General features: G+C 40.1%; 1 protein-coding gene across 1 annotated transcript; it reads left to right on the top strand.

Annotated features, from left to right (window-relative positions):
• The first annotated feature begins 79,347 nt into the window (after window positions 1–79,347).
• Window positions 79,348–213,963, top strand: LOC128744514 (neuroligin-4, Y-linked). The gene is made up of 11 exons (XM_053841576.1): window positions 79,348–79,625; window positions 79,712–79,875; window positions 166,725–166,886; window positions 166,964–167,161; window positions 182,414–182,656; window positions 182,779–182,926; window positions 183,004–183,216; window positions 184,302–184,440; window positions 203,727–203,878; window positions 212,881–212,987; window positions 213,122–213,963. Exons 1-11 carry the CDS (start codon window positions 79,348–79,350, stop codon window positions 213,961–213,963), a joined length of 2,646 nt encoding a protein of 881 aa, XP_053697551.1.
• The last annotated feature ends 65,653 nt before the right edge of the window (window positions 213,964–279,616 follow it).

The following is a 279,616-nucleotide window of genomic DNA, read 5'->3' as shown; positions in this document are numbered from 1 at the left end:
TCACTGGTAACGGCGGACAATGATACCAGCCGTGAGTTTCGGAGGTGTATTGTCAGCGGAAGTCGTGCTTACTATGGGCTTCACAAGCAGTTGCGGTCGAGCAGACCAAGTCCCCGTACAAAGTGCACCCTGTACAAAACGCTTATTAGACCGGTTGTTCTCTACGGGCATGAAACATGGACAATGCTCGAGGAGGACCTGCGCGTGCTCGGAGTTTTCGAACGACGAGTGCTAAGAACGATCTTCGGCGGCGTACAGGGGAACGGAGTATGGAGGCGGAGGATGAACCATGAACTCGCACAGCTCTATGGCGAACCCAGTGTCCAGAAGGTGGCCAAAGCTGGACGGATACGATGAGCAGGGCATGTTGCAAGAATGCCGGACAACTACTCTGCAAAGATGGTGTTCGCCTCAAATTCGGTTGGATCAAGACGACCAGGAGCGCAGCGAGCAATATGGTTAGACCAGGTGGTGCGATGTCTGGCGGAGAGTACTCGGTGTCCGAGGAATTGCAGAGCGGTAGCCCTCAACCGAGTTACATGGAGAAACTTTGTTCAACAGACTATGTCTTAGGACGGCAAGCCACTTAAGTAAGTAAGTAAGTCACTTTTGACATTAAATTGCCTTGATTCAACTAAAATTTTAACCGGCACCATTCGCTTGTCTAAACACATTTTGTAACTTTGCGGCTACGAAGCCTCCAAGGTAGTGATTACAGTCCTTAAACGGTTTTTAAGCTATTTTAGTTAACTGTAGAATTCCTGGAAAACCATTTCCCCGAAACTCACCTCCCCGAAAGATATTATCTCGAATGTACCAACTTCCCGAATGTAACCATTCCCCGAATGCACCAATTCCCCGAAAACCATTTACCCGAATACTCGTTTCCACGAGTAGAATTCAAATCGTGAAATACCTGTTTCCTTCTATTTTTTTCTTGGAGGAAAATGGTTTCACAACGCTCTAATTGCTATTGATAATGCGTTTACCGCATACATCGACAAGGATTTTATGATTTTCAACCGTGTCAAACTAAATTTCGGCGAGTTTGATATCACGTAATAACTCAATTTTCAGAGAAAGTTTTATTTCTATTTACCCCAGCAACATTCTTGCCAACCAGTATTATTGGCTCAATGGATAAAATATCTCAAGAGTAAACTTTAATTTCACCCAAAAGTACTTATATAGCTGCTTCAAACAGATTCCCAGCTTCTGAAGTAGCTGCTGCTACTTGACGTGGCCTAATTCTTCACCTGAGTAGAGTTTCTATTGAAAATGCTTTCCTGTCTGGCTCAAATTTGGAGCTTCAATTTAAAGTAAAGCCTAAAACCTTAATTCGCGGAAACGAAGCAAGTGATGAAAAAGTAATTTGCACTGAAGAAGCCGAACTGGACAAAGAAACCGCCTAAAAACGCCGAACAAAATTTTCCAGATAATCTATGAAATAAGACAAATTACACAACACCAGCAAAGGAAAACGACAGCTTCGTACCTTTTCCTCAGAAGTAATAAATAACAGGAACAGTCGAGACAAAAGAAAAGGAAGAAGAGGGATTAGGGGTTTTTCCTACAACCATTAAACAGGGCACGTGGACAACTTTTTTCTATTATTTTAGAGAAATCAGAACTGGATTTCACTAAAGGTTATGTTAACGTCTGTGCGATGCATTATTTATGAAAATATGACTCCACTAGCAATAACATTTCATGCAATGTACAGCATGGTGTTAAGCGATCAATTTTATTGTTCGAAACCTTTAGCATAATTTTGCATGATTCGTTTTCTTTAAATGGTAATTCAAACTACAAACAATAACCTGAAAGGGGCAACCGCTATGGGAAACTTGTTCGAAAAAAAGTGCCGTATGTCACATTGAAATAAAATTAAAATGTACAGCAAAAGTACAGCAGATCAAACGGGATTTTCCCCCTTCCAAAGTTTTGAGAGCTCAAATGAAAAACCACACTCGAACAAAGCTGCCAGCTGTTTCACAACTGTGAAACCTCATAGTACATGAGAACTGATATTTTTCGGTTTAGGGTTTTCAGTTATAAAACAGGGTGTACCTAGTTGAAAACTTTGATTGAATTCACTATTCTACGTTCGGAAATGTCAGCATATTCCAAAAAAGGGAAATTCATCTGCGCACCGTTGAGTAAAAATGTGTTACCATTTCAGGTAGCAAACATTCAAACCGCCACGGATTCTATGGCTGCTATAACATGCGGTACACAAAGTTTATGTTATGTGAATAGAATGAGTATGACGGGACAGATATTGATTTGCCACCAAATTCACCGAAACAGCTGCTACATACAGAAAAGGAAAAACTTTTCATCCACAGTTTTTTTTCACAGTTAACAGCAACCAATCCATTATGAAACCTGTATGAGTATATTAAGCTCAAAGCTACGAGCCAACCAGTCCGGAAAGTCGGGGTGAACCCAGTCATAAAATTCAACTCCAGGTGAACATGGCTCCAGTTGTGTCGGCAGATTGCCTTTTGCGATTCAACCCAAAGCATAAAAAATACACCAACGACAACTCCTCGCACGCCCGCCGTGATGTATGGCAGCTCCAAAGGCACGAAGCATGGCCAAAAATCAAATAACGTTCAACAGTCAGCACCGCTGCGTGACGGCAAACAAGATAGAAGCATTTCCACTTTCGTACACACATTCTTCTCATCAATTTACGTGCCTCAGATGGGATTACGTTTTTAATATTTCCTCCCGTAATTCAGTATATTTGTTTCTGTTTTGGCACCTCACGCGTACTGCAGCGCACACTCGCGTATAAAAAATGGTTCAGTTTTTCACGATCATTTTCCACTTCGGTTTGAACCGACACGATTCTCGATATGCTCTGCCAGGCCGTATGCGGATTTCCACCGGTAGGTACAAGTACGACTGCTAGAGCTAACTTCTCACTGCATACTCCGCCAATGACCCGCGTCCTACGCCACTACTTCACAGCATTCTGTAACGAAAAGAGAAAAAGTAGAGCGAGAATTGAATAGCCGAAAATAAAACACATTTATAAACAACGACATTAGCCGAGAGGAAAAAAAGTGAATACAGTAATCCCCCCAATAAGGACGCTAATAGGGACCGCGTTAATGGAAACCGTGTTAATGGAGTCTATGTAGCATATGGGAATTGACTTAATTGGTTCCAACATGGAATAGCTCGTGATCCTGACCGTATAGACGGTTGGTGTCTTCGACAAAGTTGTTCAGTACATCAACGGGTTTTTAGTAGATTATGGCATTGCGGAATTGCCTCACTACGTGGCGCTAGCGTATATGTAATATTTTTGTATAGGCTGTATCTCGCGCTGCAGGCTATCTAGAAAGTTGCGGCCTTCGGGAAGGTTGCTCAAATGAATGCCACCTTCAAGATGGCATGGAAAAAAGCACAGAACTGACTCACTACGTGGCGCTAGTGTATATGTAATCCTCTAATGCAGGCTGTATCTCACGCTGCTGACTATCTAGCAAGTTGCGGTCTTCGAGAAGGTTATTCATATGACTGCGACCTTCAAGAAGGGATGGAAAATATTGCAGAATTGCCTCACTACGTGGCGCTGGCATATACGTAATCTTCTTAAGCAGGCTGTATCTTGGCCTGCTGATTGTCTGGAAAGTTGCGGTCTTCGGGAAGGTTATTCATAAAACTGCCACCTTCAAGTAGGTATGAAAAATATTACAGAATTACTTCACTACGCGGCGCTAGTGTATATGTAACATTCTTAACCAGGCTGTCTTTTACCCTGCAGGCTATCTAAAAAGTTGCGGTCTTCGGGAAGGTTATTCATATGACTGAGGCCTTCAAGAAGGGATGGAAAATATTACAGAATTGTCTCACTACGTGGCGGTAGCATATATGTAATCTTCTTATGAAGGCTGTATCTCGCGCTGCTGACTATATAGCAAGCTGCGGTCTTCGGGAAGGTTATTCATGACTGCGACGTTCAAGAAGGGATGGAAAATATTGCAGAATTGCCTCACTATGTGGCGCTGGCATATATGTAATCTTCTTAAGCAGGCTGTATCATGGCCTGCTGACTATATAGCAAGCTGCGGTCTTCGAGAAGGTTAATCATATGACTGAGACCTTCAAGAAGGGATGGAAAAAAGTGCAGAATTGCCTCACTACGTGGCGCTAACATATATGTAATCTTTTTAAGCAGGCTGTATCTTACGCTGATGACTATCTGGAAAGTTGTGGCCTTCGAGAAGGTTATTCATATGAATGCCACCTTCAATGGTATGAAAAATATTGCAGAATTTCTTCACTACGTGGCGCTAGTGTACATGTAACATTCTTATACAGGCTGTATCTTGCGATGATGACTATCTGGAAAGTTGTGGTCTTCGGGAAGGTTATTCATATGACTGCCACCTTAAAGATGGTATGGAAAGTATTGCAGAATTGTCTCACTACGTGGCGCTAGTGTACATTTAGTCCGCTTAGGCAGGTTGTATCTCGCGCTGCTGGCTATCTAGCAAGTTGCGGCCTTCGAGAAAGTTATTGCAGAATTGTTTCACTACGTGGCGCTAGTGTATATGTAATCTTCTTGTGAAGGCTTTATATTGCGCTGCAGTGAATACAAAATATCTGTTAAAACCATGCAACCAATTCACATTCTAATAAGGCCATTACAAATATTTAAAAAAGTTTTTGTCCCTCCGGTGTTGGGCCACTGAAGGGGGGGGCGAAAAAAAAACAAAGCGAATTTTTTAATCGAGCAAAAATAATATGGATTTTAGGCATTTTTATTTAAAATTTAAACGTGAAAACCCAATCTTTTCTTGCTTTCAATATAAGCGTTGTTATTTTTAATACAAAAATCTACGAAAAAAGACAAAAACGAAAGAAAATTTTTTGGCCGATTTTCGGAAATTCCGCTGTTTGAATTTCCATTTCTATTTCATGCTAGAAGTGTTAACTCAACTCATACACTCATTTGTCAAGTTTTTCAGGCTGTAGAACCCGCAGAAAGGTGATTTTATAAAGAAAATTTAAGTCATATCCTACAAATTATTTTTTTGCCGCTCGATTTTTCAAGCCAATTTCCAAGGGGGGGGGGGGGTGACAAAACCTTTGAAATTGATTTGCAATGGCCTAATAAGTTTAATAAAGCTTATACAAATTTGTAAAAAAGTTTATGCCCTACTAGCACAGTTGTTATAAACTAGTTGTGGTAACCGATTAATTACTGATTTCAGTCATAAATAGGTTGCAGCAACCAGAAGTGACAAAAGTGTGCTACTTGGGTGTCCTGGTCTGGAAATTTTTTTGAAGAGGGGGGCAAGAAAAAGATAATAACATCAGACCTTCAATAACTAAGCAAAAAAGAAAAAAAAAACAGTGTTTATTTTTCCATATATTAAAAATTAAATACAAAAATTTTGTACAGTACTTAAATTTTTGTTGAAACCTAACCAAAATTTTTCGACTCATCCTGGTAAGCATCCTGGTAGAGATGAACCAGTTTGATAATAGTGGTTTAACGGTAACCACGAAATAGTATCGTGATCTAATCATCTTTTGAAAATGGCAGTTTAGGTCCCTACAACTTTTTTACATGGAACGCATCTGCTCACCGACGTGCCCAGAGGTGGGGCTCCACAATTGCAAATCAATCGTTTATGCTATTATGTTCAGCATGCTTTTTTTTAGAAGAAACTCGTATATCCCCCACAGTCCTCGCAAAAATAATCCATCGGGTTAGTCTACCATCTATCCGTAAATGCTACTTCCTAAATGGCCAGAAAAAACCCACCGTCATTTGAATAACCTTCTTGAAGACCGCAACTTGGTATACAGTCAGCAGCGCGAGATACAGCCTCCATAAGAAGATTGCATATATGCTAGCACCACATAGTGAGGCAATTCTGCAATATTTTCCATCCCTTCTTGAAGGTCGCAGTCATGAATAACCTTCCCGAAGACCGCAGCTTGCTATATAGTCAGCAGCGCGAGATACAGCCTTCATAAGAAGATTACATATATGCTAGCGCCACGTAGTGAGGCAATTCTGTAATATTTTCCATCCCTTCTTGAAGGCCTCAGTCATATGAATAACCTTCCCGAAGACCGCAACTTTTTAGATAGCCTGCAGGGCGAAAGACAGCCTGGTTAAGAATGTTACATATACTCTAGCGCCACGTAGTGAAGTAATTCTGTAATATTTTTCATACCTACTTGAAGGTGGCAGTTTTATGAATAACCTTCCCGAAGACCGCAACTTTCCAGACAATCAGCAGGCCAAGATACAGCCTGCTTAAGAAGATTACATATATGCCAGCGCCACGTAGTGAGGCAATTCTGCAATATTTTCCATCCCTTCTTGAAGGTCGCAGTCATATGAATAACCTTCTCGAAGACCGCAACTTGCTAGATTGTCAGCAGCGTGAGATACAGCCTGCATTAGAGGATTACATATACACTAGCGCCACGTAGTGAGTTAGTTCTGTGCTTTTTTCCATGCCATCTTGAAGGTGGCAGTCATTTGAGCAACCTTCCCGAAGGCCGCAACTTTCTAGATAGCCTGCAGCGCGAGATACAGCCTATACAAAAATATTACATATACGCTAGCGCCACGTAGTGAGACAATTCCGCAATGCTATAATCTACTAAAAACCCGTTGATGTACTGAACAACTTTGTCGAAGACACCAACCGTCTATACGGTCAGGATCACGAGTTATTCCATGTTGGAACCAATTAGGTCAATTCCCATATGCTACGTAGACTCCAATAAGGACGTTCGACCGCGTTAATGGAATTACTCGAGACCGTCCTTAATGGAAACGTCCTTATTCGAAACCGCGTTATTCGGGGGACTGCTGTACTCAGTAAGCTAATCAGATGTTTACGTTTTTTGCGATTCTGGCAGCTTAAAGGAAAATATTTCCCGTCTATTTATAAGCCCCCTTAGTTGATTTTCGGGGGACCGCGTTTTGTGTGGCATTTTCCGCACCCATTCGCGTGCCCATGTGTTTGCTTTAAGATGTATTTCAACTGCTGTGTACGACCATGGACCGAGAGTAGCGCTACAAACATATATTGTATAGGTAGGTAGCTGGCAATCCGCGTGTACAATGTTAAATGTGTATACACGATGGTGGTTGGATGCGATGCCGAAAGGAGTCCCGGCGATTGGTGATGCCCGCGGATGACGAATGAACGCGACACACGAACGGTGATCAACCGGCTGCGTCACCGAACCGGGAATATACATAATAGGATCTAACAAAGAGGAATTTTGCAACAGGCATTTGCAATACCGTCGAAAAGTCGACGACGACATTTTGGCTTTTACAGTCGAATTTTTGCCGCCTCGCTTAGCCTCACAGAATAACAAATAACGAATCGATAGCATCACTCGAAACGCAATCGATGTTTGCATATAAATAAATATATTTATACACAATAAACGATATTTTAAGAATATACCTTTTGCTTCAATTCGCGGAAATGATTCGAAACTTTTTCCATTTCTTTGCAACCGCTTTGCTGCATACAATAGTGGACGCCAGGGAAAGTCCTGGATGAATTCATTTTTTGTTTGTTTTTTTGGTTGTTGGATTGGTAACGGACACAGGAGTTGATGTCGAATAGAATTTGAGATTTTCACCTACTAACTCTCGCAGGGGGGCTTCGTAACCGCAAAGTAACCTTGTAGTAACTTAGTAACACAAAGTAACAAAGTAACTTTGAAAAGCAAGTGGTCGAGGGTTCGAACCTTGGTATGACCATACCATTCGATGTCAAGTGAGGGGGTTAGAAGGAAAGGGGTGTAAGTGACAAAATTGAAAAAATCGAGATAATGGTAGGAAACGATACTTTGAGCATGCTTTTATACATGCTAGAAAATTCATGTCAAAATTTGACCGTTTAATGACTTTTTAGAAGCATGAAAAAAAGAGCAAAATAAAAGTTGGTTTTCACTTGGAAGGAAAGGGGTGTAAGTGCATTATATGAGCAATTCCAACTCAACTTACAACAAGGTTTGTCCCGAATATTTTTTATAGGAATGAAATTTTGCTGATATGTTGGATGTCATGCAAGGATTCATTTTCCATGAAACATAATTATTTTCATTGAGAGTAACTTTTCAGAAGAGCGTATTTATTAAATCAAATTTTTTGTTTTCAAAATATCGTGTCTCGAAAACTACTTATTTGTTAAAAATCACGTCAATGGAAAAGTTGTAGGAAATTAAGTGTATTTTTGGCAAAATACACTGAAAAAAAAATTTTGCAAACGTGAATTATAGCAACACATGTCCCCCCAGATTTGCCTCTAAAATCTGGCGAAGAACTTTGGTACTATTGACGGACACTCTTTCGTTTTTCTATTCTGACAAATTTTTCAAAAATATCCAAATTTTACTTGGTTTTTGTAAACCTAAAACAAAATCAAATTCTGCGCGTAATGTTGAACAAATTATGTCATATAAACTTCACTGAAGGGTCACTGAAGGGGGAGGGGAGAAAAATTAACAAAGAAGTTTCTTTAATCAAGCAAAACACCGTTTTAGGGGTTACATACAGTTTAAATTCTAGATAAATGGACATCTAACAACGTTTCCGTTTCCGAAAAAAGCAATTTCTTAGATTACTAAGATCATGAGCTCATAATGGTTATGAGATTATAACCTAGGCAACACTGTGAGTTTTATTATACTCTTATGGGGGTTTTAATGACCAATTTTGGTCTTAAATGCCATCATAAAAAAGCAAAGCCATGGGTTTATACCGTCTTTAGACATTACCCTTCTTTATCGATAGACTTCGCAGCCAGCTGTTATAGTACAGGAAAATTACGGGGTTAGTGCAACGATCCTACTGACTCTAGCAAGCACCGCCTAGCCGAGATTCGAACATACGACGACTGGCTTGTTAGCCCACCATCATACCTCGAAGCCAACTGGGCGAAAATGCCATCATAAGATTGTAATAATACCTGAATTGTTACTTGGGCGCGACGTAGTGAGGCAATTCTATACTATTTTACATACTATCTACAAAGCTACTATTCTGGTTAATTGTATCATAATATATAACGTATACGCATATACGCTAGCGCCGACCGATGAGAAAATACTGAACTATTTCCTATACCATCTTGAAGGTGACTGTCACTTGGGTAAACTTCTCGAAGACCACTACTTTCTAAGTAATCAGTAGCGTAAGTAACAACCCATACAGTAATATTACCTATACGGTAACGCCACGTAGTGAGACAATTCTGCACTATTTTCTATACCATCTGCAAGGCTGCTATTACTCAAACAACTTTCCCTAAGAAAATAATATCTTCTGTTGCATGGATTATGAGCTATAGCAAATAGAACGAGGGAGCATATACACTAGCGCCGCACGTTGAGAATATTCCGAACTATTTTCAGTGCCATCTCCGAGATGACATTCATTTGAACATGCTTCTTGAAGACTGGAAATTTGTAAATAGTCAGTAGCGTAAGATACAGCCTATACAAAAATATTGCATATGGACTAGCGCCACGTAGCGAGAAAATCCTGAACTACTACCACCTGCCCGCTAACCTACCTTTCAATGAAGATGATGGTAATATGATTCCAAGATATGTACTTGCACCCTTTTTACTCCAAGTAGGGTAAAGTGGTGCAGAATGCATTTCATTTTGCAGGGCAACGGCGTGTTTGTTCCACGTTTTTCAACTTCTAGAAGACTTTGGGATCTTTTTTACGCTTACTCCTGGTGAAATTTCCTAACAAAAACCAGTATTTTTTGTTATTTTTGACGATTTTTGGCAAGAGTCAAAATAATTATGTGGAGTAGAACGCCAAAGCCCGTGGACAAAACGCACCAAGTTTGTCCAGCTAGGCGTTAAACGCAACCAGAAAATTTACATTCAATCACGTGTTGTATAAACTCCTAAAACTAGGCTGCCGAAATGGCGGAAGCGTTCGTTATAGCGTTTGTTACATACGCTTGTTTGCTGGGATACAATGGGTTCATATCTCAACATAATTGGCAATAAAATTTAATCATCTACTTTTCTCCAACTGATATGTGATGATATATTGTAAGTTAAACAATGTACAATTAGGTTTAAGGCAAATTCTAAGTCCTATACAATACATAATATAGCTACATTTTTAATAAATATTCCGAAACAAAAGATGTACTGCAAATTAAAAATATTTTATAACTGTTCGATCCCGCTGTGGTTCATTCTACCCCTGTTTTGTATTTTGAAATTTTTTGCAATATATGTGAAAAACATACCTAGTTAATGCCGCTTTTGTGATGAATCATCGAGTATGACAGTATATCAATTAGATAGACTATATTTATTATGAAATTTGCATACCGACTAGTGGTGAAAGTTTAAAAGAAAACCCGAATTAATCCACCTAGCGGCGTGACCTAGCCTTTCTACTGTCACAATAATCATCATTTAATTTCTCAGGAACATCTATGTATAATTAACTTGACTATATTTTTAAATATCCGTTCCGTATTCCTCAAAATCCTTATTTGCCAGTAAAATTCACAACGTATTGCGTAGAATAATTAAATTTTCTTTCCTTGTGTGCGTAGATACTTGTAACACCTTATTTAGTTTTATAATCGGTCGGCCTAAACTTTCGGGCTTCAGAGCCACATAGGAAACTTGTTTTGAATTGACAATATGAAATATGTGTTCAGAACAGATTTGTTGCTAATTAATTAATACCAAAAGTTAGCATCTTTGAAAAACAAGAGTTCAGAAAAATTATTATTATACTTCGCCTTTGAAGACAAAGAATATCGACAACAAAATGATTAATCTCAAAATTTTACTATTAGTTTGCTTGGCTTCAATTTTGCAATATATCTGAATTAGAAAAAATAACTGAATAGAGCATTAGATATGAAAAAGAGAAATTGAACTTTTTCTTAGCTGGCGCTCCTTCAGATAATTATTTTTGCATGAAAATCAAAACTTATGCTTTTTTTGAATGTACTTTCATGAAAAGATAGTCATTAGCTTGATCGCATCGTTTTTACAATGTTGGAGGGTTAGGAAAACAAGAGGGTTGCAAAAGCTGCGCCTTAAACATGCTTGAGAATGGGAAATATGATCGATATGATTTTCAGTGTTTGTCATTTTTGATTTATTTGTTGAAACATGATACATGACATAAGACATCTGTCCTTTAAAATGTCATTAACGAAAACAAATCTTACAAAATTACTACCGTGCAACGTTTACTTCCTATTTTTCATATAACATTTCTAAGCTCTATCTATTGATTGAAAAGAGCATCTATTGATGCGCAAAATTTGTTTGAAATTTGTATAAATTTATTTGGAAAAATCAACTCATTTTTAATCCTATACACCACTATACCTTCATGCTTAAATTAACTGCTTTTCTTCGCTGTTTGCTTTTCGTGTACAATTGTGAGTAACAGCAAGTGAACAAAATGACAATTGAAATCTGAAATCAAAGAAAAGAAAAAGCTTTTCGATTGAATCCCATTATTTAATATTTATTTGCAACAGATACGTAGTTCGCCTACGACGTGCAGGCTTCAACAGCATCTTATTTCAAAGCGTATACGTATCTGTTGCGAATAAATATTAAATAGTGGGATTTAGTCGGTAAAAGTTTTTTCTTTTCTTTAATTTCAAATTTCGTATTCCACTAAGAGGCTTCAAAAATTTCAGACAATTGATTCAGAAAAGTTAGAAACATATTTTCTTGAATTTCAATGCAAATTTAAAAATTGTAAATTGTCATCCCAAGTAACAATTTGAGTTTTATTACACTCTTATGATGACATTCAAGACCAAAATTGGTCATGAAAACCACCAGAAGAGTACAATCAAACTCACATTGTTGCTTGGGATCACATACACACACATACATACATACATACATACATACATACATACATATATACATACATATATACATACATACATACATACATACATACATACAAGCATATATACATACATACATACATACATACATACATACATACATACATACATACATACATACATACATACATACATACATACATACATACATACATACATACATACATACATACATACATACATACATACATACATACATACATACATACATACATACATACATACATACATACATACATACATACATACATACATACATACATACATACATACATACATACATACATACATACATACATACATACATACATACATACATACATACATACATACATACATACATACATACATACATACATACATACATACATACATACATACATACATACATACATACATACATACATACATACACACATACATCACACACATTGAATACAATCAACATTTGTTTTGAATTCACACGTTTTAACGGTTTAATATACGGTGCTTAAGTGTTAAAGTTTAAATAACTTTTGAATGAACTGTCCGATTTTAAATAACTCGGTTTCGTTTGATAGATCTCAGTAGTAATTTTCAAATAATAATAAAATGTGTGATGTTTTTCATTGAATTAATGCTTATATGTTACAAAAATATGTTTTAAATACTATTTTTTCACATTTCTTTATGTAACTTTCAAACTACAAGCCCAATCGTCAAGAAATTTGGAAGTTAAAGGTTTGCAAGGCTCCTCTTTCATATGCAATCAATTTTGTTCAAATCGGTTAAGGGACCTATGAGATAATGAAGTCCCATATTTTTCATATTTTTATACATAACTTTTGAACTAAAAGTCCGATCAGTATGAAATTCAATAGCGACCAATGGGACACCTAGACCTTTCATTTGACACTAAGAACATTAAAATCGGTCCAGCCATCTCCGAGAAAAGTGAGTGAGATTAAAAGCGTCACATACACACACACACACACATACACACACACACACATACATACACACACACAGAAAATGCTCAGTTTTCGAAACTGAGTCGAATGGTATATGACATTCGGCCCGCAGGACCTTCTTTCCATTTCCGGTTTTCCAAGTGATTTCTATACCTTTATACTATATATTTATATAGTAGAAAGGCAAAACCGTCATTTCTTACATGTGGAATGAGATCGCGGATAATCGCTTGATTTGATTGGATCTGGCTATGTTTGATGCTTTTACATTCTACACAATTATGAATTAGCTTCTTTTACACCAAAATAAAATGCGCATTCATAATTTTACCAAATAGTTTCCGCGTTTTGCCTTTCTACTATATAAATATATATACTAAAAGGGACAGTGGATTGCAGTTACCTCCTGGAGCAGCTAAACGTTCATGCACCTCGTCGGAATTTGCGAAATTATACGTTGCTTTGGACTCCAACGCACCGAACATTGTATGGTCAGAATAACCCGTTGCACGCTTGTTGTAGGCTTTTTAACGAAGTATCTCATGTATTTGACTTCAATATCAGTAAAAGTAGGTTTAGAAGGGAAATTGTTAATCTAAATTGATAGTACATAGTAATACTAGTCTGTACAGAATTGAAGACTGTGAACAACAATAAACAAAATAAACAAATTCAAAACAAATGTTGATTGTATTCAATGTGTGTGATGTATGTGTGTATGTATGTATGTATGTATGTATGTATGTATGTATGTATGTATGTATGTATGTATGTATGTATGTATATATGTATGTATATATGTATGTATGTATGTATGTATGTATGTATGTATGTATGTATGTGTGTGTATGTGATCCCAAGCAACAATGTGAGTTTGATTGTACTCTTCTGGTAGTTTTCATGACCAATTTTGGTCTTGAATGTCATCATAAGAGTGTAATAAAACTCAAATTGTTACTTGGGATGACAATTTACAATTTTTAAATTCGCATTGAAATTCAAGAAAATATGTTTCTAACTTTTCTGAATCAATTGTCTGAAATTTTTGAAGCCTCTTAGTGGAATACGAAATTTGAAATTAAAGAAAAGAAAAAACTTTTACCGACTAAATCCCACTATTTAATATTTATTCGCAACAGATACGTATACGCTTTGAAATAAGACGCTGTTGAAGCCTGCACGTCGTAGGCGAACTACGTATCTGTTGCAAATAAATATTAAATAATGGGATTCAATCGAAAAGCTTTTTCTTTTCTTTGATTTCAGATTTCAATTGTCATTTTGTTCACTTGCTGTTACTCACAATTGTACACGAAAAGCAAACAGCGAAGAAAAGCAGTTAATTTAAGCATGAAGGTATAGTGGTGTATAGGATTAAAAATGAGTTGATTTTTCCAAATAAATTTATACAAATTTCAAACAAATTTTGCGCATCAATAGATGCTCTTTTCAATCAATAGATAGAGCTTAGAAATGTTTGAAGTAAACGTTGCACGGTAGTAATTTTGTAAGATTTGTTTTCGTTAATGACATTTTAAAGGACAGATGTCTTATGTCATGTATCATGTTTCAACAAATAAATCAAAAATGACAAACACTGGAAATCATATCGATCATATTTCCCATTCTCAAGCATGTTTAAGGCACAGCTTTTGCAACCCTCTTGTTTTCCTAACCCTCCAACATTGTAAAAACGATGCGATCAAGCTAATGACTATCTTTTCATGAAAGTACATTCAAAAAAAGCATAAGTTTTGATTTTCATGCAAAAATAATTATCTGAAGGAGCGCCAGCTAAGAAAAAGTTCAATTTCTCTTTTTCATATCTAATGCTCTATTCAGTTATTTTTTCTAATTCAGATATATTGCAAAATTGAAGCCAAGCAAACTAATAGTAAAATTTTGAGATTAATCATTTTGTTGTCGATATTCTTTGTCTTCAAAGGCGAAGTATAATAATAATTTTTCTGAACTCTTGTTTTTCAAAGATGCTAACTTTTGAACACATGGTATTAATTAATTAGCAACAAATCTGTTCTGAACACATATTTCATATTGTCAATTCAAAACAAGTTTCCTATGTGGCTCTGAAGCCCGAAAGTTTAGGCCGACCGATTATAAAACTAAATAAGGTGTTACAAGTATCTACGCACACAAGGAAAGAAAATTTAATTATTCTACGCAATACGTTGTGAATTTTACTGGCAAATAAGGATTTTGAGGAATACGGAACGGATATTTAAAAATATAGTCAAGTTAATTATACATAGATGTTCCTGAGAAATTAAATGATGATTATTGTGACAGTAGAAAGGCTAGGTCACGCCGCTAGGTGGATTAATTCGGGTTTTTAAACAATTAATAGCATGGGCCATTCTACCCCCCGGGTGCGTTCTGGACAGTCTTCCCCTGATAATTTCTTATAATCGCTTGGAATGAGAGGGCATCAGAGTGCATAGCTTAGAAGGAAAGGGGTGTAAGTGCAAATAACATTTTCAAAGATTTCTTATAAATGCCGTAAATCAAAATGCTTTTCCAAGATTTCAATAGAAATTAATACAGTGAAGTTAGCACAACCACAGTGCGTCATTAGTTTTATGTTATATAACCTGACGAATTTTCTAGATGATGTTAACTTTGGATCCGATGTTCTCGAAATAAACTTTTTGTCACTTACACCCACTCTGAGCCTTAAACTGAGCCGCTCAAGTGAGCTTAGCATGGGTTTATTCTCAGGCCCTTTATTATCCTTCCTTCATGGTGTATTTTATATGACCCCCACGGTGTTCAAAATACCGTTATTAAAAAATAAAATAGGTCATTTCAACGGAAAATGCCAGTTGGTTTGTACTGCCATCCTACACCTCTGAGCCAATTTAAAAAAAAAAATCAATCGACAAAGTTTTGAGTTACGCCCTTTTAAAGTTTTAAAAGGCAGACTGCTCATATAATGTAAATAAAAATCTTCAATGACACTTCCAAAATGAACGTAACTCACAGCTGGTATTGATTTTTTATGCAACATATACTCATTACCGACCATTTTAGGAGTTTTACGCTGTATTGGGACTTACCGGAAATGTTCCGGATTAAGTTATCGCTGTGGGAAATTGCCAGTATCGAACATGAACAAATACTTATCATGCGACACCTCAAATGACACCAGAATTTAAAAACTAGATCACTGACAGTCAGATCAACTAGCTAGCGCCACGTTGCATTGGTTATATAAATCAATATCGGCTGTGATTTACGTTCATTTTAGAAGTGTCATTGAAGATTTTTATTTACTTTATATGAGCCATTTGCCCTTTAAAACTTCAAAAGAGCGTAACTCAAAAATTCGTCGATCGATTTTTTTAAAAATTGGTTCAGAGGTGCTGGATGGCAATACAAACCAACTAGCATTTTCCATTTAAATGGCCTATTTTATTTTTTAATAACGGTATTTTGAACACCGTGACCCCCATAAAGACATTCTTGACAGTGCAAAAAGTCACACTTATAGTTAAATGTACTGGTTAGCTTCGCCAGGGATGGGTGTAATTGGAGACAATACTGGCATTGAGGAGCAAGGTGGGTAAAGTGAAGCTAGCATTGAAAGAAAGGTAAATCGCACCACACACAAGCACACATAGAATTTAATAAGCAAATCGCTCATTCAATAGCGATTATAGCAAAAAATGCAGTGCAGGTTATACAGAAACACCCGGTGCCATCTAATACAATAGGGGCCTTATTCTGTCTGTAACTAAAACCAGACCCCTGATAAAAAGCACGAAGTACGAGTCATGGTCAATGGATCGCTCCTTAAATGTTTTAGTCAAGATCGTCAAGATCGAACATCAGTAATGTAATCGCATCTCATAAAGTTACGTAGCGTTAGAGGTACATTGAGGCGTTTTCGTTATAAATTCCGGTTATCTCCGTTATAGTGAATCTAAATTCACAGAATCACAGCAAAAATTACCCAGTAAACATTTTCATATCCATATCAGAGTAACAAATGAGTTATATGTACCTATATATACCCTGAAAAATCGTATCTAATGCACAAAACTAGCATATGCGTACTAATTTGGAGGCCTTATACGTACTACAAAATACGTTACGTTTACAATTCAACTTTATAAGTCGTTGTATGCGATAAGATTCGAATCAAAGCGATTAGTTTTATAATGCTATACAATTTTGTACTGGAAGTCGTAGGTCAATCACTTACTATCGTCAAATACGACAAAATATAAACTTGTGTGTACTTCATTAAGCTATATTTACGATACTGAATTTAAAAAAAGTAAAAAACGATAATTTTCGCACATTGATATACGAGTTGGTGTTTGCTGGGTGGAGCGGTTGTGTACAAGACACGACCTGATGATACGTAAGACTACGTAAGTCCCTTTGTAGCGATAGGAGCATCCCAAGTAACAATGTGGGTTTTATTACACTCTTATGATGGCATTAAAGACCAAAATTGGTAATTAAAACCACCATAAGAGTATAATAAAACTCACAGTGTTGCTTGGGATGTATCCATGCAGGTAATAATACGATTCTTCATGCATACATGAAGCATATTAGGGTTTGTTGAAACTAACTGCAGGTGGAAAACATTCGATTATTTTTAAATGAATGTTAATAGCGCTTTATACCTTACTCCAACATCAAACACTATTTACATATATACAGGGTGTTCAATAAATTCGAATACACTTTAAAAATGTGTTTAAAAAATGAAAATACAAGATATTCTCCCCCCCTTTGTGCTTTATGAAGAGCTTGAGACGTTTCTCAAAAACCTGGTTCATGGGCATCTCGTTTCAGATCATGGAAATGAGCTTCTTAAATTGGTCCATAGTGCTCACTTTAGGTTCGCTCCGTTTGGTCAGCATGTACGACCATCCATAAAAGTCCTGGGGATTAAGATTCGGGGAGCTGGGAGGCCACAAAGTCTTATCGAGAAAATCAGTCAAATTCTTCCGATACCACGCTTGGACGATATTCGTCGTGTGGGCCGGTGCGCCGTCCTGTTGAAAGACGTAATGATCGTTCCCGTAGAGGTCACGATGTGCCGGGGCCACAACCTTCTCCAGAACCTCGGTCTTATAGTATGAGGCGTTGATTTTCACGGTTTTCTCGATAAACACCAGTGGTAGCTTCCCACGCTTGGATACGGACCATAACCGACCCAAACCATAACCGACGCGGCGCTCTGAAACCGCGGAATGTTTATGTGGTACGGGGGAATGCTAGCCAATATCGGCGCCCACAGCCGATCATTTTGGTCATTATGCGACTGTTGCAAGATGAAGAGTTTCTCATCAGAAAACACGAATTCCTGACCAGCGTGCCGCGAAAGTATCAGTTTTGTTCTGCCCAGCCTCTTCTTCGTTGTAGCCCCCGTTACCCCGTGAACCTTGCGTTTCTTGCACGGCTTGCATCCCAGGTTCTTCGTCATGATGGTGTGGGTAGCCCCGATCGACACATCCAGGTCAACAGCGGTCTTCCGGATCAAGCGGTTCATTTTTCGACGAACCCGCTCCCTCACCACCTTGATGGCTGCTGGCGTTCTCGCCGAACGCGGCCGCCCGGTTCTAGCACGGCCACCAGCTAGCACCAAATCGTACATCAATAACGGAAAATTATCGTAAATAACTCATAACAAATTCGGAATCGTAACTAAAGCTTAATAAAGTCCGCCCGAGTTGATTTTCAGTCGTATATAATGATAATAGATAACATACATACGGTATTCAGAATAAAATCGTATATCAGTACGAAACGGGTTGGGCTTAATCAGATATTGTCGTATATAATTACTTATATCGATGAAATGCGCATGTTTAATCCTCATCACGTATATCGCCTCCAAAATACCACGGGTATGCCAATTTTGCGCATCAAATACGATTTATTAGCATGTATATATGTACGTAATGCTGATTCTTAACTTTTATATACATATTATAGATGAAATTCCGCTTCACCCCGTGGGATTTCAACCGCCGAAATATACTGTTCTGATTCAAACTTCGAACACTTAAGCTATGTTGAAACTTTCTTCAATGAAAAATGTTGGAAAACATCTTTATTCTACTCTCATAAATGGTTTAATAGCATGACAATTTAATTACTTGCGTGTTAAAATTTTAAAAATGAAGATAAAATGTTAATTTACATTGAAAAACACTAAAAATATGCTGTTCGGTTTCGATTCAAACTTCGAACACTTTCATTGTCGACATTCGAAGTTCGAATATTTCAGTCTTAGACATCGAACACTTGTATTACTTTGAAAAGTATTAATGTTTTAAGTGTAATTCAACTTAAATAAGTGAAATTTCATCCTTTTTCTGAACACTGTCTTTTTAAATCCACCTAACAGTATGATTTAAATTTTTCACACAATAATTAGTTTCAAACCGTACTTCTGTAGTCAATTGCTAATATTTTTAAACTCTATGTACCACATCTAAAGCAAGTTAACTTTGTACAGCTTTACAATGCAGATAATTCATTTTCCCAAAAGAAAATCCGGAAAAAACGGATATTATTCGTGAGTGTTCGAAGTTTGAATCACACCTCAAAACGTGATTCAAACTTCGAACACTTTTTATTTATCTAATATCTTTGAAAGCTAACAATGCCGCACGAAGCTAACAATGTACAAAACCATTATTAGACCGGTAGTTCTTTATGGACTTGAAGCCGTGACGCTGCTTACGGAGGACATACGCGCCCTTGCCGTGTTTGAGCGGAAAGTGCTGCGGACGATATTTGGCGGAGTACAAACTGAAAGCGGAGAGTGGCGGAGGCGTATGAATCACGAGCTACAGGCACTGCTTGGGGAGACTCCCATCGTACATCTAGCGAAAGTTAGCAGGCTACGGTGGGCCGGACACGTCGTAAGGATGCCGGACGACAGTGCGACGAAAACGGTCCTCTTCAACAACCCCACCGGCACCAGGGCCCAACGTGCACGATGGCTCGACCAGGTCGAAAGCGATTTGCGACTTCTGAGACGACTAGGAAATTGGCGACGAGTGGCCCAAGACCGAGTTGAATGGAGACGAGTGCTTGAAACAGCACGAGCCACCCCGGCTCTATGCTGCTGAAGAAGAAGAAGATCTTTGAAATAATGCATGAAATACTGTATTTTAACTATGCTTTAGTACGTATATATCTTGCACTTACCTAATAACCACGAAGTGGGAAGGTAAATGTTCTAAAATTGGTAAAATAATGCAAACGAAAACAAGAGCCACTTTTGCACGAAACGCTAAGAGTATGCGAACGAAGTTAAAATCTGAGTTCTCACTTTTTTCCAACGCCTGCTGATTTCTTATAAGGAGTCCTACAGTTCAATGTCATACCCCACTGGATAGAGGACATTCTAACGAACACGGTGGTGTACAATAAGCATAATATTTTATCATACTAGCGATACTAACGAGCATTTTATTCTGAAGTGTTCGAAGTTTGAGACTTCTAACTGAGAGTTCTAACTTTGAATCAAAACGGTATCTCCGGTCGCGTTTTATTCATTTTCATGATTGAAAGCTACTATATAAGTAAGCTAAAGTTGTTTACAAAATGTTTTGTGTGTTCGGTGGGAATTTGGTCCCATTCCTCCATCAACTCCTTCTAAAATCGCTTTTGTTAGAAATCTGATGGTTTCTAACTCTTTTGTCAAAATATTCCAAAAGGTTTTCGACGGGATTGATGTCTGGAGACATTGTGGTGGAATATCAATGAGTTTTGTAAAGTAACCATTTGCGTTTCTTAAGCGTTTTGTGCTTTGGGTCATTGTCTCGGTAAAACTTGAACCTCTGACTAAATCCCATTTTGTTGGCAGTTGGCTTCAATTTTTGCGTTAAAATGTGCAAATAGACATTTTGACATTTGAGACATCAGTCAGAACAAAATCATGTTCATGATTTTGCGTTGTGTTATACTGCAAGAGGCTCGTGATATCATGATTATTATTCATGGTATATTTTATTAAATCATAAGCTAGAAACCTGGAATCATGAGTCATTTTGCTCGTTTTGGAGATCAAATTTCTATCCGTGCATACAACCTCATACCATCACTCCACCCCCGCCGTGTTTAATCGTTACTTTCAGATTTTTTACATTTAGTTCACCGTTTGGCGTTCTTCATACAAAACGACGACCATCTGAGCCAAAGATGTTAAATTTGGACTCAAGGCTTTGCTTTTTATTGATGCCATTGTGGAGCGAAATTACTGTACTGATATTCAAATAATCCATAAAACATCAAGTTTAAGCACTTTCGTTAAAAGAATTTTGCAAGGGTATTTCAAAAACCTAATGATGCCTCTTGACGAACTCAGCTGAGATTGCATCTGTAACGTAGCTCGTGCCATTTACCAATTCATTGATTTTCAAAACAACTGCTTGTTCTAATGGTTGGTTGAAGGAAGATTGAATTGCAAACCGATCTCAAAGTTTCATAGTTGTTAAATGAGTGCTACGTGCACTGTTTATCGAACTGAAAATCTGGGGTCCGACTGACCTGCAAATTCTTGTATCTTCTTTGTATTCCAGAGCCATTTTGGTGTCATTTTCATATTTTATTAACTTTTCCTATCATTCAAGTTTTATTTTCGTATATTTTTGTATGATTTATTTGATACTTGTGTGCCATTGTTGAATACACTTTGTGTCAGTTTCGTATCCTATTTACAACATGTGTTTTCAAATCGACACTTTTGTATAATTTTTGTAGTACTTTTTATTTCTGTATCACTTGTTTGTTATTTTCGTGCCTTTCTGGGGTCGATATGCGAGAAAACTAGTGGACATTTCGTAGTGTAAACAAGAGTAAGTCACCAAGCATATATTTTGGATCAAAAGAATTTAACCTATTAACAATGAACTGTGATTAGGTAAAACACAGGGCGTTATCTGTAAATAATTGTGTGCGATATCAAATTTTAAACAGAAGGTGTATAACTTGTGTCCCATTTTATACACGCCTGTGATTTTTTTATTGAGGGAAATATTCGTTTACATAAAGTACTTAACCCTTAAATGCGCAATGTTGCTTTAAAACAACATAGTGAAAAACATCCCCAGAGTAACATATACCGCCTTTAGATAAGTAAGTTTTCTTTATGAATGAATTTTTTCAGCGTGCGCATTTAAGGGTTAAGAGTAATTATTCTATGTCATCCATCCGGTGACGGTCGACCTCTTTGTGTGAAGTATTGGCAGAGATGGTCTCGAAAGCCCGTGTAATTAATTTAGTTTTTTAATACGTCAAAACGCATTCTGGCGTGTTTATATGTTTTGTGTTTTAATTGGCTGGAATGAAGGATATAAGCACTCTCATCTTTTATATATATACATTTTACGATCTTATCGAACTGATTGAAATAATTAATTCCTTTGGTATCGAAAAATCAATTGGCTGTGGAAGACCAGAGTTTCAGCGAGAAAAAAATGTTCAATACGTTTTAGGTCCATCCATATTTCGTATTAACATTGCATTGGTAACATGAAAGGCAGAATTGTCCGAAGGAAATATCATTTTAATGCCTGCCAGTGGTATTATGCATAATAAAAATGTTTCATGAATTTCGATGTGCCTTAAAAGCAGGCAAAATTATTCCACTGGCCCTGCTCACAGACGTTCGGGCTGCGACTGAACGTAATATGAAATTTTATGATCTCCGACAGAGTCTGCGAACAGATGTGTAATTAACCCATTTCTGGCAAAATGGTATGAAAACAGCCTATTTTAGATATGCATTCAAAAAATTATATCATGCGTTGGTGCGAAGAAGGATCACATATTACTTGTTGCTCTGTGTATACATACGTGTAACCGTAAAAATCTAATTAAATCCTCCTGCCGTAGGTTTGACAGTGAGGCAGATGAAAAGTAATGTTTAACTTTAAAAATTTGTAAAAACGAAGAGAATGTGCTGTTTTTCTCGGCCCGTTGCTTGCGCTTTTATCACGAAAGTAATAAAAAACAAAACAAAACAAATTTAAAATTATTTCTTTTGTCACAATAAGTGCTCTTTAAATAATGGCTTACACCAAAAAATGTTTTATTCCTTTCCCAAAAAAAAAAAGTCTTTTTCCAGATTGATGAATGACATCCAGATTGATGATGCCTCGTATACCACTAGGAATACAATAGACCCCACAGTAGTTCTCAGCGTCTTGTATTTTTCTTACGAGTAGGGAAATCTGCTCAGCACCTTAGAAGATACGGTACTATCAGACACCTGAGAAGTCAACTCAGGGAGTGGGGTTTGGTATCCCGACCGCCCTAATGGGCACCACCTAATCGGTATTACTTCAGGGGGGGGGGGGGGAACTTACCGCACCCTCTTAGATAACTACTGGACTATGGTAGTTAGGCTATTTACTCGCCGTTGATCGGCTCTCCAGCGATTTTGTAGCTCAAGTACAATCTGGGTAGCAGCCGCATTGACCGCTCCCCAGACGTCCGAGCTAGAACGCATCTTTTGCAGTTATCCGGAGTAGTGTCCTGTCCGCTCACTGCCTGCATGTTGCTTCTCGCGCCCACGAAACGAGGGCATATAAAAAAAACATGTTCTGCAGTTTCTTCTACATGGATGCATTCAGGACACGCGGGGGACTCCGCATGCCCGACTTGTGCAGATACTGCCTAAAACGGTTATGACCTGACAGCATCTGTGTCAGGTGGAAGCTGACTTCGCCGTGGCGCCTGTCGACCCACCCGCGGATACCTCCGGGATAAGTCGATGTGTCTACCAGCCCTCTGTGGAATCAGACCATGCCCGCGGCCATGTGGTCCTCGGAGCCGATCTTGTGGTACTCCGCATGCCTTTAGTTCTACGTTGGTTGAGGCACTTTACGTCCTCACTGATGATGATGCCAATAGGAATCATACCCGCTAAGACGCAGATTGCGTCATGTGAAACTGTGCGATACGCACTCGCCACTCTCAAGCACTTGAGACGATAGGTACTTTCCAGCTTACCTAGAGCTATTAGACATCATACGAGACAATGCCGAAGTAACTGTAGAAGCCTTCTTGCAGGCATAGTCGATGTGGCTCCCGAACTTGAGCTTGTCATCGACCATGACTCCCAGGAGTTTTGAGGACCGCGTTGACGAAATAGTGCAATTCCCGACGCTGATATTTGCTTGCTGCATCGACTTGCGGTTGTTCACCACGATAACCTCCGTTTTATGATGCGCTAGCTCCAGTTTCCTGTATCGCATCTAATCTTCAACAATGCTTATAGAGTGGGCAGCCGTCAACTCAACCTCTATGATAGATTCACTGTAGATTTCCAAGGTGATGTCGTCCGCAAAGCCGACAATCACCACTCCTACCGGGAACTTTAGCTTCAACCCCTCGTCATACATGACGTTCCACAACACCGGGCCCAGTATGGAACCTTGCGGAACCCCTGCGGTGATTGGAACGCACTTCTGACCGCCCTCCGTGTTGTAGCATAGCACACGATTCTGGAAATAATTTTCCAAAATCCTGTACAGTGACACCGGCACTTAGACGTCCCGAAGCGAATTGGCTATGGAGTACCAACTAGTGCTATTGAACGCATTTCTCACGTCGAGCGTGACAACTGCGCAATAACGGATACCTGTCCTCTTGGGTTGGATTGCGACCTCGGCTGTCTTAGTGACAGACAAGATGGCATCCACCGTATTTGCCTTTTCGGAAGCCGAATTGGTTCCTTGACAGACCGTTTGTACCCTCAGTGTACTGTACGAGTCTGTTAAGGATAACCCGCAGTATCGAGTAGATAGATCGGCCTATATGACGAGGGGACACCCGGAGGTTTTACCGGCTTCGGCAATAGGACCAGGTTTTGTCGCTTCCATCTATCCGGGAACTGGCCATCTTTCAGGTATCTACTCATTACTGCTCCGAATAATTCGGGAGCCTCTAAAACAGCCGCTTTAACGGCCAAATTCGGGATTTCGTCTGGTCCCGGTGCCTTGCTCACCTTTAAGGATTTGGCGGTCTCAATGAGTTCCTCGTTCGTAACCGTTGCTTCCTCCCCAACCTCTAAACCACCGTCGCCCACGTTACTTTGACTAGGAGGCTGACTATCTTACGCTATGGTCTGAGATACTGGAACGTCGACCGTGAGACGACCCAGCGGCCTGAGGCCAGCGCCTTGGCTCGTGGCGCAAAAAGAGGTCCTCAATGATCCACTCCAGCATCTCTGGCGGTCGCTCTGCGGGCGCTATCACGCCCTTGGTCTTTGCCAATCTACGACCCTGTAAGCTTCACCCCACGGGTTCGCATTGCCACTATCACATAACCTTTCAAATAAGGCTCGTTTACTAGCTGTTATCCCACTCTTAAGCGCCGCCCGTGCAGTAACTAGTGCGGCTACTCGACTTTCAGCCCTGCCTTCGTCCGAACGAGCTCTTTGCATAGTTCTCATCGCACGAAAGCACGCTCCGCGGAGTTCTGCACTTTCAGCTGTCCACCAGTAAGCCGGTGACCTTCCATACCTAGGTCGACTTTTCCTCGGCATAGTAGCGTAACACGCTCGCGACAGTGTCGGCTCTACTCGCCGCCTGGCGCCTGGTTAGCGGACCGCCTGATGGTCACTGTGAGTGTAACCATTGTCTACCCTCCAGTCTCCTATCAGACCAGGACTGCAGAGTGTCACGTTGATGATAGACTCCGCATCGTTCCTACTGAAGGTACTTGGGGTGCCGCCGCAACCACCGGCCTTAGACTAGTCAGCACAACTGATACTCGGTCTACCATCCGCGTAAACTGCTCGATAGACCAACTCGGCGGAGCAGAACAGCTGCAGTAGAACACTCCACCAACTTTGGCAACCGCAAGTCCCTCGTCTGCAGTTGACACAACCTCTTGAACCGGGAACCTGCTTGTCGTCCATATAGCCGCCGTCTCAGACCTATCCGAGACCCAGTTGCCGTTTCCGGCAGGGACGCGATATGGTTCCGAGATGATGGCAATGTCCATTGCTTACTTAGAAACTGCTTGGTGTAACAGCTGCTGAGCCGTGCTACAGTGGTTCAGGTTGAGTTGTGTCACTTGCACTATGAACGTGGCCGGGTACCTTGGACCTCCCGTTACGTGCTGTGCGTCCCGTTTACCGGTACAGATCAGGCACTTGGGAGGCTCCGCGCAGTCACTCGCTTTATGGCCAGCACTGCCACATCTCCTACACAATTGGCTCCTATCTGGCCCCTTGCAGTTCCAGGCTTTATGACCGTACTCGAAGCACCGGAAGCAAGCTTCCGACTGCTTGAGTACGCTCAGTGGGCATACCGACCACCTCACTTTTAGCCCAGCAACTTTCAGGGCTTTGTTTCTGTCCGCCAGCGGAAATCGTATGGTAGCTACCTGGGTTCCGGCCGGACCCTTGCGTAGGCGAACCACCCCGGTTGCCACCACCACTCCACTTTGCTCTTTGAGAGGTTGTACGACCTTGCGACACTTCGGTGATCTCGTCCAGGTTCTAAAGCTAGAGTGTCACTTCTGGTGTGACAGCACGTACCTGCACTCCGTCCCCGAGCACTCCTTCCACTATGGACTTGTATGTGGAACTTTTCTTGGTGGCGTCCTTATTTAACTCAAGGATCATATCGCTCGTGCGTGAGCGGCGGATGCTCCGCACGTCCGCGCCCAGATCCCTGAGTAGGGCGTCTTCCTGAGTAGGGCATGAGCAAGCTCTGCTTCAGGTCCTTGGAGAAATTACTGCGTCCTGACGTGAACTCGATTATTATATCAAGCTGCTGTGACGCTGCTACCACTTTAGGTACTGCATGTCTATTCTTCTCCATCGCCATGATTAGCGCTGGGCCGTTCATCGCTTTGTCCGGCGTGGTAGGCATACTCCTGCCCATGACACCTTGGATTAGGGGTTTTATCCATTCACGTTTTACGTTATAGTCATGGATAACAGCTATAAAAACCATCCTCCTTATGGGGCTTTGGACCCTCTGCTCTGCTGCCTAGTATTTATAGATTCATTCGAACCTGTTCTTACCAAGATCCGTCATTTAGTCAGAATTTACACTCAGCATTCGCATGAGTACCCCATTTTCTGTGCGCATACGACCCTAGGTTCGACCGGTTGTCCGATTTCCGCTAAGGAACGTATCCCGGATGGAGGAGTTGCTGAATAAGAGGCTGTGGACCTTCGTGGTAGCTGCATGTATAAAATAAACCGCGAGGTTCTGGAGCGCATTATTCCACCATTTACCATCCAAGCGGAGTCTATGAGGATTGTGCTAATACATAGTAAATGCGTCGAAGACCAAATACAAGAAAGAGTCTCAAAGGAAATCAACGCGCGCCTCCCCCGGACGGTAACCGTTGACGGTGACGAATTAGAAAAGGTAGATAAATTCGTGTATTTGGGATCACTGGTGACCGCAAACAACTACACTAGTAACTAGATCCAGCGGTTTATTCGGCTACGATCAAGAAGCATACGCCACTGTAAGAAGCTGACAATGTACAAAATCCTTACTAGACCGGTAGTTCTTTATGGACTTGAAACCGTGACGCTGCTCATGGAGGACATAAGCCACCTTGCCGTGTTTGAGTGGAAGGTACTACGGCCGATATTTGGCGGAGTACAAACTGACAGCGGAGAGTGGCGGAGGCGTATGAAACACGAGCTACTGGCACTGCTTGAAGAGATTCCTATTGTACACCTGACGAAACTAGGTAGACTGCGGTGCAAGATGTCTCCACCAGGTCGAAAGGGATTTGCTACTTCTGAGATGCCTGGAAGTTGGCGACGAGTGGCTCAAGAGTGACTTGAATGGAGACGATTGCTTGAAACAGTACGAGCCACCCCGGCTCTATGCTGCTGCCGACGACGATCCGTTCGAAAAGATACTTGTGGCCTGACCATTACAAACCAAACGCGAATTCTTTAAATGATGTTACCAGCGCAAGTACACAAACAAAAACTCAGGTAAAACCAGTTACTTTGGCGATATACGCACTCGCTGTAACGTGCTTGGCTACACTTCACATGTCGTCAATACAAGTCAAACCATTTCTAATTCGAGAGTCCATTTTTGCAGACCAGTTAGATTCTAAAATTAGAAAATTAATTGTTTCACTCCACCCACAATGTCGGCATCCGAATTGTTATAACGCAAAACCCAAGCTACAACGACAGTTCTTGGCATTGCACTTCCGCAATACGTAGCGTCTGCTGCATGCAGTTCAATAATGCGCTGATGCACATTCCACCATTTCATCCGCAGTTCGTAAAACCATATGTCAGATAGTCTAGTCCAGTTTATTTCCGTAGCCAACCGCAGCAAAGTTGCAGGAAAAAATGTTTCCCTGTATGCTTGTATAATCACAATCGATCACAATCGACACAAACGGATCAATGCCAGCTTATCAAAACTATTGATATCAAAATGAAAATCAAATACACCAACATCTTAATCTCGAAGCTAAACCACGGGCCAAGGAAAACACTTTATTCTGTAACAACGCCACAGTAAACGTAACAGGCCTGCATTAACCTATAGTAAAAATGCTTGAGCAAGGGCCAAGAAACTACTCACAATGACATGGTTTACTGCATGGTACGATGCCAACAACAAGGCACAACATGAGCATCATCCTCTGCTTGGTCTCCTTAAATTCGAATTACCCGCTCTAAATTATGATCCACGCAACTGTTCTTCATTAGCCCGAGCGATAGGTGCACATCGAATCCGAAAAGGACGACACACGGGAGCGAAAAAATGAGCGGCTCATTTAGCTCGGCTCTCGTTCCAATTCGAAACCTTGAAAATCAGATTGTTTCTGCTTCTGATTCGAGTGTGCATCTGCCAAGAGCTGCCCGGTTCGGGACGACAGCCGCATTTGGCACCAGAAACGTCAACAACACTCAACCTGCCACTGAAATAGGGTACGCACACAGATACCCCACTCGACAGGCGGCGTCATCGGTCGGAAGGGAAAACTTACTGCTTGCCGGTCCCGTTGCTGTTCTATTTAAAGCTTCGTACATGAAAGCCAGCGTTGTATTGTCACAATAATGCAGCATAGCCGGACTTAGGCCAAGAAAAAGTAGTTCGCTTAGCGATTTAGAAAAATCAGTTCTTTGCACGAAAGTTGCTAATCACTTTCACCTGTGACCGAATGAAATTGCGCCATCGTTTGGTTGTGAGGATGTGTGCAATTTAAATTCGTACCGATGTTGTTTAAGATTACGCAATAAGCTAAAGTGCAGTAGTTTCGGATAACTCGTGATTTTGTACAAATTATTGATCATACCGAGATTTGTTCCAGTTACACCGAAAACAGAATAAATCCGACGAGGTTAAAATCAATCTGAATAGGGTTTATTTCTAATTCCCGTCATAGTAAGGAAAGCCACTCTAATTTTCATCATTTCTTAGTTGGATTTAATGAATACTCCAAAAGCTCTGCTGCTGATTTGACTCAAACACACTTACCTTCCGATCCGTGCCCTTTGAATTCATTAAAAAGCAATAAAGCATTTGATTGAAATTACCCAACTGACTTTATTTCTTAAATTCGTCGTACCGTCTAAAAATCACAACAATGTTTACGAAGCTAGCGCGCATGTATTTGTGTTGGCATGACAAATGTTATTCTGCAAAATTTCTGAAGGTTATGCAAGTTTTCCCGGCTGCAGAATAACAACAATGCGCTGCGTGAGTTGTTTTCATTTTATGAATGATGGAAATTGAAACGATTTGTCGTCATTTTTTTCTTCGTCGCACGAAAAAACGTTAGAAATTTGGCTGCTAGAAATTCTTTAATGAAAAAACTATTTAAATAGCTCTCAGCTCACTTTGATTGAACGCGGATGAGAGGCAACAAACTAAAATATTAGGAAATAACTAATTTTGCATTGTGTGTCATAAAAATTAATTTGTGTTGGATAGGACGGGAATAGACAATTATGACGAAGCAGCAACATACCCTACATTATCAACGGTTTCATACACCACATTTCATTCTTATAAAACCACATTCTCTCAAAAGTTGTGTGCTATGATTGGAATATAATCTGCTACCGTAATTGAACGGTAATATTTTTTCTCATATTTTCAATTTCGAATAAGCATGCAAAAAGCACGTCCAGCTTTCCAGTATCTACTTGTTTTACGATATAAGTTTTGCAAATAGACAGCAGTTATTTTCCTCGCCTGTGTCTTCCAAATCCAACCGATGAAACAAATCTTGAAAATGATTACTCTGCATAAGAAACAGGTGTACTGAATGGCAAATGAATGTACATAACTTGTAATTGAATTGAGAAGAATCTGTGTGGTCCGCGTTTGCAATCAGAACAGATGTCCAATTTGAAGAATTTTCAATGGCTGACTATAGTTCGAAGCGACTTATCTTCTGTTTTGATTCAATTTGCGGGCAAGGTAACCTGATGATGGTTGTACATACGGTTATGTAAGTTGTTTAAATGATCACACTCGTAACTAGAACATACCGCAAATCGTTCATCCAAAAAAAGCGTACAGACTTTTGCATCAGGAAGAATATCTTTCTCAATGCCTTGGAGCGAAAATTAAAATATTGAAAAGAAAACAGCACCAAAAAGCAGCCGGTGCGGGATGAGTTTCGCATCTGCCAGCGCAGCTTTCCATCAACCGTGGAGCACTTTTAATTTTCCTTTTGCCCTTTTCCACCGTGGCTGTGTACAGATAGAAACTGGGCCCGTATATCCACCGCAACTACTTCTGGTCGTTTGGGCTGGATTCCGCTAGGAAACCAGCAGCAGCGGCAGCAGCAGCAGTAGTAGTACAAAAAGGCTTCAACGAATAAAGCGGCACATGTTATGTACACATATTTATATCTCGAACAGGGTTGGACTTAGAACTGGGTTTGGAAATTTTCAGTAAACAGTAAATTAACTCTGAATGTAATGAATCAAAAGATTAATTAAAGAATTGTATTGCTATTACTTTTTGGCATCTCTCAGGCAATTTTTGAACTCACCGTATGAAAAACTATTTCGCCTTAGGAGGTGATCCATGTTACGAGCCAATTTTCGGTCTAGAAGTCAACCGGTGGTTTGCTAAGTTGTGCTGCATCCTTTGGAATAGTCAGTAATCAGTGCGGTAAAATATCCCACTTTATCATTTTCAAATACTTTTCCAGGACTTTTACGACGTAAGGCTGAGCTGTTTCATGCAGCAGAATTTACCCCAACTAAACTTACAACTAAAAATCAAAGACCAGTTTTGTGTCGGGGGCGTAAAAGGGAAGTTTTCCCCACCTACTCTGCTGCTCTAAGCGACTTCTCCACGTGAGAATCGCTTTCTCCTATTCTGGCAAAAGCCAAACTCAGTATCGTGCATTGTGTGCGCTTCTTCCGTCTCCTTCCTTCGCGACGAGTGTAGTTCCGTCGTAAATTTGTAAACAAAGTAAGCTAAGTGGACAGACTTTCTCTACACTCAGCTCGCGAGCACCGCGAGAATTCTGTTCTCGCAATACGCAGCAACTCTTTACCACCCGTGCGGTTAGCGACGCGGTCGACCGGTCACGTTTCGTAACCCATGCGGAAAATTTCATATATTTATTTCATTCTCCGAGCCACAAGACACGTGGAAGAAGGAGTTTAAATAATCTTTTTTTAAATTTCAATGTCGTTGCGCGTACCATTGGAAACACTGGGCCGCGCATTCTTAGAATACTGTTTTATCATTTCATGTCGCCGTTGGTCGTTCCAATGGCCTAACCAACGCGGCTACTTTTAACTTTCCATGAATTGACCAGGATTTATTCCTTTGGGTCCAGGCTAGTCCCTAAATTCGTTAAATGGAGGGTAGGGTCACTACAATGTCTTTTTTTCGCGTTTTACCCGAGCAACAGCGAAGAGCAAAATAGTATCAAAATGTGTTATGGAAATCGAATAACTCGAATCAAAATTTGTTCTTGTTTTGTCTGACATATGTAGTTGTTAAAATAACATAAAATAATATCAAAATTTTGCTCCTTTAAGGCCAAAAGAATAACCTCGTGTGTTATTTGAATAACAAAGCAATAACATGACTGTACCCTACTAGCACGGTTGTTATAAAGTTGTTACTTACTTTTTACTTTACTTTTTCGGCGACAATCCGCTTATCGAATCAATGCCGAATTCAGGAGCCGTCTCCACATTACTCGGTCTTGGGCTGCCACTCTCCAGTCGCCCCTAACACCCGCTGTTCTAGCATCCTCATCAACAGCGCTCATCCAACGGGTACGGGGTCTGCCTCGAAGTCGTCGGCCTCTGTCGGGTTCTCTGCTAAATATTGTTTTCGCTGGTCTCTCATCCGGCATCCTTGCTACGTGGCCAGCCCACTGTAGCCTGCCGTATTTTAGTCGCTTCACAATATCCGCATCTTTGTACACTTGGTATATTTCATGATTCATGCGCCTGCGCTACACTCCTTCGTCTAATATGCCTCCAAGAATTGATCGCAGGATCTTACGCTCGAAAACGCCAAGATCTCGTCGGTCGCTCTCTTTCAACATCCACGCTTCGTGGCCGTAGAGTACCACCGGGAGAATTAGCGTCTTATAGAGCGCGAGTTTTGTACGGAGTTGTAGGCTACGGGCCCTCAGCTGGCTACGTAATCCGTAGTTACTTCACGGCTCACATCGTTGTCACATGTCACTAACGTACCAAGGTAAACAAATTCGTCGACCACTTCAAAAGTATCTCCATCAATCACCACCGCAGTTACAACACCCGAAGGGCTACCACGCTCTCTACCAGCCACCATATACTTTGTTTTGGTAGAATTTATGATAAGCCCTATCCTCGCAGCTTCCTCTTTCAGATGCGTGTACGCTTCTTCCACAGCTCTACGGTTAACACCGATGATATCGATGTCGTCCGCGAACCCTAGGAGCATATGAGATTTCGTGATGATGGTACCGCTTCTCTGCACGCCGGCCCTTCGAATAGCACCTTCCAATGCAATGTTGAACAGCAAGTTCGATAGTCCGTCAGCTTGCTTCAATCCATCTAACGTCACAAACGAGTCCGAAGTCTCACCCGCTATCCTGACGCTTGATTTTGAACCATCAAGGGTAGCACGTATCAGCCTAATCAGTTTTGTTGGAAAACCATGTTCAAGCATAATCTGCCATAGCTCGTTTCGTTTAACTGAATCGTACGCCGCCTTGAAGTCTATAAACAGATGATGAGTCTGCAAGTTGAATTCCCGGAATTTATCGAGGATCTGTCGCAAGGTGAACATTTGGTCCGTCGTGGAGCGTCCCTCTCGAAAACCGCACTGGTATTCGCCAACAAAGGTTTCCTGTAACGGCCTCAGTCTGAGAAACAATAAGTTATAAAGTTGTTATGGTAACCGAAATATGACTAATTTCAGTCGTAATCCGGTTACTTTAACTAAATGGACCTAAAATGTGCTACTTGGGTAAGACGCAACCGTAACAAGTATCGCTGCATCCTGCATCAGGTAGCTCGAATGTCCTGGTATACTATTAAAACGATGGAGGAATGAACAACTCTCTCACCGAATACCAGTCAGCCTTCAGCGATTTCTGTTGATGTCTACGACCTCACCGAAACTTGGTTAAATCAAAATATGACGACGAACCAGCTTTTTGACGATTCATACTCCGTTTAGCGACAGAATCGCTCGCATTCAAATAGTTGTAAAAGAACAAGAAGTGACGTTTTGTTAGCTGTTCGCTTAGATTTCAACACTCTATTCCTGAGCGCCTCCGTTTCCGGGATACTTCCGAATGTCTCTCATATGACTTCAGTAAAACCAATGTCAATGAGCTTCTCCGAGATTATGATGCTAGTCTCGCTGCATCGACCATTTCTAGCATTATTGTATATGCTATCGACCAGCTCGTGCCCGTCAAGTCTAAGCGCGTACCGCCTAAATCAACCTGAGCGAATGCTGATCTCAAACACCTTAAAACGATGAAAAGTCCTGTCTTTAAAAAAAGGTTGCAAACGGATAGTCTCAAACTATCGGGGTATAGCAGCGTTAAGTGCCATTTCTAAGCTGTTTGAGTTGATTTATTCTCCAGGAGCTTGCTCAGAGATACAAAAACTACATTTCGTCGAATCAGCACGGATTTATGACCATCTTCAACAACCAACTTAACTTGCTTCACTTCGTTTATAATATGCCAAATAGAGAATGGTCATCAAGTGGACGCGATATTCACAAACTTAGCTGCATGATTTGATAAAATGAATCATCATGGCCGTGAATCCAGGCCGTGGTTTCCTCTGCTGTACGAAGAAGTCGCCTCCATTCCACTCGGTCTATGGCCGCAATTCGCCAGCCACGTAGTCTGCGTAGGGTCCACAGATCGCCTTCCACTTTATCAATCCATCTTGCACGCTGCACCCCGCTGTCTCGTTCCAGTCGGGTCGTTATTGAGAACTTTTTTAACCGGGCAGTCGTTCGACATCCTCACGACGTGCCCAGCCCATCGCAGGCGACCGATTTTTGCGGTGTGAGCGATGGATGGTTCCCTAAGCAGCTGATGCAATTCATGGTTCGTTTGCCTCCTGCACGTTCCGTCTTCCATCTGCACTCCGCCGTAGATGGTGCGCAACACCTTCCGTTCGAAAACACTAAGGGCGCGTTGGTCCTCCACGAGCATAGTCCATGCCTCATGGCCGTAAAGGACTACCGGTCTAATCAGCGTCTTGTAGATTGTTAACGTGCGGTGGCGAATTTTGTTCGATCGCAGGTCCTACGGAGTCCAAAGTAGGCACGAGTTCCTGCCATAATGCGTCTTTGTATTTCTCTGCTGGTGTCGTTGTCTGCGGTAACCAGTGAGCCCAGATACACGAACTCTTCTACCACCTCGATTTCATCACCGTCTAAATGAATCCCGCGAGGGAGGTCAGCATTCACTTCTCTAGAACCTCTTACTTTCATGCATTTTGTTTTCGTTACATTAATGACAAGTCCAATCCGTTTGGCTTCAGCTTTCAGTCCGATGTACGTTTGCGCCATCCTCTCAAAGGTACGTGTAATGATGTCAACGTCATCAGTGAAACCAATAAGCTGGATGGACTTCTTGAATATCGTGCCACTCGTGTCTATCCCCACTCTTCTTATCACACCCTCCAAAGCAATGTTGAACAGCAAACATGAAAGCTCATCACCTTGCCGTAACCCTCGTCGAGATTCAAAGGGACTCGAGACTGCCCCTGATACTCGAACAACACACATTACTCGATCCCTCGTCACCTTGACCAATCGCGTTAATTTATCCGGAAATCCGTAGTAGTGCATAATCTGCCATTGCTGATCTCGATCGAAAGTGTCATACGGCGATTTGAAGTCGATGAATAAATGATGCGTGGGCACGTTGTATTCGCGACATTTCTGCAGCACTTGCTGAAAATCTGATCCGTGGTGGCACGGGCACCCATGAATCCCGCTTGATATTGCCCCACGAACTCCTTTGCAAATCGTGATAATGATAATCGACGACATAAAAGTTGGGAAAGTATCTTGTAGGCGGCGTGCAACAGTCTGATTGCGCGGACTTGCCGCCTTTTTTGTAGATCGGACACACTATGCCTTCCGTCCACTCCTCCGGTAGTAGCTCCTCCTCCCAAATCTTGACAATGACCCAGTGTAGCGCTCTAGCCAGTGCGTCACCACCAGCTCTAGCCGCTTTATTGTTCTTCAGCCGACCGATCTCTTCTGCTACCTCTTGGAGGTCGGGGGCTGGTATTCTATCGTCTTCTGCACGTGTTCCAAGATCTATTGTCCCTTCATGTTCAGCTACATCGCTGTTAAGGAGCTCGTCATAATACTGCTTCCACCTCTCGATCACCTCACGTTCGTTCGTGAGAAGATTACCGTCTGAGTCCCGACACATCTCTAGCACATAGCCTTTGCACGAACGGTTTAACTTCTCGTAGAACTTCCGTTTCCATCGCCTCGCGATCTCGTTCTTCCTGTTGGCGCTTTTTCCTTCAGAAGAGCGAGTTTTGTCTGTTCCGTGCTTGTTTATATCGCTCCACATTCGCCCTCGTACGGTGTTGCAGCATTCTCGCACGTGCTGGATTTTTCTCCTGCACTAATTGCTCGCATTCGCCGTCGAACCAATCGTTTTTTTCGGTTCGGATTCGTTGTACCTAGTGCCGCTAGAGCAGTACTACCGATGGCGGTCTTAATGCCTTTCCAACCATCTTCAAGAGTTGCTACGCCAAGTTGCACTTCCATTGGTAGCGCTGCTTCCAGCTGCCGCGCGTATTCCTGGGCAACTCCGCTGTCTCGTAGCTGCTCGATGTTGGGTCGCGGCGTACGACTTCGACGCGTGTTATGCACCGTCGAGTGTTTTGAACGCATGCAGACTGCAACTAGGAAATGGTCCGAATCTATATTCGCACAGCGGTATGTGCGAACGTTTATAACATCAGAGACGAATTTACCGTCGATTGGAATTTGATTTTATATTCGTTGGTCTGGTGATCTCCAGGTAGCTTTGTGGATATCTTTGTGGGGAAGAAGGTACTTCGGACTACCATACCGCGGGAAGCATCGTTGGCCGTTGTCGTTCGTTGCGGTATGCAGGCTGTTTGGCCCCATTACCGGTCTATATATAGCTTCCCGTCCTACCTGCACGTTCATATCACCGATGACGATTTTCACGTCCCGTCGCAGACAGCCATCATACACCTGCTCCAGCTGTGCGTAGAACGCCTCCTTCTCGTCATCGGCTCTCGCTTCGTGAGGGCAGTGCACATTGATGATACTGCAATTGAAGCAACGGCACTTAATTCTCAACTTACACATCCTTGCGTTGATCGGTTGCCAACCAATCACACGCTGGCGCATCTCTCCCAGTACTATAAAGCCGGTTTCCAGCTCGTTGGTGGTGCCACAGCTCTGGTAGAAAATAGCCGCTCGATGCCCGCTTTTCCATACCTTCTGTCCTGTCCAGCGAAGTAGTTGCAGTGTTACGACTTCAGAGTTTCGGGGATGTAGTTCATTATAGATTATCCTATCGCAACCCGGGAAGCCGAGCGACTTTGCAATTCTATGTCCCGAGTTTCCAATCGTAGTCCGTATTTCGTCGCGTATGTCGACGCCGATTGTTCTGATCCCCATTTTCTTCTTCGTTGTTGGTAACGTTTTGCTTTCCAGGGCGGCTTGTTGGGCCTGCCCCTAACCCCCTGCTTCGCCGGAGGACCATCGTGCACAGAACCGTTTAGAGTCCCCGCTGGCACGAGGACGAGTATAATAATCAGCCGCCCCTAATATGGAGAACAGTCGCTGTTTGAGCCGCACCTCCTTGGTGAACAGACGCTCGTGTTTGACAAAGAATTTCCTCTACCGCCACTTCCTCTTTTTTTTTCTTTTTTTTCCTTTCCTGTAGAGCGTCCATTGATAAGGACTATTGTTGTATGACCCATATTTGATTTAGTGCTAGTCGCACCTCCTCACTTCACTATTGTCAGATTGACAACATTGCTCAGCCAACGCCGCATTTGGTATATGACTCGTGGAGGCGTGAGGCGGGAGCTTGTGAGGACCAGAGCTGTGTTTGACGCTCCTTCCAGGTTATCAACTCACCATTTGCAGCCTGCCTTTCTTGTAGATATGGTAGATAACCTCGTTTTTCCACTTCTCCGGTAGTCGTTCCGTATCCAAAATTTTGTCAATCAATTAATACAAACAGCTAGCTAATTTATCCGTGCCGATTTTAGTAAGTTCTGCTCCAATGCCATCCTTTCCTGCTGCTTTGTTGTTCTTTAGCCGCTGAATGGCTCCTTTAACTTCGTCTTCTTTAACTTCGACTGTCATGGTCTTCCACTTGCACGCCATCGTAGTGCTGCTTCCGCCTTTCGATCACCGCACGCGCTCGGTCATCAGTTAAAATAGCTCCATCTTTATCTCTGCAAATTTCGCCTTTGCGAGATTCGTTGAGTCTTTGATAGAACTTTCATGTGTTGTGAAAGCGGTACAGCTGCTCGGGGTTTTCACACTTCTTCTTTTCCTGATAGCACTTCTTCTCCTGGAAGAGTCGGATTTGCTATCCACGCTTCTATTTGTATCGCTCCTCTTTCTGACGGGCTCGTCTACGCAACATCTGTACCCGCGCTGCATTCTTCTCATTCAATATCTGCTGGTACTGCTCATCAAACCATTCGTTACGTCTATTCGGTTCCACACGGTCTAAGATGTTCTCCACTACGTTCCCTTTTCCCTACAAATGTCGGAATGCCTCCTTTTGTCAGATTGAGCATCGTCGTAATAAACTTCCATAAGCATTCTATACGGTTTAGTAGCACTTTTCTTTGTTGGTTTGGCCACAAGAAGTCAGTTTTTTCTGGCGCACTTCTCCAATGTAGACATCAAATTGGTTTAGGTATAATCGACGTATCGAATTTTCGACCGGTTGGAACAAAGGGATTCTATCCCTTTTTATTTTTTAAAAAGAAAGTAATCGAAATTACATTGATAATCGTGTATTTAACTGCCATGTCGTCCCTTCCAAGTAACAGCGCTAATTTTATTACGCACTTACGGCGGTTCTGATGACCAAAATTGTTCATTAAAACCGCAATAAGAGCGCAATAAAATTCAAATTGTTGCTAGGGCTACCTGTCTTAAATACTTTCATGACGGTAACTAGAATCTATAATGTGAAATGATACCTTGCGGTAAAATGTAATCCTACGGCAAAAAATGACCGCTTTCTTAAAATCAACTAGAGTTAAAAATTACAAAGCTGTAGCTGACATCAACATGCGTAATATTATCATCATTACTGTTAATTTTATTTTATTTATTATCTTTATAACGTTTTTCAAATATTTTGCAATCAATAGGTGTATTATTTCTAAGTTTAATAAAATCTCTCAAGCTTATACAAGAAAAAAGCATACTACCTAATCTATATTTTCTGCTTTATCCTATACGAGAATGCAAAAAAATGACAAAATGTTGCACATTTCCTGTTTCAAATTTAGCAACGCTTTCACTAGCGACCGTAGAGCAGATGGTACAGTGAGTAATACAGCTTGTATTATAGTGGTATGAATCAGATTATATCAGCTTAGATTCCGAAGGAAAGAAATAAAATAAATCTACAAGCATTGCACCGATGACTCAAATCGTAATTGTGTACAACTAAACAAATATTTTTCTACGTGGTGATTTCCTTGGGTCGTTTATTAAAGAATGCCACAATAGCTTCTGAAAAATTGTTATTAGTCTCATAAACTGCTTTTGGTCAATATAATTTGATTCAATCATTTAGATGCTGACGAGCGAAATAAAGCTTTTCATTTTTAAAAAGCAACCTTTGTACACGCAGGATAGAAATAACCAAATCAAGGGAGATAATGTTTAAAGTTGGCCGCTCTGGAACGAGGAACTTGTAGGTGAGGAAAATGCCTGAGCCTGATAAGATCTCCATCGCAACTCGCAAAATAACGATCAAGGCATTTTCGAACATGCTCAGGATGTCTAAATGAAAGTACCCAAATGAGGATCACTTACACTCCCTTGAGATCCAGCAATATATTGATGCATAATAGCATAATTGAATCGTTTGTTTGAGAAACCCCTTACGTGCTTTTGGAACAATTGTTGGAAACCAACAAAATACTGATTTTCTCGAAATATTTTCAACCCCATTCAAAAAGGGGTTTGTAGAACTAATTTTGAAAGAAAATGTAGGAATCCTAGTGGATTAAAGATTGTCAAAGAGTCATGACAATTGTTTCATGTCAAATGACGCTTGTGGAATTTCTCAAACTAAAGTTTCAATTCTCATTCATCAACAAGGAAATCAGTAAAATTCTTCTATAAAATCCTTGAAAAATGACACATACGAAAAGTCTCCGGAAAATGCTAGCAATTCTATTCACTATTTTCTAGATTTTTTATTGTAGTAGGTAATTATTTTCTCGATTAAAAAAACAGCTTACCAGTAATTCCCAACCCGACTCTGTGCCTCGGGTGGTTCAATCTGTGGAGAGAACAGAAACGAGCGGCTCTGACCAGGGACAAAGGGGGTTACCGAAATGCACTACTCCAGGGGGGCAATTCATTTCGTGGCCAACGTTCCGGCTTCAACCACAGCATATGTGAATGTTTACATCGCTCGCATTGCATTGCTTAAATACTTCCTAACGACAACTCTACTCGCACCCGGCCGATTCGGTCTCGTGCTTAGAGCGGCACATGCACCGTGATACATAGCTACGGTAGACTACATAAGTAGGAAGGTACTCGACGCGGAGCGATATTTGGGCCATTTGGCGTGCTCAGAACGCATCGACGGACGACCGACCGACAGAGTTCCTTTTCCAGTCAAGCTGAACAACCGCCGCATATGGCACGGGAAGAGAAACGAAATACGAAGATTGATGTACATTGCGAAAAAAAAACCAAAACGATCCTGCAAATGAATTTTCCCCTTCCTTTTTGCAGCTGCTGATTTCAATGGTCCTCACTTCGTTGTTGCTTGCTGAGCTGCAGTTGAGATTTTCATTATTTTTGGAAAGTGAAGCTCTCTAGACTAATTAATTTATGTATCGTCGAAGAATTGTCAGCAGCAACATGAGAAATGATTCTCAAGTTTTGCCTGATGCTATTAATTAATAATTATTGCTGTGACGAGCTTCCCAGCTGTAGCAAGCGAGGATGCAAAGTCTTGCTGATTTGCCCGGAGCAAACCAACCTTTCACTGGTCGATACCCGTCTGGTCTGGAGCAGAAAATGTCAGCAGACACAATTTGCGCGTCCTGATGCACATCTGCTATGACTCTTTCCGAGAAGCCCGTACTGGAAATTTATGAAATTGGCAAAAGATTACTCAAGACATGGCAGCGGGAAATAAAACCCGCTGGAAGTGCACTAATATGGCTTGATAGTTGTACGAAAAGAATTTTGTTATCATAGTACATTACAGAACACAGCGGTAATATTATTTTGTACGTTGTCAACAAAATGTAGTTTGTCAAAATTTCTTTTCTTTATATTTTCAACGTAAGATGAGATGAGTACCAAATCTGCAAGAAAACAATTGTAAGAATAGGAATTGTGTAAAATTGTAACCCAAATTGTTCAAGACAATTACAATAACATTTAATTATTTTCAACTATATAAAAAAATGTCTGATTTGTATTCTCATAAAGTTTAAATCTAAACAAAGTTAGTTTTGTTTTAATAAAAATGTTTTTTCGCAGGTCATCTATATTTTTATAACTTCAACGTTTCTTCAACACTTATAATCCTATCTTTACCATTACCTTCACGTAGAAAAAATAATATTAAAAACAATGCGGTAGATCAAGTTACCGCAAGCATCCGACGCTATTGTACAGCATACCACGATGGCAGTCAAATTGTCGCGCGCGGTTTCATTGCTTTCCAAGCCACAAGCGAGGCGACGTCAAGCGGAGCAAATGTAGCGGTTGCGCTTGCAGGAAGGAAGCAGCATGCTAACATCGTCAAGTTATCACGCTGGGATTCTCTTCAAATCCTTCAGCGGCACTGAGCAGACGGCATGGCAAGCCTCCAAACGAAAGGTCATGGAATTTTCCAGCACATTGATTTCGAATCTGGATGTCGGTGCCGGTTTATTTTATATTATTTTTTTGCCGAGCGGGTAATTCTAGTGTATCCAGCCACACAATAGCTTTCATTCGAAATCTATTTAATAATGTGGGTTTTAAGCGGGACGAAATGTGCTATAGGGCTGACTAGGTATGTTTGTGGAATTTTCAGAAACATTTTTTCATCAAAACACATCATCGATACTCTTTTGATCCATCAGAACCGCAGTGAATATAATTGATAAATTCAACAAAAATTATAGACATAATCAGTAATTATTTTATCATTTACGAATACGACTATTTTTCTCGTTACTTATTAATTAAGAATTAATGATGAAATAAATTAGTTTCTACAAATGAAAGTTTCTTTTTTTTTACATTTACCGCACGCCCACTTTGCCGCGTATACGTATTTGTTTATCTGTTTATTTGTATAAAAATATCGATAGGCCTTTTGGCCCTACTGATATGTACACTTAACCTAGAATCTACGTGCTAGTACCAGGAAACGAGTTTTCAGTACCTTGCGGCTAACGTTCAAGTCGAAGCTAATTGTAAAACGATTGAAATAGCTGTTAAATGCAATTTCTAAATTGTTAACTTAGCAACGCTAAGTATTATGCGAAATTTCGGACGGCGATTTGGCGAGAAAAGGATGTAGGGGAAGACTGTCCAGAACGCAGGGGGGGGGTAGAATGGCCCATGCTATTAATTGTTTAAAAACGCGGAAACTATTTTGTAAAATTATGAATGCGCATTTTATTTTGGTGTAAAACAAGCTAATTCATAATTATGTAACATGTAAAAGCATCAAACATAGCCACATCCAATAAAATAAAGCGATTATCCGCGATCTCATTCCACATGTAAAAAATCATAGTTTTCTCTTAAGCTTTTACCACTAGTCGGTATGCAAATTTCATAATAAATACAGTCTATCTAACTGATATACTGTCATACTCGATGATTCATTGCAAAAACGGCATTAACTAGGCATGTTTTTCACATAAATTGCAAAAAACTTCAAAATACAAAACAGAGGTAGAATGCACCACAGCGGGATCGAACAGTTATAAAATATTTTTAATTTGCAGTACATCTTTTGTTTCAGATTATTTATCAAAAATGTAGCAATATTATGTATTGTATAGGACTTAAAATTTGCCTTAAACCAAATTGTACTTTGTTTAACTTATAATATTTCAGTTGGAGAAAAATAAATGAATAAATTTTATTGCCAATTATATTGAGATATGAATCCATTATATCCCTGCATACAAACGTATGGACAAACGCTATAACAAATGCTTCCGCCATTTTGGAAGCCTAGTTTTAGGAATTTATACAACACATAATTATATGTAAATTTGCTGGTTGCGTTTAACGCCTGGCTGGGCAAATTTGGTACATTTTGCTCAAGGGTTTTGGCGTTTTGCCCCACGTATTGATTTTGGCTCCTGCTAAAAATCGTCAAAAATAACAAAAAATACCGGTTTTTGTTAAGAAATTTCACCAGGAGTAAGTGTAAAAAAGATCCCAAAGTCTTCTAGAGGTTGAAAAACGTGAAACAAACACACCGTTGCTCGCCAAAATGATGTTTTGCTTAAGCGGTGCGTTCTGCATCACTTTGCCCTACTTTACACGTCCATGGTTTAATCTTAAGTGTTCGATAAAATCATCTTGTTGTACAATTTATACAAAGTTATTTGAGTGTATGACTATTGCATGCAACAGGAAGTGAATTGAGTTTCAGTTCACTGGTTAAATATTTAGAGTTCAATATTTGCAATAGATTCACTTAATACTATCGAATGTGTCGGAGTTCATATTTGAGTATGGTATTCACTGTACATAGTTATTAATAGATATAACTAGCTGACCCGACAAACTTCGTATTACCACAAATTAAACTGTGTTGTACATAAATTGTGAATCTCGGATGACCTTTGTCACCATCTCGAGTTTTGCAAGTATCTGAGGAGTTCATGGATATTTTAATACCATTATACCATTTCGCGAAAAACTTTACGCGGGGGACCCAAGGAAAGTAATAGAGGTCAGTAGATCTAGGAAAATAAATAAACCTAGATAGAGGTGATCTCAACGGAGGGCTGCCCTCCGCAGCGGCCGGCGCTTTCGACGGCAGGTCGCCGGCAATACTCGCGGCCTGCGACCGTCTCACCCTGAATCATCTAATGTTACTAATGATCGTTTTTGGTGCTCTTGTTATTGACTAATGTTTTATGAAAGAGTCTAAAATTTCTCGAGTTCGATCAATTTTTGAGTTACGCAAAATCCTGCTTCCAAAATCCCTACCACCATGCCAAATTTGGTTCCATTAGCTTGATTAGTTCTGTAGTTATGAGGATAATCGTATTTCCTTTGTATAGGAGCCCCCCCCCCTAAAGTGGGGAAAGGTCTTAATTCACCATAGAAAAGATTCCTACCTCCAAAAACTTTCATATGCCTAATTCGGTTCCATTTGCTTGATTAGTTCTCGAGTTATGAGGAAATTTGTATTTCATTTGTATAGGAGCCCCCTCCTAAACGAGGGAGGGGTCCTAATTCACCATAGAAAAAAATTTTGCTTCCAAAAACCTTCACATGCCAAATTTGGTTCAATTTGCTTGATTAGTTCTCGAGTTATGAGGAAATTTGTATTTCAATTGTATGGAAGCCCCCACCTAAAGGAGAGAGGGGTCATAATTCCCCTTCTAAAGAGGGGAGGGGTCTAAATTCATCATAGAAAAAATTCTTGTCTCAAAAAACACCCACATGCTAAATTTGGTTCCACTTGCTTGATTAGTTCTGGAGTTATAAGGAAATTTGTATTTCATTTGTATGGGAGCCCACTCTCCTCAAAAGGTAAGAGATCCTAGTTCATCATGAAAAAAATGCTTACCTCCAAAAATACCCACATGCCAAATATGGTTCCATTTGATTGATTAGTTCTCGAGTTATGAGGAAATTTGTATTTAGTTTCTATAGGAGCTCCCCATCCTAAAGTGGGGAGGGGTTCTAATGCACCATAGAAAAAATTCTTACCTTCAAAAACCTTCACATGCCAAATTTGGTTCAATTTGCTTGATTAATTCTCGAGTTATGAGGAAATTGGAATTTCCTTAGTATGGAAGCCTCCCCTCCCAAAGGGGAGAGGAGTCGTAATTCCCCTTCTAAAGAGGGGAGGGGTCTCAATTCACCATAGAAAAAATTCTTGTCTCCAAAAACACCCACATGCTAAACAGGGATACCTCGATATAAGACAACCTCGTTATAAAACAACCTCGATATAAGACAATTTTTACCTCAATATAAGACAAATCCCTTTGACATAGTTGGTAACGACACCAGAGCACATTTTCCATTCCAAAACCGGCGCTATAAATTTGTTCATTATTTCAAAATAATCCTAAAAATTGTAAAGAACCAATAACTCAAACAATATTATATAGTTCAAAAAACATAAACACACAACACAGAGCAAAATTGGTGACTGCTAATGCCAAATTTTTGTGAAAAAATCATGTTTCGATATAAGACAATTTCGATATAAGGCAACTTTTTGAAATTATAAATTGATTATATCGAGGTATCCCTGAATTTTGTTCCATTTGCTTGATTTGCTTGATTAGATGGGAGCCCTCCCTCTTAGTGGGGGGAAGGGTCTCTAACCATCATAAAAACCTTCCCTGGCCCCAAAAACCTCTACATGCAAATTTTTACGGTGATTGGTTGAGTAGTTTTCGATTCTATAAGAAACATCCCGACAGACAGACAGACAGAATTCCATTTTTATGGGTATAGATTATAGATAAATAATTATACGAGCTGAATATAATACTATCGATATAATTTGTTTAAATTTAGCACTAAAATTTGTAGAGAAGCAAATCGAGAAACACTGTAAGTTTATATAATCATTAATCAATCATGAGTCTACAGCGTTGTTCAAAGCAGAGCACCTGAAAGGGGTCGTTCCAGCGCGATCTCCGAAGTGCGAAACGTGTAAATCTACGCTGCATTGACTCGATTCAGACTCGCATACTCAAGATTGGACCGGACAAGATCGCAGTAGAGAGCTTTGAGACAGTAGATGTCGTAGAAGTTTTTAGCGATCCACATGAAAAATCCTAGGTTCCTGCAGACCTTTTCGACAATAAATGCTGTTTGAAGTCAAGCTTAGCGTCGAGCAGTATTCGCAAGTCCTTCAGACAGCTGTCGCGGCGTAAAGGCACATCTGATAGCATATAGTCGAAGATGATAGGGTTTAATTTCCTGGATAATGTAATTATTTCACATTGATAGGAGTTTAGCAGCATGCGGTTATCTGTGCACCATTTCGCAAAAAAATCGATAGCTGCTCCTGCAGGAACGCAGCATCGGACCGACTACCAACTTTAACATACAGCTTCAGATCGTCTGCAAAAGATAGTCGCAGGCATTTAAGCAGGAAGTTGACATCGTTGAAGTAGACAAGGAAGACCAAAGGTCCAAGATGGCTACCTTGTGGAATTCCAGAGTTAGCAGAGAAAGATCTGGAGGTAAAACTGTCGATGCTTACTTCTAGGTGGCGGTCGGAAAAGTATAAAATAAACCATCGTAGCAACGGGCCTCCGATTCCGAGCTTGTCCAGTTTGGCGATGGGGATTTGATGGTTCAATTTGTCGAAAGCATCGGGTAGGTCAGTGTAAATAACGTCCGTCTGCGACCGGTCGTCAAAGCTTTTTATCATGTCGGACGTAAGGGTTAGAAGATTGGTTGTCGTGGATCGCTTGGCCATAAAGCAGTGGTGATCGTCTACGATCTACTGCTTAAAGACTTCGAATACAGGTGCATACACGACAAGCTCGAACAGTTTTGAAATTTAGTTTAGTGCAGAGATACCCCGATAGTTACTCACGTTTCTCCTATTCCCCTTTTTATGAATAGGAAACATGTAAGCCGATTTCCATACTGTTAGTTACCATTTCCATACTGTAGTCTGTTAGATTTCCATACTGTAGTTGAGCAGTTCAGTCGAGTAATCCAGTCGAGCAGTTGAATCGAGTAGTCCAGTCAAGCAGTTAAATCGAGCAATCGAGTACAGCAGTTGAGTCGAGCAGCCGATTCGAATAGTCCAAACGAGTAGTTGAGTCAAGCAGTTTAGTCGAAGAGTTGCGTCAAGTCGAGCAGTTGGATCGAACGGTTGAGTCGAGTTGTCCAGTCTAGCAGTTGAATCGAGCAGTAGAATCGAACAGTCGAATCGAACAGTTATATCCAGCAGTTGAGTCGAGCAGTCAGGTCGAGTGTTTAAGTCGAACAGTGAGATCAAGCTGTCCAGTCAAGCAATCCAGTCGAGCAGCTGAGTCAAGCTGTCAAGTCGAGCAGTCGAATCAAAGAGTCCAGTCGAGCAGTTCAATCGTGCAGTTAAGTCGAGCAGTCCACTCGAGCAGTTAAGTCGATCTGTCCAATCAAGTAGTTGAATCGAGCAGCCGAATCGAACAGTTCAGTCGAGCAGTTCAGTTGAGCAGTCCAGTCGAGCAATCAAATCGAGCAGTCTAATCAACCAATCCAGTCGAGCGGTCTAGTCAACCAGTTGAGCAATCGAACAGTCCAGCAGTCGACCAGTGAGGTGACTGAGAATAGAACTCATTGCTACGAAAACATGACGCCCTGTCAGGGGCCTGTTTTTAATTACCGATAAGCCTTTTATGACGTCCGGCCAGAGACCTCGTTTTGGCTGCAGACAAGCCTCTTATATAAATAGAAGATTGTACTTGTTTGAATTTCACCGAAAAGTGTCAATTCCAAAACAAGTACATAAATACACGGTAACCAAAAAATCGATTCATAAATAGAAGATTATAATCAACAATATTGCTGAAATAGGCCATGCTTTACCTATTGTAACTTTGATGCTATGAAGCTGTAAAGAGCGCTTTTTTGCTACCAATGGTGTAGCAGCCGTATGTAATAGTAATTCATAAAGATAGAGCGATACTCAAAACTCGGTTTTACCTGGCGACAAAGCCGTCCTCCTTGGTAAAACATTCAGCAATTAGATAACTTCCTAGATGCTGAACACTGGATGAACCTTCCTTTGTGGAACTAAGTGCTTCGGTTGAAGACAGATAGAACAGCATATGCTCGGCCGTCAATGAGGCCACAACCGCTGTGCTAGATGAAGGAACCACGAAATGACTGATTTAACGAGGAATACCAGCAAGCGTTGGAGAGGGAAAAAGTATTTGGAAAAACTATCTAAGCATTGCTACGATTGAGAATTTGGTCAAGTACCGTTGAGGGCTGAATGAGTTGACCACGATTCTGAGGAGAAAATGCGCCCAAGGAGAGCAGAAATCGTGAAGAATTAGAAGAGGCATTCCAAGCTGCAAGTGCACGTGCACGTGCACACGTGCAAGTTCTATGAGAAGGTGAACCAATCTTGTAAAGAATCAAAGTTGCAAAGTGTGCAAAGTTATTGAGCATAATTGATTTTTAAGTGCCCTTTTTTAACACAACATTATATTATTTTATTACCATTTTATTATTAGCCTTCTTCGAAGGCACCAACCTTGAAAAAATACGCATTTAATACAATTGCTAATGTCCGCACGTTTTCGAAACCGGACCACTATGCGGCGTTTGCAAATATTTTGTAACGTTTGGTAACATAAAGAATTGTTACCAAACGGTCGGCTGTTGAGATTTTGGCAAAATTTTACCGAATTCGATGCTTTTTTAAGTGTGTAAGCCTTTGCTCAATTTAAATTACTGGTCCGTAAAGCTTAGTCAAATAATAGACACAGTTATGTAAGCTAAATTAGGAATAGTTAATAAAAACATTCTGAATTCTAATGACAAATTTGTTGAAACGAATTTGGATAACACATTTTGCGTTGCAATGCTGCTAAAAACAAAACAGCAATTTGCAATTTAGTCTCAAAGAACCCAGTCGAAGAGGAAATGTTTCATCTTGACGATCGACACATTTCTCATGAACATTTCTCAATGAACCAATTCACATTAACATCGAACTGCGGAACAACAGAGAGAAATCTCTCTGGATCTTTTGCCATTTTCTTCCAAAATTGCCAAACGTAACATCAACGACATTTTAACTCTGCAAAAGACAAAAATTTAACCAGGAAATCCAATTCAGTTATCTCTTGATAGAAACGAAATTAAAAGGCAACATACAATTCTAAACACTAGCCTAAAACATCTATACAAGATTCCCCCGGTGACTAAAAAGCAGATGGACACAATCCGACTATCGGCCGATACCAGTGCCAGTATCTAGTGCCTCTAACATTGTCTATTTTTGGACGAATCTCAATACCCTGAGTTTAAATTGGTTTCGCAATTTTTCGAAAAATTATCCTCTACAGATCAGCTGCAGCTGAAATATAGGCATGACAAATACCCAATACCTGCTCATCTACTGATGAGCCATTGAGAGACATTTAACCAAATATCAAACGATTCACAACTAGTAAGGTAATTCGAACAGGGTCTCAACTCTAATGGGATACAGGATAGCAACGGAGCAATACAGCTGCTGACTTGCTGACATCGACGAATTACACTTTGGCAAACGAAGCGATTGATGGCAACCGCCGGCAATATACGGAATTCAGACGATGGTTATTGTATAGACTATTTTTTAAAAATGTTATAACAGTCCGAAATACTTTAACTCGTGACAGCTGCTTCCGAGTCTAATATTGCTTTAAGATAAATTTTTCTGCAAAATTGACAAGACACAAAAGCTAGGGTAAACGCTCCAAAAATGTAAAACTTACTAACTTGTTTTTGATGTCTATGATAGAGAATTTGATTTCCACAACCATATATGTCACACCATAATGACATACATTCAACGTCGTATTAGTTTTCGTCTAATTAAACCTGAGAAGTAATAGCAGGTCCCTCCCGTGCACTCTGTAATTTGTTTTCATACGGATAAAACGGATACGCAAGAGTATTAGGGGAGAAATAATATTAAATCCACCCACGCCAGCAGCCGGAATAGAGCCGTTTCACGTAGCAGCACACGCTCTGATCCGCGTGGACGAATGATAAACCGTAAGCAGGGAAACGTTATTCACCGCAGTCTCATCTCAGCGTCACCCGGAAGCTAGAAGTGTAAGCAGCTTCGACATTCACTGGTTGGTTGCTCTGGAAGCATTAATTTATTACTTCTGACTATAAGTACTACCAAGTAGCAGTCCCGTTTGCGAATCCTATATTACCGTCGACGGTCCGTTCCTGGTGCGGATGATGCCAAAGTGCGTATCTCGGTCGACCGGTCCAAGGCACTAAGCGGTGCGGCACAAATTTATGGTGTCGACTTCAAGAGGAAGATAAAAATATCTTTCCGCATCTTGTCGAACCATTCACAGGAAGGAACTCGATCGATGACATTTAAATATACGTAAGCCAAGTCGGTCAAACTACGGCGATAGCACGGCGACAATGATTAATCACTACACAGTAACCCGGCAAAACCGGCAGGTGGAATCAACTACCTACATATCTGCAGCTGGATGCACACTGTCCTGACACTAGATACTCAGTGTCTTGTTAGATTCTCATCGATCATGTTGCTTAATGATTCTTTCAAATCGCTCTTCTGGGTACCCTCTGGGGAGACAGCTAATGGGGATTTATTTACAAACCAAACGTCCGTTAAGACTTAACTAACAGTGGTTTGTTAGCTTTGATATACGTATGTGACTTGTTTAAAAACTAAATAATCAATTCTTCGTGTATTTACTAAACCAATTAATTTTTCTGAAAAAGAATATAGTTTTAGAAAGGAAAGAATTTTCAAAATAAATCAACAACTTTTCATCACTACAAAGTATGCATAATTCAGGAATTCCACCGAAAAAAGTACTGTCGAAATCAAAATTACTCCGTTTTTGTTCAAGCTTGCTGTACTTTTCTTTTTTGAAAAAAAATTAGACTCGTAATTTTTTATTTATTTATAGTAGTGAAAATTTAATGGAGACGCATGGTGTTTTGTTTTTAGCTGCAATAAAATTGGATATTTTTGGCAAACTCAGAATTTTTCCAAGAAATCAAAGTTTAAAATTGGTCCGGCGGTTCAAAAGCTATGATTTTTCAAAGTTAGGCAGGTAGATAAAAATCGCGTTTTTTGGAACCAGCCTAGCTCAGAAAGAGCCACTTTAGAGGCCAACTTAAAAAACTACAGATCTAATTTTTTTTTTCAAAGAAGAAAAAGTGAGCTAAAAGAAAATCGTCGCGAGTTTTTTTTCTATAGAACATTTTCTTGTGAACTTGCTGAATTGGAAATTTTCCAGAAAAATCTCAAATTTACCAATTCAGTAGGTATTTCAATTCTATCTCGTTTTATATTATCAACTGAAAACACAGTCATTTTATTAAAATTCACACATTGGATTTCAAACTAACACTAACAAATGGCAGTTGTGATAATTTCCAACAGAGCAGCAGCAGAGCAGCGGAGCAGTTGTTTAATCACAAAAGCAAAGCTTGGACAGATTTGATCGCTTCTGGTCGCATCGGAATGGTATTAACATAATTTTCTGGTTTGATGTTAAAATTTATTCATGGAAATAGGTTTGCTCCCTTATTAGCGAAGAATCCCACTCTCGCACGTGCTTTTAAATAAGCACCAGAGAACGAATGATTTTTTTTTTCGTCACAGTTTGTAGAGTGTGTGCATGCTGTTTTTCTATTGCCTTCCTATTCATTTGCTTGAATTATATGTGGACAGGGCAAATCTAGAGTTTGTCTTTTTGGGTTGAGCTTCTCTTTCAACGTTATGATGCGACACATGATATTAATTATAACGTAATTATGTAATTTCACCGCAAAGCCTTTCTTAAGCATATTTAATTCAACTCCCCGGCTAGTTTGACCTAGGTGGAAAGGGCCCTGCCTGACGTGATAGTGCTAGTAACATAATTAAAACAGGCTGAAGAGTTAAGACCTTTCACTTCAACGGAGCCAGACGGTACTGCAGCTATGCTCTATTTAGAATGAAATTAAACCTAATGCTAATGCCAGTGGTGCACATATTTTCCCGAAAGAAAGGGACTCACACTTTTCTAAATGCGCTATGCACTTTTTTTTAATTATCGCATCTTGAAACGTCTAAGTGCCAAATGCTAATGCTGCAACTTATTTGCCCAGTGCTTTGACGCTAGTACGAGAAAGCAATTATCAATAATTATAGCCACTGAGACTACATTGGTTCTCAGCAAAACAATCGTATCACCTGGCCAATAAATCAGTTTTATTGTAAACCCAAACATCCAGTAGATACATATTAAGAGTACAAAATAATCCGGTGCGTTTTTCTAAGACTTTGGTCTATTAATTTCAAAATTAAAATGTATCAATTTAGTAGAGTATTGTCCACCGCTTGCTAATATTTTGTGCTATCACACAATTTTCAAATTTCGTCTAGAAAAAATATGTTATCTTTTGAGGTGATCTAAGTTTATCGTGTGAACCGAACGCGAGGTTATCGACAGGTGGAAGCAGTTCTTCTATTCGCATCGAAATAGCTATATAACAGAAGAAGACGAAATGGAAGTTATCCCAGGAATTGCTACAAGCAATAACGACGTGCCGACTCCCGATGTTGAAGAGATCCGGTGAGAAATCGGTCAGCTGAAGAATAACAGAATCGACGGAAAGGACCAAGTCCCAGCAGAACTCTACTAAAACGGCCTAGAACCGCTAGCAACAGCGCTTCACTGGATATTTTCAAAGATTTGAGAGGAGGGGAAACTGCCGGAGGAGTGGATGGAAGGTGTAGTATGTCCCATCTACAAAAAAGGCGATTGGCTAGATTGCTGTAATTACCACGGCATTACACTGGTTAACGCCGCCTACAGTGTATAGTGTTCTCCCGGAATATATTACGTCTTCTATCCCTAATATCAAGATGATTCGTGACTTTCACTCTCCGACAAATCCTCCAGAAATGTCGGGGGTACAATAAGCCCGCTCAGCAAATTTTCATGAATTTCAGGGCAGCATACGATACAATCGAGCGCTAACAGCTATGGAAGATAATGCACGAGTACGGTTTTCCGGACCAACTGACGCGGCTGGTGCTGTGTTACGTGCCTGTTTCGGGGACATTCTCGAGTCCTTGTGAATCGCGCAGAGGTTTGCGACAAGGAGATGAACTGTCCTGTAAGACATTCAACGTCGCATTCAATCTGGAAGTCGAGTTTACTTTTTCCTCATCAAGCCGCATCGATCAAAGAGCATACGCCGCCACACAAAACTAACGATGTATACAACGCTAGTCAGAATTAATTAATCGCTTTAATTAGGCTATCTATGTATATGGGCGGTGAATTAGGCAAAATGGAATATTCTTGCATTTTTCACTGTGTAGAATGGATGGGATTTGATTCTTCTGTTGTTTTTACAATATATGGAAGCTATTTGAGTTCATTTTACGGGCGGCAACGAAGTTTCTATATTTTTGAATTAGCCTTTATCATAATTTATGGGGATAATATTGCAAAAAGGACCACTTCCCGAAGTCTGCGCAGGATGAAACAGTCCCCAATCGATTTCCTGCATTTTTTACAAAGAATACGTATCTTGTCCCGAGCAGGAGCGAAGAGCAAAATAATATCCAAATGTGTTATGGAAATCGAATAACACATATCAAAATTTGATCTTCTTTTGGCTGACATAGTTGGTAAAATAACAAAAAATAATATCAAAATTTTGCTCTTTTAAGGCCAAAAGAATAACTACGCGTGTTATTTGAATAACAAAGGAATAACATGATTGTATTCAGAGTTTGGAATAACATATTTTAATATTATTAACCCTAGGGCGGTCGCGCTAGTGTACTGAGTACACGCGTTTTCGAAAAACGCGAAAAAATCATCGAAATTTTAATCAAATCACACCAGGTTTTGGTTGTATTCGAAGATCTACTCTTCCTCTTTCTAATGATGCCAAAATATAGCAAAAAGAAATAAAAAAAGTGGTCGAAAACTGCTTGTAAAAATAGTGTGTCCGCGCACGTGTACTCAGTACACCAGCGCGACCACTAACGTAACTTTTTTGAAATGAAAAACACAAGCGGTCGCGTCGTGTACTGAGTACACGGCGGGCAATAGCTCAAGTTTGTGAAGAGATAGAAGGTTGCGACTGTCGACAAAGTTGCTTATCTAGTTAAGACACATCCGGTGACATACAACAAAGTTCGGAACTGATTCGCTAGATGGCGCTAATAACGAAGAAATTAAATTCATTTAGGAATATTTTAGAACCGTAATGAGCTAGAAGGTTGCTATTTATTACAAAGTTGTTTGTAAAGTCAAGACGCATTTGGTAACGAACACTGAAGTTTGGAACTAGTCCGCTAGATGGAGTATACACGTGGAATTTGATTCATTTGGCGATATTTCCGAACCATGACGAGATAGAAGGTTGATGTTTTCTACAAAGTTGATTATCAGGTCAAAATACTTCCGATGATGGCAAACAAAATTCGAAGTTAAGCCCGTAGTTAGTGGAGATGATGAGAAAATCAAATTCTTTTTGAAATATTGCGGAACCATGATGACTGCTATTCGCTACAGTGTACCCAGCAAACATTTTGGTCTGTATAACTTAATTCTAAATGAGATAAACGTCAGCATATAAAGTCTATCAAATCATATATCATGCGCAGAAACGGCATATACATGCAAAAGTGGAGGCGATATACATGATTTAGTTCTTCAGAATAATTGAAATGCCGACAAAACAAAACAATTTATACGACTGAGCCGATTGACTGGATTGCATTTCGACACAGTTACGATAATATTTCTACTCTACCCTTCGCCTTTCCCCATGTGGTAAATGGCAAGTGTCAAAAATTGCATACAGAGCAGGCTATTTATAGCCAATTATTCGCCCTGAAAGTTAATGAGACAAAAAAGTAAAAAGCTTTGCTGAAAGCTTTTTTTAATAAGCTTCCGGATATTACCGACCGACCTGTCACAATATTTAACTTTTTTGTCTATATCATTTAAAACAAGCTGTACTCACCTGGTTTAGAACCAAGAATCACCCGTACCGCAGTATTTGTTCATTACCTTTAAGCTACTGGTACATCAGTACCTCGATGATATTTTTACACATCTTAAACGAAGTCATCGTACATGTAAGCAATGAGAACTTATCTGATGCATTGAACATGTAGGTAAGTACGGATTTGATTTATTCTCATCCGACATACGAGTTTGTGTCAATTGTGACTGAATTACAGTGTCGTAAATAAGTTTGCATTTGATCGTTCATTTTAATGATAATGCTGACTTCATGGAATGATATGCAGTACCTTTGTTAGCATTCCGTGGTACAGATTGTTCTAAATATACATTAGAACACGTTATATGCATATTCATATTTGATTACATGGAGATAATATTATTAAAGCTCAAGTACAAAAATGTTGTCTGTTATTTCAGAAACTCTTAAAAAGAAATTAAAAGTTATTTAAAAAAGAATGCTGAACATTTAGGTGCTATAGGACAGCTCAAAATTGCTTACAACAATAAGCATCAAACATTATTTTTTACTGTACCAGTTTAATGCCGAATGTCTTTTTCCAATTCCACTTAACATTTGCATTTTTTCTGAAAAGCCATAAGATGCACTGATATTAAGGCATTTAGATTACCGGAATGGATCATAATCTAGACTTGCCCAGTTCTGAGAAATATTCTCCGTGGTAAATTTTAAGATTTCCGTTCGTTCACTTACATATCAGAGAAATATCTAAAAAATTATGAGTTTCTATTTTTAACATTTTTAATTTTTAAAACGTTACGCTACGTGGTTTTAATACGCCAAAAAACAATCAAACTCCTCAAAGAGTGCTTTTTCAAAAAGATCTTTGATTGTCTTGTCAGTATGACTTAATCATTATACGCTTGCTGCTTAATATTTAGGCGGGCTTATTTGAATTTTTAACATTTTTAAAATAGTTAAAAAGGTAATTGTAAAAGTTTTTCAAACCAGATAATAGTTTTTTGAATATTCCACCACAATAAAAATAAGTTCAATTTTAACAAAAGAAATAAATAGATATTTAAATTTAAAATAAAAGCGAAGAAACCGTTAATTTTTTTTGTTGACAAATCTGCATTAAGAACGTGTGCTTGAAATCTTTCTAGTTTGATGTTTTTGTTGTAAAGAAATAACAACAAATTTGAACGTGTTTCGATGCAAATCATATTTTAATGCACCTAGAATCTCATGATTATCACTGCTTGTAACTAAAACGATGTCATATAAGACATTTTGCAAAACATAATCCGAAGAAAACTGTAATTAAATACGATTACATCTTCATGATAGCCATTGTTGATAACTAAATCTAAGAAATCGTCATTTGCGATATTCGCTTAGCATAACCCGATTATCTTTCGACCTATTTACGATTTTTACTATTAATTCGGATATCAATCATCGTATGCATTACATACGATGAAATTTACACAATGTGCTTACAACATGTGTACATTTATACGAGTCCGATGTGATATCCATTTATATAAGATTAAATTTCGACATGAATATACGATATCTGGTTTGCTGGGTATAGTACAGTGTAGGCAAAAATCTGGGACATCACCAAATATTTGAAAGATTTTGGGCTTTGTCTGGCATGCAATAAAAAATCTGGTAAAATCTAGATTTATCAGCAAAGCAAAACTATGGGTATAAACGTCCTTCAGAACTTGACCCTTCTTTATCGATAGCCTTCGCTGCCGGATATTAGAGTACAGGAAAATCACGGGGCTAGTGTAAAGTTCCTATTAATTCTGTAGCGGCACCGGCCAGTCGAGACTCGAACATACGACGAGTGGCTTGTTAGGTCAACATCGTCAACAGCTAACTGAGCGGGCAGGCTTAATGGCAACTTTGATGCTAGCAATTATTAACGTGTACGTGATGATAAAAGCAAAACTATTTGTTTTGCTAACGCGACAACACGACTGAAGTGCACTCTCTTGATACTCATTTGTATACAGCTTGCTTTTTGCCTTTCTACTATATAAATATATAGTATAAAGGTATAGAAATCACTCGGAAAACCGGAAATGGAAAGAAGGTCCTGCGGGCCGAATGTCATATACCATTCGACTCAGTTTCGAAAACTGAGCATTTTCTGTGTGTGTGTGTGTATGTATGTGTGTGTGTGTGTGTGTATGTGTGTGTGTGTATGTGACGCTTTTAATCTCACTCACTTTTCTCGGAGATGGCTGGACCGATTTTAATGTTCTTAGTGTCAAATGAAAGGTCTAGGTGTCCCATTGGTCGCTATTGAATTTCATACTGATCGGACTTTTAGTTCAAAAGTTATGTATAAAAATATGAAAAATATGGGACTTCATTATCTCATAGGTCCCTTAACCGATTTGAACAAAATTGATTGCATATGAAAGAGGAGCCTTGCAAACCCTTAACTTCCAAATTTCATGACGATTGGGCTTGTAGTTCGAAAGTTACATAAAGAAATGTGAAAAAATAATATTTAAAACATATTTTTGTAACATATAAGCATTAATTCAATGAAAAATATCACACATTTTATTATTATTTGAAAATAACTGCTGAGATCTATCAAACGAAACCGAGTTATTTAAAATCGGACGGTTCATTCAAAAGTTATTCAAACTTTAACACTTAAGCACCGTATATTAAACCGTTAAAACGTGTGAAATCAAAACAAATGTTGATTGTATTTAATGCGTGTGATGTATGTGTGTATGTATGTATGTATGTATGTATGTATGTATGTATGTATGTATGTATGTATGTATGTATGTATGTATGTATGTATGTATGTATGTATGTATGTATGTATGTATGTATGTATGTATGTATGTATGTATGTATGTATGTATGTATGTATGTATGTATGTATGTATGTATGTATGTATGTATGTATGTATGTATGTATGTATGTATGTATGTATGTATGTATGTATGTATGTATGTATGTATGTATGTATGTATGTATGTATGTATTATGTATGTATGTATGCATGTATGTATGTATGTATGTATGTATGTATGTATGTATGTATGTATGTATGTATGTATGTATGTATGTATGTATGTATGTATGTATGTATGTATGTATGTATGTATGTATGTATGTATGTATGTATGTATGTATGTATGTATGTGTGTATGTATGTATGTATGTATATATGTATATATGTATGTATGTATGTATGTGTGTATGTGATCCCAAGCAACAATGTGAGTTTGATTGTACTCTTATGGTGGTTTTCATGACCAATTGTGATCTTGAATGCTATCATAAGAGTGTAATAAAACTCAAATTGTTACTTGGGATGACAATTTGCAATTTTTAAATTTGCATTGAAATTCAAGAAAAGTCTTCAAGAAATTGTCTGAAGTTTTTGAAGCCTCTTAGTGGAATACGAAATTTGAAATTAAAGAAAAGAAAAAACTTTTACCGACTAAATTCCACTATTTAATATTTATTCGCGACAGATACGTATACGCTTTGGAATAAGACACTCATGAAACCTGCACGTCGTAGGCGAACTACGTATCTGTTGCAAATAAATATTAAATAGTGGGATTCAATCGAAAAGCTTTTTCTTTTCTTTGATTTCAGTTCACTTGCTGTTACTCACAATTGTACACGAAAAGCAAACAGCGAAGAAAAGCAGTTAATTTAAGCATGTAGGTCTTTTTAATCAATAGATACTAGAGCTTAGAAATGTTACATGAAAAATAGTCATGAAGTAAACGTTGCACGGTAGTAATTTTGTACGATTTGTTTTCGTTAATGACATTTTAAAGGACAGATGTCTTATGTCATGTATCATGTTTCAACAAATAAATCAAAAATGACAAGCACTGGAAATCATATCGATCATATTTCCTATTCTTAAGCATGTTTAAGGCGCAGCTTGCACTATTTTTCGACCTCATCTTGTTTTCCTAACCCTCTAACATTGTAAAAACGATGCGATCAAGCTAATGACTATCTTTTCATGAAAGTACATTCAAAAGAAGCTTAAGTTTTGATTTTCATGCAAAAATAATTATCTGAAGGAGCGCCAGCTAAGAAAAAGTTCAATTTCTCTTTTTCATATCTAATGCTCTATTCAGTTATTTTTTCTAATTCAGATATATCGCAAAATTGAAGCCAAGCAAACTAATAGTAAAATTTTGAGATTAATCATTTTGTTGTCGATATCCTTTGTCTTCAAAAGCGAAGTATAATAATAATTTTTCTGAACTCTTGTTTTTCAAAGATGCTAACTTTTGAACGCATGGTATTAATTAATTATCAAAAAATCTGTTTTGAACACATATTTCATATTGTCAATTCAAAACAAGTTTCGTATATGGCTCTGAAGCCCAAAAGTTAAGGCCGACCGATTATAAAACTAAATAAGGTGTTACAAGTATTTACGCACCCAAGGAAAGAAAATTTAATTATTCTACGCAATACGTTGGTAATTTTACTGGCAAATAAGGATTTTGAGGAATACGGAACGGATATTTAAAAATATAGTCAAGTTAATTATACATAGACGTTCCTGAGAAATTAAATAATGATTATTGTGGCAGTAGAAAGGCTACGTCACGCCGCTAGGTGGATTAATTCGGGTTTTTCATTTGGCTCGAATACTTTACTCTTTCCTTGTATTACGTGTGTGTTATTTCCTGTATGATAAAATTGAATAAGTATGATGTATCTCTAGGTGAGTGAATCCCAATGTATATTGTCTCTAAAACATGTGCATTATTCAGTTTGTCAACATTGTCGATGATTCGCAAACTCTGTTTTGGGAAAATCGCCAACATTTTGGTGCCAGACCAGATAAGCCATTTTATCGTCTATTCGACATAAGCAGAGATATCGCAAAAAACATAATTTTACCAACTGCGACATTTAACAGGACAGTTCCGAATTTAACTGATCATTTTCAAATTCGTCTTGTCTAGACACACAACTTTGTCAAAAACCGCAACCTTCTATCGTATCATGGTCATGAGATATCATCATAAGATTATAACTCGACCACGTGTGCCACCTAGTGAGACAGTTTCGAACTTTGTTATGAATTACCAAATGCGTCTTGTTCGAAGAAATAACTTTGTAGAACACAGTAACATTCTATTTCGTCACTACCCTGAGATATTAAAAAAAAATCAATATGCTCGTTATAAGCGCCATCTATCGTATCAGTTCCAAATTTTGTTGTCTGCAGTCAGATTGGTCTCGTCCAGATAAACAACTTTGCCAAAGACAGGAACCTTCTATCTCTTCTCAGTCACGAGGTATTAGAGATTCTAGTATCGAGATTCTAGAATCTTTTAATTTGGTCGCCATTTGCGCCATCTAGCGAATCAGTTCTCAAACTTTATTGTTCATTTCCAGATGCGTCTTAACTAGATAAATAACTTTGTCGAAAACCACAACCTTCTACCTCTTGCCAGTCCTGAGATATAGGCAGTATTATTCGCTGTGTACTCAGTACACGACGCGACCGCTTACGTAACTTTTTTTAGAGCGACCGCTCTAGGGTTAAGATATTGAATAACAAATGCAGTAGCATATAAAATATTAAAATATCATTTTATAAAAATTTATAAACTAAAATCTCTTTAATCAATAAAAAAAATTTATGAAATATATCGGATGTCATTTTAAGGGCACAATGAGATATGATAACAAAATCAGTAATTAAGCTCATCTTACAACCACTGTTTTAAATATCTACTCAATAACAAAATGTCTTATCAATGTATCTCCATATCTGTTCAACAACAAAATATAGCATTATAACACAGTTTGATATTGGTTTTATATTATTTTGCTCTTCGCTCCTGCTCGGGGTAAGACTCCAAACCAGTGGTTTCTAATTCTTGGGATTACGAGCTCGTTTTTGCCCATTGTACGATGCCTCCTATCTTTCGGTTATCGTGTAGAATACGAGTACCAAAAGTCAGAGTTTTCCGTTCCCGATAGCAGAAAAAGCCAATGTTCTTCACTGCCTACTTCCCACAGGCAGCAAATTTTCTCAAGCATACAACCGTATGAGTGCGTAATGTTTACAATTGTCCACATTATAGTTACTATATATATAGTTCGGCGGATAGAAAATCGGGAGCCAAATAAACGTCAAAAGCGGAGCCAAAAGCTTTTCAAAATCCAAAAGGCAGGGGTAATGTTAAAAAAACACACTTTATTTTCATAGAACTAGTCGTTTTCAGCACCCGCCAGTGATTATTTTTCGTAAAAACCTGCACATTTCACCATAATTTCAAATTTAATTTCATAAATCAGGGATGCCAATTCGCCTGGTTTTCTATCCGCCGAACTATATATATAGTAACTATAGTCCACATCGACGAAAAATCTAACCAGCAAGCCTAGTTCGAATGACACCAGAAAAATGTATGAGAACGACGTTTGTGATAGGGATGTGTTGTAGAATTGAGCCAAGGTAATTGCAACATCCGAGACGGTGGCCATAGTAGTAAGTAGGGCAAATAAGACCTTCCAGCCAATCCTGCGGCGTTTGCTCATCCGCCCATATCGTGCTGCAGTCGCTCTCTCTGCTTTTAAAAAATACCGGTCTTGAAGTTTTTCGCTAGTTAAACCTAATACCTTTCAAAGCACGGCAAGAGAGAGAGAAAGAGAGAGGAAAAGAAAACGATAGAAAATAAAGAAATAGAGAGAATGATATAGCATAAAAGGGGCCGTGCAATAATTACGTAAGGCCTTTTTCCTCATTTTTGAACCCCCCCTCCCCCCTATATAAGATTTTGTAAGATTTTGGCCAATCTCCCTCCCCCCTGTAAAAAATCTTAGTAAGATTTTTCGAAACATAAAAAATTCAAGTTTTGTTTCAAGAGCTAGCCATTGAAAGAATATTGAAACAGTCAACAGAGTTCAAACAAGTTCATAAAAACCAAAGTTCAAACATATTCATAAAATCAATTATCCGTTGTAAATCCCTTTATGTCCCACTCACGAACAGAACGTATTTCAGCATTAAGGTTGTCAATAAATGTTGGTGTATGCTCAGAAACTCACTAGCATTCACTTAATTCGCATTGATCCAATCTAAATCGTCTGAACACGTGTCACGGTCAAGTAGTGTACAAAGAACTTCTTTGCCTCTTCTAGATGACACGAGACATGGTCTTATGTTGGAATTGGCACTGCGTTGCGTATAATGTACAGATCTGTAATGACCATCCGCGGTTTCCTTTGAAGCAAAATACTGACCCCACTCTGGTCACATGCGGCAGGCAAGATCTTTGGGAACAGAAGAACAATACATCCTAAGAAACATTTTTGTTGAATAGTAGCTTATCAAGCACTTGTTCCATTGGTACAGCTATACATTAGTTGAGTAAGCTACTTTCAAACAAAATCATGATATCGTAAGGGATTGCGACTGCCTTGCGGGATTGGGATAGGCAATTGCAACGAAATATGCTGGAATAATAGCATAAACCGATGACATTAGAGGCTCTGGAACAAGTAGGCCAACTGCTGTTTCCTTGAGTGGGCAAGGCTAAAATACTCAGCAGATTGCTACGCATTTCCTTACAGCATGAAAGATTCACTTCACAATTTAACTCATCAATTTAAAAAATTTTGTAACAAATAACATGAGTTGCCATTAAAAATGTGACTTTTTCATAATTTTTTCGTGTGTGAAAATCTTACGTAAGAAATGATTAAATCCTCCTCCCTCCCAAATAATATTTTGTAAGATTTCGCGGAACCCCCCCCTCCCCCCATTATGCCTTACGTAATTAGTACACGGCCCCAAAGGAATAGAAAGAAATAAAGTGAATGGTAATAGAACTTAATAGAGTGAAAGAGATAGGAAAAAAGAAATAGAGATAAAAAATAAGACAAGAAAAGGAAATACAGTTGGATAGGAAAAGAGGGACAAAGAGAATTAGAGAGTAAAAGAGAGTGAGAGGTAATTAGACATAAATAGAGAAAGAGAGAGAAATGGAGAGATAAGCAGACGAGAAAGAGAAACAGACTGACAGAGACAGAGATAGAGAAAGATGAAAAGGAGTACATAGAGAGAATAAGGGACAAAGGGGAGTGGCTAGAAATAGAGAAGCAAAAGAGAGAAGGAAGCGAGAAGAAAAAAAGAGAAGTAAGGAGAAGAATAGCGAGAAAGAGAAAGAGTATGAAAAAGGTAAAGTGGAGAGGGAGAGGGAGAGAGAGAGCTTGTTTCACTATTATCGGCTGTGACGATGTAAATTAACTGAATTAAGTTACTGTTACCCATTTATCACTAATTTTAGTCATAAATAGGTTGCAGTAACAAAATATGACAAAAATGTGCTACTTGGGTTAATGAATGGCCAAATCCACCTGGTGAATCCACCTACCCCTGTGTATCTCCGAATTCTTATCCGTCACAAAACACTGGTTTTCACACGGATGCCAATGAAACAAATCCCTTGCCAAGTCACGGACCTTTTATCACGAACCCATCCCCAAAACCAATTTAGAATCTGCTACAAACCCTACCGCTAGCCAGAGCATAAAGAATTTAACCCCAGGATTTGGCTGAAATCGGCCTTCTCTGAAGCGTTTCGTCAGCACCCGACCGCACAGCTCACGACCGGATTCCAGCCTTTGTTTATTGTTTGAGGCTTCTGTGGGCTCCCCACTTGCTCGGAAACACTTGTAGCCATTCCGAGACGGATTCGCCGTACAGTACAGCGGTCAGTATTCAGTTTTTTTCGCCAAAACACAATCCGTGATGCTGAGATCAGCCTTGACTTTCGGAATGACCCTCAACCGCAGTTGACAATCAAGAGTTCAACTCCAACATCTGGCTTGCACCTTGCGGTCAGCCCTTACAATTTCCTTGCACCCCTCAATTACTCACACCACAGCTCTTTTAGAAAGATCTGTCAGACCCGCCGGCTCCCGAGCCGACGCTGGTAGATTCTGTAGGTGATCGCACAAAATTACTTTCATTTCTCCTCCTGCATGATAAATATCTCGAAACCACGATCTTTAAACTGCCAAAAAATATACCGAGCAGAACTGTTTGCAAATAACACAACGCTACCAAAAGCTAGCATCCACGGCCACTGGGAGCGCCGCCATCGCCAAAATGAAGTGCCCAATTCCTAAATGATCCATCTTTACTACCGTAGTGTTGACCAAACTCGTATTTTAGTCTTTTGGCCTTGAAATGCGGTCAGGCATATATTAATATTTTTTGAAACGATAGTAGGTCATCGGCCTAAAAGTAAAAACGAGTTAGATCAAAACTTCTCGGTCGGTGGTCTCTACAGTAGGCGGAGGAAGAGGCACAATTTGTGTCTAAAAATAGCCCAACCCATGTCGCAACGTTAATAAGGGGGTTTGTGCAGACTCTTTTTGTCCACCGCCTCTGTGGTTCATAGGTACACGGGTACCAACGAGCCACATGCCGTGGTGGGTGTAGTGGGTTCAAATCCGGTTATAATCTCAGATTATAGCTTGGTTCGACCCATGCACCTTCTAGCATTGGACAAGAGGTAGGAGTGACAAAGACAACTTGTTAAGCGTAGCTACCTATTACCCCCCCCCCCCCCCCCTTCCTTTCCACTCTTTCCCCTCCATTGCCAAAAAAAATCCTTCTTCATTACTGTTTTGGGGCAGTAAGGCCGTTCATCAATTGTAGAACCATCGTTTCAAAAAATATATCCGTAGTGTTGCCAGAAAAAAAAATCATTTTTATTTACAGCAGTGCTATAACTTCTCTTTTTAATAGGTCAAGTACAAATTCTATGCTCTTTTTCAAGTTCCGTTTGACGATGGTCGCATATTTCTCAGTATGATGAAGCTCTAGCGTGTTGGGAGGATTCTTACCCTTGGGCACCACCTGCAGGTTGTTGGTAATATACCACTACATAAATTTTGTTCCGTAACGGCAGGGTGCCAAATCCGGCCAAAGCCTCACGGGGGACAGTCGTGTTGCTGTAGGAAGCGCATCAGACGTTTTTCCAGACAAATTTTGATGCGTTGTTCTTCTTGCTTGGACGCCGTTTTGACAGCTAAAGCGCAAATGTCAATATCATCCAAAAATTTGAGGAACATGCTGCTCGAGCCACGGATGCTGAGTTCGCCAAGTTTAGGTCGACTAAAATTTGGTCGTCACACCCTTTCAAAATTCTATTAAAACCAAAAAAATAAAACAAGCAAAAGCCAACTGCAAAAAGTGTAGTGTCTAGTACACAAATTTATCCATAAGACTTGAAAATATAAAAACTTTTATCTGATTTATTAAATTTCATGATAAAATAGATTAGAAAATAGATTAGAACCATCAACGCTTTTCTTTTTCATTGTATTACTCAATTGAATATGACTACGAAAGCTTCTTCGAATAACGAATGAAATTGAGAATAATCAAACATTTTGTCGATTTACGAATCGTCACTATTCTGATTAGCAAACGATAAGATATGCAAAAACGTGCCAGTCCCTGGGTATCCTAGAATTAAACCTAGACCTAGACCCAGTTTGGGGTATGAGGTGGTCCCGTTAACCTCGAAACCAGCGACACCGTTATGTCGCGAGATGTCATTATTCCGATTTTGAAAACCATTACGTCGGTTTTACGACGGCCGGCGCCTAGCGGTTATTACGTGCAGTTGATTTATTTTGGAATTGCCCTAAGTCGGTGATTCTCTTACCAACACACAGGTAGTGGAGATATATGCGGCATCCTACGCGTTCTATTTTCGACCGTTCGTTCATGTTCGAGAACAAAAACATAAGCGCAAAATTTAGTGTCGCTTATTATACTGGCTGGCGGCCTACATTGCCAAAATTGACTCCACTTGCGCTCGTAGAGATTGGACAATTAAATCGTTCCCTTACAAATAAAGTTTATTGAAAACTGTGGGAAACATCTTGCCAACCTATCAAATGTGGTTTCTAACATACCACGCATGAATGTTAATGAACGTTGAATTGGAAATGAAATGTAATTAAGATGGCATGAGGCTACTAAAATTTACAATCATAGCTCCCATAGTTAATTTCTATACTACTGTAAACCTTTTCCGAAAACGGCGACAGTATGTGGTAACATTTTTGATGATTCCAAATAGCTGAATTTCGGTAGTAATCCTTCCTCATACTAGTTAATATTAAAATTTTCAGAGACGGTTTGGTTTTCAGAACTTCTGACGAAATGTTTGATTTAACTTTCGTGGAATGACCTGTTACTGTCAATAAAATTATTTCCACGAACATTTTTAACTTTCTTTGCGTGTTACCGCCAACATCCAGCGGATATCCAGTAATGCCTGATAACGGAAATATTGCGCGGAGGTTGAATCTGTGCATGAAGCGGAACAGCCGAATTATGAACGTATTATATTTCCGACGTCGGATTGACGGGGGCATATTTTTCAAAATGTTGTTGACTGCTGTCCGTTTTCAGTAGTCTTGTTTTCCTTCTTCTCACTGTTGGTTTCAATTGTCAGTTGATGTCAGTAGAGAATTTAATTACTTTATCACCGGATATACAGTGTGTTCAATATTGAGCCCTAATAATCGAATGTTTTTGTATAACTTCGATTAACAGAGCATCAAATATATGCTAGAATGAATAACTTTTTTATATTTTTGTAAAAATTCGTACTGTTTCTCTATTTACGTTCTATTTTGAAAAGGAACATTTTGTTTCTTTACATTCTTCTGACTGATTTAGAAGGGAGATTATGCGACTTAATAACACATCGTGTTTTCATAAAATAGTTCAACATTCCGAGAATACTTCGATGTTGGTGACGAATCATTCATACAATTTTTATGCAAAATCATCAATCCATCATATCATATTATAAGAAATTCAATTGTTTTACATAATATCAGGCAGTTATTAAAAACAGAATATTATGAACAAATAAAATGAGTAATAATATTTCTATTTCAGATTACATTTAAAATGTTGTCGCAAATTACTTTAAAAAATGTTTTTAAAATAGGGGACCATATTCTCTGACACTACCATACTACTGATCCAATACTTTAAAAACGAATAGAATAAAAACAACAAGATTAAATCTAACTACAAAACGCAGGTTTGATTTTTTAGCAGTATCAAAACTGCCGGGAAACGGATATATTCTGTTCAAATATCCCCGATAAATCCAACGCATGCCATTCGCCGTCAACAAATATTCGACAACGACATATCGGTGGCGTGTTATGATTCACCGCACATATATTTCCTTTCAATCACGCACATGTCATGAGAGCATTATTCCCGCAGCAGTTCCCGCTAGCGCTAGTAGCGAGCCATTTGCATGACAATCACTGTATGTATGAGATTCCTAAATTTAGCGGGAGTTCAGAGGTAAATAAAACAGAAAAAGTTGTCACAGATGTGTCGAATGCTTGAAGGACTACTAACCTCATCGGACGTGCGGTGGCGAAGATGATACGCCTTGCATTCCTATCCGGCGAAGCCAAATCCGCACGAACGCGTGACGACAGTCGCAGTGCAATTGATTTTTGATCCACTTCCTCGTAGAGGCACCGAAACACGCATTTCACTTACTATCCAAACATAAATCTCTCTCTATATATATATTTAGATGAGCCAAACGGGGAAGAAGGAACAGCACATTTTTCTACTGCCAGTTGCGCGCTATAAACCGGCAAAGTGTATTTTCCCTCTGCGGATATTTTTAGTCACCAAGAAAATTTCTGCTTTCGCTTTTCGCAGGTTCACTTAACGCACTAAATGGTGTATGTACAAGCAGGTGAGTGAACTCTGACCGTATGGATTACCAGCATTGCTGAAAATGCCACCCGATTGATTTCGGACAGATGATCAAATGGTGCTTATCCTAACGAGGTTCGAAACACTAACAACACTCAAGCAGTTTGTATGAATTTCCTACTGTTCTTCCGTCCACAAGTCAATGGCCACGATCAACGTTTCAACGCTTTCGGGTCCGAGTTCATTTCTAACTAGAGCGCAATTAGTCCCTCTCGATTTAGTTGAGTAACACACTGAATTTAGCTGCGCACTACTAAAGGTTAGATTGTTGATGTTCCTAAACCACGCACAATTAATAGATTCTCTGCACTTTTTTTCTTGGCTTACGGTTTGAAGAGGACGACAAGAAATATTTACGTCCGTACCAACTCAAGACTCACCGACGACTGAGTGACGGGAGATTCTGTGTTGCTTTTCCGAGTTCAGGATGTGCTACCGCTACGATGATCGATAGAATGACGATGACGATCTTCACGTCATAAATTACAGTGATCTCAAGATTTTCGGATACGGAAAACTTCCATCTCACGATGAAAAAAAACCGATGGCAATCCTATAGATTTTGGATGATGAAAAATACATATAGAGATAATAAAAGTTTTAATATACGTCATAGTTTGATTGATCGTATAGGGTGATTTATATATTTTGGACAGGCGTTACGCGTACTCTATTTTGGACATTTACGGAAAAATCAAATAGAAATGTCCAAAGCAGTGTACACCTAACGCCTGTCCAAAATATATAAATCACGCTATACGATCAATCAAACTATGACGCATATTAAAACATAAATCGCCGTATTGTCTGCAATGTGCAATGTAAAATCATAGGTCATTTTAGTGTATTTTAGACCGAAGGTCTTGCTGTCTCGATCAACTACCGTTATAGTTAAAAGAATTGGTAAAGGTCATTAGTTGAAAATATTCAGACTTACTCAGGAATTGAACTCGAAGTAATTACCATGAAATGCTAGCCAGCCGACACTGCTAACCATAACCATGGAGCCATTTTTTTACGAGTAGGGAAATCTGCTAAGCACCTGAGAAGATACGGTACTATCAGACACGTAGGAAGACAACTCAGGTAGTGTGGGGCTAGGTATCCCGTCCCACTAAAAACTCTAGCCTCAATCCTCCCTGCAGAGCCGGCGTTACAGCACGCGAGACCCTGTGCAGATTAAGCAGCGAGGCCATTTTTTGTATGCCAAAAGGGCATTGGATTAACCTTCTGCGGCTGAGTTGCCCTAATCTTAACGATTATGTTGAGGTAGTAGTCTGCTGGACACCCAAACTTAACTTAATAATTCTTATTATTGAATTATGTATATACTGATTTTAATTATTTTCTTATAATCAAAGATCATATATTTAGCCACCTATTGGATGTAATAAAACCGCAGATATGTGTCGGTAAGACACTGCCAATTTCAGAATCAAAATACGATACATAACGCATTTGTTTGATTTTCGGTGTCTGTCAGACTACCTCAGCCGCAGAAGGTTAAAAGGCCAGTTTTAATGAACGCCTTTTGGGATAGACGTCGATTGCTGTACTGAGTTTACGGACTGTTCATACCCATTGATCAGAATGAAATTGAGCTAGATAGTTGTAATCCTGTGCCTCAATTCTACATGGTTAATAAAATCAATGACCATTTGCGCTCTATACTCGATATAGAGTAAGAACGAAACTTCCGAAAAAGTTACATTTAAATAAAGCAAGAGCCCCGCAATTGCAGAGCAGATGGGCTGAACAAGTTCAGAATCACAAAAGCGGCAGGTGTTTGTATCATGCAATATTCATGATGAAGAGCGGGACTGTGTCCAGTTAGGAGTCTCCTGATTGTGCGTAGCTCACTGATTTCCAGCATAATCTAGGTTGGCACCCAAGTTCAGGGTTTTATGCAGAATTATTCCAGGGAGTTTGATTTCATTACTGAAGCTCAGCCTGACACCAATTAATATAGGTATAAGGGGAGTAACAGTATGTGTTCTTCGCCTAGTGAATGACCGACTGTTTATATTAGGCTCCTCTAGTAAACATAACAACATGGTGGAACTGGTGATTCTGTTCTGACTTACTTACTTACTTAATTGGCCTAACGTCTTACGACAAGGCCTGCGCAGTATAATTTCTCCATTTATTTCGGTCCATGGTAGCTGATCTCCATTCTCGATTCTGTTCTGAAAGAAAGCCGAAAAAATTCAAGCAAAGGACGCGTTATTGAAAGCGCATTCAATATCAAGGAAAACACAAAGTGCCATCTCTTGATATTTGAATGATTTCTCAATTAACGTCACTACACAGTGCAGTTTCCGTAGATTAACCGTGTTGGTATGCATGTTGATTTCCATGCAACGGAGCGATATTTAAAAAATCATTGCGGATATAGTTCTTCGCGCATTACTCTATCAACTTGAGAAGCGCTGATGTTAGACTTATTGGTTTGAAAGCCTTTTGCATTATTTTCTCTCTTTTATCTGCCTTAGGTATGTCTTTAGGTTACGGCAGGAGGGTATGTCTTTAGGAGGGTTACGGCAAGGGGATGGACTGTCCTGTATGTTATTCAATATCGCTATTGAAGGAGTGATCCGGCGAGCGGGCATCGAAACGAGGGGAACGATCTTTAGTAAGAATAGCCAACTCCTAGCCTTTGCAGACGACCTCGACATCATTACTAGAAACCGTGGGACGGCGGAGGTAATATTTGGGATCTCTGGTCACCGCCGATAATAATACGAGTAAGGAGATCCAACGACGCATTCAAGCTGGAAATCGAGCCTACTTTTCCCTTCGCAAGACGTTTCGATCAAGGAGCATACGCCGCCGCACAAAGATGACGATGTACAAAACGCTAATCAGACCGGTAGTCCTCTACGGACTTGAAACTTTACTTACGGAAGACATACGTGCCCTTGCCGTTTTTGAACGAAAGGTGTTGCGGACTATTTTTGGCGGAGTACAGACGGAAAGCGGAGAGTGGCGGAGACGTATGAATAATGAGCTCCAGGCACTGCTTGGAGAGATTCCCATCGTACACCTGGCGAAAGTTGAGAGACTACGGTGGACCGGCCACGTCGCAAAGGTGCCGGACGACTGTGTAGTGAAATCCGTTCTCTTCAAGAACCTCATCGGCACCAGGAATAGAGGGGCTCAACGTGCTAGATGGCTCGACCAGGTTGAAGCCGACTTGCGTGTGTCGAGACGCGCAACGAATTGGCGACGAGTAGCCCAGGACCGAGTATAATGGAGAGGAATTCTTGATACGGCAAGAGCCACCCCGGCTCTCGGCTGAATAAGTAAGTAAGTATGTCTTTAGGTATCTGCAGTGACCGGCTTGATGCAGCAAGGGCAAATTACTGTGGAGGGCGCCCTGGTACTACAGAGGCTCCGCTGCGGCGAGAGAATTTATAGAACCCCCTCCACCGGCACGGGTCGCGTCACACCTTGGATTAGGGGTTTATCCATTCAAGTTTCTACATAACAGCCATGGATAACAGCTATTACAACCATCACCTGTAGGGGCTTTGGACCCTCTGTTTTGGTTCTTGGGAGTCAAGAAGAACCGTCCTGCAGGCGGAGAGTTTACACTTCAGCCTTCGCATGAGTGCTCCCTTCTCTATCCACATACGACCGTAGTTTACACCGGTTGTCCGATTTCCACTAAGGAACGTATCCCGGATGGTACCACGAGGAGGTAGAGAGAGAAGTTGCTGAATAAGAAGTTGTGGAACGTCATGGTGGTTCTGGAGCGCATTATTCAACCATTTACCATCCAATATTCAACCATTTACCATCCAATGAATGTCAAAGATAAGAGGTCCAAAGATGCCCACCGAAGTGTGCTCAGAGCTATAAATCATCATTAAGGGCTCTCTCTCTCTCTCTCTCTCTCTCTCTCTCTCTCTCTCTCTCTCTCTCTCTCTCTCTCACTCACTCTCTCCAGCGTCGCAAGAATCACCGTAATTTCTTTCGTCAAAAAGTCATGTTCTAGCAGCTCATTTCATTTAACGTACGCCACCTTGAAGTCCACAGACAGAAGATAAGTCGTCAGCTACTAAATGACAATATTATTGTATTGTTTACAAGCAGCACCATTTTGCCAAAAGCTAGCGCAGAAAAAGTTAGAAGCGAGTCCAAATCGAAGTCCAATGTCTAATGATAATAATATAATTGCATTTTTATTGAATAGAAGCTTGTCATGTATCGCCGGACAGGCCTCTAAGCCCGGACACTGGCGATTTCTCAAAAACAAAAAATGATAAAAATATTTGGAAAGAATGGAACAATAATACTTTAATAGTACTATTGTCCTTACTTACTTACTTAGGTGGCTTGCCGTCCTAAGACAAAGCCTGTTGAACAAAGTTTCTCCATGTAACTCGGTTGAAGGCTACCGCTCTCCAATTCCTCGGACAACGAGTACTCTCCGCCAGATCACGCTCCACCTGGTCTAACCATCTTGCTTTCAGGCGAACACCATCTTTGCAGGGTAGTTGTCCGGCATTCTTGCAACATGCCCTGCCCATCGTATCCGTCCAGCTTTAGCCACCTTCTGGATACTGGGTTCGCCATAGAGCTGTGCGAGTTCATGGTTCATCCTCTGCCTCCATACTCCGTTTTCCTGTACGCCGCCGAAGATCGTTCTTAGTACTCGTCATTCGAAAACTCCGAGCACTCGCAGGTCCTCCTCGAGCATTGTCCATGTTTCATGCCCGTAGAGAACAACCGGTCTAATAAGCGTCTTGTACAGGGTGCACTTTGTACGGGGACTTAGTCTGCTCGACTGCAATTGCTTGTGGAGCCCATAGTAAGCACGACTTCCGCTGATAATACGCCTCCGAATCTCACGGCTGGTATCATTGTCCGCCGTTACCAGTGAGCCAAGGTAGACAAATTCATCGACTACCTCAAACTCATCGCCGTCGATCAATATACTACTGCCCAAGCGGTGTCGTTCGGCCTCGGTTCCGCTGGCCAGCATGTACTTTGTTTTAGACGTATTTACCTTTAACCCAATCTTTTCTGCTTCGCGCTTTAGTCTGGTGTACTGTTCAGCCACCGCCACAGATGTTCTGCCGATAATATCCATGTCATCGGCAAAGCAGACGAATTGACTAGATTTGTTGAATATCGTGCCCCGCGTGTTAATATCCTCTCGGTTCATAACACCTTGTAGCGCTATGTTGAACAGCAGGCATGAAAGACCATCACCTTGACGAAGCCCTCTGTGTGATTCGAATGAACTTGACAATCCTCCCGAAATCCGAACACAGTACTCTGTACCATCCACGTAGATTTAATCAGTTTGATGAGCTTCCGGGGAAGCTGTTCTCGTCCATGATTTTCCATAGCTCTTTCCGGTCGATGGTATCATATGTGGCTTTCAAGTTAACGAATAAATGATGCGTGGGGACTCTGTATTCACGGCCCTTTTGGAGGATTTGCCGCAGTGTAAATATTTGATCCGTAGTAGACCGACCTTCGACGAAGCCGGCTTGACAAGATCCCACAAATCTATTCGCAATTGGTGATAGACGACGGAAAATGATTTGGGACAGCACTTTATAGGCGGCATTGAGAACGGTGATCGCTCGATAGTTCTCACAGTCCAACTTGTCGCCCTTTTTATAGATCGGGCAGATAACCCCATCGTTCCACTCCTCCGGTAGCTGTTCCGTATCCCAAATTCTAACAATTAGTCGGTGTAGACAAACGGCCAGCTTTTCTGGTCCCATTTTAATAAGCTCCACTCCGATGCCATCTTTTCCAGCTGACTTGTTGTTCTTTAGCTGCATGATGGCCTCCTTAACTTCGCCTATCGTTGGGGCTGGCACCTCTTCCCCGTTTGTTGCACCGTCGAAACCGCTTTCCCCGGCTCGGCTCTCCGCCTGGGCGCCATTCAGGTGTTCGTCGAAGTGCTGCTTCCACCTATCGGTCACCTCACGATCGTCCGTCAGAATACTGCCAGTCTTATCCCGACACATTTCGGCTCGCGGCACAAAGCCTATGCGGGATCCGTTCAGTTTCTGGTAGAACTTTCGCGTTTCCTAAGAACGATGCAGCTGCTCCAACTCTGCATATTCCTGCTCTTCCAGGTAGCCTTTTTCTCCCGAAAGATGTGGTTTCGCTGCATCTTCTTCTGTTTGTGTCTTTCCACGTTCTGTCGTGTGGCACTGCGCAGCTTGGCCGCCCGCGCAGCGTTCTCCTCATCCATCACCCTCCTACATTCATCGTCAAACCAATCGTTCCGCTGATTCCGGGCCACATGCCCGATGGAGCTCTCCGCTACACTGCTGATGGCTGTTTTGATGGTGTTCCAACAGTCCTCGAGAGGGGCTTCGTCCAGCTCGTCCTCTTCCGACAGTGCAGCTTCGAGTAAATGCGCGTAGTTTGCGGCGACGTCTGGCTGCGTCAGCCGCGCGAGATCTAACCGAGGCTGGCGTCGGTACCGAATTTTGTCACAACGGAAAGTCTTGGTCGCATCTTAACCATCACTAGGTAGTGATCCGAGTCAACGTTAGCGCTTCGATAGGATCTGACGTCGGTAATGTGGTCGATCTGTGATTCTGTCTGATTTGGTGACCTCCAGGTGTACTTATGGTGGATTCTGTGCTGGAAAAGATACTACGTACGGCCATATTCTTGGAGGCGGCAAAGTCGATAAGTCTTAGGCCCATTTCATTGGTCCGTGGGTGTGCACTGAACCTTCCAATCACCGGTTTGTATTCCTGCTCCTGGTCGACCTGAGCATTGAAATCCCCGATGACGATCTTGATATCATGTTTCGGGCAGCGATCGTATTCACTCTCCAACTGCGCGTAGAACTCATCCTTGTCGTCATCGGTACTTCTGAGGTGAGGGCTGTGCACGTTGATGATGCTTATATTGAAGAATCGGCCCTTGATTCTCAACCTGCACATTCGAGGATTGATTGGCCACCACCCAGTCACCCGTTTCCGCATCTCGCCCATCACTATGAAAGCTGTACCCAGCTCGTGTGTGTTGCCGCAGCTCTGGTAGATGGTATGTCCATCTCTGAACGTACGTACCGTTGAGCTCTTCCAGCACACCTCCTGCAGCGCTACGACGTCGAGCTTGCGGCTCTTCAATACGTCGGAGAGCACTCGAGTGCTCCCTTGGAAGTTGAGAGATCGGCAGTTCCACGTCCCGAGTCCATAGTCCTTTTTCGTCGCGTGGGTCTATTCCGATTGTTCTAGTGAGAATTTATTTGTTCTTCGTTCCGTGCTTTAGTATTTTTCGTGGTGACGACTTGCAAAGCCTGCTACTCCAACCCCCTGTTTCGCCGGAGGGCCAACGAAGCTCGAAAGAGCCCTCCTTTCCTGTCAGCATACGACCTTGGCTTCCACCGGGGTTGGTTACCCGATCTCCACCAAGGTTTCTCGTATCCCGGCTGGTACCACGAGGAGGTAGGAATAGGAGTTGCTGAATAAGAGGCTATGAACCACTGTAGGGTCTATTTTATGCCTACACGTGCACAAGGCACCGACGGTACGCATTATTCAGCCGTTTACCAGCCGTACTATTGTCCTATTCTTTCCAAAAAATTTTTTCATTCCTTGTTTTTGAGAAATCGCTAGGGTCCGGGAATAGAGGCCTGTCCGGCCATACAGGACTTCCATCTACAGCTAATTATCGGGTAAAAATGTTTGTTGGGGAACTTACACCGAAGCAACAAGCTAAACTTGAAAAAACTACAAGGTATACAGCCCTAAGGGTTGTACGAAAGGGTGACATAGGACTATATCAGATAATTAGATCAAAAACTATTGTAAACTGCATCTCTGGCATATGTATGTTTATAAGAATCTGTGAGTGCCATTCTTTAAGTGAATGTTTAAAAGAGAAGAGCGAAATATTCAGGTTCAATTCTTCATTGAATGCAATGTTGGCTTTGAAAATAGGGTGTATGTTTTCTTCAAAATGCCAAGAACGTCGTTAAGAGAAAATCTCGATGGTGACTCCTTATGATTACTACATATTGAAATCTCCTTAACCCAGTTGCAGTGTATGTGTGTGTGTATGTGTGTGTGTGTGTATGTGTGTGAGTGGATGTGTGTGGGTGTGTGTGTGCGTGTGTGTGTGTGTGTGTGTGTGTGTGTGTGTGTGTGTGTGTGTGTGTGTGTGTGTGTGTGTGTGTGTGTGTGTGTGTGTGTGTGTGTGTGTGTGTGTGTGTGGATGTGTGTGGGTGTGTGTGTGCGTGTGTGTGTATGTGTGTGTGTGTATTATTCGCTGGAAATACATTTATTCTTGAAATCTCCCATAGTGACTAAAAATTTTCAAAACATTATATTTCGCAGAGTGGCGCATGGTGGCACGTAATTCTTTTATAATTTGGTAGTATACATACACCTGAGATTGAACCCAGAATGTGGAATTAACGTGGAGATATCTGGAGAAAAAAAATTCTCGACTAACAAAGCAGAAAATTCTACTATGTTTCCATGTTTTTCTTCTTTTCATTCTTTTAATTATTAATATTCTTCCTCTAGCTGTCTAAACCATTTTTTGTTTGGAAAGCTCATTTCATTACCTTTCTAATGATATATATTACATAAAATTTAATTTTAAAAATAGTGTTAAAAATTTGATTTGAAACTAAGCGTGTTTAATGGCAAAAAGCGTATGTTTCATACCGTTTTTCAACTTTGACAGCTTCCATCTCAGAAACAACATCGAATAGAGTCTTGCTATTTTGGATTTTTCTTAATTGAAGTGTGTACCATAAATAGAAAAATTCATTAAGCGGATTAGTGAAAGTCAGTTTTCTAATTTTTGTCCACCTGATATCTCATAGTGCACACGGATGAGGGGTCTTAAACCATCATAAAATAAATAAATTCAAAATAAATTCATGCCTCCAAAAACCCCCACATGCCAAATTTGGTACCATTTTTTTGATTAGTTCTCGAATTATGAAGAAATTTGTATTTCATTTGTATGGGGTCTCCCCTTCTTAAAGAAAGCAAAGGTGCTAAGTCACCATAGAAAAAAATCCTGCCTCCAAAAACACCCACATGCCGAATTTTGGTTCCATTGGCTTGATTAGTCCTCGAGTTATGAGGAAATTTATGTTTCATTTGTATGGGAGCTCCCCATTTTAGAAGAAGCAGTCTCAGTACACCATAGAAAAACATCTTTCTCCCAAAAATCCCCACATGCCAATTTTGGTTCCTTTTGCTTGATTAGTTCTCGAGTTATGAGGAATTTTTTTTATTATTTATATGGGAGCCCCCCTCTCCCAAAAAGGTCTCAATTGACCATAAAAAAATTCTTGCCTTCTAAAGCCACCACATGCCAAATTTGGTTCAATTTGCTTGATTAGTTCTAGTTATGAGTAAATTCGTATTTCATTTATATGTGAGCCCCCTTTCCCTCCACTTAGAAAGAGAAGGGGTCTCAGACACTATAGAAAAACATCTTTCCTCCAAAAACCCCCACATGCCAAATTTGGTCCATTTGCTTGATTAGTTCTCGAGTTTTGTGGAAATTTGTGTTTCATTTGTATAAGAGCCCCCCTCTTACGCCCTCCATAAAATTGCTCTCTTACCACCCTATAAAATGCTGGTCATTTTATCTATCCAACGACACATAAATTGTTCAGTTTCGTTCAGTAGTTTAGTAGTTATTAACATTTGAAATCTTCCATTCAAACGTTACACTTCTAATTTCATTTTCACAAAGTGCTACTCAGTCTCAGTATAGTAAACAAAGACGTCAAAATGTTTCTGGTTGACGATTCCGACTTATTAAGCTACCGATGTGAAGGCTGCCAAAACAGATATTTCTTAGCGAACTTCGACGTTTTCTATATGGTTGAAAATGTCTGCCACTTTTCCCCTTCCGGTTTACGTGTAAAAGGCCTGCCCAGGGGGCTGAAAAAAAATTTGCCTTGACGTAAGCTTTGATGTCCATCACCACGCCGAACTTCGTCAGAATCATTATGTATAGCTTCCGGGATCGTTTTTCACCGTCTTGTTTAAAAAAAAATTTACTGTAGTTGAATGTTATTTCATAAAACCCTTCATTACTGTAGGGGCGTTATTTGGCCACTTTTAAGTAATTCGGATTTTCACGATATACGATCCCAATTTTGATGCGCAAAGAAATGGGGTGTTCAATTATTTTGTGAAGCACGATTTGAAGAAATATATTGAGTAAACTTCGACATAAAAATCGAGCACAATTTGACCATAAAACCGTTAATAGAGAAAAATGTAGCATATAAAAATATAAAAATATGAAAACTAGATCAATTCAACCAAATTTGAGAAGTAGACGACTGTTAGACAATGAATATGATACACATTTATCTAGTAGACCTTGATCGATTTTACGTTCCAGTTTCGTAGACTGATAATTTTTAATGCCTTTTTTACCTAATACAACAAAGTTAACAGCTCTACAGAAACAGCCCAAGAAACATTTTTGTTATATAACAGCTTAACAATAGTTCAGTAAAGAATTAATTTATTGTAAAACATTTGTATTAATATTTCTTCCATATGAGGTAACGTCTCTTAATTCCTTACAACTGAATTTAATGTAAAAATCTATTAGAACCATTTCCGTTTCTTCAATCGAAAAATCTTTTCATTTCAAATGCCAGAATCCTACTCTCAGCAAAGCACACCCCTGAATTATAGCACTCTTGTATCACAACAAACTTCCCACTGTCAAGAATGGCCCCTTTCCCAGCCTGTCAGGCGACTGTTTGTCGCTTTCAACCAGTTGGCGAATGAGTTTGCGCATTGCCACCTTCGCGGGGCAGTTTGCTGTTCCGACCACCAGTGTGCGTTACCTAGATGCCATGCCCAACGTCTTCTGGTACCGTGCAGCAGCACCGATAGCAGGGCCGCTGTCAGTCTGCAGTGGAGAGCGATTCGTTACTGATCGGAACGTGACGAGTGCGCGACAGGCAATTTTCCGCGACCTGCCCTACTAGCTACAAAGAGTTTTCAGATGTCGTGGAAAGTGGGTGGTAAAAACTGCACAGCCTATGGCGACGTACGGTAGGCATACTTTGCGGTGAACAGTGCGACATTGATATGTGTAGGTGTAAAAAACTCCCCGCCCTGCTGTGGTCCTCTGGCTCTATGCTGCGAACGGAAGCATAAGGCTCGGTTTCAGAATAGGAGCAAAAAAAAAAACAGGTCGACAAGTGGGATGAGGGGATTTGGTTGTGCTTAAGCGCTGTTTGCTGTAGTGAATTATGTCAAATTATTGTCGTTATACTAGCAGCAGGTTTGGGTTCATGTGTATACAAAGCGCTAGGAAGGAAGGCGCAGAATTGCAATGGATCTAATAAGGATTACCACGCGAGGATACGGATAGCAAACGATAGCAATAACCAGTGTGAAACGGCAGTGATTTTGTGCTGCTAGGCGACCGAGGTTCTACAGTTTGCGAATATTGATTTATGGATGTCCCCGCGGCAAGAGGACCAAGGATATATACAGCCACCGAGGATATACGTGCGGAGAATGAGAGTATTGTGTGCCCGGTAGTAGTGTACCGTGTGAAACAATGCCGAGGGGTAAAATTCTTTACGAGCACAAGGCAAAAAAGGTTAAAGTGTTATCGGGTATGTCAGAATGAAGTTTTAAGTGCTAAAGTGCTACATGTAGTATAACGAATGGCCAGTGCGCGTGAATGATGGATTAATAGCTTGATGAGAAGCCATTAAAAGGAAATCTATCGTTTGTTGAGCGAAGTGTATCACTTCCGTTCATCTTTCGTTTTATGGAATGTGAGGAGCTTGTAACAAAGAAAAAATCACTCTTGGTGTTCCTTTCACAGATCATTGATAGTTGAAGCGAGCGAAAGAAGATAGTGAAATACAAATATCAAAAGCATTATGTGAGTGCTATTAGGAAAATAGAGTGATGAGCATTAGAGCATCATTGTTGAAATCTAAAGCATAGAAGAATAGAATAGAAACAAGTACATATATTTACCAAATGAGTGGGAATACTATCAATAACCCAGTAGCGTGCTCAGCATAATCATGTTGATACCACTAGTGATAATCATTCCTCTGTTTGCCCCGAATGTCTCTGGCGGTGGCAATAGCGACGAGAATGATTCTGTGAAGAAGATGACTTCGCGTGTTGTGCATACGAAATATGGATCAGTGTCCGGAACCATCGAACATCTAGATGGGCGGCATTTGGATCCGGTGGAAGCATTCCGAGGCATACCGTACGCCTCCCCGCCAGTTGGCACGTTACGTTTCATGCCCCCGGTAACCGGCGCGCTGTGGTCCGGGGTCAAGAAAGCAGATAGGTAGGAAATTACTTTTTCTCCAAATATGTCAAATCCAGTGACAGATAGACTCAGCATACGCTTACCGTCGTCCTGTTCTCCCCCAGGTTTAGCCCGGTATGCCCGCAACGTCTTCCAGACATCGCCAACGAAACGGCAGCTCTGGAACGGATGCCGCGCGGTAGATTAGAATATTTAAAACGTCTCTTGCCATACCTTAGAAATCAATCGGAAGATTGCCTATACTTGAATATCTACGTCCCAACCCAAGGTAAGAATAACCGGAACCAGCGTCAATTGAGTTATCATTTCAAGCTTCCTCGTGATGAAACGCTACTTTCACTGTCAGTTAGATCCTTCGGCAGAGCTGCTGCCTGCTGATCCAAACCAAAATCTAATAAGGATCTGCTAAGTGCCACTCGACAAACATAACAAGTAAAAATTTACGATACGACCATAGATTCGAAATAGGTCCAACGCAAGTGGAAGATTATATTTTGATTGTGTGTGTGGGAGTACCCAGGTTTTATATCTATATTGAAATGTAATAAAATAGAACCTTTTCCTCCCATCTCCAATCTTTCTGTTCATCGAAAAAAAGCTTACTTCGAACCGTCACACTGCACACGAGAGTGGAATCCCACTTTCTCGGAAGGGACTCGTTCGTTTCGTTTTTTTACCTGGACTTATAAATTTTAAACTTCATGTTGACCGGAAATCAATATATATGCTCATGATTTTGCGTACCCTGTCAACCCCTTTTATATAAATTCCATGTTATGGAAGCAACACGAAAAAGCAAGATGTCAGGAACAAACGTTCGGGGTATGTTTTAATAACAAATTGCCATTCTCGAAGGACGTAACCCTGTCACAGCAAGTCCTAACCCAAAACCATTTGTAAGGTTACAATAATAAAACACTATAACAGATGTATGCCCGTCGTACCAGTTTTTTGTACCCGAATGTAACATAACTTTCACTTTCGGCTTTGATCGAAAAATTTCTTGATTTAATGTCGTTAAATCTGTATACGGTACCTCAATGGTTGCAACCACCAAACAGCAATTGCTACAACTAATAAATTGTTATATACATAGTATAATAGGTACGTTTTTCTATGTAGGTATATCTCTTTTATTTTGCTGCCTTCTGAATTATGTTAACAATAGCAGTTATGTTAAGAAGAAATCGTGTACAGCAAAGCATAAACGCAGATATATATCTGTATAATAGAATAATAAATGACGATTTTCACCTTGATTTTGTGAGACTAAACCGGCTTTCGTATCGTAAATCCACTTAATATTCAGACGGTGCTGTACACGTTCGTGTTCACTGCCAACAAAAATAATAACGCAGTGCGTGTCCTCTGGTCATTCGAGAAGAACAACATATCGTCAATACCGTCCTCAAATTGTCCGGTTTGTGTTGGGGTGCAGCTAGGAGCGACAGGAGTTCGGTCGTATCGGTCACGCGGAGCTTTTCGGTAAAGTTGCTTTACTCAAAGGAACGCATTTTATGCCAGATTTACCAACTCGGTACAAATATCCCTAACATTTTATGCTTTTCATGGAAAAAATAGAGAGCCTTTTCAATGACGCGACTAATTTTTATATTCATTAATTTCATACGTGATAAAATACATTGTATTCATTTGAATACAATGAATTCAAAGCTAATAAAGCTTCGTAAAAGTCGCGAATTACCATACCTAATACAAAAAAAACTACTTTTATATAGAACTAGCTGAGTGCCCGATCTTACTCGGGGTCACCTTGCCTCTCACCCACTTGTATATACGTCATTGTAACGGAAATTCTCATAATGTAAGAAACAAAACCCTTTTCTTCCTTTGAACATTTCTACAGCCCTTATCGGTTCCCCCTCACCCTTGTTGTCACTCTTACACTTGTAAAAATGTCTTATTTTCGGAAAGCGAGACAAAGCCTTTATTGCTTTTTGGAACCTCCCCCATATCATTTGCATTCTATTCCCGTCCTTTCTAGATCCCTCTCTTGTCTCTAGGCCTTTTGTACATCTGTTATCAGTCCGGCAATTCGCATAATGTACGGTAAACGAATTGGATTTTGGCCTTCTGAATTTTTAACTGTAAATGTGAATCCAACTTCGGTACACCATATCACGTAATTTGCAACTGTCACGCAATAGCGCAATTGCGTAATAATAATCTTTGGATCGTACATCTTAAATGAACCAGATTTTGAAAAAATGACGTTGCGTGAAATTTTTATTTTTCTTACTGAAAACAGGAAAGGCACAGGCACATCTTGCCTTATTTCATACACTTAGACAGATACTCCACTCAACGGTAGCACTACTGATAAATTAACTACCAAGGATTGCAGCACCCCCTCGGGTGTGTATGTAGTAATCTCTTAGAAAATTTCGTGTTCGTGTTGTCTAATCGCTTATCCACGCCATCCCATTCCCTCTGTTTTGCTTCTCTTCGCGTAAATAATGAAGCGGGCAAGACGGGAAAGGCACATCTACCACGGAATTTTGAATGACATGTTTCCTGTGCTCGAGCCACAAATGCAGATGCCGAACCATTGTCAGTGCTGCTGCAGACAAACGTGCATTTTCGCTTTTGAAAATTTACTTGAAACCCTTGGAGTATTTTTCGTCACGATTTTACAATTTCCCAAGCACGATCGACAAAACTGCATACGGTCTGACTATGATTTGCACGCTTGTAGCTCAGCTAGGGTACCGGAGTGTATTTTCAGCATGCTACTAAATTTCGCCTACATTCCCAAAAAGAACTTTGGCGCTATAAAACAATACTGAAACGAATGTAGCACTCATAGGCTTTAATGTGTTATAACTATTTTCAAAAAATGTAAACAATGTGTTAGTTTTTATTCAATAAACTTCAAAACCACTGTTTCTCCACTATAGCACGTAATTAGGCCGACAAAAAAGAAGCAATCACTTACGCGGATACACGATAATGGTTTGGAAAACACACAATTATGTTCACGTTTACTTATTCTAGAAATTAAACAACTGGTAACACAGTTTCACAGAACAATTCTACTTCTTTTTATCAAGGCGGAACACAAAATTTCCCTGTGATATGTAAATATAAAGCAATTTTCATTCACTAGCTATTATTCTATAGCTAGTCATCTTATTTTTAATTTTATCCTAAACAAACTGAGTTCATCGTTTACACCATTGCAAATGTGCGAGGCAGAGGTGCCAAGAACGCTTCTAGCATATTGAGTAAAAACCAAATAAAATTAATGGATCATTGAAGATAGCTAGTTTTTGGTTGATAACCACTTGCTTCTGGCGCTAATGTATATGGACGATTTAATGTACACTAGCGTCAGAAGGAAGCTGTTGTCACTGCAAAACTAGTTATCTTCAATAATCCTATATAATGGTACAAAAGCAGCACTTGTTTTTTTCAATGGTTTTATCTGAATCAACCAGAAAGCGCTTATTAGACTAACATTTCTTGCACAAAACAAAGAAATATGTTTAAGAGGGCGATAAGTTCATTTATTCTTATTGTACTCATAAAGAAGACTAGTTGCGCTTGGATAAGAATTGTTTGAATTGCTTATAGACACATAGTTCTTGCAAGATAACCATTCTAGTATGAACAAAGAAAACGTCTGGAATCAAATAAAAAAAGAAAACTAATCCAACTTAATTCTACTATGTATATTTATTCTTGACAGTTACGTATTTCGCCTATAGGCTTGCAGGCTTCCTCAGTGTCTGTTTTCGAACTACACTACATGAACTACACTCAAGTACTTTTTTTACATGGTTTGTTTTTTCGAATATTGAGAACGGGGCTTTTTAGGGACCATTCATTTATTTCTCAATACGTTTGGGAGATGCCCGACATTCGTCACGTATTTTGTAAATGGTCCCTAAATTGCACCGTTCTTGAGTAATCGAAAAAAAACAAACCGTGTAAAAAAAGACTCAAGTGTACAGGAGAGTACACTCGAGTAAGACGCTCCGAAAACTTCAGTCAAAGAAAATGTCAACACAGTGTCGATGTAACGTGTTATTTGTGCTAGAGATCCAGATACTTTCATTGAGTTTAATATTTGTAAAGTACAACAGTCATGCTGATTATCAACATAAATTGATTCAAAACTTAAAGGTGGACTGCACGACAGTTCCATGCGTAAAACTTGATCTGCAGAATTTTTTTTCTGTACTTTATCGTTACTAGCGCTTCTAAAAAATATGTTTCAACTGCTTCAACCCCTTCAAACATTTTCCAAACAAAGACACCGACTTTGACCTCTATATTCAGTTTAAAAATACGAACAGTGCACTATGGTCGAAAAAGCCAAAATTCCAGACAAAAATCGATATCTCGAAAACCATTGGCTCTACATATTTCATGTATTCAGAAGATTTTGTTTAGAAAAAAAGACCTATCTTTTTGTATAATTAGTCATTAGGGTAGTCCACTTTTACTCGTCATAAAAATTTTAACTTTTTTGTCTTGCGATATAGAGCAATACTTTCTACTACAAAGTTGTAAATAATTTATTTTGCAGAAACTTTGCTGAAGAAACCAAATTTGTATCTCATCTGTGTATCACTATACAACGAAAGTATTGATCTATATCGCAAGACAAAAAAGTTAAAATTTTTATAACGAGTAAAAGTGGACTACCCTAATGACTAATTATACCAAAGGATAGGTCTTTTTTTCTAAACAAAATCTTCTGAATACATGAAATATGTAGAGCCAATGGTTTTCGAGATATTGATTTTTGTCTGGAATTTTGGCTTTTTCAACCATAGTGCAGTGCTAGAATCTATGCCACCTTCAAAATATCTTGTAAAACATTCTTCTCAGCAGAAAACTGATTAACAGAAATCAAATACCTATCCTTTAAAACTGCTAAACTAAACTTTATTGATAATACAGTTTTATGGGTGTTTCTTCTAGTCTCCTTCAGTCATACTTCAGAAAAAAAGATAAAAGAAAAAAGAAAAAAAAGGCTTAAGATAAAATTAACTTAAGCAAAAACATTATAAAACCTGATAGACTTTGCAATGCTCTGATAAAACTACTATTAGAAATGAATAATACCAATTTGCTATTGGATTGTTACGTGGAATGTAACCCTATGCATAGAAGTCGAGAGACGATTCAAAACAGACCACTTTTTCGAAGCAATAAAATCCGAAAAATTATCCTAACATCAAGCCTGTGTAGTTTTCGCCTCGTGAGACGGTGCAGAATCTTGTTGGAAGCAGTATGGTGCATTCTTGTAGTGATTATTTGATGATGGGAATCAAATGGTGATTCAAAACATTGATTTTAACACCAGCAATCGATGTGTGTGTGTGTTTTTTACGTGAGGAAACGCTCAATGCCAGGCACACTGATGATGTATTGCTACATCACGTGGCACAGTGTGGGACTCTAACCCACTAAAAACCTTACGGGCGTCTGACGAGAAAAACTTTCCAACTAAGCAATTCGTATGCTCCTAAAATGATTCATTTGGCCGAATGTTCATACGAGATTTCGAGCCATCGATTGATCACCAGGAAGCAGCACCCGACAAAAATAATGGTTTGGGCTGTTGTAACCGCGAATGGGCACTTTTCAATCGTTTTTCTTGAGCCTGGCGTCAAAGTAGGGTATGTTGCTGCTTCGTCGTTATTGCCTATTCCCGTCCTATCCGACACAAATTATTAAAAATAACAGCATTTTTATGACACACAGTGCAAAACTAGTTATTCCCTAATATTTTAGTTTGTTGTCTATCATACGCGATCAATCAAAGTGAGCTGAGATCTATTTAAATGCTTTTTATCATTAAAGAAGTTCTACCAGCCAAATTTCCTACGTTTTTTCGTGCGACGAAGAAGACTAATCGTTTTAATTTCCGTCATTCATAAATGAAAATAACTCACGCAAGGCATTGTCGTTATTCTACAGCCAGGAAAACTTTCCTGACCTGTAGAAATTTTGCAGAATAACATTTGTCATGCCATCCTACACAAATACATGCGCGTTAGCTTCGTAAACTTTGTTGCGATTTGTAGTTCGGACGATGAAAATTTTTGATGGACGGATTTTAAAACGGTACGACGAATTTAAGAAATAAAGTCAGTTGCGTAATTTCAATAATATGCTTCAATAATCGCTTTTCAGTGATTTCAAAGTTCACGGATCGGAAGGTAAGTGTGTTTTAGTCAAATCAGCACAAGAACCTTTAGAGTATTCATTAAATCCATCCAACAAATGATGAAAATTAGAATGGCTTTACTTACTACGACGGGAATTAGAAATAAACCCTACATGCGCCACCAGAAAAGTGTTCTGGAGACTGCTTTGAAGCCGTGGGTTGTGACAAATATTTGGGTCGCAGACCATAGGCATTTCAATAATACTCGGCACCGTCTCACAACATGCGAATGAAACAAGCTGAAAAACAATGTTCCGAACTTCATTTTGACCGCACAAATAAATTTAACATACGACAATCTAATAGGCTTTTTTCTCCGTTTTGGAGTGCAAACTCCGAGTATAAAAATATACTAGTCTCAAAACGCTGTAGAAAGCCATTGTCCATGAGTAAATCAAATTCAGGTAGCTTACGATTCGATTTTTGACCATTTCAAAGCCTTGGTCTTATCGAGCCAAAGTATTGTTTTCACACATTTAGTACTTTGAAATAAAACAAATCATTTTTGAAATCCAATTTATAGCTTACAAATAGGTAACACATTGAGTCCCGAAGTCTGTAGCTTCTCCTTTATATGTGTGCCATGGCAATAGCACCAAAATTGGCCAGTCTATTCTGTAATTGAACTGGAATGCGTGATGTTAGTTGAGCGTCCAACATCCAGTCCATTTTGCAACCAAGCTTCCCAAGCAACACAGCTTGTTATAGAACAGTATAACATTACATATATCAGAACTTCTCTCTTACCAGAAAAGCGCAAGAAATTGAAGTCTACTGAAACAACAATCGGAAAGAAGTTTGTATCAGGTTATTTCATACCAATTTAAAACGTTATTATAGCGTAGGCTACAACTTGTTCTTCCAGTAGTTTAAATTTAGTAATAGAGACATAATAAACACTTCGTGTTGACATGTTGATAAAAACAAACATTATTCTTTTGATATGAGCTGTAAAATAAATTCATGTCATCACAAAACATCTCAAAACCTTAATAATAACGCCATATGTTTTCAAAGTACGTTTATAATACTCTTGAACAACTACTTTCCAATATTATTATTTTCTAACTTGTTTTGTGTGTTACTTCTTCTTCTTCTTCAGCAGCATAGAGCCGGGGTGGCTCGTGCTGTTTCAAGCACTCGTCTCCATTCAACTCGGTCTTGGGCCACTCGTCGCCAATTTCCTAGTCGTCTCAGAAGTCGCAAATCGCTCTCGACCTGGTCGAGCCATCGTGCACGTTGGGCCCCCCTGTTCCTGGTGCCGGTGGGGTTGTTGAAGAGGACTATTTTCGTCGCACTGTCGTCCGGCATCCTTACGACGTGTCCGGCCCACCGTAGCTTGCTAACTTTCGCTAGATGTACGATGGGAGTCTCCCTAAGCAGTGCCTGTAGCTCGTGATTCATACGCCTCCGCCACTCTCCGCTTTCAGTTTGTACTCCGCCAAATATCGTCCGCAGCACTTTCCGCTCAAACACGGCAAGGGCGCGTATGTCCTCCGTAAGCAGCGTCACGGCTTCAAGTCCATAAAGAACTATCGGTCTAATAATGGTTTTGTACATTGTTAGCTTCGTGCGGCGGCGTATGCTTCCTGATCGTAGCGTTTTACGAAGGGCAAAGTAGGCCCGATTTCCCGCTTGGATGCGCCGCTGGATCTCCTTACTAGTGTTGTTGTCCGCGGTCACCAGCGATCCCAAATACACGAACTCTTCTACCACTTCTAGTTCGTCGCCGTCAACGGTTACCGTCCGTGGGAGGCGCACATTTGTTTCCTTTGAGCCTCTTCCTTTCATGTATTTGGTCTTCGACGCATTTATTTTTAGCCCAATTCTCCTAGACTCCGCTTTCAGTCTGGCGTAGATTGCCTCCTCCGTCGCAAAGTTCCTGGCAATGATATCGAAGTCATCTGCAAAGCCTAGAAGTTGGCTACTCTTGGTAAAAATCGTGCCTCTTGTTTCAATGCCCGCTCGTCGGATCACCCCCTCAAGAGCGATGTTGAACAGCATGCAGGATAGACCGTCACCTTGTCTCAACCTTCGTCGCGTCTCGAAGGGACTCGAGAGTGTCCCAGAGATGCGTACGAAACACATTACTCGATCCAATGTAGCTCTGATCAGTCGCGTCAGTTTGTCCGGAAAACCGTATTCGTGCATTATCTGCCATAGCTTGTCTCGATCGACTGTATCGTATGCTGCTTTGAAATCGATAAAGATGTGATGCGTGGGCGTTGTACTCCCGACATTTCTGCAAGATCTGTCGGATAGTAAACATTTGGTCCGTAGTTGCGCGAGCCCCCATGAAACCCGCCTGATAATTCCCTACGAAACCTTGTGCTATCGGTGACAGCCGGCGTAACAGGATCTGGGAGAGTACCTTGTAGGCGGCATTTATCAGCGTAATACCGCGATAGTTGCAGCAGTCTAGCCGATCACCCTTTTTGTAGATGGGACAAACCACTCCTTCCATCCATTCCTCCGGTAGCTTTTCCTCCTCCCAAATCCTCGAAATAACCCAGTGTAGAGCCTTTGCTAGCGTTTCTCCGCCATGTTTATAAAGCTCTGCCGGTAGGCGGTCCTTCCCAGCGGCTTTATTGGTCTTCAGCAACCTGATTTCTCGTTTGACTTCTTGGAGATCAGGTGCTAGGACATCACTATCTTCCATGGGCGCTCCTAGGTTAATTTCCGTTCCGCCTCCTTCTGCGACTTCGCCATTGAGGTGTTCATCGAAGAACTGCTTCCACCTGTCGACCACCTCGTGCTCGTTTGTAATTAGATTCCCTCCCTCGTCCCTACACATGTCAGGTTTCGGTGTGTAGCCCTTCCGAGTTTGGTTTACCTTCTCATAAAACTTGCGCGTGTCATTAGCTCGGAATAGCTGCTCCAATTCTTCACGATCCCTGTCCTCCTTTTGGCGCTTTTTTCTCCTCAGGATCGTGGTCAACTTGTTCCTAGCTCGTCGGTACTTGGCCAGGTTCTCTCTAGTGGCAATACTTAGATAATTTTTCCATGCATTTTTTTTCTCCTCCACCGCTTGTTGGCATTCCCCATCAAACCAATCATTTTGTGTACTCCGAGGTTCAATACCTAGTGCCGCGGTAGCGGCCTCTCCGATGGCCGAGCGTATTCTGCCCCAACCGTCTTCGAGGTTTGAAGCACCTAACTCCTCGGAAGAAGGCAGTGCCTCATTCAGTACTCGCGCGTAGTTCTCGGCAGCTTGTGGGTTATCTAGCTGCCTGATGTTCAGCCGAGGAGGGCGGCTTTGACGTGTCCGGTATACGGTGGACAGCTTTGAGCGCACATGTACTGCTACTAGGTAATGGTCAGAATCGATATCCGCACCCCGACGGGAGCGTACGTTCGTGATGTTAGAGAAGAACCGGCCCTCTATGAGAACGTGGTCAATTTGGTTCATTGTACGTTGGTCAGGTGATCTCCAGGTGGCTTTGTGGATATCCTTGCGCGGGAAAAAGGTGCTTCGGATCACCAGGCCTCGGGAAGCTGCGAAGTTTATACATCGTTGGCCGTTATCGTTTGTGTCGGTGTGCAGGCTATGGGGTCCTACCACCGGTCTATACATTTCTTCCCTACCGACTTGGGCGTTCATATCCCCGATGACGATCTTGATGTCCCGTGACGAGCAGCTGTCGTACGTTGCCTCCAGCCTCGCGTAGAACGCTTCTTTCTCATCGTCGGGTCTACCTTCGTGCGGGCAGTGCACGTTAATGATGCTATAATTGAAGAAACGACCCTTTATCCTCAATACACACATTCTCTCGTTGATCGCCTTCCAATCTATCACGCGATCCTGCATTCCGCCCAGCACTACAAAGCCCGTTCCCAGTTCGTTGGTAGCGCCACCGCTCTGGTAAAACTGGGCCTTTCCGCCACGTATCTTCCATACCTTCTCTCCTTTGCGACAGATTTCCTGCAGAGCTACGATGCCGAGTTTGCGGGGTTCCAGCTGTTCAATCAGCACCCGCTCGCAACCTGCGAAATTAGGGATCTGCAGTTCCAAGTCCCGAGTCTCCATTCGTCGTCCTTATTCCGTCGCCTAGGTCGATGCCGAATATTCCGCTCCGAATATGCTTGAATGTTGTTAGTTTGTGTTGTTTAGGTGTGTAGCCGTACTGGGGCAACACTACCGAGTCTCGTGATGGGGCTGCCATCTTATAGTGCCGAGACTCACTACCTCCTTCCCGGTTAGTATACGACCTTAGTTTCCACCGGGGTTGGTTACCCGATCTCCGCTAAGGTTGCTCGTATTCCGGCTGGTACCACGAGGAGGTCGGGATCGGAGTTGCTGGATAAGAGGCTAACGACCACTATGGGGTATATATTTCGCATTATCCGGCCGTTTACCAACGTGTGTTACCCATTGTGTGTTACTTGGGTTAATCTTCTTTCTGAGCAATGGCTTGGGCAATAATACAGGAACCACCTAACCCAGCGATGGGCCAAACTGGAATCTACCCTGGAATCATTATTATCTGTACGGCAAATTAGCAATTCTTATCTTATTCCAACCAATCACAGAGCGTGGATTTCTAGTTCTACGATGCCTTATAGTTTGTTATGGAAGATTAAGATTAAGATTGTTATGGAAATATACAATCTACGGTGTTATGTTAGAGGTTAGATTGACATGAATATCTTTGAAATCTATTAAGATTTTACTGAGTCATAAGCGTGTAAAACTTTTCCACTTTACTTAACATGTATCTTACATACAATGCAATTTAGCGAATGCCTCTCCAACCAATCACAAAATGACAATTTCTTGTTAGACAATGCTTGATCATTTTCAATTTTACAATATGCACTGAAAAATCAACAGTTTTCCTTCTTTAAAGTCAATGCGTAAAAGACTGCCCGATCGATTGGTGCAAAAATATTGAAAAACGATCAAGAATAATTTTTTTCGTGATGCTGGCATTTTTATATGACACCTTACATTCCCTTCAGACGTAGTCCTACGTGAAATATAAGCGGGCAGTATTCGCTACCAAAATAAAGCTGGCTCGCGAATCAAATTTGAAGCACTTACTTACTTACTTAATTGGCCTAACGTCTTATGACAAGGCCTGCGCAGTATAATTTCTCCATCTGTTTCGGTCCATGGCAACTGATCTCCAGTTCCGCGGGCACCCGGTGCTCGCCAGATCTCGCTCCACCTGGTCTTGCCACCTCGCTCGCTGTGCCCCTCTTCGTCTTGTTCCTACCGGATTTGATGCGAAAACCATTTTTGCAGGATAGTTGTCCGGCATTCTAGCAACATGTCCTGCCCAACGTATCCGTCCTGCTTTAACTACTTTCTGAATGCTTGGTTCGCCGTAGAGACGCGCGAGCTCGTGGTTCGTTCTTCGCCTCCATACACTGTTCTCTTGCACTCCTCCAAAGATGGTTCTTAGCACCCGCCGTTCGAAAACTCCGAGTGCTCGTAGGTCCTCTTCTAGCAGTGTCCACGTTTCGTGCCCGTAGAGGACAACCGGTCTAATTAGCGTTTTGTACAGTGTGCACTTTGTACGGGGGCTCAGATTGTTCGACCGCAAGTGTTTGTGGAGTCCGTAGTAGGCCCGACTTCCGCTGATAATACGTCTTTTAATCTCACGGCTGGTATTGTTGTCCTTTGTTGCCAGCGAGCCAAGGTATACGAACTCGTCGACTACCTCGAACTCATCCCCGTCGATTACCACGGTGCTGCCCAAGCGAGCCCTGTCGCGCTCGGTCCCGCCCGCCAGCATATACTTCGTTTTAGACGTATTTATCTGCAATCCAATCTTCTCTGCTTCGCGTTTCAGTCTGGTGTACTGATCTTCCACCGCCTCAAATGTTCTGCCGACAGCATCCACGTCGTCAGCAAAGCAGATAAATTGACTGGATTTGTTGAAAATCGTGCCCCGCATTTCGATCGCCGCTCGCCTTATAACACCTTCAAGCGCAATGTTGAATAGCAGGCAGGAAAGACCATCTCCTTGTCGAAGTCCCCTGCGAGATTCGAATGGATCCGACAATCCACCCGAGATTCTCACACAGCACTGGATCCCATCCATCGTAGCCATGATAAGTCTAGTAAGCTTACCCGGAAAGCCGTTTTCGTCCAAAATTTTCCATAGCTCTTGTCGGTTTACGCTATCATATGCGGCTTTGAAATCGATGAACAAGTGGTGCGTGGGGACTCGGAATTCGCGGCACTTCTGGAGGATCTGCCGCAGGGTGAAGATTTGGTCTGTTGTAGACGGACCCTCCATGAAGCCGGCCTGGTAACTTCCCACAAATCTATTGGCTATTGGCGATAGTCGATGAAAGAGGACTTGGGACAGCACTTTGTAGGCGGCATTCAGGATAGTGATGGCTCGGTAGTTCTCACAATCTAGCTTATCACCTTTCTTGTAGATAGGGCAGATAACCCCGTCTTTCCACTCCTCCGGTAGTCGTTCCGTATCCCAAATCTTGACAATCAATTGATGCAGACAGCCGGCCAACTTGTCCGGGCCCATTTTAATAAGTTCCGCTCCAATGCCATCCTTTCCCGCTGCTTTGTTGTTCTTCAGCCGCTGGATGGCTTCTTTAACTTCCCTTATCGATGGGGGTGGCACATCTTCGTCGCTTGCTGCACCAATGTGGTCACTTCCTCCGCTATCATGGTCTTCCGCCTGCACGCCATTCAGGTGTTCATCGTAGTGCTGCTTCCACCTTTCGATCACCGCACGGTCATCAGTCAAGATACCTCCATCTTTATCTCTGCACATTTCGGCCCGCGGCACGAAGCCTTTGCGAGATCCGTTGAGTTTCTGATAGAACTTCCGTGTGTCGTGAAAGCGGTACAGCTGTTCGAGTTCTTCGCACTCCTTCTCCTCTTGGTGGCGCTTCTTTTCCTTGAAGAGTCGGGTTTGCTGCCTCCGCTTCTGTTTGTATCGCTCCACATTCTGACGGGTGGCTCTACGCAGCATTTGTACCCGCGCTGCGTTCTTCTCATCCAATATCTGCTGGCATTCCTCGTCAAACCATTCGTTACGTCGATTCGGTGCCACACTGCCTAGGACGTTCTCCGCTACGCTGTTAATGGCTGTTTTCACGGCATTCCAACAGTCTTCAAGAGGGGCTTCATCCAGCTCTCCCTCTTCCGGCAGCGCGGTTTCGAGAGATAACGCGTAGTTTTCGGCGACCTCTGGTTGCTTCAGTCGCGCTAGATTATACCGTGGCGGGCGGCGGTATCGTATGTTGTTCACAACCGATAGTTTTTGACGTATCCTTACCATCACTAGGTAGTGGTCCGAATCAATGTTAGCGCCCGGATAGGTTCTGACGTCGATAATGTCTGAAAAGTGCCGACCATCTATCAGAACGTGGTCGATTTGTGATTCTGTTTGGTTGGGTGATCTCCAGGTGTACCGATGGTAGAGGTTATGCTGGAAGAAGGTACTACGTATGGCCATGTTCTTGGAGGCGGCGAAGTCGACAAGTCTTAGGCCGTTTTCGTTCGTTTGCGGGTGAGCGCTGAACCGTCCAATCACCGGTTTGAATTCCTCCTCCTGACCAACCTGAGCATTACAGTCCCCGATGATAATTTTGACATCATGTCTTGGGCAGCGGTCGTATTCACGCTCCAACTGCGCGTAGAATTCGTCTTTGTCATCATCGGTACTTCCGAGGTGAGGGCTGTGCACGTTAATTATGCTTATATTGAAGAATCGGCCCTTGATTCTTAATATGCACATTCGGAGGTTGATCGGCCACCACCCGATCACCCGCTTCTGCATCTCGCCCATCACTATAAAAGCTGTGCCCAGCTCGTGTGTATTGCCGCAGCTCTGGTAGATGGTATGACCATCTCTATACGTACGTACCATCGTTCCTTTCCAGCATACCTCCTGCAGCGCTACGATGTCGAACTTGAGGCTCTTCACTTCTTTAGAAAGCACGTGGGTACTTCCGAGGAAATTTAGAGACCGACAGTTCCATGTTCCTAATTTCCAATCGTTAGTCCGTTTTCGTCGCCTGGGTCTTTGCCGATTGTTCCGATTAGAGTTATTATTATTACTTACGGAGTCCATTGTGTGTGGTATCAGACAGATAAACCAATAACACTGCCGTAGCTGTGTGACAATATATGCACCAACAAAGGGGTGCATACTGTATGCGCGCAGTTACTGCATTAAAGTAACTCCGACACGAAAATCCGCGGATCACAGCATGCGCTGCAAAGCATGCTGGGAAGTACACCCGTTCAATCGGCCTCTTTTCCCAACGGACAGTCAGCGAGGTAAGACCTAATCCTATATAGCTCTACGCGTTGGGTGATTCCTCAGTTCCGGAATACTCACATTGGCGACCGTGACAGGACGCTGGTTTTTTTTTTACCAGCAGAAAATCTAATTTTATTACGAAGTTTTGAACACTGCTGCGGAATCACCCAATGCGCAGAAGTTTTTTTTACACAGAAAACCGTTAGTGCAAAAAAAAAATGATGGCCGACGAGCCTCGTTTCAATTTGGAACTGGAATGCCGGTTGAACTCGGGTAAAGTGGGTTTGAACAGTTGCGGTTCATATTGTAAAATTTCATCGAATATGCACCAGGTCGACCACTTTGGACGAACGTCTGTTTGATGTGATAGTGAACAAAAAAAAAAGTTGACAGTCATGAGCGGCTCAAATGACCGCGTGCTTTGTTAAGCATTGGAAGCGGTTCGGGATGACTGCAACTTGATATCGGGAGCGGCTCGGGATGACCGCAGTTCGTATTTGTTGGTATTTTGGTCTTAGAACGGTTCGGGATGACCGCATACTTATCTAGTAATCGGAAGCGGTTCGGGATGACCGCCTGCTGGGATTGAAATCAGTAGCGGCTCGGGATGACCACCTGCTGGGATTGAAATCAGTAGCGGATCGGGATGACCGCATGCTTATTTGACAATTGGAAACAAAGCGGGTGCGCTTTTTTTTGGTATTTGAAGTGGTTCGGGGTGGCCACAATTCGATATCGGAAGCGGCTCGGGATGACCGCAGTTCGTATTTGTTGGTATTTTGGTCTTAGAGCGGTTCGGGATGACCGCATACTTATTTAGTAATCGGAAGCGGTTCGGGATGACCGCCTGCTGGGATTGAAGTCAATAGATGCTCTTGAATCTAGAGTTTGGCCAACACACCTGAAGAAATTTAAAGCTCTAAGCAACGAGTTGAGCTCACGTAACGGACTACTGGTAAAATCAGGATGTGCTGTTATCCCAGAGAACTTACAACGGAAAACACTGTCTATTGCACACAAGGGCCATCCCTCAATAGCTAAACTTAAAAGTATTTTGAGACGGCGAGTATGGTGACCTGGTATGGCAAAAGACGCGGAAGCATGGGTAAACTCGTGTGCGCTATGTGCGACAACCGGTAAACCAGAAAAACCCACCCATGCAACGCTTGTTCGCCCCAAGTTCAGTATGGGAGACGATTGCCGTAGACTTTAATGGACCATATATGCGGTTTGGGGGAATCTCCATTCTGGTTCTTGTAGACTATCGGTCCAGGTACATTGTTGCAAAACCAGTAAAATCGACAAGCTTCGAGAACACGAGAAAGATTTTAGATGCTGTATTTGATAAAGAGGGTTTTCCAGAATGCATTAAATCAGATAATGGTCCTCCATTTAACGGCGAGGAGTACAAAAGATACTGCCTTGAACGTGGAATCAATTTAGTCTTTTCTACTCCCCTACATCCCCAGCAAAATGGACTAGCTGAAAGCTGTATAAAGCTGGTTAACAAAGCAATGACAGCCGCAGCATCCAGTGGAACAAACTACAGGGACGAATTGAACGCGGCAATTCACGCGCATGACGCAGCCGCCCACTCTATTACAAGAATACCACCCGAGGAAGTGATGATGGGACGAAAAATAAAGCGGGGTCTCCCTCTGCTATGCCCCGGCAAAGCTACTTTTGAAAACGATCAGTTGAGTGCTAGAGACCGCGATGCAAAGATTCTAGGTAAGAGACGAGAAGACACTAGACGCAGCTCTCGCGTATGCAGAATTAAACCTGGAGACCAAGTTGTGATAGAGCGACAAACCCGAGGCAAAGCGGAGTCCCGATTTGATCCTCATAAATATACCGTTATAGAAGAAAACAGCGGAATGCTTGTCTTGAGTGATGAATCTGGTCAAATAGTTAAAAGGCATGTCTCACAGACCAAGAGGGTTTACGACTGGAGACAACCCAACCCACAGAGTGTTGACATCAACAACGACAATAGAGATCCTGTTCAAACTTCAGCACCTGAAGCCGACAAACAAACAGATAATCAACCGACTCGACGATCCACGAGAAGTAAGCGATCGCCAACAAACTTGAAGAATTTTGTTCACGGAACAGTAAAAAAAAAATCGAAAAGAAATCGAACTTTTATGCGTTGCTTGACCGTGGAAGCTAAAATCAATGAAATAACACTGTAAAATTTTACGGAATTGGTCAAGTTGTTTTTTTTACCTCAATTTTTTGTTATAATTCACTGAAAACATCACCGCTATGGGTACGGACACATTCCAAATTTAGAAATAGTTTTTGTGCAATATCTTTCAATGTTATCTCATAACCAAAATCGAATTAAAGCCCACAAAAGACAAACTGTTAAACATAAACATCTATTCCATCGTCTAACTTCAATGAGTTTTCTTTGATACACGTACACGCCGGATGAAAAGAAGGGTTTCATTAAGCTCGACTTGTATGGCGGTCATCCTCTCACTAATACATGAAGCCATCCAACGGCTTACTGGGCTTAGTCGGCGAAGTAGTTGGAAAAACCATCGCACAAAACGCCTTGACCTCGTTTCTGACAGTCATGAGTGCTCGTTTACATGGAGTTAGAGTTCAAGAAAATAATAATCAAATTGTTTGGTGTTTTTAAAAGAAATTGCCTTACATGCATTTTAAAGTAATCGACACAATCTCTCACGAAAACACTTATCGAAGGCGCTAGATGTGACAAAATTTGAGTATACAAACCACCCAGCATTGTCATTTGACGTCAAGATAACATCATCATGCTATGATCTGTAGCAGCTGCCTTGGTGTTGGTCGGTACATCAAACGACCCAACCGACAAGTGATTAGACATATGCAGAATCCATCTATGTCAAAGGGGTTTCCAGTAAGGTATATAATTGCGTAGTAATCAGAAATTACTTATGTAATTATTTGCGAATTAATAAGGTAAGCAATGGTAATAATCAACGTAGTAATCATTGCTGTTGGAAACCTCTTGTCTATGTCTCAAAATATTACTATGAAGTAATTTGCGGTTTCGTCACTAACGAAAATGACATTAGCTGCGGATCGTTTATGTAGAAGTGAGGGGGGAGCGAAGAGTGGAGGAGAGGATCCGGGAGTTTGATATTTGATGTTTTTTGATATTATTCCTACTGCAAACAGCCTCAGCGAGGGCCCCAGCTAATGTGAAAAAAAAAATCTTTTTATGTGTGCGTGGTGGAATACTTGGAATACTAAATAGCTGCATAGTACTTTTCGACTATGTTAGTGAATAAATCGTATAAATAGAAACTGATTATGATTGGTTAAGTTTATCATAAATAAAACACAACAGAATAAAAAGCATACAGAACAGATTAACAGGCTCGAAGGAAGTAATCGATTTTTTGTGTGTAAAATCTGTCGGTAGCGCCCTCCAGAAATGGTTTGCCAAACGCACCAAAAAAAAAAATATCCATGTACCTTTATCAATATTTCTTTGTGCTGGAGTTACATAGTAGCGATGGCAGCGACATCAAGATTTAGTTTGCCACTTACTGCTCGAGGGGTGCTCTATTTACACACTTTTTGTCAATTACCTGGTAGTCTGTTCTCTGTGTAAAAAAGGCTTGTTTGGAAGATTGAAAACGTAAACGAGATATTCAAATAAGTCGTGTTCAAGAAGCTTCAGTAAAGTTGTTATAAGTTTCAGATGCCATTGCCGGTTTTATTGGAGTTGCACAATATTTTTTTTTCAAGTGGAAGGGGGATGTGTGGTATCAGACAGATAAACCAATAACACTGCCGTAGCTGTGTGACAATATATGCACCAACAAAGGGGTGCATACTGTATGCGCGCAGTTACTGCATTAAAGTAACTCCGACACGAAAATCCGCGGATCACAGCATGCGCTGCAAAGCATGCTGGGAAGTACACCCGTTCAATCGGCCTCTTTTCCCAACGGACAGTCAGCGAGGTAAGACCTAATCCTATATAGCTCTACGCGTTGGGTGATTCCTCAGTTCCGGAATACTCACACATTGCTTTGGTTTTTTTAGTGGTTCAGGCTTGCAAAGCCCGCAACCAACCCCACAGTATCGCCGGAGGGCCAACGTAGCTCGAAGGAGCCCTCCCCCCTGTCAGCATACGACCTTGGTTTCCACCGGGGTTGGTTACCCGATCTCCACCCGAGGTTGCTCGTATCCCGGCTGGTACCACGAGGAGGTTGGGGTAGGAGTTGCTAGGTAAGAGGCTATGAACCACTGTGGGGTCTATTTTATGCCCAGTGCACAAGGCACCGATGGTACGCATTACCAAGCCATTTACCAGCCAAATTTGAAGCAACAAATGCCTAAATTGACTAACATCGAAGACCCCATTATTAAGGTCGTCGTCATCAATACTACAAATTTCAAAAGCAGTTTTTTTGCTTGAAACAAATTTTTTGTTCATGAAAATATATTCGCTGTGTTCAGTCGGCGGCATGAATATTATCACTCACTCACACAGGTGCATCCAGGGACCACCTTGGCCGGCAGATCAAGCTACTATCAGTGTCTCCCGAATATTGGCAGAGCTTGTTATGGGGTCATCACTAAAATCCTTAAAATATTGTGTTTTACAAACCGATGGAGGCGCCCAGTTTACTATCTCGCTACAGATGAGCAGGAAAATTCTGAGTTTTCAAGCTATAAACATTAAAAACCAGCGATATAAAATTTTCGTAATAAAAATACCAGTAATCTTAAAAATTAGATTTCAACCAAAACCATCTGTCTAGATAACCTTACTTGTAATAGCCAGGTATGTAATCATACAAACAATTCAGTGCCTCTAGTGCTGTTGCGGGTCAATTGCCTTAAAATTTGTTCTTTAGTCGTTCGCAGGCTTGTATGCTGAAAAGGTTACTTGTATCAGTGCAGATTAGCGTTATTGAGTTGACAGTATAAAGCACCGTCCTTTTCAGTTGTTCACAAGCTGTCACTTGTGAATAGTTGGCGAAGTTTAGTGCATTAAAAATCTTTGCTTCGCATTGTTTCGTTTATCCCGGGTGCAGGTGGCTAGGGTCATAAAGAAATATATGTTTCAAGTTTTCACCAGCACACTACGAACGCCGACTCATGAAAAATAATACTGAATAAAGTGTTTCATTCCTCCATAATTGAAAAACGTGTGAAGCAAATTGAACTAAGCTTAGCATGTAGGTAGGTATACATAATCTTCGTTGCTCAGTAGTTTGCGTTATCGGTCTGCTAGCTCTCCAGAAGTTGTCACTGGATTCGACTGCTGATTAGATCGAGAAATTTTCCAGACTGGGTATTATCTCTTTAGGTAATTGGGGCAATTAGTACTTGTGACGGAAGAAATTTGGTCATAACAAACAGTTTTGAGAGATTAGTTTATTCTAGCATCTGTATCAACGTAAAAGCACCACAATACGTAAAACATTGACAAATAAGACATAACACGTATCACTCTAATAAAATTTTAAGAGTTAAAATATAAACTTTTATCTTTCGCTTTGACCCATTACCGCGTGGGAGGGTTATCTGGCTGACTTCGCTAACCACAGAGCCACGGGAACCACCATGACCTTACTGAAAACAAACTTATAAAAGTGATGCTCAGTGGCAAGAGCTTTCTTGTGAACGAAATCCAGCATTTGTTTGCTGTCATCACCATTGAATGGGATACACTTTAATCGGTGAGAGCAATTCTCTGTATTTTATTTTATGGTTGTTTAATGTTTACTTCTACTTCTCTGATGAATTATGTGTTTCCTAATGTCTCTTTAACCTTTTCATGCCACACCGGTAACACCTACGAAGATCGCAAGAGGTTGCCCGCATCTTCTAAAGTATACTTTCTACTAATGTCTCCATTTCATCCTTACTACCGTAAGGATATGGCCTGGTGTATAGTGTTCTCAGTCACCGTCAGTGTACGGTTGGCTACGCTTTGTTATGCTACGACTTTTCTTTATTTTGTTTGTATTTCGAAACTGAAAAGAAATATTTTTAGCTTTTATTTCATCAACCTGACCGAGCCAGATAAGGAGCAAAAAACTTAGCGCTGCTTACAATTTCAGTCAAATACGTCATTACTATGTCTGACACGAAAGGCAAGTACCGACAACCCTTGTAAAGGAAGGAGTGGGAATCAAAACGGAAGCAATTAAAAAAAAGTGATAGAAGGACATTTAGTCCGAAACGTAGCGGAAACAATTTGAAGCTCCCTTAGGACAGTGGATGTTGAGGTTCAAACACGCCACATGGATTTCTGGGATTTCAAATACAATTTTTGAGCTCAAAATAATAATTATGTTTATAAAACTATTCTCACGTCATTCTTTGTCTCTATGAAAACACAATTTTCGTGAACATTCACTTTTATTTTCAGCATAAAAACTGCCATTAAATTCCCAACAATCAATGATGAGTATTTGAACCTTAAGCTGAACCAAAAATACATCAAATCGAGACCTACAATATTAACTGTGCCTAATGTGTTGTAGCTTCCGATAAATTGATTGAATCATCTTCAACAAAATCATATTACCATGATTCTTCTTTTTATTAATTAGTTTACACCTTTCATAAAAATGGCTTTATTGACCATTTAATGCTATTGATGGCAGACAAACTTATAAATTTTTTATTAATAACTGACACACGCAAGTTACCTTCAAACTGGTCGATCCATCTAGCACGTAGGACCCCGCTATTCGGTGCCTCTTGAAGAGAACGGATTTGACTCCAACATCCTTGTGACGTGGTCGGCCCACCGTAGTCTCCCAACTTTTACAAATCCAATATAACCCCGTTGTGTCGCACCCTTAGAACAGTGATGGCCAAACTACGGCCCGCGGGCAACATACGGTCTGTGTGACCCGCTCCGGGCTGCTGCCCTTACGACGGCGTACTAAAGCGGGCTTGTTCCTCTCTCCACTTATATTGCAGCACAGTCATGATCGCTGTCACCGCTCTATTTACCATACAAACATACATCTATATTCCATACATTCTTGCCACGGCATATTTTCTGGATGACATTATCCACATTAATGTTCGTTGTTTCAATAATAGTCATCCACGTTCGCTCCGACTCAAATCGAGGACAGTTGAAGATCACGTGTTCAGGCGTTTCTTCGATGTCATTGCACACAGTCCAAAAGGGCGACCTTGCGTGTCCGAATCTGCGCAAGTACTTTCGAAAGCAGCCGTGTCCGAATAGGAATTGTGTCAGATGTAAACCGACCTCTCCATGCTTCCCATCAATCCAATACTGGATATCCGGGATCAGTCTATAAATACATCTTCCCTTTGTGGCTGCATTCTTTTTCTGCTTCCACCTAACCATCGATTTATATCACTCGTTGTCCTCTACCAGCAGAATACTAATGGGGATGCATCCAGTAAGATATTTCGGTAGACGCTCGGTACTCGCATTGCAATGATACGCATTGCCACGTCTGCAAGTCCATGTTGATCAGCTGTACTTTGTTCCGCTTCTTTTTCAACTCTGTTATTTAGGCTGGAACTCCATACCGAAGTATTGATATGCACACGCTCGCTGATAGCCAACTCGTTTTCCTATGCCCTATGCCCTCGACGCTTGACGTGACTATTGACATTCAGCAGGTCGTCAACTGTCACGCCAAAATGTTTAATGTTCCGCTTCGATACAATTGTGTGATTTCCAAGAACGATTCTAGCCCGCTGGATTGCTTTATGGTTACTGATGAGTACCACCTCCATTTTCTGATGTTTGTTGATGTTTGAAGTTACTACTGCGCAGAACTGATTGCCCTTTTTTATACTTTAATACCGTTTTGGCTTTCTCTACCATCTTCCGAACTGTGCATATACTGTGAATTTTCTGAGCGAATCCCGAGCTGCATCTGCGACAGTTCATTTTCACTTTCCGCAAATTTCCACTGTTGAGGATGATTTCTTCGAGTAGCTTCCCGAGCGTGTCAAGCAAACCTATAGGCTTGTATGACGGGAGATTCAATAGCAAGACCAGTATTTGTTATTTTTACTTGTCTGGAAAGAACCCTTCTTCTAGGCACTTCTGGATAGTCGTCCGAAACATATTTGGGTTCACCTAAATTCCATCCGGACCGAGCGCTTTATTCACTTTCAGTCATTTGGCTATTGCATAAAGCTCTTCATTAGTGATATGAACTAGTTCCTGATTTTCTGCCTCATGCCCATATAAAGTTGAAGTTGCTAAAGTTGCAGTTTTCGTTTTCATGAAAATTGAATGTAAGAGTGACAGTAAAAGAAGACTAAGTGTGTGTGGGTGTTTTTATCTTTGTTATACTATATAACAAAGGTTTGGAAATTGGTCGAAAAACGCGAAAAGGAACTAAGCCCCGTAGGGTTGTCATATACCAGTTGTTAGGCCTGCCGCAACTACCGTAGTATTACTTCGGAGGGAGGCTGTGTCTGTACACTGCTCCGTACACATGTTGTGACATGAACCTATCCGGAGATAGCGACTCGCAAATTTCAGCCATAGTCTTCTATCTCCTCACAAACACTCTCGCAAGGTTTCGTATTGAGATCAGCTCGACTTCTTCGTCGAGTTCGCCACTCCACTTCACCTGTCTCGACGTGAACCGATCCAGACACCATAACATCCATCTACTTACGGTCAACCTTGCAGGGCCTCTGTTCAGGCCTGGCCTGCTCCATCGGGCTGGTCACTCCGCCTCCGATGCATCAGTGGAGACGACGCTAACTGGGATTGGTAGTTCGCTGGTTGATTCTTCACTTTCGTTACAGCTGCAACATAATCTGTTCTACAACGCCGTTGACGGCATTCCACACGCTCTGCTCCCGACACATTTCGCCTACTATATTCTCATCGGTCAGGGGTCCTCCTTCGCACTGCGGCGATTCGAGGCCATTCTAAAACTACGTACTGTGGCTTTTCTACCGTCTCTTTGCATTCCGGGCAAACTGGCGTCGTGGCGTGCCCAAACCGGTGCAGATATTGCTTGAAGCAACCGGTACCCGAGAGAAACTGGACCAAGTGGAACCCGACCAGATTTACAGAACCGATATGAGTCGGTGCGTCCATCTATCGTTCTCTGCCTTGTCCCACTCTAGCTGCCATTTGACCAGCGACTCTTCGCTCGCCAGCTTGCAGACTCCTCTGGTGTTTCTTCGTCCGTAGCAGTCATTGTCTACACAAACATGATGCCGATGGGAATCATTCCAGTGATAACAAATGTTGCCTCTGACGATATTGTTCTATACGCACTGCCGACTCCAGTCTGGACTTATCTCACTCAATTTTTATCACGGCATGGGTGCTTTAAAAAGTATCTGCGTACGCGTGGGCGGATTGTGTCGCCCTTTTGCCTCGTATGTACGATAGCCGAGGAAACGACGGAGCATGTGATGTTTCACAGTCCGCGTTTCGAAACCACTCGGCGTGAGATGCTTGCGGTTGTTGGAGAAGACACCAATGCCGACAATATCGTGCAAAGAATATGCGCGGTGCAGCGCGCGTGAGTCGCCCTCGATAGGGCGGTGACGGACGTGATGACGGAGTTACAACGGCTAGAACGTTTGCAACGACATGGCCTGACATAGTTTAGCTAGGGTCAGTTAAAGGGCTGTGTGGGCAGCCCAGGCCCTAGGTGAGGAGTGGTGGCAGTATGATGTGACAAGGGGAGTTGTTGAACCTACACCAGCAATGGGTACGATGGAGTGCGTGTGCCCATCCACCTTCCTGAAGTAAAACCTAACGGTAGTTCCGGAAGAGGTTCAGGAAACGGGGAGCAGGAGAGTTTTTAGCAGGTATGGGCAAATTGGCACCTTGCGAATCCTACTCGGCACCGTGGAGATGTTGTCTATAAAGATTTTCTCAAACCCGTAACTATTCGTTATGATTCTGTGCTTTCTGACGGTAATGACTGCGCATTGTATGGCTTTACAGTTTCTAACTAGCAGGACCTCCGTTTTATGGTAGATTTGGCCCCTGCATCCAGTTCTCGTTAGTTATAATCTCCTCTGTCACCAGCATTTCCACCTCCTCCAGTGACGCGCCTGTCACCGATAGCATGATATCATCCGCAAAGCTGACAATCACCGCCCCTCTAGGCAATTTCAAGGACACTCACCGTTGTGCATCCTGTTCCACAGCGTTGGGCTAAGGATGGAGCCCTGTGGAACTCCCGATGTAATGTTCATCGTCATACGTTCCATAGCGATCTTGTTAACAAGCGTCCGATTCCTGAAGTAACTCCTCAGAATTCTGCATAGATATCCCGGGATATGCATTCTATGCAGCGATTCGGCGTTAGCCTTCCTACTGACACTGTTACAAGCGTTTTTACGTGCATCATTACAAAGGCGCAAAACGATCTCCTTTTCGCTTCCTTTTGGATGACTTCTCAGCTCGCTCAACCATTGTCCGAATAGAATCCGCCGTGGACTTTCCTTTCCGGAACCCGAACTGCATGTTTGACAGACCGTGTTCATCTACTGTATGCCTCGTAAGTATGTTTAGTATTATCCTCTCCACGAGTTTTCCGCATGTGTCCAGTAGACATATCGGCCTGTATGACGCTGGATCCCTCGCCGGCATTATCGACTTCGACAACAGCACCTTTGACCATCTGTTAGGCGTTTCCGCACCACGGCACAGTGGGGAATCGCTGGCCAGCAGCCAAAAAATGAAAGTTAATTTCGACTCTCCGTTGTATTTTTCCTGTGATTCTATACTATTGAAATGTTCAAATCCAAATTTTTAGATCAATATGACAAAATTTGAATTTTCTATGAGACTTAAAAGTATGCTATCTCAGCATGTTTTAGCATTTTATTGAAAAATAACCCAATATTTCAAAACATGCTAGAGGTCTAATGGTAGCTCGGATTTCAACGGTGTCTAAGGAAAAGTTCTTCAAAAAATAGTGCTGAATAAAGCCCATTAATTGAGTATGCAGTAATTTTATCATAGTATGCCACAATTTTAATTTTCAATAAAAAAGTGCCATATTTTCGCGTCAAACCTGCTTAAAAGTTTTGAAGCCAAGGTTCGCCACTGTTGACACTACTGGTAAAAGTTAGCGTAAAATATGAGCTTTCAAATGGATATAGTCTCATTTAGCGCAGAGTAGCGCAGAGCACAGATGTTAGGCTTGTAAGGCTACTATATAAGAATTCAACAATATAGACAAAATGCAAACACTCAAAGTAAACGTAGGATATCTTAATTATGGGATATCTCCTTTACATGGTTGGATATGCTGCTTCGAATGTATGGTACATATTGCATATTGACTAGATTTTAGAGGTTGGAGGAAATCTGGAGGATACAGCGATAGTAATGACGGAAATACAGCTCGAAGATCTTATACCAATCCTGGTATTAGTTCTGAAATCACGGGTATAGATATGAAATTAAATAAAAGGTTGAGAAATTTTCTTATAGCAAGTTCTTGAACACATTATTTCAGAAAAATTCGAAACTTATTGTTTGTATACCAAAAACCTTTATGTCAGGGTATAGTCCTCATATAACACGTCCACTGTAATGCAAAGAATTTGAATTCGCGGTCATAAATGAATCTAGACAACTATATTGCTGATAGGACGAATGACAGAAGAAGCACAAAAATAAGTTTTTTAAATTTAATTATAGTCACTTTAACAACTCGGGTCATTCGTGACTGCGGGGTTTGGAATTGAAACACGGTCCTCGGTGTAAGAGGCGAGAATGCTAGCCACTACACCGGTATTGACCCTCACGAAAATAAGGTTATTGCCTTACGCTAAAAATAGTGATAAAAATACAAGACAATATTTTACATGCAAAAATGAGTGTGAAAATACAAATCGTGATAGAATTACTCGTCTTTTTATTTCTCCGAATAAAGTTTATAGCTTCTTCGAAATGGAAAAATGTAATTAGACAAATTTTCCTGAGAACACTATATTACTATTGAAGACGAAATGTGAAACGAGTGATTCTGCAGAAAGAGAAGAAGAAGAAGAAGAAGAAAAAGAAGATGGAGATAAAGAAGATTAAGAGAACTAATAACGGGAAAAGTTTTGATTTTTGATTAATATTAGCTTATATGGATTTTGTGTTAATTATTAAAGCTCATACTTGCTTTGTATTGTTTTATATAATGTTTTATCCTATAAAAATCCATCTGCAATAGTTTTCCAAATGACCCTCATTTCTTATACGTCATTATGCTTAAAAAATACTTGAAAAACAGTTCAAAATTCTCCCTAACACAAAAAGAATACGTTCTAATGCAAAATAAACCTGAAATTCGGGCTCAGCAACCCAAAATTACTTAAGAACCACATATTATCCTTGATTTAAAGAGATTTTTTTTGCTTGGCCAGCATTTGTATGGAGTCGCCCCACTGTGCATGGCCCTGAACATATGCAGGAACGCTTGTACGCTTGAACCTTGTACTACCTTAAGAGCTACGTTAGGAATTCCACCCGGACCAAGGGTCTTCTTGATCTTTGGCCGTCTAACCACGGACTGCGACTATTTCATCGTTGGAGACTTGCAGACCGTCAGCTCTCTTCTGGACTGTACGGTTTTGCTGGCCACATTGTAGCGGCGTGCGTCGGGAAAAGTCGATAGCCTTCCAGCTTATTCGGGCACACCTCCCCTCACAGGATTTTTCATTTTCACCATTATGATTCGGTACGCGTCACCCCAGGGGCTGGCGTTAGCTTCTCGGCACAGCTCCTTATAGCAGTTGCATTGGCTTTACTTTATCTCCCGTTTTAATGCAGTACTAGCTCTACTCTTCACGATCTACTGCAGTTTTGGCTCTTTAAACTTGCCTTCTGGCTCTGAAATAACTTGCACGGTGGTTACTAAATGTTTCATTCCCCCTGTAAGCTGGGCGTTTCGCGACTCCATTTTTGTCGACGTTGTAGCATCACACGCCCTTATATCCGTCAACTCGTATCAGGACCGATCTTCCATTTGTGTGTTTTTTTAATTGAGGAAAAGCTCGATGCCTGGCACTCTAATGATGATATTCATCATGTGGCACGGCTTGGGACTCTAACCCACTAAAAACCTCACTGCTACTGGCCCGAAATCCCCCCAGCTTACCTAGGTAGCTTTTGGTTTCTAACGCCGATGACCACATCGGTCCGTGTGCAAGTGCGCGCGCGCGTGTGTGTGCGTGTGTGTGTGTGTGTGTGTGTGTGTGTGTGTGTGTGTGTGTGTGTGTGTGTGTGTGTGTGTGTGTGTGTGTGTGTGTGTGTGTGTGTGTGTGTGTGTGTGTGTGTGTGTGTGTGTGTGTGTGTGTGTGTGTGTGTGTGTGTGTGTGTGTGTGTGTGTGTGTGTGTGTGTGTGTGTGTGTGTGTAGTAATAAAAATAATATATATTCTGAGTTTGAGAAGGCGCTTTGCAGCTGGTCGCTAGAAACCACAGGAAACCTTCCTTATGTATTTTTCCGCCCTTCAACCCGTGCTATCCTGCCTTTAGATACTATAAAACACCTATGTTTCAATACTTTCTTTTACAATTTCTTTCGTATATCGGAAACATCGTTGTTAACTATTCAAATATCTGATTTCATTAATAAAACAACACAAAATCATGAGTTCGATTTAAAACATACAAAATAAACATGAACGGTACATTGCGTGATAGGTATCCCGCCGGACAGTGGCATTTAATTGGAATGGGATTAACAGAGTTTTTCTTTTCCTCATTTTGGGCAGCCCAAATACTCCCCTGTACTTTGCTGGTGGACAATTTCGCCCACCGCTTCGTTCGCGGGACTCCTATAATTCATTGTTGGGCAAACAAAACCTAAAGTACACCAGCCCGGAACCATCAGGGACCATTATTATTGTGCCTTGGGAAGAAAAGAGCTAAAAAAATCTAATCGGGTTTTAAAAAGGACCCTTACTGGGGCTGATTTTCGGTTAGCATTTGAAAAGTTTGAGGTTGCGGTGCTAATTTTGTCAAGAAAACCGCCGGGACGGTAATGTTTGCTGAAAGATTTCCTGAGCGATCATGCTTCAAAGGAGGATGATCAAATAGGAAAATTTCGGGTAATTCGTCATGTCAATGTTTGTTTTTGTGCTTAAGTTTTACTGAGTCATTGCTGTACTTAAGGATGCACTTAATGAACGAACTGTTTGATGGCATTACAAATTGATTGAGCTTAAGATAGCGATTGTTTGAAATTTTCCAAATTATTCTTGTGGATAGCGCCGTATTGTCACGACCCATTAAACTGATTAGCTGCTAATTTGCGCCACATATTCCGTGAAAATAGCGAGGTAACCCATAGCAATGGTGACTAATACAGACAGCAGGGTAGAAAAGGGGGTTTGTATTAAACTAGATAGAAACAGATTCGGTAATCATGACGATAATTTTATGTTTAGTTTGCACATCATAAAGAACTAGTTTAACTTCAATATAACTGAGCGGGATTAGATTCAACGCTTGAAATTAGCGGCAACATTTGGGTACACGGATGCATCGTATTCTGATACGGCTGATGAATAGAGCAAATTCTTCTTTCCCAAATGTGAGCAGGCAAATTATGCCATCCATCATTTTGAGTAGGTTTTTCCACTTTGCGGGCTGGATAACAAAAGCGGTGGGTGACATGGCTAAACGGAGCTCGCATTTGGATTCAAAAGATTATTCTGCATAAGAACCGACCGGAGCGGCGGTGAAATCAATATTGACGGAACCAGCAGATTGAAATAGAAAAGGTACACTTTTCAATAAATCATGATAGACACATTACGTTTGAGTTTAAGTTATTAATAATCTCATGACAAGGTTTACATATGACACATCCACGACTTATCAAGTTAGTGCGTGACTGTTACTTATTCGTAATTGTGGAGTACTTTGATGCAAATCTGACCTAAAACAAATTATCTGCTTTCACATAAACTAACTAAAAAATTGGATCAAATTTGTTTTAAACGCTGTATCAGCAAAAGCTTCTAAGGTGAATTGTTGACGTAACAATTTATCCAATTTATTCAACACAATTCCCCTGAAATTACAATTTAATTAACAAACATAGGAACTAACTTGTTTCTGTATTGGTTTATACTAAATATTTTTTGGTTGATTCCCCACCAATGAATATTAATCAATCGGATGCAAATCTAAGAAAATTAATTTCCAATAAATGACCGTTTGACATATAAATCATTTGTTGTGCATTTTAATTGTATTAATCCTCTAGCGTCATTTCCGTTTGCATAACAGGTATGACACAATGGAAATTGTATTCATCACGTTTCCGTGGTTTTCGCTTAAAAATGTACATGTTTTCAGTGTAATATAACTCAAATAAAAACAATTAAGTCCGTGCCTACGAGCATGAACACGGAGCTGGCGAAGTTTTACCGAAAAACAGGTATCAAATAATCACAAATTAATTAATTTGTCAAATAATGAAAAATTTAAAACCAACCAGATCAAAAAACAATCCAGATTTTTAGTTGGTCTAGGTGTTGTACAGAGAGACTTTGTCACTTTTTTTTTCTAAAATCGAGGTAGTCGAAATTGCAACAGTAAAAACTGCTCCCCGTGCGTCTGTAAAGTAAAAACCCGATTTAATCCACCTAGTGGTGAAAGGAACCTTTGTTATACGGTCTTACTTGCTATTTGAGATAGAAATCCACACGTTTTCGGAACATAATTCATCTATTGGTCAACGTTGCGTAATGCGTTGGTTTACATAAAATTTTTGAAAATTGAATAAGTTTACAAATTTTGAACAAAATAGGAACACTTTTAAATTTTGATAGATCCTTTTTTCATGAAATTGCTGAGTAAGGATAAGTAAGTTGTTATTAATTTGAGTAAGTGCAAATAAAAGTAAGTTGTAATAGGAAATCTTATTCTTTAACATATACATTGCCTAGTAAAGGTCTAGTTTATAGGTTTTTGAACTATGCATAATTTCCTGTAATGCCATTCTATTTGATTCACATCAATAGAGTTCTCTTGAATAATTTTCATCAATTTTTATTAACCGTTATGTGTGCGACAAAAATAACACCTTTAGCAGGGCGACAAGGGTACCCGGGTACCCAAAATTGATATTGTTATAACATCAACAATTTTAAACCGATTTTGATGAAATAGGTGTCATTTGATTCGTTAATTTATCTAGTTTTGAATTCTTTGGCTATTTGGCCATTAAAAGACATACGGGGCCCGAAAACCCGGAATTCCGACAGAGTGTCCGCTGTGAGGTAGAGAACTGGTTGTATTGCAGGAAAATCAGTCATGCGGATATAAAAACTCTAAAAATTCATACAATGAACTATTTCATATAATGAGATGAATCAGGTTGGTCATTCCGGAGTAGGTTCCTGTGGGGTCATGGGTGGCCAGTCTAGGATTGGAGGTTTTAACCTAGCAATATGGGTATCAAAGTTCTTGGAATTAGTTCGGTAGGTGATATTTTTTACATATCGTTGTATTTTGATTGGTTATTTCGAAAATGGTTTCTACGGGGTCACAGATCATACCGCAGGATTCAAGATAATGCTTAGCATTATCAGAACAGTTTAAAACGTAGAACCATCCGTTATACATTTGGAACCAGTTCCGAAATTATTAATCAGTACTAAACTGGCCATATCCGTTCAAAACATCTAAAAGATCCGCTAAACCAATTCTAATATTGGATTAGGCACCCAACTGGCCATCTGTAACCCTACAGGGACCCAATTCTGGAATGGCCAATGCGATCTAAAGTCACCAATTTATATAATAAGATGAAAAAAGGGTCCACAATGTCAAGTTGAAAACTAATAGCTTTACTGAAGGCTGATATTCTTTCAAAACGAGCGGCTTCCCACGTTTTACCGGACGTTGCTCCGGAATTACCGATTCCCGGGAACTACATGTCATTTGATGGCCAAATGCTTTATCTGATCAAAACTAAATAAATGTACGAATCAAATGCCACTGGTTTCATCCAAATCGGTTCAAGATAGCCAAAGTTATGAAGATAGCAAATCATGGGTACCCGGGTACCCTTGTCGCCCTCCTACGTAATAAAAAAATTCAAGGGCCTCTCATCGCTAATCCTCTTTATGGATATGCACCAAAAAACCTCAATTACTTAAGATCAACGAGTTTTACGATGTCGCAAAATTTCAAAAACGTATGTTTTAAATTGAATGAGTTATAACTATTTTAAAACTGAAAAGGTACCCGGGTACCCTGTTGCACACATAACGGTTAACCTTCGGTTACTCACGCTGTTGTATTTTGTACAACACGTGTAGGTTTTTCAACGCCATATTGTTATAAAGTTACAAATCGTTGTTTAACTAACGTATATTCTTCAATGAACTTATTCTGAGCAAAATGTCATAATTATTCAATGCATTAATAATTTAAATTGTTGGGAAAATAGATCAGCATAAACCGCCATCACAGAAACGAAGCAATCAGCAAGCGAGGTGTACCGCAATTGACCCCAAGTGGAATTTTCTCTCGTTTCTCCATATGGAAAAATGGTGTCTGTATGCAGCAAAACTATCCAATGTAAAATGTTTAAAATGTATCCGTCTGCTGGTAGTCGAGTAATTCGTAGTCAAAATTAGGGTATTTTTTATAATCAAAGTTCTACAGTTCCTAAACAAGCAAACATACAGGTATACTGTTTTCAGCAAAGTTGTGTATTTTTACTATTTGTACAATTTTGTAGTACATGAAAAAGTCATACAACAATTACAAAAAGAGCAAAAATAGAAAAACTGATTTTACAAATTCATATACAATAAATAAGATTTTTCTATCTTCGCTGCAGAGATAGAAGGTTACTGTCTTTAGCAAAATATCTTGTAATAATATGCACTATAACTTTGCAGAACACATCAATGTGTTATATTAACACTGAAGAAAATATTTTATTTATTTCACTTTTAGGGGGATTAATCAAAATTTTAATTCCACCAAACGATAGAGCTTTTAATTTCAAGAAACTCTTCCAAAGGTTCGATAAACCTAAAACCAAGCTTACCCAGTCAAAACTCTAGTGCACACGTTTTCTTTGGTTTGCGGCTATTGTGCGAGCGAGTAACTGCGTTACAAAAGTTGGCGCGAGTGTTCGAGGGTTAATATCTTTTGACCGGTAAAACCAATTCTTATGAAATTTTGCATATATATTCGTAGTGTCAAAACCTCTCGTTTGATATTAAAACAATTGAAATTAGGTAAATTATCTTGGTTAAAATCATTATAAATTTTTGTTAATTTTGGTGTGGTGTATACGGTTGCTCGTAATTTTCAAATTGAACGTCCAATCAAAAAATCATTCAATAGTGATCTATTAGGATATATTATCTTTCAAATGAGACTAATAGCGCATAAATCGGTTTGGCCATCTCTAAGAAACAGGCGATAATTATTACCCTGTCAAAACAGGTTTTTTAAGCATAACTTTTAAACTACTTGTTTGTTAATATTTTTTTGAAACGATGATTCTACAATTGATGAAGGGACGGTAAGGGAAAGTAATGAAGAAGGATTTTTTTCGGGAATGAAGGAGAAGGGTGGAAAGGAAGGGGGGGGGGGTAATAGGTAGCTATGGTTAACAAGTTGTCGTTGTGACTCCTATCTTTTGTCCAATGCTGGAAGGTGCATGGGTCGAACCAAGCTGTAATCAGAGATTATAACCGGATTTGAACCCACAACACCTGCCAGGGCGTGTCGCTCACTGGTACCCGTGTACCTTTGAACCACAGAGGCGCTGGACAAAAGAAGTCTGCACAACCCCCCTTATTAACCATAGCGCGACATGGGTTGGTCTATTTTTAGACACACAATTGTGCCTCTTCCTTCACCTACTGTAGAAACCACCGACCGAGAAGTTTAATCTAACGTCTTTTTACTTTCAGGACGACGACACTATGCAGGCCCTTACGACTTGCAAGGTACTGCGTGTGACGCTGTTCGTCCGAAAGCGTGTTAGTCCGCGTTTCTCAGCGCGGTTCTTCGGAGAAAGGCTCCGTTCCTATGAAAATTGACCAAACTCGTGACTTTAGTCATGACCTTGAAATGCGGTCAGGCATATATTAATATTTTTTTGAAACGATGATTCTACAATTGATGAAGGGACGGTAAGGGAAAGTAATGAAGAAGGATTTTTTTCGGGAATGAAGGAGAAGGGTGGAAAGGAAGGGGGGGGGTAATAGGTAGCTATGGTTAACAAGTTGTCGTTGTGACTCCTATCTTTTGTCCAATGCTGGAAGGTGCATGGGTCGAACCAAGCTGTAATCAGAGATTATAACCGGATTTGAACCCACAACACCTGCCAGGGCGTGTCGCTCACTGGTACCCGTGTACCTTTGAACCACAGAGGCGCCACATAAAAGAAAAATAAGTAATTAGGACAACCATTCCATGTGTGCTTTGTAATTCCATGCTGGCAGTATACTGCTCAGATTTACGCTGTCTGCAGCGCGTGCTAGGAGCATCTTTACTTTTTTCAAGCATTGCATGAGTAAGGCACAGACAAACAGACATAATACTCGTTTTCCATTCTTCGTACCGATTAAACCGTCATTTCAAATTTTGGCTTAGCTGGGAATGTCTCCGTTTTGGTCAAACTGGCGCTTTTTGACGAAAGAAGGGGAATTCCCCATAGAAAATACTTGCTACTTCGAGGGATACCCATGTTGCTATTTGGTATTTGGGAATGTCGATCATAGATGGTGCTAGTGTTCAGGCTAAATGCGAGGTACGATAATTTTTGTTGATTTTTCTTTCAAGAGTTATGTCTGTTTGTCTGTGAGTAAGGGTAGCTCACATGTCAACTAGTTAAACAAAAACACTTGTCAATTTCTACAGAGTCAATTTTAATTTCCTCTTCTCATGCTTACCTAGCCTAATGATTGTAATTCCTAGCTAGACTAGCTCTCTTTTAATTTATTCATACGCGATGACGACTACACACAAAATTAATCCTGCGAGAATGTTCCTGCCAAACTTCTTGTGCTTAATCAAAGCGCAAGAATAGCCGCGATTTGTCCCCGTGAGCTTCGAGGCCGAAGCTCCAAATAACTCCAAATAAACCAAAAGCTAGGTGATAGACATGAAAGGCTTAATTTTTCGATTTAGTGTAGGTTTTGAAAAACTATAATCATAGATCAATTAACAGTTTTATTAGACCACGCTTTTATTCATTCAATCATTATTTAGATCCGAATAAATTGTTCAAATGGGTCAATCGAATTAATTCGTACTGTAGATATCCTCTAAGATTGATTCAATGATAGAGTCTCAAAATGAGCAAACGCTCGAATATTACATAATCTTAATTCCGATTATATTTCAATAAACTTTGGATACATTTTATTTTTATTTTTCTTATGATACATCCGCAGGCAACTTCTTTCATTATTTACTTATGGTCGCAGATAAAATTTAATTTAAAATATCTTCTAAAACCTCGCTAATTGCTTTTTCGAGACACATTAAAATCAAACACGTTGTAGCAGCTATTAAAGACCCGGCTATTAAAGACTAAGCACTGGTTCGTAAAATCCATAATTGGTTCTTGATTACCGATTGACGAGGAAAGCGTGTAAACGAAGGTTACGTCTCCTAGTGTTGTTATCAAGGCGATCAAGCAGTGCTCGACAATCGATATTCCTTTGAAGGAGATCGCCGACGAAACATATCTTAACCGCATTCCGCGTTCCTTCCAGCGGTTCTAAATGAATGAGCTTGCAGCGATTTTCGAAGCTCGCAAAGCAAATCGAATAAATTTCCGTTGATCTGCTTCGATCTGATGAATTGCATTTTGGTGAAAAGGTGACCAAACAATTGCAGAGTACTCCAATATAGGACGAACCAGTGAGCAATATAAAGACTTTAGGCAATATACATTCTTGAAGTTAGCAAACCAGAACAGGAATTCTAATATTTTTTTGAAACGATGGTTTTACAATTGATGGAGGGATGGCAGGGAAAAGTAATTAAATTTTTTTTGGGAATGGAGGGGAAAGAGTGGAAAGGAAGGGGGGGGGGGCGTAATAGGTAGCGATGCTTAACAAGTTGTCGTTGTGACTCCTACCTTTTGTCCAATGCTGGAAGGTGCATGGGTCGAACCAATCTATAATCAGAGACTATAACCGGATTTGAACCCACAATACCCGCCAGGGCGGGAATTCTAATTTGTAACCGTTTGAATTAGAAGCTGTCTAAAACAACGCCGCAATCACCTGCTCCCGTTACAAAATTATCACAGGGTAGAATGTACCATAATAATTGACTAACTGATATACCTGATAAGGTTAATAGAGGCCGTTATCGATCAAGACAATACGTTAAACGGCAAGCGATCGAGGGCAGCATCCGCAATCTGCATCTAATGTTCCGCCATTCCAATACGATCATTTGACTAGTGCAGCCGTGTTGCTAGAGAGCAAAGTGGGCATATTACTTGCCATATCCTTTACACCGTATGGATATTGAGTCAGGTAAGACTTATCAGCTCCATTGGTCCCACTCCAGAAATAAAGGTGTAGTGACATTAAAACTAACTGACCGTTTTGTACGGTAAATACAGGACCCAACATTCTTGATTATTAAGCACCGGCTGAAACAACGACCAAGACGATCGCCATCTACTTCTACGACGCGTTCGCCGATGCGCTTGAGGCCGAGGCAACGGAACGATCAGTCGGCTAGGTGGCCCGAGACAGATTTATTACCGCGCGGGATGCGCTCCTAGGACTCGTTGGACGACGGAATCTAGGCGACCGAGGCTCGTTGATGCACGTGGCGGCGAGCAAGGCCCGCAGTTAACACGTGGCGGCGGTTCGTAGGTGTACGGCAGAACCTCGGAATGCGAATAGTGCGGTGAACGTCTTCCGGGAGGAAGCTTGGCCACACGGACGCGTGTGCGACCAGACGCGGCAGATTCAGCATCGATAGGGTGAGAAAGTAGAGTAAGCTATAATTCGCATGTCATTAGTACTTAAGATAAAGTGAACCACGTGGTTAGGTTAAGTCAGGTCAGAATACCCCGAGAATAAATTGCATGTAAATACGAAAAGTCTTGCTATGTATCTCCAAACCGTGCCGACCCTGAGACATTAATAGGCCTTTTGGTTTAACGAAGAGCATTGCTCACCTGGCTGACAAACAGTAGGTAGCAAATTGCGAGGAAGCTGAATGCGAATGAAAAATGTGATCCTTGAACGTTAGTTTCGAGTCAAGCATTACTCCCAAGTCCTTTACAGTTGATTCGCGTTTTAGGTGCATCTCACGAAGGGTGTAATCATGCAGATACATGTTACGTTCACGACCGAAGGAGATGACCGAGCACTTGGAGACATTTAGGAACATCTTGTTAATTCGACACAATTCGTTAAAGGTTTCCAAATCCTGTTGCAGGAGGTCGACGTTATTAGGGCTTTTTACTGTACAGTACATTTTTAAGTTGTCAGCATATGATAATCTCAAACATTTGAGGACCATGTTCACGTCATTCATTCAGAAATAGGAATGGTCCCAAATGACTGCCTTGGGGCATGGCGGAGGTAAATGTGAAAGGCGACGAAGCGTATTCGTCGACTTTGACGGACATAGTTCTGTCGATGTAAAGACGATAAAATTGGTTGTAGTCGAGCGTTTTGGCATAAATCCATACTAGTTGGGGCTGCTTTTCTCTTCAATCCTTACCATTATTATGATCCGATAAATTGCTCAATACATCGCAGCAAGGACAGCAGACGCTTCTGGAGGCACTCTTCCCGATATCGTCAGCTATTCACGGTACAGCTTCCTAGCAAGGGTTTTGGCCAGCGTGTTTTATTTGTCGTTCTGATTCGGTGCCCGAATAAACAACCCAAATAAATGCATTCGTCTTCTTCGCCGTCTTACGAATCGATCTTGAACAGACGCTTGAACCGACTAAGCGCCTTCCTGGCCCTCATCAAATCCGCTGTCTTGAGTTTTGTACCGCTACCTGCCCGTCACTGAGTTGTCTGTATCTCCTCCGTCGAATGATGGATTCCCAGGTGATTCGTGATCCATCTGTGGAACGCAGTGGAATTTTCCACGACGGCGCGCATGATCTTTTGACGAATCTGCTCTTAGACAGATACCGATATTCGGCGATATACAAAGAATGTTTGAAAAACTAGGTTTACCCAAAGTACAACCAAAGTAGCATCCAAGGAATCGGTTGAAGGAATCTTAACGACAGTTTAACATCTTTCAAAAGTTTAATTAGTAAGTTCAAAAGCTTAATTATTGAAGTTCCAAAGATAGTGAATACAAAATTACTGATAGGACTTTCGGATAACGGATTGAGCCGATGCAAAACGCGTCTGACTTAGTTAACGTTCAAAACATAAGAAAACTTTTTTGTTTTTTACGCTGTTTAGCTGGTTATTTGGGGAACAACATGTAATTATTCCTTTACCAACATAATACTCAGTACAGTGAACCCCCGTTCGTCTGAATGATTGCTCATACAAACTAACGAGGTTAGTTTTTAATTTGAACAACTGGCAACCCTAAATATGATATAACCTATATGTACTGGCCGCCCTGTTCTTTGTTAATGTTTTGGTGGTTTGATTTAGTTGGCAGCAGCGAATATTTTATTGTCCGCTCGGATGTCTATCGTAATCTTTGGGAGACGGAATGTGAAACTGATTAAACACGCTGGATCAGTACAATCAAATTGTGATTATCTGCATTGTCTGCAAAAGCAAATGATGTCACGTTGACAATGACAATTGAACGATTTTTAATTTGCACGTCATGTAAACTAGTGGGGTCCAAATTAAAAAGTGTTTTGATTAAAAACGGTCAAACGAACGGGGGTCACGGTATTTCTCACAGTGATGGCCGCCGCCCAATACTTTCTTCCAATGATGGCACTAAATTGGTAAATAGAGAAGGAGCAGGTGTCACAAGCTCTAGAGTGAATCTTTCGTTAGCAATGGGAAAATAGCCTACGGACTTCAAGCTGACTGTGACTCTATGTCTTCCTAGAGAGCGTGTGTGTGTTTCATTCTGTTTGAAATGGAAATATCGGAATGATAATAAACGCATCTTCTCTGATCCAGTACAGTTGTAGCTTTAAAAGCATTAAATTTAGTTACTTACAGCTCAATGTAGGTGTGACGATGTGTGAAAATGCTTTAACACTTGGCTACATGTAACAAGGCTAATCTTAGTTGGGTGCCTGGACACTGTGACAATAAAGAAAATGAAAAAACAGTTGAGCTGATCTGAACAAGGACTGTCATTAAATTTACAGACAACCAACTGGTCTATAGGGTTTCTATCAATTTATTTTGAATGAAGCGACTAGAAAGAAAATTACGTGCTGTTTGATACAGATAGGTCTTTATTGCTGCCTCACTGGCTGGTATGGCCTTCTTTAATCTGAATGTTTTTAATCTGAACCCAGGTAATATACATGCGTTCACATTAAAAAACAGTCAATCGGTACAATTGACAGTTAAGTTGACCGAGCAAATTGTAAAAAAGCAAAACAAAACTTAATAGGGTACCGGATGGTATTTTTAGGCTACTGCTGAAAACAGCGTATATTCCTTTTCTATTGCTACGCTTTCCCAAATTAAAACTTTACCACTTTATAATTATACTGAAAAGAATGTAACACTCAGGTTTTTATGTGCTATAACTATTTTAACAAAATTGTAAGTAATTTACTGATTTTTATCCAATTCAACATCAAAACCACTGTTTCTCCACTAGCACGTATTAGGCCGAAAAATAGAAGCAATCCCTTACGTGTATCCACTCTCGATTATGGTTTGGAAAACACACAGTTTTATTTACGTTAACTTAACTTTCAGTAAATCATTAGCAATAACATATGCATGGACTGCTTTTAGCGATTTTTCATGCCACGTTATCAGTTGATTTGCAAGCTATTAGCGCAAACAGTCAAACAACTATGCTCGATACTTTGTTCGTACTGCCAGCTCCACCCCGTAGCGAAGAAGTTGGACATGATGAACCACTTCGAGTCCGCTGAATAGAGCCAATCTGGTATTTACAACATCCTCCTCCGCGAGAAAGGCGAAACCGTTGAACGGAAGCCTGGTTCCGGCCGCCTGACAATGCTACGCGACGGTATCGTGCAGCAGAAGCTAACGATGAAAACCGAGAGCAAGGTAGTCTTAATGTTCCACATCTTGGATCGGGAGGTCGGAGTAATCGGCTAAACGGTGAAAAAGTTCTAGGCCATAATGGGCATTTTTATGCGAAAGTGACAGTCGAGACTGGCTGTTTCTGAGCAGCGGGCAATCGCCCTGAGAACATGATGGCGTGGTCATAATGAGCGACGAAAACTACGAAAACTACTTGACGCTGAACGGCAAAAACTGGTAGAGGACCGAGTACTTTATGTCCTCCAAGAAGGTAGGCGTCAAGTATATGTCTTCCGCGCCAAGCTCCCGAAAAAGATACTTCTGCAGCTGCTGATTGGCGAGAAGAGAATATTCAAACTATTGTTTCGTTCAGGGCTAACGGTGAACGAGTAGATACGAAGATACAGTTCGAAGTATCTACCGGAAGTTATCGTCTTCATCAAAAAGTATCACGATAACTTTTAGGCCACTTTACAGCCAACTGAAATTAGTCTATTTTTCCAATACATACGTTAAGTGCAGCGAAGTATTGGATAAGGAAGGGGAGAATACAAAAAAAAAAGATAAACCTGGAAGGAACACGGATTTAGGGAACCAGGGGGCGTCAAATTGGGTTTCCGCCAAGGGCGCCATAATGTCACGCTACGGCTTTGCAAATAAACCATCTGACTTCCTTTTGGTCTGCTGTTGAAGAAAAGCAATCCACCGAATAGGTTCTTGGGTGGTGCTGTTTACTCATCGCTATTTCTCAGGTTTCTTCTAACAGACATAGGTGATTTTTGGTAGGCGATAACCTTTTGATAAGTGTATCGTCTCCATCGAACCAAAAAACGAGTCAGACTGTCGTTATGAAAAGGTAGTAGCCCAAAATCGCGACTATAAACAACACAGAACGCCCAAAACACAATGCTGAAGATTGCATTGTGATAGGTGGCGAAATCCATGTCAGGGCAGACATCAAACAGTTTCCTGGGGAGAAAAAGTGATACACTTTTTCAAGCATATGAAACAGTCGAACTTTAATAAATGCGTGGTTTGGCAAGTTATCTGTACGTGTGGTTTAAAGAGTGATATTGTCATCGTAACCGGAGCCGTTAACCAGTAAATTAACGTGAACGAAAAATGTCTACCACCTTTCCTGAGTAACACGATTACTCCGTGCTGTATTGTTCGGATTTGTGTCCAGGGACAAAAATCCTCCCAACACGTTCGAGCCATCGTTAAACGGAACCTGAAAAGACCCAAAAACTGTTGGAAACGAGAAGCAAAAAATCAAAGCCTTGGGTTATAAACGTATTTAAGACTTGACTTTTCTTTATCGACAGACTGGGCAGCCGCTTATTAGAGTACAGGACAATTACGGAGCAAGTGCAATGACATTACTGACTCTAACTACATCACCCAGCCGAGATTCGAACATACGCTGACTGGTTTGTTAGACCAGCATCGAACCTCAAAGCTAACAGGAAGGAAACGAGAAGCGATTCAAGGTAGACTGGCGTTTTACAGCGAACAAAGTAGACAACGTGGCTGTCCGGATCTTTTGGCAGGAGTTAAGCAAAAGCCCCGACCATTCGGATTCAGTCAGTCGGAAGCTTAGCTATTTTCTGTATTTTATACTAAGTGAACTTTAATCGATATTGAGATATTGAATTGAATTTGTAATAGGAGTAATTCTCGTTGAAACGGGGTCACTACTGACACGAGGTCTTCAAATATTTGGATTTTTGCACTAAATTGGTTGAAAATGGCTAAGATATGAGAGTTACACCTTTAATACCTCGAAATAACGGACCCCTCGTTCGACAAGGGGTCTAAATGTTTAAAGAAAAGTTTAATTTTCAGCAAACCTTGAGATCTATATCATGTGATATTTCATTAACTTGCAGTGAAACAACTTACAAATTGCCCGGTTCTGTAAAGAAGAACAACAGGGCTTTCAAATGGAGTAAAAATTGTTGGCGATCATCTTGGATTTGGTCGCCATATTGGATTTTATAAATCGCCGTTTTCGCCATGAGCCCCCCCCCCACCGATTTTCGTTTTAAGACCACCTTTGGAAAGCTGAGAAAAAAGTGCTATAAGAAACATTCATAAAATTAGGTGTGATTTGGAATTAACTAAATAAAACTACAAGGCATACAGACCTAAGGGTTGTACGATAGGGTGACGTAGGACTATATCAGATCATTAGATCAAAGACTTATGTAAACTGTATTTTTGACATATGTATTTTTATAAAAATCTGTGAGTGCCACTGTTTAAGTGAATGTTTAAAAGAGACGAACGAAATATTCAGATTCAATTCTTCATTGAATGCAATGGTGGCAGAATGCAACGGTGGTGCTTTTTTTTAAAGTCTTGTTCTTCTTTTTTAAAGAAACGGGCAACTTGTTAGTAGTTTTATTGCAAGTTCATGAAATAACACATGATATAGATCTCAAGGTTTGCTGAAAATTCAACTTTTCTTGAAACAATTAGACCTCTTGGCGAACGAGGGGTCTACTATTTCGAGGCATTAAAAGTGTCATTCTCATTTTGTAGCCATTTTCAACGAATTAAGTACAAAAGTTCAAATATTTGAAGACCTTGTGTCAGTAGTGACCCCTTTTCAACGAGAATCACTCATAGATACTTTCTACTAAGTAATATGAATTGTGACGTATTTCCTACCTCCATTAAAAGATGTTACAAATGAAAAACCAGATCCATCTATCCTAACAAGTTTTATTACCATGATATGTTTTGACTTGCGAGAAGCCACCCATAACTGCAGACTCTTTAAAATAAAAAGGCAGTAAAATCTTCAGGGTCGCCCTAAAATCTATTATTGCATTTCTTTGTTTATTATCTTTATATTATCGTCATAATCACATTGACAGTTAAGTTTTACTGACCATACAGGTTATTAAATATGACAAACACATGTCAAAGTAAAACTCAGATATTAGATGATAATAATAACACCAAAAACGTAACTTTGAGTTAAATATATCAAAATGAGTAATTTTATGTAAAAAAAATGTCTATATGAAACTAAATTCAGTATTTGTTGTTCAACCAGCACCATTGTTCATATCCAAAAAAAACTTTCCAGTAAAATTTGTTCAACAGTCAGACCTATAGTTTCTGCAGCAATTCATCATCGCATCCTTAGGTCACAAAAAACACATAATTTAGCACATCCCATCGTAAAACGTGGTAACCCGGATGCCACACAATTTGGATATCATCGAACAAGCGAAAAACGGAGCGGAGAAATCTCATTTGCTTGAAAGCTTTACTATGCCCTTTTGATTTTAAAAACATTTTCCACGTCGTGTCGAAAATTGAAAACTCCGACGCATCTTTGCGCCCGGTGGTGGCTGCCGTTAGCTAGCTGGCACCGAAGGAATGAAAAAGGGCAAAAAAATACCACAAATCCGTTTGAAACGAGCTTCGGGTAAGCTATTTGCAAAAGTGGAACATTTTATGTCTACAGAAGCGTAGATAAACCGAAAGTTACCATAGCGGTTTAGTGCGTGGCTGGTTATTATTAATAATACCGTTTTTCGAGCTTTCGAGCAAAGCAACTGCAATGTGATATCGCTTTGGCAGCGATAAAAGGCGAAATATTCTTTTATAACTTCTTAATATGTCTCCATCGGGGCTCAGCAGTGCTTATTACGTTCCTGGTGAATGTATAAAATATACATAATGAGACCGTCCCGTGCGTGTGACTACACATTTTTATATTTACTGCTGCAGCAGTACCTACTTTGTAATGTTTGAAATTATTTAAAATAAAACGTAGATGGTAGAACGACATCAATCAAGAAGATAGGGATTGTTAAAAAACAAGATTGCGGTTGTTACGAAATTTGTTTCAAATCGTACTTGATGTATTTGAGCGATGTTGATGAAGAAGTTTTTGAACACTTTTAAAACAAATGTAAACATCTTTATGGTGGGACACTAGTAACAAATGCTTTGTCTAGTAATTTTCAGATTTCATTTAACGGGAAATTAGCAGTCATTGATTTTTCGTTGAAGAGCCCAGTTTCGGAAGCAGTTTTTGGGCCCGAAAACGGAGTTCTGTTTGTTTTGCATTCTTCTTGTCAATCTGAACACAGAGAGTATATTTTCATGAGCAAAATTTTTGTTTCAAACAAAAAAACTGCTTTTGAAATTGGCAGAATCGATGACGACTAATTTCACCTTAAGGGTGCGCACTGCTTAATATTTTTGCGTAAAATGTGGGTTATAAACATAGAATTTCACTTCTCTTGGGCACAACGCCTTGATAAACAGGATAAAAGCGTTAATCTTTTTTAATTTGTCGAAATATTTGCTAATACCATAAAGTTTGCAGCAAACATTCCAAATAATAATTCATCAAATAGAATTCTTTATGTACCAAGAGTACTACAATACAAACGGATACTCAGTACTCACACCCCAATTCCAGCAAACAGGCTAATATACGTGCCAAGTAAATGTCGTTTAGAAAAGCCGGCAGCGCCTACAGTGTAACGCACGCCCCCGCGCCCCCATCCGGATAGCTTTTCCGCCGAGCTTTACCCCTAGATTTGCCCACGCAGACATTAAGAAGTTATTTAATGTGAAATGGCTCATTCAGCAGAGTTTTACTGGCGTTGAAATTTGTCTTACCGACCGACGTTTTCGTTTCCTTTGCAACTGTGAGTAGAAGCATATTGCTCCCGCTGTTGTTACCGACTCGGGTAAAGCAGCAATCGAAAGGATAGCGTTGTTGGTGTTGCTTTTTGCAGCCAACCTATATAAATAAGCCTGTTTTGACAGCGTTTGCCGTTTATGTATCTAACGTTATAAATTAGATCGCTGCAATGGAACAACGTGCCTCAACTGGAGTGAAATAAACTCTGATTTTTTTATTTCCCATGTCATGTGTATATAAACACACCGACAAGGCTGAATCTAAAGGCTGGAAGATGAAAGAACTTACCCCACTAAGGACTTTGTTGAATTGCTCGTCTTTGTGCTCAATCGGTGGACTTCAATTTAGGTCGATGGATTATCTCGGCGAGCGGCAAAAAAATGGATGAAGCCCACAACCAACCACTGCATAAAAGCCGACATACCATCGAGATTAAAGTCTATATTGGTAATAATCTGGGAAATGTTAACCCAGCGGTAAAATAGCTGCTGACTTCGCAAGCGGAACAAAATCTTGATGAAGCAAACGGTAGGAACAAAGAATCCAGAAACTGGACTTTACGTGTGGCTTCCGGCGAGGTAAAGGCAGCTAATTATTTTTCTACCACAAAAATAAATGAATCAGGTCCTTACTAATGAAACATTCTGCTCATGGATAACGTTTGATCAACTGAGCCGCTTTTTTGGGGGATTTGGTGAAAATGGACTACACAAATAGTCACGACTCACTTGATTGTATCATAATTGTTTCTGTATTAATCAAAAGCTTTCTTTTTATAGAAATGATACGTAATTACAGACGGAAAACTACTCGGGTGTTTTATTGTTTTATTTTTTCTAGCAAATAAATAAGAACTGATCCAAAAAACGAAGCTTTGAAGTTAGTCCAATAAACCAAACCCTTTGCATTTGTTTGATATCATACCAAACAAAAAAAATACTAACAAAAATCTTTACCTTTTCATTTTCTTATTTTCCTGTCCTCAAAAGTAAAGTGCACCACGCTTCACATTCACCCGAATCCGACGCGGGTCTGTGAATCCTTCTACCTTTCTCTACTGTGTTTCAGTCTTATTGACGTCAGCCACCAACTCTTGCGGTTTGCGTATTCTGACGGTTTGCTTCCGCTAAGAGAATGGTAATTGTTCTTAAACTAGAAATTTCCGTATACTATGTTGCCACATTTTCATTCGCATTTGTACTGAAAAATTATTCTCGCTTCAATTAAACCTGTATATCCTCTTTAAGATAGTCAATTTGGTAAACTATTAGAACGTCCATTGTCGAAAATATTAATCCACTTATTTTCGATAAGGTTTTATTTAGGGGTCTGTAAAGAAAACCAGACCGCTGACAGGACGTCATGTTTCCGTGACAAAAATTACAGCTCGCTCCCTAAATGTTTTACACAAAATTGAAATTAATGTGCCTCACGAACAGTCTCTTATCCGGGACAGGATAAGTTGGGGGCCCGAAAAAAGAAAGGGTCCAAAATTGGTGTTACAAACATAACAATTGTTGCGTGTCACAACGAAGTACAGATTTCGGTGCCCTGATTATAACCTAGGACAGGACGTGACATGTAGTATCACAAAAGAGCCAATTTGCTGTCAAAAAAGAGCCAGGTTCCTGATTGGCTGATTTCATGCGTGCAACTGTAGAAACAAAAATTCACAAGGGAAGCGCAAAAGTGTTGCTGGAAACCACAGCAAACACTGAAACCATCAAATTTTTAAGGTGACACGGTACTGAATTCCAACATGGCCGGAAAAATAACGTCCTTGTGAGGATATAGGATATAGAATGTCCGGCCATGTTGGATTCAGTACCGTTTCACCTTAACGTTACTAGGATTTTAACAATTTGTTTATCGTGGCGTGTTAGCATGAATAACCACGCCACGAGTTAAACTCAAGTGAAGGTGTAATTCGGTCAAATTCAATCTGTTTTTGTGTAATTAGTGATCAACTAGGACAAGTGGCTTCTATCATAAATTGCAGCTGCATTCTTGGAAACACTTTTCGTTGCCGTAGTAAATTTTGAAAGGGAATCGCCAAAACAATAATCAAGAATAATAAGAAGTCACATGTCATGTCCTGTCCTAAATTATAACCGAAGCACCACAGTTGACAGAAATCAATATAAATGTAAGCAAAAACTCAAACGATTAATGCCAGATAGCAATCAAGATAAGCATCAGTAACGTAGTCGCCTCTCATAGAGTTACATAGCGTTAGGGGTATACTTTGGCGTTTTGGTCATACATTCCCGTCATCTTCGTTATAGTGAATATAGATTATCACAGCAAAAAGGTATTTTTTCACCGAAATAATGGAAGTAGTAAATATCCAATAAAATAAAGTGGAATATGAATAACAACAAATTAGAGTGTACAGTTAGACTGCTTCAAAATTGGCATGAAATTGGAAGCACGGCTCAAGTGTTTACGCGATCTCAGCGGAATAAAAGATAGAGCCATAAGTGTGACTGAGATAACACTACATCCAGAGATGCCACTATTGCCAGATATTTGGCAAGCATAGCTTTGGAACCCACTAATTATTTCGTTCGGTCTCTAAATTTCTTCGGAAGTATCCACGCAAAGCAGTGAAAAGTCGCATGTTCGACATCGTAGTACCGCAAGAGGTATGCTGGAAAGGAACAATGGTACGTACTTATAGAATTTGTCACGCCATCTTCTACCAGCCTACCAGGGGTGCAGCAATACACACGAGCTGGGTACAGCTTTTATAGTAATGGGCGAGATGCAGAAGCGGGTGATCGGGTGGTGGCCGATCAACCCTCGAGTAGGCAGATTAATAATCTTTGGCAGAATCTTTAATATTAGCATAATTAACATGCACAGCCCTCACTTCGGAAGTACCGGTGACAACAAAGCCGAATTTCACGCGCAGTTGGAGCGCAAATACGACCGCTGCCCAAGACATAACATCAAAATCATCATTGGGGACTATAATGCTCAGGCTGGTCAGGAGGAGGAATTTAAAGCGGTAATTGGACGACTCAGCACACATCCACCAATGAACGAAATCGGTCCAAAGGGCCAAACGGAATGCTGCGTCAACGCATCTGTCAACGTCAATTTGACATTAAACCCATGGGAAACCCATGGGAAGAATAACGCTGACGGACGCGTTGACGCAGTAATCTGTTTGGCCCTTAAGACTTGTCGACTTCGCCGCGCGGCCCTTGCTGGGGCGCATGGAAAGCTCCGAGGTAGCAAAGATATATATTTTTGGATAGAACTAAGTGTAAACTCCATTTTCTGAACAATTTTAGGCGAAATTAACGCAAAATAGTGTTTGTGTGGTACATACATATTGTACCGGGATGTTGAATCTAAACATACTGTTGATAATTGTAAGCGGTAGGCACCATACAATTGTCCTAGCGCTATCGAAACATCAGTATTCAGTCTTGATTTGAACCCTTTTGAACATCTTTTAAGACAATTTCATTTCTATAATGAAAAATCATTTGATTTCATATTAAAATGACTTAAACCGAGGTCTTGTAAAAAAATGGTCAGCAATTCACAGAGGGATATTTGAAAAATTGTTAATTTTATCCCAAACAGATTAAAACAGGTCATCAGGAATGGAAATGTCCTACAAGGTAGTAGTTGAGCGAGAAAGGACATTTGTTTCAACTAATAGTTAACTGTCCGAATACTTTTTTGGCTGCATTTTTAGCCAATTCAAACTATATGTTCTCTATCTTCAAAACGGAAAGCTTTTCCCCGAATATTTGTTGTGCATCTAAATATGCTTTAGTTAAACATTGTTTTAGAAAATATGTGGTTCCATTCTTTGCAAAAATACTGCGCAAAATTACTAAAAGAAAAAAATATGCGCTGCTGTCCGATTACTTTTTTGGTTGACTGTACATGCTACATACGTTGTATGTAACATTTATCAAAGTAGTAACATTGCATTCGCCCAATCCTCAAAAGATTTCAGAGTTATTTCTTTGTGCATTTGGAAACAATTTAACAAAATCAAGAACACAAACTATTTCTTTCCTACTACCTTACAGAAATTAAAGATTGTTTTTATTACCCGTGGTTCCCCACGTTGAAGGGATTTTACCAATTCAATCCTATTTTATCAACAGCACATCTTTTCACTACACTTCTAATGAAACGGCAAGCATGCATATTCATACAGTCATATTATAACGGAACACTACAGCTGTAGCACATTTTACCTATACAGATAACAAATTCGCCTGGGTTTAATCGTCTCGCAGTAAAGAATTTACGATCTGTTGGGACAACGAACTTGTGTCATTTTTTCTGGCACACTTCCCTAACACAGACATCAAATTAGACTAGAGTTCTGGTAAAACATAGGTTCATTATTTTCAATTTTTCAATAGTTCAACATCAAGAATCCATACTTTTTTCATTAGGGCCAACTCTTAGAAGATTTTCCAATCGATTAGTGTAAGAATATTGAAAATCGTTCAGCAAACCACTAAGCTATTAGCGTTCAAAACCTGACCACTTTTCGAGAAAGATTTTTTGGAATGACACCCTATACCAGTATACTATACCCTATACCTTCCTGAAAGACGTAGTCCTACGTCAAAATATTGACAAAAAGAGGAGAGAGAGCTAACAGATACATACTCTCATTTCTCCCTGAACTCGTTTGTTGTTGAGTATAGGGGCCGCTAAAAATTCCAAAATTTTAGTTGCCACCCGTTATTACTCAACATGACTTGAATAGAAGTAACATTATGATCGGGACCATCAGTTTTATCGAACTAAAAATATAGTGCCAACGATAATGAACAACTTAAATGTTTCCCAACAGTTCAGCAGCATACCGAAAAGCATTGGATAGTTGGAAACTACTTCTTTAAGCGTGATAGTTGGCTGTCCCCTATACCAGGAATCAGAAAGTCCAGTTAACGGAGAAATGTGCTGAAGAATGTTGTCGAGGTCCATTTCATTAAGGCCACGGTTTTCTAACCCAGCCATCAAAACGGGCTTTCGGCGACGAGTAGCTCTTGTAATGGCCCCTTCACACTCAACTGGGATAAAGGCTTCATCGTATGAACAGTTTTGCTCTTCATGTTGAATTAGGAGTTTACTGTGACTGTGGTGGCATTATTTTGAGGTAACGATTTTCACCAGTATTTTCTAAAATTCCAGGTTCAATAACAATTCCGTTTATGTCCTCAGCTCCACAGATATGATTAATATAATCAGATATCCCTAATTCATTCATTCACGTCATTATGAACACTCTTCCACTTATCAAATCTCAAAAAAAAAAATTGGTAAAAAGAATCCCAATCTTGTGGTATTGTGAGATCAGGTCAACCCTTTTTACCTCTAATAGTTTTTTTGTATTCTATAGTGAACACGCAATAGGCCTCACGATCTTTGGGCGTAAAATGCAATCTTCTTAGAAAAGCTGCTACCCTTGGAAAAGAAACCCACTGTCCAACCAACAACCACAAAGTCGAAACCATCAATGACTTAAATGTTTTCATTTCTAACTCCTGATATGCCTTAAACATAGTCAATTCGGCGAATATAAATTTCATTTCGCCCATCATTAGTTAGTCATTTTTCTGCACTACGGATGATTTGGAAAATATATAGTATTCTGGAACATGGACTGGTAGGGCTGCAATTGCAGCTTGGAGATACATGGAAGTAGTTACCTCATACAAGTGCTCTTTATTAAAGACTGATATCCTACATTTACGACTTGAATTTGCATATCTTTAGAAGAAGTATCCGATAGTAAAATATCATCAAAATTTTCTTCGCCGTCAGCTGAACATAGTAGCGGTTGAACTATTTTACCTTTCTTACAAATCCTTACGGCTAGCGGAACACGAGCAGCCTGTTACTAAAAATAATATTCACACATTGTTTGATTATTCCACATTTCTGATGACTTACCATTCCGATAAAAACAGCAGCGAAATAAAAACTGTAAATCAAACCGAATAAACTTTACTACTCCACATTTGTTTTCGTGCTTCCTGCAAACGATTCAAGATGGAAAATCAGAGGGGTTATGTACAAGACACGACCGCATATACAGGTGACGCAGGACTACGTAAGTCTCTTTATAGTGATAGTAGCATGTATCCATACTTGTAATCATTCGATTCTTCATGTATACATGTTATATGCAACATATATACATGCTACATGCGTTGTATGTAACATTTATCAAAGTAGTAACATCGCATACATTCAATCCTCAAAAGATTTCAGAGTTATTTCTATGTGCATTTGGAAACAATTTAACAAAATCATGAACACAAACTGTAAATCAAACCGAATAAACTTTACTACTCCACATTTGTTTTCGTGCTTCCTGCAAACGATTCAAGATGGAAAATCAGAGGGGTTATGTACAAGACACGACCGCATATACAGGTGACGCAGGACTACGTAAGTCTCTTTATAGTGATAGTAGCATGTATCCATACTTGTAATCATTCGATTCTTCATGTATACATGTTATATGCAACATATATACATGCTACATGCGTTGTATGTAACATTTATCAAAGTAGTAACATCGCATACATTCAATCCTCAAAAGATTTCAGAGTTATTTCTATGTGCATTTGGAAACAATTTAACAAAATCATGAACACAAACTATTGCTTTCCTGCTACCTTACAGAAATTTAACATTGTTTTATTACCCATGGTTCCCCACGTTGAAGGGATTTGTTCAATCCTATTTTATCAACAGCACATCTTTTCACTACACTTCTAATAAAACGGCAAGCATGCGTATTCATACCGAGTCATATTATAACCGAACACTACAGCTGTAACACATTTTTCTAACACAGATATCAAATTCGCCTAGGTTTAATCGTCTAGCAGTAAACAATTTGCGATCTATTGGGACAACGAACTTGTGTCATTTTTTCTGGCACACTTCCCTAACACAGACATTAAATTGGACTAGGTTAAATCGCGTTCGAAAGAAATTTGTAGACACGAGGGAGCTTTGTCACTCTTTCTGGCGTATCTCCCAAGCAAGGACATCAAAATGGTCTAGGTTTAATCGCGGTGTTGAGAAATCTTGTTGAGATGAGGAAACTTTGTCACTTGTACTGGTTTACTTCCCAAGCACAGATATCAAATTGGTATAAGTTTATACCATCGTAATGAATCTTCCAACCAATCACGTAGCGAGGATTTCCTGTTGGACAATGATTCATTATTTTCCGTTTTTCAATAGTGCGTACTTTGAAATCAATGGGTTTTATTATTGGTTTGGATGCGTAGAAAATTTTCCGTACGATTGGCGCAAAAATATTTAAAATCGATCTGGACACCGCTAAGCTATTAGCGCTCAAAATCTTTCATTTTTCGTGACGCACGCATATTTTTGATTGTTTGGACCCTATCCCAAACCTTTGCGTAAGACGTAGTCCTACATCAAAAAAACTTAAGCAAACAACATATTTAACAGGTAAAACTGTTGTAATCTCCCTACTTACAACAACCATTCGTACAAGAGTAATCTCCACTCCCCCAGGCCTTCATTGCGCAGTAATACGAAAGATAACACATCATTTAGCATGTGATGAAAAATCGCTCGCCAAAATATCAATCTTTTTTATGTGTCATATATGAGTCCGGGCAAACATGTGCTCGGTAGGTTTCGCAAAGTTCCACGAACCGAAACCATGGTATGCTTCAGGGGAAATCTGTTACCGACGAGTGCGATACGTGACTATGACATGATAGAACAGACAAACACCAAACCAAATGTCGATACATAACTGTGGGCATAAGCTATTGAGCTGCACACTGGAAAGCCATAAACTGCAAAAGTTATTGAGCACAGGTCATGGAAAAAGTTTTCCCGAACAGTGCTCGATACTAGTATGCTCCTAGCAATAATTGATGCGCCAGTCTCAACGTGCTTCGAAACAAAAATTCATCCAACACGGTGCTCATAAATTTCAATCTTTTTTCAAGGTTGTTTTTCATTGAAAATGGAAAACCTCGGTACGATAGGAGAGAGCTATAGTTTTTACTCTTCTGATGAACCAATCACTGCCCAAAAGCGAGAACTGGAATGACCAAAATAATAATTGAAATGAAATGAATTTCAGATCATAACTGTGTGGAAAAAGTCCGTTCCCACAATGCAAATATCCGTTATGTACGGTGGGGGAAGGATTTTAATATAAATATAAAGACTGTACTCGTAAAAAGTGATATACTCAAAAATGGAGGCAAAAATTCTTTTATAGTCGGATATTGTTCAAACTTTCAGGGAATAAACTGCTCTATTGGATCTCCTCTCCATAACCGAATAGTATTCGGCGAATACCCGCGGTTTACCCTTAACACCACTCATAAGGTTTTGGGCACTAGTGGGACCGACTTATTTTGATAATTTCGCCTGCTGTTTCTTCAAAGTCAGCTTGTTCTCCAACACCACAGGTGTTTTATATATTCTGGCCTTCGAATGTTGCATCCCCAGATGTTTTTTAATCCATCTGTGGAACGCAGATGAATTTTCCACGATGATACATACATGATTTTTGACGGATCTGCATTTGCTCTGATGCCATCTCGCTTAACAGATTATGATGGAATTCTGCCGTCGTAAACATTATTGCACTCTTAACTAATTTCAGTCAAAATTTCGTCAACTACCCTCACGCTAAAAAGTTAAAACACTTGTGACTCACCTTTTTCGAGTACACTCTGTATGCTCTTAACAGCGAAAGAATTACTGTGAACATCATAAATACACTTTTTGTCAATAAATTGAAAATTTCAAAAGTGATTCGTAACACTTCGCGCTCTTATCACGCTGGTATTTAAATCGATTCATTTTGAAATAAAGTTATATGACTCGAATTTCGATGCAATTCTAGGTAAATGAATATTGCAAAGTTAGGAGCTGCTACCTTACATACACACTTGGGTAACGGTGCCTAGGTGACAAAAACAGTCGTTAAACCAAGGGAATGATGATTGCATTTTAATATTAAAGGGTCCGCGAAATGATTTACGACCGGTTTGCGTTTTACCAGGAAACACCGCCATCCATTAATTAACGTACGAACAAAATGACAAGCAAAAGTACCGATTTTATTATTCCGTTACAGCTGCCGGAGGCGATAAACTAGTAACTACCGGATACTTATAAATACTCCAATATACCATGGTTGTGTTTTATGCTGTTTCCTCGATATGGGTAATAAACTGGTCGCGGCACCAAAAGTTCGCAGTCTAAAACAATAAAAGAGTCTGACACACGCAGATTTCAATTTCGATCCACTGTGCCGGTTGAAGAAATTGCATAATTGCATATTGCATAATTACGACCCAAGTGATAGATTAAAATTTTAAAACACGTCAGTTATCGAAATTTTCATGAGACAACATCAGAACGGTAGAAAAATCATTGCATAACTCTGCATGACATTTGCAGTAACTTATACTATACCTCTATAAAGGTTGACTAAAAGCTAATCTGGACTTACAGAACAACCTTTAATGGACTGGAGTGTCAAAACAACCATAAATAGCTGGATTGCACTATTTCTATTCACAGTACAGCAACGCTAGCAGCAGGAAGCGGGAAAGAATTGTTGTACTGTAATCCATCAATTAAATCAAGAAATTTACGGTTCGTTATAATCACCCCAAACGGGAATCCTTTTGTTTGAAGACCCTTTGTCACGTAATTCATGGATAGAGAGGATATGCTCGTCGATAAACTTGACAACCTTACTTCTGTCAGGTGAGATGTAACCTGTAACAAGCAAAAACTTCATTTGTTTGATGATAGCAGAAACACATGTTCGAGACAATTTCCAACTCTAATTGACCAGCGAACCAGGAAACTGTTGGGCAACGGCAATCAATACGCCACCAAAACTACTTTTGTCACTATTCTTCGAGCTTCGATCACAACGATACACGTTGAAGGCGGATCCAAACAGCTGAACAGCACACTGTCCCCACACAGGGCGTGGACAGCTGCTGGCCGCTGGCGCTGGTAGAAATTGCACAACTGTGGCAGAGGGATCGATAATACCTTCCAGATTACCAACTTCAATGCGTCCCGCGTGACCTTCAGGTGATCAACGAGGATAGATAGTTACGTTGAACTAGAAGCAATCGATGGATCAGGAGAAGTCAAGTTCAAAACGGCATCATACTTGTCTGAGAGTGATTATTGGGAGATCCCATCACCAACCACCACCGAAGGGTCCAGACGACTTTGTTGGCAGGAACTATCGAAAGCACGACGAATATGTACATATGAACTATCAGCAAGCATGACTTGGTCGGCTAGCTTAGGGACTCGCTTAGTACCGTAGACGATACGTCCTGACGGCGTAGATAATCCCACGTTACCAGTAACTGGGAGTTCGGAGGTCGTTGGAACGGCGGGAGGTCTCAGGTCTTCTGTTGGCTTAATAGTTGCATCGAATTGTCTTGATGAAGTAAATGGTCCATCGTACTTGTCCTACTGAACCACCGATCCAGAGCCTAGCACCATGCCACGGTGAAGTTTCAACTGATTGCTATATGTAACATAGTCAATTCGGAACTGTGATTTCTTCAGACGCTCTAAATACAGCGGGCATTTTGTACTCCAGGATGCATGATTTACATTTGGCTGCTCAACAAGCAATGGTTTTTGCTGTTCGTTTAGAGTAGCGCAATTAGTTTTTTTCAATGTTTGCTTCAGCATTTTTCAGTTTTTGCTTCGCATTGGCTGACAAGATGCCCTTCAGCACACTTAGCACAGCACCCGAAAAAAACCATACCACGAAGGTAAAAATTATTGTAACAGTAGGATACAAATTACAGTAAAAACAATAAAACTTATCGTCAGAAAAGATAACCAAACCATCAAACTTATTGTTGTCCACCATAACATTCATAGTTTTGAGAGATTCTACCATAAAAATGACGGGTTGTTAAGTATCTTAACAACAAAAAAATCTATTTTTTCGGAAACAAAAATTTTCATTTACAGTAAAAGTTATCGCCCTTTTATGGTAATTTTTTCAAACGAAAAACTAAAATATAATTAGAAAAGGTAGTAAATTTGTAATGAAATATGGCCAACTCTATTGCTTAAAATAAGAAACAAAAATATGAATAAAATTTGAATTTGAGACACTTTTACAATAAATTTACAAAAAGTTTCAATGTCCACAATAAAAACTGTTGTAGAAGCATTGTTTCTACTACAAAATTTAATGTACATTTTTTTCGGACACACAGTATTGTTGCAATTTATCGCTTTGTGTCCCTACTGGGAGCACTGGGAACATCTTATTACATCGATGTATTCAAAAACCTTAAACCGCTCCCAGCCAATATTATCACGCTTAGATCGCATTAAATGATTGAAAGGCAAAGCGTCAGTCTCGATTATCAAGTTCATGTAAACAAAGTTATATCAAATGGTTCCAGTTTCTACCACAAGAGGCGCGCGCGATGACGCGGGGCGTCCAGATTTACTTTTAGCTAGACTTTATGTGGTCCTACAAGCTAGCAGTTAAGTAAGAATTTACAATTATTTTAACTAATAGTTAGAAATCCGAATTCTTTTTGGTTTTGTCATTTTAGGCGAGTCAAACTATAAGGTCACCTTCTTCATAACCAACGGTAGGCCTTTCCCATAATAATTTCCATGCAAAACATGCTACACATTTGGAAAAAATCTTGTAAATTTACGTTTTTCAACATGCACATAAATGGAGCATCGCAAATCATATAAAATTACGTGTTACTTCACTTAAATGCCTATTTATTACATTTGGCTTGATGTAAAACTAAATCTTTAAAAATGGGTTAGGTTTTATTTGATGGAAAAATATATCTGATTTTTGTTTACGTCGAATGTGAAACGAAAAAATGAACGTTTTGTGTAGTTAAACATTGTTTTGAAAAATAAATGTTACCATTCTCTGCAACATGGCCGAGCAATACTATTAATAGAAAATTTATCGATGCTGCTCGAATACTTTTTTTAATTGATTGTACAATTTTTTGATTCCTTGTATTTATTAATTTATTTTAGTGCGAAGTTTTCAGCGCTCGGAATTTTTACGAAAAGTAATTTATTACATAGAAATACCATTACCTGATCTTTCTAAGGCAAAACATGCTTTGAAACGTCGATGCCGAAAGTGTTTAGTTCAGGTACGGAGGGGCAAACTACTACTATTTCAATCCATACTTACTACTTTGAAAACTTGCAATTCCAAATTATCTTACACCAGCTTACCGTTTTCTACACAATTCACAGTAGCACATAGCTCGCAAATAACCATTTCAATATTTTCCGAATAAGTGCTTTATAAAAGTTGGCAATGAATGGAGTAGATCTAGAATGCAGTACTTTTCACCTCACAATTGCTGACAAAAACTCTTCACAGCACTTGTCTTTCAATGGTGTCATGGTTGCTGACAAATATTTTGCCGTTTCCCTTCCTTTGCGGAGCCTTACTTACGGAAGCAGACCGTTTCACAAAAACTTGTTTCTTTATTTACTAGCAACAGCCAAGCCGTCAGGTGCGTGGCAGGGTTGGTTGTGCTGAACATCTAACTTTTTCTAGTAAAAACGTAATCGACAATTATAATAAAGCACTGGCAAAGTGTCCTGAATGTCAAGTTAAATTGCAAGTGACTTCCTTTAGAATGATATGTAAAACCTCTCTGAAAATATATAACTACCAAAACTACCAAATGTCATTCATGTATTACAAAAAAAGAAATTTGTCAATTTTTCACTTGTCAGCTCTCTATATCGACCAACTGCGAGCAAAGTATTAATTTTAGTAAACAACACACCCCCTACCACATTTCTTATGAGCTTGAGCTTCAGTTGCTCTCTTCTATTTACTTCAGCAGTATTTTCATGGACGCAGCTAGTAACTTGTAACTCTGACATTACGTAATACTACTAGATGAAGCAGTTTTGAATTTATTTTGGAGTTTTATTTGGGTTTTATTGAAACTAATAAGCCAAACAATACCGGCGGATATAACAAGTCTGCTGAACAGCTTTGGTAGACTACTAGATTTCAAACAAGTAGGATGGGAAAGGAGAGGATTTCAGATAAGTAAGTAGGTATTATTATTAATCGGTTTTTTGATGCACAGGAATTACGTACCGGGCAAAAATAAACTGTGTTATGTAAAATAATAAAACTGCAAATTTCTAAATCAAACAATATGTTCGGGTTGAAAATTGATTTGTTAATTTTTTTTGAAATTATACCATTTATACTGTCATTCAAAAGAATTAATTGGGCATAGTATATTTTGTTTCGAATTATATATTTTTCCGTTTCCTAAGAAACTCAAAGTATCAACATATCAAAATGTTCTTCTATCTTTCACCGTGGCTAACGTTGGAAATAAAATCAATCTTGATGCGGCAGATTGAATATCCTTCTATCGTTTCAAAAGGCAATCAAAAAGTTGTTCGATTGCGCTATCGATGTGTCCAGTACTATTTGAAAAATGCGTTTTATGCATTCCCCTCAAACGCTTAGGCAGCTGGTTTTTGTTCCCCTAACAATAAATAAATATCTCTCGTATCAGCATACCTTCTATTCTAAAAATATTTTCATACAAACATATCAGCTGAAAGCAATAACAACGTTCGGATTTGTGCTCTATTCACTCTCCAGAAAGCAATATTTATCCTATAAAAAAACAGTGCAAACTTTTATAAAACGTTTTTCGCCATTTGTTTCTCCCTACCGACTGTGATGAATTGGAAATTTATTCAACAATTCACCGCATCTGCTATCATTGGAAACTTGCTAGCGAGTTTGGCGACTCAAAAATCGTATCGCGCAATATTTATAAGCAATTCGATAGGCTGATTTTGGTTACCCTCAGACAGCATACCTACCTACTGGTTATAGAAGCTACACAAATCCATGGCGTTGCGCTCCGAGTACATAAATCAATGTGCACTTGTTCTAACGAGCATTTTCCCAGTTCAACATATTATGTTTAGCAATCTGTGCTTGCAATCTGCAAAGATAATCAACTCAAATTCGCATTTAATCTCTAATATGAATGAAAAACAATCGCATTTGGAAGTGAACTTCCATGTTGTTCGTGAACAAGCGAAACAAAAATCATTTGATTTATTTTCTTTACTAAAAAATTGTAGTCGAAATAAAGCAAAAAGTTCAATGACATAAATTATGATACAAACTATAGGGTGATTTATCTAGTTTGGACAGGCGTTACGCATACTTTATTTTGGAAACTTTCACTTGATTTTGCCGTAAATGTCTAAAATAGATAAATCACCCTATATTCTTTCCAAAGTTGCTAGATAATACGCAACCGCCAACGGTTACCTCGCTACGAACCTGAGTCCTGAACCGAATGACAAGCAATCCCGCAGACAGTTACAATAGTCATCCAACGTTGAGTAACACTTCGTAAAACGAGCAAAGTTAATGTTTTGCTAACGAGACTTGTAAAGACTGACTGAAAAGTGGTCTGCTTTCGCTGAAGTTTTCGAATCCTTTCGAACAAGCTGCTTGATTTACTTCTTGGTTCGAGAAACACCAAACTATTAACCTCCTAATGCATTCTAAAACTATCATGAAACAATTATTTGCTCAAAATAACACAAACATTTGCTTATTATGTAAAATACTATCGATTGCTGTATGCGACTTTTCTGCTAACCTCAATATAGAAAACACATTTTACAAAGCAAAATCACTCTCAGCCATCGATGAGAAAAGCAAAAATGACAATCAAACTGTACAGTCATGGGTTTTCTTAGTGTGTACTTTCCTCAAAGATTAATTTTAATTCCAGAGGAAAAAGCACATAGCGTGGACAACAGAAAACAACTTTCATGCTGTATCGATTTGCAGAAAACTTTTGTGCCTGCTAATAAAAAGAGGTCGGCATAAAACTTTTTGCCGCTTTCATTTAGTTACTAAAATGCTTACCTAACGAGGAAATGTATTGAAAATCGATCATATCGACCAGTTGAAGTAGGAAACATAACACAACGTTATTGAATTACACTAGTTAACAAAATAAAACAAAAAGCGTGAACTCAGTAAGCTGAAGGTGATTTTTCATGTAAAATTGGCCGCTGAATCCGAAAATGAGGTCAGAAAATTTTTAAGTAGGATAGTTTTTGAGTTATGAACTAATGTTGAAATTTTGCTTACAGAAAGAAAGTACATAAGGGAATGTCCCCAGTTATGAATAAGGTTTTGTTTTTTGGTCATAGCTTTTGAACGGAATATTTAATTCCAAATCTTTTTTAAGCATTTGAAAGATTGAAAACTTATGTTTTTGCTAAAGACAGCATACATATTTTGCTGGAAACAAAAAAGTTATAGCGAAATTGGGAGACATAGAAGTTTTTGACCAAAAAAAAGTGTCCCCGGTTATGAAACACTTCGAAAAATCCATAAAAGAAAATAAAAATTAAGAAGAAAATAAAGAAATATGGAATGAAAATAAAATATTACATTCATTTATTAACGGAAAACACCTTAAATGCAAAGTAATTTATCACTTTCTTAATTTAAGCATCTAAATCTAAATTGTAATCAATTTATGTAAACAAATTTGGTAGTAATTTGGTAGTTTAATAAACACGTCAAAAACGATGGGTGTTTAACAACCGGAGCCGTTTCACAACAGGGGACAATCGCCTATACATAATACAAATTTCTCTGGCTGCGGTGCACCAATTTTAAGTCTCTTTTTTTTTTGCATATTAAAGAGAAGAAAATTTGCTATCGATTAGGAAGCTAGCCGCCTAAAGCTTGAAATCCTAGAACTGAGCAAGGTCCGTTGGCTGGAGCAAGTCTTGCGCTACTTTGGCGTGCGAGGTGAAAATGCAACTCGAAAAAAATAGGAGCTACATTCCTGCTTCGTCCAGGTGTGGCCCAGATGAAGTGACCACCGATAATCAAAACAATAATCGTGGCCAGATTTAGAATACGGGTCAGAAACCTTATTGCAATCCAGTGCTATCTACCAAGGGGCCGTGCAATAATTATGTAAGGGCTTTTTCCTCATTTTTGAACCCCCCCTCCCCCCTATATAAAATTTTGTAAGATTCTGGCCAATCCCCCCTCCCCCCGTAGAAAATCTTAGTAAGATTTTTTGAAACATCGAAATGCAAGTTTTATTTAACCCTAGAGCGGTCGCGTTAAAAAAAGTTACGTAAGCGGTCGCGTCGTGTACTGAGTACACGGCGAATAATGCTGCCTATATCTCAGGACTAGCATGAGATAGAAGGTTGCGGTTTTCGACAAAGTTGTTTATCTATTTAAGATGCACCTGGAAACGAACAATAAAGTTTGAGAACTGATTCGCTAGATGGCGCAAACGGCGACCAAGATAAATGATTCTAGAATCTCGATATTAGAATCTCTAATATCTCGGGACTGAGAAGAGATAGAAGGTTGCTGTCTTTGGCAAAGTTGTTTATCTGGACGAGATCAATCTGCCTACGGACAACAAAATTCGGAACTGATACGATAGATGGCGCTTATAACGAGCATATTGATTTTTTTTTTGAATATTTCAGAGTCGTGCTCTATTACTGTGCTCTATTAAGTTATTTGTTCGAAAAAGACACATTTGGTAATGCATAATAAAGTTTGAAACTGTCTCACTAGGTGGCGCACGTGGCTAAATTATAATCTTATGATGATATCTCATGACCATGATACGACAGACGGTTGCGGTTTTTGACAAAGTTGTGTGTCTAGACAAGACGAATTTGAAAATGATCGGTTAAATTCGAAACTGTCCCGTTAGATGTCGAAGTTGGTAAAATCATATTTCTTTTTGCGATATCTCAGCTTATGTCGAATAAACGGTAAAATGGCTTATCTGATCTAGAAAAGATCCAAAACACCAAAATGTTTGCAAATAGTATTCTCTTGGCGATTTTCCTAAAACAGAATTTGTGAATCATCGACAATGTTGACAAACTGAATAATGCACATATCTCACCTAGAGATACATGATACTTATTCAACTTACCCAAGTAGCACACTCACGATACTTGTATTTATAGCAATTTATTAATGACTCACATTAGTTATATAACAATCAGGTGTACAGTTTTATAATGAGTATGTTATTAGAGAAGTTTGTTATGGTATGTTGAGGTAATGCTTTAAACATTAGAGTGTTAGAATTATGTAGACACTTACCATAAAACAATACAAAACGAGCATTTGTTTGTTTGTTTTATTTTCTGCTATGATAATGAGAATGAAAAATGTGCATTAGATTCCTAACAATCCTATAATATTCTTATTACGGTCACTTATATCATACAGGAAATAACACACACGTAATGCAAGGACAAAGTAAAGTATTCGAGCACAATGAAAAAAGCAAGCTGTATACAAATGAGTATCAAGTGAATGCACATCAGTCGTGTTGTCACGTTAGCAAAACAAATAGTTTTGGTTTTATCATCACGCACACGTTAATAATTGCAAGCATCAACGTTGCCGTCCCTGCCCGCCAAGTTAGCTCCGGGGTACGATACTGCCCCAACAAGCCAGTCGTCGTATGTTCAAGTCTCGACTGGGCGGTGCCGCTACAGAGTTAATAGGATCTTTGCACTAGACCCGTGATTTTCCTGTACTCTAATAACCGGCAGCGAAGTCTATCGATAAAGAAGGATCAAGTTCTAAAGGGCGTTTATACCCATGGTTTTGGTTTGCTGATAAATCTAAATTTTACCAGATCTTTTATTGCATGCTAGACAAAGTTCAAAATCTTCCAGATATTTGGCAACGTCCCAGATTTTAAAAATAGCTATTGATTGGCTGGAATTGACAATGCAATCAGTGGTGAAAAGGACAACGATGCGTTATCTAACGTGTTTTGACTACAGAAACCACTTTGTAGCGAACAGCAGTGTTCTATGTCATCATGGTTCATTCCGAAAAGAATTTGATTTCCTCATCATCTCCACCTATTACTGACTCAATTCCGAATTTTATTTGCCATCGTCGGAAGTATCTGGACCTGACAAACAACTTTGTCGAAAACATCAACCTTCTATCTCGTCATGGTTCGGAAATATCGCCAAATGAATTAAATTTCACCGTATACTCCATCTAGCGGACTAGTTCAAAACTTCAGTGTTTGTTACCAAATGCGTCTTGGCTTTGTAGTAAATAGCAACCTTCTAGCTCATTACGGTTCTAAAATATTCCTAAATGAATTTAATTTCTTCATTATTTGCGCCATCTAGCGAATCAGTTCCGAACTTTGTTGTATGTCACCGAATGTGTCTTAACTAGATAAGCAACTTTGTCGAAAGTCGCAACCTTCTATCTCTTCACAAACTTGAACTATTGCCCGCCGTGTACTCAGTACACGACGCGACCGCTTATGTAACTTTTTTCATTTCAAAAAAGTTACGTTAGTGGTCGCGCTGGTGTACTGAGTACACGTGCGCGGACACACTATTTTTACTAGCAATTTTCGACCACCTTTTTTATATGTTTTGCCTTTCTACTATATAAATATATAGTATAAAGGTATAGAAATCACTTGGAAAACCGGAAATGGAAAAAAGGTCCTGCGGGCCGAATGTCATATACCATTCGACTCAGTTTCGAAAACTGAGCATTTTCTGTGTGTGTGTATGTGTGTGTGTGTGTGTGTGTGTATGTGTGTGTGTGTGTGTGTATGTGACGCTTTTAATCTCACTCACTTTTCTCGGAGATGGCTGGACCGATTTTAATGTTCTTAGTGTCAAATGAAAGGTCTAGGTGTCCCATTGGTCGCTATTGAATTTCATACTGATCGGACTTTTAGTTCAAAAGTTATGTATAAAAATACGAAAAATCTGGGACTTCATTATCTCATAGGTCCCTTAACCGATTTGAACAAGATTGATTGCATATGAAAGAGGAGCCTTGCAAACCCTTAACTTCCAAATTTCATGACGATTGGACTTGTAGTTTGAAAATTACATAAAGAAATGTGAAAAAATAGTATTTAAAACATATTTTTGTAACATATAAGCATTAATTCAATGAAAAACATCACACATTTTATTATTATTTGAAAATTACTGCTGAGATCTATCAAACGAAACCGAGTTATTTAAAATCGGACGGTTCATTCAAAAGTTATTTAAACTTTAACACTTAAGCACCGAATATTAAACCGTTAAAACGTGTGAAATCAAAACAAATGTTGATTGTATGCAATGTGTGTGATGTATGTATGTATGTATGTATGTATGTATGTATGTATGTATGTATGTATGTATGTATGTATGTATGTATGTATGTATGTATGTATGTATGTATGTATGTATGTATGTATGTATGTATGTATGTATGTATGTATGTATGTATGTATGTATGTATGTATGTATGTATGTATGTATGTGTGTATGTATGTATGTATGTATGTACTGATGAAGCCTGCACGTCGTAGGCGAACTACGTATCTGTTGCAAAAAAATATTAAATATTGGGATTCAATCGAAAAGCTTTTTCTTTTCTTTGATTTCAGATTTCAATTGTCATTTTGTTCACTTGCTGTTACTCACAATTGTACAAGAAAAGCAAAAAGCGAAGAAAAGCAGTTAATTTAAGCATGTAGGTATAGTGGTGTATAGGATTAAAAATACTAGTGAGTCGTTTTTTCTAAATAAATTTATACAAATTTCAAACAAATTCTGCGCATCAATAGATGCTCTTTTCAATCAATAGATACTAGAGCTTAGAAATGTTATATGAAAAATTGAAAGTATACGTTGCATGGTAGTAATTTTGTAAGATTTATTTTCGTTAGTGACATTTTAAAGGACAGATGTCTTATGTCATGTATCATGTTTTAATAAATAAATCAAAAAAAGACAAGCACTGGGAATCATATCGACCATATTTCCCATTCTCAAGCATGTTTAGGGCGCAGCTTTGGCACTATTTTTCGACCTCATTTTGTTTTCCTAACCCTCTAACATTGTAAAAACGATGCGATCAAGCTAATGACTATCTTTTCATGAAGGTACATTCAAAAGAAGCTTAAGTTTTGATTTTCATGCAAAAATAATTATCTGAAGGAGCGCCAGCTAAGAAAAAGTTCAATTTCTCTTTTTCATATCTAATGCTCTATTTAGTTATTTTTTCTAATTCAGATATATTGCAAAATTGAAGCCAAGCAAACTAATAGTAAAATTTTGAGATTAATCATTTTGGTGTAGATATCCTTTTTCTTCAAAAGCGAAGTATAATAATAATTTTTCTGAACTCTTGTTTTTCAAAGATGCTAACTTTTGAGCGCATGGTATTAATATCAAAATATCAAATAATCTGCTATGAACACATGATTCATATTGTCAATTCAAAAGAAGTTTCGTATATGGCTCTGAAGCCCGAAAGTTAAGGCCGTCTGTAGACCCGTTAGAGGGTTAATTTTTATTTTTCTATATATATTCATTCAAGTCTGTAAAAATTACCTTTTGTGTTTACATTATTTCTCGATATTTACGTGATTTAAATATTATGAAACTAAATAAGGTGTTCATCAAGTAGTATAAATGACACTTACAAGTATTCACGCACCCAAGGAAAGAAAATATAATTATTCTACGCAATACGTTGTGAATTTTACTGGCAAATAAGGATTTTGAGGAATACGGAACGCATATTTAAAAATATAGTCAAGTTAATTATAGATGTTCCTGAGAAATTGAATAGTGATTATTGTGGCAGTAGAAAGGCTAGGTTTTTTCTATATTTTGGCATCATTAGAAAGAGGAAGAGTAGATCTTCGAATACAATCAAAACGTGGTGTGATTTGATTAAAATTTCGATTTTTTTTGCGTTTTTCGAAAACGCGTGTACTCAGTACACTAGCGCGACCGCTCTAGGGTTAAAAAGTTAGACATTGAAAGAATATTGAAACAGTCAACAAAGTTCACACAAGTTCATAAAAGCCAAATTTCCAACAAATTCATAAAAAAAACAAACAAAATCAATTATCTGTTGTAAATTCCTTCATAGCCCATTCACGAACCGAACGTATTTCAGCATTGAGGTTGGCAATAGATGTTGGCATATGCTCAGAAACCCACTAGCGTTCACAAAATTCGCATTGATCCACTCTACATCTTTTGAACACGAGTCCTCGTCCAGTAGCATACAAATAACTTCTTTGTCACTTCTAGACGACACGTGACATGGTCTTATCTTGGTATTGGCACAACGTTGCGTCTAATGTACAGATCTGTAATGACCATCCACGGTTTGCTTTTAAGCAAAATACTGAACCCACTCTGGTCACACGCGACAGGCAAGATCTTTGGAAACATTTTTGTTGTATAGTAGCTTTTCAAGCGCTTGTTTCATTGATACAATAAAAATGTTTCTAGTGATATCATAAGGGATTTTACGGCTGCCTTGCGGGATTGGGATAGGCAATTGCAACCAAATATGTTGGAATAATAGCATAAACCGATAACATCAGATGGCTCTGGAACAAGTAGGCCTCATCAATTAAAAAAAATTGAAACAAATAACATGAGTTGCTATTAAAAAATTTGAATTTATCATAATTTTTTCGCGCATGAAAGTCTTACGTAAGAAATGATTAAGCCCCCTCCCACCCAAATAAGATTTTGTAAGATTTTGCGTAACCCCCCTCCCCCATTATACCTTACGTAATTAGCGCACGGCCCCCAACGGATGCTGTCGACCTGTAGGAGGATGAAAGAAAGAAAAAAAAATCCCAAATAGGGACATTTAAATCCACTTGAGCGACTTAACGCGAAGATTGGCTGAAACATCACGGGCCTTGAATGTATCATGGGATGCTTGACTCAATTTCCAGTGACCGTTCTTACCCGGTTTGCACTAACAGTTTGGTGCACAAAAGCATTCAGAGCTCGCTCATCTCTCTCTCTCTCTCTCTCTCTCTCTCTCTCTCTCGCTCTTTCTCAGGTTTAAAGGACAGTTGGAATTTTATAGCTTCCTTAAACCTTATAATGGGTTGGTAAAGTTTTATGATATTCTTGTTGAGTGCTACCCTGTACCAACATCACCGGTTGCTAGAGTAATGCTACGCTAGCAACATTATTTGTTACCTTAGTAACCTAATTTGTTAATAATTTGTAATAAAGAGAAAAACTTTTCATTCGTTACCAGTTGCTCGAACATACAAGAAGCAATTTTCAATTCCTCCGAAATCTATTCCGGTCCAAACTCAATTCCCGCGAACAGGTTATGGTGCCCAGAGCGTAAGCCGGAACAGATAAGGAAAATTCGAAGATTTTGAAGCGAAGCAGTTCTTTAGAAAATCTTGAAGATGGAATTAACGAGAATAGCGAAGTTGAACAACGGTAATTATCCTGCGTGGTCCTTCTCGGTCCAAGCATTGTTGCGGCGAGAACAGTTGTGGAAGTATGTTGAGCCAGGGACTCCACCGGAACCGTTAACTGACGCCTGGAAGGATGGCGACGAACGGGCACTAGCTACAATTCAGCTGATGGTGGAAGAGGGCCAGTTCGGTATAATCCGAGCCAAAACTACGGCAAGAGCAACATGGACGGCGCTAAAGGAGAAGCACAATAAAACTTCTTTAGGCCAAAAGGTAACGTTATTGAAGCAGATTACTAACCAGAATTACAAAGAAGGCGAAAACATTGATTTGTATCTCGCGAAAATCGAGAAGTATTATGCTCGGTTGGAAAATTCCGGATTCGAAATGACGGAATGTCTCAAGGTTGCTTTGATTTTGAGAGGGTTACCAGAGTCGTTCGATCCGCTGACTATAGCGTTAGAAGCTCGAAACGAGGAGGAACTGACGCTTGAAATGGTGAAGGTGAAACTCGTTGATCTAGCAGAGAAGCTGAGTAAGCAGAAAAGGGAATCGGAAGAGCAGGTGTTAAAAATCGGCAGCAATCAACACAAAAATCTTATCTGCTACAACTGCGGTAAACCAGGACATCGGAAGCGGAACTGCAAGGCGGCTTTAGCGGAAAGAGGTGACAAGAAAAAGCCGAAAGAAAAGGCTAAAACAGTGCGCGAAAACGGCCAAAAAGAGTCGTTCACGTTTATGGTTCGAAATAGTGAAACAGTTTCAAATGCGTGGGTAATTGATTCGGGCGCGACTGCTCATTTGGCAAACAATATCGAATCGTTCGTGCGTTTAGATAAAAGTGTGCATCCTGTAATTTCAACGGCTGATGGCAAACCGCTTCGTACCAAAGGTGTAGGCGACTGTACGATCCAGTGCGTTAATGAGGTTGGAGAACAAATCACCGTAACTCTGACAGATGTTATTTATGCTCCCGACCTGGAAGGCAATCTTATATCGGTTACAAAATTGGCGAAGAAAGGTGTTTGTGCCAGATTTAATGCAGATCGCTGTGAATTGGTGTTCAATGGCAAGATTATAGCTAAGGCGAACAGAGTTGGTGGTCTTTATCGGTTGAAGTTGTACGGTGAAAAGGAAACACTGCTGATGGTGGAGCAGTCTCGACACAACGAGGATTGCCAGCATCTTTGGCATAGAAGGCTTGGGCATAGAGATCCAGACGTGCTTAGTGAAATTGAACGCAAAAGCTTAGCTTCCGGTATGAAGGTAAGAAAGTGTGGTATAGTTCAAACCTGCGAATGCTGTGTCGAAGGGAAAATGGCGCGGCCCCCATTCCCGCTGGCAGCAGAGAAGAGGTCTGTGGATGTACTTGACATTGTCCATACAGATGTGGCTGGTCCTATGACTTTGACGCCTGGAGGTTGCAAATACTACATGACAATGATTGATGATCATAGTCGTTATGCGGTGGTGTATTTCCTCAAAGAGAAGTCCGACGTAGCAGATAAAATCCGTGAATATGTACGATTCACTCAGAATCAGTTTGGTAAAAAGCCAAAGGTTATCCGGTCAGATAGAGGAGGAGAGTATACATCCAATGCTCTTCGTCAGTTCTACAAAGAGGAAGGTATCAAAGCCGAATGCACTGCTGGATATGCTCCGCAGCAGAACGGAGTCGCTGAGCGGAAAAACAGGACCTTGAATGAGATGGCTCTTTGCATGTTGCTAGATGCGGGAATGCCTCGACGTTTTTGGGCGGAAGCAGTTAACACAGCGGCTTATATACAGAATCGGCTACCTTCAACAGCGATAAATGGCACACCATTCGAAATATGGTTTGGGACAAAGCCAGATCTTAAGCATATGAAAGTGTTTGGCTGCGGTGCTTACGTTTGGACGCCTACTCAGAAGCGGAAGAAATTCGACGTGAAAGCGGTTAAAATGACATTCGTCGGTTACTCCTCTGAGAGCAAGGCTTATAGGTTTTTAAATACTAACACCGGGCAGATTGTAATAAGCAGAGATGTTAAATTCATGGAAATATCCGACGAAGGCAAAACGGTAGCTGGTGGTACTTCAAGATACCTTGAAAAAGAGGCCAATGGATCTGGGGAAGTTGCAGTACTCAGTGAGATAACAGTTCCAGTGGTGAAGCAGAGTTATGAAGACTCCCAGAATGAATTCTACTCTGATGATGAAGATGAAGTGGCTGCTGATTGCGTTCCAGTACAAAGTGAAAATTCTATTGTACAGGATTCAGTACGGAGGTCAAGTCGTTCCAATTTTGGCGTAGCACCGGAAAGGTTGATGATTGGTATAGCATCAGGTCCATCTGCAGATCCAAGAACGTTCACTGAAGCTTTAAGTAGTGCTGACAGTAAGGAATGGAAGGTAGCTATGCAAGAAGAAATGGAATCTCTCCGAGAGAATGAGACGTGGGAGCTTACACATCTTCCTCCTGGACGGAAGGCCATCGGATGCAGGTGGGTATTTAAAAGGAAGGAAGACGAATCTGGAAAAGTGGTACGTTTTAAAGCCAGACTAGTTGCGCAGGGATTCTCCCAAAAATTTGGGTCCGACTACGATCAAGTATTCGCTCCTGTGGTAAAGCAAACTACTTTCCGCACCGTTCTTATTCTGGCAAGTCAACAACAAATGCAGGTGAGACATATCGACATCAAAACTGCGTATCTTTATGGAAAGCTTCAGGAGGAGATCTTCATGAAACAGCCACCAGGATATACTATCGAGGATCCAAGTGCTGTTTGCCGGTTGAAGCGGAGTCTCTACGGGCTGAAGCAGGCTGCCCGTGTCTGGAACCAACGTATTGATGCTGTGCTCCAGGAATGTGCATTTCAACGATCAACTGCTGATAACTGTCTGTACGTTAGGCGATCGAACGGGCTGATGATGTTCGTGCTTATTTACGTGGATGACATTGTTGTTGTCAGTAAAACTGTTAAGGAGTATGAATTGTTAGTCAAAGCTTTGAAAGGTAAATTTAAAATATCAGAATTAGGAAGCTTAAAGCATTTCCTTGGAATCCATGTTCGATTGGAAAAAGGAATATATGTACTTAATCAAGAAAGTTACATTAAAAAGATTCTGGAGCGTTTTGGGTTAGGACAGTGTAAGCCCTCGAAGGTGCCAATGGCAACCGGATTTCTACAACAAAAGGAGGAGGATAGTGAGCATCTTCCGGATAGAGAGCAGTATCAGAGCTTAATTGGTGCTTTGTTATACATCTCCGTTAACACGCGTCCAGATATTGCTATAGCGACATCTATCCTTGGACGCCGAGTATCAAACCCAACAACTGCAGACTGGATCGAAGCCAAGAAAATACTGCGTTATCTCAAAGGTAGTATACATTACGAATTACATTTAGGTGGAAAAGCAAACATGAAGCTGGAAGGCTTCGTTGACGCAGACTGGGCTGGTGAAATTGGGAACCGAAAATCGAATACTGGTTTTTTGTTCAAATTTAGAGGCGGTCTTATAGCATGGGCATGCCGGAAGCAAACAACCGTGGCGCTATCAAGTACGGAAGCAGAATACGTGGCGCTTGCAGAATGTTTGCAGGAATTGCAATGGCTACGGAAACTTATGGACGATGTGGGAGAAATTTTGGATTTACCTATATTAATCCATGAGGACAACCAAAGCTGTATTGCGCTTACCATTAGTGACAGATCCTCAAGAAAATCGAAGCATATTGACACTAAATACTGCTTTGTTAAGGATTTGGTGAAAACGGGTATTGTAAACATCCAGTATTGTCCCACAGAAGAAATGGAGGCGGATATTCTCACTAAACCATTGGGAGCAATCAAACTTCAACAAATTCGTCATCTAATTGGAGTAAAGCCAACTGATGTTGAGGAGGAGTGTTGAGTGCTACCCTGTACCAACATCACCGGTTGCTAGAGTAATGCTACGCTAGCAACATTATTTGTTACCTTAGTAACCTAATTTGTTAATAATTTGTAATAAAGAGAAAAACTTTTCATTCGTAATTCAACGGATGTATTTTGATGGATGACGAAACCTACGTGAAAATGGATTTCATGCAACTTCCCGGTCAAAAATTATACATTGCAACTGATCGTGGTGAAGTGCCAAGCTAGAGTAAGGTCCTGTTTTCTGATAAATTCGCAAAGATAGTTATGATCTAGCAAGGAATAAGTTGCTGTGGACTGAAGACTGAACGTTTCGTCACTTCCTCAACAATGACATCATAGAATGTATGTGTAATGTGTAACGTATGTGTGATGAAGAAAATTTTGTAGCATTTGTAGCCAAAGATCACTTTGACTCAATTTTGATTCATTCGACAGTACCGTCTCAGCCGAGCAAAATTTGAAAAAGATATATAGAGTAAGGAGGGGTAAAAGTGCGATGAGGGTAAAAGTGCGATTCAATAATTTATCGGTGCAGATTCCGAGTAAATTGACTACATTGGCATGGATGAGTGACTACTTTGACTGCTTGAATCTAACGTAAACTTTGATTGCTTACAAAGCATAGTTACTGAGTTATGTGCAAATGTTATTTTAGGGCTGTATTGATGTAATTTTTCGTTATACAGCAAATACGATATCAACAGGAGGATATGATTTGTTAAAAATTTGTAGCAGCGTTTTACATCACTAACATATCCGTTTTGAAAACACGGGGAAAGGAATTTACAAAATATATTTCGCTTTTCCATAATTTAATCAAACCCCGTCAAGCGCCTTGCGGGGTAAAAGTGCGATTCACAGACGGGGCAAAAGTGCGATTCATGGGCGAGGCAAAAATATATGGCTAATTACATACAGCTTTAGGCACTATATTACAGATACTAGAAATGGAAGATCTGCCGAAAACTGTGCTCTACAGATGTTAGCCGAATGAAAACAATGTTTTTCCGCTGATGAAACAAAAACCAAACGTTTGGAAAAGTTTCGATCTGACGGAGGCTGCAATACACCAGCGCAAAATAGAAAAGGTGCAAATTGAGAATATTCCTTACCGAAACATACCGCAGATTGAAGATAAAATGGTTTTGTTAGCTACTGCTGTGCTAATTTCTTGGATGCGAGCTTGCACTTTTGCCCCGCGGTGTTTGCACTTTTGTCCCGCTAGTGGGGTAAAAGTGCGAATCGGTACTTGATCAGAAGAATGAGAAATTTATTTTGCATAACATTATTATTCCAGATGATTTATATTTGAATGTGAAGACATTAAGTTACTGTATCACTATAAAATACATTTTGTTATTGTCCTTCTTTATATCTCACGAAAATTGATGACAACTTCAAACATCGCACTTATGCCCCACCCTACTCTATAGGACATTTATAGAACTAGTTATTAACTACAATTTTGATGAAAACATTTTTACTGTTTCTTTTGTAGTTACCGTGATACAATGCTAGTTCCTCATTAGTAACAAAATAAACGTTCACTTAGTTACTAATGAAGTAGCATTGTAGCACCGTAACTATGAAGGCTACAGCAAAACTTTATTCTTCAGCAAAATTGTAGATAGTAAATAGTTCTACAAATGTCCCATACGAACATTGTCAAATTTTGCTTGGCTGAGACGGTACTGCCAAATAAATCAAAATTAAATCAAAGTGATCGATCCATCCCTGTTTGTAGCAAATTGAAAGGTTTCTCTACCAGTAACGGAGCGAAAAAAAACTTCTTAAAATGTTTCAACCGTTTACGGCACAAAGCTTACCGGAAAAACCAACTTTTTCAATTTTTCCAAATGATTAAAGTAACGATTGTTTGGTAAATTAAATACTTATTATGTGTGCTGCTCAAGTATTTAACAATGCCATAATTAACCGCACGGTAAACCCCGGCAAAGCTCCGCTAGGGAAACTTATTCTGCCAACTGTCCGGAACAATTGTCACAAAGTTGTTTGTTACATTGTCACTTTTCCAATCCCGCAAGTATCAGCACTTGTGACCTACTTTTGCTGTTTATAAACTTTTTGTACCCTCTTTACGAACTCGAATGATGAGCGTTTCCTTTGTTAATGCAATAAACATATAACACAGCAAGGAGCACGATTATTCTCCCTGGACAGGATGTCCGCATGGCTTGCCAGAAACGGTCGATACAAGGGAGAAGGGTTCTCTTGCAAAACTTTAAATTAAATTGCTATTGATCAAATGTTTCTCAACTTTTCAAATTGCTCCCCGCGTATTACGTAGGTTGGTGCAATGCAGCAAACAAAAATGCATTAAACCGCTTTGCTTTTCGTTGTCTTCATAAGTTAGAAAACGTGCTCGGATCAGTGCCGAAAACCGGCAACATTCTGCGAATACATTCAGAGATTCGATTTAGAACTTCTTGAATAAATTTCGGTCAGATGACCGGTGGTTAGTTGGCTTGACTGAACTGACTATATATTTTTCCTCAATCCGATTGAGGAAAGTGTGCGCCATGATTTTAGTTCGATATTTGGAAATATACTTCTGCACGGTTTACGGTGGTACTTCGTTCCGCATCGTTGATAGTGGTTCACGTGCAGGGGAATAAACCATAACTATCTGCAAGAGCAATCAGTACGCTCTTTAGTATGCCAGTCGGATTCTTTACGTGGTTTCCATTGCCAAACCGGCCTACGCTGCCGCGGGAAATACTTGACTGACTTGGCTAACCACCTCGATTGTAATATATATTTTTGTTTTCTTTGCTATTCGGCTATATTAAGTTGGCTAATGCCAAATGCCAAGGTCGTTATATTGACTATTTATTTACCCACGTTTAGTTCATAGCACTGCAACGCAGGCGAAAAGGACAATAGGTAAGCTGAGGAAAGTGGTCCAAAATGCACCGTTTGAACCAAAACGAACCTTTAACTGCGTAATGTTTTTCCACGTTTAAAAAGCTTATGCAATTTCTGAAGTTTCCAAAGGAAAATTCCATAGGCAACAGGCTTCTAAACAATGATATCGGCGGTCTGCGACAGGTATCACACAATCGCAGCCAGGTGACGTTGACAGAGCTGACGGTTGTCGGTACAACATTTATCATCTTCAGCCAATCTATCTCCTCCAGTGATCTCTTGGTGTAATGTGCCAAGACTAGGTGACCACCAAATGACCACATCCTTTTTCGCGTGATACTTCTCGAAGAAGGCGGCAACTTCCGGCAGGCACTTCGTACTGTATATCTGCTGTTCACCGCAAACCCCGAAGGAAAGAGCAGCGGATTAGACATTTCCTTCTTGTTGATCGTCAACCACTAAACAACCCTATTCAGAACTTGATGTGGGAAATATATTTGACGTAAAGGCTTCCCTCCTTGGTAAAGGACGCAAAATACCCGCAGGCTTGCCAGTCGTTGCCGTGTAGCGTCATGTAGGTCTCGTCATCCATTATTTCTAAGACGTCGTGCTTCGCTGGAAAAATGTTTTTCACCAGCAACTTCAGTAATTCCTTCTGGATGATTGCCTGCTGCTTAGACTCAACCGGCCTCGACTGACGCTTCCGCGTAAAAATGTCCATTTTGACCAGATACTTCTTCAACGTTTGGCCACCAATGAGCGAAACGATGAGGACACCTTGCTCTTGGTCTTCCTCTTCAGTTTCCACTGCACTTTACGGTCGCGCAACACCGTCGAGCGACCAAAACCAGGCTTTTATTGTACGCTCTCGCCTTTCTCTACAAGAAAGATGTTGTAAATGCCGGAGACTAAGTGCCTCACGTTGTCCAACTTCTACACTCCGAGATGCATTTAGCAATACGAACAAAGCATCGAGCGTAATTGCTTAGCCACTTTCGCTATGGCTGCTGCAAATCTGATAATGCTGTCAATTTTTTTCTGTGCACAACAAGGTTACTACGTTTAACGAGGTGGATTCACCACCAGGCACCAGGTGGCAGGCTAATCGCATGAAAAACCGCATTTGAATGACTAGATCCCACTTTTTTCAATATGATGATTGTGATATTTTCATCCCAATTCCATGACAAGACAATTTGTTAGACGAATATAATAAACTAATAAAATACTCTCAGCTCTCTCCCCACGCACTTTATGCATAGCTGAAACTAGCACACGAGCACTTAACGAATACACTCTCATCTGAAGATTTATTGTGGATCTGCGAGAGAAGAAACCTAAAATTAGGTACAACTTCAAGCTGAATTGGTTTGAAGTTATATCAAAACTAGTCAATCAATCACTTTTAAACAAAGACATCAATCAAACTGTCAAGGTTGGAAACCTGGAAAGTGCATCTCGACTTTGTGGCACAACATGCATGTTCACTGAGAATTATTGCAGTTTACAGCATCAGACCTCAATTTACAGCACCTTTTGATAATTTCTTGGCATTGTTTGGAGTTACTCAGATTTAGGGTAACCAACGTATTTTGGATCCCATCAGCAACAGTACATAATTTGGACACTTAGAACTAAATCAAATGGAAGTGTAGGGGCAGTCCCGGCGTAGTGGTTAGCATTCACGCTTCTCACGCCGAGGACCCGGGTTCAAATCCCAACCAAGTTTTGAGCGACCCACGCTGGTAAAGTGACTATAATCTAACAAAAAATGGAAGTGTCCAAATTATGAACAGCTGCTGATGGGGTCCAAAATATAAATTACCCTATATTTCAACTTAGAGTTGTTAAGAAAGTTATTATAAGAGTTTTTTTTTTTTTTTTTTTTTTTTTTTTTTATTGGGGCAAATATTCGATTACATAAAATACTTAAGAGTAACTATCCTATATCATATTGTGTGTTCAATCACAAGTGGTGACTTTTCAACACTATTAGAATTGCAATATATACTATTATTCTGATTTCTTATGATTTGTTTTATTATAAGAGTTAATTACCACAAAAGACGATCATATTAAGACTGTCGCAGTGGCCTTTTAACCCAATGCCCTTCTGGCATACAAAAAAAGAGTTATTATTGCAAACACGGCTTGCAAGAAAACATTGACGGTAGGCAGAAGCTGGAACATTATATTTTAATTATTATTTTCAACACTCCAGTGAATACTATTTACAATGCAAATTAGTATGCTAAAATTTTATTATTTCGCATAACCAAACATATACCCACTACACCATTCGTTCAACTCCATTAATATCAAGCTGTTTTGGGTAGGATGTCTGAAAATAGATACGTTACTCGCTGAGTGCACTATGGCAGAGAAATATTCTATTCAACATAACTTGGAAATCAAACACAATCTGTGATAAAAACCCGAATTAATCCACCTAGCGGCGTGACTTAGCCTTTCTACTGCCACAATAATCATTATTTAATTTCTCAGGAAGTTAATTGTAGATGTATAGATGTTATATTAGACTATATTTTTAAATATCCGTTCCGTATTCCTCAAAATCCTTATTTGCCAGTAAAATTCACAACGTATTGTGTAGAATAATTATATTTTCTTTCCTTGGGTGCGTAAATACATGTAAGCGTCATTTATGTTACTTGATGAACACCTTATTTAGTTTTATAATATTTATAGAAAAATAATGTAAACACAAAAGATACTTTTTACAGACTTGAATGAATATGTATAGAAAATTAGAAATTAACCCTCTAACGGGTCTACAGACGGCCTTAACTTTCGGGCTTCAGAGCCACATACGAAACTTGTTTTGAATTGACAATATGAAGTATTTGTTCATAGCAGATTTTTTGATATTTTGATATTAATACCATGCATTCAAATGTTAGCATCTTTGAAAAACAAGAGTTCAGAAAAATTATTATTATATTTCGCTTTTGAAGAAAAAGGATATCTACAACAAAATGATTGATCTCAAAATTTTACTATTGGTTTGCTCGGCCTCAATTTTGCAATATATCTGAACTAGAAAAACATTACTGAATAGAGCATTAGATATTAAAACGAGAAATGGAACTATTTCTTAGCTAGCGCTCCTTCAGATAATTATTTTTGCATGAAAATCAAAACTTAAGCTTCTTTTGAATGTACTTTCATGAAAAGATAGTCATTAGCTTGATCGCATCGTTTTTACAATGTTAGAGGGTTAGGAAAACAAGATGAGGTCGAAAAATAGTGCAAAAGCTGCGCCATAAACATGCTTGAGAATGGGAAATACGATCGATATGATTCCCAGTGCTTGTCTTTTTTTGATTTATTTATTAAAACATGATACATGACATAAGACATCTGTCCTTTAAAATATCACTAACGAAAACAAATCTTACAAAATTTCTACCGTGCAACGTTTACTTCCTATTTTTATATAACATTTCTAAGCTCTAGTATCTATTGATTGAAAAGAGCATCTATTGATGCGCAGAATTTGTTTGGAATTTGTACAAATTTATTTGGAAAAATCAACTCATTAGTATTTTTAATCCTACACACTACTATACCTACATGCTTAAATAAACTGCTTTTCTTCGCTTTTTGCTTTTCTTGTACAATTGTGAGTAACAGCAAGTGAAGAAAATGACAATTGAAATCTGAAATCAAAGAAAAGAAAAAACTTTTCGATTGAATCCCACTATTTAATATTTATTTGCAACAGATACGTAGTTCACCTACGACGTGCAGGCTTCATCAGTGTCTTATTTCAAAGCGTATACGTATCTGTCGCGAATAAATATTAAATAGTGGAATTTAGTCGGTAAAAGTTTTTTCATTTCTTTAATTTCAGAGTTCGTATTCCACTTAAAGGCTTCAAAAACTTCAGACAATTGACATGTTTCTCACTTTTCTTGAATTTCATTGCAAATTTTAAAATTGCAAATTGTCATCACATACATACATACATACATACACACATACATACATCCCAGCTAGCATTTTCATACGTATAAAAAAGTTAAAAATCAGCATTACGTACAGATATACATGTTAAATAAATCGTATTTCATGTGCAAAATTGGCATATCCGTACTATTTTGGAGGCGATATACGTGATTACGAATAATTTTGAGCGTTACGACTATATAAGTATTTATATACGATAATATCCGATTAAGCGCGACTCGCTCCGTACTGCTCTACGATTTTGTGCTGAAAATCGTATGTATGTCAGTCATTATCATTATATACGACAGAAAATCAACTTGATCCCACTTTATCCAGCTTTAGTTACGATTTCGAGTTTGTTAGGAGACATTTACGATAGTTTTCGTACATTGATATACGAGTTGGTGCTAGCTGGGATACATACATACATACATACATACATACATACATACATATATATATACATACATACATACATACATACACACATACATCACACACATCTCATACATTGAATACAATCAACATTTGATTGATATGTTTTGATTTCACACGTTTTAACGGTTTAATATACGGTGCTTAAGTGTTAAAGTTTGAATAACTTTTGAATGAAGCGTCCGATTTTAAATAACTCGGTTTCGTTTGATAGATCTCAGCAGTAATTTTTAAATAATCATAAAATGTGTGATGTTTTTCATTAAATTAATGCTTATATGTTACATAAATATGTTTTAAATACTATTTTTTCACATTTCTTTATGTAACTTTCAAACTATAAGTCCAATCGTCATGAAATTTGGAAGTTAAGGGTTTGCAAGGCTCCTCTTTCATATGCAATCAATTTTGTTCAAATCGGCTAAGAGACCTATGAGATAATGAAGTCCCATATTTTTCGTATTTTTATACATAACTTTTGAACTAAAAGTCCGATCAGCATGAAATTCAATAGCGACCAATGGGACACCTAGACCTTTCATTTGACACTAAGAACATTAAAATCGGTCCAGCCATCTCCGAGAAAAGTGAGTGAGATTAAAAGCGTCACATACACACACACACACACACATACACACACACACACACACATACATACACACACACAGAAAATGCTCAGTTTTCGAAACTGAGTCGAATGGTATATAACATTCGGCCCGCAGGACCTTCTTTCCATTTCCGGTTTTCCAAGTGATTTCTATACCTTTATACTATATATTTATATAGTAGAAAGGCAAAACCATTCAACACCTCTTATGCGTGTTGTACACCACTCTCCCCTATCACATGCAAACGGTTGACACGCGCGTGTACAAATACGTGCTCCGTGCGATCATAATACCTACATTGTAAATATGTGCGTTAACCCAAATTGGCTATTTGCAATTGCGTTGATATTTTATATTTATCTCACCATGAATATAAGCATTATTGACCGATCAGGATTACCTACTGCGTTGTGTGTTTGCGGTTTAGCTTTGATAACAACGTACAACAAAGGTATTAAAGCCGATGACGATGGACGTGCGTATTTTTACGGAGACGGTCGACGAGTTGCCCACTTTCAATATCAGTTTAATAAGTTAGTTGCAAGTGCATATTATTTCAAAAGTTGTAAGCAACGATGCCGAAAATACTTTTAAACTCAATTGATTGGCGAGAGCAACTGGAATGACTTTAGTGACAAATGAAATTGCTAGTTTAGTTTAAAAAATACTGCATCCTGGTATTCCTGGTTGATCACAATTGAATTTGATTTTGGATGGACTACAGCATGGCCATCATCGATTTTCTGTGAAACCATCAGCTGGTATGTTATTGAGAGTATATACCATCGAAAGAATTGTTACACATAGGGACCGAAAAATAATTGAGTTTCAACGAGTAACAGCAATAGTTAACGTCAACATTTTTGTTATAGTTTACAACTGGATGCGTAGTTCTCAACAGTAAAAGCGTAGACTAGGAAAGGCAGTGAAAATGTTGAAAAAAAGTTATTTCGAACGAATCAAAAACATCAAGTGATAAACAACACGGTGGACGACAGATTTAGTGTTCAAGAACTACCTAGGTATGTAATTTCAGAAAGACCAATCAACAACCTAAATGATAGAATTATGGGCGAAACAATTGGTTATTGCTCCAAGCTATTACATCGTCTTTGGCTTTGTAAGCTTATCGTTTGGACTCGATTGAGGAAATAAGATCTCAATCGAAGATGAAATTGAAAGGCATTCCGGAAATCGAATTTAACAAATGCTTCGAAGCTCGGAAAATGGACTAGTGGATTGTTTCGGCAGGAAAACACTTTGTAAGCAATGAAGTAGATTTCAAAGAATAAATAAAAATGTTATAAATGAAGTCACCTTTCAAGTTGAGCACAGCTATGTTGTGAAAGCATAAAGATTTCTGGAGCATTGCGGCGAAAAAGTACGAATAAAACAAAAAAAAACAACAGCGGTACCAACTTTTCAAAAGGGTTTATCTGCAATTTACATTTTGCACCGAGTGAGGATTACTTTCTGCTAAACTAGCATAGGAAAAGAAAGCCTCACTCGGTCGTTTACATTTTGCAGTTAGACCCTTTTGAAAAGTTGGTGCCGGTATATTGTTTGCTGAAAATTATAAAATGCGTGATCGGTAGAAATACGTTCTACGAAATACAACATTAGCAATTTTCACGTCTCTCTTTAAAGCTGAATATAATATTGATAATTCTACATGAATTCATCAATATGTTTGAAAAACGTTCTAAAATTCCAATTTAATCCAATCTACGCCAAAGCCTGATGAACATAATTTCTTCTTCGCCAGCGACACAGCATGTACTCGTCGCCACTTCTCGTTCCAAGCTGGTCTCACCATCCTGCTCGCAATACTGTTGCTCGTTTCATTCCTTTGCGTTTAGCATCATCGATGCCCGATCTATTAATATATCCGTAGTTCTACGGGTTTAGGAATTTCCTACGGACCTGCGGGTTTTCACAGTTCCTAATACGGTCTCTGTAGTGAGATAAAACTTCAAAATCCTTTACAGCTGTCAGGCGAATAGGATTGTTCTTTATAAGCAAGTAGCTGGAATCCTTGCCCTATTTACATTAATTAGTTTAACTCTTTGTACTAGATAAATTAACTCTTTGTACTAGATAAATTTTTGACTGGACAAATAACAAGATGAAAATGCAATGAAAAGATGACTAAAATACGACGTCTGTTGTCTTAAAGAGACGGCAAAAAGACGACGTAGAGACGACATGAGTGCGATGTAACACGACAGAAACACGACAGAAGATGGCAAAAAATACGTTGGAAGGACGCCAAAGTCAAAAAAGACGTGTGAAAAGCTTCAAGAAGACGACAAGATACGCAAAAAAGTTGACGAAAATACAATAGATAGACGACTAAGGAACGTTTACAGTAAAAAGTAATTTTGTCCCCAGTTTAACCGTTCCATACTCGCACACATACGCAATTAGATATGAGTCTATCTAGTAGAAGGATGCAGCGGTAGTTTAATTTCAAAAACACTTGGGTACAAACCGAGAGAATGACCCAATATATTTTTGGGCTCAAATCAAAACTTCCCAGTTTCACCAGTTTATCATTCTTCTCAATTAACGCTCCTTCAATTTACAATTGAGAAAAATACCTGTTAACCAAATGTGATAAGGAGTATATATTAGAACACAGTACACATCGAAACTAATTTAAACTTTTCAGCAAAACTAACAAACAGTTAGTACTAAGCAACTTACAAATGCAGCGCAAAAGTCGGTTGAATTGATAAATTTTGTTTCAAATAAAAGTAAGCTTCTTTCTTAATTTTCAAACGAAATTATAACCCTTTTTCCGAAGATAAAAACACAGATGGTAAAACTTCGGAGTTTTTTCAGCAAACTCTGGCAACACTGTTCAGCATTCGTTTCTCGAAACCTCCGAACACCAGTGTTGCGGAGTTCACACTCGAGTAGTCAGATTTTCTCACACGCATTTTCATTCCAAGGAACACACTGAGTACTGACATGAGCATATCTCTCAGACCCTTTTTCTTATTTTTTTGATGCCCTGCAACAAGTTATTGCGAGCGTGTATTTTTTTAACGACTAGGGAAATCAGCTATCAGACACCTAAGAAGACAACTCAGGGAGTGGGGTTTGGTATCTCGACCCCCCTACTGGGGCGTGAGTAAAACCCTACTCGAGTCTCCAGACTCAATCCCCCCTGGCACCACCTTATCGGTATTACTTCAGGGAGGGGCTATTGTGCTTAACGCACACTCTTAGATAACTACTGGACTATGGTAGTTAGGCTGTTTATTCGCCGTTGATCGGCTTTCCAGCGGTTTTGTAGCTCAAGTACGATCTGGGTAGCAGGCGCATTGGACGCTCCCCAGACTTCCCAGACTCCCCAGAAGTTATCCGGAGTAGTGTCCTGTCCGCTCACTGCCATCATGTTGCTTCTCGCGCCCGCGGAACGAGGGCATATGAAGAAAGCATGTTCTGCAGTTTCCTCAACGTCCACGCATTCGGGACACGCGGGGGACTCTGCATGCCCAAACTTGTGCAGATACTGTCTAAAACAACCATGCCCTGATAGAATTTGTGTCAGGTGGAAGTTGACTTCGCCGTGGCGCCTGTTGACCCACCCGTATAGTTCCGGGATAAGTCGATGTGTCCACCGGCCTTTTGTGGAATTAGACCATGCCCGCTGCCATGTGGTCATCGAGGCTGATCTTGTGGTACTCCGTATGCCTTTAGTTCCTCGTTGGTTGAAGCACTCTACGTCCTCGCTGATGATGATACCAATAGGCATCATTGCAGATTGCGTCATGTGAAACTGTGCGATACGCACTCGCCACTCTTAAGCACATGAGACGATAGGTGCTTTCCAGCTTGGCTAGATAACTTTTGGTACCTAACGCCGATGACCACACCGGCCCGCCATACCTGAGTATGGACTGGACCACGTTGGCTAATAGCCTTCGCTTGCTGCCATATACCGCAGAGCTATTAGACATCATACGAGACAATGCCGAAATAGCTGTGGAAGCCTTCTTGCAGGCATAGTCGACGTGGCTCCCGAACTTGAGCTTGTCGTCGACCATGACTCCCAGGAGTTTTAAGGACCGCGTTGACGAAATAGTGCAGTCCCCGACGCTGATATTTGCTTGCTGCACCGACTTGCGGTTATTCACCATGATAACCTCCGTTTTATGATGCGCTAGATCCAGTTTCCTGGATCGCATCCAATCTTCAACAATGCTTATAGAGTGGGCAGCCGACAATCACCACCCCTACGGGAACTTTAACTTCAACACCTCGTCATACATGACATTCCACAACACCGGGCCCAGTATGGAACCTTGCGGAACCCCTGCGGTGATTGGAACCGGAAATCCGTCGTCTGCAGTTGACACAACCTCTGGAACCGGGAACCTGCTTGTCGTCCATATAACTGCCATTCCGGACCTATCCGAGACCCAGTTACCGTTTCCGGCAGGGATGCGGTATGGGTCCGAGATGATGGCAATGTCCGTCAACGACTCAGTAACTGCTTGGTATAATAGCTGCTGGGCCGCATGGCAGTGGTTCAAGTTTAGTTGCGTTACCTGCACTACGCCCGTGTTTTAGTCGCCGGCGCGCCTGCCTCCTGTTGTGTGCTTAGCCTGTACATATCAGTGTCCCCTTGGCCTGTACATATCAGGCACTTGGGCGGCGCAGAACAGTCCCTCGCTATATGGCCCGCACCGGCACATCTTCTACACTGGCGGCTTCTGTCAGGCCCCTTACAGCTCTAGGACTTGTGCCCTCGGTCAAAGCACCGGAAGCAAGCCTCCGGCTGCTGGAACACGCTCAGTGGGCATAAGGACCATCCCACCTTCAGCTTGGCCGCCTTCAGGGCTGTATTTCCGTCTACCAGTGGAAGTCTTATTGTAGCTACCTGGGTTCCCGCCGGTCCCTTGCGCAGACGAACTGCTTCGGGAGTCACCACCACGTTACATTGCTCCTTGAGAGCTCGTGTCAGTTCGACCGCTTCAGTGATCTCGCCCAGGTTTTTAAGCTGGAGTCATCTCAGGCGTTAGTGCGCGGATCTGTATGCCATCACCAAGGACCTTTTCTGCCAGCACTTTGTAGGCAGAACCCTTCTCAGTGGCATCCTTTTTGAGCTTAAGGATCATGTCGCCGGTGCGAGAGCAGCGGATACCCCGCACATCCGCGCCAAGACCCTTCAGCTGCTCGTCCCCTCTCATGGCCTTCAAAACATAATTCAGCCCCTCAGTTTTGAGGATAAGGGCATCACCTTTGCTCCTCTTTTTTCTGACCACTTTCGGTGGAGTTCGATCCTCCTCTTTCTTCCTGGCCTTCTTCTTTTTCACTGTTTCCCACTGATTGTCGGGCGCTAACTGCGTCTTATTACCCTCGGTGGGTTCCTCAGTTTGCTTACGACCCTCAGCGATCAAGCGCTTCTTCGGGCCCGTGGGGGTTTGTTCCCCCGGGGACTGCCTTGCACGTATAGTGGATATCTTGTTGTCACTGGACTGCTCCGTAGTCGCAAGGGCTACGGTGTGGTCAGTCGTTGACAGGCAAGCATCCGTTTATACAGACCTCGATACAAACGCCTTCTCTACCACTTTTACTCGCGCTTCAAGTTCACTGTGTTCCTCCGTCGCAGCACGCATGGTGACCCGAAGCATGAGCAGACTTTGTTTCAAGTCCATCGCTATGGTGCTGCGGCCTGCCGCGATGCGATAATGGCATCGAGCTGATGAGACGCCGCTACCACTCTTGGTAGCATGTCTCTCTTTCCTTCCACTGCTTTTATTAGCGACGGGCGTCCGGCGTAGATGCAGGTGTGCCGCTTCCCTGTCCGCTTCTACTCGTATCCATCGGCGGAGATCGCTGGATACCACCTCTTGCGAACGGATTATCTAATCCGTCCGCGCTCACTGAAGTTAATTTTTTTTGATTTTGATTGTTCATATATAATCCCACGAGTTGAGGGGAAAGAAGAGTCCGCCGCATCAGAGCCCCTGATGATGCGGTAAGGGCTGATTACTGTGGAGGGCGCTCTGGTACTCCACAGGCTCCGTTTTAGGCTGAGTATTTATAGAAACCCCCCCCCCCCCCCGCCCCCCCACCGTTCATCCCTCGGCACGGGTCACATGACACCTTGGATTAGTGGTTTATCCATTCACGTTTTTACTTTTAGCCATGGATAACAGCTATTCAACCATCCTTTTTTAGGGGCTTTGAACCCTCTGCTCAGGTTCTCAGTATTTTCAGATTCCTCGAACATACTTCTACCGAGATCCGTCATTTGCAGGCGGAGAGTTTGCACTCAACCTTCGCATGAGTGCCCCCTTCTCTGTCCGCATATGACCCTAGTTTCCGCCGGTTGTCCGGGTTCCGCTAAGAAACGTATCCCGGATGGTACCACGAGGAGGTAGAGATAAGGGTTGCTAAATAAAAGGCTGTGGAACTTCGTGGTAATTCTGGAGCGCATTATTCAACCATTTACCATCCGCGAGCGTGTATTTAGCTATCAGCCACAGTCGTTACTTTCGCTCATCATTGCAACTCGCGCAGTTGATACCGAACGCTCACGAAGGCCCGTGGTTTACCCGCGTGTGAAACGAGACCGTAAGATGAAGATGAAGAAGCAAAGCAAAATTTCCAGCCATGTATGCTACTCATGTTCCCATGCTCCAGGATTTGTGTCTCGGGAGCAGGAAGCAACAGCGGTTGTTTGTCGTACGCTTGCGTCAGTAGAGTAAACGTTGGATGTAATTCTTTTCACACTCGCTCGTGTATGGGTCGGCATCGTTTGTTTCTCGCTCGATTTGCAACACAGCCGAGCACTCGTCTATTGGGCATCTTGTGCAGGTTACCTTTTGTACGCGGGTTTAGACTATGCGACTGCAATTGCTTGTACAGCTCATTGTATGCGCAATCGCTGCTGATAATGCACCTCCGAATCTCACGTCTGACGTCATTGCTTGCTGTCACCAGTGAGCCAAGATAGACAAACTCGTCAACTACCTCGAACTCATCACCATCCATCGCTGCACTACTGTCTAACCGGCATTGACCGACCTCGGTTCCGCTGGCCAACAAGTCTGCCGACAATGTCCATGTCATGCACGGAAAGAAATCCGATTCCGATACCATGAATAAAATCATGAAATCATAAAGTTTGAATTACTGTCTAATCATGACTCAACTACCATAGCAGGCAGCACAAAATCATGAAAAATAGTTCATGCTCTTGCGTTGTGTTGTACTACAAGAAGTTTGTATTATCATGATTATTATTCATGATGTATTTGCATAAAACATGAGCTAGAAACCTAATATCATAAGTCATTTTGCTCTTTTTGAAGATTAAATTTCTATCCATGTGGGTAAAGCGGATCGCTAGATTTGTTGAAGATCATTCCCGTATCTGCTTTGATATCCGATCAATTAATGACATCTTGTAGTGCTATGTTAAACACCAAGTCCACCATCTTCCCTTCCGAAGCCGCCGTGATATTCGAATGAACTGGACAATCCACCGGAAATTCACACAAAGCACTGTGTACTATCCATTATAGCCTTAATCAGTCCAATCTACTTTCCTGGAAAGCCGTTCTGTTTCATGATTTTCTATAACTTTTTGCGGTCAACAGTATCATACACCACTTTGAAACCTGGCCCTTGCTTCTCAACCTTGACATTCGAGAACTACTTGGCCACGGACCAATCAGCCGTTTTTGCATCACTGTGAAAGTGCACCTAGCATCTTGCCACAGCTCTGGTAGATTCGTGGTACCAACCCTAAACGAACATAGCATTGAGCCCTTCACCATACCGATCGAATGAGAACGATGATCGGTCGCCCCTAGCATGGAGCTCAGACGCCTATTTAAGCGGCTCCTAACCTGCAGAACAAATGCTCATAAGCTCGAAATTTGATACCTTTTAGTAACGTTGAAAAATAAGGAAAGCAAAAGCAAAATTAGATACTTCGCAAACGGAGAAGGGTTGGGCACCACGCAATTTCTCGAAAAATTTTACACAAGATTAGTTGACTTTTACCAGCTAGCCGACTATTTCTGAATTATGTCTGTTTTTAGACCTATTTTAAAGACTGTACAAAGTACCTATTGATGAAATGTGTTCAACAAAATACGAATAAAATCCATGCACTTTTTTTTAATTCTTGAATTGGATCTGTTCAATTGAGTAAACATGATGAACAGTCAAAAGGATATAAATAAACACTTTTTTCGATATTTTAATAGTTCTTCCATTGATTATACTGTAATAATACTAATCTTGATTACATCAAAATGAATAATTCAGCGATGCCGCGAAGCTATGTCACCGTTGGGATGGTTTACGATATGGCAACAAAATGCTAATAGGGCCCTCAGTAGATGCTGCTATTGAAGTTTACATAATATGATAGGATATATTATATCCTGCAAATGAACAATGTCAAATTAAAAACAAAATGTGATCATAATATATCAGACCGGTAATTAAAAAAATCAATGATTTTGATGCTAGGTACAACAAAATTGAAAGCAAATACGGTGTAGGTTTATATCAGTTTTTTCTTGCTGTTGTATCAACAAACAAACATAAGCGAAAGTAGCGTTATTTATGAGGAATACTAAAAAATGAATCAAATTGTTTACTCACTTACATTTGTTTTTTTTTTAACATTTTTGTTTTTCCACAGCAAGCTCACGAGAAAACGCCGGTGCGCAAAAATATTCCGTGATGGTATTCGTACATGGAGAATCGTACGAATGGAACAGCGGTAATCCGTACGATGGATCCGTGCTTGCCAGTTTCGGGCAAATTTTAGTAGTTACAATCAATTATCGTTTAGGAATATTAGGTACGCTTACACCTGGCACATTTCAACCGTTCACCGAAACTAATTTATCCTGGGTTATGTTCTGTTTGGGATTTCAGGATTTTTAAATGCCAATATCGACCGGTTCTCGAAGGCACCGGCCAACTATGGACTGATGGACATCATTGCAGCTCTCCATTGGATACAGGAAAACATCGAAGCCTTCGGTGGTGACCCAAGAAGTGTCACACTGGCTGGACATGGGACGGGGGCTGCGTGTGTTCACTTTCTCATCGCTTCGGCAGCTGTGCCAGAAGGTAGGTGAATAAATTTGTATCAATAAATATTTTATTGGATTATTTATGCTACTCCGAGGAAGCGAAAATTGTACATGGAAGCAGAATAGTGTGAAAAACAATAATCAATTCGTTCAATATCCAGCTCGATGAAATTGACTAACAGAACAACACGTTTTGGTTTCCATAATCTCTTTGTTTGCTGGTCAAATTCAGACACGTTGAGGGAAATATAAATCAAATCGGATTTGTATTCCAGTTGCATTCATACACATATGAAGATGTTGGATAACCAGTTTAAACAACAGCCGATAGTTGAAAAACCTAACCTGATATCTAGATAGAGAAATTTTCGAGAAAAAATTGCTAATAACTGTGGTTGGTGTGATTTTTCCCACCCAGTCAAATTCCTGAAACAAACCCCAATAACTCAAACATGATACGACTTCCATTTTAGTGAGCCGTTTTTTTAACGGCTCGCTAAATCGGTTTTGAACAGATGCGATTAATTGTCGGTAACCAAATTCCAATAAAAATTTAAATGACAGGTTCTCATTTATAGGAATATTTTTTTTTTATTTTAACACAAAATGCACTGCAGTCACTTATTTGTTCAGTCGACAGCGGAATCAATAATGGCCAAGTATCCTTCAGTCTTGCTTTCGATGCGAGTTTTTCTGTGGTCAACAGGGTAGAAAACTCGAACGAGTTCCTTGGCACAGCTGCTTCAAAGCAAAAACTTTCGCTTCACGAAGCTAATGCTACTCTCTAACGGTCTCAATTAGGCTCGCATTAGATTACTGAGTGTTAACCGACGATAGCAGACGATGCTTGTTTTTTCTACCTCATGCACAGTTTTTCACATAAGCTTTTCTTCTTGCATATTTCACCCGGGACGGGATATGTATTTTGTGTGTGCATAAATTGAACTGACAGGCTGGCTTGGATTTAAAATTCTTTACTATTTCAGTGCTGTCTAATTTCCATAAATTTTACAATCACATGGGAAATTGTGAATATTCAAGCAAGATTTTAAAAAACGTGGTTGATTTTTACCTTATATTTACTTTATATTTTAGTCACCGTAACGTTGTGGTTGATTTTTGTTACACGCATATTTTTAACGAACTATGTAGAACTACGTTTTGTTTACTACATTGAGGTGCACTTTAGAAGTACGCAAAATGAACATGTAACGAATAAGAGTTATGATTAACACGCTTATAACGCTTCAATCGATTTAAAAAATATTTGCATCAATCGATCAAAAATGTTTCTAATGCAATGACTGATCTAGATAGTATAGGTGACAGATAGTATACGACTATGATTATGATTACGACTACGACTACGACTACGACTACGACTACGACTACGACTACGACTACGACTACGACTACGACTACGACTACGACTACGACTACGACTACGACTACGACTACGACTACGACTACGACTACGACTACGACTACGACTACGACTACGACTACGACTACGACTACGACTACGACTACGACTACGACTACGACTACGACTACGACTACGACTACGACTACGACTACGACTACGACTACGACTACGACTACGACTACGACTACGACTACGACTACGACTACGACTACGACTACGACTACGACTACGACTACGACTACGACTACGACTACGACTACGACTACGACTACGACTACGACTACGACTACGACTACGACTACGACTACGACTACGACTCCGACTCCGACTCCGACTCCGACTACGACTACGACTACGACTACGACTACGACTACGACTACGACTACGACTACGACTATGACTACGACTATGACTACGACTACGACTACGACTACGACGACAACGACAGCAACAACAATAACATCCTCGATATTCACCAGCTGGCTCCAGATAACTTCTGCGAATTTGCTTGTTTCGCAGCTACAGCGCTACAAGAAGTGAGTTTGGCCCCGATGATGTGCTTATTTTTTAACGTCAACTTAGTGTACTTCAAATATTTTAATCTAATTTCACCATCTGTTTTGCTGTCGTAATGATATAAACTAATTGATACTAACTCAATTATGTACTTACCACTATCATAGCCACCCAATAAGGTTTATGTTTTCCAATCTCATTTATTCTCCGGTCTCCGCACATTTTCCCTCCCTTTTTCTTCTATGCTAACTCTTCCGATAAATTGGAACTAGTGTTCGACATCGGAACGAAAATTGAAGTCCGGGTTCCGGTCCGGTCCGGTCCGGTAAAAAATCGGAACGAAATTTTTAGGTCCGATTTCGTTCCGGTCCGATTTAGCTCTGTTCCGGTTCCGGTCCGATTCCGGTCCGGAAGTCCGAAATTGTCCGGATGCAAAATTTACCAATTTTTAAAAAATAGGTAAATGTCAAAGGTAAAGCTTTGAATGTGTAGAACCTTCTGTAACTTCTAAACGCTAACCGGCCTGAAATGGATCATTTAAAAAAATTGAAAAATTCGGCACCATTAACTGGTGCTTGGTAGCTTACCCATCATGGAATGGTGCACTTTAAGACATAAAAGTCAGATTTTAATTAAAAAATTGTCTTTCAACCGTCAGTTTATGCTCTTTTTAATGAAAATTAATTTAAATTCGCGATTTTTTATTTTCCCCGGAAATTTTAAATCAAATTTTCCAGTTTTCTCGGACATCACTTGCTTCAAAAGTTTATAGCTCTTGAACAGTTTGTTTTATGAAACGGCGAACAAAATCTCAGCCATTTAGCAAAGCATATCAGCATATTTCTCGAAATTTCCCACGGTGGTGGAAAACTCCTGTAGAAAAATAAAATCACTGCAGTGAAATTTTTGACACTAACACTAAGAAAAAAATACAGTGGACTCTTGGAAAAGTTAACTCTCTGAAAAGTTAATTGTCCAGAAAAGTTAAGCGAATATTAGCTCTCATGCAACACTCTAAAAAGTTAATGTTTGCCTTAACTTTTCTGAGAGTTTAAATTTTTTGGTTATCCAAAGCGTTCATTCACACACCTGTGTTTTCCTTCAATCTTTATTTCTCATTTTTGAATTCCTAACGCATTTTTACAGTTTAATACAGAGTCTCATCATAACTGGGATTAAATTAAACTCTTGTAGAGGACAGTTATAGCAACAGTTCAATACGGGCACATACTTATCTTAGGATTTTTGGAAAAGCGCAAACTTAGATTGAATTTTAAATGCAAAAGAAGCAATAGCAGGGACGAAACCGACTATTTTAAATTTACTGAAAGGAACTAAGTATTATTTTATAAAGATGTTTTTTTCGTTTTGTTTTCTTTTTTTCGGGTTATCCAACTGGTCGCTTAACCTCTATACCTATAAAAATGGATTTCTGTCTGTCGGTATGTTCCTTACAGAATCGAAAACTACTGAACCGTTCGGCTTGAAAATTTACATGTAGGGGTTTTTGGGGCCGAGGAAGGTTCTTATGATGGTTAGAGACCCTTCCCCTCACTAAGAGGGAGGGCTCCCATACAAATGAAACACAAATTTCTGCATAACTCGAGAACTAATCAAGCAAACGGAACCAAATTCGGCATGTGAAGGTTTTGGGAGCATGAGCATGAGCATGAACGACCACACACATCGTAGTTGCACCTCCGTGATTGATCTGAGCTAATGAAGTTGCACAGGGAACCACACAGATAGCATTTCGGGAAAGTTGACTATCGTCAATGTGTAACAATTCAGTAGCAGTAGCAGTAGTATATAGTTGTATATAGATCAATAACGGCGCCGGCCACGTGCTTGTGATCGTTAGGAAAGGAAAGGATTGTTAGTTCAACATTCGCTGTTATGAGTCCGAGTTTACCTCTGCATCTCCACGAATGTCACGGGAAGAAGGATTGTGTTAGTATGAGTATGATCAGATCTGGATTCACTGTGGTAAGTGATGCGATCAGGTGATTTATTAAAAGTACTTCAAACAGCAAATAGAAACGAAACCCATGGCTTCCGACCACTGGTAAAATAATCCGCGGAACGGCATGTGAAGGTTTTGGGAGGCAAGATTTTTTTTCTATGGTGAATTAGGACTCCTCCCCACTTTAGGAAGGGAATTAGGGGCCCTCCCCACTTCTCCTACACAAATGAAATACAAATTTCCTTTTAACTCGAGAACTAATTAAGCAAATGGAACCAAAGTTGGCATGTGAAGGTTTTTGGAGGCAAGAATTTTTTTATATGATGAATTAGGACCCCTTCCCACTTTAGGAGGAGGCTCCTATACAAATGTAATACATATTTCCTCATAACTCGAGAACTGATCAGGCAAATGAAACAAACTTTGGCATATGGGTATTTTTGGAGATAAGAGTTTTTTATGGTGCATTGAAACCCTTCCTTTCTTTAGGAGGGGAATTATGACCCCTCCCCCCTTTAGGAGGGGGGGCTCCCATACAAAGGAAATACAAATTTCCTCATAACTCAAGAACTAATCAAGCAAATGGAACCAAATTAGGCATGTGGGGGATTTTGCAGGCAGGATTTTTTTATGATGGTTTGAGACCCCTCGCCCCAGTGGTAGGGGAATAAGAACTCTCATACAAACTCAGCTAATCGAACTCGAGAAATTTTAGACTCTTCCTTAAAACATAACAGACAATAACAAGACCACCAAAAACTTTCTGCAGCCGCCCGCAGAAATCAGCTATGCCCAGGTTTATTTGTTTTCCTAGGTCTACTGACCTCTATTACTTTCCTTCAGTTGGGTCCGGACGAGCGACAACGAGTAAGGAGAGGATCACCCCGAGGATCGAAATGGTACTTTTCATGAAAAGGTTTCCCGTGAAATGGTACATTCCGCGTAAGGTTTTTCACGAAATGGTATTCGGCAAAATGTTATACAATCACGGCGAATATTTAAGTGCTATCCGCTTTATTTTATCTGGCTAAGTAACAGGGGGATTGTTTTCTACTTTATTGTGAGGAAAAATTGAAAATTTGTAAATTAAATGTAAATGTAAATAGTGACGTTACTGCCAAAATGAGTTATCTTAGGTTGAGCTCCTCAGAAACTTGCTAAACTCGAGATTGTGACAGATTCACGATTTATGTACAACACATTTTAATTTGTGGCAATACAAAGTTTGCCGGGTCAGCTAGTAGCGTTTAAAATTCTGCGCTGGGTCCATTTGTAATGTTAACGAAGTGTCAGGGAGACCTCAAACATCAGTTCTACTTGACGAGACAGGCAATGTCGCCCACTAAAACACAGGTAGAACCCCAAGCATAGTCGTCACGCCTATGCCCGCAGGCGGAGGCGTTCCGGCCCTGCGCGGACTCCACGAACTGACTCTAAGTTCTCTCTGCCAAAGGCCGGAATGCCATACTTTAAATATAATGATGATGATGATGATGAGAAGAAAAATGATAGATCGAATTTGTTAATGTGCTTTGGACTTTTTGTACTACTTGAGTTAGACTAATCTCATGTTTTTAGTCTTGACCTTGAAATGTAAAGTTGTAAAATGTAGTATAGTGAAGAAGTGGAGGATTCGTCAGCCCCGTCTGACACCGATTCTCAACCGCGCGCCCGCTTTCAATTTTCTAACTCAAACAACCACAAATGATCTAATAGGAAAGACAAATTTCGGAGCATTAGCGGTTATCAACTTATCAGGGAAAATTGAATCTTTCATTCCCCCAGCATTTATGCACTGTCCCAAGATACAAAGTAAATTGAGCGCAGCACAACCCGGACGTTCGCGGTAGTCGAGAGGAGTTGGAGCTTATAAAGCTTTATAGAGACGCACTCGTCTTCCAACCCTCGAGAACAAAGAGCTAATGCAGTAAAGCTGTGGGCTTAAACGTCTCTCTAAGACTCAACCCCTTCCCATCGACAGACCCCGCGGCCGGCCACAGAGCCTAATTTTCCCATCTGCTACCTAAGTACTTCTATTATTATACCAGTAATCATTGTAGAGTTGTCCTTTGGCATTCAACCGGATCTGGTAACCCGCTTACATCCCCTTACTAACCCTAAGTCCCCGATCGACCCAATCAATCCAACATTTTGCGGAGATATTTGTGACAGCTGTGATAAATAGAGATGAATCCCAGAAACATTCATCTATTTATTATCAGAGATTCCCATACTGGACACATTTGGTAAATTTTTACCCCGAGCCCCACTTGAAATTACAAAAGTATTTTGACATATACCCACATTCAGAAGTAAACGTGACCGCTGCTCATTTACTGATTAGTTAAAAAGCCCTACACCACGACAAGGTTCAGTTTTATCGTGGGGAAGCATTATTTCATAAAGATCTTGCTACATATTTCTTTGCGTTACAACTTCCAGATACCTAAAAATAAGTATCCTGCATCCGAGAATATATTTTTCGATTTTGTGTTTATCATTTTCAATGACTCTTAGGATTACTCAGAAAAGGTAATATTTCGAAAAAGCTAGCCGACCCATTCATTAACTTTTCCGAAAGTCCACTGTATTTCAAAATTTCTTAAGACTTAGATCATGGGTTTTCCAACATTTCCTTAAAATTTTGCACCGTCATAGAAAATCATGTGGAAAACTTGTTCCAACTAATATTTTTCCTGGATTGCTGAGAAAATTTTATTACATTTTCATAAAAAAATTGTTCTGCAATGCTTGATTTTAAAACTATAAACTTTCGAAATAAGCGATGTTCGAAAAAATCGAAAAATTTCTAGTGGAGTTTTCTGGGAAAATAGGATAACATATTGTTTTCATTAAAAAGTTAACATCCTATACTCGTAAGCAAAATTTCATGAAAATCTGAGCCTCTTCGGCCCAAACCTATACGATAATTTTGAAAAATCTGATGAAACTTTTGAGTTATCTTTCATATTGGACCATAAGCGTCGGACCATAATATCCCCAGCAAACATTTTCGTACGTATATCAAAGTAACAAACATGATATATGTACCGATATGTATCTAGAAAAATCGCATTCGATGCACGAAACCAGCATATGCGTACTGTTTTGGAGGCGATATACGTACTTCAAATTATTTGAAAACATTTCACATTCATAAGTATTTGTGTGCAATGAAATCCGACTCAAAATGATTAGTTCCATAATGCTATACAATTTTGTGACGACAATCGTATGTGAATCAGTTACTATCATTTTGTAAGAACAAATGTAAACTAGGGTGCGCTTTATTAAGCTTTATGTACGACTTCGAGTTTGTTTAGCGATATTCAAGATGATTTTCACACATTATTATACGATTTGTGGTTTGCTGGGTCGGTTACCTATGGCATTACCGAGAAGATGAAGTGTCATAATTACATAACTTTTAAAATTAGTTCTTTGAAATTAAATTTTGAGGGATCATAAGGCACGAGCGCACGAGCCGATGCTGCGAAACGTTCGGTTTTAAGACCCACAGATATTTGCTAATTTTTAAAAAATAAATCGATTAGTTGGACTTGTTTTGGAGCCTTAAACAGAAAGTGTATTACTGCTAGCGAAATTATTGTCTTTCCTCAATACTGAGGAAGTTAAAGGAAATTAGTTTTAAACATATAAAGTAAGTCCTAGTCATCGTTTTCACTGCGGTCAGTTTTACGATCAAAAGTGCTCCGGACTTTTCCGGACTTTCAACGGAAGACCTGGTCCGGTCCGGTTCCGGAACGCTTCGTTCCGGTTCCGGTCCGATAAAAAATCGGACTCTAAAATTTCGTTCCGATCGGACTTCGGACCGGACATCGGACCGGACTTTCCGGACTTTACCCGGTCCGATGTCGATCACTAATTGGAACACACGCAAAATTTGTAAGACACAAATTTTCCTGTGATAAGTGTGCATAACATGCCGTTATCATGATTCCCACAGTGATTTAAGATCCGGAAACCTTTCGCGCCGAAGTTGCACCCTATAACACCTGGGACCAAGTTTATGCATAAATCACCTTGACAGATAATGCCGCCAAAAAACAGTTAGTAACGAAATTCAAATGAAATTACGTTCCCATGCGTCACCGAAGAGCACGCGTAGTAACAGCAGCACTTAAATTATTTTATCAAATTAGGAAACTTTACGGTGTTATTTACAAAGGCCCCACAACTAAAAGTCGACGCAAACAAAAAAGTTAGAGGCTGCCTGCAAAGCAACGCGAAAGAAAGATCGAAGCGAATGGAGAAAATTTCAACTTTGGCTAATAATCGTTCCAACAGAGCAAAGAACTCATTATCCTGCAGAATATTTTCAGAAAAGTTATGCAACTAAAAGTTACTCCCTGTAGGTATCTACGATGAGTTTTTTTGCCTCCATCTTCATACCAAAACCCGTGAATCTTATGCACAACTATCTCTAAAGTGCTACCCTCGCAAGCTCTCCGCTCCCATTGGGTAGGCGATAGTGGATGCTCTGTGGAATGCTGCATAACAAACGTTAAAAACTTTAATGGCACCACCGAGCACCACCAGCACATTTGCATTAATCATCGCAAAGTCTCGAGAGGATTCCGACGGAAATTCGCACGCATACGAACGATGCACCAGATTGCTACCAAACAGTTCGACGTGGAGTTGTTTTGCAATACCCGCGAGGGTTGTAACAAAACATACACACCAAACGCGAAACCCAGTCGTGGTGTCGTGGGGAATATATTGAATAAACGCGATTTGCAAGCATTGCAACAAACCGGAGCTAAATCTATTTGAATACAAAACATAACATAGGGTTACCCGGAGGTGATTATTTATCTTTTACACATACATATAAAACACATTCAACGGATTATTCAAAAATCTATATTAATTTTCAGATAAAGTGTGAACTGCGTGAATTACATTTTTATGTAAATAATAATCGACCTTAATCCAACAACTAATACATACATGCTTTCCTACCAAAACTTCTGCAGCCAGTCCTCGATTACTTGTCCTTCAATTTAAAAAAATAATAGCTAATAGCCTGTGTGAACATTTTTTTATTCTTTCCGTTTCTATGAATTCAAACTTACTGATCATCTTGATTCGTTAAGATATCTTGTAAAATTATTTTATTCAATGTACTAACTTGCATAAAGGATAACATTGTGTTCCTATTCTATACTCAAACTGCAAATCTATTTAGCGTGGTCGCAAGTATAATTGTATAAAACTAAATTTTATTACGATATTACATAACTCGATTGATTCGTCCTCTAAATTGAAGTCTTTTCGTCGAACACGGAAATACTTCTTTCTAGGCGAGACTCTATGCAAATTAATCCTTAACAAGAGAAGATTTCTCAAGAATATACCCTTAGACGGAAGTTAGACTATTATGCTTGGCAAGATATGTTAACCAACGAACCGATGATGGTCACGTTACAGATTCCTGTAAATTTGTGATCCTACTGTAGCTTGTCTGTTATAAATACTACTCAATTTTGGGGTATTTCCTCAACCTTTGACATTTGCCACTTGTGTTAAAGACTTATGAACTTACGAATCATGTCCAAAGCAGGTTACATATCCTGCTACCTTGTTAGTTCACATAAAACTCAGAGCAGCTACAAACATTATCGTTGACAATTACAGAAATGATGTGGGATTTATGATGCTAGTCCCTCAACGTGACACGTTGCAAATTCTTGCAGCATATTTGCATGTGCGGTTCGTTAAACAGCAAGCCGTCGTATTAATAAATCAGTTTTATGTGACAAACATCTGCGCTATTACACCATATACTTTGAACTATTGGTTCTTATTCATAGTTCTATGTATGCCTGTTTTATCATTTTAATCAGCAGTCTGGAGCCCAGTACGATGAATGTTGGAGTTCCAGTAGTCATATTGCCTTTAAATGCGTGTAACATGCAGTTGTTTGTAAATAAAGTCTAGCAGAATTTGATATATTAACATGTGTATATTTATTTACACATTTCATAAACGAGTTAATAAATTACTATAGTTTATTAACTGGATCAGCCACAAGAATTCGTGGCGAGTAAGTTGGTTCACTGGCATCAACAGCACGAGACGTACTGATGAGCACAGTTGCCATTATGCCAGATAAATCTGGATTTTACCAGATTTTTGGTTGCACGCCAAACAAACATGCATACCCTAAAATCTTCCAGATGTAAACGTCTCACCGTAGGATACATTGGCCGCCAAATTTTTTCCAGACATTTTTGCCGGATTTTCGGGAAACCCTATTGGCAACCCTACTAATGAGATTCAGATTATCAACGTAGATTTGTAAACAGACAGAATAACGGAATATTTGTCATTCAGGGTCATAAAAAGAAAAGCGATGACCCGAGATTGCACCTCTGTGATACACCAAATAGAGGAAACGAAGCTACTGATTCGTTGTCCCTGCTTTTATATAAAGGAAGAGGATAGGATAGGGGGGTCTTGTAGATTTAGTATTGGGCATCGTATGTGGGGGTTTTAGCAGGTAGGATTTTGTTCGATGGTGTACTGAGACTCCTTCCCTTTCCAAGAGGAGGAGCTCCCATACAAATGAAATAAAAATTTCCTCATAAATCTAGAACTAATCAAGCAAATGGAACCAAATCTGCCATGTGGGGGTTTCAGATGGCAAGAATTTTTTCTATGGTGAATTGAGACCTCTCGTCTCTTTAGGAGGGGGGGGGGGGGCTCCTATACAAATGATACACAAATTTTCTCATAGCGCGAGAACTAATTAAGCAAATGGAACCAAATTTGGCATGTGGGGGTTTATGGAGGCATGAATTTATTTTATGATAGTTTGAGACCCCTCACCCCTGTGGTAGGAGGATAAGGACTCACATACAAAATAGTAAAACAGAGATTTTTGCGTATGTGCCATATTTTCTGCTATGTAACAAGCGGTAAGCTGAGAAAATAAACTAGTAAAACCTTCTCGGAGCAAAAGACAATGAATCGACTCCGGTAACTTACGTGCCTGTTGCCATTCATGTCAAAAGAGAAGGACATTCGAATGGCACGTCATATTAGCGATGAACGTGCTTTGGCTCTAATGATATTTGTAACCAATGGCCCTTCTAAAGGTCACAAGCGAGTAAAAGTAAGATTATCAAATCATGTCAAGCTACGCATAATCATATTTAATACAATAATCTGTGGGCTGTTCATTCATTACTGCTTCAACCTTTATGTAGCACACAAATGATTTTTAAAAGAAATCTCTAAGTCTCAATGGTAGCAGGCGTTGTACATATGAACCCCCGTCCACGTATTTTCAAAGTCACCATTGCATTCAATGAAGTATTGAATCTAGATATTTCGCTCTTCTCTTTTAAACATTCACTTAAACAATACCACTCACAGATTCTTATAAACATACATATGCCAGAAATGCAGTTTACAGCAGCAGTACATGCAGTTGCAGTTCTTTGATCTAAAGATCCGATATAGTCCTACGTCACCCATTCGTACAACCTTTAGGGCTGCATACCTTGTAGTTTTTTTGTCAAATGAAGAACCCTCCTGAGTATAAACCAAAAAAGCCAATTCTCCATTTCCTGAATAAATGCCTTAAGGTTAGGCTATGTCAGATTTTTTTTTGTAAAACCCCCTCTAGGAAAAATATTTGGCTACGCCCCTGTCACACCATCTACCAGAGCGGGGGCAATACATACGAGCTGGGCACAGCTCTTATAGTGATGGACGAGATGCAAAAGCGGCTGATCAGTAGGTGGCCGATCAACACTCGAATGTGCAGATTAGTAATGAATGGCTAATTTTTTCATACTAATATAATTAACGTGCACAGCCCTCACCTCGGAAGTATCGATGATAGAAAAGACAAATTTCACGCGCAATTGGAGCGCGAATACGACCGCTGCCCAAGACATGTTGTCAAAACCCAAGTAGCACACTTTTGTCACTTTTGGTTGCTGCAACCTATTTGTGACTGAAATCAGTCATTAATCGGTTACCACAACTGTGCTAGTAGGGAATCATCATCGGGACTATAATCCTCAGATTGGTCAGGAAAAGCGATTTAAACCGGTGATTGGACGGTTCATCGGGCCAAAACGGTATAAGACTTGTCGAATTTTGCACCTCCAAGAACATGACCACACGTAGTACTTTTTTCCAGCATAACCTCTGCCATCGGTACACCTGGGGATCACCCAACCGGACGGAATCACAAATCGGCCACATTCTGATAGATGGCCGGAACTTTTCAGAGAATATCGACGTCAGAAGCTATAGGGGTGCTAACATTGATTCGGACCATTACCTAAAACTATACAAACTTTGGGATTAAACATCTTTATGAGACGTGACTCTTCTTTATCGACTAACTTCGCAACCAGCCATTAGAATACTGGACAATTACGGGGCTAGTGCATTGATCCTTTTGACTCTATCTAGCAAGCACCGCCTAGCCGAGATTTCAACATACGACGACTTGCTTGTTAGCGGTCAAACAATCTGAGCCTCCGTACAATGTGCGCAATGTTACAAAGTGTACATTGTACAAAACGCTAATTAAACTGGTTGTCCTCTACGGGAATGAAACGGGGACACTGCCAGAAAAGGACCTGCGATCACTCGGAGTTTTCGAACGGCGGGTGCTAAGCACCATCTTTGCAAAATCTTTGGAGGCAAGATCATCTTTGCGACGGGCAAGAGATCGAGAACGGTGTATGGAGGCGAAGAAAGAATCGCTAATTCGCGCGTCTCTACGGGAACCCAGTATTCAGAAAGTGGCTAAAACTGAACGGATTCGTTGTGCAAAACATGTTGCTAGAATGCCGGATAACTATCCTGCAATAATAATTATCGCATCGAATCTAGAAGCAACAAGACAATGAAGGGCACCGTGAGCGAGGTGGACAGACCGGCTGGAACGTGATCTGGCGAGCATTGGCTGTCCACGGAATTGGAAATCAGCTGCTATGGACCGAATTTGATGGAAGAATTACGTTACGCAGGCCTTGTCATAAGATGTAAGGCCAACTAAGTAAGTAAGATGAGTTCGTGTAACTGGGATCGCCAGGAACTGCGGACAACAACACTAGTACTTCGCAAAACGCTACGAACAAGAAGCACAAGCCGCCGTACTAAGCTGACTATGTACAAACTCCTCAATCGACCGGTAGTCCTTTATGGACTAGTAACTGTGAAGCTGCGCACGGAAGACAAACGCGAACTTGCCATGTTCGAGCGGAAGGTGCTGCAGATGATTGTTGGCGGAGTTTAAACTCAAAGCGAAGAGTGGCGGAAGTGTATTTTTCACGAGCTACAGACACTGCTTGGGGAGATCCCGTTTACATCTGGTGAAAATCGGTAGGCTACGGTATGCCGTATAGTACGTCGTAAGGATGCCGGAAAACAGGGCGATGAAAACGGGTTTGTTCAATAACCCCATCCTGGTGCCACAGAGGGGCTCAACGTGCAAGATGGCTCGGCCAGGTCGAAAGCGATTTGCGACTTGTTAAATGCCTGGGAAATTGCCGACGACTGATCCAAGACCGAGTTGATTGGAGACGACTACTTGAAACAGCACCTTGGCTCTAGGCAGGTGACGACGACAACACTAAATAAAATTAAACAATTTTGATTGGATTGGAACTTTAAATGAGGATTTTAGTTTCCTAGACTTAAAAGCAGGGACGGAAAAAATCGGATTTTTTGCGATCAAGAACATACGACGCGGATCATCAATCAGATTCAGTGGAGTCGCTACCTGCAAGATATAAATATTTTGTCATTATCTGTGCAGCTGACATTACTTTAAGGCATTGTGAAAAAGTAATAGGGCTTATTTCTAATTCCCGCCGTATTACTTACTACTTGCCATTCTAATTTTCATCAAAAAACCAAACTCGTGAAACTTCAACAGTCGATAGGTCCAAGTTTTTCATTTATGAATGACGGAAATTAAAACGATTAGTCGACATTTTCTTCTTCGTCGCACGAAAAAACGTAGGAAATTTGGCTGGTAGAACTTCTTTAATGGTAAAAAGCATTTAAACTCAGCTCATTTTGATTGATCGCATATGATAGACAACAAACTAAAATATTAGAGAATAAATAGTTTTGCATTGTGTGTCATAAAAATTCTGATATTTTTAATAATTTGTGTGGGATAGGACGGGAATAGGCAATTGCGACGAAGCAGCAACATACCCTATAATACAGCATTTAAGTCTGTACGGCACCGTTGAGAGTAATTAGGAGAATATGGTCTCTTGAGGTTAGGAATACACTATTTGGCATAAACTGTGTTGTCATGAGCTATACAACTCACAAGTTGGATCGTAATACGCTCAAGGTTTTTTTTTTACTTTTACCCGGTTTATTTTTTTCGATTACTCAAGAACGGTGTAACTGAGGGACTATTTACAAACTACATGACGAATGTCGGGCCTCTCCCAAAGGTATTGAGAAATAAATGTATGGTCCCTAAGTTTCCCCGTTCCTAATAATCGAAAAAACAAACCGTATATAAAAGTACTTGAGTGTAATCGATTTCCTGTCCCTGCTTAAAAGCAGATTAATTACCTCGTATCTTAGTCAATAAGATCGTTATTCCGTTAGAACACAGAAACGTTTTAATTTTGTGATCATCAAACTTTGATGCAAATGATACTCAAATTAGTATTACCTATTTAGAAGATACGGATTGTCTCTTTATCAACAACAATTTTCTTTTAAGATAATTTGAATATGACCTATTCGGAGAAAGTACTTAAAATTGTGAGTTCTAATTTAAACTAATGACGCTCATGTTTGTTGAAGTTACATAGTCTGTAAATACTGCTTATCAAATACATACACAGGTAAAATACAAAAAGTCCAAAAATACATCAAATAAAGTAAGGGTCGTATTTAGTAGGATGAAAGCGGACGTACAACCCTACAAACTCTGGAAAATAATATTTTTTCTCAATCATACGTACAGCAGAAATAATAATTATCAAAATATTGAAAACAAATCATATACATACACCAAGATGAACTGTCATGTCAATGTAATGTTTTAGCCACCCTACCGTTCAAGGCCGTACAAAAACGTTGCTCTCGAACCAAACAGAGGAGTGAAGTGATAATGCAAAACTTTTTCTATTAAAATTTTATGTGTTCGGAGGCGAGAGCGAAAAGTCACATCTTCGTTAGTGTGTATAATGGAATTTTATGCACTAAATTCAATTAAAAATTTCACCACCACTCTGGTTATTTGTCAAGTGCCCTTCGCAGGGTTTACCATACTTACTCGCACTCGGAGCACAATTGCATATCGCAGGGATGGGCTCAGTCTGAAAGCACACTATCATCGTGAATTAATTTTTCAGGTCTCCTGTTTCACCGAGCGATCTTGATGTCAGGCTCTGGCCTAGCCCCATGGTCCCTCGTGGGCGAACCAGCCAAGTTCGCTGCGTATGTTTCGCATCACGTGAACTGCTCACCTGACCTACCTCATCAGATGCTGCTCAAGTGTTTGCGGGACAAACCACTCAACGACGTCCTGTCGACGCCGGTTCGAGCACCGGATTTCGGTAATGCCTTCGGGCCAAGTGTCGACGGAGTTGTAATCGGTAAGTTCCCACACCATGACACTCGTCACTTTCAGTTTTAATTATCGGCCAGCGCAAGATTTTGCAATTTGTGTTGCTTGGCAAGAGAAATTATTATAATTAACACACTCCTCGTTCCACAGATACTGGCGAAATACAGCAGATGGATGGATCCCATTACAGCGATTATGGGGCCTCGTCTGCTTCCAAACCATCGGTACATTTCCACAACACGCTCAACACGATCAATGCAATCCTCTTACGGAAACTAGCAATTAACAAATTATCCAAGTAATTAAATCTTTTGTGTACAACCAGACAAGCAAAACTTTGCTCATAACACTTGTCTCTCATTTTACCAACGACAGATACGACTTACTAGTGGGAGTCACCCGAGCCGAAGCATATTTTGTCTTCAACTCGGAAGACGTCCAGTACGGCATCGAAGCCGACCGGAGGTCAAAGATCCTGAAGAATTATGTCAAATGTACCTACAGCTACCATCTGAACGAAATCCTAGCAACAATTGTGAATGAATACACAGACTGGGAGCGACCGATTCAGCACCCCATCAACATCAGGTAGGTTAACCGGGCCATTGGCTTTCGAAGCCACACATGCTGATGCCCATGCTTGTTGTAGCTAACTTTTCTTAAGCCTATCAATTAGATTTAAAGCTCTTAGCTTGTTTTTTTACAATTGATGTGAATTGTAGGTGGAAGTGTGCCCCAAATTTTGGATGCGTTCTTATTTGTGACGCATTTGTCGCTATGGTTATGACTGGTTTGTGGTTAAAGCACACGAATTTCTTTCAACGGGGATACTCACAGGAACGTTTTCATTTTAATGCAAGAGTCTATCATACATGTGTTATCTACTATCCTAGATTGATCAGATAACAGTTAGTGACACCGATTGTACCTACCGCGAAATGGTCGTAACTCGTAAGAAACCAATAAAATCGGCAAAACTGAGAGCCGTCACGATTTTTTTTATATTTCAAGGGATACGTGAGTTTCAATATAAAACCAGACCTATAATATATAACGGAACAGTCCCCATTTAACGACACTTTATGACAATAGTTCAAGCATGTAGAAACATAATTCTTGCAAAACTATTTTATTATTCATAAAACTTCGTTTAAATTTTGCACCATAAAAAGACCAAGCGCTCATTCATAGCTTATTTCGAATCCCAGTTTGAGCTATTGTCTATTAAATATTAGTGAAGTATTTTAAAACCTTAAATAGCATCCCAACAGATGTCTCAGCCTAATCGAATTTCGCAAAATGCTTTTCATTTTGACGGTGGCAGAAAAACTTCGAAACTTGTGCATATTTACACGCAATCCCTGATGAATTTGTTTAGTTTTACGTACAAAATTTTAAACGTACGAAATCATGCTTAGTGCTTAGAATTTTAGTGATTATGATTAGCTCAAGTAAAAAATTCGATATCGAAATTTATTTGCTACTACCTATCACCCTTTTCCTGGACAATAAATTATGTAACTATCATGATTGGTAAATCATAACTTTGTAACCTACATCAATATGTAAAAAAAGCTAAGCTATAAGCAGTATAACCAATTCGAATTGATCTAATTATCGATAACCAGAAAAAAAGAGTTGTCCAGTAATACCTGATTTTCAATTATTCGCAGAGACGAAACACTGGAGGCGCTGAGTGATGCACGCGTGGTGGCGCCTGCAGTCCAAACGGCCGATCTTCACTCGGCGGACCATCGGAACTCGTTTCTGTATGTTTTCGATTATCAAACAAAGTACGGTGATTTTCCACAGGTAGGTGTAACTGTTCGGTTCCACATTAAACCCCATTGTTGCGCCGGCATTGCGGTGACAGAATGCAAATCGAAAGCAGTTGTCAAGGTTCACGTTCTCAACTAAATAATATGCAAATAGAATGAACAAAAAAATAAATGTTTCACTACAAACGGACAATGATTGTAGTCCGTACAGTGTCTATCAGTCATGATTATGGGGCCTGAAATGATGTCAATGCTTGTTCATAATTTGAATAGTGCATACGTGCGTTCGTTACATAGCACAGTTCGGACAAGGTCAGAGGGATGGTAGCCTGATGGTGACTGATTTCATTTTAAAACCATCACAGATGGATAAAATGGTGACATCTCATACTGTGGTGGTACTTAGAAAAGAGATTTAGCCGTATTTGACGCTACAATCGGATTGATTTTTTCCACTTGAATAAATCAAATTGTATGTTTGACTTTTCTTTTGGGAGACAACTACAGCGGAAAATAGTGCGCAGCCGCATATTCCTGCACTGTAATATATCATACTACCACTTGCGGTAGGTGCCGTACAGTGAGTTTGTGGTTGGCAATACCTCCTCAAGGATTTTATTTTATCCATTTATTTTCAGAACAAAGATGATGAATTGAAGAATAAAACTTCATACATGTTTGATCGGACTTGCTATGTTATGTTCAGCTTTTATATTAAATGGTATGAATAAAACAGTTTGCTTTGCTTTTCCCGTGGAACCCTTGTGATAAAACTAGAGCAATCTCTTTTATTTATAGGGCCCTATGAGACCGTTTATCTATTTTGTATTAAAGTTTTTGATATACAGTCAGTCCACAATCATGGGTCACACACAATTATGGGTCATTTCAGCTTTTTCTGCTAATTAATGCGTAAATATTATACGAAGTGATTGATAAAATTGTTACTCAGAAGTAGCACTAATAATTTAATCAATCATTAGCAGATATTTCAACGCTAATCAGCAACTAGAGCTAAAATGACCCACAATTGTGTGTGACCCATGATTGTGGACTGACTGTATTATTATACTATTTTCTTCACTTCTGCGCTCGTGTCAGTTTATCTGTTCATTGTCTGCTATAGCTGTTCTCGTTTGACTGCAGTCTCGTAATCGACGAAAGTATTCCAGTTGTATTCCGCACATTTTTGGAATATTCTTCGAAGTGTGAAAATTACATCTGTGGTAGCACGGCCTCCATAAAACCCGCCTGGTATTATATATTAGATTTTCCATCTTACGACAGACATCTTACGCTTGAATAAAATAATTATTTCGATTCATTTCGGTTGTTGGTTATTAGCTAATCCAACTATTTTGCTCGCTATGCTTATGGGCGTCTCATTCCTACCAAGTTTGAAGAAAACACAATCTCCACAGCATAATTGTCCGAAGTTCTTGAAACATCACCCCACTAGATTCGTCCAGCTTTAGACACCTCTTAAATACTAGGTACAGTCGCGCGAATTTTACAGTTCATCCTCTCACACTGTGTTTCCCTGTGGAGCCCCTCCTCCTCTCGGTTTAGCACTCGTCACGTGAAAACTCATTCAACTCATTGAACATTCATTTCGTGGTGATGCAATGGTTCTTCAGGTACAGGTATCACGAAAACAGAGTAAGCCCAATAATTAGAAGCTAGCCGAAAATACCATCCAATGTCCTACTTGCATGTTTTGGACATATTTAATTTTAACACAGTCTACTCGCTGCTTCATGATTTAGTCGGATGACACTGTTTAGCTTTTACGGTAAAAGTTTTGCCAACAATGTTGTTGTCATCAGTAAAGCTAATGAATTGATTAGCTAAACAATTACATTTATTTACATATACATAATACCAGCAGACAACTTGAACTTTATCAACCGAGAGCAGGAGTGGCTCTTGCCGTATCAAGAATTTCTTCCATTGTACTCCTGGGCTACTAGTCGCCAATTTGATGCGCGTCTCGACACACGCAAGTCGGCTTCAACCTGGTCGAGCCATCTAGCACGTTAAGTACCTCTATTCCTGGTGCCGGTGGGGTTCTTGAAGAGAACGGATTTCACTGCACAGTCATCCGGCATCCTTGCGACGTGGCCGGCCCACCGTAGTCTCCCAACTTTCGACAGGTGAACGATGGGAATCTCTCCAAGCGGTGCCTGTAGCTCGCGATTCATACGACTACGCCATTCTCCGCTTGCCTTTTGTACTCCGCCAAAAATAGTCCGCAACACCTTTCGTTCAAATACTGCAAATGCACGTATGTCTTCCGTAAGCAAAGTTGCCGTCTTAAGTCCGTACCAGACTACCGGTCTGATTAGCGTTTTGTACATCGTCAGCTTTGTGCGGCGGCATTCTTGGTCAAAGCATCTTGCGAAGGAAAAAGTAGGCTCGATTTCCGTCGTTGGATCTCCTTACTCGTATTTTTGTGGGCGGTGACCGGAGATCCCAAATATACGAACTCATCAACCACTTCCATTTCATCGCCGTCAATACCCTACTAGCACAGTTGTTGTAAACTAGTTGTGGTAACCGATTAATGACTAATTTCAGTCATAAATAGGTTGCACGAACCAGAAATGACAAAAGTGTGCTACTTGGGTAGTCACTGTCCATGGGAGGCAAACGCTGCTTTCTCTGGAGCCTCTTTCCACCATATATTTGGTTTTCGATGCATTGATTTGTAACCTCCGCCGTTCCAATGTTTCTAGTAATGATGTCGAGATCGTCTGCGAATGCTAAGAGTTGGCTACTCTTACTGACGATCGTTCTTCTCGTTTCGATGCTTGCTCGCCGGATCACACCTTCACTATTGATATTGAATAACATACAGAACAGTCCATCCCCTTGCCGCAACCCTCTGCGCGATTCGAAAGCACTCGAGAGTATCCCCGAAACGCGCACGTAACATGTCACTCGTTTCAGAGTAGCTTTGATCAGCCGCGTCAGTTTGTCCGGAAAACCGTACTCGTGCATTGTCTGCCATAGCTGTTCGCGTTCAACTGTCTCTACAATCAACTGAAATCTACGTAAATATGATGCGTGGGCACTTTGTACCCTCGACATTTTTGGAGAATTTGTCAGAGAGTAAAAATTTTGTCCGAGGGAGCACGGGCCCCTATAAAGCCCGCCTGGTACTGCTCTACGAATCCTCTTGCTATTGAGGATAAACGACACAACATAATCTGGGAGAGCACCTTGTAGGCGGCGTTGACCAACATGATGTCGGTAATATGTAGATGGGACAGACTACATCTTCCATCCACTCCTCCGGTAGTATCTCCTCCTCCTCCTTAATTCTCCTCCTTAGTTGGAGCAATTGACAGTAGACCAAATCGAGAATTGCCTTGGAATCCTCTAACGATGGGGCAGCTAAATGGCCTCGACCTAGCTAACGGCATTGTCTTGCTCGCACAACGCCGAAACGATATGCGGAGCAAGTTAGATGACCTCTCCGAGAGCTCCCAGGCAGCAGGTCTCACAGTCAATGTAGCAAAAACTAAGTCTATGGTAGTGAATACTGACAATTCCACCAACTCCACAGTAGCGGAACAACAAGTTGAGCAGGTATACGCCTTTTAATATCTTGGTAGCCAGACAACGCCCGATGGTGGTACCAAGACTGAAATAGCCACACGGATCAGGAAGGCCGGGGGTGCCTTTGCAGGTCTGCGATACATTTGGCGCTCAAACCAGATCACTTTACGTAAGAAACCCCGAATTTTTAATTCAAACGTTAAATGCGTACTGCTGTATGGCTGCGAAACGTGGTGCGTCTCAGCGGAGACAACGCAAAAACTGCAGGTATTCATTAACCGGTGCCTGCGATACATCATTCGTGGTTGATGGCCTGATAACTGGATATCCAATGAGGAACTCTATCGTCGGTGTCATCAACGGCCGATAGCCACAGAAATTCGTGAACGTAGGTGGAAGTGGATCGGACACACCTTGAGGAGGCTATTTACCTTGATCAACTGGATGTTGTCTGGGCAAACGGTGTGGGCAATTAAAATATCTGCCGCAGTCATTACACGGGAGGTGTCGCGGTATAGCTGGAGCGTGTCGAGTCGAAGAAGTTGACAACATTCCTCATAAGGAGTTAGCTGCATAAGCTCTCTCTTCAAGGTAAAAGGCGAAGAGCACATAACTAGAATGAATCTACTCTGGATATTTTCGATACAGAATACAGCGTTGTTGTAGTGTGGATTCCACACCGTCGAGCAGTATTCGAGAGAAGATCGTACTAATGAAGAACATAAGGTGGTAAGACGTTGTACGTTCCGGAATTCTTGTGTCATGCAAATAATTAGGCCAAGCATTCTAGAAGCCTTAAATACTATGAAAGACATATGCTGTTTATAGGAGAGACTGCAGTCTAGTCAGTCTAGTCAGTCAGTCAGACGCCCAGATAACACAAAATCATAATAGAAAGTTCACAATAAATCGTTTTCATGTCAATTTCACATTGGAATTGTATAATGATTAGAGTATGTCAAATCGAAGTGAACAGTAAGTTGTTTTGCAGTCGTGCGTGTCTTCATATACAATTCATGACTGTGAATTATAAAGCAGCATAGACAATTGCAATATTTGATTATATCTTAATCATATATTCAGGAGTATTTAGTTGCGTGTTATAAAAACTGTGCAAAATAGAATTACAAATAGTTGTCAAAATTTTCGCACGTATATCGCCTCCACTTTGGTACATATATGTTCTTATATGGCCTGAAATATAACTTTTTCGTTCAGATATGATTTCGTATACCTCAGTTGCAATCGAGATATACAAACCAAATGGTTTACTGGGACGAGGCGGAGTATGGATCCGAAATCTCATGACCGATTCTCACTCCCATGCAGTCCAACTTGGCAACGGCAATACGATGGTTGACTTTGTTGATGCCAGTATCGCTTTGGGAGGAAACCGTACTTATTGCTAACATTTGTTGGCAATAGGAAAAGATTGGCTCGATTATTGCTAACTCGAACAGCTTCGATAGAGCCTGTATTGATTAGATTTTCTGGTTCGGAACACACCGTAGCGCTGTGTTGAACAGCATTAGCATGGGATTTCAATAAACTCGATAATTTTGCATCGTAGCCTAAACCAATCTGATTAGCTTCCCAAGAAAATCGTTCTCGACCATAGCTGTATCATATGCGGTCGATAGTATCATATGCGGCTTCGTAGTCGATAAACGAATGGAGCGTTGGAACTTTATAGTCAGAGCCTTTTTGAAGCAAAGTAAAGAATTGGTATGTCGTTGACCGTTCTTCACGGAATCGACCGGACCGCACGTGCAGACGAGAGGCCAGCTTTTCAGGGTACGTCCGTTATCCCCGTACACTTCCCAGCTGATTTACAGTTCTTTAGCTTATACGTCCACTTCGCCCATAATTGGGGCTAGAACTACAGGTCGGACTCGATTATCCGGATGAAAAAAAAATTTTATTCTGACGGGATACTACTTGCATATCGCAACACTTTTCGGCTTATGGTAGGGTACGGGAGGGTATTTCCAACACGCTACTAAATTCGGCGTACATTACCTTTTTTTTTTGCTGCGCTTTCCCAAATAAAAACTTTGCCGCTATACAACAATAGTGAAACGAATGTAGCACTCATGAGCTTTAATGTGTTATAACTATTTTCATAAAAATGTAAGTAATTTGCTAAATTTTATTCAATAAACATCAAAACCACTGTTTTTCCACTGGCACGTAATCAGGCTGAAAAAACCAGCAGCAATCGCTTACGCGTATCCACTCTTGATGATGGTTTGGAAAACACACAATTATGATCACGTTTACTGATTCTAGCAACTAAACAGCTGTGAATATGATATCACAGAACAATTCTACTTCCTTTCGTCACAGAAGAAAACAAAAATTCCCCTCTGACATGAAAATATAAATCAATTTTCATTCACTAGCAATCTGCAGCATTTTGCATATGGTGCTTTATTTACACTAGACCAAGATGTGATACAGTAGCCCCTGAAACTCTTCTATCGTGTTGACATAGCTAGTATTTGAGTGACAACCACTTGCTTGTGGTGTTAATGTAAGCACGATTCAATGATACACTAGCGTCAGCAGCAAGCTGTTGTCACTGCAAAACTAGTTATCTTCAATGAGCCGGTACCTAGGTAATACCGACACGTTATCCATCGGTCTCACTTTTGATCTGGTTTTTCTAATCCCTGTGAAGGCTATTTTGGCCGGTCGGATTTAAAAAACACAGACACCACTCACTATAGAAAATGAGCCCCATTTAGCCTCAGCGAGTTCATCATTTCTCGCGACTATAACTCAAATTCAGTAGCGTTTCTTTAAGACCAAAATACACGCCGATATTCAGTAAATATTATTCTATCAATTGATATAAAAATCTTGTCTCGAATGAATATAGTTACAATGTAATTCCTGAATATTGTTTAGGCTACCGCTTAATGGGCTGAAAATACCCTCCCGTACCCTACAAAACTGTTCGTTTTTTACGGGATTCTAAACACCATTTATATTTCCTAAGCACGATGCAGCTGGTCCAACTCTGCAATCACCTCCGCCTCCTCCAGTTGGCACTTTTTCTCTGGGATGATTAAACAGCCCATTAGCTCTTCTTCTTCATATGAGGGAGTAAATGTGCTTTTTTTGTGAAGAACGAACATTGGAAGAACTGGGCAAAATTATATGCAAACTTTGAAAAATAGTTGACTATCCAGGTGGCACATGAACCCACAACTCTTCTTCTATATACATTTTGCCACGTTCTGGCGGGCGGTGCTGCCCATCTCCGCCACCCGGTTATCGTTATCCTCATCCGTCACGCATCTGAATTCAACGTCATACCAGTCGTTACACTAATTCTGTTTCATGTGCTCGATGATCTCATCTGCTATGTTTTTGATGACATTTCAACAGTCTTAGAGAGGGACTTCGTCCCGCTCTTGCTCGTTGAACAGCGCAGTAATTTTCAGTAACGTCAGGCTGCTGGTATATTCGAAAAACTTCAGACTTAAACGTCCTTATCCTTTAAGTATTGACTCTTTTTTATCGACAAACTCCAACAGCCGGCTGCGAAGTACAGGACAATTACGCAACTAGTACAACGATCCTATTGATTCTAATCAGCATCCCCCAGCCGCGATGATTATATCTTAATCATGACCTGCTACTGACCAGTTACAACGTTAGCACTTCCATGAAATCTGACATCCATAAGGTCCGAGAAGTGTCAGCAAATGATAAAAATGTGGTTAACCTGTGTTTCTGCGAATTCTGTCGAAAGCAGAAGGTCAAATTCCGCAAGCGGAATGTAGCACCAAGGCTTTGCTTTGCTTTTAGGTGTACTTTTGTGCTAGTTTATGTCGGCCATATTCTTAGTAGCAGGAAAGTCGATAAGTTTTAGGTTAATTTTGTTGGTTAGCTGGTATGAGCTGATTTTGGTTTGCATTCCTTCTTAATGTCAGAACAATATTGCGGATAGCGATGAAAAAAATTACAAAAGAATAAAAAAAATTTTATTCGGCCAGTACAGAAAAAATTGACAACATTATCAGGTCATTTGCGGTCTCCATGGCGAAAACGTTTAAGCAACTACGCTCAACAGTTTGTCCGTACTGCCAGCGCCTGGTTTGGGAGATATATTTATTGGCATCACTTACCACCTTAGTGGGGTGGGGTATTTGCCGGAAAGATGTTTTTCGCCAAAACCTTCAGCCACCCCTTTTGGTTAATTGCCTACTGCTGTTTCTCTTTGTCATTGTCAGAACTCCTGAGGTGATGTGAAAACTACTTAACGAATGTTGATTAAGCTTATTTTGAAGAACAGTCGGATTTTCAACTTACACATTCAAAGACAGATTGACCGCCAGCCAATCACCCGTTTCCACGTCGCACCCATCACTATAAAAGTTGTGCTTAGCTCATACAAGCCGCAGCTCTTGTAAATGGTATGACCATCCCTGAGCGTACTTACCGTTGAGCCCTTTCAGCACATCTTCTACAACGCTACGATATCAAACCTTACCAGTATATCGGAGAATACTCGAGAGCTCCCTTGGTTTCTTCTTCCAAATCTTGGATCCTGGATTACCAAATAAAGTGTCGTTGCTAGTCGCTACTTTCAATGAATCATCACTAGAGGTTCTTAACCATGTTTATTGAGTTCTGGTTGTCCTGTTCGATGACTCTATCGGCCTTAAACAAACTGATTTCTCGCCGGATCTCCTCGAGCTCGGAGGCTTCGACACTAGTTTCGTTTGCGGGCACTCCCAGCGTAGTTTCCGTTCTACCTTGTTCCGTTAAATCGCCCTTTGATAGGTTCTTTGAATATCTCAAGTTCCAGTGTTTAGCGCGTTCGATGTAGGTATACTTACTCAAAGAGTTTGCACTTGTTATTAGTACAAGCAGGTTGCTCAAGTTTTTGACGATCTCTGCCCTCTTGTTGGTGCTTCTTCTTCGCCAGAATCGTTGTCAACTCGCTCCGTGATACTAAGCCAAGTTCTTCCTCGTTACAATGATTTGATAGTTTCTTCCAAACTATTTTTTCGTCATCCAATGAGTAAAATGTCTCATTATTTCAGGAACTCAATGTATTTCTAAGTCATCCAGAAAAACTGCAACATGTTGGGGTCTTCTTGGTCATTATTTTCATTGTGTTTACAATTATAGCTTAAATTCTTGGTTGCTTACAAAAATATCATTCAGTTGCTTTCAAAATCGTCAATATTGGTCAAAAGTTTCAACCTAGTCATTAATCATCATAAAGAATAACAAAATATGTAATATCGAGAAAATGGAAACTCAAAGCAAACTCCCATTTAGTAGCTATTTAATTGGGACTGCACTGTACGAAAACTAAGTTTGACAAGAATTGAAAAACCACAGGCACCACAATTCCTTTAAGAAAATATATCAAAAAATATCTTCACATATTTTGGGTGTACGTATCAACTTTTGATAAGTGTCAAAATATAAAATTACTCATTTTTTTTAAATTTGGTTCGTTAAAACCCATTTCCAATTTAGCTGTCCGCTGTAATTTTCATTCTGAGTAATGCAGCTCGCAGCAATAATCATTTGTTATGTACGTACTCGAGACAGAAAGCATAGTGGATTTAGCTTGTATTTTGAATATTTTAAGCGCTATCGATTGATGATAGTCAATTGGAATCCAGGCAAAAGTAGTGAGAATCTAGCGCAGCTTACAATTACAATCATGGTTCTGCGATCCTGAATTTATTATGAATCCTTGTTAAGAGATCTCTCTCCTCCTCCTTTGTACAGCTCCCCGGTTCAGTTACGTCAATATGTCGAATTGTCTGCACAAATATTTTTTCGTTCTATTATGTGCGGCCGGCTAGCAACGTTAGGCATCAGCGATGAATAAGAATGCTGACGTCTTCACTTTTTTTCTCCTTCTGGCAGGAGACAGTAAATTGAAATGTGCATGTGATAAATTGAAAATCCCTTCCTTGGCCGAAGATAGGACTTGCAAACGGCTAAAATCTTCTGTTTTCGCTAAATGCGAGCGAGCAATAAGTTTTGTCCAATGTGAGTTCCTCGCTATACCACTGTTCCTCGATGCGATGAATGTTGGAGCCGTCGCCTGGATGGCTGCTCGCAGCATTGAACTGATGTGATGCTCACCATCATGCTGGGCCATATCAGCCGGATGGGTTAAGGGTAGGGCATTTCGTATGCAAGGTGAAGAGCCACTACACAGGTGATGTACACAAGGACACAAGAGCACTTTCGGTGGAACTCTGCAATATTTGATGATTTATGGTTGGGGGGCGAAGGACCAACCCGTTTTAGATATATGCAATGAGCAATCTCTGTTTTATTCTTTCTACATATTTGAAAATTACCCCTCACTTCTATCACCCAGTGTGACATCCGCCGTCAACGCTTATTTTTATCCGTTTTTCGCCAAATAGACGTTGACACATGAGAAGCAGGTATGCATTCATTTTTTATAAACGATGATTGATGATTCGGCCCTTGAGAGATGTCACCGATGCTTGCACAGCCATGACAAAGTGTTTTGTAATAGTTGTGACAGGTTTTGTTTAGTAAAGATGACTGTAGCTAGGCTTTGATTCAGGTTTCTATACAATTTTCTATCATGCCATAGTTCGTTATATCGATAAAAAAAATTTGCTGTTGAGAAAAGATAACAAAAAAATTCTGTCTTAATTAAAAAATGTCATTTATTTAATTGATACGAAGAAGTATGGCAACGTACGGTCTTTAAATTACTAGTTCGGTTACACTTTTAGTACTCAGTTTCATATAAGTTTCAGAGATTTCGCCTTAATTTATTAAGAAAATTTCTACGCGTCTATGACAATTTATAACAAACTATAGAACAATTGAAATTCTACTTCACTGATTATTTTAATCTATATTACACACCATAACAGACACTTTCTGTCGAACAAGTTAATATGGATTCCTCGACTCGAATGTTCAAATGTTGTATTTGAATCGTGCGACCTGAAACCTATCTCTAAGCCAGCGACCCGTGATGCAAATAATTTGTCATTCCTTGTAGAAAATTGCCATTTCCTGCTGAATGAATATCATCTCTGGTAACATCAGCTGAAATGCAAAAACATGCAGTCAAACAGTACACACTGCAGCTCAATTTGCGGGGCTCTTGTTTTCCATCACAGTTGTCATGTAAACAATTCTCGCAGCAACTGCTCCTTCTAACCATATCATGTCCAGTTTTTCGCAACACTTGGGTAAGCTGAGGTAAAACACACCTCCGCCGAGCACCTGTGGAACAGCGTGCTTTATCCTTTCCCGCCCAGAAACAAGCACAAGATTGTCCCTCGCCTAACGAAAGCAGAAAGACAATCCTCTGCTAGCTGATTCAAAGCTAACGAGCTCCGGCTGCCGTGAATTCAGCATTACGGAAACGATTCCGGTGGGAAATTGACGAAGAGAGAATGCATCCAATTGGCCACACCGACCTAACTGGCCAGACTCTTCTGCATGCGGTTTGCGCTAGATTTCCCATCCCAACAGATCTGTATGATTGCATCTTGAACTTCTGAACTCCTTTGGAATAGAAATGCACCTTAACATAGGTAACATAGGAAAATGAAAAATGTGAAGCACTCTCTGCGGTGCCGTTTGCCTCGGTGCTAACCGGTTGATTTTAGATGCTGCTTCTCGGTGAACATTATTTCAAAGAAATCTTTCAATCTACTACCTAAGATCCTATGTATTGAATGAAACTAATAAAGCATTTGATTCGATGGTGTTTCTAGTAAAGCCCAATCCCTACCAGTACGATTGGAAATGAAATTCCAATCCCAATCTATTTCTGGTTGCAAAAATAAACAGATATTTTGTGCAAATTATAAAAACAGTTTTTCACTTGGGTCAATCCCGCTGCAGTGGCTAGCATTCACACCTCTCACGCCGAGGTCCCGGGTTCAAATCCCAACCCCGCAGAAATCACGAATGGCCCAAGCTGTTAAACTGACTATAATCAAAACAAAAAAAAGTTTTTCACTTTAGTTACTTTTATATTTTTTATTTGTGGGTGTGGCTTATTGTTACTTACAAGTCATAAGATCACTTCCCAATACATGCTTAAGTTGAAACCCAAACTGGCTAATATGTTTGTGGTAGCGCCACACCACAAACACACTTCGCTGTCATGTGTTTCCGGCATTCCTAAAATGGCGTGGCATTCCGATTACTTCAAGCTTTGCAAGAGCAATCGGTATAATAAGCATCTTGTCAGGGTTCACTTTGTACGGGGGTTTAGTCTGTTCGACAGTAGTTGCTTATGAAGCCCACAGTAAGCATGACTTTTGCTGACAATACGCCTCCGAATCTCACGGCTGGTGTCATTGTCCGCCACTACCAGTGAGCCAAGGTAGAAAAATTCATTGACTACCTTAAACTCATCGCCGTGATTCGTTACATTGCTGCAAGCGGCATCAATCGGGCTCGGTTCCGACCTTCGACGAAGTCTAGATAAGTTCCCACAAATCTGTTCGCAATTGATGATAGTCGGCGGAAAATCATCTGGGCAGCATTGAGAATAGTTCTATAGTTCTCACAGTCCAATTAGTCGCCCTTTTTGTAGATCGTGTAGATAGCCCCATCTTTCTACTCCTCCGGTAGCTGTTCCGTGTACCAAATTCTAACAACTAGCCGGTGCATACAAATAACCAGCCTATCTGGTGGTTTTGAATGGATAACATCAAAATAATATTATCACGAATTCTTCTTCATAGTCTCCCAACTTTAGCCAGGGATGGGAATCTCTCAAAGTAGTGCCTGTAAATCATGGTACATACGCCTACGCCACTCTTCGCTGTCAGTTTGTACGCCGCCAAAAATAGTGCACAACACCTTTCATTCAAGTACGGCAAGTGCACACCGGCCTTCCGTAAGCAAAGTTAGTGTCTCAAGTCCGTAGAGGACTACCGGTCCGATTAGCGTTTTGTACAACGTCAGCTTTATGCGGCGGCGTATGCCCCTTGATCGAAGCGTCTTTTGGTGGGAAAAGTAGGTTTAATTTCCAGCTTGAATGCGTCGTTGAATCTGCTTACTCGTATTATTGTCGACGACCAAAGATCCCAAATACACGAATTCATCAACCACTTTCAGTTCATCGCCGCCAATAATCATTGTCAGTGCAGTGGGAGCGTCTCTGGAGCGTCTTGCTACCGTATAGGGCACGGTAGAGTATTTTGGGCCCATTAAGCGATTGCTTCTATTTTTTCGGCCTATGGCCTAGTTCTAATGGAAGAACAGATAGTTTTGACGTTCTTTGAATAAAAAATAGTAGATTACTTACAGTCTCGAGAAAATAGTTACAACATAGTATTTTTATTGGCGAAAGAAAAGGCAAATAGGCTGAATTTAGAAACCTGCTGAAAATACCCTCCCGTACCCTATTTGGTTTTCAAACCCTTCCCTTCTAGCCTCCATTTTTAGTCTGGTGTAGATTACCTCCGCTGTCCCAAGGTTGCTAGTAATGATGTCGAAGTCGTCTGTGAAGGCTACGAGTTGACTACTCTTGTTGAAGATCGTACATCTCGTTTCGATGCTCACTCGCTACTTAAAAGCTAATATACAGTAACGTGCTGTATAAAGTGCGAGATATGCTAATAAGCCATTGATTTACTGCTTATGTTAATGCTTACTGGTTACTGGTAGAGAGTGTCCCCGAAACGCGCAGGTAGCACATCACTTGCTCCAGAGTAGCTTTGATCAACCGCGTCAGTTTGTCCGGAAAACCGAACTCGTGCATTATCTGCCATCAGGCTTGACATACACTTTTCGCTTTGCTTTTGCTCTTTTGATTACTGCTCATCAGCCAAGCAGAATTTGAAAAAGTGGTGTATGGGGCATTTGTAGAGCAAGTAATTATCTACAATATTGCTGAAGAAAGTGAAGTTTTAGCTTTAGTATTTACGGCGCTGTAGGGCAGCAATGCCGTTGGTAGCAAAAAGAGCGCTCTTTTTGCTACCAAGAGAGTAGCAGCCTTATAGCGCCATGAATACAAAATGCACAGTAATGCTTACTTCAGCAATAGTGTAGATAATAACAAATTCTACGAACGTCCCATACATCACTTTTTCAAATTTTGCTTGGCTGAAATGCAGTAATCAAAAGAGCAAAATCGAAGCGAAAAGTGTATGCCAAGCCTGTCTGCCATAGCTGTTTGCGTTCAGCTGTATCGTATACTGCTCTGAAATCCACGAAAATATGATGCGTGGGCACGTTGTACACTCGACATTTCTGGAGGATTTGTCGGAGAGTAAAAATTTGATCCGTAGTCACACGGGCCCCCATAAAGCCCGCCTGATACAGTCCTACGAATTCTCTTGCTATTGGGAATAGACGACGCAATAAAATCTAAGAGTGCACCTCGTAGGCGGCGTTGATCAGTGCAATACCGCGATAGTTACAGCAATCTAGCCGGTCGCCCTTTCCTTGGATGGGCACACTACACCTTCCACCCACTCCTTCGGTAGTTTTTCCTCCTCCCAAATCCTTGAAACTACGCAGTGAAGTGTCGTTGCTAGCCATTCTTGGCACTTTTGTAGAGTTCTGCCGAGAGTCAGTCCTTTCCGGCGGTTCTATTATTCTTCAGCTAACCGATTTCTCGCAGGATCTCTTCGAGATCGGGAGCCGGCACGCTGTTGTCTCCTGAACTCCTAGGTTAACTTCCGTATTCCGTTGCGTCTCCTTCTGCTATATCGCCATTGAGGTGCTCATCGGAAAACTGCTTTCACCTGTCGACCACCTCGCGGTCGTTTATGATTAGAACCCCTCCCGCGTCCCTACACATGTCAGGTTGTAGTGTGTAGCCCTTACGAGTTTGGGTCACCTTCCCGTACAACTTGCGCATGTCGTTAATCCGGAATAGTTGTTCCAGCGCCTCACGATCTCTGCCCTCTTTCTGGCGCGTTTTTCCTCCTCAGGATCGTGGTCAACTTATTCCGCACTTGTCGATACTTGCCAAAATTCTCGCTCGTGGATATGCTCAGATAGTTTTTCCAAGCTCTTTTTTTTTGCTCTCTATCGCTTGTTAGCATTCCCCATCAAAACAACCATTTCGTGCGCTCGAGGTTTCCTCATCTAGCACCGCGGTTCAAAGGTCGAAACATCTAGCTCTAAAGAGGAAGACAGAGCTTCATCCCGTATGCGCACTTAGTTTTTCGGCAACTCGCGGGTTGTCAAATTACCGAATGTTTAACCGAGAAGGGCGGCTTTGTCGCGAGGTATAAATCAACACACATGTTCTGTTACTAGGTAATGGTCGGAGTCGATATCCGAACCCCGGAGGGAGCTTACGTTGATGATGTTCGAGAAAAACTGGTCCTCGATGAGAATATGGTCAATTTGGTTCGAAGCTCGTTGGTCAGGTGATCTCTAGGTGGCTTTGTGGATACCTTTGTGGGGAAAGGAAATGCTTCTGATCACCAAGCTGCAAAGTTGATGCATCGCTGGCTGTTATCGTTCATGTCGGTCTGCAGGCTATAGGGCCCGATAACCGGCCTATACATTGCTTCCCTGTCGACTTGGGCGTTCATATCCCCGATGACGATCTTGATGTCCCGTGGTGAGCAGCGGTCGTATGTTACCTCTAACTGCGCATAGAACGCTTGTTTCTCGTCGTCGAGTCTAACCTTCGTATGGGCAATGCACGGTTATGATGGTGTAGTTGAAGAAACGGCCTTGTATCCTCAACACACACATCCTCTCGTTGATCGCTTTCCAGTTCATGACGCGATCCTGCATCTTGCCCATCATCACGAAGTCCGCTCCCAGGTCCCAGCTCGTTAGTCGCTCCACCCCTCTGGTAAAAGTGCGCTTTGCCGCGACAGATCCTCCACACCTTCACGCCTTTGCGACATATCTCCTGCAATGTCACGAATCCAAACTTTTGGGGTTCTAACTGATCGAGCAGCACCTGATCACCACCAACGAAATTTAGCGATCTGCAGTTCCAGGTAGGTAAGTGGAAAGTTTCCATTCCATGTCCTTATTTCGTCCCTTTTGTCCATGCTGAATGTTCGGAGAGGAATTCTCTTGATTCTCTTTAGTGCGTTCTTTTTATATAAGTAGCCGTACTAGGGCCTACGCTATTAAGTCCCATCTTATAGTGTAGAGTGAACACTGTGCTCCTTCCCTATTGGTATACGACCTTAGTTTCCGGGTTGGTTACCCGATCATTGCTAAGTTTGCTCGTATTCCGGCTTGTACCACGTGGAGGTAAGGATAGGCGTTGCTGGATAAGAGGCAGGCTAAGAGGACTACTATGAGGTCTGTTTTGCGCATTATCCTACCATTTACCATTTTAGCCATAGTAATAGGTAAAAGAAACTATTAAAAATCGTATTTAAACTAGCTTAAATTATAACTTGAGCAGCGAATCTCGACGAAAAAGTTTGTTTTTAGAACAAAACTACCAAACCAGGGACGTAAGCAAACAATCATATTCATCACCTCATTTTACTTTCCTAAATTAATAACCTATCAATGATTTTTTTTCTTAAGGCGAAAGAATAGGCTACTTACAATCAAATGCAATTGAAAAAGTCGAAATTTGAAATGCTCCCTTTGAAAGTTGTGCAATATTCACGTGACAAGTGGCTTCCGGAGCAAAGCAATATTACATACCTGCCAGTCAGTGGGGGACACAATGAGATGAAAAAAGATAAACAAGGGCCAGCACAGTCGCAGAACCATGTTGGACCAGTCCTTTGCCATGAAAGCTTTATTATTTCTTCCACACAATGACACCCACTGGACGAGCCCTCTTAGACTGACAACGAATGTCAGCATTGTTTCGATACACATTTCATGTTTTGTATTGTGCTCCTGCTCCTTCAATATTGAACAACCTCGAAAACACAAAAAAAGAAATCAGAACAAAACAAAGGTATTTACAATAGCGTAGCTCTAGACTACGATATTATTCTTTCGACGGTGTCGTTTTATTTTAAAATCTCTTCTGAGTTTTCGTCTTCTTTAAAATTACCTAGCAAATTATTAAAAGTTTCTGTAGCCGTAACCTTTCCTTTATTTTCTATTTAATTATTTTCCATTAATAAAATAAAAGCCACAGTAATAAGAAAAACTAAGATCTTTTCTTTATTTGGAACTACAGTTTTATTTTCTCACATAACCATGAGGTCCTGTAGTTTGAAAACACCTAAAATTAGAAAAAGCTTGGGCAAGTGATAAACATTCTCTTTTAGGAACGGGCTATAAAAATTGCAATAGTAACTTTGGAGTAATGATTAAAGACTCGACACACAACTTAGACATAATTAGTATGATAACCGAACAAGACAAAAGAAACAAGAAACAATATCCACGCAGCATGTTTTTCGTATAGTTTCATATTACCAGACATATCAGGAGGAAAACGAAACATGTCATTGCTGAGAATGGAATTTCATTCGAATTTTTGCTTAGAAAGATATCGGAAATATCCAATTGATCAAGCATTCTTTTCTCGCATATCTTTTTCCCTCTTCTAGACTGAGAAAATGAAGTATTCCTAATGTTCTTTTCCTAAGCGTTATGTGGTAGAAATAAATCGAATAAAAAAGAACTTTTTTCATCTTCGGCTCCTTAAATCTTCAAACCTAGGAAAGCATGTGTATTTTTTAAAATGTGAAAACATATCGTGCACTAATAAAATTAAGCAAATGGTATATTAAAAGACGATTAAAAATATCAATCGGTAAGTGGCTAAATTGAAAACGCTAATGGTTCGAATCAGTACTCGCTCTGAGTGTTAAATTTAAAACAATATTCGTATCAATTAATTTCGTATTAAACGCATGATTTAAATCCACAACACTCGCAAACGGTAGAGCGTGCTTGTCACATCTATTCACCATTGAAATAGCGAAGTACCGATAATCGTTTGAAGGAGAATAAACAACAAAATCGTTTCGCTGGTTTGTCAAACTAATATTGAGGTTAATTTGGTCGCAGCAATACCTACATATAGAAAACCCAGTATTCGGTATTAGAGTACTAATCGGATTTCGTTTGCTTCTAAAACAATGCACAAAATAAATCGCATCTGCGATGACATATTCAGTGTGTTTTTCGATGAAGTTTAGCGGGGCAAGTGAAACCTTGAAACACAGAAACTAGAATCATTTTGATTGCGTAATTTTCAACTCAATATTACATTGTATAGAAACTCTTTGTGATTTGATTTTAAAATAAATTATTTGATTTAAAAGAAATTTTTTGAATATGGATTTTCATCAAAATCGTCTCGAGCCGTGTACCGATTATTGATTTTAATGAAATTAGACTGTTATTTTCGTACAACAAACAAACAGGCATCAGACTCTACTCTTCGCATTTAAATATTTATGTGTGGCGATAGTTTTTGAAGAATTTTCTTCATAGAGTTGTTTCTGTTTGTCTGTGCTTATGGTGTACATCACTCAAAAGAATCGGTACCTCAAACTTACGTAAAAATTTAGGTAATTCTCGCCCATCTTCTATATTCTACTTTTTATGTTATTAAATAAAATTTTAACATTAGCTAGGAACTGAAGTCCATGCCAATTGCAGTACAAAAGTTTACATGACTTTTCACGCGGAAGGGACATGTCGATTTTTTGGAGTGTAGAACAAAATATAAATGTAATTCAAATGCAGCCCATTCTTCTATAGCTGAAAAATACGAAATGTTGCGTTCACTTCAACTCTCGTGTTTTATGTTCTACTACATTGCATCATGTACTAACTATGCAGCCATTTTGCGTATAAAACTAGTCGAAACACTAATAACAAAACAAATTCACGAACGGCTGTGAACAAAACAGCATAAAAAAGTAGGTACGTGCAATTTAGAACGCACAGTCACATTTAACTTTAAATCTCAATTCTGGAGTTTGAACAGAGGTTAACTCCAAGTGTTGGAATCGTATTTTTCGTTTCTAGAAAGTTTGTTTTCTACTGGAGGAAATGTGGTTGAAACGAGTTACGTTCTCCGTTCCCACTTTCCCCCGATTCTCGCTTGCCCCGGGGGTAGCGATTTTTTGTTTGTTTTCATCCTACGGCACAATGCGTCTACGTGATGACAAACTTTTTACTGCAACAACCAACAGCAGTACAAATTTTGGTAACATATTTACCGTGCTCAGGCTGTTGTTGCTTCCTGTAGAACAAAGCTGACGTATACGACAAAACGGATATTTTCGTGTGACTAATGTGGGTGTGGATCATTATGTATTGTGATTGATAGCAAAATTGTTCATAAATAGTAATATACGAGACGCCTAATAAAATGAAAGCATAGTTTATTGTTCGCTAGACTAGATGAGTAGTTTTATGCCTATTTCATTTCCAACTTAAGGTTAAAAATGAGTAAAAGTGCCATAAATTGAAATTTATTGCTAAAACCAGATCTTACGTATCCCAATCACCCAATGACGTGACACGTGTGCCGGATATGACAATTTTGCATCAAAAGACACGCTTTTGTAGTGGTTTGCAGTTCCCCCGCATTCTGATGGCCACGCTGTAGCGTGACAAGCATTGAAAATCTGCGAATGTTTGAAACTAACAAGAGAAAATAAAACTGTGCAATCACAAGGCAAAGCATGGCAGACAAGTCCAAAATTTTGGGAATAAGAGGAAACAGCTTGGAGTGAGAGAACGTAACTAGAAAATAAAAAAAAAATCTGTTTGCTATTGAAATTTTTGCGGCAAATTTTATATGTACACTTTTTTATGTCAGCTAGCGCATTTTTATCTCGTTCACAGCGGCAAGGCTGCATCCACGGCGAAGACCTGCCGTATCTATTCGGGGCACCGTTGGTGGGAGGATTCAGCCACTTCACCAGGAACTACACGAAATCCGAAATCGCGCTGTCGGAAGCGGTCATGATCTACTGGTCCAACTTCATCCGAACCGGGTACGTACTTCGATGGGGAAAAACTTACCGTATAACGGGGTGGCTTTGATGATACTGTTGGATACAACTGTTTATGACACATTTATATTTCAAAGTTTATTGATTATTTCCAGTAAATCGTAAATACATTTTAACAATCTGCACACGATTGTTAAAGATTCATTTGGTTTCCGCATTAGGCTATAGTTAAAGCAAAGTATACAGGATCATCACGCAAGTCGTTAAATTGTATTTATTATTCGCCGATAATAATCGATAAATCATGCTGTATTACGCCACGGTGATTTAAATAATCGAAATAAAGTTTTGCCCTTCTCATAACAGTAATTCATTCAATACGGAAGTGTTATAAAAAAGTTCCCTTTGTATCATTACGAATCTCATTTACATATATATCCATCTGTATATAATAAAAATTATATTGTATTCTTCACCCAGCAAACAGTCTGTAGCAAAACAAACTATTAATATTAATTGAGAGAATCCATTTCAACAAGAAACTTAAACCAGTTGTTTCATAGTCAGAAATAATGTATAACTTCGCACTCACCTACATTGGATATCGACTAGCTTATATTTTGATAGTTTTTCGGCGACAAATCATTTGTAAAATGAGTCGTTTCTTAACAAATATGTATGACAGATACGCTACACTTTTCAATAATACAGATTGTTTTGAAAAGGACTCAATGTTTAACTAGAGTTATCATCTAATCGTAAAGATGTTCAACCTCGAGTGTAAATCAACTCATTCTAGAACATTTAGACATGTAGACGGTACACCAAACTACTATTAATCAAAACAAATATTTCTGTTTTACATTAGTTTTTGTAGCAGTCTTTATGTAAGTCTAGTTTCGGATATCCTTATAGCCGATGGGGCAAGGCAACTGATGGCTCTGTGTGGAATTGTTCTATGTATCTCTCGAACTGCTGACAGCCGCTCAAATAGCCAATGTCATAACATTCGACGGTAGGCAAAATTCGCTTAGCTCAGCCGACCGTTGTTAGTTGCAAGCACGATTGTGGTGGCCACAAGATAAGAGGACATTTGAAAAGCCATCCATCAGAATGACCGTTAAAAAGAAGCAGAGTGGAAATATTTTCTTCAGTCTAAACCGAGTTCAGTATTGTTGTATGCTGTCTCAAAACTCATTGTGGCCCGCTCGAATCAACGGCAAAAGATGGTGAAATGTATATTGAGCTATAGCTCGAGGCAGAACACAACAAGATTAATTTTTAAGCAATTTAATGTTGAATTTAAAATCAGTTTTTTAGAAACAATATATCTAAGTTCCTAGTGAAAACTATTGTTCTCCCATTGGATTTTTTCAGCTTTCTTTCAGTCAATTTAATCCTTGTCTTTTACCGAAAAAAACAACTTTATTCAATGCCGATAGTAAAGTATAAACCATGTATATTACTGGTAACATCACTATCTATCACAGGTGTAGAATTTAATCATATACACAACTGTATAGTCCTACCAAATTAAAAGCTTCAAGGTACACATCCGCGTGGGATATACGAAGTGGTGACGTAGGACGTAATATTCAGTTCTAGTTTAGTTTTCAGTCTATTTTATCAGTTTATTGGTAATTAATTTTGCAATATATTATTTGATATCAGTTCATAGAAAACATGAACGCTAAAGATAGCTGATCGTTGAGTACTTGGATTTTTGAGCGTTAAATCCTGCGACCTATACTTGGTGGCGAAATGGGAAATGAAGTATGGCGCAAACTCATGAAGTACGAGCTGTATCCAATATATGAAATATGCTGATATAGTGAAGTCCGTACAATGTGGCAGGCTGCGGTGGGTTGGGCACGTGGCCAGAATACCCGATGGAAGAGTAATCAGCGTTAATTTACCATTATCCAAAACGTTAATTGCCACGAAAAAACACTATGTGCACAATTTCAACTCAATCGGACTAACGGAAATCAAAGCAAAGCCGTAGGTATAAACGTCCGTAAGAACTTGACTCTATGTAGCAACATCGTCCTGCCGAGATTGGAACATAAGACGACCGGCTTGTTAGGCCAGCATCGTACCCCGAAGCTAACTAGGCGGACAATGGAAGTGATGATTGAATGATTGAAATGCAAAAAGCCATTTCATAACCATAAATGTGCGACACATCTCCCAGTCTCTACACTACTTTGAATTTTAAAATGGTGTTGGAAAATCGATCTCCTAGTTGGCCTCAAGGTATGATAGTAGCCCAAAAAGCCAGTCATCGCCTTGACTGGGAGAAGCTGTAAGAGTGGCTAGGATCATTGCAGGTACGAAAGCAGAATATAGCACCGAGGTTTTACATTGCTTTACTTTACCAGGTTTAGCACGCGTGTGTCACCTCGCGTCTAACGGAGAGCTAATCAAAAAGTACGCACCCCAGTTCTCTATAATTTCGGCGTAAAACCACTTTTTGATGCAATAATTTAATACTTTCTTTAGTGGCAACAGTCCGTTATCGTTCCTTCACCAAACGAATTATGGTCCTTTAATACTATCGGTCCTGGGCTGCCGTTCTCCATTCCTCTCGAACACCAGCAGAACGTGTATCGTCCTCGACAGCGCACTTCCATCGGATGCGAGGACTGTTCCGAAATCTACGACTTCTTCCAGGTTCTCTGCTAAAAATATTTTTGACTATGGTTTCATATGGTTGTTAAAATATCTCATACATCCATTGATAATGACAAACTATTCCTATGTGACAATATTGTCAAGAAGTGATCCTAATCGTAAAGTTTACCATTTCTATAACATACTTCCGGCCAGTTTATATCTTTACCCGTTTCATTGTTCTTTTGTTTTAATAATTTTCCAATATTTTACTTTACCGTTATTTACTCTTCAGTACACTGAAGTCCTTTTTTACGCGGTTTGTTGTTTACGCGACTATTTTTACGCAAATTACCGTGTAGATTTATTTCACGCAAATTTCGGAATTTACACGAACGTGCTCTGGTCTACATTTACGCATTAATTTGCCAGTTTTGATTTACATGGAACGTATCCCTCGTGTAAAACGGAACGGAAATTAACCTAGGAGCGCCCATGGAAGATAGTGATGTCCTAGCACCTGATCTCCAAGAAGTCAAACGAGAAATCAGGCTGCTGAAGACCAATAAAGCCGCTGGGAAGGACCCGGCGGAGAAACGCTAGCAAAGGCTCTACACTGGGTTATTTCGAGGATTTGACAGATCCGACAGATCTTGCAGAAATGTCGGGAGTACAACGTGCCCACGCATCACATCTTTATTGATTTCAAAGCAGCATACGATACAGTCGATCGAGACAAGCTATGGCAGATAATGCACGAATACGGTTTTCCGGACAAACTGACGCGACTGATCAGAGCTACATTGGATCGAGTGATGTGTTTCGTACGCATCTCTGGGACACTCTCGAGTCCCTTCGAGACGCGACGAGGGTTGAGACAAGGTGACGGTCTATCCTGCATGCTGTTCAACATCGCTCTTGAGGGGGTGATCCGAAGAGCGGGCATCGAAACGAGAGGCACGATTTTTACCAAGAGTAGCCAACTTCTAGGCTTTGCAGATGACTTCGATATCATTGCCAGGAACTTTGCGACGGCGAAGGCAATCTACGCCAGACTGAAAGCGGAGTCTAGGAGAATTGGGCTAAAAATAAATGCGTCGAAGACCAAATACATGAAAGGAAGAGGCTCAAAGGAAACAAATGCGCGCCTCGCACGGACGGTAACCGTTGACGGCGACGAACTAGAAGTGGTAGAGGAGTTCGTGTATTTGGGATCGCTGGTGACCGCGGACAACAACACTAGTAAGGAGATCCAGCGGCGCATCCAAGCGGGAAATCGGGCCTACTTTGCCCTTCGTAAAACGCTACGATCAGGAAGCATACGCCGCAGCACGAAGCTAACAATGTACAAAACCATTATTAGACCGTTAGTTCTTTATGGACTTGAAGCCGTGACGCTGCTTACGGAGGACATACGCGCCCTTGCCGTGTTTGAACGGAAAGTGCTGCGGACGATATTTGGCGGAGTACAAACTGAAAGCGGAGAGTGGCGGAGGCATATGAATCACGAGCTACAGACACTGCTTGGGGAGACTCCCATCGTACATCTAGCGAAAGTTAGCAGGCTACGGTGGGCCGGACACGTCGTAAGGATGCCGTACGACAGTGCGACGAAAATAGTTTTCTTCAACAACCCCACCGGCACCAGGAACAGGGGGGCCCAACGTGCACGATGGCTCGACCAGGTCGAAAGCGATTTGTGACTTCTGAGACGACTAGGAAATTGGCGACGAGTGGCCCAAGACCGAGTTAAATGGAGACGAGTGCTTGAAACAGCACGAGCCACCCCGGCTCTATGCTGCTGAAGAAGAAGAATCCCTCGTGTAAAAAGCGACTTGAGTGTACTTTATTTAATTTTATAATACTTTACTGTCTATTCTCCACTCTCTACTCTCTACACTCTACAGTATGACACATAGATATTCGAACAAACGGCATTTTATGCTTGCAACGGCATATACAATTAATCCAATCAAACTAATACCTTGTGTGTGTCATCATGACTCAAGTCTTGCTTGACGTAGTTTCATTTTTGTATTATGTCTCGTTCGGTGTACACGTACCAATGCTCGGGTTACGGTCGTTGATAATAAATAGATTCCGAAACGGTGCTGCATGCAGCACCATTTTTCGTAACCTCAAACATCTCGACATAAAAAGAGGATCTGCATACTATACAGTAAAATGATTTGTCGAGACGGGATCTGCTGAAAACCGTAAAAAAACCAGAAGAAAACGAAGCGTTAGAACTGCAGAGGCGAAAAAGGTTGTTCGAGAGCAAACTCGCGCAGTTGCGACTGGTCCGCACTGAAAATGGCAGCTAAGCCGAATATCAACAGGGAATCTCTTCGTCGAATTGTAAAAATGGATCTGGATGTGAAACCATTCAAAACCTCTGGATTTTTTTATATGGGGGTACATGCAGCCGGAGCTCAAGGATTTTAAATATCATAATTTGGAAGATTTTAAGTTAGTTATCAATAAGATATGGGATGACATTTGGATGGAAGTAGTGCGTGCCGCATGTAACGACTTCAAAACACGTATGAAGCGCGTTATCCACGCAAAAGGCGATTCAATAGAGCAATGATTGTTTGTTGCGTTCTGTATCTATGGGTAAACAACTTCTTAAACTGAAATTCGAAATAAAGCCTTTATTTACAAACATATATGACTTTGTTTTTGTTCGAATATATATGTATCACACTGTATACTCCACTCTCTTCTCACGACACTCCACTCGCTACTCACTTATCGCTACTTGCAACTCGCTGCACTCTACACACCACTCCGCACACGCTGCTCGCTACACTCTACAGTCCGTTTTCTACTCGCTAGTCTCCACATTCTACTCTCTACTCGCTGTTATCTATACTCTACATTCCCCTCGCTACACTCTAAACTCTACTCTCAACACTCACCACTCTACTCGCTACAGTCTAAACTCCACTCTCTACACGCCATTTTCTACAATCTACAACTTCCACTCTCAACTCCCTACTCTTTACTCCACTTTCTACTCACTGCATTCTACTAGAGAGGCTACACTCCACTCTCTACTCGCTACTCGGTATTATCTATTCGCTACTCTCTACTCACTAAATTGCTTCTCGATACTCGCTATTATCAATTCGCTGCTCTCTACTGACTAATTGCTTCTCGCTAATTCCGCGACTAATTCCACTAGCTACTCGCTTCTCGCTACTCTTATACGCCTATGATAAATGGTGCGTATCGGCGAAGGTAACGCGCAAACTGCAGATCTTCGTAAACCACTGCTAGCGGTACATCGTTCGGGCCTGGTGTCTTCATCGCAATATGTTTAGTACTTTGTGTTTCATGCCATATATCCTCGGAAATAAGAAGCACAAGCTAATAAACGTCGAAACTGTACCCGAGGTTCATTATAGGTAAAGGGTCCACTATAGGTTAACTTACCCTACTTGCGTTTTCTGAAACTTACTTTACTTACTTATGTACCCATGTCCGCCAGTCCGGTAGAACAAAGGGATGAAATTAAAGATCTGCACTGACGACGGATACCGGCCATTTTTGCGTTACGTAATTTGTGAACTACGCCAAAGAGAATGATGTCCTTCTGCATCCATAATTTTGGTTGGTCTTCCACTACCTTGCTTGCGAATAGTTGTTGGGCATCTTAGGATATGGTAAACAGTCGAGGTCGTAACATATTCGCTTTTTAAATGTTGTACCGTATACTTTTTACCGAGATTTCTGTGGCAGTTCGTAAACACAGTTCGTGTACAACACGCTTCCGCTGTACGACATGCTTCTTGTTTCGACGCCATTTTAAGCAAAACTGGGTAGGCATAAACAAAACAAAAAATATTGACATAAAAGAGGAGATAGAGAGCTAACACATAATAACTTTTATTTCTCTTCGAGCTCGTTTGTTATTGAGTATAGCGGCCGCGAAAAAATCAAAAAATTTAGTTGCCACCCGTTAATATACAACAAATTTCAAGGATAATATGTCCTTGGACAAGAGGCTTCACTAACGCCCCCATCGAGTACCATTTATTGTTCAAAACAATTACGTTGTCGAATATGTCAATAAAAATTAATATGTAGGATGTTATGTCTTTTTTACACCGTTTTTTAACGATTTTCGAATTAACGCGGTTTTTATGACCCTTTTTGAATTAATTCGGTATATTTTACATCATTTTTCGAATTAACCAGGTTTTTTACATCATTTTTAGAATTAACGCGATTTTTGACGACTTTTAGATTTCAAATAGCTTTTTCGATTATTTTTAATTAAGCCGGTTTTTTACGACTATTTTTGAATTAACGCGGTTTTTTTACAGTAAACTCTTTAGCAATTCCCATTATGAAGCTAAGGTTTCTATTAGCGTATGCTATGATGTGTGGATAGTGATGAGTGTTGTGAGTCTAGTAATACACCCAAGTCTTCAATTACTGTTACGCTTTCGAGTATTTCTCCAGATGCTGTGTAGTTCCATAATAACGAGTTTTTCTTATGTGTAAAAGTAGTTACAGAACATTTTGATGTACTAAGAGTTAGTGAATTGTACAAGCACCAGTTACAAAAAGGGTCCAAGAGCCGTTATGGCATTAGAGTTCGTATAACGAAGAATAATTTCAAATCGTCAGCATAGATGAGTTTACAGTTAGGCGGGATAATGAAGCAGACGTCATTGAAAAATATTGAAAATAGTAGCGGTCCAAGGTTGCTTCCTTGAGGGACACCTGACAAGCTAACGAAGCTGTTGGACTGAATGTTTCCTAATTTGACACAGAATGAACGATGATTTTGATTTTGGTCGAGGTATGATTTTAGCCATTCAGTAAAATGTATCGTGGCTCCGAGACGTTCGATTTTTGCTAACAAGATAGAGTGATCGACGTGGTCAAACGCTGCTTTTGGGTCGGTATAAATAGTGTCCACTCCACTCCACGCCATAGTATATACAATGTTGCAATATTGCAATAAAAAAGGTGTACTATTTTCAATGAAAATTGCCATGAATATCTACTATTATCATTGAGACAGAACTAACTAACTAAAAGACCAATTCCAAATTTGAATATTATCTCAATGCACAATAGCCTTAGGTGCTATGATTTGTGCCAAAGATCAATATGGCCAAAGCAGCATTTCATCCAAAAAGGAGTGTATTGTCAAATTACTTAGATGAGAATTACATGAACGAATCGATTAGAAATTACCATTGATTATACGGTACTGAGCGCCTTCCATAGAAATCTTTGCGTTATCCTGGATAATCTATACACTTGAATACACCAGCAGGATCTCAGCTATAAGCTCTACAACCTCCAAGAATAACCACTGCTGTAAGTGGCTTTTCTACTTCCACTAGGCATTTTTTTTTTTGCTTTCAGTACCAAAAACCTCCTATCAAGCCAAATCTACCGAATACAACATAAATGGTTCATATACAACTTCTCTGACAGCAGACCTCACTCTCCAATATCACCCTTTTAGCATTTGAGGCATTTTGATTGTTGCCGGAGACCGGATACAGGGTAATCCGAAGTAAATGATCACAAAAATTTGGATTACTTCAAGCATTTAGTTTAACTTCTAGTTGTCTAAGTCTAAGATGTGCTTGCCTTTTGTTAACTGTTATTTTGCATTAAACTATGATTTTTAAAGTTTTCTACGAGTATAATCAACAAAACTCAAGCAAAATGCGTAATTAGAGTAACAAAAAAAATTTATGATGCAAAACTATTTAATTTGAGTTAGTCATGTTCACTCACAGACATGCAAGAACCATAAGCATTTTCTAATTTCAGTTACATGTTCGATTAAAAAATAACTTTTTTTCAAGATTTTGACAAGGAATCTAAATTAAGAGGAGATAAGTGGATGTCTCGTCGAGTTGCCAGTTAATTTAAATTCTGCACAATGCCAGTTTAAATGTCAGTTATTTAGTTCAAGTAATGTTCACCTTATCCTGCACATACTACCGTTAATATAAAAAGAGATAGAAACTTTCCGTACTCAGCCGACATTGTAGCAAACACTGCAAAAAAATATTCCGGCAAATACTCATTTCCTTCATTCCGGGAAAAAACTGCCCCAGAAAATCACTGATGATTATGTCGGCTCACCCTGCCTGCATAAAGCGATGAGAACATCATTGGGGACGGAGTAGAAAAAGGACAGCCCTTGGGTCTAATTGAAATGATTGTAGATTATTCGAAGCGATGCGATGCGAAATGTAGACGGGGAAATCGTTCGGTCCGGTCAAATTTTCATTTCGTCAGCTCCAGGAAAAAATCATTTAATGAAAATCCGTCCCTTTATGAGCGAGCCACAGCCGGAAGGGATGACCCGAATCTGAGGCGATATTTATCACTTAAATCTTCTCTAAATATTCTCACATTCATTCTTTCTTTCTCTTTCCTTCTATCCATAGTAATCCAAACGAGCAGCTGGAAAATGACCATGTACGGGATAGGACTCGATTCAAAAACATCGAATGGACACCTTACGAGAGTGTGCACAAAAAATTCCTAAATCTAGGTGAGTACCATGCGAATGGTTTTTCCGTAGATTCAATTTTCTGATTGACCTAGGGCTAGCTGCATATTCAAGTCGCAAGAATGCCGCAAACAGGGATCAACATTCATGATTTTTTACGATTATTTATCGTTTAGATACGAAACCGAAGCTGAAAAACCATTACCGTGCACATCGGCTGTCGTTTTGGCTCAATCTAGTGCCGGATTTGCATAAACCAGGTGGTGATGACGTTCCTAGCTCGCACCACGAGCTGGAAGATGCCGAAGAGGAGAACATTCTGGTACCAACGGTAAAGCCACTTAATCCTCCGGTGCGCGACCCTGCGTCGGCCAACTTTTCCTTTTTCACCACACAAGTGTTTTCGCTGTTGAATTTTTCCACTTACGGGATTAACAATAGCAGCGGCCGCCAAAGCGTACATAAGCCGATTCCGGTGACGGCAGAATCATCCGAAGGCACAGAAGATGATGGTGTGGGTGGTAGCGGGGGACAAACGCAGGAAGACGGCTTTGCTGCCTACAGCACAGCGCTAAGCGTTACGATCGCAATCGGATGTAGTTTACTGATACTGAATGTGCTCATTTTTGCCGGGGTTTACTATCAGCGAGACAAAACAAGATTAAACGATTCTAGAAACAGTAAGAAACGCAATGAGAACGGTCAGATGCCGAATAATATCTGCGGGGAACTGGAAAGTCTCACCATACATGCTAAGAGCGATCCGTCAACGATACTGGCACATCACCATGCCTTACAGCATCATCAAATGCCTCCGCCGGAATTTGCTGATCTACCCCAGCGAGCACCTCCGCCGCCAAAACACATCAAATCGGTCCCGGATGGGACAATACTATCTCAGCATGCACTGCAGCTAATTGGCGGCAATTGTGGCACGCTGACAAAGAAGAGTTGCGTCAAGTCGAACCTTACCACTTCAAAGCAGACCCAGAATGCGATGGACGAACTACGAGTGTGACGTTAAGTATCCTTTGCCATCGAGGAACAATCTCGATGTGGGCAGTGCCATCACCATCATCGTCTCCACCAGCACCACCACCATCAGCACCAGCATCGCCAGCATCACCATCATCAACACCGTCAGCATCAGCAGCAGCATCACGAACAACATCCTAGGCAGCAGCATCCGCAGACTCAGATGCAATGTTTCGAGCAGCCATCGGAGCAGCCAACATAAATAGCAGCAAGAAACCACACAGAGTCACTAGGTATGCCGCCAAGCAGCAAGCGAAAGTGGTGGAAGCCCGGAAAACATTATCAATTAATTAATAATTGATGGGCGTATTTAGGTATAAATAAATAATAACAATACAAATGTGTACATACATTTCTACATAGAAAGTACTGCCGTAGCGAGAAACGCCATCAAGTGATGTCAGATAGAGGAGATATTGTCATGGACTGTTGTTTTCATACGGATAGTAGGAACAATTTCATGAGCAAGTGCTGAATAACTTATGTTAGGTTGCATGTTATTTTGCGAAGCAATTGGTGTGGGTCTGAGAAGTTAGATTGTTCACCTGAAGCGACGGTATCAATTACGGTTCAAACAAGATACACGTGCTTTGTTTCACAGCGGCACCTATTTTTGCTGGTTTGAGGTAAAATACGCCTAGATGCTTCTACGATGGGAAAGGATTGATAACGGTTGGTCTTCAAAGGATTAACGCTATAGTTTATCTTAGAGATTTATGGAAAACTAAAACAAAATTTAAAATTTCTTAAAATCCTAAATTAAAAAAAATTATTTTCGACAGATTGATTGTTACAGTTATATATTTTGTAACTTAATCTTCAATAACAAAATTCAATGCAGTTGCCATGAACAACAAATCGGTAATTGCTTTTATCTACTGCAGAACATAGAACATTGCGTTTGTTGCATTCTTTTAAAAGGTTAACATTAAAAGCGTTCCTAATCAAAATGCATGCTATTAAATCAAACCAATTAATTTTCATGTAGGTTTGATGTCTTTAACTTCATGTCGTTGTTTTTATCGAAGAAAATTAATATAAATTAATCCCGTGTCACATGGATTGTATGGCACATACATAAATCTTTGTTTAACCAGCTTGGCATTCGACGATCCGGTACGTGCTCTATACTTCACAATGCAAGTGCAATAAACGGCAAGTTTAAAACAAAAGATATCTGGTTGAAAACCAAAAACAGCAGTTACCTTATCACAGGGTGAAAGCTCATAGATGCTTTGAATTGAACAAAAAAATAGAAGTTTATTTTTTCACTCTTCATTAACATAACACTAGCTGGCGCAAAAGTTTTGTGGCACGTTGTACAGCTTCCGTGTTTCTAAAACCGACCATAAACGAATGCATGACTCCAGATCCCGGTAAGTGAAGTGTCTATTCTTGAGACGTGATAAAACTTTCTTGAGTGGTTTTTGCTCTTCACGCCGCGCCAGTGTGGTGCTTGTTCCTGCTGGAACATCCATTCATCATCACCGCCAAAGCGCTGGCACTGCTGAGCCACACAAAAAATCAAGAGATTTCGCTGAAATGTGATATGATGTGATGTGATGGGGTGAAATCGATTCAGCTAGATTCAATAATATGGAATCACACCGAACATTGCTCAGCGTGGTGTCTTTTTTTCCTACTACATGATAACATACTTTAATTTAATTATTTTACAGCAAATGTGAGAAAAAAAAACTAATCTTTTGAATGAAAATTTATTTTTTAATAAATTCTGGATTTAGTGTTCAAATAGACACATAAACCTTGCAAAAAGGTTTATTTTTCAACTTTTTGCAAACAAAATCCAGAATTGTTGAAAGACAATGTTTTTCAAAGTATTATTCGTCGCTATCGATTACGTCGTTTTCGAAGCTAAGCACGGATTTAGTGGAGGGTATAACAATTATAGTAATCTGTAACAATAAAGAGCCTGATGATCAAAGCTCAATTAGCATAAAACATAGAAAATAGTTTTCTAAGCCTTCGGAAGCCGAATTGTCGGGTCTATAGTTTAACTCCTGCCATCAGATTCTGTACAATAACCTCGACCACTATGTTCGCCGTAGAACGTCAAATTTCCTTAAACTGCTCATCGCTTTCAACAGCATTTGGTCTTCTTCAGGTTGCACCTAAAGATGGTGTAATATTTCTGGAATGGGCGTCTGAAGCTTTGACGTTTTGAGGGGGTTCTTGTTCATATTTAGGCTGCACCTGGACGTTACTGGTGACATTCTACTTAATAGCTATTGTTCCGTGATGGAAGGATGCAAAATCCGGTCAAAACAACACGGAACAATCGTATTCAATATTTATAATTTTAATTTATTTACTGCATTTGTACATTGGATGGGTTTGTCCAAAAATAGTGCTTTACAATTTGTTTTAACAAGCGTTGGCCGCATCGTTCGGCTGGGACGAAAAATCCGGTTGCTCAGCACGTCAATTTGACGCTTTTAAAGCAAAATTTCTTTGAAGGTACCGTTCTGATTCAAACTTCGAACACTGAAGCTATGCTAAAACTTTCTTCAAAGTAAAACGTTCGAAATCATCTTTATTCTACCCGCATAAATGGTTCAATAGCATGATAGTTTATTCATTTTCGTAGGAAAATTTTAAAAAATGCACGTGTAATATTACATTTAAAAACACTGAAAAACTACAGTTCAGTTTGATTCCAACTTCGAACACTTTCACATCTCGAATATTTCAGTCTCAGGCATCGAACACTTGTATTACTTTGATAAGTATTATTGTTTTTAGAGTCATTCAACATAAATGAGTGAAATTATATCCTTTTTCTGAACACTGTCTTTTTAAATCCGCCTAACAGTATGATTTCAATTTTTCGCATAATAATTAGTGTCAAACCATACTTCAGATAGTCAATTGCTAATATTTTCGTACTGTATGTACCACATCTAAAGCAAATTTACTTTGTACAGCTTTACAATGTAGACAATTCATTTTTCCGAAGAAAAAAACCCGGAAAACCGGATATTATTCGTGGGTGTTTGAAGTTTGAAACATGATTCAAACTTCGAACACTTTAATTTATCAAATATCTTTGAAATAATGCATGAAATACTTTATTTTAACCATGCTTTAGTACATACATATCTTGCATTTAACTAATAATCGCAAAGTGGGAAGGTAACCGTTCTAAAATCGATTAAATATTACTTACTTATGTGTCCATGTCCGCCGGTCCGGCAGAACAAAGGAATGAAATCAGTGATCTCCACTACTGACGGTTACCCGCCATGACTTATACCTGTCGCCAGGACAGGTTTTCGTCTACAGCCGCCATGAGCCTCTGGGTCTGCCTCTTCTACGCTGTCCTTGTGGATTCCAGTCGAGTGCTTCTCTGCAAACCTCGTTCGCTCCTTTCCTCAAGGTGTGGCCGATCCACTTCCACCTACGTTCACGAATTTTTGTGGCTATCGGCCGTCGATGACACCGACGATGGAGTTCCTCATTGGATATCCAGTTATCAGGCCACCAGGCACGAATGAAGTATCGCAGGCACCGGTTAATGAATACCTGCAGTTTTTGCGTTGTCTCCGCTGAGACGCACCACGTTTCGCAGGCATACAGCAGTACGGATTTAACGTTTGAATTAAAGATTCGGGTTTTCGTACGTAGAGTGATCTGGTTTGAGCGCCAAATGTTTCGCAGACCTGCAAAGGCACCCCTGGCCTTCCTGATCCGTGTGGCTATATCAGTCTTGGTACCACCATCGGGCGTTGTTTGGCTACCAAGATATTGAAAGACGGCTACCTGCTCAACTTGTTGTCCCGCTACTGTAAAGTTGGTGGAATTGTCAGTGTTCACTACCATAGACTTAGTTTTCGCTACATTGACTGTGAGACCTGCTGCCTGGGAGCTCTCGGAGAGGTCGTCTAACTTGCTCTGCATATCGTTTCGGCGTTGTGCGAGCAAGACAATGTCGTCGGCTAGGTCGAGGTCATTTAGCTGCTCCATCGTTAGAGGATTCCAAGGCAATCCTTGATTTGGTCTACTGTCAATTGCTCCAACTAATATCTCATCCATAACGATGAGAAACAGAAGCGGTGATAAAATGCAGCCCTGTCTCACGCCAGCAGTAACCCTTATGGGGTCGGACAAGACGCCGTCGTGCAAAACCTTGCACGAGAACGCCTCGTACTGAGCCTCGATGAGATGGACTAGCTTATCTGGAACTCCTCTACGCCTAAGTGCGCCCCAGATGTTTTCATGATTGAGTCGGTCGAACGCCTTTTCGAAGTCAACGAACACCAGCAGAAGAGAGTCCTGGAATTCGTTGATCTGCTCCAATATAATGCGGAGCGTTGTGATATGGTCCACACATGATCGACCAGCACGGAATCCAGCTTGCTGCCGCCGGAGAGTAACGTCGATCTTCTCCTGGATCCGGTTGAGGATTACCTTACAGAGTACTTTGAGAGTAATACAGAGCAACGTGATGCCACGCCACTTACCGCATTCCGTTAGGTCTCCTTTCTTAGGGACTTTGACCAATATGCCCTGCATCCAGTCCACCGGAAAAGTTGCGGTTTCCCAAATATTGCTGAAAAGCTGATGCATCATCTGGGCTGACAAAGATGGGTCAGCTTTGAGCATTTCGGCTGAAATACGATCTATCCCTGGCGCTCTATTGGATTTCATACTCTTGATGGCTGCTACAATTTCGTCCAGCGATGGCGCCTCCGAGTTCACGCGATTTATTCGACGAACTGTAGGCGTCGTACGCTGCTGGTTTTGTTGGTCTCTGACATTTGAAACTCGGAAGAGTTGTTCGAAATGTTCAGTCCATCGCTTAAGCTGTTCTGTACGGTCAGTCAATAGCTGACCAGCTCTGTCCTTTAGCGGCATCTTTGTATTCATCCTGGCACCACTAAGGCGGCGAGAAATATCGTACAACAAACGGATATCACCATTGGCGGCGGCGGTTTCTCCTTGTTCGGCTAGGGAGTTAGTCCAGGCTCTCTTGTCCCACCTACAAGCACGTTTAACAGCCCTCTCCAGTTCGGCGTATCGTTGACGGGCAGCTGTCTTAGTCGATCTGGTCCGCGCTCGTCCAATGCCGGCTTTCGCCTCTCTCCGCTCGTCGATCTTCCTCCAAGTTTCATCCGAAATCCACTCCCTCCGCCCACTGCGCGCTTTGCCGAGGGTTTCATCACTGGTCGTGATGAAGGCGTTCTTGATGCCGGTCCATTGCTCTTCGACGGTTCCACCAGATGGCAACTCCGAGGCTCGAGATTCAAGTTGTTCCACAAAGGCCCTTTTCACCTCAGGATTCTCCAATCGGCGGACGTCGTAGCGGCACCCAACTTTCTCCTCCCGTCGTTGGACACGTGCGACGCGCAGACGTATCTCAGCGATAACAAGATGATGGTCGGATGCAATGTCAGCGCTGCGTTTGTTGCGTACATCAAGAAGGCTCCTTCTCCATTTCTGGCTGATGCAGATGTGGTCGATTTGGTTTTCTGTTCGGCCGTCGCGGGAAACCCACGTGACTTTATGTACTGGTCTATGGGGGAAGAGCGATCCACCAATGACCATGTCGTTATTACCACAGAATTCTGTAAACAGCTCCCCGTTTTCGCTCATCTCTCCTAGGCCATGGCGTCCCATGACGCGTTCAAGGTCCGCGTTGTTTGAGCCAATCTTCGCATTGAAGTCGCCCATGTGAATTTGGATGTCCCCCTTCGGGATTTTCTCAACCACGCTGTTCAGCTGGCTGTAAAAGCTCTCTTTCTCCTGCAGGTCGGCAGCATCTGTTGGCGCATAGCACTGGATTGCCGTAAGGTTCCTAACCCGTGTTCTAAATCTGGCAACGATTATTCGCTCATTTATTGGTTCCCACTTCATCAGGGCCGCACGTGCCCCTGGGCTCAGTAGGAATCCAACTCCTCTTTCTCGAGTAGCATTTTCACCTCGTATGCCAGAGTAGAGCAAAACTTGCCCGGATGATGTCCTGTGTTCGCCAGTACCCGGCCAGCGGACCTCGCTCAGCCCCAGGATTTCAAGCTTCAGGCGGCTAGCTTCCCTTGCAAGTTGAGCCAGCTTGCCCTGCTGGGCAAGGGTCAGTATATTCCATGTTCCGATTCGTGTCCGTGTTTTCATGCTAAAGGTCGTTGTCAATAATCCGGAGAGATTTCTTCTTTCATTTTCATTAACTTTTTGTGTATTCTGGTACAGTAGGCTGTTAACCTAAGGTCCTTATCCCGCTGATGGGGCTGCCATCTTAATGTGGGCGGGAGCCACTGTGCCCCCTTTCCTGTTAGCATACGACAACCGAAGTTGCGTACCCCAGCCGGCACCTCGTGGAGGTAGGAATAAGAGTTAATGAACAGAGGTTATGGAATGCACATGTTCACCCTTTGCCAGATTGAATCACACGCCACCTTAAAATACAGAAACAGATGCTAAGTCTGAAAGTTGCAGGAACTAATGGACCTTATTTCAGATCTGTACGGTGAAAATTTGATCCGTCCTTTCGGAAATAATTTTATGCTAATCCGTTGTGTATTGACAGTTTGTAATGTACATATTTGTGGCATATATAACATTCGCATATGCTATGTTGTTGCACCAATGAGAAGAAGCTATGTTTAACAAACTGTGTAAGTCGCGTAGCAATGTTTCTTTCACTTCTAACGGTCTTATTTCGGTAATCATCTTCCCCTCGTGAAAAACGCATACACCTGAGCTAAAATATTACTATGGATGGGATAGAAACGAATAAGCTGAAGCTTCCGTTCATGAGTTATTGAAGCTCGCATAGGGTCTTTTTCTAATTCCCGTCGTAATAAGGAAAGCTATTCTAATTTTCATCATTTGCTGGATGGATTTAGTGAATACTATAAAAGTTCTTGTACTGATTTGACTAAAACACACTTACCTTCCGATCCGTGAACTTTGAAATCACTGAAAAGCGACTATTAAAGCATATTATTGAAATTACGCAACTGACTTTATTGCTAAAATTCGTCGTACCGTTTTAAAATCCGTCCAACAAAATTTTTCATCGTCCGAACTAAAAATCGCAACAATGTTTACGAAGCTAACGCGCATGTATTTGTGTAGGACGGCATGACAAATGTTATTCTACAAAATTTCTGCAGGTCAGGCAAGTTTTTCTGGCTGTAGAATAACGACAATGCCTTGCGTGAGTTATTTTCATTTATGAATGACGGAAATTAAAACGATTAGTCGACATTGTCTTCTTCGTCGCACGAAAAACGTAGGAAATTTGACTGGTAGGACTTTTTTAATGATAAAAAGCATTTAAATAGATCTCAGCTCACTTTGATTGATTGCGTATGATAGACAACTAACTAAAATATTAGGGAATAACTAGTTTTGCATTGTGTGTCATAAAAATGCTGATATTTTTAATAATTTGTGTTGGATAGGACGGGAATAGGCAATTACGACGATGTAGCAACATACCCTATCTTGAGGCAAAACTCAACTCAAACTAAATGGATCAATAAATTTACCACCGAGAATGTACGGAAGATTCATGTTGGTTTTTGAGCATGTACTTTTGAAGGCAACAACCAGGAAAAGTTACAACATATGCCAACACGGCATTTAACATGCCAAGGCGAAAGCCAATTTTAGCGATTTGCTTCCTGTGGCAATCTCTTACGATGGCAAGGAAACTCTGTATCTTTTAAAATATTACAGATTTTACGAGCCTGACTCGCTCTATGAGATAAAGTTAGGTTTTTATGATTCTGTTACACCTGTCTTGGCAAAAGTACGCGATTATATACTGAGCTTGAAGCTCAACAAACTAACTTGCTTTACAAGAGCTGATTGAGCTCTTGATTTCAGCATATTAGATTTGTAACGGTTGAGCAAACGTTACGAAATCGCTTAAAATCAAAATCGCTTCAGAACCACGAATAAATCGATTGTAAACGCAATTGGTGGATTGAAAACGTATTTTCAAATTTAACGAAAAATTGCCCAGATCTAGCTAGACTTATAGCTGTAGGTACATAGTTACTGCTTTTCTGTCTACGGAATGATTTTCCTGCTGCAATTGTGAACGGGCGCGCTCAAGATCGGAAGGATGTGAATAATAAATTGCTCTGCTCCGGCATCTTGGCTAACTGGCAGCCAAGTTGAGAGCCGGCCAACGTGAAAAAAGTCGTAACGATAGCAGACTGAAAGGATTTTCCTCGTTCAGGCTGTACTGCAATTGTTCCTACATTTTATGTTTGCTTAGAGAGGCTACGCTTTAGTTAGAGCGGTCGACAAAATACACAAAAATGGAACATCTGGTTAAATATCTTTTACAAAACCCAGGCACTTTCTGTATGGTCACAAGTAGGGCAAGCACTCTGTAGAAACTTTTATACCATGAAGTTTCGAGCAATCAGTAATAAGTTTTGCAATTAAAATATTTCAAATTTATTTCGATCCACTTAAAAGTTCAAACTGTGATAATCCAACTATTGATATTAACTGACTGTTTTTGTAGTCAATCCTAAAATGTGCCGTTTTTGTCACAACAAATTGCGATATAATTAGTAGTCTGCTTGGAAACAGTATAAGATAAACCTTACTTCTTTGTACAATTATTTTTTCTCTGCAATTCTCTACAATTATTATGCTAATAATATTTAGTAAATAAAAATATTTGTACAATGTTTTAATACAAACTTACAAGTATTTCTTTTGAATGAAACTTCCAATATTTATAGATTTGTATTTTGAATATTTGATGTATTCAATTTAAAAAACCCATTAGATTTGACAGAACGTCTATCATTCTAACTTATTTTGACGTAGAAATTTATGTTTCGTTTATGTTTATGTTTATTAATACTTATCTTGATACGGAAAAATGTGTCGGCCAGTGTTATTTATCTCTGAGACTTCAAGATTCTGACAGTAAATGGAATAATTAATATTTAATAAAGCCCTGATCTGGGAGAGTGCTTGCTTGAAACAGTATAATTTCCTGATCCCTCCGGACAACGCCGGGATTACGAAAGCCTTATTGTCCATCTAACATTCTTTCAGCGTATAACTCAGTAGAAACATGTTCGCAACAGCACTGTTAAAAGATATTTCACCGTTTGCTTTTGATGAGGGACTACGCAGAGTGAAATAAAGCAAACCAGAATTCCTTAGATTTAGTAATTTTGCTGTACAATAACAAACCCAACAGTCCGGAAATTCGAAGAACCATGCACATGGATATATGTTTTGTATTCATTTTCTTAGCCAAAACGGAACAACACCTTATATTATCATAATACACCCCCACCAAAATTGTCGAACAAAGGAAGTTTTATAAAATAATAGCTGAATTATCAACGGTAACTGATACCAACTGGATGCTATTTCTAGCTTTTCCCAGGTCAGTAATTCACCGCGGATATGGAGGTGCTCAGAAACGGTTCTGGGTCAATCCTTGTCTCGCTAGGCTGTCAGCAAGTTCATTACATTACCCTCGATTCCCCCGTGTCCAGGCACCCAGGATTACCTACGTTGTGCTGCACTCCCGAACTAAAGGGTGTACCACATCAAATTGCATCACGAAAAAAAAACACTGTAGAAAATTACTTAATTGACCGACCCTTCTCAAACTTTCAGACAATAAAATATAATCCATTACTAAGGTTACTAACCGTACTTACTTACGGTTACTTACGGTTAACTCCACCCATAAGGTTGATACAACATATGACTGCAACTTGTTCTGTACGGAAATCAACTTTTTCTTCATGTCTTCCTCAGATTTCACATCCTTGAGATGCTTCCATAATGCCTGTTTAATAATAGTATTTTTCGGTGGGCCCTAGTTTCGGTGTGTTGGGGGGGTTCAAGTCCTTGGGTATGAAAGTGACCCCGTTGGATTTGTACCACTCCAGGACATCCTTTGAAAAGTGGCACGAAGCTCAATCCGTCAGAAGATCGTAGGGTCCTCGCGTTGCCTCAACAGAGGAATCAGGCGCTTCTATAGATACTCCTTGAGGTAGATCTGCCCGTTTACAGTCCCGGTAGTCACAAACGGCGCACTCCGTTTGTCACATGAGCAGATCGCTTGTCAAATCATGAACTTCTTGGCAAACTTTGAATGTTTCTGCTTCCTTACTTCCTCCGGAACATCAAACTTGTGCTGAGCGGTGAAGAACATGCAGTGAAGTGCAGTTTCCGTAGATTTATCGCATTGGTAAGAATGTTGATTGCCATGCAGAGAGGAGTTCCTTAAGAACTCATTACGGATACGATTATCCGCTATTTTTTGCATCAACTTTAGAAACATTGATGTCAGACTAATGGGTCTGAAAGCTTTCGGCATGGTTTTATCTTTTTCGCCTGCCTTAGGTATGCACACCTCCCGAGTATCCGCCAACTTGCCGGGACACGTCCCAGCGTAGAGCTAGCTCGGAAGAGGTTGATGGGCTTGAACATTATAATCTCGTCCGCTTTTTGTAAGAAGAAGGGTAGTATGCCTTCCGGACCTGGAAACTTCATTGGTTCAAAGGAGCTGCCCAGTTGATTAAGGCCTCCGTAAACAGTCGGCGTGCAAGTAGAACCGAGTAGTTAGAAACACTGCGTGTTGACTCATATTGCTGCTGCCTTTCGTCGTCGTTTCTAGTAGTCACTGTCGAACCGAGGAAATGCGTGTTCATAAGAACTTCAAAAGCTTCCCTAGTAGTAAGAGTGAGACTACCATCCTCTTTTTTCAATGGCCCATTGTTATGGTCTTTGGCTAACGCCTTCTGGAGTCGCGCAGCCTCAGACAGAGTCTGGATGCTCTCGCAAAACTTGACTCTGGACTTCCTTTTGGCCTTGCGAAGTTAGACGTCGTATTTGGTGAGAAATTCCCTGTAGGCCTCCCAGTTGGACGTAATCTTGGATAGTTGAATAGGCACCAAGCTTCCCGATGGAGGTTGGTGAGCGTTTCATTCCACCAGGGTACGTGGCGGCAGACTATCTGCGTGATAAACAGACAACTTGCGGTAAAAGCGTTAATGATACTACTTTCAGTCCAGCTCATCTGGTGTGCGTAAAATATGACAGAAGTTCCAAGAGCTACCAAGATGTTCCCTGAACGAACACCAGTTGTCTTCTTCGGGTTTCTGTAGGGTTCTCAGGAGAGAACATGAGAGAGTTTGCCTCAATATCAAAAATATCAGACCTATGGTCTGATAAACTAGATTCATCAAAGACACTTGAATGCTGAACAATCAACCAAAATCGCAAATTCGAACAAAAATATATACCTAAGCAGACCGTCTGGATGCCACATTAAACCTGTTGTTTCACTCCCCCTTAAGGTGCAATTAGCAGTCATCGATTCTGCCAATTTCAAAAGCAGTTTTTTTGTTTGAAACAAAAATTCTATTCATAAAAATATATTCGCTGTATTCAGATTGGCAAGAAGAATGCAGTATTTACATTTTAACAAACAGAACTCCGCTTTTGGGCCCAAAAACTGCTTCCGAAATAGGGCTATCCAACGAAAAGTATATGATTGCTAATTTCCCGTTAAAAGAGAGTCATCTCACTGGTGGAGTCAATCGATGTCAAACAAATACATACGAACTACATCCACAGTTTAACCGCTCAGTTTGCCAGTATCAAGCATCGAGAAGATTTCAAATGCAGGTAGCTTTAGAGCATATCGTGTCTGTAAATTACATAAAAAGTATCAAAAGTTTTGTTAAAACGTTCTAACCACACAATCAAATGCCACAATTTATTTAGGCTATGTACTAAATCAAATTGAATCTTAAATTAAGGATGCACACCAAGAACCTTTTTAGGATTGGATTATAATTATGACACACCTTTCTTAACCCTTCTTTGCGCCAACCAAGGTTGCCTAGCCCTGTGTCAATAATGCAATGTCCTATCTTGAAAGTTCGCCTTTCTTTTTCCACACAGAAAGGCATGGTAAGCATGCTGGAAACTGTATAATAAACCAAACCGTATAACAACTCAATCTAGATTACGAAACAGCCAAAATACGGACCATGACAAATGTTTGTTTTGGTTTTAAATTCTGTATAAGAGGAAATTTAAAAGTTGATGCTGCTTAAAAAAGTAAGGTAAACGTAAAATTTTGCATGACTGAAAACAGAAATCTACGCGAAATCTTTTCTTCAACTTACTCGTAAGAACAAAAATTATTTGAAATTCATTCTACATACGCTTTCCTTCTACAAACGTAATTAAAACGACTTATTCGCTAGTTTTCGATTAAAATGTTCGATAATGGATGGAAAACATTTCGCAAACTTTGTTTGTTCATTGCTAGCAGTCATAAAATGTTCGTATCGGAACGTTTTCATCCCAAAATAATGAATAAACTATTCTCATTTCATTTTGTTTTCGTACCCACCCGTCAATCCCCTTCTGCTGTGGGTCAACTTCATCAGCAGAGTGGTGAGAAGACGACGACGTTGATGGCTACACCAGCTACCATGAGCAAAATTGGCTATATTCTAAAAGGTGGAGAAAAATAAACAAATTTTCAATTTGACCTGCTTACGAGTTTTTTCATTGTTGCATGCCATTTTTTTTTCTTCGCCATCGTCAAAAGCGCTACTGCAAAAGGGGTCGTCATCACCGATTTCCCTTCGTTCTCATTACTTCCTGAGGCACTATGGAATAGTAGGAAGACAATATGGGTAAAAAACCGCTGTGGGAGTTCACTAAAGGCACGTAATTCGGTTAGTTACTTATTGACTTTTAGTTTCGATCAGGATTGGTTTCAGAAAAACTGGCCCCGTATGCGGACAGAAAAAGTTTCTCTTCGCTTGCTTAATTATGATTACTATCAACGAAATTCTGTTGGTTGTTAGTTGATAGCAAATATCAGCCTCCGTCCGAGAGCAGAAACGAACCTTACGGTACAATATGGATTATATGGATTATCATTGGTCAACAAGGGTCTTCCCTGGAGAACAGCACAGCTCTGAGTAATTCTCTTTGAAACGGGACCACTAGTGACACGAAATCTTCAAATATTTAAACTTTTGTTCTTGATTGGTTGAAAATGGTTACAACAAACATAAGAATACCTCAAAACAGTGAGCCCCTCGTTGACCAAACTGCCAGAAAGTTTACAAAAAAGTTGTTTATTAACGAATCTTGACATCTTTATCATGTTATATTCCCTAAATTTGGTACGAAAAAGCAAAGCCTTGGGTATTAAACGTCTTTAAGATTTAATGCTGCTTTACCGATAGAATTCACAGACGGTTATTAGAGTACAGGGCAATTACGGGGCTAGGACAGGGATCCTACTGAGTCTAGCTGCACCAACCAGCCGAGATTTGAACGTGTCCTGGCTTGTTAGACCAGCATAGCGCCTCGAATTGGGCAACTACAACTTTACTATGAAATAAATAACAAATGACATGGTTCTGTAAAGGGAGGTGGAGTGAAAAAAATGGCAACCATCTTGGATTTAGCCACCACATTCGATTTGATCAGAAAATCGCCTTTTTCACCATGAGCCCACCAACTGATTTTAATTTTAATCTCAAACCTTGCTACAGAAAGAGTACAGAGTCTTTTTTCCAATTTCCCAATGCTGAGCTTGAAATTAAAATCGGTTAGTGCCCTCACGGCGAGAAAGGCAATTTCATGATAAATTCTAATATCCAAAACCAAAACCACATAGTTTGTTGTTTATTTCATAGCAAATTTAAAAGTCTTACTACATTAGGTGAAAATTTAAAACCTTGCTAGGGTGAGGGCGCCATTATTAGTCCTATTGTCAATATTGGTCCTATCTTCACTACAATCATCTATATCTGCAATGATAAACAATTATTGCGCTTTTTACACCATATTAGACTCCTGTGTAAAAAATTTCTGCACAGTGAAAATTTTTTCGCTCTCATACTTGGGCTTTGTAGCGCTTTGCACATTTACACTTGTACTGTTCTCATCTACTGTTAGACGATTTATAGTGTTGAACAAATGTAAACATGAACAACACTATTGATTGTCACCACAAATATTTAGTAGGATTAGTGACTGCGAAAGTTTAAATGTCATTGGAACTTTTTTGCAGAAGTCTAAGAATTCGTGCAACCATCAATATCTCGGAATGTTTCTAACCTAAATGTAAGCACAGACAAACAGACATAACTCTTGGAAGGAAAATCAACAAAAATCATCGTACCTCACATTTTGCCTGATTTTTGCACATTTTTTTCATAGCAAATTTAGGAAATAACATATGATTAAGATGTCAAGATTTGCTAAAACAACTTTTTGAAAACAGTCCGGTCGAACGAGGAGTCCACTGGTTCGAGGTAATCATTTTTAACCATTTGCAATCAATCAAGTTAAAATGTGTCAATATTTCAAGACTTTATGTCAGTAGTGGCTCTGTTTCAAGGAGAATTACTAACTATCAAGATGCTTGTGGTAAAAGTGTGACGTTTCATAGCTCTGCACAACTTATCAATTTTCGACAGTGTCGGTTTTCAAAAATTGAACCAGTAGGTGGCCTCAGTTTGAGTATGTCAATACAACCTGAGCAAACAGTTCATTAATTGATTGGATCACTTCTGCTATCGAATAGTGATTCGCTAATTGGGCCGCCTGAGAGTTGTTAGAAATTTCTGAACTCGAAAATTCAATAGAATTTTCACATTCAAGTGCTTTTTAGTTGGAGCATAGCCCAACTAGCAAACATCCAATTAATGAACTGCCCAATTAACAAACCCTAAATTAGCGAATCATTGCTGTATGTAAAGTTTTTAATGTCACCAGTTTCGAAACACTTCGCTGTATCTTCTGCAACCAGATTTTGAATGCTAACCGGTTTCGTCGTTCTACAGATGCCAAGACATAAGATTGACATTATATTGAAAAATTCTTAGTTCGAGCAAGTATTTTAGTACAGCATGAAGAATGGCTTGTTAATTTTTTTTATCATCTGATTATTATCATTCAGGCCAACCAGAAAATCGAGAAAAATGAAGTAAACACCGCTTGAGTAATCGAAAGTTTAACCGAAACCTGTAGAAAGTGTAACTTTTAGAATGAAATAAATCAAAAATTGATGCCTCAGCTTTGTTCACGCAGCTCCAATTCAATACGAATCAAATGAAAAGTATTAATCTAATCACCGAAGCATGCACGTTCAGTCAAATTACGTTTCATTGAGGTGACATGATCGTTGAAAATTTTTACAAAAATCAGTATTTATTTATTTTTGACTTAGATCCGTCCATGGAAGTGAACCAAAAAATCACACCTAAATACTCCAATACTTATACAAAATAAGCTCGATTAAAAAAGACAAAAATTTACTTTTTCAACCATCCCAGACTATGTTTCATTCACGAAGCTCAAAAGTTATACATGTCGTCTCCAAACAGCGTCTGCAAAAAAAAACAAAAAGTTTGGTTAAATGAATTATTAAGTCACAAAGTGCTGTTTCGTTTGCTCAAAAGTTAGTAACGTAACAAAATTTGAAAAATATGAATTTAAAGAAACGGCATGTTATTACGTCAAGTTTGTTCCGCGATGTGCTGGAGAAGGGGAACCAACGTATTTTGGACTCCATCAATAGCTGTACATTATTTGGACACTTACAGCGAAATCAAATGGAAGCATCCAAATTATGTACAATTACTTATGGGGTCCAGAATAGGTTGGTTACCCTGCTTAGCTGTATAAATTTTTTTTTCTCCACTTCTCGTTGTCGAGTCGCTTCAAGATTAATGTCAAAATAAGCGGAAAAATCTATAGAATCGAAGTCTGAAATAAAAAAATACTAATTTTTTCAAGAATCATCGACGTCCCTGTCTCCTTAAAGTTACCTACTTATTATCATTGCCCGCTGTCTTGCATATTCTCCCACAGTGCACTGCGCTTTCGCCGATCGGGTTGCTCATTGTTAGCGGATGGAATGATTGATGATGGCATGTTTTCGGCAGAAGTATTATGTACCGTTATTCTTTGAATATAGGACCAAAAGACGTCGTAAATATTAGGAAATAGTAATAATAAAAAGTATCTTCCTGTACATAATAAACTTCTTCTTACGATGTAAGCGAAACGGGATAAGAAAAAAAAATATTTTACTCGATGATGTGGTGTAAAGGCACACGTTTCAAACTGTTATATGTATGTTCGGCCAGAACGAAGACGGGCTTGATGATTTTTAGTAAAATGTTTCTGTGATGACAATGACAAGAAGGTTATTTATAATCTTTTGAGCCGATCATGTTGTTTTTTTTTCTCTTCTATCGTATTTTAGGGAAAAGCTTTTTTCATCTCTCCGGTAGCATGAATAATTAGATCCGGTGCGGTTTTCGGAAACAAGAAAACCGTAACGGAAAAGTCGAATCGTACAAATTAGGCAACTCTGATTAGGGTTAAGGAACCGCCAGAAAGTTTGATAAACGGAAAAATCCGCACAGTAATACAGAAGAAAACTTTTAGCGTATTGTGCATAATAAAACCTATCAATCATGAATCAGTTCCCTGGAGCGAGAAGAAAAACAAAAACTCCCAAGTGAATTCAGTAGAGTTATCGTATATATTTGTTGATTTATTGTTCTCAACAAACTTTATAGCATTTCTTAAGACTGAAACATGAACGTGGGAAATAATATTTTAATTAAAATGAGCAAAGTGTAATTTAATACAGTAAGAGGCGAAAAACCAAGAAAACTTCATTAGAATAATGAAAGGAAACGAACACTAAGAGAAATGAAGAAAGCCGAGTTTTTCCTCCGGGTGGAACCACTTTCTTCCCATTTAACTATAAGTAGCTAATAATAAAAGAAGAGCGAAAGTAAACTTTTCTTCAAACTTACTTTCCACAACTTCCACTGGAATAAAATTCAAAGAAAGGGAAAACGGAAGAAATGCTTCGTGTAGCGGAAAAATCTTCTACCAGCAAAATTGGATTGATACAATCTACTTGATGCAAGCAGAAGAAATAAAAGAAACGTGCAAAAACACAAACTGATTCCATAGAATTAAAACTGAATTAAATTAAATCAAACCCTGTATTTGTATATAGCACTCTAATGAGCTAGTTGCAGCTAAAGACAAACACAAACACACGCAGTGGAGAAGGAAATTGAAGAAAAAGTTTAACCAATTCTAGGATGTATTGAGGGATACACTGAAACACAAATTGACGAAAAGTTATTTAAAAAATAAAACAAATTAAAGCAATTTATCACCAGTTTTTCATCAATCCGAAATATTCTTTCGTTTCACTCGGCTGACATAATTAGTGGCTAAACTACGGTCGTCCCCGATGTTGCTCGTCTACGGAATGTTAAGCAGCAGTTTAGCGCAGAGAAGGGTAGGTATAATTATCATAACGAGCACTCTGCTCAATTGCTTCCACCTGAAATTACGGATTGTGGCATTTCAACAGGAGTACTGGATATATCCACTCAGCACAGGAAAAAGACTATATTGTTAGCAGCAGTAGATCGACACATTATTTTTTTCTCTCGCTTTTTCATTTGGTTTACTATAAACCGGTTCAACCCTTTCACCCTCATAGATTGTCATAGAGTTTGAGCAAGCAATGGCTCATACGGGTGAACGGGGGTCAAGTGGGGCAAATTGCTCAATCTAGAAAGCTCATGGAAAGGAAATTTAAAAATTGTCGAATGGGCTCAAAATATCCTTCAACACCTTTTTGAATAATTTTGTTGATTGAAAAGGCATATCATTACATATCACATACTATTTCCTTGTCTTAAACCTTTTGTAACAAGCACGCTATCACTCCATTATTTACACAAAATACATTCGTGTATAACTAGCATGACCTTCACCTTCCGCATGCCGGTAGTTATTTTCTTTTTCAAATCAGTACTGTTTGTAAATTCATTTCAGAAACACCCATAATATGACAAAAGCTCCAGTAGAAACGGGTAAAAAAATCATGCTGCTGCTATTCCTTTTATTAATGGGAAGTCGGTTTGTGCTCTACTTACATGGAAGAGGTTACAGGTTAGAAAGGTTGAAAACTCTTGAAAACGTACAACATGAATCTTTTAAAAGGCCAACATATGCCATCTTCACAAAGCCAAACGTCTTATCTAATTAGATTGAGTTTATTCCAGTGTCTAACTGATACAATAAAACGCTATCAGTGAAAACAACAATATCGACTTGTTCTACCAAAACAAAACAGCCAATAAAAAATGTATGAAGTTTACATCACTTTTATTCATTGTTGCCGTGGAACTACGTTTTACTGCAGTACGCCGCGGATTTAAATAAAACTACGCAGAAAGATGCAGACATTTTTTTTAGTTTAAGCATGCATCTTGAAGTCAATCAAGTGCCAGCTTTCGCATCTGAAGACAAAGGTAACGAAGGTTTCCCGTTCCAGCATGTCAGTTATCGTCTACTTTCTTTCAACCCAGATCAATCTTCCTGCCTCATGTGTATTCCTACTCTAGTAAAACCTGGCTAGAAGCTTAGATTATTAAAGAAGTAGAAACGCCACTCTTCGCAGAACGCAGATTCAATCGTCAGTAAAGTGGCTCCTGATGGCAACAGGGTGTAGTAGTCTGTCATAGTGTTCGTGAAGCGTTCTCATAGGGACACGTTTGACTATATTATCCGTCACTAACACTTGTGTAAAATGAGAAGGCGATACAAATACTATGATAGTCTAGTTCACGCTACCGCCAGTAGATAGTGCTGATGGCATACTTTTTACTCATGTATGAGGGAATCAAAGACTGGCGTATCTACTTCCTTTAATAATCCATGCTAAAAGTTAATCTGGACGCGTAGAACAACCGACCTATAATTCGCAACTGAAGTGTCGCAAAAAACCCATAATTTACTCGATCGCAGAGTTTTTATTCGGCCTTAAGTTTCACAATATTACGCATTGCATTTCTCTGGTTCTGATAAAATTTCGAACTTTTTTCTTAATAGAACTTATAAAATCCTGCACAGTTCAAAACGCGACTGAATCAACATGTTTCTTCCACTTTGAACGCATTTTTTCAGCAATGTTGACTGTCCCCCGCTTCGTCGAAGTCGTTGTTTGGCAATTGCCCAAAATTATTCAATGGATCCAAACTTCGGACAATTAAATAAATAAATAAAATTTGGAGGGCTTATCCCTTTTGGCACGTAATAAACATTAGCTGCACTCTAGCAACTCTTGAGAGTAGTGACAGCTAGCTACATCAGGCCAGAATTACGGTTTTAACACCTTAACCAACTTTGATCCAGACCATGCAGAGGATTATCCGGGTATTTGTATAAGATTTTGTTTACTTACTTACTTATGTGTCCATGTCCGCCAGCCCGGCAGAACAAAGGGATGAAATCAGAGATCTCCACTGCTGACGGTTACCCGCCATGGCTTTTACCTATCGCCAGGACAGATTCTCGTCTATAGCCCGGATGTCGTTGACTAAGGTGCGTCGCCATGAGCCTCTGGGTCTTCCTCTTCTACGCTGTCCTTGTGGATTCCAGTCGAGTGCTTCTCTGCAAACCTCGTGTGCTCCTTTCCTCAAGGAACTGTCCGATCCACTTCCACCTACGTTTGAATTCCATTCTGTACTGCTCCACAACGTGGTCAAATATTTTGACGAAACGAAACATGTAAACAAAGTTATCTGAAGTTTTTGGAGCATCTTAGTAGAATACGAAACCTGGAATTAAATAAAAAGATAACTAATCCAATATGATGCTACTATGTATATTTATTTTCGACAGATACGTATTTCGCCTACGACTTGCAGGCTTCCTCAGTGTCTATTTTCGAACTTTTTTTCGAAGACACTGAGAAAGCCTGCAAGTCGTAAGCGAAATACGTATCTGTCAAGAATAAATATACATAGTAGAATTAAATTGGATTAGTTTTCTTTTTATTTTACAAAGTTATGTTAAATGGTTCTGGTTCCTACCACAAGAGGCAATATTTTCAGTCAGATTTTCCCCTCTTTTGGGATTTCCCTTTTCAACACCGTAACCATTTCCTACTTTTGGATGTACCTCTAGTATACGAGGTGTTCGGGGTTGCTTATCAGTTCAGGTCGAACTAGATTATACACAGATTCGATTATATATGATTCAACTAGCTGACCCGACAAACTTCTTATTACCACATATTGAAATGTGTTGTACATAAATCATGAATCTCGGACGATCTTTGCCACAATCTCGAATTTTGCAAGTTTCTGAGGAGTTCATCCTTAGATGATTCATTTTAACAGTTACGTAACTATGAAAGCATCCCAGGTAACCAATAAGCCTATGCTATTTAAATGCAAGCCAATAAGCATTTAAGTCACCTTAAATGTTACCTAAATGCTATTTTGGCAAAATACAGCTACTTTACTGCTAACTGCGTTTTGGTTACCTGGGAGGGCTAGTCTAAAACAAAGTACATGCTGGCCAGCGGAACTGACGCCGAACGACACCGCTTGGGCAGTAGTATATTGATCAACGGCGATGAGCTTGAGATAGTCGATGAATTTGTCTACCTTGGCTCACTGGTAACGGCGGACAATGATACCAGCCGTGAGATTCGGAGGCGTATTATCAGCGGAAGTCGTGCTTACTATGGACTCCATAAGCAATTGCGGTCGAGCAGACTAAGTCCCCGTACAAAGTGCACCCTGTACAAGACGCTTATTAGACCGGTTGTTCTCTACGAGCATGAAACATGGACAATGCTCGAGGAGGACCTGCGAGTGCTCGGAGTTTTCGAACGACGAGTGCTGAGAACGATCTTCGGCGGCGTACAGGAGAACGGAATATGGAGACGGCGCATGATCCATGAACTCGCCGAGCTCTATGGCGAACCCAGTATCCAGAAGGAGGCTAAAGCTGGACGGATACGATGGGCAGGGCATGTTGCAAGAATGCCGGACAACTACCCTGCAAAGATGGTGTTCGCCTCAAATCCGGTAAGAACAAGACGACCAAGAGCGCAGCGAGCAAGATGGTTAGACCAGGTGGAGCGAGATCTGGCGGAGAGTACTCGGTGTCCGAGGAATTGGAGAGCGGTAGCCCTCAACCGAGTTACATGGAGAAACTTTGTTCAACAGGCTTTGTCTTAGGACGGCAAGCCGCCTAAGTAAGTAAGTAAGCAAGTAAGTAAGCTGCGCGAATGATTCGTGGATGAGGCTCTACCGTCCTTTGAAGAGCCAGGTGCTTCGACCTTCGAAGACGGATTGAGCAGGAAACGCTTGACCGTCAATGAGTGCAAGAAGTAACTGATTTGACGTGAAATGCCAACAAGCGATTGAAAGGAAAAAAAGAATGTGAAAAAACTATCTCAGCATTATCACAAAGGAGAATTGGGACAAGTATCGACGAGCGTGGAATGAGTTGACCACGATACTAAAACGGAAAAACGCCAGAAGGAGGATAAAGATCGTGAAGAGCTACAACAACTCTTCCGGTCTAATAATACGCGCTGGTTTTATAAGACGACTCAATCTCGTGAAAGATACACGCTATTTGGTGTGACTTCAAAACCTGATATGTTTAGGGACGAAACGAAAAACCTGATCAGAAAAGAAGGCGAAGTGATCGACAGGTGAAAGCAGTTCTTCGATGAACGTCTCAATGGCGATATAACAGAAAGAGATGGAACGGAACTTAACCTGGGAACAGAGCCAGCAAACCCATGCGGTGGAACGGAGCCTCGCGCATCAGAGGGGCCACACGCTTGGTGATGACAAGAGAAAAATGTTAAAAATTATAGTGGACAATCCTTGTCTGTATACAACACAATTGGCAGTTCAGAAATATTTGTATAATTATTATTGTTTCCTTTCCCCGTTTATTTAAATTTAAATGAGAGTGTAAAGTGTTCGTAAAGTGTAAAATCGATGAAATTAAACCTCGTTGCTTTGGAATGTGTCGTTACATAGCCAAACGATTCGGTTCTGCTTGCACGCAAATTGTTTACGGAGGATTCGTTCAAATGGGCAATTGGCTCTTCTGATCCATTGAAATCTTTAGATCCGGATGGTGTTTTACCCGTTTTCTTACATATAAGGAACAACATTATAATGTTCGAGCTTATCAACATTTTTCGAGCCAGTCTCACTTTGGGACATATCCCGTAGAATTGCCGGAAAGTATTCAGATACCTAAAAGCATACCTAAGGCAGATAAAAAAGAGAAAATCATGCAAAAGGATTTCAGACCAATAAATTTGACATCAACGCTTCTCAAGTTGGTAGACGAAATCGCGGATAACACATGCATACCAACACGGTAAATCTACGGATACTACATTGTTCTGCGCTGTGACGTTAATTCAGAAATCGCTCAAATATCAAGAGACGGCATTTTGGGTTTTCCTTGATCTTGAAGGCGCTTTCGACAACGTGCGCTTCGCTTCAATTTTAATGGCTCTCTTTCAAAACGGAATCGACTGCAATAAGCTAGATTCTAGCAATGCTTTCAAGCAGCAAAATCACAGCCTCATTGGGAGATACAGCGGTCACGATTTCGGCGATGAAAGAAAGTTCACGAGGAGCTCTCTCATCCTCGCTTTCCTTTCACATTCCTTCACAAGCGGCGCAGAGAAAAGTTTGGGCTAAATAGATTTTGAATGTTTAGGAAGCATCTCGTTGGAATCAAATACACGGTTGTAGATAAAACAGTTGAACAGTAAGTTATGCACAATCAGGAGACTCCCAACTGGATACAGTCGTGCTCTTTATCATTTAAACAATATCGAATGATACCGACATCTTCCCCTTTTGTAAATCTGTACTCAGCTGCTCAGTGCATCTGCAATTGCGGGGCTCTTGCTTTATCTAGGCATAACTTCTTCGGAATTTTTCTTCTTACTATTGGTTATTGATTTCATTAAGCATGTACTGAATCACGGCACAGGATTACAACTAACTAGTTCAATGACATATTTTTTTAAAACGGACGGCAGGGGAAAGAGCGGAAAGGTGATGAGGAGGAGGGGGGGGGGGTAATTCAACCTCCTCTGATTTCAACCAAATTTGGTATAATTGCTCATTCCAACCCCACATTCAATTTTCCAAAGTTTTGTACAGATTGGTTAATCTCCCTTGCAGTGACACGCAGTGAAAAATTAGTTTTTTCGAAAATCTGAGAAAACTAGAGAAGCGGCACCGCAAGGGGGCTTGATCAATCTGTACAAAACTTTGAGAAATTGAATGTGGGGTCGACAGCCTTGACATAGGTTTCATCGTCCATCAGAAGACACCCGTCGAACTTGGTTAGCTCCCGGTCGTATAGCTTTCGAGCACAGATTTTGGCCACACTATTCCGTTTTATGGTTCGGTTTGGCTGTTTGCTAGCTCGATACGACTTGATTCCTTCCCGGCGTCGAATTCTCCTCACAGCAGCACCGAATTTTCTGACCAAATCATAGTCCGACAGATTGGGATTCCTCTTGATGGTCTTCAAAATCTTACCACGCAGTTCCCGGTCCACAGTTCCACTCCGATGATTAGCTTGACGCTTCCGAATCGTCGTCAATTAGGGTTGGGATACTGGGAGTACCGGAACCGGGAATACCGGTACTACCGCCTGATTTTCCAGTACCGAAATACCGGTACTGGCACAAGAGAAAACCGGTACTTTCGGTACTGATCAATTATGCAATTTTTCTAGCATTCGGCCTTAAAATCGAAGATAAAAGTTTCAAAATAATTTCTAAAACTACGCGCTATATTTTGATAAAGCTAGCGGATGAGTTACTACAACGATTTAAGGGGGGACCCTACCCTGGAAAGTCGGAAAAATCGAATTTAATTTTTTTGCATTTTCGAGAGGTTTATACCTTCAAAAATGTCTCGCCAAAAGGATTAATTGATATCTTATCTCGTTAGAAAGTTATGGTAAAAACTGGGGGGTCACCACAAGGGAAATGCAGGACGAAACTTTAAACGCGTTTTTCTCGAAACCATACTTTCTCAACTGGCGGTACGTGTATCTCAGAATCTAGTGGTCCGATTTGGCTGAAATTTTTTTTCAGCATGTAAAAATGAATTATCTAAATTGTTACGTAGCCGTTTTTTAATATCTCTATTTTTTAATTTTTCATGACCTACGTAACAATTTAGGTTTTGATCTAAAGCTTCAAAATCATCATTGAAATCCGTTTTCCGATACTCCATTGGTTCCCGGTATGTACCGCCAGTAAGGAACTATTTTCTAGAGAACATCCACGCGGCCAGCTACCACCAGCATAATATTCACTATTTTGGCATTTAAAAAACAGAAAATACATGTTAGAATATAGCTTAACCTATAACCAAAATACCCCAACACTTAACTATAATTCCAACATGCTTGAAAAATTCACGAAAGTCCATTATTTTTCGTCCTTCCAGAGTAGCGTCCCCCCTTAACACCAGTAACGAGATTGAGGATATTGTTGATCATTAATTATTGGAATGAATATAGCTAGCTGATCATGAAGGAAAAATTAGAACGGACTTCAGACGCCCATAACAGTTCAAGCTGGAGTTCGATTAGACCTGAATACCAAAACACTCTGCGGAATGAATTCGCTTCGATGTAACTCAAGGATTGAAGAGCAAGTATGTTTTTCGGTACCCTGAGTACAGCCTGTCCATCAGCGATACATTCTGAGAAACCATTTTCAGCGTCTGGCAGATTCGCTTTCGCTTGGTAAACAGTACGTTGAATATTCTGTGCATCTTAAAGTTGAATTTTGCAAGCTTCTCCTCTAGCAGCATACAACCGGGGGGTCGTGTTGTATCAAAAACGTGTCTCCACTGTACTTGGTCCTAGGCTACTTGTCACCAATTCATTGAGCTTCTTGAAGTCGGCCTTAACCTGATTGTTTGGCCCCTCTATTCATGGTATCGGTGGGGTTTTTGAAAAGAACAGATTTCGGTGCGCAGTCATCCGTCATCCTTGCGACATTGCCGACTCATCGTAGCCTCACGACTTTCGCCAGATGTCGTTTGGAATCACTCCAATTTTTGCAATCGCTAACTCTGTTCATTTTTACATTTTAGATTTTAGATGAGAACACAATTAGCGATTTTGAAAGTACCTGGTTGACTCCTGTTACCTAAGTGACAGTACAAATGAAATGGTAACTGCACGGTGAGGTGAAGTGACTCAAGAATTGTTTATTGGTCATTAAAATATGAGCAATTGGACCTCAAATAAAAGTATTAGCAGATTTTTCAAAGAAGAAGGATTTTCTTTTTAAAGCTTTGGGTACCGGTATTACCGACACTGATCCTTCCAGTACCGAAATACCGGTTCTCAAAAATCCTGTCGGTACTCCCAACCCTATCGTCAATGTTTCCTTGTAACGTTTGATAACGCGCCATACGGTATTTCTGGGCAATTTCAACTGTTTAGCTAGCCTACACACTTAAAAAAAAGTACCGAATTCGGTAAAATTTTGCCGAAATTTCAACAGCCGAACATTCGGCAAAAATGTCGATGGTGCAAATCGACGTTTACGGATTTTAGTAACGTTTGGTGAAATAAAAAAAATTGCCGAACTCGGTGCTGTTTTTTAAGTGTGTAGATGCAGATCACAATCAAATTTCCAAATATTTCCGCCAAAATATGAGCAAAAGTTTGTTCCAATTCTAAATAAAGCAAGCTTTAGTAGATAACTTAATTCATTTTTCATTGCCTTTCAAAAATGTTTCAAGCGTTAAACAATGTGCAAACAATCGGTAGCGGGTTTCAAACAAATATATTGTTTTAAAAATTCTTAAAACAAATATAGGTAGAGTTTTAAAGTACGTAAGCATTTGCAGATGGATGATATAACTTAATAGAAATAGTTTCAATGATATTGAAAACGATAAATCCAATGGGCAACGATTGATGTTTCGCATTTTCAACTCCAAGTTGGAAACGATCAAAGGATTCCTTCACAACACGGTGCCATTAAATTGAACCAGCCTGACAAAAGATTGGTTTTCAACCTCTAGAATCAATTCTCCCCTCAGCGTTTCCAATCAATAAGTAACTCTCGAGCGTACACAGCATATCTCACAAACGCCGGCAAAACCTCAGTCGATCCAAGATTATTATTGCCATGTTACACAAGTTCACGTATGCTATTGCCGGCGACTGTTGAAATGTTGAATTGTGAACACAATAACGCTGAGAAGTAGCTAACGAAAATCCAATTACATCTCCAATTTGATCTTCCTCGTTCATAATTTTATTTTTTGCTTCCACCCAAAACCAAACATCGCGTAAGAACATCCTCTATCTCTATCCTGACTGTCAAGGACGAATGGGCTTCTCTACTATCTCATCGCCACTCCGAGAATGAATGCGGCATGAGAAACGACGGTTTACATGCCGGGATTGCTTTTTTTGCTGCCCGTCTACCCCACAGGGACAAACCTGGATCAATCTCATAATTTTAACATTTTAATATCGTCTGAATTGTATGCGAACGGTGTTCCTTCGTCGGCCAGCTTTGACCGCATTTCTTTACTAGCGTGTTCTTGAGCAATTGAATGGAGGAGCCAGCAAACATCGTACTTGGATATTGGATTTCACTTTTTTCTGATACCAAATCGCAACCGCAGTGAATAGTTACCCACGGGTGGACCTATGCTAACTGAAACACAGAAACGTAATATAATTCACAGGATAATTTTAAAATGATATCCTTTTGAATAAAATCATCATCTGGAATATTTTTATTGCAAATGCAGCACCACATTGCAAGCGATATTCTATGGAAATATATTTATATATGACCGCCCTATCCTTGTGTATTTCTTCTACCGTGACTCTTCAATCCTTGCGCTGGATTGCAGGGATCAACGGTCGAGCTCTTACACAGTAATCAATATTTAATTTTCATTTGCCTAGTCGTAAGAAAGTGTTTTTGTTCGGTCACGAACCAAAAAACAGTGTATGGATCGATGCCAAACAGAACGGTGTGAACTTAAAGAAGAGTTTTTATTGCTGGCATACTTTCCAGGATAGAGTGTGTGGTTGTAGTTTTCCCGTTGCTGCGACAATTTGCTACTAAAATAATAATGCTACAAACTATCATGTTTTGATAAATAGTTGAACAATTCCACCAAATAGTATGCAAGTATGCTAATTTCGAGCAATTACTATACGACATTTTATTCGTATCCAATAACAATGAACTATTCTAATATTATCAGCCTTAAAAAAGGCCAAACATTGGCATCAACCCTTTTTAACCGTATAAAATGTAGCTCCTAAGATTTAAGTTTTATTAGCGTTCGCTTTTAAATGACGCATAAGTATACACATTTCACATTTTAGGTGTTCCGAACTGCTGGTGCTTATGACACTGGAAATATTACAAGAACGTTAACTAAATATAAAACGAACGTTATTCTGTTCTCATTCCATTTCTTTGTTCTATAAAATGTATGTAAAATATGGCGCAACATTTCTCAGCATTTACAATACAAATTTAATATAAAACTGGTACTAAAATATCCGAATGGCTAAAATAAATTATAAAGTTGTTTTGAATATAAACTTTTGAGGTTGCTAGAATGCAGATCTTGAAATTGAGAAAGACGCTATTATTCTTTAAGTAATAATATCTAAATTGAAAATGTGATTTTGAATAGCTGTTATGAATAGCCGGACGACAGATTAAAGCAATAATTGTAGTATAACAAATTTAATAGACTTGTACAAAACTCAGTACACTTACACGTCACCATTCTGTTAAAGCCATTAGCATGATTTTTTTTAGATCAAACTTGCCACAACTGGCACGAATACCATCGTGGTTGCGGAAATAGTTGGACCGTAATAATTAATCCAACAACCATAAATCACACTGCTGCTTGGGCAGAAAACAAAAAAAAACAATATGAATATTTTTTAACCACGCGATTCGTTTTGCCTCGCGTTGACCGCATTCCAGCTTCGACTTCAACATCAACTTTCGGAAATGTACCTAACCATTTCATTTTTCTTGAATTTTGAACCAGGAACGGGCCGCCATTTCGATCTAATCACAAGCTGAATCTGGAACCAAAGTCGTCCGTTACACCTGCCCTATTTGTGCGTATATCTGAACCACAGACCATAGTGAACTAGTGGTCTAATGAAGCTGCATGTGCATGAAGCTCAATCTGCTTCACCGGCGTCGTATAGAGGCTTATGCTCCTTTAACATAGCGTTTTTGCCAATAGCATGGTTGGTAAGATTTTTAGCTTGAATGCATCATTAGATCTGAGAACTTGTGTTGTAATCATCGGTCGATATTTCCGGTGGTTAAAAGTCCAGTTTCGCGCTCAATCTCTTGGAGATCAGATATCGGCATGCCGAAGGCGCCCGTAAGCGCTTTTAGGTTAGCTTTTGTTCCGCCTATATCTGCTATATCTTCATTGAAATGTTTATCGAAGAACTAGGGTAAGGAACGGAATAATTCAGGGGTCTCCTATTTTAATTAATTGCAAATATTGAGCTAAAATGCAATGTTTTGTTCATATTTTCATATTTTTTTAATAAGAAAATCTTCTTAAACCACTCAACTATAGATGTAATCAGGCATCAGAGGCGTAGCCAGAAATTTTTCTTAGGTGGGGTTTAAAAAAAAGCCTATCCTTAAGGGGTTTATTCAGGAAATGGGGAATTATTTTCAATCATAATAAGCTTTTTTGATTTAAATTCCGGGTTCTTCATTTGACTTCAAAAAAAAAAAAGAAAAAATAAATTGATATAAAAAAAGGTATATGTTGAAATTGCACCTCCTAGTTGACATCGTGGTACTTTAAATATTCAAATCTTGGCTGGGAGACTCTATTAGAGTCAATAGGATCGAGTCGCTTCCGAGCGCGGCAAAAGTCGAGACAAGTTGATCTGCATGCTTTTCAACATCGTCCTTGAGAAGATGATCAATTTTCAGTGAAAGTAGCAAACTTCTTGGCTACGCAGATGACTTTGATATTGTAGGCCGAAAGTTCGCAACGGCGAAGGCCATCTGCGCTAGACTGAAAGAGGAGGCTAGTAGGATTGGGGTGAAAGTAAATGCGTCGCAGACCAAAGGCATGATTGGTAGAGGTTCAAAAAAACGAACGTGCACTTTTCGTGGACGGTAATCGTTGGGATCCTGGTGGCCGCGGTTAACACAAATAAGAAGATCTTGCGGCGCATTTAAGCAAAAAATCGAGTCCTTCGCAAAACGCTTCCATCCGTTAGCAAACGGTAGCCACCGTACGATGTTGACAAAGTACATAGCTCTTATTAGAGCGGTAGTTTTTATGGATTTGACGATACTCAGTGGGGACATGCCCGCACTTGCGGACGATATTTCACGGAGCAAAAGCTGGAAGCGAAGAGCGGCGGAGGTACACTAGAATCTCTTTTTACGTCCATTTATTTTACGTGATTTCCTTGTGCGTCAATATTTTTACATACGGAATTTGAATTAATGTCGTCTCGTTTTACGTCTAAAATTTGAATTAACGTCCACCCTTTTTTCGACCGATTGTTCTTACGTCCCATAATACTGGACGTAAAACGAAATTTGCGTGTATATGAATCACGAGCAGCAGACATCACTTGGGGAGATTACCATCGGACATCTGGTGAAGCAAACTGTAAACTACGGTAAACCGGACAGTCATAAGGAAAACGTTTCTATTTAACAACCCCACGGGCCTTGGTCTTGCGATTTGCGCCTTCTGAAACGCCTGGAAAATCGGCGACAAATAACCCAAGATTGAGTTGCATGCAGCCGTCTGGTTGAAACAGCACGAGGTCTATGCTACAGACGACGGCAACGAGGATCGTACAACTAGTCCCGTAAATTTTTCTGTGCTCTAAGCAATTGGTAGCAGAAATTTCAAGCTTAAAAGTGTAGAACAAATTTTTCGTATGGGGGGGGGGGTTTGAACCCCCAAAACCATGGATGAAATTTATTCAAACATAATTTATTGTGTTTTCGACAAAACAAATGATGAATTGAAGTTTGTAGTCAAAAAAATTGCATTTTTTCAGCTGCTGAAGAGAATCGCCGCCTTGCTACTGCTGAAAATTACAGCATTTCTAAAAGTCGAGCACTCAATTTTAACTTACCATATTGTACTAGACATGTGAGCGCTTGCCGCATTTGATGTCACGATCACAGGTTAAAAGTAGTGATAATTTGGGACATGTCAGTACAATTCCTGACTGCTTAAGAAAACACCTTGGTGATTAAATGCGTTTGGACTGATTAAAATTGGTTCTACCGCTTCAAATTTTAATGTAAAAAATCAGAAGTTTAACTTAAAAGATTTGAGAGGAGGAGACCGGAGGAGTGGAAGGTGTAGTTTGTTCCCTATACAAAAAGGGTGACCGGCTTGATTGCTGTAATTACCGCCGCATTACGTTGGTCAACGCCAGATTTTGTTGCGTCATCTATCCCTAATAGCAGGAGAATTCTTAGCGTAGCATCAGGCGGGCTTAATGGGGGCCCGTGCTACTACGGATCAAATTTTCAATCTCCGACAAATCCTCCAGAAATGTCGAGAGTACAACGCATCATATTTTCGTGGATTTCAGAGCAGCATACGATACAGTTGAACGCGAACAGCTATGGAAGATAATACACGAATACGGTTTTCCGGACAAACTCACACGGCTGATCAAAGCTACCCTGGTGCGAGTGATGTGTTACGTGCGCGTTTTGAGGACACACTCGAGTCCTTTCGAATCACGTAGAGTGTTGCGGCAAGAGGATGGACCGTCTTGTATAATATTCAACATCGCTATTGAAGGTGTGATCCGGCGAGCGGGTATCGAAACGAGAATACACAGCTCCAAGCCTTCGCAGACGACCTCGACATCATTACTGGAAACCTTGGGACGGCGGAGGCAATCTACGCCAGATTGAAAACGGAGCCGAAAACCAAAAATATGACAGGCTCCATTGAAAGCAACGTTTGCCTCCCACGTACAGTGACTATTGACGGTGATGAACTGGAAGTGGTTGATGAATTCGTATATTTGGGATCTCTGGTCACCGCCGACAATAATACTAGTAAGGAGATTAAACGACGCATTCAAGCTGGAAATCGAGCCTACTTTTCCATCCGTAAGACGCTTCAATCAAGGAGCATACGTCCACTTGCCGTATTTGAACGAAAGTGTTGCGGACTATTTTTAGCGGAGTACAAACGGAAAGCGTAGGCGTATGAACCACTAGTTGCTGGCACTACTTGGAGAAATTTCCATCGTACACCTGGGTCGTACACCTGACATAAGATGGCAAACTACTGTGGGCTGACCACGTCGCAAGGCTGCCGGACAACTGTACAGTGAAATCTGTTCTCTTCGAGAACCCCATAGGCATCAGGAATAAAGGGACCCAACGTGCTAGATGGCTCAACAGGTTGAAGCCGACTTGCGTGTGTCGTCGTCTGTCGGCGCAACAAATTGGAGACGAATAGCCCAGGACCGAGTACAATGGAGAGGAATTCTTGACACGGCAAGAGCTATCTCAGCTTTCGGATGGTAAAAAAATGAAAGGCTATTTCAAATTACATTTGAATGATGCAATACTCTCGCTCGTTTCGACGCACAAATGTTGGATTTGAAATGTCTGCGGATTGTCTACAGTGATTGATGAATGGCTAGATAATGCGTAACATCGGTGTCTCGCGTACCAGCGGAATAGAAGTATGGCAACCTACCTAAACCAAACTACTAATGACATTCAAACAAATATGGATTGAAATATTCAGCAGCGACCTAGACGACGAAATGAAAATTATTATTTGGAACTGCAAATCGCTGGATTTCGCAAGTGGCGACCGTGTGCAGCTCGAACAGCTTGAACCCCGGAAACTGGGCATCGTACCTCTGTAGGAAATCTGACGCAAATGAGATAAGGTTTGGAAGATCCGCGGTAGAAAGGCCTCGTTTCACTAGAGCCGTGATACTATCAACAAACTGGGAACGGGCTATTTGATGTGGGATAGAATGCAGCCGTTTCTTCAATTACAGCATCATCATCGTGCATTGCTCGCATAAAGCTATACCCGAGGATAAGAAGGCAGCGTTCTACTCGCGACTGACGGGATCGTACGATAGCTGTTCGCCTCTGGATCGTCATCCTCATCGAGAATATGAATGTTCCCCCCACCCCCGTAGGAAAGATATAGATAGACCGGTTAGTGCGCAGTTAGTGCATGCTATGGGATGCACACCAACACCAACGATAATGGCCAACAATGTATAAAGTTCGCAGCTTTCCAAAGTCTGGTGATCCGAAGCACCGCACCTTTGTCCCACGCAAAGATATCCAGAAAGCCACCTAGATATCACCTGACCAACGTACAAGGCACCAGATTGACCACGTTCTTATAAATGTTAGGTTCTTCTCTAACATCACGAACATACATTACCCTTGGGATTCGGATATTAGGCCGTATGAATAAAAGAGTTTGAGCAAACTCTCCCATAAGATTTGTACAGGAAAAGCAAACTGTTTTATTCATACGGACTAATGACTCTGCTCATCACCTAGTAACAACAGTATGTATACGCTCAAAACTGTTAACCGTCCTATTTAGCTAGATTACCTGCAATCTGTTGAGAAATACCCGTGAACATTAGATGAGGCACTGCCTTCTTTCGAGCAATTAGGTGCTACAATCCTCGAAGACAGTCAGGGCAGAATACGCTCGGCCATCGGAAAGACCGTTACCACGATACTAGGCGTGAAACCTCGGAGTATACAAAATAATAAGTTTGATGGGAAATGCCAACAAGCACTAGAGAGAAAAAAATTAAAATTTGGAAAAAAATTCTGAGCATTGCCACTAGGAAGAATTTCGCCAAATACCGACAGAGATTGTAAAGAATAAATACAACTATTCCGAGCTAGACACGTGCAAGTTTCAGGAGAAGGTGAACCAATCTCATAAAGGATACACACCAAAGCCAGATATGTGTAGGGACGAGGAGAGAAACCTGGTCACAAACGATTGTGAAGTGGTCGACAGATGGAATCAGTTCTTCGATGTACACCCCAATGGCGAAGTTGCAGAAAGAGACAGAACGGAAGTTAACCTAAGAGTGCCCAAAGCAAAGCAAAACCTGCATTGCGTTATCGAAACTTGACCTTCCGTTTTTATACTTCAGACTTCACAGCCAGCTGTTAAAGTACAGGACAATTGCCAGGCTAGTACTACCTTGCTATTAACTCTAACATCCTCTGCCAGCTGAGATTCAAATAGACGACGAAGAGTGGAAGAGGTTTTGGAAGTGCCCACCCCTGCTCTTAGTAACTGCTCTCTAAGAAGCTAAACGTAAAATTGGGTTGCGAAGACCAACAAAGCCTTTAAGGAGAGCTTTATAATAATGACCTAGAAACGCTGACAGCTGTTCTAGACTGGGTTATTTACAAGATTTAGGGGGGTAGGGTTAATACTACTCCACGGATCAGATTTTCGCGCTTCGGCAAGTATTGCAGAAATGTCGCGAATACAACGTGCCCACGCATCATTTATTCATCGACTTCAAATCGGGGTATGACACGATCGACTGGGATCAGCTATGGCAGATTATGCACTACTGCGGATTTCCGGATAAACTAACGCGACTGGTCAAGGCGACGATGACGGCTAGGTGATGAGCTTTCATGTTTGCTGTTGAACATCGCTTTGGAGGGTGTGATCAGAAGAGCGGGGTTAGACACGAGTGGCACGATATTCACGAAGTCCGTCCAGCTTCTTGGTTTCACTGACAACGTTGACATCATGACACTTACCTTTGAGAGGATGGCGGAAACGCACATCGGACTGAAAGCTGAATCCAAACGGATTAGACTTATCATTAATGTATCGAAAACAAAATACATGAAAGGAAGAGGTTCTAGAGAAGTGAATGCTGACCTCCCTCCCCGGTTTCATTTAGAAGGTGATGAAATCGAGGTGGTAGAAGAGTTCGTGTATTTGGGCTCACTGGTTACCGCAAACAACGACACCAGCAGAGAAATACAAAGACGCATCATGCAGGAAATCGTGCCTACTTTGGACTCCGTAGGACGCTGCAATCGAACAAAATTCGCCACCGCACGAAGTTAACAATTTACAAGACGCTGATTAGACCGGTATTCCTTTACGGCCATGAGACAGACTATGCTCGTGGAGGACCAAAGCGCCCTTAGTGTTTTCGAACGGAAGGTATTGCGCACCATCTACGGCGGAGTGCAGATGGAAGACGGAACGTGTAGGAGGCGAACGAACCAGGAATTGCATCAGCTGCTTAGGGAACCACCCATCGATTACACCGCAAAAATCGGTCGCCTGCGATGGGCTGGGCACGTCGTGAGGATGTCGGACGACAGCCCGGTTAAAAAAGTTCTCAATAACGATCCGACTGGAACGAGACGGCGGGGCGCGCAGCGAGCAAGATGGATCGATTAAGTGGAAGGCGACCTGCGGACCCTACACAGACTACGTGACTGGCGAATTGCTGCCATAGACCGAGTAGAATGGAGACGACTTCTTCGTACAGCAGAGAAAACCACGGCCTGGAGCTGATTAAGTTAGTAAGTAAGGATTAATACTACTAGAGGAATGGATAGAAGGTGTAGTTAGTTTGTCTCATCGAATCACCAGAAAAGGGGATCGACTCGACTACTGCAACTATCACGCCATCAGTATCCAGCGAGTTTATTGCTAGGTTTGGTGTTCCACAAGGCAGTCATCTAGGACCACTCAACTTCCCGCTATACTTGAACGATGTATTCTTTTCGCTACGAGGACCCTGGCTTTCTTATGCTAATGATTTTAAGATCTATCTCAAGGTAAAAAAGTCGAAGACGGAACAGCAACTAGAGAGCTTTTCTGGATGGTGTAACGTGCAAGTGTTCAGTTGTGTCGTTCTCCAGAAAAAGCGGCCAATCCTATACAATTATCATCTAGGCGGTGAACTGATTAAAAGAGAGTCTTGCCGGACTCCCTGGTCCTTGACTCACAACTCACCAACAAGCAGCACATCAGCTATATCGTTGCTAAAACATCCCGCAGTCCTCGGTCTAATAATGGAAATTGCGAAAAGCTTCACTGCTAGACATTGCTTGAAAAAATTGGACTGCACGCTTGTATTGCTCGTCAGTCTGGAATCCTCATTATATCAATGACATAGATCGGTTAGAGAAAATACAACGCAAATTTATTCGACTCGCCCTCCGTCGCCTGCCATGGAACAACCTGCCCCAGTTACCAAGATACGAAGCGCAGCTGATGCTAATTGGACTGGACATCCTAGCAACCAGGAGAAATCTGTACCGAGCAATCCCTGTAGCTGATATTCTGATAGCGAGGGACGACTGCGCATTGCTTCTCTACCATATTAGTCTACGAACTCAACCACGACCTCTTCGTAGCAGAATGTTCCTCCAAGTACTGTTTCAATGGACAAATTATGCAGCTAACGGGGCCATCGTCGGGCTACAACGAGCCAAGTGTCAGCTGGGTTCGACTTTCACGTAACTCGTAAGACTATTCGTGGGAACTTCTTAAACATTTTTCGTACTAGTTAGACTAAATTATCATTAGGACAGCAATATCCCAGCTAGCATTTTCATATGTATAAAAAAGGTAAAAATCAGCATTACGTCGTTTACACCATTAAATCGTATTTCATGCGCAAAATTGGCATATCCGTACTATTTTAGAGGCGATATACGTGTTTACGAATAATTTTGAGCGTTACGACTATATAAGTATTTATATACGATAATATCCGATTAAACGCGAGTCGCTACGTACTACTCTACGATTTTGTGCTGAAAATCGTATGTATGTCAGTCATTACCATTATATACGACAGAAAATCAACTTGATCCCACTTTATCCAGCTTTAGTTACGATTTTGAGTTTGTAAGGAGATATTTACGATAGTTTTCATACATTAATATACGAGTTGGTGCTAGCTGGGATGTCTGTTGGTATAAACAAATAAATAAAATAAATAAATAAATAAACAACGCTGATAAACGCCTACAAGGTTCTCTCCCAGATCATTTTACGCTGGCTATCACCAATAGCACAAAGTTTCGCAGGAAGTTATCAGGCGGGCTTCATGGGGGCTGCCACTGCAGCGGATTAAATTTTTACTATATGACAGATCTTGCGGAAACGGGCAGACTATAACATGCCCACGCATCACATCTTAATTGATTTAAAAGCAGCGTACGATACAGTCGATCGAAATCAGCTATCATCAACTTAAGATTTAATGTTCGTTTAGATATAAAAAAGTTATCGGTGAGCCTTCACTCAACAATCATTGCTGTCGAGGTGGAATAGCAAGAGTTTTCAAAACGATCGATGCGAGATCGCCGAAACCCTTACCGAGGCCGCTAAGGCTACTGCAACGCCGGGTGAGACCTTGACCACTTGTCAAAGACGACTCGGTAGCTTTGCGGATCCACAGGGCCCTTTTTCCCAAAGCCCGAGATCTGGCCAACACTCTGGAGCCTTAGATGAAACAAGACAACTCGTAACTAATTCTCAGACCATTTGAATCCAGCCGATTGGCTGTATTCAACAGCTTCGCACGTATGAAAAATACGGAAGGGACATCCGGCAGATGTACAATGGAAATCTCACCAAGCAGTGCGTATATCTCGTACTCTCGTACTACATACACCTCCGCTACTCTCCGCTTTCAATATATACTCCGCCAAATATTATCCGCAGCATCTTCCGCTCAAGCACGGCACAGGCGCGTAGGTTCTTCGTGAGCAGCGTCACAGCTTCAAGTACATACAGAACTCCGGTCTACTAAGAGTTTCGTACATTGTCAGTTTCGTGCGGTGGCATATGCTACTTACCCAAGCAACACAGCTTGTTATAAAATAGTATAACATTACATACATCAGAACTTCTCTATTACCAGAAAAGCGCAAAAAATTTAAGTCTAATCAAACAACAATTGAAAGAAGTATGTATCAGGGTATTTCATACCATTTTAAAACGTTATTATAGCATAAGCTACAACTTGTTCCTCCAGTAGTTGAGATTTAGTAATGGAGATATAATAAAAACTTTGTGTTGACATGTTGACAAAAACAAACATTATTCATTTGATATGAGCTGTCAAATAAATTCATGTTATCACAAAACATCGCAAAACCTTAATAATAACGACACATGTTTTCAAAGTACGTTTATAGTACTCTTAAACGACTACTTTCCCTGAAGAACTTGTTTTGTGTGTTACTTGGGTAATCATAGAGTTTTAGCGAAGGGCAAAGTAGACCCGATTTCCCGCTTGAACCATTGGGTCTCCTTACTAGTGTTGTCCGCGGTCACCAGCGATCATAAATACAAAAACTTATCTACCACGTCTTAATCGCCTCCAAAGATAATATGCACGTTTGTCACCTTCGAGCCTCTTCATTGCATATATTTCATTTATTATTATTACAAATTATTATTGACCACATGATGCAGTTGATCCAGTGGAATGGTTGTAACCAAGTCGTCTCACACTCTTTGAGGAGCTGTTTTAAAACGCAGCCGAACAAAATCTCAGTGACAAGTTTCGTTATTGATAGGTGATATCGGGTTGCCCATAGCTGTGCCAAAAGGTTGTTTGTGAAAGTGATCATCAAACTTTAAGAAACTGGAGTCGATACAGAAGTCTACTAGCTCAAGAAATAAATGTAATCAAATGTTTTTCATTTATGAAGCATCTTCTTCTGCGTTTTGTTTGTTGTTGTATTACCGACATTGATCTAATAACATCTCAAAACTGGAATTTACACTGATCTTACGGCGTAATTCTGGGTTTATAATTATGTTCCGGTCACTTCCGGAAAAATCGTTGTTTGAACTATCGTCATTTCCGGAGAGTCTGGAGATGGGAATTTCGAGACTAATAGTTGCTAAGCGGTGCCAGTGGTACTTTGTAGTAATTATTACATATTATCATATGTATAGGATTTACGAATATATGTGTTTCTAGTAGTTCTGCAATTCATTTAAAAATTTTATATCCAACTCTACTTATCATAACGACATGCCAGCAGTCCCATCAGAGCTAGTTTCCCAATATTCGCCCCAAGTACCAGCATTACCCGTTTAGTCCAGCAATGTGAATTACTTTCAAATCGTATTTACCATTGGCATACTTTTAGCTTCAAAGCTTAAATTCTTCATAGACGATGTGATTTTTATCAAGAGCTTTTATTGCCCTTTTAATACAAATGCTCAAGCTAAGGTACTACGTAATGTCCAATTTTCCATCTTCGATACAACAATAAAAATTTGAAATTACATCAGTTAATCCAATCCGAACTATGTTCCACAGATTGCCAATATCATGTGCCAACTGCGAATGCTATTTTCCTTTACAGAAATGAAGATATAGAACTCCATCTTGTCTTTGCTACAATGTAAAGCTCGTCAATCTACTGAAAATCGTTTAATGGCAGGCAATAAACGAAATGCACAGCATTTCTCCGGGCTAACGTAGATCCGTACCACTCCGGTCAAACCAAAACTGCAGACTTTCCTGCTGAATAACCTCTGCTTTTACGATCGAGCTGCTTCCACCGAAACCGAGATGTGCACAGTATTATTTGCATATACACAACGCCCCAAACATTCACTCCCATTCGCCCACAATTCTTTCTCTTTGGCACTTTGGCACTTTCCTATACATTGCACACCATCATCCATCCAATAATGCTGACAGACCATGCACTTGCGGGTCAATTCGTCGGTCGAAACGAACTTTTTCCAGACAGTAACAGAAGCTGGCAGATCAAAGCATAGAGTATAAAAGCTTCCCTCGGTTTGGAGTGAGGAGCTGGAAATGAATTGGATGGATTAAGCAGGAAGCTCGGGAAAGTAGACGGCTAACATTGCAAACATAGGGAAAAGGGCTTGGCACGAGTCGTAGTGGATTCAATGCAAGTAAACGGTTGTTTTAGATAAAATAAAATGTATCCGGTCGAGTGAAGCTCATTAAATTAAAATTTATTCTGCCCGGTCCAAAATCTGAACTTCGAATTGATTTTGCTCAACATCTCTGTGATGTGGTATCGTTCGCTTGTAAAGGTGGGTTCCGCGTCGGAGAAACCCTTTCGGTCTAATAGACTCACTCAATTTTTGAATTCCGGGATCCATTTGCTTTGAAATCGGTCCGAAAGGCTTCCAATCGATGGTCTCTCGAGCATCAAAGGTGAAACAAAGGTAAGTATGCTAATGAATTTTTGCCCCAACGTTATACATTCGGGGATAACAAATCCCCTGCAGTGGGAAACGTTCCTCACGAATAATGGCTTTTTGTGTATAACCCGTAAAAGGGTATTGTGGAATGAGACTGGCAGCCAAAAGGTTTTATATTCTTCTTCTGAAACAGGTAACGTACAAGGAATTGATTTTCAAGTCGAGATTGATAACGTTCGCATAAAATGTTTATAATTCATTCTGTTACAGCGGATCTCTATGTCCTTCGCGGAAATAACTTAATCGGATTTTCACTATAAAGTATTAAAGCTGTAAATATTCAAAGTTGGAAAAGTATTAAGAGTCGTAAGGTTAAAAACTTTATAAAAGCGAGTTGAATTCATAAAACTAGCAACTCATTCTTATTGATCCAGCTTCAAAATTTTGACACTAATATAACTTTCACGGCCTTATTTGGATTTACTACGTGCCTGTCAAAATATGGATCAAAAACTTACAGGCCAAATTTGGTTAGGAAACTGTGCGCTAACAGTAATAACAGTAGCAACTCTTTTTGGCTTCTGAAAGGGCTGCAAGGGTTATTCAAATGTTAACATCGATTGTTTTACCACCGACAGACAGGCCTGTTTCGTAAACTATATTACTGCTAGGTGCGTAACCCAAAGTTCAACGCCACATTTCCAGGAACGCCGATCTACCATTTATTGGCAGCAAATTAATCTTCTATCTTCGGAACGAAATTTTACCCCGATGGCGAAAAAGTTTTTCGGCTTTCTTTTTTTCCACTTTCCTCATCAGTTTTTTATCACTTTGTACGTGATTCCAAACGCCCATACCCAGTTAGCTAAACTTTTTTCCACGGTTTCTCCTTTTTTGGCCTTGATCCACCAATTTGTGAACCAACGGTAAATGTATGTTTCTTGGTCGGGAAATAGAAATCAGGAAAGTTTTGCCTTTTCCTACGCAAAAGTTAAGCAAGTTGCCATTCAGTCATGGTTGCACATTCATTATACGAGGAAAGTTTTTGGTTAGCAGCAATCTCGTTTACTCGGCTAAAGATTTTGTGATTTGAATGACAAAAGTGTGAGACATTTCATTAGGCAAATCTTGATGGCGCTTGATTTGCTACATAACAAAGAGTTGCTTTCGGATGCGAATGCTTGCAGAATTGACCAACTTTTCTGGCTCTAAAAATAGGCTATTTAGGCATCAGAGTAGCTGGTGAAACTGTCAGTTTCTGCTGCTTTTGAATCTGCATGGATTCACTCCCTAAGGGAGGATTAATCTTTCTTGCAGTAGGACACTTTTACTATTATGTCTCATTTAATGTACGTTGAGATTTTCAGAAAAAAGGCGGGAATAGACTATTTAAATTAGATCTTATCAATAGGAAAAAATTTTTACGCGTTCACATTTTCACAAGACGTTACATGGAGGCATTTCATGGTAAATGACTCAATATATAATTTTTTTTGATTGCATTCGCGGTAAATTAACTAATCAAGGCCTTGACTTTCCAACTGCTCACAAATAAAATGTGATCCGTCCTTATTCGTTATCGCTTAAGAACTTTCGGCGTGAAATCAACATTATTTGCCTTATGCCACTCCAGCACGTCCTTTGCGTAATAGCATGAAGCCAAATCCTGTCAGAAGATCATAGAACAGCTGTAATTGGAGTGATGCCAATCATTCCCCGCACGGAGAGAGAGAAAGAGCTTGGAAAAACTATCTAAGCATTGCCACGAGGGAGAGTTTGGCCAAGTAATGATGAGCGCGGAATGAGTTGACCACGATCCTGAGAAGGAAAATGCTCCAGAAGGAGAACGGAGATCGTGTAGTCCAGCTCTACACGATCTCCGTTCTCCTTCTGGAGCATTTTCCTCCTCAAATATTCCGGGCTAATGAAACGCGTTAATTCTACGAAAAGCTGAACCAATTTCGTAAAAAAAATACACGCCAAAGTCTGGTACGTGTAAGGACGAGGAGGGAAACCTGAGCACAAACGAGCACGAAGTGATCGACAGGTGGAAGCACTTCTTTGATAGGCACCACAATGGTGATATTACAGAAGGAGACAGAACGAACGTTAACTTAGGAATGCCTACAATAGATAACAGTACTGGATAATTTCAAGGATTTGGGAGGAGAAGAAAGAACCGGTGGAGTGGATGGAAGGTGTAGCCTTTCCCGTCTACAAAAAGAGCGATCGACTGGATTGCTGTAATTAAAAATCCTCCAAAACCCTTGACATGTACAACGTGCCCGCGCATCATATTTTCGTGGATTTCAGAGCAGCATACGATACAGTTGAATGCGAACAACATGGCAGATAATACACGAGTACGGCTTTCCGGACAAACTGACGCGGCTGATCAAAGCCAAAGTTTCGGGGACATTCTCTAGTCCTTTCGAATCGCGCAGAGCATTGCGGCAAGGGGATACGCGAGCAAGGATTGACAACAAAAGTATATCAAAATTATTACAAATTCTGCTGTTGATATCAACTAGAAAACATGTTTTGTTATCAACTCAAAATGGCACTTATGGTGTATCGGACTTTGCTATCATTTTGTTTTCATTTTTATTGGAAGAAAATGTGTTGACAGATTCTATTTATGGTGTAAATAAATTATGATGTCAATATTTAAATTAATCTATTTTCACATGAAGCGACCCGCATTTCCCGCTGTAACGCGATATTTACGCATTTTCATCTAGCCGAGCCCGGATGAATCAACCCCGGTCGGCTAAGAACATAAATTCCGCATTCTATTCGATTGCCCGCGCCGGTCAGTGACTCGATCGAGCGACGGCGCCGGTAGGGCAAAATACTTCCATGAAAAGCAGCCCGTTTTGCACCATTCTAGGTTAATGAACGCGCAAGTTTCTTAACCTGCCGTAACGAACGTTTTGCCGACTAAGGCAAACAACGAAGCGCGGGACGGTTTGTTGACAAAAAACAAAGTTCCCGCGCGAGGGGCTAAAATGTATGCGCGAGAGAGAAGCTCAACGGACAGCGTGAGGTCTGCCGCTAGGCAGAATAGGACGGAACTACCTCGAGGAGGAGGAGTTTCCTTAGGGAAAATAGTCTTTAGCGAGTAAGTATTAACTTTGTGATTTTTGAATAAATTAATTCGGATTTGGCACGCTGACCCGTCTGGTCGGTAGTGCGATTGAAAAAAAACGGTGTTTTAGAAAAACGGAAAGAAAAGGTAGTCCGGGAAAATCCGGTGATACATCGTGGTGACAGCGGTGGGAAGACCCGAACTAAGTATGGAAAATAACAGAGCATGGAAAATGTGATATTTTAAAATGGAAATAAATACAAACAAAATAAATATACTTCAGACGCTATATTTGAGCTCTAAGTTTGAATACAACACATTCGGAACACACACGGAATTCTATAGCTCCCGGCTCGGCTACGGCTGGATACGCCAGCCGTTGGCCCTGAGACGGGCGCGAACAACATTAGGCGGTAAACCGGACGTTTCCGAAACATCGGAAATCCAAGTAAACCCGCGGTAGAGGTACCGAAGAACCCGTCGAACAAAACCGACGGGCTTGTAACGCACCACCTCGCACTCCCATCCCAGGTTCATAGAGATGAGGGCACGATCCTCGAGGGTGGCCGGTCCTGGCGTCCCCGCAAGACGCCACCGGCGTAGGTGCCACGAAAATAGTTCTTCCTGGATATCTGGGACGAACCCACGAAGATAACCCAAAAGGGTTAGAACCAGGAGGCGATAACTCGCCATATAAGACGAAGGCGCGACAAGACTCATGTGCGCCAGCGTCATCGCCCCGCGCCTCTGGCTGTTGACAAGCCAGATGCTGGATTCCACGCGCTCCAGCCAGCGGGTAGTTAGGGGTACGCTCACCGTTTCGCCGGACAGCGGGATGTTGGAAGCAAGGGTGTCCCACATCAAATTGCACCACGGAAGAAACCCTGTAGAAAATTACCTAATTGACCGATCCTTTTCAAACTTTCAGATAACAAAATATAACCCATTAGTAAGCTTTTGGCATATTTGTTTCATTCAATTTCAATACCATAACCGTATGCTCTCACCTTACGCTTAACTCAACTCGAAAAGTTTTGTAGTTTGTACATCGTGGCTGCAACTTCATCTGTATGGAAACCCACTTTTCTTCATGTCTTCTTCAGGTTTGACCTTCTTGGAATGTTTCCGTAATGTCTGCTTGATAATAGCGTAATATTTTTCGATGTGGCTTAGTTCCGGTGCGTTGGAGACGTACATGTCCTTGGGTACGAAAGTGATTCCGTTGGCTTCGTACCACCCCAATACATCCTTTGAATACTAGCACGAAGGTGGATCCAGCCAGAAGATCGTAGGGTCCTCGTGTTGCTTCGACACCCAGCAAGCACCACCTCGTATATCAATGTACAAAAATTATCCTTATTGACTTCTATTAAATTCAGTATCGTAAATATTGCCTAATGAAGTACACACAAGTTTATATTTTGTCGTATTTGACGATAGCAAGTGATTGACCTAGGACTCCCAGTACAGAATTGTATAGCATTATAAAACTAATCGCTTAGACTCGGATCTTATCGCATACAACGTATATATATAGGGTACATATAGGTACATATAACTAATTTTTTCTCTGATATTCATATGAAAATGTTTACTGGGTAGATGAAGCAGATGCTTCTGTAGATCTGCCCGTTTACAGTCCCGGTAGTCACGAACGGCGCACTCCGTTTGCCACATGATGCATTTTTTGGCCAAATCATGTATTTCTTGGCAAACTATGAAAGTTACTGCATCCTTACTTCCTCCGGAACATCAAACTTGTACTGAAGTACAGTAGCCTTGGAAGCTGCCGGAAGTCCTGCTTGACGGAGACTTATCATTCATGATGAGAGAGTTGAGGATTTTCCAGCTGCTTGCGCAAAATAAATTCGCGACGTTGCTTTTCGGGTGACGCCATTTTTTCCAATTTTCGAAAAACTGACTGCGATAAAAATAGAGTGTAAACAATACACTCCCCAGTAAACCATTTGGTTTGTATATCTCGATTTCAACTGAGAAACACGACATCGTATCTGAACGAAAAAGTTATATTTCGCGTCAGATAAGAGCATATATGTACCAAAGTGGAGGCAATATACGGCAATATAATTTTGACGATTATTTTTAATTCTATCTTGCATTTCATACAGCGGTTTTTATAACACGCAACTTAATGCTCCTGAATATATGATTGAGATATAACTAAATATTGCAATCATCTATACTGCTTTATAATTCACAGTCATGAGTTGTATATGAGGACACGCACGACTGCAAAACAACTTATTGTTTATGTTTATGTTAATGTTAAATTGACATGACCCAAGTAACACACAAAACAAGTTATAAAATAATATTCATGGAAAGTAGTTGTTCAAGAGTATTATAAACGTACTTTGAAAACATATGGCGTTATTATTAAGGTTTTGAGATGTTTTGTGATGACATGAATTTATTTGACAGCTCATATCAAAAGAATAATGTTTGTTTTTGTCAACATGTCAACACGAAGTGTTTATTATGTCACTATTACTAAATTTAAACTACTGGAAGAACAAGTTGTAGCCTACGCTATAATAACGTTTTAAATTGGTATGAAATAACCTGATACAAACTTCTTTCCGATTGTTGTTTCAGTAGACTTCAATTTCTTGCGCTTTTCTGGTAAGAGAGAAGTTCTGATATATGTAATGTTATACTGTTCTATAACAAGCTGTGTTGCTTGGGGAAAACGATTTAATGTGAACTTTCTATTACGATCTTGTGTTATCTGGGTCTAAACTACTTTTACTCAAATTTACAAGAGAAAATACCGTATGGATAAGTTTCTTCCGTGGTGCAATTTGATGTGGGACACCCCTTAGAACATTTTGGTCGTTTTTTTTCGGAATACGAAGCAAAACATGTGATCCATTAGGAATTCTGAGACGAAAAGGGTACATTTACCTACTTTTATATTATTTCATTGTATTATAAGTCTCTAATACAAAATTCTTCACCAGGATGGTGATATTATTTTTCACTAGGTTAACCCTAATAACAATAAAAGGACATGACCATGGTATATGGCTTATATTTTATTTTAAACTATTACAGGCATCTGATACATGGTGTTGTCGTTTAATAATCGTACACTAATTAAAAGTAGTATTGTGGAATTGAAAAACGAAATGTTAGAAGTGATGATTGATTAGAAATGGAATATACCTGACTGTGGTGTACTTAATGGCTCAGTAAAAGCAGAGCCCTATATTCTCTCTTCTTATGATCTTTCGAAGATCAATACATGTAAAGATGTAAGAATAAAACCCGCTGTGCGGGACTCGCAAGAGTTAGTTTATAATTTGATACCTCGAAACCTTGGTGGTTCTTTTACGTCCGCATACCGAAACCCTAGTAATACATAATAGTGGCGACGGCGGTAAATTCTTTTCTTCGGTTCGCGTGTTTAAAAAAGTAGTGATAAATAGTGATTATTCAGTGATTATTTGAAAAGCCTTTCAGCAATTGTTAGTTAGACAAAGGTCTAAATTTAAAGGCTGGAAAATTGAAAAGGTTAGTGAAAATTTCCTTTGTTTTCCATTGTTTTTCCTTTGTATTGCGGCACAACGGTGCTTTTGTGGCACTATTGATACCAAAGGGTTTTTAGTGCTTTTGACTAAGGATTAAAAGGAAATTCGAAACAAGGAAATTCAAAGGAAAAGTGAAGAAATTGCATTGAAAGTGGTTTTTTTTTTTTGTTTCTTTTGCGGGCGGAATAAAGAAAGGTTTTATGAAAAAGGGTTTTTTATTAGTGCATTGTTGAAAAATAGTGAAAAGCGGGGGGAAAATTGTGCATATTGGAAAAATTTAAGTGATTGTGCTGGTTATTTTTTCCTCCTAAATTGCAGATAAATTGTGCTCCAACGGGAGAAATAGTGAGTTTTGCTTTTTGATCGTGGCGCTGGTTTATTTTATTTTGCCTGTGTGCCTGCTGCTTGCTAAATTCATCGTATACGTGCCATCGTTGGAGAGGTTCTTTTCCTTGCATTTCGGAGTTTGGTGTTGGTGCTGCCAACGCTGAGTGACCGATTGCTTATCGGTGAAAAGTCGACGTCGGCAGACGACGTTGAGTGACCGCTTGGACGTAAGCGAACGGCGCTGAGTGGCTTGTTCGGTGCTGCTGGATTTGTTGCAGATCAGCTGGCACTGCCTGGCGCATTTGGCATCTTTCGTGGTAGTATCTACGGGAAGTATTCGTTTTGATTCGGGTAAGCGGACTATTTTTGCTCCTATTTTTTTTACATTTCGTTTTGTATTTCTGTGCAGAGATGGCTTCGAACATAGTGGGCACTATTGAGCCCTATGTTCCAGGAACATGTTTTGCCAATTATATTGAACGATTGGGATTCATGTTTCAGTACAACAATGTCCCAGAGAATTCACAGAAAGCTTTATTTATTACCCTCAGCGGGTCGGCAGTGTTTGAGGAGATCAAACTGCTGTATCCGGCTAGGGATTTGGCTACTTTGACTTACAGCGAAATTGTTAAAAAACTTAAGGAACGTTTCGACAAAAAGGAGTCGGACCTGATCCAACGGTTCAAATTTTATAACAGGGCTCAGGGCATAGATGAGTCAGCTGAAAATTTCGTTCTTGCGGTGAAATTACAAGCTGAATATTGTGAATTTGGCGAGTTTAAGGAGACTGCCATCAGGGATAAACTCCTGATGGGAGTCTACGATAAAGATTTACAACAAAAAATGTTGGGCGAAGAGAATTTAACGCTGGCATCTGCCGAAAGAATGATTATAAATTGGGAGCTGGCTGGCTCAAGGGCTAAAATGATCGGTGGGAAATCGGATATGATTTCATCGATAAAAGCAAGGTTGGGCAGACGTGACCGATTCGTTCGTGGTATGCACGATAGAAATCGAAGTAGAAGTAGGAGTAGAAGTAGGAGCAGAAGCAAATCTGGTATGCGCTATGATATGCGGAACAGCAGCGGCAGCAAGGATAGAAGCGGTGCATGGCAAAGACGGTTTGAACATAACAAGACTTTAACCTGTTACTATTGCGGCAAATCTGGCCATATTGTTAAAAAATGTTTTAAATATATTAACAGCCAAAGAAAACCAACGGTTAGATTTGCGGACGAGCTTCAGCCATGCACTAGCGCAAGCGCAAGTTTTGAACAGCTGTTCAATAGGCTAAAGCCTACTGGTTCGGATGTTTCATCGGACGACGATTCAGGTGATTTTGTTTGCATGAAAATAAATAACAACACTAACTTTAATGAACCATGTTTAATTAATGTATCGATTGAAGGACGACCTATTAAAATGGAAGTGGATTGCGGTTCTTCCATTACATTAATGGGCAAATATTTATATTATAAATTATTTAATCTACCTCTAGGAAGTTGTGCGAGAAAGTTGGTTGTTGTTGATGGTGCTAGGTTGTCAGTTCACGGTTCTGTTTTGGTTGATGTGGTTCTGAGAGGTATTCATAAGCAATTGGAGTTGATTGTTTTGGACAGTGACAATGAGTTTTTACCTTTGCTGGGACGTAATTGGTTGGATGAGTTTTATCCTAGTTGGAGACAAGTTTTTACAGATACAGCTAGTATAAAAAATATTAACGAAAATTTGGGAACTGAGAAAATAGTAACTGATATTAGGAATAAATTTTCAAATGTGTTTAGTAAAGATTTTTCGTCCCCGATTATTGGATTTGAAGCAGATTTAGTATTGAAAGAGGAATCTCCTATTTTCAGGAAAGCTTATGATGTGCCATATAGATTAGAAGAAAAAGTGATACAACATTTAGAAATGCTTGAGAGGGAAAAGGTTATAACGCCAATTAAGACGAGCGAGTGGGCCTCCCCTGTTGTAGTGGTGATAAAAAAAAATCAGGAGATTCGATTAGTTATTGATTGCAAGGTGTCTATAAATAAGTTGATCATACCCAACACGTACCCATTGCCAGTTGCTCAGGCTCTTTTTGCTAGATTGTCAGGTTGCAAGGTTTTTTGTTCGCTAGATTTGGAGGGTGCCTACACTCAGTTGGCTTTGTCCAAGAAGTCAAGGAAGTTCATGGTCATCAATACCATAAAGGGTCTTTTCACGTACAATCGTTTACCTCAGGGAGCATCTTCGAGTGCAGCCATTTTCCAACAGGTGATGGAACAGGTGTTAGCAGGTTTGGAAAATGTGCGTGTTTATTTGGATGATGTTTTGGTTGCTGGGAAGGATTTAGAAGATTGTCGTAGGAAACTTTACATGGTTTTGGAACGTTTAAGTGAAGCAAACATTAAAGTTAATTTAAAAAAATGTAAATTTTTTGTTTCAAGCCTTCCTTACCTTGGACATATTATTACTGATAAAGGTTTATTGCCATGCCCTGATAAAATAACCACAATTAGTCAAGCAGCTGCTCCGAAAAATGTGACGGAATTGAAGGCTTATTTGGGTTTGATAAATTTTTATGGTAAGTTTGTGCCGCATCTGTCATCAAAGCTTTTTTGTTTATATCAGCTATTAAAGAAAGATATCAAATTTGTTTGGGATAATAATTGCGAAAAAGCTTTTCAGGATAGCAAAACGGCTTTGATCAACGCTAACATTTTAGAATTCTATGATCCCAAAAAGCAAATAGTGGTTGTTAGTGATGCATCAGGTTATGGACTTGGTGGAGTGATTGCGCATTTGGTTAATGGTACGGAAAAACCAATTTGCTTTACATCGTTTTCTTTAAACAAAGCACAGCAGGCTTATCCTATTCTTCACTTGGAAGCTTTGGCATTGGTGAGCACTATTAAAAAATTCCATAAGTTTTTATATGGCCAAAGTTTCACAGTTTACACCGATCACAAGCCACTTGTTGGCATTTTTGGAAAAGAGGGCAAAAATTCAATTTATGCTACTAGATTACAGCGATACATTTTGGAATTGTCTATCTATGACTTTAACATATGCTACAGACCGTCAGCTCAAATGGGTAATGCTGATTTTTGTTCACGTTTTCCGCTTACTCAGGGTGTTCCAATTGAGCTCGACAAGGATTATGTGAAGAGTATAAATTTTACTCAGGAGTTTCCAATAGATTATTCCAAAATTGCTGCAGAAACAAGTCGAGATTCATTTTTATTGCGGTTAATTTCTTACTATCAGAATTGTTGGCCAGAAAGAATAGATAAGGATTTAGTAAATATCCATTCTAATCGACATGACTTAGAGTTTATTGACGGATGTTTGATTTTTCAAGACAGAGTAGTTATTCCTAAATCCATGCAAAGAGCTGTGTTGAAATTATTGCATGAAAATCATTCTGGTATAGTAAAAATGAAGCAGTTGGCTCGCAGATCGGTTTATTGGTTCGGTATCAATGCAGCAATTGAGTCTTATGTGCAATCCTGTGATTCTTGCAATAGAATGGTGGTGATTCCTAAAAATGTCATAAATTCGCATTGGGCTCCTTCTGTTCGTCCATTTAGTAGAATTCACGCTGATTTTTTCTACTTTGATAAAAAGATGTTTTTGTTAATCGTAGATAGTTTCTCTAAATGGATAGAGATAGAATGGATGAAGTTTGGAACTGATGCAAATAAAGTCATAAGAAAGTTTATTGCTGTTTTCGCTAGGTTTGGTCTTCCCGATGTTGTGGTTACTGATGGCGGTCCACCTTTCAATTCCTCAGAGTTTATATTATTTTTAAAAAGGCAAGGAATACATGTGATGAAAAGTCCTCCTTACAATCCTTCCAGTAACGGGCAGGCCGAAAGGTCCGTTAGGATTGTTAAGGATGTATTAAAGAAATTTCTACTCGATCACGAGGTGAGGAAGATGGATATGCAAGATCAAATCAATTTATTTCTCATTAATTATAGGAATTCATGTTTACCCAAGGATGGAAGTTTTCCATCCGAGAAAATATTTGTATATACTCCAAAAATTCTATTAGATTTAATTAATCCTAAAAAGCTAATTAAACCAAAGAAAACTGACGATTCACTTGATGATATAAATATTAACCAAAGAAACTGTGATATTACAAGTAATAACAAAAAGGTTTCTCTTGATCCAATAACTAATCTGAACTTAGGAGATACAATTTGGTATAGGAATAATAACCCCAAAGAGATTTCTAGGTGGGTGAAAGCAAAATTTATAAAACAATGTTCTCCTATGACATTTCAGATATGTATTGGAAACGTGACGACAAGGGCGCATCGCGCGCAATTGAGGGTCCCAAAGACCCCTAGAGTGCGTCTAAATATTATGGCTCCGTGCAGAGAAGTCTGCAAACGCAAAAGGCTGGATTCGGAGGAGGAATTCATTAGGATTCCTAATGAGAATTCTGCAAAAAAGTTACGCAATGATGGTGGTAGAGATCAGGCGAGTTTGTCGCCTAGGCGTTCTAAGAGATTGTTGGAGCGGAGAAAACAAATAAAAAATTAAGATATTATTTACGTATTTTGGTTTTATGCTGTCGAAGTTAATTAGTGAAGTAGCATATATACATGCAATCGAAAATTATTAAATTTCTATAAAAATTAAGAGCGTTTAGGAGCGCATTCAGTGAATTTTGGAAAAATTACAACATAGGAGATTTTAATAGATTTCAAACAAATCTTATCGATTAGGAGTTTATATATTTTTTTAAAAGGATGAGAATTGTGGTGTACTTAATGGCTCAGTAAAAGCAGAGCCCTATATTCTCTCTTCTTATGATCTTTCGAAGATCAATACATGTAAAGATGTAAGAATAAAACCCGCTGTGCGGGACTCGCAAGAGTTAGTTTATAATTTGATACCTCGAAACCTTGGTGGTTCTTTTACGTCCGCATACCGAAACCCTAGTAATACATAATACTGACTAACGGGTGTCAACTAAAATTTTGCAATTTTTTTCTCAGGCTGTCAAAAAAAAGACAAAGATACATGTGGAAGATCTGATCCACCGAAATTAAAGATACATTATCCATTGCTGAAAATAAATTAGTGTACATTTAAAAACGGTCCGTAATCGGCTGTTCGGCGAAGCTTTCGTTTGACGTCGAAACAGGACAACGCGGTCGTTATGTCAGCTTTGCCAGTGCATCTCGTGATTCTACCAATCAACTTTTTGCAATTCGTGATTCTCCAGTTATTTTTGTACACCAAGAAACTCAAATCCCCGCCGTGAAAGGCGAACTGATGACATGGGAAAAGCTAGAAATAGCATCCCGTTGGAATCAAACACAGGGTTGTAGACAAGCCAAACAGTTTATCTACCCAAACCCTGCAGTAGCTAAAAAACTACTCCATTTAACTCGTAGTGAACTACGCACAATCACGGGACTCCTGACAGGACACAGCCCCGCTCTTTAACACCTGCCGCTTTTGTAACTCTGAACCTGAAAGTTCAGCGCATCTGCTCTGCTATTGCGGAGCTCTTGCATTATCAAGGCACAACTTCTTAGGAAGTTTCCTTCTTACTCCATATCAGGTATGGAGCCTAAATCCCAAAACGGTCATTGGCTTTATAAACCATGTAGTACCGAATTGGGGCACAGGATTACAACTATCCCGCTCAACTCCATCAGTTGGTATGAGCGGTCTGTAAACTGTGTACAGCAATCGGGGCCTGCTACAAAAGACGATCATTAAGACTGTCGCAGTGGCCTTTCAACCCAATGCCCTACAGGCATACAAAAAAACTCAAATCCCGAAGAAATCTTCGATTGGGCCCGCTGAGACAGATTTTTCGGATCGTGGTTTTCGGGTAAAATGGGATCAAATGGGTATTCAGGAACGATTGTGTTTTATTGGCGTAATGCGATGATGCTCTATCCGGCCAAAACACGTATTGTCCATCTGCATGATGTTTTTGTAGAAACGGGATCAAAATTTTCTTCAAACATTCGTCTGCTGCATCTTAATTGATAGCCAAACCAGAGGGCTTGTTGTTGCAGAAGCGAGAAATAGAACGTCCTTCTACGTCCATAATTTTGGCTGGTCTTCCACTACCTTGCTTACGAATAGTTGTTGGGCATGGGGATATGGTAAACAGTCAAATCCGCAACATATTCGCTTTTTAAATGTTGTACCGTATACTTTCTCGAAATGCTTCTTGTTTCGACGTCATTTTATGCAAAACAAGGCAACCATAAACAAATCCAAAAATATTGACAAAAAGAAGAGAAGAGAGAGCTAACACATACATACTCTCATTTCTCTCTGAGCTCGTTTGTTGTGGAATATAGGTACCTCAAAAAAATTCCAAAATTTTAGTTGTCACCCGTTAATTGGAGAATATTTGCCAACGTTCAAAAATTCAGTGAAGTTGCCGACATCAAGTGAAGTTTTTCGTAGATTTAAAGGGTGTCCACGGTAAAATTGCAACACACTCAAATTGCTATAACTTTTGAACCGGTGAGCAATATTAATTGAAATTTTGCATAGAGAAAGTACATTGTTTACACTGAAAAATCTGAAAAATAGCGTCGAAAGAACAGCTCGTTCGTGACAAAATTCTGCACAGATACATCGAAAATGAGTTATGGACGACGAGACCTATGTGAAAGCGGACTACAACCAAATTCCGGGAAACCAGTATTTCACTGCCAAGGATAAGTTTGATGTTCCTGAGAACTTCCGAAAACAGAAGATGTCGAAGTTAGGCTAGAAATTTTTGATTTGGCAAGCAATTTGTTCATGTTCATGTTCATTTCGTGACCACAGATACCATGAATGAACAAGTGTATTTGAAAGAGTGTCTCCAAAAGCGACTTCTACCTCTTCTGAAGTCTCACTACTGTTCCACGATCTTCTGGTAAGATTTGGCTTCATGCCATTAAGCAAAGGCCGTGCTGGAGTGGCATAAGGCAAATAATGTGCCGAAAGATCATAACCCCTCAAATACACCGGTGTTGCGGTCAATTGAAAAATACTGGGCTATTATGAAGCAATGTCTTCTGAAACATCCTAAAATAGTCAATACAGTTGAAGAAATGAAGAAAGCATGGGTAAATATATGCAAAACATGTCGATTTTGAGGTTTTGGTCAAAATACGAGCATTCGGATTCGGGGGCGAAATTTAATAAAATAAAAACGTTAAAACTAAGTTTTATAGTTTAGCTTGATGCCATGAAAGTTTGATAGCCATAAGATAGAAACTCGAATTTTGCGAATTAATTTTGTGTGTTACAATTTTACCGTGGACACCTTTTATGTATCATTTGCGGGTTATCTATTTAGATGATAGTTGCGAAAGTTATGCTGAAATTTGGTTTTTCACACGTTTGTTACTAATATTGTGGTTTTAAAAAACATGGACTAATTCTTTTCTAACTGTTTCGAGGTCCGAGGTCGTCGTACCAACATTCAATAACATTTTTTGGGTTCGTTAGTATGTCACTTTTTTAGTCTGTCTGTTAGGTTTGATGAATATATCAATATCAAGACATCAATAACGCGAAAGATTAAAAGTAGCAGACATGCAATAATGCGGAAACATGTTAATAGCTGTGAGTCTCATCTGGGATTAGTTTTCTAAACAAGCATAAAGAAAAACAACATTACATTTTCCTGATCATCTCAGGGACGTAAAAACTTGCGTTACAAAAATATTCCCCACTGGGAGGAACTGTTACCTATTCCTATTGCCAAGGAATTTCACACCTCTGCTGCTTCGGATTTCCGATGTAGGAAAAACACCGCTTCCGTGATAAATTTCGCACATTTATTCGTCGCAACTTCGCAAGCGAGAATATATGGCACCAGTGACCATTTTGGACATTCCACCTCGTACCAGGCACCACCCCACCCCGGCCTTCTTTTGTATCAAAAAATCTCATATATACGGTGTTAACACGGGGTACATCATCTGGTTCGGCCTACAACTAAGAGGAATCACCGCGGCCACCCAGTAGAGGAAATAAACATGCAACCATAAATTTTAGCTAGCGAAGACCGTGAGAAGAAAACTGCCCTTATGGAAAACATAAACTTTCGCCTCTAGTGAATTCCGTAAAAGCTACGATATACAATGAAGAAAACTAAGCAAAAAAAGTAGAAAAACGGGGAATGTTAGAGAGAATGAGGAAAAAACTCGATCTCAGCAAAAGTAATTGTGCTCTCATGATTTTTCTTCCTACCCGGGGCAACCGTTTTTCCTTGTCGGCACAAACTTGAAGATTTGTATGTTTTTGCTGGGCTGTTTGATCTAACCTTTTCCATTTAACTCGTTCTCTCACTCGTGTCCGTTCATCCCCTCATACGTAAATGTAGTTCGGTGGCAGACTATGAAAAGTCACGAACGTGAAATGTATGTACGTTATGGTTTTTCATCGTGAATGAACCATTGTTCATATTTCCGCAGGCGGAAGTGCTTCGTGAAAAGAGCAAAAAGTTTATTCAAGTCGATGGCGAAGTGTTGAAATGCTGTTGTGCCGGAATGGCTCTTGCACTCATCTAGCTAAATACCGCCGAGAACCAGCGCGACTATAAGTACAAATTCGCTAGACTGAGCATCACTTGGGCACTGTTAAGTCAAAGCACATAGTTCCAATGCTGCAGTGTAATGCACTAAAATATACTCTACCACTTCCGTTATGCTAGTAAATTATGAAACCTAAAAACTTACATATCGGTTAATGCAATACTGTAAAAGAAACAATAATTTTACTGAAGTGTTTTTCATGCTATTAATAATGTTTAGCGACTCGCGATGAGAACTGGAACTTCGCAGTGCCAAGTCAGGATCATGACTCGACTTGCAATTCGTCTGATTTTTTATGTTCTCGTTATCCTAACCTAATACGTTTGCAACTGGTCTTAGCTTCGAAGGTCTTACTTAGTTAATCAATTGCTCATCTGTTATATGTAATATGTGGCTACAACTGTTCGCAACGAAGTTTTTAATTAACCATCCATTTGCCGAACGTTGTTCCATTTAAATAGTGTAGTTTAAAAAATGCACATTCCGGTAAATGAGTCCAGAGATGGTAGCAACGCTTTTAAATTGCTAATGCAAAATATGAAGTACGTAGGTAACATGCTAGTACAACGCAATGTTTTCGACATAGATATTTAACGATGTTCTTGAAATGACTGCCTGGATTTGTAATGCAGAAGTTTGAATGCGATAACAGCATGAAAGCTATTCGCAGAAATTATGCAAAGCAGCGCCTTTGCAGTAGCGCTATCTAGCTGGTTGTTCGCGTAAAAGCCTTTCATTTGTCACAGTGAAAGGATTTCGCCGCGTTCTGAGATATTATACAATGTACGTAGAAGTGTTTTCACTTCAGCTACACTGTCATCATCAACTTGCAAGCGTAACCCGCGTAGCAATGAAAGTTTCAGCGACAAATAGAAATAGCAGTAAACTTCCTTCAAGATTCGAATCATTAGAAAACCCTGGCAAAACCAAACAGGCGTATGTATGCAATGTCCATACTCGCAAGAACGTTGCGAATATAATAAAGTTTGAATATGTTCATGAATTCTTAAATTAGTGCTTGAATGTAAGCTAGTTGAAACAAACCATGAGTTATAATATGAAATTTTGAAAAATGTTGCGTTAGAAGCTTGTGACACTAATAACTTTACCAACCTTGTTTTTGAGATGTATTGAATACAAGATAAATTTCTATAAACCGTTGGAACGAAGTACAAAATCCATAATTCCGTTAATTTGTTAATTTTTGTAAATATTCAATATGAGGAAAATTTTAAAAAAACAGGTTGATATTCTTCTCCACTAGTACCAGTTTCAACTACACGAAGGCAAACTAACACATTTGCAGGCACATCCGTACGGGCACACAATCCTCTATTTACTGGAGAAAAAACTATTGAACTCAAAGCTCGCTCGTAGATAATAGTTATTTCATTCGTTCGAGTCATCCTGCACTAATTAGAATTGAAAGCAATCAACATCAGCTAGTTGCACAAAACCCTACACCAGTGAGCTAGAAGATAACGAGTCGCTCGGGAAACAACAGCAATGCCAATCGATGCCGCATCTGCAAGACGGTACCTACGTACGTTGGAATCGCAGCAAATGCTTCCCTTCTCCGGCAGCCCCAGACACCCGGTGAAGGACTCATAAAAACAACTCCGGTAATTGCGATTACGACTGATTACTTCCACCACGTAACCATTAAGGCTGGAAGGCAATCGCGAAGACTTCCTAAAGGCTCATTGGAGGCGCCTAATTAAACGGCGAGAAAGCTCATCGTCGGTCGGTAATAAATAGCGAGACGATTATGTGCACATCACGAAAATGTTTAATTAAACAAGTTCGGTTGGGTGAAAGCCGCGAATCGAAGGTAGCTAGCTGGAAAACTAAACTGACTGCCTTTGGAGAAGTATTCTAGAGCCCAACTAACTCGGTCGGACCGATGGGCTGACTTCAGGTTTACTTCAGCAGTGTAAAATTACCATCGCTTTAATTAGATTGCAGCACCTGGATGTGGCGTAAGAATTATACACGATAAAACTGAGTTTTGAAAGCAGAATGTTATTCATTCACCGCACACGTTATCAACAGCAACAATACGCGAAAAACACGCTACATGCCTAAAATAATATTAGAAAATAGTTTCTTCCTTTATGATTCGATTTTAAGGTGCACATTCATAAAGTTCATAGGACAGTAATTTCTTACTATCACGCAATCCGAATGCACCTCGTGTTGGTTTACTACTATGCAGCTCTTTTTGAATAAAATATTAACCTGCTTTATTCCGCGTATAAATTATGATTACTTATTTATACAAATTATACCGGTCAGTAATAATTGTAAATGGTTATTGCTGCCATTTGAACGACAAAACGCATTTGAAAATTGTGCACTAAATTAGGATACACTGCAATGTGACTACGGCATGTACGAAAATAACATTGCAAAAATGTTTGTCTAACTAAATAATAATACCTACGACCCGCCACTAGCGACGGTTTATATATACAGAATTAAACTCCAACCTATAGGTTGCAAAACAAAATAAACTCACATCTCAGCTGGAGGCATCGGATACGCCTCTCATCGTATGGATAAAAAATAGGTAGCGACGATCCGCACTGATAGAAATATAACACCTGTATGGTGTTTGGTTTTTATTTAAATTAACAGTCATTTGACGTAAGCGTTCGTAGTAGGGAAATTTGAATTTGAGTGCAGTACACCTTTTTGAATAAATGAGAATCTTAGATTTTTACAACAGAATCAGCGTTAAAAACAGTGGTTGAGGTAACGAAAATAGAATAGAAATACCGTGCGTCCCCATTATAGTCCGATACTAATGGAGACGCCTTGTTAACCATAGTAGAGTAATGCAGTAAAGTCGCTTTTCACGGGACTTTTTACACGACTTGTTTGTTTTGATTACTCTATAACGATCCGAATACATTTTTCTTTTTAGATAAAAAGTATTCATACCGTAAATGCCCAATTGTGGGTATGGTTCCTAATTCTTCGCACCAGATATGTTAATTAAAAACTGAAACATTCTCAAATTAAGAACTACAGCAGTCTCCCGAATACCCAAGCAGCACACTTTTGTCCCTTCTTGTTGTGGCAACTCAGATACGACTGAAATTAGTCACATTTTGGTTGTCACACACAACTGAATTGTAGCAACTGCGCTAGTAGGGTAAGGCGGTGGGTGGTGCTGGACGCCCACGGCGATTTCTTAGTTGCCCATTAGTCAATAAAGTTGGTTTTTGGTAAATTGTCAGTATCCGTTATAGCCTAGTCAACTACCAAAAATCAACTTTATTAGTTTATGAACCGCTGAGATATCGCGTTGGGCGTAGAGCACCACCCATCGCCTTATTCGAGGGATTCCTATACAAGCGTGGATATACCGTGAACCCCTGCTAATTTGAATGATTCCTGATGCAAATTAATGGGGTTAGTTTTTAATCTGAATGACTGACAACCCTAAATGCTGCTGCTGGTGCTACTGGTGCTGCTGGTGCTGCTGTTGTTCGGGCTCACTGAATGATACCTTATCTGATAGCTGTGGATTATGTAGAGGCAATAGATTGCAACCGTGTGCGTCACACTTACATTAGTTTTTTTTTGTTATTAGCAATGAAGAATGTAAAATTTGTAATTGAAGAAATGCTCATATATCATCCTCTCTATTTTGCCGTATTTTCTTTTCATTTACCCAATGGATAGTAATTCTAGTGTTTACACTTCGACGAATTGGTGCATTCCCGGTACTGTAATGAAGTCCGCGTTACACGATGGAAAGCTTTCAATACGCTGTATTAATAGCCAAAGTATTTGTGCTCGAGAATTGTGTAAGATTGAGGAATTACGACAGATTTTATCAATTAGTGATGTTGATATTGTGTGTGTAAGTGAAACATGGTTAAATGACAGAATTAATGATTCCGTCATATCTGTTGACGGTTACAATATTGTTAGACATGATCGAGTAGGACGACTAGGAGGTGGTGTACTAATCTACATTAGAAGTGGTCTTGTATTCAATATACTGGCCAAGTCGAATAATTTGGCAGGAGTTGCCTGCACAGAATACATCTCCATCGAGGTAATAGTACAAAATGAAAAACTTATGTTAACGGCATTATACAACCCTCCAGAGTTGGAATGTACGGATACTATCGAGAGTATATTATCTTCGCATGGTTTGGCCTTTCAGCACGTTTTCTTTATGGGCGATTTTAATACTAACTTATTAGGGACGACTTCCTCTAAAACAGCCAGACTTAACAGCCTTATGACTGCTCATTCTTTACACAGTCTAGGAGGTGAACCTACGTATTTCCACAGAAATGGCGCGTCGCAATTGGATTTAATCCTTACTAATGATCCATCGAAAGTGCTGCGATTTAACCAAGTTGAAGCACCTGTATTATCTAACCATGATTTGATTTTCGCATCCCTCGATTTTAGTTTCTTGCCTTCTCCCAAAGTTATTACATATCATGATTACAATGCCATACAAATCGAGCCACTTGTAGAAGCTTTCAACTCAGTTGACTGGAGTTCTTTTTATCTAATTGATGACCCAAATTTTCAATTGAATTTCTTCAACCATTTTTTGTCTGCTTTTCATCATATGTTTGTTCCAATTCGTACAATTTATTGTCGTAAGAAGCATAATCCTTGGTTTAATACCAATATTAGTATGGAAATTGTCAACCGCGATTTATTATATAAGGAATGGAAAATGAGTAATAACCCAGATGTTCATCTCGCTTTCAAAAGATCTCGTAATCAAGTCAACAGGCTAATACGTGTAGCAAAACTAAATTATTTCGCTTCTCGTCTCGACTTGAACATAGCTCCTAAGGAATTATGGAAAAATCTTAAAACACTTGGGATCGGTCAAACTGCATCTCATAAAACAAATAACTTTACTGCTGATGAAATTAACCGCCAATTTTGCGATAATTTTTCCCAACATAATACTTCAGATTCCGGAGCCATTGATTCAAGCGAAATTGATCATAATGCTTTCTATTTTGGTAGAATTGATCAAATGGATGTAGTCAAAGCTATGTACTCCAAACATTCTAATGCAACTGGAGTAGACATGCTACCAATAAAATTCTTAAAAGCTATCTGTCCTCTTTTAGTTGAACCCATAACACATTTATTCAATTCTATAATAACAACAAGCGTATTTCCAGATGCATGGAAAAATGGACGTCATCATCCTGACCGAAACTGGCTTGAACGATAGTATCAACGACATCCAGCTTTTTGGCACTGCTTATAATGTGTTCAGGTGCGATCGCAGCTTGCAAAACAGCTGCAAATCTCGTTTTGGTGGTGTGCTTGTTGCTGTTGCTCGACACCATACCAGTAATGCAGTATGTATAAACAACGGACTAAATTTGGAGCAGATTTGCGTTTCTTCTGTCATAAACGGTAAAAGGCTGCTGATATGTGCAGTGTATATTCCACCCGACAGGAGTGGTGACATCGGCACATTAAACGGCCACATAGCATCTATCGATGAGTTGAGATCGAAATTCTCATCAGAAGACACTATACTTGTTTGCGGTGACTATAATCAGCCACATATTCAGTGGGCCAGTGACCTTGACGGGATTTACTGTTGTAATGCAAACCAGCTCCCACCGTCAAGTTGTACTTTATTGGACGGCATGGATTTTTTGAATATAGGACAAGCAAGCCTCATACGCAACCATCTCAACCGTACACTTGATCTGGTTTTCTGTTCGTTTGAACAAAAGGTGGATGTTACCGAATGCTCCGCCCCGCTACTGCCAATCGATTGTCATCACCCACCGTTAGAGATTTTACTTCCTGCCGTTGCTGATTGTACTGAAACAGTTAATTCGAATGTTGAGCGAATGCCAAATTACCGCAAGATCAATTTTACTGCTTTACTTGAGCACCTATCAATAGTGAATTGGGAAATTCTTTTTGCTTCATGTGACGTCGATGGTATGGCTGAAACGTTTTGCAATGAAATTCGCTCGTGGCTTATGACAAATGTGCCAAGGAACCGCATGGCTGCCTCACCTGCTTGGAGCACCCCACGGTCTCGTGCACTAAAACGTGCGTGTAACGCTTGCCAACGTAGACTTCGTCGCAGTCGAACAGCTGAACACAAACGCAGTTTTCGACAAGCTAGCAATGTTTACCGTCGGGTTAATGCTGCATTGTATAAGTCGTATGTATTACGCATTCAATCAAGTCTTCGGAGGAACCCAAAGAGTTTTTGGAGGTTTGTAAATTCTAAACGGAAAACTTCGTCGGTACCATCAAATGTTTTTCTTGACGAAGTGACTGCCACGTCAACTGCAGCCGCCTGTGACCTATTTGCTAAACATTTCGCTTCTGTCTTCAATCCCGCCTGTTCTACCCAACAGGAAGCCGAGTATGCTGCCTCCGATGTCCCAATCGATTTAGTCGATGTACGTACTTTTGTAGTTACAAAAGAAATTGTTGTGGCAGCTGCAAAGAAATTGAAATGTACATTTTCGCCTGGCCCAGATGGAGTTCCTGCAGTGGTTTTATCTCGTTGTATAGCAGTACTTGCGGATCCTCTATGCTGTATTTTCAATCGCTCGTTCCTGGAAGGAAAATTTCCTTTCGTGTGGAAGCACTCTTATATGTTTCCAGTTTTCAAATCCGGTGACCGTAGAAACGTGAAAAACTATCGTGGTATAACAAGTCTCTCCGCTGCATCGAAGCTGTTTGAGATCATTGTGAGTGGTGCTCTTTTAGAGCGATTAAAAAATTATATCTGCTTTGACCAGCATGGTTTTATGCCCGGCCGTTCAGTGACAACTAATTTGATGCAATTTATTTCTACGTGTATTACGAACCTGGAATTGAAAGCCCAGATGGATGTGATATATACCGATTTAAAAGCTGCTTTTGACAAAATTGATCATCGAATACTGCTTTGTAAACTCTCTCGACTGGGCGCTTCTGAGGAACTTGTTTTATGGCTGAAATCGTACCTCTCTGATAGAGCATTGCAAGTTAAAATTGATTCCTGTACATCGAGACCATTTTCCAACATATCTGGAATTCCACAAGGAAGCAACCTGGGTCCATTGCTTTTCATTCTGTTCTTCAATGACGCCGCCCTGTTGCTCGATCATGACTGCAAGCTCATTTATGCAGATGATCTGAATCTTTACTCCGCTGTGCAGGCCATAGAAGATTGTGAGCATCTTCAATCATTGCTTAATGTATTCGCCGGTTGGTGTAGAAAAAATAAGTTATCGCTTAGCACCGACAAATGTGTAGTGATCACTTTTCATCGCATCTTAACGCCTATCACGTTTGCATACCAAATTGATGGTGTCACACTCTCGAGAGTAAATCAGATAAACGATCTGGGCATCCTGCTAGATACGAAACTTTCATTTGACTCACACCGCTCAGCTGTCATCTCTAAAGCGAGCCGCCAATTGGGTTTTATCTCGAAAATTGCAAAAGATTTTACTGATCCGCACTGCCTAAAGGCGCTATATTGTGCTCTTGTACGCCCTCTTTTGGAAACCGCTGCTGTAGTTTGGTGTCCACATCAAGCATCTTGGAGTATTCGAATCGAGCGCATCCAGAAACGTTTCATCCGGTTAGCTTTAAAGCATTTACCATGGCGCAACCCATCTGACCTTCCTCCGTACCCTGACCGATGTCGACTTCTGGGATTAGATACATTACAACGACGACGAACCATTCAACAAGCAATACTGATTGGAAAGCTTCTAAATAGTGAAATCGACTCCCCCTGGCTGCTTTCCGCTTTGAATTTGCGAGCCCCGCAAAGGACGCTACGTAACGATACACTACTTTTGCCTAATTTCCATAGATCATCTTTCGGATATAATGAACCAGTCACGGCATGCATTCGCGCCTTCTCGTTGGTGGAAGAATTGTATATTTTTAACGAACCCAGTTACTGTTTTAAAAATAAGATTTCTAGATCTTCCATGATATGAGTTACTATATTATACCAGTATATTCATTAAGACTTTAAGTGTCAGATGAATCATGAAGACAAATAAACAAATAAACAAAAAGTCGAAAATTATACCAATCCAGAAAAAAACGAATTTAAATACGATAGACAATTTGCGACCTATCAGCATTCTTTGTGCTTTATCAAAAGTATTCGAGAAGATCGTTAAAGAAAACCTTTGTGATTACATCAATAGTAATAACCTGTTAAATCAGTTTCAGTCCGGATATCGCATAAAACACAGTACGAAAACGGCAATGCTTAAAATAATTGACGATATTGGTCTAGTGCTTGATGGAGGTCGCCCTGTCGTTCTTATTCTGTTGGACTTTTCTAAGGCATTTGACACAGTATCACATAAAATTTTATGTCAAAAGCTGGTGTCCAATTTTGGTTTTTCCACCCATGCAGCAAACTTGATTAAATCGTATCTAAGCGAGCGGACACAAAGTGTGTTTAACAATGGAATTTTATCCCAATTTCTTTTCGTAGCATCTGGAGTTCCACAGGGATCCATTCTGGGCCCTATCTTGTTCTCGTTATACATTAACGACCTCCCGGAAGTAATAAAAGATTGCAAAATTCATCTTTTCGCTGATGATGTGCAGTTATATTTTGATTGTACGGATAATTCCAAATCCGAAATCTCTCAAAAAATCAACGATGATCTGAAAAGAGTATTCGATTGGTCCACTAATAACAAGCTGGCATTAAACTGCACTAAAACAAAAGCTATTTTTATTTCTAATAATGCTCATTATCATAGCCTAAAACCATCTTTGCTTTTTGGCAATAATATTGTCTAGTTTGTAGACAATGCAACGAGCCTAGGCATTTGCATCCAATCGAATTTTGGATGGGATAAATATGTATTATCGAGATGTGGAAAAATTTATGCTTGCTTGCGTTCACTGTATACCTCTGCATCGTTTCTCAAAACCGATATTAAATTAAAAATATTCAAGAGCCTTATTCTTCCCCATTTTTTGGCTTGTGATTTCATTCTTGATGATATATCCTTGTCCATTTTCAATAAATTAAAAGTTGCATTAAATTCATGTGTGCGTTTTGTGTTTAATTTAAATAGATTTTCCCATGTTTCACATCTACAACATCTACTTATAGGATGTCCAATAATGAACTTAAGCAAGCTGCGTTGTTGCTTATTTTTACATAGCCTCTCGAAAACAAAACAACCCGGATATTTATATAGTAAATTACAAATGACGCAAAGCAATCGGTCTATTAAATATATTTTGCCAAGACACCGAACGTCTAAGTACGGGAATTCATTTTTCGTGCGAGGTGTAGTACATTGGAATTATTTACCAAACAATCTAACTAAAGTTGAGTCTTACGCGGCATTTAAGAGAGGGTGTATAGAGCATTTCAATTGATTGGTTTTTTGGATTAAGTAATTTAGAAATTTAGTTTTTGGTCAAGAAATTCGTTACCATGTGTTGGTTTTATGTGACGCCTGTTCTACTACAATATTATCAATGTAACATGAAAAAGACGTAGGTCTTAAGTTACAAAATATGAATAAAAATAAATAAAATAAATAAATAAATGTGCTGAAACTTTTAGGAACAGGTCGCCCTGCTCTTTGGTTTTGTTTCGGTAGTTTAATTTAGGGGAGAGTAGTCAACAGTGAGACAAAGGGACAGTGAGACAATGTGAATAACTTCGCCATAAAGCATTCACGATCCACGATATTTTCATGGAAAGTGAAGTTTATGAATCTATATTACATAATTTAGTTTGGAAAAAATTTGTTGATTTTTCGCTATATTATTCAACAAAAGTCATTTTGGGGGCGGGGGAGTTCAAAGTAAATTTTATTGCAATCATTTGCAGGTGATTTTTAACAACAAACCGCATATTTAATCCAAATTTAATTTACTACGTGGTATCACATAGTAATGAAAGACAAAAATATAAAAAATATGACAATCGAATTGTTTGCTAACACCACTATTTGATTGTTTTACATAAAACATTCCTATTTGGAACAGTGAGACACATAGACAATGCTCACGCCATGCGAATTTTTTTTTAGAAGGACATACCGTTCAAATGGACTAAAGAGTTCGTTGGTAGCTATCACCAAAAATTTTTTAAAAATTTTAGAAAAAAAGTGTCTCAATGTAGACGTCTCTCGCCTAGTTGGCAAGCAGCAAATATTTAATTCTCCGATCGAATTTCTACGGTATTGCTAGATGCGATAAAACTAAGATAAAACTTTATAGGAATTTGGATTTTACAACTATAATTTGGGGAGCGCAGAGTTAGGAGCGCAGAGTTAGACGCGCCGAGTTAAGTGCGCAGACGTCATACGATCAATTCTAAAAAATTCACAATTACCTATTTATTGTTAATTGTAGCTACATACCAGATCTGTAATCACATTATTCCACTTTCATTTTCATTCTAGTTCTCTTTTTTGTTTCTTGTTTCCTGTTTCCTGTTGCTTGTTGCATGTTTCCTGTTGCCTGTTGCTTGTTGCCTGTTGCATGTTGCCTGTTGCCTGTTGCCTGTTACCTGATGCCTGTTGCCTGTTGCTTGTTGCATGTTTCCTGTTGCCTGTTGCTTGTTGCCTGCTGCCTGCTGCCTGTTGCCTGTTGCTTGTTGCATGTTGCATGTTGCCTATTGCCTGTTTTCTGTCGCCAGTTAACTGTTTCCTGTTGCATGTTGCCTGTTGCCTGCTGCCTGTTGCATTTTGCCAGTAGCACAGGCAGCAGGAAATGTATAAATGTTTAGGGACATCTCTTGTATATAAAAATGGAAGTGAAAAAGTTCGACCGCGCATCACTTGAGAACGGAGCGTCCGATTTGAGCCGTCTTTGCTATGCACCACCGCAATGTTTTTACGGCGAGAAAAGTTGAAAAATTTACTAGGAAGATAGGAAAACTCGAAAAATTAGTTTTCCATATAAACCCGCAACGCATTGTATGCGCCATGTCGTT

Source organism: Sabethes cyaneus, chromosome 3 (genome assembly GCF_943734655.1).
Source record: "Sabethes cyaneus chromosome 3, idSabCyanKW18_F2, whole genome shotgun sequence".
Classification (NCBI taxonomy): domain Eukaryota; kingdom Metazoa; phylum Arthropoda; class Insecta; order Diptera; family Culicidae; genus Sabethes; species Sabethes cyaneus.
Note: the sequence above shows the minus strand (reverse complement) of the source record. Positions and strands in the feature narration are given on the sequence as shown.

Coding starts and splice junctions, on each gene's coding strand:
- LOC128744514 (XM_053841576.1), top strand. CDS start 79,348: ATGTTGATACCACTAGTGATAATCATTCCTCTGTTTGCCCCGAATGTC. Junction 167,162..182,413: donor TTCGGCAGCTGTGCCAGAAG/GTAGGTGAATAA, acceptor TTAATTTTTCAG/GTCTCCTGTTTCACCGAGCG. Junction 212,988..213,121: donor CAAAAAATTCCTAAATCTAG/GTGAGTACCATG, acceptor TTTATCGTTTAG/ATACGAAACCGAAGCTGAAA.